At 39.9% G+C, this 261902-nt stretch overlaps 4 protein-coding genes and 1 long non-coding RNA gene across 9 annotated transcripts; 2 read left to right on the top strand and 3 right to left on the bottom strand.

Moving 5' to 3' along the window:
- Positions 1–61456: 61456 nt before the first annotated feature.
- Positions 61457–84560, bottom strand: SMARCA5 (SWI/SNF related, matrix associated, actin dependent regulator of chromatin, subfamily a, member 5). Of its 2 annotated transcripts, XM_053975648.1 has the most exons (24): positions 84308–84560; positions 81906–81980; positions 79504–79670; positions 78467–78567; positions 77720–77820; positions 75577–75756; positions 75064–75219; positions 74830–74961; positions 74490–74558; positions 74017–74126; positions 72953–73179; positions 71348–71469; positions 71107–71259; positions 69765–69901; positions 69180–69324; positions 68676–68795; positions 68335–68445; positions 67678–67791; positions 66978–67100; positions 65598–65730; positions 64522–64640; positions 63199–63411; positions 62659–62769; positions 61457–61751 (listed from the first exon to the last, which is right to left on the bottom strand). In XM_053975648.1, the coding sequence occupies exons 1-24, from the start codon at positions 84440–84442 to the stop codon at positions 61686–61688; spliced, it is 3120 nt and encodes a 1039-aa protein (XP_053831623.1). In that variant the 5' UTR covers positions 84443–84560; the 3' UTR covers positions 61457–61685. The 2 variants fall into 2 exon arrangements, with proteins under 2 accessions (XP_053831623.1, XP_053831622.1); XM_053975647.1 differs by lacking the exon at positions 63199–63411 and having other exon boundaries at positions 84308–84536.
- Positions 84561–94239: 9679 nt separating this feature from the next.
- Positions 94240–190918, bottom strand: GAB1 (GRB2 associated binding protein 1). 4 transcript variants are annotated; one of them, XM_053976316.1, is made up of 11 exons: positions 190592–190918; positions 134418–134712; positions 123742–123955; positions 116211–116812; positions 114267–114352; positions 113757–114060; positions 101761–101850; positions 99934–100027; positions 99472–99595; positions 96387–96509; positions 94240–96178 (listed from the first exon to the last, which is right to left on the bottom strand). In XM_053976316.1, exons 1-11 carry the CDS (start codon positions 190661–190663, stop codon positions 96020–96022), a joined length of 2163 nt encoding a protein of 720 aa, XP_053832291.1. In that variant the 5' UTR covers positions 190664–190918; the 3' UTR covers positions 94240–96019. The 4 variants fall into 4 exon arrangements, with proteins under 4 accessions (XP_053832291.1, XP_053832289.1, XP_053832290.1 ...); XM_053976314.1 differs by having other exon boundaries at positions 94240–96175; positions 190592–190762; XM_053976315.1 differs by having other exon boundaries at positions 113757–113967; positions 190592–190762.
- On the top strand, positions 190662–192095 carry LOC128806193 (basic proline-rich protein-like). The gene is made up of 3 exons (XM_053975580.1): positions 190662–190721; positions 190808–191572; positions 191989–192095. The coding sequence occupies exons 1-3, from the start codon at positions 190662–190664 to the stop codon at positions 192034–192036; spliced, it is 873 nt and encodes a 290-aa protein (XP_053831555.1). The 3' UTR covers positions 192037–192095.
- An 11100-nt stretch (positions 192096–203195) lies between these two features.
- LOC128806962 (uncharacterized) lies at positions 203196–206938 on the top strand. Its single transcript, XR_008436992.1, has 3 exons — positions 203196–203324; positions 205969–206024; positions 206745–206938. It is a non-coding gene; the product is annotated as an uncharacterized LOC128806962 (long non-coding RNA).
- Positions 206939–241877: 34939 nt separating this feature from the next.
- Positions 241878–260156, bottom strand: USP38 (ubiquitin specific peptidase 38). Its single transcript, XM_053976002.1, has 10 exons — positions 259429–260156; positions 257996–258131; positions 253577–253706; positions 253223–253324; positions 250276–250434; positions 249699–249892; positions 249063–249156; positions 248138–248244; positions 245710–247057; positions 241878–242222 (listed from the first exon to the last, which is right to left on the bottom strand). The coding sequence occupies exons 1-10, from the start codon at positions 260111–260113 to the stop codon at positions 242061–242063; spliced, it is 3117 nt and encodes a 1038-aa protein (XP_053831977.1). The 5' UTR covers positions 260114–260156; the 3' UTR covers positions 241878–242060.
- Between the last annotated feature and the right edge of the window lie 1746 nt (positions 260157–261902).

The following is a 261902-nucleotide window of genomic DNA, read 5'->3' as shown; positions in this document are numbered from 1 at the left end:
TAAACAAGGTCCAGATCTTGGACAAGCCTTGTTGTCCTCCACCACCGTTTTTGCAGTACCTCTAAACCTTCTGAGATGAGGGAAATGGAGCTGCCTATGCACAGTTCAAGGTGCAGTTGAACCTCAGATTTAGGGGAGCAATACTCTGATATTCCCTGCTCTCCACCCCCTAACATTTACTAATCTATGCTCAATTTCCTTTTTTTGACCCCTCAGAACATCCAGCCAAGGTCTTCCTATGGAGTGGCAGCAGCCAGATCAGAACCTGCACTTTACAGGTGAGGCTAACTACATGCATCAGGTCTTTCACTAACTGAAGAAAAATTGTCCCTGGTATTTAAAAGCTTGAGAGACAGGTGTCTCTAGCTACTATTTCTACATTCAAGAATAGAAGGAGCTTGAATAAACTTCACAGCCTGTGGCCAGGATGATTTTGGAGGCAATCACGCAATCCTGCCTACCTGCCTTCCTGTTTCTTTAAATAGAGGATATAGAAATACTTGTAAAAACTAGTTTAAAAGTAATTGTGCTGTCAATGCAACTAATAGTAAAAGGAACCCCAACAAAAAAGGCCTCTGTGCATGCAGCTTTCTCTCTCTGGAATTAGGACTTAAACACACACGTGGTTTCATTTTGGATTCTAGAAATTACTTGCAAGTCTTTATGTTATGGATTCACACAAAAGCCTGCTCTGTCCCTTAGGACAGTGTCACATATGATGTGAAATATAACAAAATGGCATTGCAATACTATTTCTGAAGGAAGATGACATGCTGCCAAGTCATGGGTCCCAGCACACATATCCTGGTACTTTTCCCATTTTGGCAAACACGTCAGAGGATGGTGCTATGTATTTTCTTTAGGCTCTGCTTTGTGGTGGTTCTACCTCCAGTTCCTCTCTGTGACAGGTTTCTCAATGCAGTAGACCACCTGGCTTTCCTGAGTCTTGTTTACCCCTACAATTACCTTCATCAGACAGCCCTTGTTACTATACATACAAGAAACCTTCTGGAAAAAAGGATTCAAGGGCAAACATTGCTTTTCCCTCCCCTTGTCTCCTGTGTTCTCAGACAACATCTTTGGTTAAAGTGGAAATATTTTACTGAAGTAATTGCAAGTACAGGCACGTTTATTCTGCTTTGTTTTGGTGCAGGCTGACAAGAGTGAAGGCAGCTCGTGGGCTCCCTGGCAGGGAGGAAAATCCCAGGGAAGTGACTCTGTGTGGTGCTGCTCAGGCCTCCTTTGCATAGCGCAGGTGGTTATGAATCACTTGGCAAGAGTTGAGAGGAGATCAAAACTTGGAAAGAGGGAAAGAACTACAGTTATGAGTCAACACCAGAAGCGCAGAACATGCCTGGTTTGTGCTGCTCAGATGTTTTGCTTGTTTATTCTTCCCATTTTGATACGGTGGTCCTCACAACAGCAATGCAGATTAAGGGAATTAAGCACAAATAAAGCCCCCAAAAGTGGCATGGGGAATGATTAAACCAATTAAACCAATTCTTGCCAAAAAAGTTCTCCTAAAATCCAGGCCTAGTCCTCATGGATCTGCCAGTATGAAACCCAGCATTTGGGCTGGGCTTTAACATGAGATCATTCACCGTGGCAGAAATACGGGCTGCAGGCTTGGACTGCAAACCAGGACTGCAAACCAAGCATCTGCTTTGTCTGTGTATTTGGGCTGTGGAAAATGTCATCCACAGCCCCACCTTATCTCTATTATTACTATAAAACATCAGCACGTGAGAACAGAATGTGTTACTTCAAAACAAAATGGGTTTTAGGAGAGAAGGGTACTTCTCTGTGTCATAGGCATAGAAAATCCCTGGGCAAACAAACTACAATTCTGGCTGATTGTAACCAGGCTCCTGGGTTTTTAGACCCATTCCAGAAAAGGTGAGTTTGACTGCAGTGCCAGTATCAACTGCTGAAGTAGTGAGAGCTTTACAATTTCAGTACTTTCATATAATAAAAATGCATTTTTTTCTAGATATTTCTGTTTACTTTTCTGGTGACTAATAAGTGAGTTAATATGCTTCAAATCAGCATATTTAGACTATTCAAGTTCTCTTTCAGACACAAGAGTTACAAGTTATAAAGAATGGAGAGTAGGGGGAAAGCAAATTTAATGGTATCAGACAACTTGAGGAAATGCTGCTTTAGAAAACCCACCAGGCCTGGACATAGTGAAAATAGAGTTGCTATCTCTATGCAACTTGTGTTGTGGCCTAACTTCTGTTACGTGGTTGAAAATGTGCCCCAGCCTAATACTGATCATTTCCAAGTGATAAATCAGAAGCCATTTCCCTCAGTTTGTCCAGCAATCATTTGCTGGCCAAGCAAGAATGGTAAAACAGTTAAATGATGGTGAATTTAAACATCAAGAGAGAATGGTCTCTCTTGTTTCAGCAAGTAACTGTCTGGACAGTTCTCCATAAAACAATTGGCCAAACTAGCTGCTGTCTGCCTCCTGTAACAAAAGGTCACCCAAGAGTAATAATTAAGATAAAACAGCCAGTACCCATATTTTTGTTTTTTTCATTTTAGGACTTGTTGCTGTGCAAATAAATCAGCCCTTACCCTGTGGTTTGTAGCAGTTCCCTGCATAAAGCAGAAAGACATCAGGTTTCATTTTAGCCCTATGTTTATTCAGCTTGAACTTGAACTAGGATCATATTAAAACCAGATTACAAACCATTTAAGAGCTCTTAATGCTTGCCAAAACTAGCCTGTGGTTTTAAATGAGATGCAAGGCAAAGTAAATGAAAAGTAGTATTGAAGTCACTGTGGAGAAGTCATGTTACCTAAAACATGCACAACTTATTTGGCATTTTAAAAATTACTCAGCAGAACTCCATACACAAAGAGTATTTTTGTGCAAATGGATGGAAGAGAAGGACTTAGAATGTCAAGTCAATTGTCTGAAATTCAAAAGTCTGCCAACACTACCACACAGTTTAAACCTGTGCACAGAACTCCTGCTGAAATCATTGGGACACCTGCAGAATTTCACACATCTGTTAAATTTCTTGCAGAACCAGATACCAAAGCTCTTTACCACTCTGAATTAAAAAAAAAAACACAAAAAACTACTGCAATTCACTCTAAACATACAGAGTAGATGAATCAGTCCAGCAGATCACTTAAACTTTGCCTTGACTTCAAGTTTGAAACGAAGTGCATACTTCAGTGATTTGACAGAGGAATTCAGGCAACATTCTTCAGTGTTCAGATGCAGTAGTGTGGCAGTGCAGGGGTTTTGTGTGGACATTAGAGATGTAAAAACACTCAGGGCACTTGAATGGTAGGCATATAGTAATTCCTGTAGCAGATCTGTTGTAATGACACTTTGATTTTAGCTATTTACAACTTTGTCAAAATTTAAGCAATTGGAGCTCAAAGTGTTGGTGGCAAGTTCCTGCTTCAGGCTAGGACAAAATTCAGAAAATATTATTTATGCTGTCCTGAAAAGGTGGTGGACAAAAATCTATTGTTATTGCTCATCTTACTGTATTGACTATAGCCTTCTTATCTCTTCCTGTTATCTACTGAAGGAAAACCTTCTGTGCAAAGCCTTGGACAGGGTCTTGAAAATTGAAAGAATATGCTCCCTCTAATTTTCCTTGAATGTTTTGCCTTTAATGCAAGAACTGCCCAAATTCAGACAAGCTCTGTGCCTGCCCTGTGAGCACATGTGAAAATTTGTCAGCACGATTCTCACAGCCCTTCTCATGATGGGCAAAATCAGTCACAGGTTTTAGGGACTGAGCTGGACTTGCACTACAGTGATCCCCTTCAGTGCAGTGGGCACCAGAGCTGAGGAGATGGAGACACTCTTTTATATTCTCTATTCATGTTAGCACCAAGACAGTGTGAAAAGGAGGGGAAAAGTTGATCCTGACTCGGTATTGGCTTAATCCCAGTTTTTATCGCTAAAAGATGCTGGTTTTTTTAATTGCAATCACTTGCATTATCAGTGACCTCTATTTAATTGTCCCAAAGGAATAAACTGGCCAGGATGAAATAATTAAGCCTCCCTTTTACTTCTATAAAGCTTCCCCAAAGTATCTTAATTAATGAGTCTTTGCAAATTTGAAAAATATTCCAGCTTGTCTTACAGACAAAGCAGTGGAGGCATTTTCAGAGGCAGATGAGGCAGCATGTGAACACCTAACACTGAGAACAGAATCCTGATCCCCAGGTCCTCTGTGGCTTGGGAGGTCAGAGCCTTATGGACTGGGAAGTGTGCCTAAAAAAAGATTATCTAGAAGAAATAACATATTTTGCACAATCACTGTCTTTAATTATGGATAAACCCACTCGTTTAGGACCTCACCTCTTTTTATGCACATGATGTACAAATATAGGAGAAATGGGAGTACCAGTAAATATAATCTAATCTTCTTTCCTGATGGACAAGTGGAAATGCTTCCAAACATGTCAATGCCATCCGATGCTTCAGAAGACCTAAACTGCTCCTTTAGTAGCCTTATCCCAAAGCTGGATGTTGGGATCTTTTTTGCTGTTTAAATGTTGATTTACCGTGGCTGTTGCTGGAGGCTTCTCCCTCAGTTCCTCAAGACAAGGAAACATTTACAGTTTCTCCTGCCTCCTCATCCTCTTCTCTTTCAGTCTGACATCCTGTCACATGCTGACAGCAATCTCAGTGTGAATGGCAAGTCATTTGCTTATTGACAGCCTCCCATTTACTGTGACACCTGCCAGCAGTCTCTGACCCCTGAATAAACATTAAGACATTAACGACCTGACACAGGTTCAAGGGTTTGAATAATAATGTCCTGCAGACTCACTACATTCACACAGGCCGGCAAAAAAACCAAAAAAAACCTAAAAAAACCCCCAAAAAACCAAAAAAAAACAAAACAAAAAAAAAAAAAACCAAAAAACCCCCAAAAAACCCAAAAAAACAAACAAAAAAAACCTCAAAAAAAACCAAACAAAAAAAAAAACCAAAAAAAAAAAAAAAAAAACAACAAAAAACAAAAAAAAAAAACCACAAAAACAAACAAAAAAAAACCAAAAAAAAAAAAACCCCTTTGCACTAAAGTTTGCCATCCTGGGGGCTGGGAAAGGCTTGCTGGAGGAGTGGCTGCAGCAGCAGAGGACCTGCATGGATGAGCAGCCACACTTTGCTATTCCAGGCAGTGAAGCCTCATCTCTGGCCAGTGAAGCTTTGAACATCTTTGCCTGTGCTGCAATATTGGTATCTGGGCTATAAGAAACAGGCTCAGTGGTTTAGGAAAACAACAGGAGAGAGTAAAGAGGAGAAAAGGACGTCTGCAGAAAAAAATCCCTCAAAACAAAACCAAACCAACACCACTATTCCCCATCCCTCAAAAACCAAACCTCACATTAAAACAAATAAACCACCTCCTCCCACAGCCAAAACCAATCCTTCCTCTGAATTTTGGAATGTTCATAAACCCTTGCTGAAACTGCTCTGGAGCTGAAGGGCTCTGAACTGCTTTTGGAGTGCAGAATCTTGTGCTGCAAGTGTCGCGAGGACAGAATAGTGTCCATTTCAATGGATTATCAAACAGAGAAAGTGATCCCACTATGTTTGTTTTAAGTTTTACTAGCGCTGGGTTTGTTTCTCTTGTGTGTCTGCCTGGCATGTAGCCAGTCTGGGACTCTGCATCTATTAGCTTGAAAGACATTCTCTTCTGTCACTTCCAGCCATCCCAACCATGTCACAGTAGGTCATGGAGGAAATGAATCCTTTCAAATTGTGACAGCCATGGCTCTTAGGAACTGTAATTGCAAACCTCAAAGCCCTGGTTAGCAGTAAGAAGCTTCTGTACCAAATGACTTGCAGGAAACCTGGTCTGCCACCCAGATGTTTAATAAACTTAGCAGTGCCCTCTCAAAATCTTTGGATAGAGTTCAATCATCTATACCCACAACCACTGCACAAAGGATTCAAAGATTTCATAAACCACAGCTTTTGTTTTGAAGTATGGATAAAGTATGCTCACACATTTCCCTGGGCATGCTGTTTGGTGAAGGGAGCTGGGATGTTTTCCACCCTTATGTGCGACATAATTGACTCTTACACTACAGCAAAAAAAGATGTTGAAGAATAACATAGAAAATTAAGACTTTATGACATGCAAGGTGTTAGTTCAGTTGTTGGTCAGTGCAGAAAAAGGAAAATTTATTCCTAATGAAAGCAATTTGACAGTATAAGTGAAAGGAATTTGGTGGGTAACCTCTGTCAAGTGCAGGGAATGGATTAATATTTTCCAAACTCTCACCACAGCATCTAGTAGCTGTGTGGGGAATGGCTTTTGTATTCCTTAAGTATTTGTAAGATGCTGAACATCCCTCCCAAATCACAACATAAGTTTGAAATCACCCCAAAAAACTCATGTTCACAAGCCAACAATCCTGGACATATTTCAGACTGCAATTTTTATTTATGTAGTTTTTAAATGCGTAAATTTAAAATTAGAGGCTCAGTATTATTTAAGATATGAAAAGAAAAAAAACATAAAGGTTGGCTTGGAAAAAGATCCCCACTTTTTAATATTCAGAAATGATGAAGTAGAAGAAAAGAAGCTCAAATCTTTTTCAATTCTCTCCATGAAAGAAGGTTATCAACTTGTGTTTGCAATAACGACTTTTTTTCTTTTTTTTTTTTTTTAAATAACAGTGTTCAGTTTTGCAAATTTGTCTGATCAAGAGGGGGAAAATCTGTCAGTGGAAAATTTCCTACTCTTTCCACTTAATTGAAAGGTTGCCTGCTGTGCCCCCAGCTGTCTGCTTCCAGCTTCCAGTGAAGAGGGGGATTACAAAGCTCTGAAGAATAAAACCTTCCTGGAGCCGCCCCCCCTGCCCCCAACAGAGCAGCTACTACTCCCAAAGCAAGAAAAATAGCTGGCACTGAGCCTTCCACCCCCTTTATTTAGCGTGGTGTGCATCTCCCAGAAAGCTGGGAACTGCTGTTCCTGAGCTCGCAGACTGCAAGGCAGGACATCAAGGCAGAAAACAAAGCTGAGCAAAACGGAGCCTTCTCCAGCTGCAGGCAGAAGCACTGGCTGTGCATCTGTCTGGGTAGGTGTCTCTTGCAGCACAAATCTGCTCAGATTTTCCTGTCCTAAAAAATAAACCCAACAGTGGTGGGGGAGAAGATAGAAACTGTTGTTATTGATGTTTTTTTTCTGCTGTTGCTCTCAGTAAATGCAAAGACTTGCATTGAGTCAATACTTTTGGTGGGCAGCAATGGTCTGGGAGGAAACACCAGAGGCTTAACAGCTTCACTGACATAATTTGACTCTTTAATTTTTTATTCTATTAAGCAAGCAACAGTAATTTGAAAACCGTCCACATGTTACTTCATGTAAGAGAAATGGCTTCAAAACAGACATTCTTGAAACAGAATGAATAGTGACTGCTTCAGTTCTTGTCTAAATATGGTTTAGGATGCTTTTACACCCATTATAGGCTGCAGCTCTCTGCTGTCAGTTCACTGCTTTTGCCTGGCAGTTTGCTTTTCCCCCCCTCTTCCAGTGTAATAGAAAGGAAAGGCACTCTGCCAGACACCAAGATTCAGATTCTGCAAACTGTTCTGCACACACTCAACATTAGTAAGAGCTGACCTGAGAGAGAGTCTCACTAAACATTTACCCAGTGCTGGAGGCCATCAATGCAGGTATGTAGGACACAGGCTGAAAAGAAGGATGTTTACACTTAAGACTGCCCTTTCTTCCTCAGATTTACAGTAGTGTTTAAATATTATTGCTTTGTTGTCATCTCTACTTAGCAGAGATGTGCTGCTTAATAAAAGCATAACCTCAGCCAAGTGAGATGTTTCTCATCATCTCTGACTTCATTGTTGGGATAAACATCACTGCACAACAGGCAAATTCATCAGAAGACTAATTTTAAAGCAAGAGAGGCTCTGAATCTAATTATTATTATTATTTTTAAATCAATTCCTACCTCTTTCTTGTACTTAAACAGTAATCCAACCATGGTGTCAGAATTCAGAAACACAACAGTAGTTAAATGCAGGAAGCATTCATGAAAGCATCTGAAAATAAGTCTCCAGAAATTAGAAGTGCCACATTTTCCAGTTTGCTGGAGTTCTGGGATAACTCTACTCACCTTTCATAATGCAACGAAAGCTAGAATTGTCCCTCCGCTTTTGAGCAATTCAGTGCAATTTTCCAGCCCCAAGGGTTTTAGCAGAAGATTTTTTGCTTCCTTGCATTGAAAAGAAATTTTATTAAGCAAAAAATCTAACATTTCCTTCATCTGGTTTTATCTAAGCTTCCTAGTTATAGGACGAAGCCAGTATATATGACCAAAAATATATTTAAAGCTCAAAAAGGCACATAAAAATAACCCTATTTTTACATCAAGGTGTTCCAGCTCGTTTGTCAATTTTTGGTGAGAATTTGGAGGCAGAGGTTCTAGGTGTTATCCACTTCACCCTCCTCACAACCTTTACAGTAGGTCTTGTTTTAGACATAGGAAAGTACAGCTGGCAAAACACATCTATCTGCTCTGGTTTTTTTTTGGATGGTGTAGGAATTTTTTTTTATTATTTTTCAAAGCAATTTCTATTTCATATTTTAAAGAAAATGAAATATTTTCACAAAACAGTTTCCATTTGATTCCAGCTAGAGAGGTTTAATACAACATTGATTTTTTTACCCATTAGTCAAATAACCAATTATATATCAGCATAGCTCTCTATTTATGAAGAATAAGCATTACTTATCACATTGATCTAGAGCCTGGTCTGTACCTTCACTTTTCCAGCATAGAGGAGAAATAAGAAGTTAAAAAAATGTACAGATTGCTGAGGACAATCTCTGTAAGAGAGTATTTCCTCCTTCAAAATTACTAACCACTCTTTGAGGATAGGATTAATTTAAGAGTAGGCTTAGATGCAATTCATAATGCTAAATGAGCAGGTGGCATTATAAATAGTCACGCAGAAGTTTCTCCCTCTTTTGGCAAGCACAAATGTTTGATGTGAACAAAGCCAAAAGGGTTTTACTATTTGCTGAACACTTGAGTCTGGCTCCTATTTCCAAGGTTTCCTTCCCTTGGGACATATGGGCCTTGAGTTACTCACTCACACAGATTAGAGGTTATCCTTAAAAGTGTTCTGACTAAGGCAGCACAAGGCTCTAAGGAGGTTTCCACTTAAGAAATGCCCTCAAATATTATGCTTCCAAAAAGGGAAGGAGGGAGGGCATTTGGATAAACAGGAGGGACTGGCTAAAAGAGAAGTCCAACCACAAAAGTAACAACCAAACTCCAGGATGCAGAAAATAATTAAGGAGGATTTTCATTGCCAAGAGGAAATCAGAGATCACTATGTACAACTTTCACTAAACCGTTTTATTGCAGTTTAAGCTCTGTGAAGCCGTGCTGTAATCAAGCAGGAGGAGCACCAGCAAGGAACAGTGTGAAATACACATGAAAATCTGCTAAAACTCTTTGGTTCACCCACATGGAAAAGGACCAAGCCCGTACGGAGCAGCTTCAGAAGCACAAGCAGGTAGATGGTAACATGCTGTTTTCCCAGGAGTATATTACAGATTGGTGGATTTCAGTTTTTTCCACAAGCTTTGTTCACTCTGCAGAAGATATCAAAACAGAACTGCAGAAAACCACAAGCACATGGTGTGTGTCTGTCAGGAAACATGGTCAAAGGAAGGGATGTTTCACCAAACCTTGGGGACGGTGTTGCCAACGTGTCTGATGAACCAGAGCAACGATGCTTTCTATGTTCATATTTCTAGTATGTTCATTGTTTCCCTTCTATGCCCATTTCCCTTTCAGTGAACCCAGAATTCCTATTTCAATGAACATTGTGGAGAAGAATTACTACCATAAAACAAACTTCCTGACTTGATTTCTCTGGCATTTCTTTTCGGAAGTGTTTACCAACAGGTCTCTCCTGCACTCCACAGGATAGATTCTGTTCTCTGCACATGTTACCTGCACATGTCCTCTGATGCAACACTGACAGTTTTTCCATCCTCAGTCTTGAAATTTTGCAGATGATGCATATAAAGGGAAACAGAGCTTGTTCTTCTAGTATTGCTGAATGACATAATATGGGCTAATTTGGACTGAGATATCAGTCATTGAAGGGTGAAATCTTGTCTTATGTTGAAGAAGCCACAGGTATGAAGAATTCCAATATCTTATAAGCTGGAACCAGTAGTAAGATGCAAAGAGGTTCAACTGGTGTTAAAACTGATAAAACAACTGGGTCTGGGGGTTGAAGGAATATTCTTTCCTCTTCTCCATTCCATAGTTCTAGTACTACCATTGCCCTGAGTGGAAGAGAAACTGCAAACTTGAAAACATCGTCAAGTAGAAGTCTTTTGTTGTAGGAGCTCATAACTGCAACAAAAGTGCAGTTATGAGTTAACTGTCTGCCAGTGCTGCAACAAATCACCCATCTGCAGTGCTGATGATATAAAAATTAGTTCAGAGAGCCAACATGTCGGCTGAAGGCATTATTTAATGTGGTTGCCAGAAATCCCTTCATAAAAATTCATTGCTCCAGCAGCTGGTCCTAGTTGCCATGAAACTTCTTGTGTGTTCTTCCTCGGAAGGCAGAGAAACCAAAACCGTTCTCCATGTCTCCACAAAGATCTGTGCCTGATTTTAACTAAACTGAACAAGGAAAGGCTCCCATCACCACCCATTACAGAGATGGCTTTTCCATCACCTTACAGCTCAGAGCATCTTTCCAGTCTGCCCTACTCTTCATTGGATCAGGCAGCAATGAGCTTTGAACGTAATGATCAGACCCAGCAGAAATAACCCAAAAAGGTTTAGAGGTTTTGCTGTATTCATCCAAAGGGGCACTGCTGTTCGTATTCATGTCTTAACAAAGCACAAATCTTTACCAGGAAATATAAAAATCATGTCCTGTAGTGGCATGCAAATAGTTCCCTTCTGGTCAAGGCCTTACAAACATTTATTTTTGTACCCCTCTGAAGCTGCCAAATTGATCTGTTTTAAAGAAGAGATATTGCAGCTGGTGTGAAGCAGAGGGACATAATTTCTCAAATTGTCCTACTCAAACAATGAGAAATAGGTGATAAAATGTATTTAGTCTAATACAGCACATTGATTAGACCTCATCTCCAAACACTCTTTAGAGATTACAGCTCACTGTTAACAGTCAGAAACTAATAATCTGTGGGGGAACGAAGCCTGTGGCTTCCACATCCTTCTGGCTTGTGTCCATACGAGAGTTCACCACACTGCCTGGGATAACAGGATTCTCTGCATACACTTCCCTGTCCCTCCTTCCTTCACCACTATGTGTTAGTACTGAAGAGTTCTGGAATTGCTCAGCTACTGTTTCAGAAACAGGAGAAATCTCATTATTCTGCAGAAAATGCACAGAACGATAATGTGGTGGAGTTCCTATGGAGTTATTAATTGAAACACAATAGCTCAGTCAAAATCAACTTTTTTAAAAATTGCTTTTAAAAAATTACCTGCTGGCTCAGATTTGTCAAAGGTTTCTTTAACTGTCTGTACCTATGAACACTTTCATTTGCAGTAGTTTTTCTTGTGAAAACGGTATTAAGGACAATGAAATTTCAAGTTACATAGATGTTTCTGAGTTCAAAATTGTGCAGCACTAAAAGGAATTATGCTCTTCTGATTGCTCAAGAATAACAGAAGCAACTTTAAAAACTGCAGTCTTTTCCTTTGTGGTACTTTTCCGTAGCTCTAAATGGAGCTAACTGGCTTCCTGTAGTATATGCAGTGAGGCAAAGAGATGTGCAGGGGCTTGTAAAACAAAGTATTCTTTGTGATGTATTTTTTTATTAATATAACCTAATATGGTGAAGTTTGGCCACTGATCCACCAAGTATCAACAAAGTGAGTTAGGCAACATTTTCTGAGAAAGCTCTGCAGGGAGAGCAAAGTGTCAGCCCTTTTCTGCCTCATGCCTTGCTAGGCTGTTACTGCTTTTGCAGAGCAGACAAACAAACCATCCCTTAAGCACCAAAAAACAGGGATGAATGTTCTGAAGCCTCCTCAAGAAGTTAGGTCATCTTATAAAACTATAAGGTAGTCTGCCACAGGACACTGAGTCCTTCACATAAAGCTGTACCCAGTGTGCAAGGAGGGAATTCTGGAATTTCTCCCTACAATTGAAGCACAGAACAGAAAAGGTGATTTCTCTGCTTCTAACAGGATCATGCCCTCCAGCCATTTCCTAAGACCACGTGTAGCCCTCTAAAAGTAACCAGAGGGGGAAAAAACAAGGAGAAACAACCATAGGAAGTAGCTGAATCCTGACTAGAAGTGAGGCCACATTCTGTTATCAATTATCTTTCCCCAGCTAAAGTGGCCTTTAGGCTACAGAACACACTGGGGGAGGCTTCTGGCTAAGGGGTTATATGAAGGCTTCAGAGCACTTAGAGTGAGCTCCTAGAGAGATGGAGCTGAATTCCTGCTTCGGGGGCTGAGGATCTGTGTGCTGGATCTCCCTAATGCTCTATCTGCCCACATTTAAGGAGATTTCTTTCTATTGCTCTTTGTTGTGACATGTGGATCCAATAAATGTCCTCTTCCCTTCTGGATATCACATACTTGCTTTGCTTGAATTTTACCACCCCACCCCAGACTTCCTTTGAAAGCCTGCCTCCCTCTCCATCGCTCACTTCCTTCAGTTTAACAGCTCCCAAACTTCATCTGTGTTCTGGGCACAAAGGTCACTCCTGCAATGCCACTCTGGACTGAACAGCGCTCTCTCTTTGCCACAGCAATGCTGCAGCTTCTGAGGATGTGAGACAGGGTGAGGCTTCATGGCTCTAAGTCAATTAACGCTTTCCAGACTTTACGCTCAACCTTAGCACTGTCGCTAAAGGCTGGTTTATTCTGTAGTGCCAAAGGGCTGGTCTGGACGAGCAGGAAGAGGAGCAACATCTGGGAGAAGAACCTGCTGTTGTAGTCATGGCCAGAGCCGTGAGCTCGGACAGGCTGTGTTCTGCTCAGTCCTTACACCTCCCAGCCCTGCCTGGGGCTGGCCATGGCAAGCTGCTTTCCTAGTGACAGTGCACATATGTCAGCAGCCAGACTTTCCCTGAAGGTACTGACTCAGTTTCTTTTCAGTCTTCCATCGGGGGCTGCCTCCCAATAACCCCTGTAAGTCCCATGCCAGCTGCCTTCAGCACAAGTGACTGCTGCTGCTGCTGCTGCTGTGCACAGCAGAAAGAGGAAGCTGTGAAATGGTACACTGATTACAAAATGCGTTTACTCCATAGAAAACAATGGGAAAATTTACTAGACAGAAAAAAGGCAACTTTCAACAATTTACTGAGCAAAGAGTCTCCCCAGTCCCAACAACCTCATTTCCCCCCGTGAACTCAAAGCTGCATCTGCCAACATATGGGCTGGGTACATATGTGTAGGCTTAAGGTGTTTTAGCAAGTTCTCCAGCAAGGAGCAGGTGCATCTTTCTAATGTCCTTTCAAGTAACATATGGACTTCAGAGAAAATCCAGCAGGGTTTTCAGATCTCACTCTCCTAGCTCTGTCTGGTCAGACTCTGTAGGGAAACCCATCTGTGCCAGCTCTCAAGTTCCCTCTGTTTTGTGCTGCCACTCCTGTTATGGCAATAACTACCACAGTGCAGATTAGAGCTCCTATTTTGATGTTTATGTAGGCTCATCTATGCCTGAGACTCTTATTACACAGAGAGTAAATTCAGGAGTTAACTGCTTTGCATACACCCAAAACTTTCCAGTCCTCTTAGGGATTGAAGTACAACAGCAAGTTACCACACCCTTTACTCCTCACCTGGTTTTTCAGAGTTCAGCTCTGACAGCTAATTGGATTTAGCATAAGCATCTAAATCTGGTGTGAGCTGATGTCACTTGGATTATGGATTCTCACCTTCTGAGGAAGAATTTCAAACTGGGAGAGAGAGCAACCTGATGAATGAAACTCAGGCCTGCAGACTATCTGGTGCTGGTAGATCCATCTAGCTTGCAGGCATGCAAATCCAGGGATAAAATTAAGAATACAGAGCCTAGAGAGATTTTACTTTGGTTCTCATTCCTACTATACACCTGCCTGTGGTTCCCAGACTCTCTTTCCTAGCACATCTGCTGGGAAGGTAGGCTGTTTCATCTGTATGTTATTCCAAAGGCAGGGACCACTTTTCCTGCCTTTGAAAGGAAAGATTATGTGAGGCTTGTTTTTCTTGCCTCCAAGGAGAGACCAGTAAATTGATTGCAAATAATGCAAAATTTATAAGAAAATTAAACGGAGAGGCTTAAATTCCCAAATAAACTGAGTTATATAACTTTAAAAAATTGCATCCTACACAGTTAGCCACAGGCATATTTTTGTCTTTTTCTTCTGCCTTACATGCTGACATTCTTTCCATTACCCCTCTCTGTGTATTCACTCCCTTGCTGTCCATATTTTCCTTCTTGAGTAGATCCAGGTCAGAACAGTGATCAGAAAGTTCGTCAGAGTGAGTTCACTCCAATAATTTCAGGGGTAAAAGTCCTGTCTGTCGTCTGCTGTACATTGAACAACCACATAAATGAGAGCACTGAAAGAACTTGAACTCTGTGGCTCATGTCACCACTTACAGCTTGCAATGAAAACATCTTACTCATAAGTGGAAAAGAGTCAAAGAAGACTCTCCCAAGAAGACAACTGCTGGCAAACAGAGTCACTGTAATCCTTGTGTTCACATGTCACAGGTGACAGGAGAAGCCCCTCCTTGCCTTCCCTCACCTTCCTCGATTCCTTTGTACAGCAGGAATGAGGCTTTGCACGTGGAAGGATGTGGAGGATGGTCCAGCTACACCAGAGGTGTTGTGAAGGCCAGAATGGCCTGCCCTCTCTATCAAGATCACCTCCACGAGGAAGGAAGGGTGGGTTATAGTTGTAGGTGACTCCCTTCTGAGTGGAACAGAGGGTCCTACATGCCAGACAGTGTTTATCTTCCATATGGGTGGTAATAAAGCTGTGAGGAGTAGTCCAAGGACAACTAAATAATACTTCATGGCCCTGAGATGGTTGGTAAGCAAATCTGGAGCAGAGGTAATTTTTTATTTTTCTTCTTTCTGGAGAAGCCCTGACACCTTTATGTCTTTCTTGTGTTGTGGTGCCCCGAACTGCACACAGTGCTTGAGGTGAGGCTGTACCAGTGCAAAGTAGAGCAGGACAGTCACCTCCTCCAGCCAGCTGGTGGTATGTTGTGCTTGATGCACCCCAAGACACAAGTTGGCACAAGCTCAGTCAGTGACATTGCTTTGGAAATGTCAGACTTGCAATGAATTTCACAGCCTAGTTCTTGCAATGTGTGCCCCACTTGTCTGCTGAACTGTGAGTCACAACTTGAACATGGGAAAGGAAAAAATGTTGCTCTTGCTTTTGCTGCAAGTAGGTGCAGAGACAGAATAATGAACTCCTATCACTCCAACTCTGCTTTCAGTTCTGTCACTGAAAATCAGGAGAGATAAAATTTAGAATGGTATTAATGGAAAGCCATTTTTTGCCATTTTGATTCTTTTGCGTAAACACGGAGTTGATCAATCAGTCAATCAGTCTGGGGGTAGATGAGACTCACAAATTCTGTTTCAAGGGTGTCCCTGAAAAAGACTGCCACATGGAAAAGGGTGATGTTCTCTGCTTCCAGTCAAGCCTGGTGTTCAGATTTTGCTAAGGTCTTGTAAGTCACCTCACTTCATAACCACTGGACCTGATGCTGATGGTGGGGAAACCTCAGAGCAGAACATTTGAGAATCAAGGCACTGGAAATCTTTTGTCAGTTATTCACATTTCTGATACATTTAAATGGAAAAAGAATTCACCCTCCTGGTTTAATAGTATAGCCTTTCTCTTTCAGTGCACCACCACAGGTACAACTCTTCACATGACTGTTGGAACATCTATTACTGAATTTCTTGATAAGATTTTATTAATTATACTCTCTGAGGATAGAATTTAGCAGGCCCTTTGCCATGGCTGAAATGAAGGAGACTATTCTAAAGGCATCAATGTTCCCACATGAATTTGCCCCCAGGCAGCTAAAACCACTGTTGCCAACTCTTAGGAACAGGGCCATGGTATGTTTTTTTGCTTCAAAGAGATGCTGAATGTTTACCAAAAGGTTCAAATGTGTTTTGAATGTGATAACATCTAGAACTGTAATGCAAGAGATAAAGAACCTCTATCAAGCAATCTTCAGATTGCTCAGAGCAACATCCTTGGAGTACACACACTCATGCATGCTTGAGGGGAATGGAGCACTGAGTTAAACAGCCTGAAGAGTTCTCCAGTTGCTCCACAATATTGCTTGTTGACAAAAAGTAAGCAGCTTTACAACAGACCACATGCTTGGGAGGTTTTGGAGACCAGAATTTCGGAATAGGAGTGCTTGCACAAAACCCCTCAGGTTTGGAAAAATCCTTGGAGGATCAAAAGCTAAAGTTAGCTCAATAATACTGATCATGAGTAGGTCCTGCTGCTCAAATCCTGAATCTGAGAGGCACTCATTTTTTTATTGCCACAACTGATATTGCTAATGCATTTTCCTCACTAAGCTTATGGAGGTTTTTCTGATGGCAGGATGACTGAAATATAAATATGGGAAGGCCTGGCAGATTGACTCTGTCACACTCCCACAAACTCCCAGGGTCTTTTTTCCCCTCAGGTAGGTAAGGCAGAGGAATTTCTGTATTATATAATGAAAATATAATTACTTCCAATATGAAAATCAATAATGATAAACCATTGTAATTATTTGCTCCTAAATAGGCAAAAAATAATTTTCATTGAAGAAAACTGACTTGGTACCATTCTGTTTCTCCAGGTCAGTGTCCAGCCCACCTCCATCTCTTTCCTTCTGCCTTTATTAACACAGAGACAGGTTCTTTCCTGAGCTTTAATTCAGGCATGGAAAAAACTCCTTTGGAACTAATATATTCCTCTTCTTTAAACACACCTCAAAACTCTTCTTTGTAGTGATGAGTAGCAGAAATTCCGAAGTGAACAGGCCACTGATGTGCCCTGGCATGCCCAGATTCTTGCAGCTGGCACTGACTGATATTGGTTGTTCCAAATCCTGATATTTCCTTTTCTGGGCATATCAGATTACCCTTCATCCATCCAGATAACAAGTTCCCTTATGATACAAGAATTTTGTTGTTGTCTTATGCTCATGTGGTGCTAAGTGCCATCATGACATCAACTATGATACGCAGAAATGTAAAAAATAAGGTTAATAACAATAGCAACAGCTTTACCTAAAGAAATCTGAAGCAATACAAGAAATTAGAAGAAATGAAGGCTTCTGTGTGGCTGGAAATGAAGACTTGCATGGGCTGCCCAGCAGCTAAAAATTTCTAAAACTGCATATCCCTCATGTCGTAGGCAATTCTGTCATGTAGCAAAGACAAATTTAAATGATTTCTGACATATTGCTCCAACCATCAAACTTCTATTAGCTGATTTGCTCTGTATTTTTACTACAACAACTTTCCAAACCCCCAAGCAGCACTAATTTTTCATTTTTATAGGACAATAAAGTTATGATTTTGCCCTATGTTAGGCAAAATATTAATAAAAGGTTCTTGAACTACTGCTGAAATAGTTGATTGGATCTTGAGTGCTGTGCTCGTTCCACTGAAGAGCTGCTGCCATGACATGGAGTACTTGTGTGTTTTCTAACGGGAAGAAAACCCTTCCTTGTCTTATTGATTCTGTCATCAAGTATTAAAAAAAAATCCCTCTGGTTAGGTCACACTGATGACAGCCTTTGCAACAGGTTGCTCATGATCTTTAATTTCTGCAGATGGCTCCCATGTTAGCAGCAGAACATTCTAGAGGACTTTTCCCTGCTGAGCAACCGCCCTGGATAAAGCCTGAGATATACTGAGCATATTGGGAATACTCACTACAGCAGAGTGACTGCCTTAAGTAGGAGCAATCTCCAGGTTGCTTTACCTTCTGCTCTAAATCCAAAGCTTGAGGATTGGAATGCATTATCCCTTTCCCCCTAATCCAGCAGGCTCCACTGGGGACAGCACACGCAAGCGTGCAAGTCCCAGGATGCTGAGGTCATCTGCTATCCTAAGAAAAGTGCAATTGCAAAATGTCATGGTAGCACTTGCACTTTCAGAACTTTTAACCAAATAAGATGCCATGAATTTCATACACAACTGGACCAGAAAGGTTTTCAGGAGCATGCTGTCTGTCCCAAAACATGTCTCCCTCAACTGTGGTAATCTGAGCACTGAACTTCGTGTCTGGTGTAACTTAAATGAAAGATTTTTGAGAACTCATAGTCAAAGCAAACAAACAAGCAAACTCTCCAAACAATAAACAATAACACAAACCCCTCTAACAGCTAATGCAAATAGCTCATGCAACAGGTGAATAAACAAGAGTTTATTTGCAGCAGCTAAATAAGCTCAATTTCACTTTCTAGTCATTGAACCATGTCTTCAGCAGGTTTAAATTCACAGAAATTTGTCAGAGTTCTAATTACTATCCCATGTATACGATTTACCAAAAATGCTGAGGATTTAGAAGATTATTCATAAATCAAAACATGACTGCCTACACCCCTGCCCTGCATCTCAGCTTCCCAGTCACCTTCTTCTGGCCACAAAAGCATGCCTGGACCTCAGCATGTCCTATCGAAGAACTCATAATCCTACATGCCTCAAAATATTTTTTGGGAGAGAAGTCTTTCAGCTGATTTCCTAACTATTTTGCAACAGCTAAGACTCTGTTCTGATGAATCCCCAGTGAGTTAAAACAAAACTGAAAAGAAAAACAGATTCTGGTAAGTGAAAAAGCATCATGAGTTGAAACCCATGATAAACTGTTTGTAAAACAGCAATGCCAACTGCTTTAGAGAAAGAGAGCTAAAAACAGACTAAATGATCCTCAATACAAGAAAGCTAGAACTAAAACAACATTTCTACCTTTAACAAATCAAAAATAATACTGAAGATTCCCAAGATGCAGAAGTTAGAACCTGACTGGAGGAAAAAAAGTCTTATTTCTTTTACTTATTAATCACTTTTTTAAAAATGTATCTAGTAATCTTTGTGGTTTTGAGGTTTTCTAGCTCATCGTTTGGAGACTTTGAAAGTCTTTCCTGCTTCAGAAAAACAAAAGCAACATGTAAAGTAAATTCAAATTGAAGTCAAGAGAACCTGCATTGCCTTAACATCAAGGCAAAGAACTGCAGCCAGGAGCTGTGCACTATGTAAGTGGAATCTCAGAGGATCAAAATCTGATTCTCTCCCTTATGTCCCCAGTTATTTGACAAAGAAGCTCTTGCCTTCAGCTGCCCTGGGTGAAAATACATTTTGCTTATCTTGCAAGCCCTACAGAGGAACCTTCTCCAGACACAGGGGCAGAGCTGAGCTCTGAGACCTGTGCTCTGTGTGTGAACAGTTCCGTCTGACACAGCCCCAGGTGACCCTGTCCCTTTAAACTCTGGGGCCTTAGTGTGAATCAGTTCAGACTCTATTAATCTGCCAATTTTCAGAAAGCATGTTGGGAAAACTATTGAAGTTTTTCTGCTTTTCCCAGAAAAAAATAACGTAAACACGTGTGCTTATTAATAGAGTGGGAAAAAAAATGCACATCTCTGCTATCATTGCTTGGTTATTTTCACCAATAAAATTTCTTTTTTCCTTTTTGGCAGACAAGCTATTTTTATGTTGGGAAGTTTATCTGTATTTCAAAGGGAAAGTATTTCTTTGACCACATAAAAGCGAAGCAAACAAACTGGCAGAGAAAACACGTGGGTCACCAGGACGAATGTTGACATAAGCCTTCAAATAAACTTTGTCCCAGGTTTGTTTTATTGTTTCTACAAGAAATTTAGTTCTATTTTTCAAAATGTGCCTTTGGGCAACTACACAAATCCTGTTCCATTAGTGTAATTGTACTAATTTTAATCACAAGCAGCTTGTAATCACTGAAATACCTTCTGACTAAAACTATTAAAGCATTTGACAGTGATGCTTGCAAAACAGCATCCTGTGATTAGGTTGTATCATTAGTGGGAGATGTTTCAGCTCATATGATTAAATCTTCTTGACATTTGGTATTACATTTGCAATGGCTGTTTGATCATGCACTCACACACATGACAACAAAGCTGTGCTCATTCAGACAAGGTCAGCACAGAAATGCTGTAAACAGTATAACAAGCAGCCTTGCATTTGCCCACATGGAACAGAAAGAAATAACCTGTCTTGAAATTCTTGAAATATCCCAACCCTGTGCTGCTGTGGTCAATTTTCTCAGTGCAAGGACCAGCTTAAAGAAATTTTTCCCCTAACAGCTCATTGCCAGCTCATCCTTGGCCTGCAGTTGTACCAGCACAGCTTGGACATGGAAAAGAACTGACAGGAAAACTTCTGTGTCAGTCTCCCAGTGCATTTCACACTTTTATCTCACTAACTACTGTCACAACTGAAGATGAAAATATAGCCTGATGTTAAAGAAAGTTTCCTGTCTGACCACTCTGGCAGTCACACTGCCACCACCCAGACACTCACTGTTGGGACTGAAGCCCCTTGGCAGTGGTGCAGGGGGTTTCCAGTGACCCAGTGGGTGCTCCACCTGACTCCCCACACACCCCACATTCTCACAGTCAGACAAGTTTCCCTCACTGGTTGGAGCCCAGATTTCCCATAGCAGAGTCCCAGATGTCAGCATCCTTCCCACTATTTACTTGTTCTGCAGTAACAGCCGAACAGAAACAGATCCCACTGGTACCTCTGAGGAGGGACACAGGAAAAAAGGAACCCCTGGGCTTTTGTCCCCTCACAGTCTAAGTGTGCCACAGTCTGGGGTCTTCCTGATGAGCCACTAGGTCCTGTTGTGCCTGAGTGCCTGGTCACCTGGCTGGAGCTGCAGGTCCCTGGTGCCACCTCATGGCCCCTCACCTGGGGCTCCAGCCTTTACCCTGTCCAGGATCAACCTGCAGCTCCCACTGCAGCTGCTCCCTGAGCCACTGGCACTGTGTGTGTTCCTCAAGCCTGAAGTCACTGCAGCTGGCAGAGCCCCTGGGAGCTCCAGATCTGCATTCCTTTTGGCAGCACTGTGTACAGCCACACTCATTTAAGGTAGCTGCCTAAGAGTGTGTTTAAAATTAAAGCATTGGGTTCTCCTTCAAATAATGCCATGGACGTGGGGACAAACTGTTCTGAGTGTGTTCTCTTTGATACCCCACGAGCTGCAAACTGCTGTTTCCATCTCCCTAATGTCTGGCCAGCATCCTGGGACAGATGGCTGTTGTACATGTCTCTGCCAGGACAGCCAAACTGCCGAGGCTCTGTGGTGCTGATCTCCTCATTTAGCCAGGGAGAAACCTTTATTTAGGCACACTTACACTGGCAGAAGATGAGTTTTGGCAGCACAGACTGCACTGGCACAGGATGAAGTGAAGAGAATTTGTTCAAAGCACAGATTTGCTCTCCGTGAACGCACCAGTCTTATCAAAGCAGTTTTGTTCAATTCCCACGGCATGCAGGACCAGGATTTTCCTCTCAAAACCATAAGCTGTGTCATGAAGAGCTGCTAAGTTCATTCCCACTGGGAGACAACTGTGATTTGAGAAACCTTTCAAATCATCAATTTATTTTGAGGACGTAATAGAGACAAAAAGTCTCTACAGGCAGCTCTGCTGCACATGTTGGCCCAAGATAGAAAAGCTGTAATTTTGGAGGATGCAAAGCTGTTATGAAGAGGTAGATCTGTTTATTTGCACCCAGAGGAAACTTTCACCAGTATGTAACATCCCAGAAACTTTCCCTTTTTCCTCGATTTTTTTTTTTTTTTTTTTTTCCAGAAGTAGTTCCTTACCAGAATCGTGCAACTGACAATGAACCAAAGGCACATTTTGGTCTTCGGGGTCTGATTAGAAGTGAAAAGTAACATGACCACTGCAAGCATTCCTGAATTAGAGGTAATCAAGATCCTGAGAAGATCACTAGAGTTTTCAGTCTTTTAAAACCCTTTGTCATCTTAAAGCAATCAGCTCCACTTTCATTTGCTTTCAGTCAAAAGACAGCCTTCAGCTAAAAGCATTTATTCAATGAAGATATTTACACTGAGTCTCTTAAAGTCCAGGCTGACAGTGTTTACTTACCCAGAAATTTCTACCTCGTTTTCACTCTCTGGCACTCCTCTGTCCATTTTTTTTTTTTTTTAAAAGGAAAGCAAAGAGCCCAAAGAGGGTGAATCAGCTCATTAAAGGATTGGATGAGCACCAGAGCCAAAGCCATGGAATCAGGCAGAGAAGTTGCCTGTTTAAACTGAGGTGGCCTTTGTCACCACTCAGAGAAGGAATACTTGTGGAACAAGATTTTGCTTTGCCCTTTCCTTCTTTTTATCAAAGGGGTGATAGAAGATGGTACCAGAATTGTATTTCATTATTATTTCCAAGCAGAAAATTCCAGTTAAATTGTCAAATTAAATGCCCAGGAAGGAGCCAGGGAACTTAACAAAAAAAACCAGGTGTTTTCTGCTACACACTGTAGTTCTGCTGTAACCTCAAAATTCAGTACAGATTCAATAAAATCACCTCAAAATCCAACCCCAGTTACAAGTGAACTTTTACAGAGTTTCAGATGAACCTTAGATCAATGTTTTTGGCCAGAAACCGTGGGAAATATGTTAACTTCATATGATCAAACCACAAAAAGGATGAAAATCAGCAATTTAAACTGAGCTTTGTTTTGAAAGGTTTTGCAAAATGAAGCCCAGTTACTGGGAATTCACATGATGCAAACTCAGAAATAAAAACCTCCACAAAGTCCCTGAGAAATGAAGCAGGAGTATTTTGGCACTGTGCTCCTACTTCCCTTTAAGTGTTTTAAGTGGCAATTCTTGCTACTCTGTTTTCTATGCTGCTTTTTCCAAGGTTGTCCATGAAAACTCAGGTCTACCTCAAACATCAACCCTTCCACTGAGGGATTATGTTGAAGGAACATAGCTTTGGGTTTGTATATTTTCGCTTATGTGTCTTGTTTGGGTATTTTAATGTGAAAAAGAAACCCTTACAGACGTCTGGTTTGCAATTGAGTTTGGTTTTTGGCAAATATCAATTTAAAATTGAAAATGGGGACTCAACAAACAATGTTATCACAGTCAATATTCCTGATCCTAAGTAAGGCAGAAAACACTTTTGAGTTTGATTTGTGTCAGTTTGAATTGAGATCATTGCAGGGTTACTGCTGACATCAAAGCAGCACTCGAGGGTAAGGCTCTGGATTCAATCTGTGTGTTAGGCTGCCTGAAAGCTCCCAAAATGCTGCATTTCAGAACAGTTAGGGAAGAGCTGGACATCGTGGCAACAGCACAGCCCTGCTGGGTAGCTAGTACTGCTGGAGACATGAAAAATGCTTCCACAGAGGCCAGGCAACCAGGTCTTCAGAGATGAGCTGAAATCCTGAGGCCCAAAGGAATTTTTGGCAATATACAATCTGCTGGATGCCATTTCCCTTAGGAGCTAAGCATCCCCTTGGCTGCTATTCCAGCACAAGCTGGGCTGCCCCTGCCTGTTTGCAGCATTTCACATATTTCCTCAGCATCATGTCCATAGCAGGGACCACTTTAAAATTTGGATGCCATGCACTCCTTGAGGCACTTAGAAGTTCTTACAGAGATCCAGGCTGAGACCCAGAGGTCCCCTGGGACCTGTTTCTGTGGCAGAACAAACTGGCAAATACTCAAATCCTCATCTTCTCCTCCTCCTCAAACACCACCACTGCCCTTTGTGCATCTTAATGTCATTTCAGTGAGCTGAGTGAAGGTGCTCTAAAATCCTGTTACAACAGGATTTGTTCAGTGAAAAAGCACATTGCAAGTGCACTTCCATTAGGAGTTCTGGGCAATGCCTCCTTTTGCAATGTATTTACATGGCTCTGTAAATATCCAGGGCAAAGAATAACCCTTGGCTAATAATACAACTCACTGATAGAGTCAGTACACTTAAGTTTACTGACAAGAGGCTGGAACAATCTGATGCTGTGGAAGAACAGAAACCAGGCACCAGCTATGCCAGTATTCAGAGCTGCTGGCTGTACACAGAATTTTTCACTTAGCAGGCACCAGGAACTGCTATAAAAAATATTTATCAGGAAGACCCCATGCTCCTTTAATCCCTAAAGGAATTATTTAGATACACATTAGGCTTCAGCTCTTCAAGTCAAAATTTGCAGACCTTTCAGAGAGAATGACATATGCTAGAAGTCAATTTAAATGGTATTACCAAGATTTGAGGAGTTAAAAGCACATCCTGACATTGAATAATTTTTTTAAGCACTCAGGAGACTTTGCAGCTTCTTCTACCTGTGTAAATACCATCATTTCTGGGCAAGCAAAGGATTCAGGAAACTCCTTCAGAGTCGTGGTCAATTTGGTGTTTATTTACTGCAAGGCAGCTCTTAGGAGGAGGTTCCATGCCAGGTTAATAAACCCACAGTAACAACTGCAAGGTTATAAAGGGCTAAACCATTCTCCTGGAGGATCTTGCTTCAAACATAAGCTGGGTTGCCCTCCAGGGCTGGGAGGACCCTGCCAGGCCATCCAGGCACATCCCAAGGGTGGCTCAGAAGGGGATATTTTCTCCAGTATTGAGCAGGCTGGAGCTTTGCTGGTCACTTCCATTAGCCAAACCAGGTTGTTTGGAAATTCCCTGAACAGCAGAGTAATAAGCTTTTAAAAATTATGGGAGGGGGATTTTCTCAGAAGAAATGAGAGTATTATCCTATCTGCAGAAAGACCTACAAACAGAGAAAAGGGGAAAAAAAAAAAGAAGAAGAAAATCCAGAAATTTCATTCTTCTCCAAGACATGCTGTAAATACACTGTACCCCACCAGCTCAATCAGCTGGGTAGCTGTGCCACCCTTAACTCAGAAAACAAATTCACCCAACCAAAATTAACCCTTCTGGGCTGGAGGGGATTCACATTTCTGGTGTCAGGGGAATTTTGATGTGGTCCTATCTTTATTTAAAGGCACACAGAGAGACACTAGGAACCTGTGTAATCAGTCTGAAAGCTTACCTAATCAGGTGAGAATTATTATTTTTTTTCTTATTTTATTCCTACACTGTGGCTGTGTTTTGATATCTGCCAGTGCTCAAAAGGACAAGGGTTGCCCATTAGCAAAAATCAGTAATGCAAAAGACATTTTCCCAGCAGCACCATCAGAGTGCAGGATTTGCCAGCTGTGCCATGTAAATGCCAAATCCATGCTTTGGACAATCCTGGGAGAAGAAAGAGCAGCCCTTTAGGCCAGTGGGGCTGATGTGGCTTTTTGCAGGTGGCTGCTCTGGAGCTCTTGAGTCTATTTCAGAAGCAGCTCCTGTTCATGTGATACCATCAAGGCATTGGGGAGATGCTTTGATTTCAGACTTTATGCCTAGCATAGAACAACAAGATGATAAAGAGGACAGAGGAGTTAATACTCAAGGACAGCACCACCAACAGATACTTTTGCTCTCAGAAAACATGAAGTTCTTCTACTGAGAATTTAGAAGAAGTTCATCTAAGTGGAGCCAAATGGATGCAGTAACTTCACTGAAGCTGCTTTTAGGGAGCAAATTCAAAATAAAGAAATTGGAGGTCAAAATGAAATTAGTGCTAAAAGTCCCATTTGGGCTGCATTTGGAGAGCTTTGCATGGTATTTTTTCACATTTTGTTTTTCAGGTTAATTTTTTTTTTTTTTTCTGAGGCAGCTAATCTTGTGATATTGTGTCATGCTAGTCACCCCTCCTAGTGAGTGACAGAGATTCCTGCCTGTGAGTTGGAATGAAGAGACTTCTTGAAAAGGTCTAATAATTTTGGGGGCTATTTTTTTTTCCCCTAAAGTGGATCTGAGGGGATGTTAGGAGGGATGGTCCTGCAGTCACTGACCTGCTTGTGAAATGAGAGAACATGCAGAGAATTCTCAGCAAATTTAACCCCACTGACATAACTCCTGACCAGCAAAACAGGAAGAATAATGCACAGATTTGTCATCCTTTGCCTCATATACCAAAAATACTTTTTTTGTTGAAGCACACCATCTTCTCAGTCTTTAAAGAGCATGGTGTGGGTGCCTGGTACCAGATGCTTCACAACAGAAATTCTGAACAATGCCACCTCCCCCACCAAGCCTGAAGGACACAAGCCTGAAGTGAAGAAAGAGAAAAAGCACCTCTAGAAAGGTCTAAGGCTGATGCTACTGGGGATAATGACACACAGGAGCCACACAAAACCGAGAAAAGGAAATGGGATCTCTGAAAATTACTAATAACTAATAACAGGTTCCTTTTGGGGCTGAGCCATGGGAAGCAATCATCTTACAGGACAATGGGGCTGGACAATCCCCTAGCAAGAAGAAAGCCACCCTGTTTTCGTAAATGGGCATTTTTCTATCTCAGTCCCTAGTATGACATAGTTTTCTCCACAATTTCCCCCCATTATTTCTTCATTTTCCAGTGGATGGAGACAAATTTAGTCTCATTCTTTCTAGCTGTGTGACTTTCTACTGCATGCAGATGCCCTTTCTATGGAAAAACAAAGAATAGATAGCTCTCCATGTGCCTTTTTGGTTTTTTTCCCCTGCTGAATGGCCTTTCTATTCACCAGTTCATCTCTGCAATCATATGAGGAACATGGGAGTTTTTCTGATAATTTACTTTTTTTTTTTTTATCCACAGTTGGGCAAGGCTTCAGTTCTGGCCTATGAAAACTTCCCATAATACTCTCTAAATTAGCAGTGCTTTCAGGTTGCAAGCTCTCAAGGGGACCACCACATTTGCATTGGTGACAGCCAACTACTGCTCCAGGGTCACTCCAGTCACATTTCTTTTGCATCAAGTTGACACTCAAGGTCAAGTGACATGTTGGCTTTGACACTGCAGTGGTATTTGACTTCATCAGCCTCTCAAGGTCAGGCTGTTCTTGGCTGAGCAGCACAGACAGAGGAGCCTGCTTGCCTCCCTCTGCTTGGGTTGTGAAATGATGGAGCAGTTACTTCTACAGGAGGATGAATGGTAGGCAGAAGAGAAATGCTGCCTAAGAGCCAAGTTCATTTTTTGCCCTGCTATTGCTGTAGCAGCATGACAAAATAATTCACACCTGCCTTGCTAAGGTAGGAAAACTGAATGCCCACCAGTCTGTCCAGTTTATCATTAGGCTATGCTAGTACCCTCCTGTATTGCAGATTATTACCTCCTTTTAGGATATATGCTATTAAATTCTCAGGACAGAGATAGAGTTCCCTCGTGCCCTTAGAATCAAAATCTGTGTTATTTCCTCCACTGGTCGCATGCAAACCAGCGAGTTACATTCACTTCATCTGTTCACCTGATCAATTTGTGTCCCACATCACTTCAGAGAAATCAAAAGCACTAACCCTCTAACATAAAAGCTGAGTTTTAATTGCTTGATAAGAAGAAACAAACTGCCTTTACAGCTCCTGACAATCAAGCAGATTCTTAAATGGGCAGTGTCAGCCAGGGGGGTCTGTGAGGCACCTGTGCACTTCGACAGCTCTACACACACATGATGGAGAACCTCTGTTTACTTCTGCAACATGGGGGATCTGGAAAGCATCCTGGAAACAGACATGTATTTTAAAATCCAGGACCAAAACAGGAAAGGAAGAATTTTCACCTTATTGAAGATGCTGTGATTTGAACAAGCGAGATCCTTCCCACCCTATAAAACTACTGCAAGGATCAACCAGCACTTGGATATTTATGTCTGACAACAGCCCTAAAAATGAGTTGCACTGCATGCAGACTGGAAAACAGATAAAGTGACACATTCAGCTTACATAACACCATAAAAAAAAAAAGAAAACTTGCTACAATTCAAAACTAAAAGAAAAAAATTGATCAGGACATAGATGTCTTCTGGCTACTATGCAAACCGCCACCTCAGCATCTTCTGCAGTTTTATTGCATTTTGGTTCAAAACCTTCAGTATAACTCAGTAAATATAAATAAATAATAGCAGATGAACACATCTATCCCTTTGTAAGCACAGGAGAAAATAATCTATACAACACTTCATCTATTACTTCAATAAAATCCTTTGAAACACAATATGTGAAGAAATGTTATATAAGAAACAAAGTCAAACCATGGTATTTGAAAACTGAACACATTTCTGTTTGGCCAAAGTAATTTCTCTTTTTACCATGTGTGAAAAATTTGTTCTGCAATTTGAAAACATATCCATTGAATTTTTTTTCAATACCTTTCTAGTTGCTTCTTCCTTATCATCTGGGCCTCCTTTTATTTGGTCCACCATACCAAAATAAATTTATGTAAGCCAGAATTCTCTGTTTTGATGCCACTAGTTTGTTCTTCTTTCCCTCACTAAAGAATCTCCAGATCCAGCTTACTTCTTTTCATTTTATATCTTGAAAGTCTTTTCTCTTTCAGTAGTCTAACCCAACATGCTGTTTTTAATGGGATTTGGCACTGAGTTCTCTTGCACTAAGATAACATAAACCTCTTTTCTTCCACTCCAAAGGATAGAACAGAAAAGTAGTAAGCGACAAAACTTGACGATTAAAACCACTTGAAAGTAGTACAAAATAGTTTCTCAAATTCTACTATCACATGCAATATTCCTCCTATCCTCTTTTCTACTCAGAATCTTCTGGCATAGCTGTTGATACCTGGGCAAGGAGAGTGTGAAGTGTATTTGGAAATACTTTGCACAGAGGAAATCCTCCTTCTTCCTTCTTGTGTGTTTGGCAGTTTCTCCTCAAATACTTGTGCCTTCCCCTGCCTGAGTTGCAGCAGTGGAATGGGTGTTTCCAAAAAAAAAAAAACTATTCCTAGTCTTTATCACATTCTTTTTCTCCATCTTCTACTTCAGAAAGTAGACCTGACTGTGAGGAAGAACTTTCCTGTGAGGGTGACTAAGTACTGGAACAGGCTGCCCACGGAGGTTGTGGAGTCTCCTTTCCTGAAAATATTCAAAACCTTTCTGGACACAATCCCAAGTCACATTCTCTAGGGGACCCTGCTGGAGCAGGGACATTGGACTCGATGTCTTCCAGTGTTCCTTTGCAATTTTACCCATCTGTGATTCTGTGACCTTCATCTCATCTTCTGTGGATTTCCTGCTGTTGGACATAACCTGCTAAGGAAATGCAGAATAAACATTTCAAATGCATTGAGCTGACACAGAACCCTCTGATCACTGCGTCCTACAAGAGATTTCAGTAAGCAACAGAGTAAGAGCTGCATATTTTATATGCTGAGAGAGATCCTGGCACTGGAGAAATATGGGGTTTGCTGACCTTTCCTCCAAACTTCCAGAAATCATCTTGAATGAAATCTAACAGAAAGACATGGAAAAAGATTAAATAATTTCTCTCAGGATGATGAGGCTGAACCAGTTGCAGAGTAAACACAGAGGTTTTGGGATGACTCTGATCCCTAGCAATTGTGTCTCCTGTTCCCTTGTGGCAGCCATGTTATATCCTACCACAGAAGGGGGCAACTTCATTTACAACAACTCCTCCTCTTAGGATTTCAGTGATGGCATCAGATCAGTATTCAATATAACCTAAGCCTGACAGTGACCCTGCTCCCTGTGTACTCTGTAAAAACAGACTTCTAACTCCATAATGCAGGAAAAGGCTCATTCCTAATCATCAGCAGGAGATGAGAGTCTGTTTAGAATCCTCTTGCAAACAAAAACCACAGATGGGGAGAATTATTTCCTTGCAGAAGAGGCTGCCCACACATTTTGTGCTCTCAGAATGGTTCCGTTTATATCAGCTCCAGATGATCTGCTTATCACCACCACTCTAGGCAAATACTGCAAAGTGCAGGCACTCACTACAGGGAGTGCAAAAAACAGTGCAAAGGCAACTTTGCCATTACACATTAAAAAATAGCTCTTTGAGCATTAATCATACAGGTCTGGAGGAAAACACAGGTATTGGCAAGGTTGCAGAAAAAAGTAGAAGCTGTTCTGGCTTTGAGCCTTTCCTGGGATTTCAGGATTCTCAGAATTAATATTTAAATTCTTGGTCAGATACTTGCTCAAAAAGAGCAATTATGGCAGTTCAAAATACACCAAATCAATTAATCAACAATTAATCAATTAATGTACTAATAGCACCAGCAAGGCATTCTTCTTTGGATCTAAATAGGTGATAAAAACCTAGTAAGACAGTTATCAGTGAGATTAAAATGGGGTTACAGCTTCAGACTCCCCAGGACCTTGGGACCCCACAGTATTGACCTAATAATGCTCAAAAGCTCCATCTTTCTCACAAAGTACCTAAGGCCATCCCTAAATGACAGTGACACCCTGACATATCACACTTTGGTTTGTGCTAGCTTATTTCTTTCTTATTTGTCTCTTCAAAGCAGCTAAACCTTCCTTGAAATGAGAGCCTAAAACAGACATGTGAAAGAAGTGTTTAATTCACCTTTGAAAGAGAAAAGGTCTCTCTTGCTGTGTCCATCCCATCAGAGAAGAAGAAGAAAGGCAGCTGTACTGGGTACTTTATTTCTTGTGTGTATTTTCCAGAGCCCTGTTTTTTGCAATCAGGGTGAATACTGGAAAAGCTGAACTTTAGGGATGGCTCTGGGAGGAGAAGAAGGATAAACAAACTCCTCCTGATGAAGAACATCTTTTTATAAGATGATGCATTGCAGCATATTTGTTTTAAACTAAATATACTTGAAGTTCTTGGGTGTATTAAAACTAACTAACTAAGGTACCCATTTAAGAATGTTTGTTTATTTGGTTCAAACTGTTTACATTCAGTAAAAAGAATTTCCTCTGTCTGTTGATTAAACAGATTCGGAGAGGGTGAAACTGGGCACACAAACAAATATTCAAAGCTACTCCTTAAAATAGGAAAGCCTCAGCTTTACCCAAGGCATTCTGGGCATTTTAGCAAGCAGCAACAAGAAATTACTATAACTAACAGTCATAAGCCTGCAAAAAGTCTTGAGAGACAAGAGACTAAAGGGATTCATGTGAGAAACCAACACAACAGGAGCAATCATACCATCTTATCAGAAATCTAAAGAAAATTCATGTCTCGAGCTGTTTCTGGAAAGATGCCACAAGGCCACTGTGGTCTGGATTAAAAATCATGAAGCGTTGTCATGAAACTAATTGTTTCTGATATGAATATGTTAAGCAAGAATGTAATTAAAAGTGTTCTGCTTTGTTTCCCCTCAATATGTTGAGCACAGCTAGCTCTCGGTAGACAGTCTGGAAAACCATAAAAGCTTAGGACCACTGTGAAGTCAGACTTTTTTTTTTTTTTTTTTTTTTTGGTGTCACTTGACTCCAGCTTTTATCATCCAATTATGTGTAATTATTGTAACCACATGTTTAGTTGGAATTCATACCTGCAGAAGATTGTAACATTTCCATTCTATAAGCATCTTGATGCTTGACACGTGCTCTGAAACACTCTCCATGAAGTGAAACATGAAGCAGATGACAAGAGGGTAACTTTGGACCCACATGACTTCTTGAGACCAGACTACATTTTCAACTGCATTTTGAGGGGGATATAATTTTTAAATCCATAGCAAGGCTCCCACTGAATGAAATAATTGTCCCTTCAAAGTGGAGGGTAGGAGACGACACCTAGAGAGAGCATTGCAGAAGCTAAAAGCACCCTGCTGAAGGTACAGGTAAAAATGGGGTGATTGTCTTGTAGAATGAATGTAGCACCTAAAACAAAGGTGGAACACCTGAAACAAAGGGCATCTGAAGGCAGCTGAATGTGCAGGAGCCTCAGACATCACACTCTGAAGGAATTCGAGACATTCTAAGTGAGGTGATTGCTCAGGCTGATTTCCCACATCCCAAGCCTCAGCCTGCTTATCTCACAGCAGACATTCCTTGGAAAAACACGAGTCCATCACTGCCTTCAACCCACAGACTGTTTCACGCAGCCTCAGAGTGCCAAGAGGCTGCTTTGGGCCAGATGCATCGCGGTGTCATTGCCCTGTTTCTTGCAGCCTCCTGTAAGCGTGGCCACAACCACTGCCAGAAAGCACAGAAGGGCCACTCTGCACTCACACTGCAGGGACAGCCACGTGCACTTGTTATTTTGGAATAATTCTGTTTATGAAGAAACAAAGTAAAGTCTACGGGCTATGGTGGCTGATGAAAAGCCATGTGTCGGACGTTTTAAGGAATATGGCAAGTTCTCCTAAGGGAAGAGACTTGCCACAAGTTGGTCACCAAGCACAATACACATTTTTATGGTTAAGATTTTAACTTGGCAATACTGAGTGGGAATTCGTGTTGGGCTTTCAAGTTGGTAGCAGGTAAAATATTCATGAGTCAAAAGGGTTCTTTACTTCAGAGCGAAGCTTTTTTGCTGACACCCAAGCTAAGCAAAGTAAGTACAACAAAAATCAATGACTAAACAAAACTCAGCTGAGTTTAAACTCCTAACCCTGAACCAAGGTGAAGACCTTAAGACTTCCTTAAACTTTCTACTTAGACACTGAAACAGTAAGGTCCAGTGGTCAGGGGTGTTACATTCCCTTAGAATGATTCTGCTGTCACATAAATAACAACTTGTACCAGAATCAAGCATAAAACAAGTCTCCAACCAAGCAGGGTCTCAAAGCTTTAACTGATTATTCTGCAGGTTTGGGTCTTCTCATTTCAAAAGCCTCTTGAGGGAACCCACATGTGACTTCCCTGCATTACTGTAATATTTGCAAAAACTGAGACACTCACTCAAATCTCAGGCTGTTTACATATTTTGAAAAGCAGAAGATCAAGTGCAAACTACCAACACTAGCTTGAGTCTGGGTCTAAACCTGTGACTTTAGTTGGATTTTTTAAAATAACCACGTGGCCTAAAACATTTGGTGAAAAACATTTTTGTGTGAATCTAACCCATCTAAAGCCGATAGCTTAGTTCTTTTCTTAGCACCATCTTCTGTTGTTTCACAGGGAGGAGCCATCTAAGATACACAAACAGACTTTTTTTTTCCTGTGTCAGAGAGTTGCTTAAAAAACACACCAAGTCAGTCTCAGAGGGTAGGGAATCCAGGCAGGTTCTCCTTGCTGCCACAAAGCAACCTTGCCACAGGGCTGGAACAGAACAGTGAGGTTGGCAATGTGACTAGCAAGCTGCTATAAAATCTTCTGGGAGGGAATTTACTCACAAAGAAATGGGCCCGGCATGCTGAGAGCTCCTTATGCCTATCAGGACAAGAAATGGTGAAAAGAAAAGCGAAGGAGGAAGACAATGATGACGTGCCAATGTTTAGGCTGAGAGGCCATGAAAAAACGTCCCCATCTTTCCCTCTGATAGAGCTAGCAAGTCTACAAGGGAGGCAGAGGGAAGAGAGAGGTAAAGAGGGAATCCACAGGCAAAGGAAGTCAGAGGGTAGCACAGCACTGACTCAGATGTCAGCAGAGGTGCTATTCTTTCCACTGTCACATGGAGCAATCAGGATTTTTGGACAGGGACATTTATATGGTTGCTTATATGACCTCTCCCACCTGTGCACACTCCAAGAACTTGTTCGTGTGATGATTCCAGTCTATTTCTCTGCAGGATGTGCTACCTCCTTGCTTAAAACTATCCTCTTTAGCAAAAGTCTCTTTTCATACCTTTAATCTAGTACGGTAGTCCTCTATAAATACACTGCTTAAGCTTCCTGTATAGGTTTTTCTGTTGTTTTATAGCTGCTTGAATGTCTCTTGTGCTGTATTTAGCAATTCCTCTGTTTTTTCATAGGCCTTGCAGAGAAAACGCCACTCTATTCCCTTACAACAGCAGAGTTCAAAAGAAATTAATAATATCCCTGTGATCACAGTAGTGTTTGGGACTGTTAGAAGTAAATTCCATTCATCCACCCCCACAATTTCTTCTGGAAACCTGCTGAGGTCCACAGCTGTTAAATACATGTTTAACACAAAAAAAACCCCCTTTGGTCTCTTCACTTCCTTCTCTTGCTGTCATTGCTTCAACTTCCTTTTTCCTTTTTTCCCCCGATCCCTTTAAACAAGACTGATCTTTTTAATCACTGTAAAGGACTGAATTTATTTTCAGATTATTTTGTGGTGCAGGTGTTATTCTGTTTGGGCAGGCAGTGAGCTGACATTTCATTGCAGCTGGGGCTCCTCTTTCCTGTTTCTGGGGCAGAACTCTCGCTTGACTTTGTTCTTGAGCCTGTCCTTCCAGATAATACATGGCATTCAAAAGAATGACCTAAATTTAGATAATTCTTCAAAATCACTGTGTCTCACTGTTTACTGAAGTCTGTGTCACACCACTGAACAAATCACGCCAACACACAAATGACAGCCCAGAGAAACTTGAAAGCCACCTTGAATGCCAGAACTGGCTAATAGCCTGCACGTGCTGAAAGACAAGCATTGCAATTAATCTGACACTTCTGTAGTTAGGATGTGCTAATTTTCAGACTGCTGCATTAAAGCACAGACACTTCACTGCCACGGGTGAAGCAAGGCCAGCTACAAAATTTAAGAGAAAACTAAGTTCTAAGGAAGGGATACAAGAGCACAGCTTTATCCCCAGCTTTGAGGAGCTAGTGTCTCAAGCCCCAGAGGCACTGGGACTGGCTCAAGGTCCAGAATGAGCTTGTGGCATAATCAGAAGCTAAACCCACATGCCTTACATGTCATTTCTACTGGTGCAGAAAACAAAACCAAAATAGGAACTCGGAACTGAATGAGTTTCTCAGCTATGGCTTTGCAGAAACAAACGGTCCCTTGAGAGAATTTGCCACATGTGTAAGAATGTTAAATAACTGCCTAATGTTAAATAACTCCCTAAGCAAAGAACAAGTAATCTTCTGTGAATTCATTCTGAAAGGCTGCGTTCCCATGGGGGAACTTTGACGTTTAATAAGAGGCGATCTCATACTACAGCCTCTCCTTGTGGACTGATTCTTGTCTCTTCATGCAGAAGCTGAATTTCCTCCAGCCTTCTGTTGTACAAATTTGTAAGTCAACAATAGGGTGGGGAGAAGAATCACAAGCATATAATAAACATTAAAAAAAAAAAAAAAGAAAGAGAAAGTCTAATTTCCCTAGAAAAACAGACTGAAAGGAAATCACCAATACTGCTGGCACATAATACATGTTCAAGTTTCCATGATAGCTCCAGCCCAAGCGCAGCAAGTTTTTGAAAACTTTTTCCTTATTATAAACACCAGCCTGAAATCCTGAAAGCAATCGACCTAAAAAATTGGACCACACAGAAAACATTAGGGAAACTTATTTAATTGAGTGATCAGGGCAAAAGTCTTTCAGAAATATTGAAGAAGAGGCAGAGGAAGTAATAATATTGCATATACATTTTATGTGTAGATATAAGAGCTAATACAAAAAGGTAACTTCATCTGCATTGAATCAATATTCTTTCCCCCAAAATGAACTACAACTAACAGTGCAGATGACTTGACACTAATTTTAACTAATATAGGAAATGCAACAAGAATTCTGAAAAGCAGATATGTGAGAAGAGAAAACCTATATCCTCTCAGTGTAGTTTTTCTGCTACAAAATCACGACTTCAGTCTTGTAACTAACATTCATGGTCTGTGGCTGTTGTCCCAGGAGCTGGGCTTAATGACAGAGCAGTGTATATGAAAAAGAACTTAACAAATAAAAGGAGAACTCCTGAGGCTGTTGGCCAGGTCAGCAAACTCTTAAAGGGTCTCAGTACAAGGAGGTGCTGGATTCCACTATAAATTCAGCTTCGTTATGCCAAATGCTCAGACAGGACAACACACAACTGCCACACTGACTTCAAAGGAAGCTGACAAGTTCTCATCATCTGTCATCATGTGTCTCGAGAGGCTGTGTTTTGCTGTTTTGGAGCAAGGGAGCATGCATGGATTCATGAACATACTGCTTTGTAGTCCCAGCATGGAATCAGAACTGACACGTAGATGAGGGCTGGGTAAAGGCAGTGACTGAATATGTATCACCCAAGGTAGCTCACTCTTTAATTATGAAGAAAGCATCAATCAATACTTTTCTGGGGCAGTGGCTGCAGAGAAGTTCCTTTTCTCTACTGCCAAATCATTGCCAAATCGTTGTCCTTCAACACCTACAGAGCTTCCCTATACTGTTTACAGGAGTGATCTCTGAGCTTTACACACCCATCAAGGGGAGAACAAAGCTCTTTAGAGCACACTAAGCCCACCTGCTGTTCAGTAAAGGCCAGATACTAAGACCTGCTGAGCACCTTCTGTTCAATTCAGCACAAGACTCAAATACTTGCCAGCTTTCAGGATTTAGCCCCGAGCTAAACTCTATTTTTGTACCCTCATTAGCACAGGAACTTTCTATCTTTCATGCCACCAATACTTTTCATAAGGATAAGCCTAGAGACACTAATGCTGTCTGATTTAGGAAGAAAGGCTTTTTTTTTTTTTTTTCTTTCTTTCTTGTAATTTCTATCAAAACATTCCTCCTTTTAGAAAATGGAATGATCTATTAAGTGGACTTCATCATCAGGAAAATCTACCAAGTGTTTCAGCTGGCAAAGATTGGCCTTGTTCTCTGCACCAGAGTCAGGCACTGCAGTTTTGCCCCTGCTAAGCTCATGTTCTCTCTTGCAGGGCCTGCTCCCTGTGTGTGTAACACCACAGTGTCCCTCAGCTGAACTGCTGTGGATAATCATTGCAAACTCTAGTAGGAAATCAAGTCAGTGACTTGATTTCAGGGTGAGATTCAGGACAGAATTAGTATGTAATATGCAGTAGCTGTTCTTAATAGTTTGAAAAGCTATATATATATATATATATAAAATAACACATTATGTCATAGTTCCATGCATTTTTGCCCCATGAGAGCAATTCCATAGAGCAAAGATAACACAAATAGCTCTGTGCAACAGCTTTCACCAATAGCCAGGCTCCTGTCCCTATCCTTTGGAACATTTGTGAATGCTGTAGCTCAATAACCATGTTAAAACTTCAAGCTTCATCTTCAACCTGGGTGAACAAGGTGAGAATTCACCTTCAGATTGCTGATCTCTATTCAACGGGTGCCTTTCCATTCTAAGCAATGTGATTTGAATGACCAGAGAAAGAGATCCCATGTGAATCTGGAAAATGGTGGAAACCAGCTAAAATCAAGTAATGCAGACTTTTTTCTCCTCTTACAAATTCTCTAATTTTTTCATTGTCTGGCTAAGATTCCGCCTGTTTCCACATTCCATAATTTGCCATACTGATGACAAATTATGTGTTTTGCCCTTTCAGCACTGAAAATGCAGGTGTCTTTCCATCCCATTCACAACCTCAGATGCAGCACTTGAGGCCATGGTTTAAAGGTGTACACAATGGTGGTAGGTTGATGTTGGACTCTGAGCTTAGAGATCTTTTCCAACCTTAACAACCCTGTTCTAGCACAAATCTCCTTCAGAGCCAAACCTCTTTTTTGACTGCAGGTGTACAAAGGAAATGATCTCTTTTGAGGGCTTTTCTGGAAAGGAAAACACGGCCAGGCAGCACCTTGAGAAAACAGACCAACTACACTTGCCTTTTATCTTATTACAAAGGCAGTTTTAACAAACCAACAGTGTTTAACAAACACTCACTGCTCAGCCTTGAATCTACAACTCACTGTGAGTTGTAGATTCATGTGTCTCAGAGCCCAGAAATCTGGGAACTATAATTTAAGAACCCCAGGGAAAAAGGAAAAAAGCTCCAGGAGCAGCAGCCAAGTGTGACAGAAGAAACCCTGGCTTTCTTCAGGATGAGCCAGTCCTCCCACTCAACTCTCATTTAAGCAGCAGCATATCAATTACAGCATAAATGAACTGCCCAGCTGGGTTGGGAGGTTATTAAGCACTGAGAAGCAGTCCAGCCTGCAAAGCTGAGACAGAAAAGACAGAGTTGCTCAGGGAATTTGGGCTGGGTTGGATCTTCAATCCTGCAAAAAATCCCCCCATGAAAAGATGTCTTTTCCAAGTCTTACATGCCAACTTTCAGCTTAAACTAGTATCACAAATCAGCATCAGGTTCCCACCTGCTAGAACTACTGCAGCCTTGCAAATAATGCTTGAGTTAGGCCTCAGAAACACATGCTTGACAGACAATGCTCTGTCAAAGGCTCTCTGACCTGGAAGATTTCAGATCTCACCTCAGTTTGAAGTAGTCAAAGTGCACAAATCTGTCTAAAGGCTCTGTTCAGATCAAACTGAACAAAATGGATGAATAGCCATTCAACATGCAAAACCAAAGAAAACCTTGGTTGCTGTTTGAAAGACAGAAGCCTAAAATTAGATGACAGACTTCTGTTAGTGAGTCCAGTTGCTGAAAGTCTGGGGAAGCACAGAATTTAAAGCCTAATGTGAAAAGGATTGATCATACAAAGAGTTCCAAAACCTTGGCAGAAAAGACAAGCACGTGCAGCTCCAGAGGAAGATGGAGCTAGAATTGGAAATGAAGGCAAGTGCTCAATGAAGAAAATGAAAAATTATCAGACCTTCCATCAGGCACACTTCCTTGCTTAATTCCTCTCAGTGGTCTGTTGGAAAACCAGAAAAGTCTCTAACTTTGTCTTTATTAATGCCTTATTTTAGAGATGTTCAAATTAAAGCCAGGGCAATATGCAGTTGGTAAAAATGTAGCACAAAATCATTGAACAGAAAATTATGAAATCAAGTGCAGCTTCCTGACAGCTGCAACTATCTCAGGGAGCTGAGAGATACCAGGCATTTGAAACAGCATTAAGAAATTACTCTCCTGTGGGGGGGTGATATTTACATAACCTATTAGAGAGATCAGAGCAGCAGGAAGCTTCCTTTGATCTCAGTGGCCGTTGTCAAATCACTGCACTTCTGAAAACAGCTCACTGTGATGCTTTGACCTCTGGTGATCTCCTCAAGTGGCCTGTTTGGTTAAAAGTTGTCAATTCCAAAAGGGAGGTCCACAGCTGAGTGGCTATTAGGATTTTTAGTCAAAAAAACCTCCCATTACAAGACCATTGGTCATGAAAGAAAAGCCCACCTTGATTTTTTTCAAGGTACTATTGAGTCTAAAATAAGAGATGCAATATTGCAATAGTACTGTAGCAGATGATTTGATATTTGAGAACAGAGGTACTTCTGCCTTCACCAAATGATCATGTATTTTATGATGTTGGCCATAATGAGAGGTTACAAGAGCTTTCAAGAGGTTGATTCTCCAAGTAGTTCAGACAAACTTTCAGCTGGCCCAGCTCTTTCCTTCCTTCTCTTTGGTAAGTGGGAAGTTTCTGTGAATAATGTCACTCTCTGATTCATGGGATTGGGAATTGTCTCTTGGTACAGAGGTTATGTGTGAAGTCAGGAACCGTGGATTGGATGGAAAGGAAGCACGTTCATTTCAGTGAGTTTAAATCAGGCTTTTTGTTATCAGCCAGCAGAAAGGCTGGGTCATGCTTTACAAGTTCTGTCAAGCCAACAAGAAACACTGCAGGTGAATTTACAGTGAAATTATCAGACTAAAAAGCTACAAATTTACAGAGATATTTTCATGAAAGTGTCACATTTACATTGAAAATGTACATCATTATCACACTCAAAGAGCAGGAAAGAGAGATGTGTTCAGATTCTTAGGAAAAAAAAACCCAGGCAAACAGAAATGCTGATTACAGAGTAAAACCACAAGTTTGAAACGAGTCCCAGAGCCAGAATTGTATTTAAAGGCTGGTCCTACAAATCCACCCAGCTGACTGGACCTTTCCAACACTGCATGTTCCCTCTTAGTCACTGTGTTCATCCTCAGCCTTAAGAGACTGCCCATACAGGTTTTCTATGCAGGAACCTGGGAAATTACTGCAATGTGGGACAGCAGATCTCCAAAATCACAGCTAGTTTGAGTGACAGCTCACAAACAGGAACTACTGAACTGTCACTCAAACTACCAAGAGCCAGGTCAAATATCAACAGGAGAACACGACACATGGAATTCACTGCAGAAGATGACAGATGGTACTAAAAGCTGACCTAAGTTCAAAAGGAAACCAGCCAACTTCATGAAAAAAAAAAAAAATCAAACCCATCTCTAGGTGAGAAAAAGCCACATACCAAAAACCAAAGGCCTGTAAAAAGTTGGGACAAGCCTCACCTAAGGATGCCCCATTTTACCACTCCCTATGGGTTTATATGTTGACCAATAAATTGGTTAATGGTGTTAAGGAAACTTTTCTGCCAAAGGGTTCCCTTTGCCCTTTGTTGTGCAAAGGGTCAGTGCAAGGACACAGCCCCTCACCTGGGCCTCCAGCTGTTCTGCCTACCCAGGAACAACCTGCAGTTGCTCACTGAGGCACCTGCATGAAATGTGTTCCTCAGCAGTGGTCAGATTGCAGACCCCAAGCCATCTGTGGCTGACCCTGGGTGGATTAAAGACCATCTTGATCAGCTGTGTTTTTGTACTGACCCATACTGCGTACCCATAAAATGTGGTCTGTTCACCACAGCTGCTCTTGTCTGCACATAAAATCCTTTCCTATGCTCCCTTAAAATGAGTAAAGATTCATGTAAAACAAGAGAGTGGCTTGGACATATGCAAACACCCCAAATTACTCACGGAAGACAAAGACTGTGGCAAAGCTTCCCACATCACCACACAAATGCAACTTGAAATAAGAGGAAAGCCACATTTCCATGTTGCCAAGTAATGGGTTATACAAACACAATAAAGTCAAAGTGCACATTTTCCTGGTGTTCCTGAGAACACAGAGAGCTGTGATCCTGAAAGGCCATTTTCACGGTTTGTGCATTCCCTGGTGGGCTGCAGCAGCCCCATGAGCAGGACAGCTGTGATTCTTCTCACATGGAAAGTGTGTAGGTGTGTAACAGCTTTCCTACCAAAAACCTTTTGGAAAGTTACTAGTGAAAGGAATGATTGCATTTCTTTTCACAGCCCACGCAGAGCGAGCAGGAGAAATCAGCAGATCTCATTGCCATAGAATCAGCATAAAAACAGTTTGGAAGTAGTTCTCCTGAACTTTAATAGCAGGTACATTTCATACAACATTTAGTATAATCACCCCAAACTCTGTCTATGTGCAATAATAGAGACTCAGAACATCTAGGGGGGAAAAAAGGGCTTGGGGTGCCAGACTAATTGGAGAAGGCAAATTCCAATTGTGAAAGGATTAAGGACATTGAAAATATTAGGGAAAACAACACTCAAACCTTCCCTTACAAACCAGCTGTGTTTAACATAGATATATAAAATCAATCAGGTGTTACAAATAAGAATTGTAGCTTAAGTACTGCCTCAAAAGTTTGTGAGCTGAGTGTTTAATCTTTATTCACTCCCTCTCCCCAGGCACCCAAACTACAAAGATAACATCTGAGGCAGCAATCAGACTGTAGCTACTGCAACTCCTGCACATGCAGCTAACATGCCAGGAGGGATGTCCTAATTTTATTCAGAATGTGAAGGGTGAAAGTAGAGCACTGTACTCTGCCAGTATAAATCTGAACATAAACCCACAATACTTTGCTTTCAGACTTAAGAGGTGAAAACTAATCCTGGCATTAATTGATGTATCAGCTGAAATGAATGTAGCAGAGAGAAATCTCGATTACAGAACAAGCTCTAGGCATAGAACTATGGTATCTGGTAAAGTCAAAGTAGACAGCACTTTGTGTTAAATAAGTGGAGCTGGTCCCTGGGCTGCTCCCCTAAATGTTATCCCAAGGGGAAGCATGGCAACCTTGCTTTGGGTTTTACCAGTCACCAGCTCCTGCAAGTCCTGGACACAGTCTGGTTTTTCATGAGGACTTTGATATGGACTATTAAGCATTCACATTTGTCTCTCCCCATGAAGAGGGACATAGCAATACTCTCTAGATAAGAACACAAACTTGTGTCAAGCTTTGTCACATTCCTAATTATTCTATATTCATGCTCCCATGTGTGGCTCCTGTACATTTCCCAGTCTGTTGTAATTCAGCTGACTCTCTTCCTTTCTCCCCTGCTCCAGTCTGATAAACTTTTAGCACAAACAACATCTCAGAACTCCATCAGTTCCCCCCCCCCTCCCCCTTATTAACATGCTGGATGGAAAATTGCAAAGTTTAGGATTTCTTCCTCTCTTCCCTTCACCTCAGCCAAGTCCAGAGCTCAGCTTGTTTGCATGTTGCTTCTCTAATCTTCAAGGAAGACTTTAACACTAAAATCTTTGCCCACTTGTTTCTTGCAACAATTCAGGATCCTGTCACAACCACTGAAGGTGGCACATCACGTTATTTCAGATGAAGAAACAGGGTTTGTCAGCCCTGTGTCAGATTGCTGATGCTCCCAGTCTGATGGCCCTGGACTCTAATCATGTGTGTCAGAGGAATAACCTGCCCAAGCTGAGAAAGAGCAACTGGATCCTTCTCAGGCTCAATCTCTCTGTCACCAGAAACCCAAGAGCAGAGCTCCTTTATATATTCCTATAGGATTTACTGCGTTATAACTAGGGATTTTCTCTTTAACTGGATAAATGTGCAATTTCCAAACTCCTGCTCTGCAATAAGCATCTGTTTTCTTGAATCATTAAGACTAAGACCTTGCTCTTCCTCCTGGCTGCTCACAATAAAGTCAACCTCATCTGGGAATTCTTCCTTCCAACATCTGCTATTTGGCACTGGCTTGAGTTATAATCTCATCTGCTATGACAATTCAGATCTTTGCAGCTCTGGGAGGTCCTGCCAATGCAAAGCAAACTTTTCTAGTTCTTGCTAACAAATACTTGTCTGCCTCTTGCAAATTCTGCCTCCTTGCTGTTGGCCTCTTCTCTTTATCATTGTACTGCTAGATAAAACACAGTTTATTGTTTTGATTTCTATTCCTAAATTTGATAACTCATACCAAAGGGAAAAAAATACTTAGCATTTGGATTTCCCTCTCACTGCAACAGCAGAACACAAACAGGAAAGCTGTGACATGTGGAAAGACAAACCAGACATGTAAAAGGTGCTGCTTATAGGCAGGGAACCAATAACTAACCAGAACTTCCTTCTCTGGTTCAATAAAAGAGGAGGCAACAAAAGAAAATATTTTACCCCAAAATATGGCAGATGAATCAAGGAAGAATAATTTTTTTAGTGTTTTGTTTTCAAATAGCTCTATTACTCTTGTAGCTTTTGTACTGTTCTTTGCTTATCTTACATGTAAAGAAAGCTCAAATCCTGCCTTTTGTCTGACACCGACCTGGTGAAACCTGAGCTGGGGAGCTCAGGTAATTCCTGTAACACTCATTGCTTCATGAATGTAAACTAGAAGAAAATTTAAATTGTTTTAGTAGCAGGACTCTCCCATTACTTTCTCAAGGTGAACAATCAGAATCATGAAGTCTCTTTTTTCCTTATCACTCACCCAATAACCATTTTCTAAAATACATCGCTTAAAAATGGCAGTATCCAGCATAAACCTGTTAAGAAAACAGGTCATTTGGGATCTTCAGTTTTGTAATATGCATGCAATATAAACAGACCACAAAATCCATGTGGAGAGTGGCATAACCTCTGCCTAGAATGTAGCAGCTTTTTGCATTTCTTGTTGGCTAGGAAGACAGGAATTTAGAGAGGAACGGGCTTTGGAGGATATCTTATTTGGTTAAAACTAGGGAAAAGTTGGGCCAAAGTAGGATCTTTATAAAAGCCTGCTGTGGTGGTATTTTCAGAAATAACATTCATAGGGAGGTACCTGCCTGAATACCATTCTAAAAAAGAAACAAACTTCCCCCCACTCCCCAGTGTGACAGCAGTATCTTAGTTTGACAGGACTACCCTCATTTCTCACGCACTATTTCTAAAGGATGAGCAGTGGTAATTGTTAAGGTCTGTTAAAGCCCAGGAAACAAAGAGTAAAGAAAAATTGCTTTAAAGCAGCAGAGACAGTAATCTTACAGGAGCCCTCAGAAATCTCAGTGGGTGCTCTGACAGCCATTTAAAGCAGGTGCTTTCAGCAGAGATGCTGTTATCTACCACTGAGCACGATATCAGATATTGTGTGCTCAAAGAAGAGTGTTGAGCTGCTGTGAAAAGCTAAGACATCCATTGCTCCTGAGGAGTGGAGAAAGCAAGCTACAATGGCTTTCAAAAAGAACTGGAAATCCTAGGGACAGCAAGCTAAATTCAGCAGTAGTAGATCCTCCTACCACAAGGAAAGCACTGACTGCCTAGTGTGACTCTGAGCACACTTGGCTCTCGAGCACAGCTGCAGAGAGGATGAACACTCAGCCCAAACTCACCCATGGAAGCTGTACAGAGGGGACATCTCCTTTTTAACCTGAGGATGATGGCAGCATGTACATGATGCAGTCCAGCTAGGGCACAGACCACGTGCAAGAAGATATCAAAGACATCAAAACTTTTTTCACCGTTGTATTATCTTGATTTGCACTTTCATGTTGCACACTCTCTCAAGTACTGGGCGAAAAAGCTTCAAAAGATGTGATGCTGTTTTATCCTGAGCTAAGACTCAGTTCTCTAGGAGTGCTGACTGTAGTTTAGCAACAGCTCTTCCTGAACAAATAGCATTTTCTATTTTCACACCTTCTTTTGGAGCTTCCAGTTCTGTGCAGTGCTAATATGGAAAGAGCAGTTCTGCTGCCTGGGGCTGTGGAATAGGTGGCTACACTTTCATTGCAGGATATCTGCTTCCCCAGAGTCCTTCAGTTTTGGGCTCCAATGGCTCTTCCTGTACCTGCTGATCACCACAATACAAAAACTCAGCTGAAATTTGCAGCCTTTCTTGTCAGCAATACACAAAGGCAATATCAAATGAAGTATCTTATCTAGGACTCCAAGCCTTGAGCCAAATGGGCTATTTACCAGAAAATGAACATTTTAAAGAGAGCAGTCTAGCAGTGATCACACCTAGGCACTTGCAGAATAAGTAGGGAAAATGTATCTGAAAAGCATCAGGTATCATTATGCCCCCTTTGTGAATTCCTAACTCAGGTGTGCATCCTGCTTATTAGCCATAAAGGCTGGAGTAACTAACTCAGGGGAAAAAAAGCCCTTCCTATTCCACACACACCATGGCATGCATGATCCTGTATGGCCCATGATTGCTGCTGTGACTGTTTTTTCATGCTACATTTTCATTTTCAATGCCTTTTCTTGCCTGTCTGCTGATGGAGACCTTACAAAGGACAATCTAACCTTTTGTTCTTCCTGTTGTAGAGACACACATCTACATTTTTTATTTGTGGTAATTTTGGTCATGTCTGATGAAAGTTCCCCAGAACTGAAAATATGTACTCTGCTGCATGGAGCTATATAGAATTCTTAGGCCAGCTGCCTTTGCTTCCTCTGAACAGGTTCCAAAGAGGACACATGCATAAACTGTAAGAATTCTGATGATGAATTTGTAATGTGCTGGAGGTGAATTCACAGTCCAGACCTGTCAAGGCATCTGTTCTTTTGCTTACACTGAGTGAGGGTATGTTGGAATCAACATAGAAGTAGTTCCCCAAATTTGAAAAACTAAATAAAACCCAATCTCAGCTTCTGACAGCAGTGTCTTACAGAACTTCAGCCAATTCAAAACCAAATAGCATTTCCGTATCTGTTGCAATGTGTAGCTCACAACATTAAGGCCTTCATTTTAAGGGTCTTTACTCTCAAAGGCTTAAAATCCTTCTGACCTGCAGATCTCTGTTATGCCATCTGTCCCTTCTGGTTTTCTTCAACAAATATGGAGTGACAAATCCTACAAGCAATAAGGCTTATAATATAAACTCAGGTAACAATAGTTTCAGTAGTACCTTCTCTTCCTTTTTTAAAACCAAGGACTAAGAACATCTGTTCTAAAATCTCTTCCTTATGAGAACAGATCCGCACATACACACTCAGACTTACAAAAGCTTTCAACAAATACTCAGTTAATACAAAAAAACCCCTTTTAATCAAGTGTTTTTAAATCATCTAAATGCTTGTCCTATGGATAGACTGCTTCAGAAGTCCATTTAATGTATCCATAATTAGCACACTGCAGACTGGTAAGAGGCTCTGGAAAGCAGATGTTTCTCTTATGATCTTTACAGATAAATCACAGCCAAGAGCTTTCCAAGTGACTCATATTTTCACAGATGTCATGTTCCTTGTGCTGTGCCTGGAAATGAAGGCAAAACACTGATGACCCCTGGCAGGCTTTGCTGTCCCACCCACACCCTTGGGTGAGTTCAGGGAGATGAAGATAATCCAGAAGCCATATGCAGAAGGGAAAAGTTCCTCCTCGGAGCCAAACTGCCATTGATTTGTGTGACACGGCCACATTTCAGGCCTTGACTTCTGCTTATGGCTTCTTCAAGAGATGGAGAGTCTCTTTTCTATCTCATCTTCCTGCCTGTGAAGTGTCAAAATCAGTCAGATTTGCAGCTTTCAAGGCAAAGGGATCCAGGATGCTCTTTGTATAGGCTGCTATGTAATTATTGGTACTATTTTGATTTGGTGATGCTTGTAAATGGACAGTCTTAATGTCTCTCTTCCAGTGCCATTACAAAGGAAACCCAGAGTAAAACATGACCAAGCACTGAAAGCAAGAAAATTTGTCCCCAGGGAAGCTATGAAGCCTTGGAAGTCACAGGAACCCCATCCTGCCTCGAGTGAGCTGCTTATGCCTGTAACACTCACTGCACTAATACCAGGAATCTGCCTCACCCATTACTGTCACTTCAGCTTGTGAATTCTGCAGGTGACAGATAACTTGGGTATTGTCTGGGAAACAAATCTTGAACATTTTTCTACTTAGCTTGAGGAGGCAATATTGAATTATCCTTGCCTGGACATTTAATTAAGAAATAGTGGAACAACAGGGTTAATTGAACCCTTTCATCAATTCAGCATGTTGTATAATACAATTGTAAAGCATAATTTAAGTGTTATTTAAATGAGATAGCTGTTATTTAACTGCATAAGATACACAACATTTTTTTTCTGAAACATTTTCCTGAAACATTTTCCAAAAAAAGTAAGGTTTGGAGACTTACTGTTATTTCACACTGGGTATCCACATTTACAGTGAAGGTTTAAGAAGATAATGAACAAAACATATGAAAAATAATTCAAAGATTTGCTTTCAAAGTGCAAGTGCTGGTCACTTACTTAGTTTTAACAGGCTGAAAAATAAGCCTCAGTTTCAAAGATAGTAGCAAGCATCAAGAAAGTGTGAAAAGAGTTTAATAGAAACCTCAAGATCTGATAATGTGATTCCTCCTGAACTGGGAAGAGAGGAGGAATTATTCCTGAATATTTTTTTTAATGTTGTCAATATATATTCTGTTGCTTTTATTATTAAATTGGAGATAAGCTTAACACAGCTGGTCCCCAGTTGCTAATACATGCTAAAAAAAAAAAATAAAATCAAAATCTCCCTGGCCAAGATTCAACTCAGTTTTAGAAAACTTAAGAGTTTGAGTGTCTGAGTAAAACTTCTGCCAGAAAAATGACCAAAACAAAATGTGGGAACATCCCCTACTCTGATGTAGGATTTGTATTTACAGTACATTTTGGAGATTTTTTCCACTGTGGACTTAAATTACTGAAAATATTTGAGAAATTTTATATTTCAGTCTTCACCATTATAGGTTTTTTTCCCCCAGCCATGTGAATACTTCCTTGGATTGCTCAATTTCGTCTTCATTTTAACTGTGCCAAATGGAGGAAACTGAGGCACAGGATTTTAAGTGGCAGGGCTGTGGCAGGCAGCATTTCTGTCCTGAGACACGTGTTGCTATTTGTGAGGACAAACACTGAGCATGGGGAACATCTGAGCATCCTTGTCAAAAGATGCTGTCCCAGAGCATCCCAGAAAGCGAGCTGGAAAGCAGCAGTAGTTGGAAATTTCCATGTGGCATGTTGGAAATCTCAGTCAAGATTTCTGTTGTCAAGCTTCAAGCTAATAATTAAATAACTCCTAGGGTGACACAGATCCTCTCTCCAGGCTTTCAGTGCTGCTGAACTCACTTTCTGCAGCACTATCACATCAGCAGCCTTTTTTTTTAGGATTGATCAATTAATCTTCTCACCTATAATGAAGCTTCTGGATCAGGAGGCTCAGTGAGCTCTGGTTTAGGATAATTCACAGGAATAGTTCTACCAAGATGAACAAGAAAAGGTAGTATATAGACTTAAGTGCTTTGCTGGACTGGGGCCAAAGCTTTCTAAAGTATTTTAACCTCAAGAGAGACAGAAGTCAGAGCTTTGAGCTTTTACTCTGGAGCATTATATTGTATTACAGAGTTCTGTTTCCAGATCCCTTCCTTCTGAATTGAAGCCAAAAAGCAAATACAGGCTTGCCCAGAAAATAGCAGTGTTTATTTCTTGTCCAAGGTTCTCCTCCATCTCGTGCCATTTCATATCTTCCCTTTAGTTTGTACGGCATTCTGACATCCGAAGACCAGTCCCATTTCCTTAATGGAAAAAAGCAGGAAACCAACACCCTAGTGCCAGTGCCCACATCAACAATTAGACATCAACCTCAAGCCAACTATAAATGTTTTCTAGTTTTTTTTTTTTTTTTTTTTTTTTTTTTTTTTTTTTTTAAGAGAAGCATTGGCTCACTGACTTTGGTAACAGTACTCTCCTCTGTCAGCCAATGTCATCAGCCCCTTACCATGTCCATTCACACCAGAGATACCTGTGTGGATCTGTAGAGCATTCTAAAAAAGATCTGACAACTAAATCAGTGTTTCCAAACCCGAGGTCACTCATCCTAACGAGCTACTTCCTCCACAAAATGCATATAGTAATCTCTAGACCTGCATGGATTTTGAATATGCTTGCAAGTGCAGGATTACTGTCCCGTTCTCTTTCACTTCTGAACCTGCAGCTTTTCCAAACAAGATTATTACTTCGGGATTATGCCAAGCAATAATCACATGAGAAGGTGGAGTTTTCAGAGCCATACCTGATAGCCAGATTTTACAAACACCATTCAGGAGGCTGCAATTGTGTGTAGGATCTCTGAGGTTTACGCTCTCTTTGAAAAGCTGCTCAGGTTCACCTCTTCAGGAAGAACTCCTGCTGCATTTTCAATGCCCTGATAAGCAAAGACAAAAGCAGGGCTTTACAAAACACTGGGGCAAAGGATACCTGACATAAATGGTCCTTCAAAAGAGTATCAAAGGAGTATCAAATGATAGCAAAAGTACTTTCACTATCAAAGAAGCCACTTAAAATACATGGATATTGCCTGAACCTGGGAAAAGATTCAGTGTTTACACTGAACTAAATATTCAGGTACATGAGTTCTGCTGCCTGCAAGGCTGCCTTGCTGACCCAGTCAGTGACATTGCTGTCTGCTATGAAGCAGGAATGGGATGTGTGTGTGAGAGAGGTACCACAGATATAAATTATAGGGGGGAAATAAATAAACAAACAAACACACAGGACAACCTGGGGCAGAGGACAAAATTTTGAGACAAAGGCTTGATAAGTTTTCTATAAAAACCTTCTGGATTTCAGGTAATAAGAGAGGTTTATATAATGGATGCTCTTATCCAGATAGGAAATGCCTCTCTAATGTGTTCATGGTGACACAATTTAATACTCTATTTAATACTCATATGCACATACTCTATAAAACATTTGTGTAAAGAGGAATGGATTTCAACCTCTTCAATAAGTTTGCCTTGAACAGCAGTTGCAAAATGGAAAGCTGAGTGACTGCAGAGGAAATGATCTCTGGGCTTCTAGAATGAATCTCTAGATTCTTAAACAACTAACATTTTGTTAATTAGTATACCAATTTCTAAACTGCTGCAAAAGTGTTTAATATTTGTAAGCTGTTCAGATCACACAACTCAGTGAACAATTTTATGTCCCTTGTTTTTATAAATCACTGTTTGTTTCACCACTACTTCTCAAGAGAAGCACCTGTAACCATTGAACTACAGCAGGTTTTCATTGAACTGGACAGAATATGACAGGAACTGACAGATGCCCTAAACTATCACTCCAGCACTTTACAGAAATGATACTTAAAAAGTGCAATCAGTAAGAACAAAGAAACAAAGTTAAACTCCCAGAGTTAGACAATATAAATATTAAGATAATCTGGACACTTAGGCAAGTTTCAGTCTTCAAATTTGCCAGGTTCAAAAGCAACTAAACTTAACCTCTGCTGAATGCTATCATCTTATCTAAACTGTGGATTAGTCCTCCATGGTATGTTTGGACAACATGTCTGATGTCAGCCAGGGTTAATATATGTCTGTTACAACATCAAATGAAAAAAAAAAATAATAAGAATCACAGAGCCAGTAATGGTGATGTTGCTTTAGTGGTTGCAGAGCCAACTGCTGCCTTGGTTCCCTGACCCATCCTCTATCACCATGGGCTAGGGGACAAGTCTAACATCAATACAACTCACTTTGGACACATGTGTTGTTGAAACAGCAGACAGAACAGAAAAGAATTTATGCAGAGGCTTTTTTTCCTTGCAGATTTCCTAACTGGTTCAATCAGGAAAATATTATATTAAAATTTCAGCCACCTAAGAGACAGCAAGTAAGGACCCTTGTTACTGCTAAATTCATGACTGGCCAAAATCAGCACCTGAGCTAATTTCTGCCTCTTATGGTCTCATACTTCACTTTCAGCATATGCTGTCCCTTAAATCTTTGGATAATCAAATAATGTCCATTAAAATAAATGGATGCCTGCAAGCATAGCTGTTTTTTTTTGTTTTTTTTTTTGCATAATAGTAGACTACTTACCTCATAAGCTTTGTATGAACTGACCATTTACTCCCTCTACTGTAAGAAAATGCCCCTCATCGGAGCTTCTTTGGCTCCCTTCAAAACTCAGAGAGCTGTCAGATAAAAAGGGCAGATATCTCATTTCTAAGCCCAAAAGTTTCCACACATTCTATGATTTTCTCCTCCTAAATAATTTGTTCCCAATTGGAGAACTGCATTAACTTCCCTGCAATCTCAGCTACAGACCACAGGAAGCTATTAGCAACCTCAGCAGGTGACAGAGCCCGAGGCACCCACAGACCCAAGATGGAAAAGATTGCTTTTTGAATGGATCCAGGGGTCAGCTGCTGCTGCTGGCTGAGAGCTGCTCAGCCTGGTGCCACAGAGCAAGATGCTGAGGCTGTGGGAAGTTAAAAAGAGTAATCAAAAGGCAGTGTCTTGCCAATGTACAGAACACTGACATAAAATTCTTTTATATCTAGTTTGCTCTCCCTCATCTCTTGGTTATTGTTGCAAGCAAGTAATCAAAACACTGAATCTTCCTGTCTTCATTTCAAAGTATTAAGCTTCTTAGAAGCAGCTATTCCATTTCTTTCCTAAAAAAATATTTCTGGGTTTAATTCTAGTTACTTTTCAGCCTGAGAATTTTTTTTTCAAGCTACAGCTGACTCACTACCTATAAAACTGCCACTGTACTGGCATAAGGCTGCAAATCCAGGGAGTACCTCTTGCTATCTACAGGAAAGCAAAATACAAAGGTAAAACCATCCTATTCTATCTCCCTATGAGAACGCACAGAAAAATATTACCTAAGCACTTCTTGAACCTGACATTCTCAGCTCAAGAGATGGGTGCTTGACATGACATTGCTACAGTGAGAATGTCTGCTCAACACCCTTTGCAAGCCAAGCAATTGCAAGAAGTAAAATTTAGAACAAAGTTATGAGGAAAATTCAAAGAACTGAAACTTGCATTGAGACCTGTTTGCTGTTATTGTCTGAAAATAATCCAGACAGGCCTCTGGTCTCAAGTGAGAAAAAACAATCTGTGACCAGGATTTCAGTGCTGCTTTCTGAGAGATTGGCAGAGGAGGAGAGAAAGCAACAGATGGAGCCAGTGACTTGGGGAGATTTAAGCCTCTTATTTGCAAGCAGGATTACAGATTGAGAGGGGCCACACTTCTCTCCTTCCCTCCTAGAGAGTCTAGCATACAAACAGTATTTCAAAGCATTAAAAGCCCTGTGGTTTTTCTGAAGGATACACATGCAGGGATTATTACAGGGAAATATTGCACAGCTGAAAAGTAGTTGCATTTTACACTTCACACTGAGAAACTATTAAACCTCTCCATCTGCAAACAATGCCCCAGAGGTAGCAATTCTCTATTGAATTCAGTGTTGTGAACAGGCTGACTGCTAATACTTTTTCACTGACCTGACATTTGGAATTTTAGGTACCCACCCAAATCAGGTTCATTTCTGGATAGCAGCTGCTTTATTTGCTTGGCACATAGGATTCCCTCATGGACACACTCTGGCCAAGATGGAGCCCTGTTCTTCTCCAAAGAGGGCAAACAATGAGAACTAAGACTAATAAATGTCCTGCTACTTGACTGCAACACTGAACCAAAACCTCCTCTCCTCTTTTGATGAAGTAATTTCCTTCTTAATGTCTTTAAAACTTCCATGCTCCCTTCAAAACTTGGAGAGTCAAGAAGCCTGTGAACAGTAAGTTTAAGGTGGGATGGGCACCATGTGCTTGCTTGTTTACACAGATCCCTGAAAAGCCAACAGACCACCAGGTGTTCATTAGTAGGAGACTAAAACCTGTTTTTCCAGAGCAGGATGGAACAGTGGTGCATCACAGTACAATGCTAATAACATGTTTAGGCTTTCACTTGGATCCTCAAACTCGCTGTGTAAGAAATAAGCAGTGCAAACCCTGCAGATTGTGAAGTAATGGATGGATACATTTTACAGCCATGAGGGTGGGAAGAGAAAAAGGCACTGTTCAATTAGACTGACCTAATTTCATTTCTGAAAGTGCCATCCTTTTCAGACTGTCTTCCTTCAGAGAATGATCCTGCATTGCCAAGGCCACGCTCTCTAGTTGAATCTCTCAATTGAATTAGCACTTTCAAAGCCAATTTCAGTACAGCCAGTGCCAGACCTGTGTGTGAAATTTTTCAAATTAATTTAAAACAGCCACCTCTCATCAGTCAAGAAACCAGTTAAACCAATGAGACTGTGAGGATCATCAAGACTAATTTAAGAAGTTAATTTTTGAGTTCTGAGCAACTTTCCATCTTCTCTGTTACTGTTTGAAAGTTACAGGTTGCAACTAGAAACTTGGCCTAAATCATCCTTGCAAAATAAACAAAGAATATCCCATCAGCTTTCTTTTATCCACAGGAGAGAGCAGCCACACAGTGCTGAGAGATTCACTGCATAAGTAAAAAGTGGTGATGGTAATTGAATCTTCCAACTCTCACTTCCACGTTGCCACCACAAAACCAACCTCAAACCACAGCGTGTGATGACAAATAACCTGCTGCAGTTCATTTCCCTGCTTCCAGAGCTTCCTCATTACTATTCCAAAAAGCTAAAATAGGGCTGGACCCATAATTAGCAGTTTCCTCTCTTCCCCTGCATATACACAAGATATAATTGATTACTTGCAAGCCATCAAGAGCTATTCCAGTGCCTACATGCCCACAACCCAAAAGTGTGGGCACCTTCATCTTCATCTCTTGTGGCTGTTGTGTTTCCTTTCTCGTGTGTGTATCGCTCGATTCCATTTTCCTAAGCCTGACTTTTCTTCTAGCCATCTCAGCACTTTCCCCTTAAGTTCAGACCTATGTAGAGGACTGTTCTGTTCTTTCTGCCTTCTGACAGGCCTTTTGTCCCCTTTTATAAAGTTACTGCTTCCCACATTTTTACTGTACCCTCCTTTCTTCAATAGCTCTTCCTACTCCAGGGAGGTGTGTGAGTTGGCATTACAAGGTGTTTGACCAACTTAGAACACAAAACACGTTCTGTGATGCTGTAAGACTGGGATTCAGGTTCCAGGCTACCTTGGCTCCATTCATATTCTTATGAATAAACTCAGTTTTCTTCTATAGATCTGCACTCCATGACTCATAAACAGAGCCATGATGCTTGGCTGTAGCTTACATGCCTGTACATGGACACCTAAGTTTACCTGCCTTAAAATACAACCTGAGTGTCTTAAGCAAACTCTAAGAGAGATTTCTCATGACACAAGTGGGAAATAATCCCTAAATGCATTTAATTCCATAGCAGGGGTTTCACAGAGATCAGCTCTTGGCCTACAGTTTTCAAACACCAAAAAATCCCTAGGAAGCACAGAACTAAATAGCTATAAACTTGAAAATAGGTTAAAAAAATGAACTCTCACCTCTGGCAAAAGATTGGGCAATTAGGTGGCTTTCTAAACTAAAAATGATACTGTAAAAACAAATTAATTTCCAGATATTCTATGGCCCATATACCACACAGACTAGATCGCCGTTTTTCCAATGCTACAGTGCATGAAGAACTCATTTCACCCCTGAAACACTTTTCCTTGTATTCCCCTCTTCAGAACCCTTCAGTGCAGCAACAATTGCCTTCACCTGCTTCTGTAATGCCCTTTTAAACAGAGTCTCTTTCTAGCCCTATTCCCTCCCTGCCTGCTCTGGGAAAAGCTTTGCTGAACCAAGCTTTCTCTTGGTTCTTGCTGCAGCACAACTGTCTGTGCAAACTTCTCTTCTTCCTATTCCCCATTAGGAAGCTTCATAAGTTCTCTCATCTGATCTTCATGGCCACACAGCAGGTTGAAGAGAAGAACACTTTGCATGCTGGCAAATTATCTATAAACACCCAGCTTTCTAGCATGCTTGCTTGCAGCATGACTCAAACCCCAGAACTCTTACACAGCAAGAAAACAGCCTTAAGAACAGGATTTATATCTGACAGACATTTTCTTAGGCTTTAATTTCTTCAGAACTTCTTTTTTTGAACGCAGCAAGTAAAATAAGCCTCAACATAGCAAGTAAAATAAGCCTCAACATCAAAAAGAGTTTAGCACACAGGACTAATTTGGTTTGTGTTCGCTGCAGCATTAGCAGCGATAATGACAGTTAACAGCCACACCGCTCTTCTAAGTCTCTTTGATAAACTAATCCTTTACCTCTTTACCTCCTTTATTTTCTTAATGCTTCTTCTGTTCTTAAAACTTCTTAGGAAAGGAGGATGCTTGAATCAGGAGATGCTAGAAGAGTGTTAAGTGTTTGATGATAGCAGGCAAACTAAAGAATGTTTCTACTTTTCCATGTCGGACAGGGTAACCAAATTGTTTTTTCACCATAAACATTGAGTATGGACCTTCAAGAAATACCTTCATTCTAGGGATACATTTGTGCTACTTATAGAAGTATTAAACTTAAGTATTAACATTTCTGCAAAGACAAACCAAAAAACCAAAACTGGACAAGACAAACTGGAAAGCCTTCTGAGTGTACCTTGTCACAGTCAGCCCAGAGGAACTTAGATATTAATTCAGTTACCTGCAACACCAAATGCACTGCAATTACCAAAAACTGACATTCACTATAGGGTCAACAAAAGCTAAAAAAATGAACTATTCTCACTATCATACTCTCCAAGGGGAGCCCAGTGACCAGGAGTGTTCCTCAGCAGTCAGGTGATGTTAAATACCTGGGACATGGACAGTGGGATTGAAGGCACCCTCAGCAAGTTTGCTGATGACACCAAGTGCAATGGGCCCTCTCAAGGGAAGGGATGCCATCCAGAGGAACCCTAACAGCCTTCAGAGGTGGGGCTGTACAAACATCATGAAGTTCAACAAGGCTGAGTGCAAGGTCCTGCATGTGTGTTAGGGCATTCCCTGTAATTTTGTGACCTTTCTGTTCATAGATCCAGTATGTTTTCCCATACAAAATATTCCTGCTTTCTCTGTTATCTCCCCATCTCCATTTTTGCACATGCAGGGCTATGCCATGCTACAAGCTCAGTTCTGTGAGTCTTCTCTTTTGCTCTAGGCTAAACACCCTGCTGAATGGACAAAGCTCATTTCATCCTTCCTCTACCTGAGCAATACAAAAGTTAATAGAGTAGCAAAAAAAAAAAAAAAAAAAAAAGACAAACCCCAAAAAACCAAAACCAGCTGGTGATTTCTAACACATGGATACCCATCAATTGCCTGTCTGATTTGATAAAACCTTTTCAGCAAATGCCATCACTGAATGCAACTCTAAATCATCAATGCTTACTGCAAAAAATTCTACACTATTCTCTCTCTTGACAGATATTATTATCCATCTGCCTTGGGGCTAAAATTTCCATCTAACAGTATCTATAGCCTGAAAGGATTATTTTTGGTCTCTGCCTTCCCCTTCACTTGCCTGAAGGGAAGAAGCTAAAGTCCTGTATGCACATAATTAGATGTATTTCTACTCTTTAAACATTGCAGGGGCACTTTCTGTCAGATTTTAATGAGATTTGTTCAAAGAAAGGCAGCAACATCAGAATTGTTTAGTCTGACATGCAAAGTATGGGTCCTAAGTACTGAGCTGGGTCATCATTTCTCTCAATTACGCTCTGGTAGTTTGCTTTAGATAGACCATTCACATTTATGTCACAGAAGCTCAGTTGGGTAGCCTTACTCCTCTACCCTTCCTAAAAATTACCCTGCAGTCTCAAGGTCGGATTACCCAGTTGTATTCTCATTCTATTGTAATCTCATGACTTCATGGCAGTTACAGCTGTGAACTTCTACATCCTGATTTACCATTTCAAAACTAAAAATACAAAAGTTACCTTCTGAGACAGAAGAAAACAAACTATGTCAAAGAGGGAACCATATAACCATTTGACATATAACTACTCCTCACTTTCAGCCGACATTTTTACAGAGGATCATGGTTTTCATTATCACTGTTTTGCCTCAAGAGAAATCTAGATGCTAAAAGAAATTATAGCCTTAACCAAAACCATCAGGCATCAACCACTTGTATCTCTGCTAAAATGCTTTTTTCTCTGAAGTGCATCCGGGAAGCTGCCTATAATTGGAAACATTAGAGGAACCACACAGAAGCAAATGCAGCTTGAGTGTCAGACAACCATTTTCATGCAAAATGTACTAAAAGCCTGCAGCTAAGAGCTGAATACTTAGAGGCTTAGCCATTTAGAAAAAAAAAAATGCAAGCATATCTGCACCTTTCATCCATCTCTTTACAATGCGGAAATGAATGCCTCTCATCAAGACATGTAAGACATCTTTCAGCAGACTAACTAACATTTTAATAAAATGACCTCTCCCCCTCAACAAAAATTCATGTTCCCCCCAAACATGATAGCAGACCATCACATAACCCAGAATATGTTGGGCTTGGTGTTAACTACTAAGTTCACCGGGAGAAGCAAGCAAAAGGAAGATTTTATCTAACAAGATATTCAGATGTTTTGAAATAAAACCATTTCTCTTCGGTGATCATAGGAAAGCTCACCTACATCCCATGACTGTTTCCAGAAGTTATGTTTCATCATAACTAAAGGCAGTTTACCCCCAGTCACCTTTCTACAGAGGTCTTCTTGCTTCAGCTACAGGAAGCATTGCAGGCTCTCATCCCCATGTGGGACCACCTGGATCTCTGCACAGCTGGCTGTAAGCAACCCAGGAGTGTATCAAGGACAAACCAACCAGAGGAGAAGCACGTGCCACAGTATTTTATCATCCCCAATATTCAAAGGGGACATTGTGAACAGACATTGACCACTTGTTCATGCAATTAAACTGATGCAAGCTATCCTCAGGCAATGCCTTCTTGATCTCCATGAGCTCATCCAGTGTGACACGAAACCATTGGAGCAGGTGTCCTCACTCTTGGTCACTATTTAATGTAACAAATGTACTGACATAATTTTCGGAGCTTGCTTCAGAAAATTGGATACCACCTCCAAATCTGAATATGTCTGGGGATTTCTCTCACAAAAAGAGTGCTGAGACAGACTTTTGCTGGCCTTGCTTTCCCCAGGCAGAACATCATCTGCACCACCAACAGTAGGGTTAGATGATTTTCTTCCCATGGAAAGGTACTCTCACCTACTTTCAGGAGCTCACATCCCAAATTTGGACACCATCTCCAGAATTGAATGCATTAGAGATTGCTCCTGTACTAAATGTGACAGGAAAGAAAGCTGGTGCTGGCTGTGTACCTCCCCTGGGCAGCACATATCTGCACCACCCACACTGGGCTAGGTTCTTTCCTTCTGTCCTGTCACCACTGCCAGGAGCCCTCCTCCAGAATTTGGACACCACCTCAAAAATGATCTCATGAAAGAGCATGACAGCTAATTTTTCTGAATTTTGGGAGTAGGATCCTGAAAATTATGGCAGTCCTTTTTTTTTGTCAAGGCAAACTCCTATCCCCAGTCTTGGTGGTCAAAATGAAAGAGTGCCCAGGGGAGGAAAAGGCCTGCAACAGCTTTCTATCCCAGCACATTTTGTGTGGAAACAATCATCCAACATATTCCGTTTTGAAGGTGATAGCCCAGTTTGGCTCAAGTGGAGCATTCTATGTTGGATCTTGGGCCTGCAAGAATCAAATAGGTTATGGTGCTTAAACATGAGCAGGAAAGTGCATAGCACCAGTTTTGGTGATGCAGTTTGAGCGGCGTGACTTAAATGGGGAGCCTTCAACAACTTTCTCACCAGGCACATGAGTGAGGTGCAAATTAAGGGCTGTAAATAGAAGGTCAAAGTCAGCAAAAGCCTTTTGTTTGTCAGTAATATCTAGACGTTTTCAACCTTGGATCTGCACTTAGTCTTGGTTAGAGAGAAAATGGTACATTTAATTCTTTTGCAAGTACACAGCGTCATCTGGTGGAGCTGAACGGGGACAGTGAGAAGGTTAAATACATCAGCTTTTTTTTTTTTTTTTTTTTTTTTTTTTTTTTTTTTTTTGTCCAAAACTCAGCTGTCCTGTCAAGAACTTTATTTTACTTGCTGTAATGTTATCAGGCTGGTAGTTGCTTATATGTGGTTATGGGGTGCCCTCTAGTGAAGAGAAGATAGAACTTGCTTGAAAAGAACTGCATTGTAAGAGCCATAATTGTAAGGATGAATTGTAACAGAATTGTAACAGAAAATAAGACTAAAACCCACGATAAACCAGTAGTGGTAGTCATGGAACACACTGTATTCACATATAAAATAAATACACTTAAAGTTAGGCAATTCCTCTCCTGAGAGTTTTTGATAACAGCTTGGTTACAACTTGATTTAATAATTTTAGATTGACTGGCATAATGTGAAAAGTGTTAATCTGCATTACCAGGATCTGAAGTCTATGGGTGGATCCAGTTCAGAATCTCTGTGACTCCTTCAGCTGCAACACTGAGGTGTTCCTCTGCCCTTGGCAGTGCCCAAGTACAGCCAGACCACCAGAAATAGGGATGGATGTCTGGTATGGGTGCCTGGCTGACTCACCTGGAGTCAAGATCCTGGTACACAAAGCACACATGGAATGGTAGCAGGCAATTTAGATCCTGAGGGCTTTTTTGCATAGGAAAAAAACTACGGAATTAGACTTGATTTTCTTGCAACTTAAAAAACAGTGATTGGTGTCTATATGAAACGAAAAGAACCATGCCTCCTGCTTTAAATCAGATTAATTCAATTTCCCCTAGTCTCTTTCGGGTCTCCTGGAGTGGAGTTTTTGCCTAAATTAGACGTGTGTTTTGTTAGATAAATGCAATACCCTCTCCGCATTCACACTAAGGAGAAATAAGCTGTCCTAGAACATATTTTATCTGTTCCACTTTAGCAGTCTGCCTTAAGGAAAGATTAATCCTTTCTCCAAGTGCCTCTTGGAGGCACTGTTGACTTAAGATGTATTTCACAGCAGACTTTGGACCTCTGTCCAGATGAATCTGATACTTGGTGTTCTTTAGTCTATAGTAACTGTGCATGAGAGGAGTTCTGGTTTGTTGGGGTTTTCTATGTGTTAGGGGCTATTTTTTAAGTTGGCAGACAGTGTTTTCTCAAATTTTAATGAGGACTCCAGCCATAGGGACAGGAGGCTCTCATAGGTAAGGCTGTAATTGCAGTTGGGTGCAAGGAGAGTATGGCATATGGTCCGTGTGAATTAAAACTGCATTGTAAAGACACACTGGAAAAAGAATATGGCAATGCTCCAAGTGCTTTCAAACATTCTTAAACAGATTCTAGCCCTTCAGAATAGTAATGATGACTGCTTTCCCATATTGTACAATAATAGCCTATTTGTTTGCTTGACAATAACATCAAAATACAGGCAAATACTTATGAAAAGGCAGCTTTTTTTTTTTCCAGATGACAATCAGAAAACACTTAAATAATCTACAAGCAAAATATTTTGCTTGTTTTACTTACATATTGAAAGCAAACTGATTTTCTCTAACTTGTAGGCCACCACTTGGGATAATAAGGTTTAGTTCCTTTCAGTTACTGCATGTGGACACTTGTCAATCATTACAAATGAAATGCTGCTTCATTTGTTTTATCCCATGTTTTTCCCACTATGTAATAAATCTTTCCCTTCTGTTTGCTCTTAAAGTTTTTATTTAGACTAATTTAAAACAAGTGCTCATGGTTTCTTTTGGGGTTTTTTGATAGTATTGGGTTTGGGGGGTTTGGTGAAAATGGATGCTTTTAAAGGAAAGCTTCAGCATTAAAGCATTTTTCTTTAGGGTATGCTATGTTTAAGCAGTTAAACTGATTTCTTCAAGGGCTGCCAGGACAATTCAACGTGTGACATGCTGTGGCCTGGCTGTTAACACTGCTACACATTATCATGTTGGACTTGTTCAAGAGCAAGTGTGGTTACTCACCCTGTTCTCAGCAGGTTTGCAAACCAGTCACAGACAAACAAGAAACTGTGCTGCATCTGGGACTCCTCAGCAAAACTGACTTTTCATAATTTCTGTTTACACAAAGCTGCTGCCTTTTAGATTTGTGCTCTTACCAGGCCAAAACTGAGCAGAGCTTATGAGCATTTGTCCGTTTTGGTTTGTTTGTTTTCTTCGTAGATTCCAAAATTATGCTACATTAGATGATGGCATCTCAGTCAGCAGATGCCAGATACAGCACCAGGAAGGGACAATGTAGGGATCCCTCATGCATGGCACTCTTTGACTGGCTCAGGGCAGAGTGAGAGTTGTGAACTACAGCTGTGCACAGCTGGAGTCAGGACCAGTTCCTTTCACTCCAGTCACAACCATCTCTGCATTTACCACACCTGAGTGTGTGAGAGAAGGGGTTGTTTCCCAAATTGTCACTTTTCCTTGTTCTGACTTCGTGGTTGTTTGCCAACAGACCCAGTTCTGCCATGCTTAGGTCATTCTAATGAAGTGCAGACTTCAGCATGACTCACCAAGCTTTCTCCTGGCACTGATTTTAAGCAAAAAGTGTTAACAGTTTTGTTCCAATCATTATTCTAAAAGTAAATAGCCTTTCCACAAATTTCAAGAAATTGAATATATTGGTACAGTAAGTTCAGTAAAGGTAAAGTCAGAGGCACAAAATTTCCAGAAATAGAGTTTGAGTGGTGGCTTGTCCCAAGAAAACACTACTAAACAGTTCTGTTTATCATAATATTCACAACAACCTAAGACGAAACAAACTGGGGGATGACTAAATAAATATGTATTGAAGTGGAAACATTAATGAAAAAGAGGTCACAAGAAGCCTTATTAATAAATGAAGACAATTTATTACTTCAAGTGTTAATGGTAAAAAAAATTCAGCACAGCTGTTGCATTTAAAAAAGTGAAACTACAATTAAGTACTATGTTCTAGTTCAATAAACAGATGAACCCAATGTTCTTTAAAACAGTTAAGCATTATACAGTACATCTTATGAAGACCCGTAAATTAAAGAACTACTTCTTAAATTTAGAGATTAAAAAAATTCTGCATTCACAGCTTTAGCTTCTTTTTTCTCCCACGCCCATCAGGAGTGCCATCCATTTTACGCTTCTGTGCCTGCAAGGTAAGATTTTATAGTAAGTTGTTGTCATACAGAAAGGTTGTAAGTAAGCAATGTGATTCAAAACAAAGCAGATGGAGAAGACTGACATCCTGGCAGCTTTAAAATGTGATAAATTGCAAATGTGGCATATTGTAAATATGCACATCTTTGCTGTTGTTTTCCATTCTCCAAATCTGGAAAAGCGCGATTTCACAGAGGTAAAAAGTGTATAAAAACAAGTAAGGATATTATAAAGCTTCCTATTATGAAAAGGTATTTCTAAATACCCATTTAAATATTCTGTGAACACGTCTAAGAAACTTAATAATCCATCACTTACTGATCACTTACATCACCTTATTGATTTCTGCACATCTGTCAAGTAAGTTGTGCTTCTAAGTCTTTGCTACAACAGCTCTAGGCAACAACCTGAACAACTGGAGTTAAGAAAATGCATAAAGGTGGTATTTTATTTACAAAATAGGCCTGCATATTAGCAATACTTTGAATTTAGTCAGCAAAGAGCGCTGTCAAGCATATGTGCTGTTTTCCCAAATCTAGCTCTAGAGGCCCATTTGTAAATAGATCCATGGATGATTTAGCAGATTATATAAATCAAAATGCCAAATACAACTCTGATGTACTTACCAGGGTAAATCTATACAGTGTACCAACCCAGTGATCCAAAACGTAACAAGATTATCTGCTCCAAAGCATGTGAACTACACTTAAGAACCTTTCTTCCTTTATTTGACATCCTTAACTGGACTAGCTGAACACTGACATGAACTTCAGGCAGCTTTTAACATTGCTCTCTAAGTTGTTGGTTTCAAATAACTTTAGATATCACTTGTCCTAGACACTTGGAAAAATGCTGTTTTCAAGTGAGGTTTTTCCACAGAAATGCCTTTTAAATCTTACCGAAGATGGTTTTGGTCCACGTTTCTTCTTTTCTGCCTTTTCCTTTTCTTCCAGTTCCATGTTTTCTCTTTCAATGAGAGTGATTAAAGTATTACACCTCCTTTGCAGCTCCTGCATTACACAACATTCAATCAGTACCTTACGCAGCCACTTAATGTAAAAATCCTCGTAGAATATTAAAAATGCCGGTGAATTGGTAAGTGTTTCACTGGATCTTTTCAGAGCAACAAAGAATTAAATGTTTCATGATACTTACTGGTTGGCTTCACAGGGATGGATTTGATTGCAGATGTTTGCTTTGTAAAACACATTTATATTTAACTCAAATTGGAAAAGGGTACCTTAGAATTTTGAACTACTCCTCCCATTTGCCATGGTTGCATTTGACACCCATACAGTTGTCAGAAAGTTATGAAGAGGTAAAGCCTTGTTCCCATGCACCTACCTCAGTATTTCAGCAGCAATTCAATTAATTTAATATTGTGACAGGTATTCATGAACAAAAAAGAGATACAGATATATATACATATATATGTATACCATTGCAGTTCTGGACTTGAGAAACCAGTCAAATCTGAATTGCGGCGAGTTTCGGATACATTGTCTTAATTCATCATAGACATTTTCTTTATCAAATCCTAGTTTGTGAAGCATACAGATTAGGAAGCGATCCTCCTCTTCAGTGTAATTCTTCCCTTTATTAGTACCATAGGATATTCTTAGTTGGTGGAAAGGGGCTTTATATCTCCCAATCTGAACAAAACAAATAAGACCACAAAAAGCTAAGAAATAGGTCAGAATTAGCATGGAAGTTTTTTGTATAAAAGCAATAAATCATATGAGGACAGAAACCTAGATCTTTAAGGATCTCCCATGCTAAGTCTTCACAAGAAAATGATTGTAGGTTCAGGACAGTGCATTTATTAAAGCTATCTAAACTGGCAAATTCTGGTTTAGACAATAGACAGCTTTGTAATCTTTTGACTAATGGCAGATTTTCACTATACTTAGAAACAGGCAAGACTGATCAGGATTCAAATGGCAATGATCCTTTTTAACACAAATCCTCAGGAACTGGTAAATACAGAGTAAGAGTAAAAAGGTACATGAGAGTTAGCACATGGTTTGGCTGCCTTCTGGTTTATTGAGTCTGACACTTCTTCCCTAGAAGACAACTAACTCAGCAAACCTGAACTGGGGAGAAAATTCTGATAAAGTGTCTTAATTAACTCTTCACTTCCAAATACTACTTGGTGAAACACAGACAAGAACAAAAGCCTCCTCTGTTGGATTAGTCTTTTTAAAGTGCTCTCTCATCTCATGTTTCTAGCTCCCTCTCTCTTCCACTATCTCTACCTATCTCCTGCTACATCTCTCCATTTCTCTCCACCTGTCTTCCTCTGTTTCTCTCTCCCCATCTCTCTCCCCACCTATCTCTCTCCCTCCACTTCTCTCTCTCTCCCCCCATTTCTCTCTCTGATTCCATCCCTCTCTCTCCATTTTTCTCTCTCACTGACTCCCTCCCTCTCTCTCCATTTCTCTCTCTATCCCTCTCTCTCCTTATTTCAGCTACATGTGTCCAAAAGGAACTGTGCTCCTCCCCAGAGCCTGTACTATGTGGAGTTTGTTACACAGCACTCTGAACTGCGTGCTGTAACACAGAAGGACTGTTACAAACACGAGGGTAGACCATAGCTAAGGCTGTCATCACAGCACTTCCATGGGATGGAAAAGCCATAGGAAGAAATTGCTGAATGTTATACAAAGATGTCATCATACATCAGCAGCACTGTCCAGACAGGAGTTCTGCATCTCCTCTCACTGGCACCAGGAAAAAAAAAGCAGGAAACTGAGCAAACTCACCTTTGTATCAAGAGCCTTTTTTATGCTGATTCGTCTCTGAATTCTGGCTTCTCCTCTTTCAATCTGAGCCATGATCTTCTCTATGTCTTGGAGTTCATTGCATCTTTCCCAGAACACAGCTAAGAAAAGAACAATTGGTTAGTTTCTTACCAGGCATGGTAAAAGTCAGAGATTTAACCTTAAAAAAGGATTTTAGCTGTTCCTTCCTTTTACCAGAGCTTACTGCTGTATAACAACAGACATGCCTTTAGCTGGTAAGAAACCTTTCCTTCTGGCTACCATGTGCTGCAGTATTACAAATGCTATTTTGAAGAGGGTAGATATAGGAATCTTCAGTTTAAGTGAGGTACTGTACAAGCCAGAAAGATTTTCTGTCAGTCTCCCCAAAGGAAAAAAAAGCTTCTTCAAATGGAAACAGATGTAACAGAATACAGTTTTATCAAGAGAAGCAAGAGGGCAACTGAGTGCCCGAAGACAAGCAAGTGCCTAAAAGACAATTAGGTGTTTAAATAAGGGTTTTTTAAGAAGAATTTTTCACATTTTCAACCTGCTCTATACCTTTAGAAATGTAGAGCCAGGACTTTGTAGCTACAGTGGAGAAAAGTTCTAAGACATGAGAGATAAGTAGCCAAATGGACTCAGGTTACAAAAACCAGCGGTCACTGATGTTCAGCCATGATGTATTTACTGTGTTCTGCTCTCAAGGAGGAAGTAAAGGTTAACTTCTTGTTAATGAATACAAGGAAAAGGGAAATCTCCCCAGCTAAGCAGTGTTTCTCAGCATTTCCTTTAGCAAAAATTAACAAGAACTGAAGACAGTGCTACCCAGTTAGGTTCAGGATATAGTGAAGTGGCTTAGCAGGAGTTTATGTGTGCCTTTTAGTACAGCCTTAGGCAGGCAGTAATGCTGGTAAAAGACAGATCAGCAGATCTAAAATCCATCAGTATAATTCTCCAAAAATCTTAAACAGCAGTGTAAAAAATTCTCAGCAGTAAGATGTTACCATGTTCTCAGGCAGCTCAAATGAGCCAAGCAGAGTTAGATACTCTCAGAGCTGAGTAAAGAATTAAGTTACCTGAATACTCAATGACTTCCTCTGGGGTTTTTCCTTCGACTTCTCGTGCTATATTTTCAATGTCATCACGGCCCCACTTCTCATTGGCTTTGATGAACTGGTTGAAATCTCTCTTATTCCAGTTAGTGAAGCCCTGTACAGCAATCAAGAGGAAACATTGCACAGAGGTACAGGATTTGTCCATCTCCAAATTTGATTAAACAGGTTTCTTGAAATTGCCTGTAACACTTCCATCATTCCACAGCGTTAAACCTTTTCTTTCTCTGCAGTTTAATTTGGTAAAACTGTTTTTATACTGCAGTCACTGTAGTCTCTCCAATTAAATACTGCAAAATGACTAGTACTAGTTCTTTAGTTACCTAGTAATTTCTGATAAGTTTTCAGCTGAAAAATAAATCCCTCCTCCTAATAGTCTCTCTGTGGGATTGCTTTCTAAGAAAAAAAAAATGCTTAAGTGAAGCAAGCAGTGCAATGGCTTTTGTTTTGTCAAAAAGGCCCCCCGGGTGCCTCACAGACACCCTCAGCCATTGCACCTGGTCACTAAAAAGGACTAAAGAAGGACTCAGAAGGACTAAAGCCATCTTGTGATGGTGATGCTCAGCAGGGACACAAGTACCACTGCTGAAGTCATGAGCCAAAAGAGGTTCATTTCATATTACCAGTGACTTTTACATGTAGTGGGAAGTAGCAAGTTCTGCCAGCCATGTTTGTGATTTAGCCACAGCTTACTGGACTGTACTGATTCCTGACCTCTGTGATTCTGGTGTCTCCACAGTGAGCTGTTCCAGCTCATTACTACGCAAGCAAGAAATCCTGTCCTGTAATTCCGATTCCCTGCCAAAATACAACGTGTAAATACAATATCCAAATAAGGCATATCAGGCATTCACCTGTTTGAAATTATTTAAATATACACGCTTCCTAATTATATACCTGTTCAGCTCACACCCTCTTTTAGTGAGGGGAACTAACTACCCATTACCAGATGTAGTTTAGGAAAACTGACCATTCAGACTCCAAGATTCACTTCCATATGGGTGTGAGGCAGAAGATGTGCATTAAATAATGTGGAATGCAGCACACCCAGCTCTGCAGCCATTCTGCAAGGTCCCATGGAAAAACATCACAGTCTATAGTCAATGCCAGACTAGGATTCAGGAGAATCCAAGTGCTCTAACTTGGTGCAAGTTCCTCAAAGATATCCTATGACATAGGCTTATGACAAACCTAATGCTAGAAACTCTTTTCAGTCAGAACCAAAATTTGGAGATGTGTTAACTACAGCACATGCCAACCAGTGACCAAGAAATGTTCCCGTAACGCTGTGAAACACAAAACAAGCTTTGGCTGATTTCAGTCTCACTGAAGACCCAACAATACCTGGGTTAGAAGTTTCTCTTTTTCTTCTAGTTCTTCATCATTGAGAGGTTCAGCCTCATCAATCTTAAGTTGCTCTTCCTTTTGTGCTTGGGCTGCATTTGGGAGATCAGGATTACGAGGTACCTGAAAGGTTTTGCACTTTGTAAAACTGAACTGATTTTTCACAGATAACCTTTCTGTTAATATAACCTAATAATTTCTACAGCTGAACATAATTTTATTCCATTTAAATTACTGTGAAAGGCTGGAAAAGTACATATTCTCCTACTGTTGCATTAAACTGTTCCATTGTGGGAATTTAGAGGCTCACACAGAAGGGACTGGGCCTTAAAGATCACCTCTTTTCCAACCCCCTGCCATGGGCAGAGACACCTACTTAGACAAGGCTGCTCAAAGCCTTGTCCAACCTGGCCTTGAACACTTCCAAGGATGGGTCCTCCACAGCTTCTCTGGGTAAATTGTGCCAGTGCCTCACCACACTCACAGTGAAGAATTCCTTTCCAATATCCAACCTTAACCTGCCCTCTGTCAGTTTAAAGCCATTCCCTTGTAAAAAGTTCCTTTTCAGCTTTCCTGTAAGCCCCCTTTAGGTACTGAAAGGCTGCAATCAGGTTGCTCCAGAGCCTTTTCTCCTCCAGACTGAACAACTCCAACTCTCAGAGATGCTCCATCCCTCTGGTCAAGGAAATTCTTCACTTACCTTGTAACCAATTGTTTTCCTATAGTAGAGAATCTCTTTTTCCAATAGTTCAAACAGGCGAGGAGGAAAGAACTGGAAGTCCTGTACATTTGGCTGTTTTGGAGGCCGTGGAGCCTGAAACACAAAGTTTGCATTTGCTCCCTTTCACATCCAGAAGCTGCTTTCTTGTAAGAAGTGATTTAAGTTTATCAGCAAACAAAAACGATTACTGTTACAAAAATGACTGTCTTAACTTGGGGAAAAAAGTCACACCATGCAAGACACACCAACCACCACAAAGAATTCTAAAAGTAAAAGAGCAGTGAGAGAAGGGGAAGAGAGGTCTTTTGGGAGGAGGAGGAGGTGCCTGGTGAAAAAGTCACATGTGTTTAAAGCATCAATCTTCCACAGGAAAATTTACAGCTGCTTAAATAAGAACCAGAAAAAACTTGATCTTACCCTCCCTAACATCTTACAAGTGTCATACTGTTCTTATTTTTTCCTCACAGAAGTTTGTCTCAAGTAGTTTGGAAATTTTTTTCTAAATTTAAATAATCTCTCCACTTTATAAAAGTGAACAGAGCCGTTTTTATGACTAAAGACCTACTTGTTGCTTACAGCTTTAGCCATTTACCATGCATATTTTAAAAAATTATTTCTTTTGATTAGTCAACTCACCTTGGGTGCTTTTGGTTCACTGACTCGAAGAGCCTCTCTGAAGTAAGCATCCACAGCATAATTGGCTTTTCTTTCTCTTTTAGGTGGTTCAATCCACTCTGTAAATGCCAACTATAAAAACAAAACCCACCACCCCCAAAAACAAAAATTAAGTCTTGCAAGATCATCAGACTAGCTACAAGTTTTAAATAAAATTAGATCTACTTCATTGTAAGTGTTATAAGTGTTTTTATTTAAACTATTTTCATAGATGACACTGTATTTTACCCAGTATCGCCTAAATAAGTATGATTAAAACATGCAATTCAGTGCATTCCTCCAAAAGAAACTTAAAACATTACCTTCTGTTTTTCTCTGTAGTCTTCCCCTTCAAAATTATACACGCTAGATTCAGTATCCATAGTAAAATTCCTAAGGGAGCTTTCACCCATCTTTGAAAGCTTTTCGTTCATTTCCGCAGTCTTGGACAGGGGATACAAAAAAGAACAGTAGCCATTTGGATGGTACTTCATTATTTAACATCTCATTCCCAGATAGAACGGGAGCCATTTTGGAAGACATGTCATTATTAAACATCTCATTCCAGAAAGGAGCCACTCTGAAAGGTACTTCATTTTAAAACATCCCGTTGCCAGAAAGAAGAGGAGCCATTCTAGAAGGTACTTGACTATAAAACATCTTATTGACAACATCAGAAAAAACAAACATGATTGAGTAACACAAAAACCCTCTACAGCAAAACCCCTTTTCTCTCCAGCTTGGAACCAAGTTACCATCCAGAGACTCAATCTCTTGCCATCACATTTAAATGTACAGGTGGGCTTCCCCTTTTCAAACCTTCTCACCTTCTTTGCCCCTCTTTCCAAAATGTGATCAATATCTTCATCTGTAATCTCACTATCCTTTGAGGCAAACACGTGTGTCGCTCCATGCCTGATCATTTGCAGCATTTCATCCTTTCCAAGTTTGTTCAGGTTTTGATCCACCAATCTTCCTAAAGATAAAAACGCTTGAGGATAGCAACTCACTAAAGAGTTTATGTTATGGAAGGAGCAATACAGGATTTTTCTCCCCCTTATATTTCCACATACAAGCTATATATTACTGATTCCAAGCAAGTCAACTAAGGTTACCTTACTTTTCTCCATCTATTAGAAAAAGGAAAGGCATTCATTTCCCCAGTTTAAATAAGAAACTGAATGCTTTAAAAAACCAAATCTGACTACAACCCACTAGGGAGGTAAGCAAAAAGCAAAAATGCCTACTCCTACAGTAAAACAACTTTTCAAGTGGATGAGGCCTTTGCACACTCTCTTCAGCATTCAGATGAGGCAAAAGCAACATTCCTACTGGCTCTTACTGGCTGATTCCACCATGGTTTACAATGGGAGAAGGGAATTTCATCCTAGATACGAAGTGCCTTCATATACTTGCCTTGCTGGATGACTATGGAATCCAGGCGGAGTTTCATTTCTGCACGCTCCACTATCCTTTCCTCCACGGTATTGTCTGTAATAAACCTGAACACACGGACAGTCTTGGTCTGGCCAATTCTGTGTGCTCGATCCTGCCCAAAACAGTAACAAAAAATTCAGCACTTGCCTTCCAGTATGACTATATACTTAAGATTTTCATTATTTCCAGCACATGAATTTACAAAACAGAACAGCACAGCTTACTTAAATGTTTAAGTAACTATCCATGGCTACCCAAGATATTACATTTTTATCTACATTGCAAGTTTGGGGTTTTTTTTTCAGTAACATTGACAGTGAGTCTGTCTCTATGTGTCATAGCTAAAAAATAGCAGGTTTTGGGGTTTTTCGTTAAATCACACAGGGGAGAAGACTTGGATGCTTCTGACCTTAAGCAACCTTCTGTAGAATCAAAGCATGAAGAAATCATCTCTGTGCTGGCCAAAAGCTGCCTTTCTCCAAACCCTTCAGTAGTGCCATGAATAGTTTAAGAAAAATACAATACCCTGCCCTCTCCTGACTAGTGAAACATGAACCATTGTGAAAATCAGTGTTCTCAACATACAACCTGTAGTGATAGCTGGTTCTGCCTCACTTGAGCTATTAGACACCAGTTCCATCATTCTTTTGAAATAATTTTTGCTACAGTACTTGAGACCCCACAGGTTAACTGAAATAATTAAAGACATTTCCTCTGAAAGGCCTCATTTGTCAAAAAAAAAAAAAAAAAAACAAACCACTGGCAGTTTTTAAGTAGCTTTGCTTTCTTAGGTAGTCACTAATGTCCTTGACATGTATCCAGGATGGAGATGCATCCAAATCTACTTAAAAAAAACCCCTAAAGACAGTTGCTAAAATGAGATCCTTCCATTACCATCACCACAAAAGCAGTTTTTGAAAAGTTTAAATCAACTTTATCATATTTTCAAGATCACAGGAAAAACAGTGCAAACACATTCACCTCCACTTCCCACAACAGTAAAGCTTTAAAGCTTTATAGTTTCGGGATTAACAACGTAGATTTAGTTCATTTTTACTTACTCAAGTAGGCTATTTGCATTAAGAGGTGTAGCATACACCCAGCATTTCCCACTGCATAAGACACTGTATAACCCAAATGTGACCAAGGACTAATGGCTCCACAAAGTGGAAGCTGCACTTGAACAGAAAATTGATCTTACAAATCCTACTCCTGTGCTAAAATGGGAAAATACCAATTTATTTTGGAAGTACACATTTCTAGCAAAGTTCAGTGAGAAAAAGAAAAGAAAAACAAAATTTCCATCTGGAATCTTACCATAGCCTGGAGGTCTACTTGTGGATTCCAGTCTGAATCATAGAGAATTACAACATCAGCAGTAGCCAGATTGATTCCAAGACCTCCTGCTCGTGTACTCAACATGAACACAAATTTTGAGCTGTCAGGATCGTTGAATGCATTAATGGAAGCCTAAATAAATGAAAAGAACGTTTCAGTTAAATAAAATGTTTTACAAGGAGTATTTTTACATAAATACAATCCTTAAAATTGTAAATACCTGCCGCTCATTGTGAGGAGTTTGTCCATCCAGTCTGCAATATTCATAATTCCTCCACATACAGTAATCTTCCAAGATATCTAGAACTCTTGTCATCTGACTGAAGATTAGAACCCTTGAGCCTGTTTGGGTAAAAAGATTTCTTATGCTTTCACAAAAATTTTAGATTAAACAAACTCTCCAGTCTGCACTACCAGAAAAGGAAGGAGGGCAATTCCACATACTAAGAAGAAAAGTAGTTCGGATTTCAGACCCCAGACTACAATGCAGGGCTGCAGCTGCTGCTGGCACAGCACATCCATGCCATGGGACACATTTGTCTTACTCTGATATGTCACTGTGTAATTAATGGCTGGCTTTTCCCTTTCATTTTGTGTTGTACTCCTTAAGAAAAAGTTCCCAGACACAGCAGACTAAGATGGTAACACAAATATAAAAACATCATCAAGTATAAAAATAAAATTTTGAAGTATTTGTTTGGTTTGGATTTGAGATCTCCAGAAATAAAGTGAATTCTTTTAAAGTACTTGTCAGTTTACTTACCTGCCAAGAACAACTTCGAAAAAAAAAAAGAAAGAGTAAATATTCAGTACTTTATGCATACACACTCAACCATTTCCAGCCTACTGGAGAAATTTAAGTAAAACACAGGATGTAACAAAGTTTCTACTTCCCTTTTGTCCTTTGGACTCAAGGGTTAATACTGAACTCTCTTGTTTAAGATGATAATTTGATTTGAGACCAGGCCAGTATTAATTACGACACCTCATAAATAAACCTCCTAACAGGAAGAAATCAAGATCAAAAAAGCACAGTAACCACTGAATTGTTTGGTTTTTAGTCTTCAGTTATACAGCCACAGCTGCTTGGATGCTACCTATATACGAAGTACAGATTATTTTTATACTACAGAAGGCTGAGGTTTGGACGTGGTTTTGTTTTTCTTCAAAGTGTCCCCACTCACAAACTTAAGTCCAACTTCTTTAGCAAAGTTACTGCTGTAAGCATACTCAAAAAAACAGTGAGTTAAAAATTTATTCCAGTGTCAAAAACTCTGTGGCAAGTGAGTTTTATGGTAATCCAATTCAAAGCTTTGCCCCTACTATCAAAGAACTTTAAAACAACTCAAGAGTTCCTCCATGTCTGAGTGTTTATATAATACACAAAAAATCCTCAGGTGCTGTTCAAAATCACATCTAGCAAGAAAGACCAAATTTCACACAGGATTTGACTTGAACTCTGTATGAGGACTCTGAATCTGAAATGGTCCTTCATGGCAAATCAAAGGTGTGGCTAAAATACTACATAATTTTATTTAAAATAGCTAATAAGACTAAGAAAGAAAACTTAAAGCCCCAGTCAAATGATGTTTTTATGGTCTCAACTCTCAACTTAGGATGAAAAAATTTTGGGATGAAAAAATGGGGGAAAAAAAAAAATCAAACCACTTCAGCACAAAAAGCCATAATGGGACTATTGATCCAAGCTGGTATTATACTAGAAACCAACAATAATCCTGGCTAAAGTCTGCTGGTTTTTGCTCAGAATACACAAAAACAACACTGAACCAAAAAACTCTCAAAACCCCAGAAAGGAGATGCATACCTTGCTCTTTCAACTTAGGTAGCAATTTGTCCAGAACTACCATTTTGCCACTGTTAGTGACCAAATGCATGTCTGTTGTGTAAGGTGGGCCAGGCTCTGCTCCATCAAAGAGGTATGGGTGATTGCAGCATTTTCGCAGCTGCATCAGGATGTTCAGCAGTCTCATCTTGTCCAGCTTCCCAGCTGAGTTCAGGATATCTATATCCTTCATCAGGATTCGGGTATACCTACAGCAAGGAAAGAAAAAAAAAACCCTTCTGTTCACTCTAAAATGAAGTCTAAAATGAAGCTGAGAGATGATTCACAAGCTGCATCTTTTGCTGGTGCAGAGAGAGGAGGAGGAAAGGTTTGAATGGGTGTAAGGCAGGAAAAGACTCTGGGAGACAGAACCTGCCCTCAGCACCATGGCAGCCATGGGACATGGTTTGGGTGTCATTCTTTTGCCTCTGGGCAAGTCAGAAATGTAGCACAGAGTCATGGAATCGACTGGGTTGGAAGAGAACTCTGAGATCATCCATCATTCCAACCTTAAGCTAAACACCACCAAGCACTGGGTGCCACGTCCAGCTTTTTCTTAAATAACTCCAGAGATGGTGAATCCACCACCTGTCTGAGCAGTCTATTCCAATGCTTGACAACCCTTTCCATTAAGAGATTCCTCCTGACGTCTGACCTGAACCTCTCCTGGTGTAGTTTGAGGCCATTTCCTCTTGTCCTGTTGCCTGGGAGAAGAGGCCAACCCCACTTGGCTGCACCCTCCCATCCAGGAATTGTGCAGAGCCAAAAGGTTCCTCCTGAGCCTCCTTTTCTTTAAGCAAGAAGTTAAGCAAGTCTTCTTAAGTCTTTAAGCAACAGTAATCGTCAAAAGCTCACCCTACCCTTCATTTAATCAGGTAAATCTCCCTGAAATGCATGGTTCTGTCATAGAGGTGTCACAAAGAAATAGGTATAAATTGTGAGTACACCACAGAGAATAAATCAAGTTCCACATAACCTTCAAGTCACAGACAGCACATTCCTTCTGAGCCTTAACCACAGCCCAGTTGAGCACATGCATTAATTACCATTCTCGCTGCATTTTGCTGAGGCCCACATAAATTTTAACTTCCTTCTTTGGAGGCAAGCTTTTCTCCACATCAGCCTTGATGCGACGGAGAAGGAACGGTCGTAGCACCTGAAAGAGGTTCATCATTAAATGCATTTTGGAAACTGAAACACTGATCAGGTCAATGGACAAGTCAAAGAGCAGATATTCTCTATAACAGATGCAAGACCTATTATTAGACAATCTGAAAAAAAAAAAGCAACCTATATGGAGAAATTATTTGCTATACATGTGCTTTATTTGAAAGACTCGAAGATTAGGTCAAAATCATCTTTCACATCATTCTGTGTCCTTTGACTTAATTTTGCTTGACTGAAAATTTGTGGAATAATCTCTCTCATCCGAATAGTCTATCATAAGAAGCATTAGAAGAACTGTTTGGGATTTAACTTAGGTAAACATAACACTTGTACAAAAGGCAAAAGGACTCACCATATGAAGGCGCTCCACCAGTTTTTGATCCCCTAGACAGTTGTTGGTATCAAACCACGAATCAAAATCCTGTATCAACAAAATCATCGGTTTATAAGAGGCTTCCTTTCAAGGTGCAATAGCATCACAATGGTGAACAAACAGAACTCTCATATAGCCAGGAAGTAAAAGAACAAATTACCCTATTTGGCCTATTTTACAAAAAGCGTTATAACACAAATATTTCTAACTCAATCTACCACTTATAAGTAACTGACACCACTAACTAAACATATCCAGGTCTATTTTCAAATCAGGAAAACCAGCAAAATGAATTTGATTAGCAGAAATGAATACTTACTTCAGCTGAGTTAAAGACATCTGGCAAAAGGAAGTTGAGAAGTGCCCAGAGTTCATGTAAATTGTTCTGAAGTGGAGTTCCAGTTAATAGCAGCCGGTTGGTAGTCTTGAATTCCCTCACAATTTCTGATAACTGAAGGACATTGAGACATGACCAAATAGAAAACATTACTAGTCCCCACACCACCACCTAAATAACCCACACAGATCTCTTTTTCAGTGTAAAATAAATTACCTTTGATTTTTCATTTTTAATCCTGTGGGCCTCATCTATAACAAGGTATCTCCAGTTGAACTTTTTGAAAACTGACTTCTCTTTGATAAGCATTTCATATGATGTTACACAGACATCCCATTCTCCAGGCAGCAACACATCTCTCACAAAGGCAGCCTAGATAACAAGGTGACAGCTGGTTACTGAAGCTTTGTCAAACTTAAAGCAAAAAGAACACAGCAGCACTGTTATAATTTTCCTATTTTAAGTCTCATGAAGGCCGTGTCCTGCCTTCATACAGGAGACTCTAAATCTTTGAAAAAGAAATTATGAACATAAAGTGATGAAGCACTATCTGGGCAACACACACATGAATTCTAAGCTGGTTATACTCCAAGTAGGCAGCATTGTAAGTCTTAAACCACTACAAATCCAAGTAACATCCCTCCCCAGGAAGGAAAGGGAAAGGACAGCAAGATCACATGCTGGATTTACACAGGAACACACAGGAAAAACTACCATAGCCCAACTTACTCGCTGGTCTTTGTCACCAATCAAACAAACTGCTCGAAGTGTTGGCACCCATCTCTTGAATTCATTCATCCAGTTCTGCAGAGTGGACTTAGGAACTAACACCATGTGAGGTCCAGGAATGTTTCTGTAGTGTTTCATATAGCCAAGAAGAGAAATTGTTTGCAGTGTCTTCCCAAGACCCTGTAAGACACAGTAATGCATTAGAAAAAAGAAAACCTCTCAGAAAACCTTTAAGAAAACCCAAGAGTGAGCTCTGAGCACAGCGTGGAAGGCACAGAAGCCCGAATGAATGAGGGAGATACAAAAAGGGCATCAAAGTTGTGGTTTAGAAAAGCTTGCAGGGCTTCCCACGTTTCATTATAACAAAGTAGCAAGAGTATAATTTTGGAACCTTGGATTATGAAGTGAGAATTTTGCCTTACTTTTCAAGTAAGACAAGTTGTTAAAAGTACAAGGAAACATTATTTCCTGAAACTTTATTTTGTAGACTATGGTGTACTCAGGTTATTTAGAGGTCAAACTTTAAAAACTGGACTTAGGTATTCTCTTAAACTTGACATAAAGTGAATAAATTAAGATCCCTTAGGAATTTTTAATTTATTAAATTACTTAGTATTAATATTAATAACACTGTCACCACAATATTATATATTGTCATATATGCTGTCATATTTTGTATATATTATGTTATGTTATTAATGCCTCATAATGTTCTAATTAATTTTTAAAAGGAGGCTTCCACAGGCCAGAAATGACATCAGTTCCTGTGAGGAAAGAACCAAACCAGTGTAAAAAACTGCATATCTCAAAGAAGAAAACAAATACTGAGAGTCTGGTATAACACAGTATCTTCAACATACAATTTTAACTAAAACAAAACTGAGGAAGAACTGAAAAACCAGATCATTCCTATACTTTAAGTAATTCAAAAATATGATTCAAATACACAGGAATTAAAAACCCCAGATGCCATCAGCACAAGTAATTTCTGTTTCTAAAGTTCGAGCCTTTGTCTTCAAAATAACCAAAATGCACCGGGTACAAGATGTGGAAAAGTGTTTATAGGTTGTGTGAAATGCATGAATAACTTCAAAACAATTAATACCCAAGAATAAACAAAAAATATTTAATAATATTTAGTCTCTTTAACACAAAATGGATATTGGAATACCACAAATCCAAGGGCTCATAAAGCCTCTGAGGTGTTCTTGTTAAAACAACCCTCTCCACTTAGCAAAAAAAAAAAAAATCCTCTATTCATAAGCATGTATGTTTAAAAAGACCTTGATGTATTTAAAAATGAAGCATGTTACTGAACAGTAATTTAAACTCTTTTGCCTCTAAGTTTTATTACACAGAAATTACAAGATAGGGAAATGCAATACACTGAAATTAATTAGATTTTAGTCTTTTGTATCTTCTTTTCTACTCCTTGTGAAAAAGAGATACAACTAAAATTATTAAGGGGACAAAACCACCTGCATTTGAAACGACAACAATTTCTTCTGCATTCATCTCTTATCTTTCAGGAAAAAGAATAGAAAACACAGGCAAAAACTACTATGGCCAGTGCCAACTGAAATGTCCATGGTCATGATGTATGAGAAATTTTAACACAGCTCTCTAGCTACGTCTATCTTTGCATCATTTTTTCAAGAGAATTCCCACTCCTGTAGCTGTTCTGTGGACATCAGTCCATAGAGGAGACTCATATTCTAGTATCTACACATGGCCCTAACAACAGGAAGTGTTTCCACATTTGATGCTCTTTTCATATGACACTCTCCTCACAAGGGCAGCTGAAGAATACCATAACAAAACACCTGCAATTTAGAGAGAATGAAAACAGAGGACATTCATTCTGTGGAACAACTCTCCTCCACCAACTTCATGTTCCTAAAGGCTGACAGATTCCCTTTCCATATGTCTATTTTCAAAACCTGGCTGCACTATTTATTTAAATTAAAATACCTTCGATACTTTTAAAATTAATGACTTTAAACACAGTAGGAAAATAAGACTGGCAAACTATATACTGCATTTTGTGTTATTAAAACTCCCATATATATACACACTGCTGGACTAAAATGGCATTGTATTGCATGTGTTCTTAAGTGATCCTGAACACAGGTTCTGTGCATACCATTTCATCTGCCAGGATGCCGTTGATGCCATTTTCATACAGAGAAATAAGCCAGTTCAGTCCTCGGATCTGGTAATCACGCAGCTTTCCCCATTTCACATCTAAAAGACATCAAAGAATAGACTAAAAGATACACAAAAACTTCAGAAAGAATTTCACCACCTGTTGACTGCTAACTGACAGTGATTACCAAAGCTACAGAACAAAATCAAGTAATAAATTCATGTAATAAATTCAAGGACAATGCAGAGTGGAGACAGCAACATATTAATTTTGTTTCTGCAAGTTGCTGCAACAGCTTTGTTTTCTGCAAGAACCCAAAGCATACAGAAATTCTAAATCCATCGTCACTGTCAAAATCAGAACACAGTCAAACATTAAAACAACAGAATACTGAATACCATTAAATGAATTGGAAGCTGTTAGGTGTTTTATATCAGAATATAGGTTACGTATGTAAAAATAATAAGATGACAGACTTAAAAACTCTATCCTATTAACTGAAACATAGCAACTGGATTTCTAAGGGACAAGACTCACTGGACCATCCTTCTAGCCAGAATGAAAATAAGCAGTTCCTCAATAATACATATTGTACCATTAGCTCAGTGTTGGATTTTTCCTCCTTCTCCTGTCCCACGACATTATTTCACTATCCTTAGGGAGTATGTAAATCAAGTTTATTTTAAACATTTTGAAGAAAAAGAACAGGGGTGAAAAAAAAGAAAAAAAAGGAAGGAAACATACATGATGGAGATTCTTCAAATCGAGTGCAGACATTTGTTGTCTTGGAGCTTTCTGTTAACAGCTCCTCATCCTCTTCCTGCTCTGTTCTACGGTGCCGATAGCTGGAAAAGTCCAAGAAAGTAGTAAGTTTGTGGACAAACTGAAAAGACATCAAGTTGCTGCAAAATTAAATTTATTGTATTGTTGCCCTGTTCTTTAAAAAGTTTTAAAGTTCTTTTAAAGGTTTTCTATGCCTTCTGATGTTTACACATTTCTACTGGAGTTTCTCATGCATTGTTCATGTAAATAATGATTGTTTTGCATTCTTCTTTGTAGGAGGAGAGAATTGATGAACTGTTGATTGGACCAGTGTGGTTGGAGAGGTGGCAATTTCATCCTCCAATCCACTGTCACTTTTAGAATTCTATATATTGCAAGGTCAGAAATAAAACTTCCTTTTTCTTCTTTTGGATCTTAAGAGTGAGTGCACGAGTTATTTCCGTGTCGTAGTGCAACAATATATTTTAATGTATATATTGCAATACAGAACGCTAACACAAAACGAAATTTCTAGCAACATTCTTCACTAGATTTCATGTTCAGCAGGCTCAAATATCAGCCCAAAGCGACTGGAAAGGGATTAATGTGTGCATCAGTACTGGCCTTTTAACTACAAGACAGGGAACAACACCACATTTAAGTTCTGCTGCACCTGCCAAACACTGCAGCCACATCAGCTGCAATGAAGGCAATCCAAATTTCTAGACTTACAATTTTCAAGCTGCCTGCAAGGTGTTGCATAGCGATGTTCTCCATTAGCTCTTACAATTTAGAGCCATGACTGCCTTACTTTTCTGCCCCTGCTTTTCTTCATGCTGGAAAGCATCAACACAAATCTCCTGTAACTCCTTGAATTCTTAAGCAATCCTCAACTTACAGGTGGGCAGTTGAAAAGAAAGGCGTACACACACAGACACAGGACAAAAGCGTAGCAAGTTCAACTTCCACTTTTAAAGTACAATAAAATCTTATTATTTATAGTTTGTCTCATCACTCACTCGCCAGCTGACAGTAAATTCTGTTTCTCATCCTTCTTTATTCGTGGACGTCCAGGTTTCATTTTTAAAGGTGAAGTTGGAGTTTTCTGAGCAGCCGGCTGAATGAAATGAGCAAAGAGCTCAGTCTGCTTCAATAGATACTCAAATCTGTTTGCTCTGTCTGTTTGCTGGTGACAAAGGAAAATTAAATGGAACAAGTGTGAGACATTTGAGTATGTATTAATTCAAAAGAAAAAGCAAACAAATATTTTTTCAATATAGATTCACATTACTTTATACACATCACTACAACACCAAAGAAGAGATGAGTAACATCAATATACCTGCTGCTGACAGATTCAACACTCTTTTGTGGGGCCAAGGCTCATCTTTGCTATGCAGCAAGATCAAAGCTGTGAGACAGACCTGTGGCCAAGACTAAAATCTGACTTTGGCACAAAGATTGCACAAGCCTCATTAGATGAGGCCAGACTCCCTTTAACAACTTTCTCCAATCAAAAGTGATAGTCCCACTCCTAGAAATTTTCCCCTATGCATCACACACAGGATTCTTCATTCTACTAATTCATTTTAACAAAACTGGCAACAATTGCTCCCTACTGCACTGGTGACCTGCCTACTTAGTGAGATACAGCACCTCCCTGTGCTGTCAGATAAGCAATAGTGTTGGCATCAAAGGGGGCAGTGAGGACAGAACAGCTCATAGCCACAAGCCAGAACATCTGTTTCAGCAGCAGAGACCTTAGATATGCTCAGCCTAACTCATCAGGCTGCCCCCTTTGATAGGAGTTGCTGGTTCTACTCTGCAAGAAAAATTACAGCAGACAATATTAGTATCTGAAAGGTTCAGCTCCGTTGAGACAGATTCCATTTGGAATCAACACACCCTGCCAAGGCCACACCAAAACTTTGAACAGACAAAACCAGCTTCAGTAACTACTAAGGCTAACAGTAACCACTCTGACATTCTGCCATCCGGTAGCATAACCTGGTATTTAGCAACTTGCAGCAAAGCTACAGGAACTCCATTTTCTCAGTAAAAAGGAACATATGTTCCAGGCTTCTGCAAGAGCAATGGCAGCTCTGTGTTTTCCTCCTTAGTGTGAGCAGATCCTGCACTATGGAAGAGACAGGAAGACAAAGTATTGGAGAATAAAGAGACCACAAAAGAGATCTCGATGTACCACAGAGGACTCAGACTCACTCTAAGGGTATTTTAAGCTTGAATGACACAGCTACAATCCACATCCACAAAGCTGAAGTTTTCATGTCTACTCTTCATAGGTTTTGTTTCTTTACTTTGTAGGAGTTTCTGAGGTTTAAACTAGGTAAGATCTCAGTACCATCCAAATTGCTGACCCTTATTTTTAAGGTTTTTTTTTTTACTGGCTGTGCAAAAGAGAAGTAAAGTGATGCAGACTACATTGTAGAAGGTTCCTCATTCTAAGATTTAAGTAAGGAATCTTCTGTAAGCTTTGTCCCTGCACACACATCCCCACACTTGCTTTCACTGCACTTGAAGATGTTCTTTTAAGGGACTAAAAAACATTATCTATGTCTTTTAGACAGCACACAGAAAAGAACAGGCTGTACTCTGCAACCCTGAGCTATCCTTATACCAACAGAGACGCTCTTCCCATTTTCTTTTTCAATGCATCTCTAAAACGCAATTGCCCTTGTTATTGTGTCTGTCTAGAGACTAAAGGAGACAATTCCAAGTTCACATCCTTCAGTATGCCACAAAGTAGCACAAAGAAATATGCAGAAGACGACAGGGTTATTTTCAGTGGAAAGACGAAATAACAGAGGAAGCAGCAAAATATAAAAATCAGTTTCACTTTCCTATGAAGAAATTTCACATGGAGTCACAGACACCGGAATTACAAACAGGAAGAAAGGCAAACAGGGAGCAACTGAGAAAGAAACTGCAATGAGATGGTGAGGAGTGGACAACTCCATCTCTTACATTTTATATATAAAAACTACGGGGGAAAAAAAAAACAACAAGGAAAATAACAAATTTTCTCCTTTCTACCCTGTGAAGCACAGAATCAGCATCCATCTTCAAAAACCTGAAGACTCTAATTAAAGCTTCATAAAGAGATTCCTAGAGAATCTTTCCAGTTCTGACTGAGAAGCTAAATGCTCAACTCTTTATAATTCCCCTTGCCTAGAGGATGGACTGCTCTACAGGTAACTTTAAAATGCTGGAAAGGAGAATGGCCCCACGAGTGTTCTTCTGAATGTTTTTTGTTTCACGTTACTTAAATATTTTTTAATACCTAGACAAATGGTTATAAATCCATTTAAGATATTTCAAACAAGCAAACAGAAAACTCAAATCTATTTTAAATAAGTGCATAAGTACTGAATAGCTGCACACAGTGCCAAATATTACATACCATTTTCTCTTCATATGTAGGATCTGTTTCCTGGATTTCTTTTTGCTTTGCCGGAGATGCATCATCAAAAGACTCCTGAGAATTAAGAAGAAATATTTCTGAGAAAGGGAAGATACCCATCTAAAGGAGAACAAGCTTGTTTCACATTGTATCAAAGCAGCAAAAGTTGGCTGTAGCACCTGATGTGGATAGACAGTAGTCAGCTCTGTATTATTTCCTATACAATTACCTGGAGATGAATCGAAGATCCCTGCCATGGAGTGAGGGACAGAGCTGGGTCTCTGTAATCTGATTTAGCTCCATCATTAAAGCATCACATCAGTGTGAATGAGGGAGACAGCTGTGGTCCAGGAGATCAGCATGCCACTTCTAGGGTGCTGAGCCAACCCCTCCTGAAGCTGGCTCTGATACGGACTGTGAAAGCACCAGCTCTGAAGTAATTTCAAGGTTTTTGCCAGATTACCCCAATCCCTCATCACTCTGTATTAAAAGAGCAAATCTAAACAAGAATCCACACTGCACTTTTGTCCTGAAAGCTGAGGAGGAGTTTAGGAAACTGTATTTTTCTCCTATGTAGTTTACTAAATTAAATAATGTTTATCACCCATGGTACTACTAACAACAGAAAAACCAGCTGGCTAGGAGAGGGCAGTCCTCCCTCATGCCCTTCCTGCCAAATCCTTAATATACTGCCTTCAATTACTCTTTTGGATCAGGGCTTTTTTATCCTTGTCTTTTCTGCCATTAGGTTAACTCTTTCCACATCATCTCCCCATATGCATTTTCATCTTCTGTTGTTAAAACTAAAAGCAGTGAGATGATCCTTCCCTGATAAACAACGCTAAGGTAACATATAACAAAATAACTCTCTTGAAAGGGTGAGAAAATGAAACAAATGCGATGCTTTCGAGTGTTTTTACCGTTTATTTAACTGAATTAAGTAAGTATGGGGCTAAATTCAATCTTTACTGGCCAATGCAGAACAAAGGAATAGGAAAAGTAAGAAACAAATGAAACAAAGACTGGCAAGAAACAGGATGTTCGTCAGTGGGTACTTCCTCACAAGCCTCTGGCAGGTGAGGCATATGGAAACAGAAAAATCCTAACACAAATCTTTAATTCACTAGTTGGAATATAAAGAATTGAGCATAAGAAGTTATGGCTAAAGCTCTCCTGAAGTCATAAGCAAATCCTCTTACTCATCCATCACTGGACTGAGCCAACACCCAGTAAGCACAAGCAGAAGACCACTGGAACTTCTGTTCGCAATTCCCCTTCCTCCCACAATGCCTAACCTGGAAAGCACAGCAGCAGAGCGGCACGGCCATCCGAGCTCATCATCTGCTGCACAGATGACAGAACCCTGCAATTTAGCTGGAGACCAGGGAAAACAGTCCTTCAGATGCTCACGGCTGCAAGGCATTCCAACTCAAACTTCACTGTACGCCAGGAAATCCCTTCCCAAGGTAAAAAAGGAACGGAATTGGCAGCACAGAGAGCCCTCGCACACGGGCGCCTCGAGAGCACACGCTTCTCAGCCTGCACACGCTAAACTCCAGCCTGGAATTGCCCTATTTCTGCAGGTTCGAGCAAGATTTATTTCCCACAGTGCTTTGGCTACTTGTTCCTCCGAAAAACACGGCATTTGCAAATTTATTTAGAACAAGTAGGTTGAACAGCCCAGCGTGACTCAGAGTACAAAATACCCAGCGCTGAAAGCAGGACCGACCAGTTTCCTGCTATCATTAAAGAAACAATGCTGCGATAGAATTAGCATCTCCAGGCAATCAGTTCCAACCCCTTGGAATTTCTGGGATATGGGCACCTGTTGCCAAAACAACCCCTCTCACAACCCTCACACCGTCTTCCTCCCCCTCAAAAGAAAAAAAAAAAAAAAAAAAAGAAAAAGAAAAAATAGAAAAAAGTTTTGAAGCACTTCAGCAGACAAACATCGCTCATGCGTTTTAGACGCCGGGCTGGCTCGCCGCTGGAGCAGGAAGCGCAGAGGCTGGGCAGGGTCTCGGGGAAGCAGGAGCAGACCGAAAGCCTGCGGGTGCGCGGAGGGCTCCCGCTGCCCCGCTCAGAAATCAAATGTAAGCGGCCGTGACGCGGCCGCGGCGCCTTCTTCCCCGTGTCCCGGCGGCAGGATGAGCGCGACCACCTGCGCGGCGAGGAGGGGGCGCGGCGGGATGGGACACCCCCCGACAGCCCCACCGCGCCGGGCCGCGCTCACGGCGGCAGGGAGCGTAGAAGGGAAGGCGGCGGGAGCGCAGCGCGGCCCGGCCTCGCCAGGTGCGGCCCTGCGGCCGCTCCTCCATTGTCTCCCGCGGCCCCACGCGGCCCGGGGTGTCCCACCTGCCGCCGGGGGAGCGGGGGGACCCCGCCGGGCCAAACCGACTCACCTCCATCTTCATGTCGCCCCCGGCCAGGCCGGCGGCGCAGGGCGGCCCCGTCCCCGCGGCCTCGCCGGCGTTGGCGCCCGGTGGCAGCGGCGGCGCGGGCGGCTCGTCCGGCTGCGGCGGCTGCCCGGCGGACATGATCCCCGCCGTGAGGAAGCGGCGCTCCGCCGAGGCTCGGGCTGGCGTCCGGCGGGCTGCGCTCTGCGGACACGCGAGGCCGGCAGCCGGGATCCCGGCGGAGGAGGAGGAGGAGGAGGAGGTAGAGCCGGCGGCCTGCGGTTCTCGGAGCGCGGCCGGCGGAGGGAGGGAGGGAGGGAGGGAGCGAGCGAGGCCCGGCCCGGCCCGTCCCGGCGGGAGCCGCCAAGCAGCGCGCGAGCCGCCCCGCGAGCCCGCGCTCGCGAGACTTCATCCTCCCCCCCCCCCCCCTCCCCGCGCGGCGGCGAAGCGGGCGCGGGGGCGAGCAGCGCGCGCCGCCGCCGGCGGGGGCGCTGCGGGGCCCGCCCGGGCCGCGCGCCGCCGGCGCCCGAGCGCTCTGTAACGGCGCGGTCCGCACCTCCCTGAGGTTTAGAGCCGTGCGGGCAACATAAGGTCAAATCTGGGCAGGCAACCGGGTTTCGTACCCTTGTGTAAGGTCACAGCATACCCCGAGAGTTGGAAGGGACCCACGAGGGTCGTCGAGTCCAGCTTCTGGCCCTGCACAGGGCGTGCCCAAGAGTCGTACCCTGTGCCTGTCGGCGTGGTCCAAATGCTTCTTGAGCTCGGTGAACACTTTCCTGGGGCGCCTGTTCCAGTGCAGGCTCAGCCTCCCTCTTTTTTTCCTGACATCCAACCTAAACTTCCCCAACACAAGTTCAGGCCGTTCCCTGGGGGTCCTGTCGCTGCCACCACAGAGAAGAGCTCAGTGCCTACCCCTCCTCTTCCCCTCAATCTGTAACTGCAATGGGTCTCCCCTTAGTCTCCTACAGGCTGAAAGTGATCTCAATTGCTCCTTACACGGCTTCCCCCTCAAGGCCCTTCAGCATCTTCACAGCCCTCCAGGAAAAGCTCAGGAATCACCTGAGGAGGTGAAGCCACGCTCTGGCCGGAGCCCAGCAGCAGCCGTCCCCTCCCCGTGAGGTGACAGCAGTGTGATACACAGTAAATTACTGAAGAGGCAGCTTCAGGTTGCTGCATGGGCTCCTCATCTCTCCACAAGCTCTGGGTAGAGGGACTAGAGCATTCACGGGAAGGGTGTCACACAGAGCCACCCTCTCAAGTCCCCCGCTCTCACTTGCTCAGGCTGATGGAACCAGACCAAGTTTGTCGGTATAGAAGTAGTTTTGTAACCACCTGAATACAACAACAACTGTCTGCTCCCAGCTTGAGGCATCGTGGGCTGCAGCACCCTGCTTTAGGATGTGATTGAGCAGATCTACACCTGCAATGCCTTTTGCTCATGGGAGGAGGGCACCTCCTCACTGATAACCTGTCAGGTGCCACCTACCAGAGCGTGCATCCCAGAACCCTGGAGTGCATGGAACAGGATGAAACTGAACAGGAAAATCTGCTTAAGAGCACTGCTATTGCACTCCAGGTGTTAACAGAGGCTGTCCAAAGGGGCAGACCTGAGCTAGTCAGAAGCAAAAGTCCCCTGACTGGTTCACAGCGTGGACAGTCATGTCCTCCACATCATCTGAATTGCTCTACACATCTTCTCCTGCAGATTTGTCACACCTGTAGGTATTCCAGCACTATTCACAAGTGTTGTCAGTGTAGATGCAGCCACTGAGTACACTCCATAGGTTTGTGAAGTTGCATCTTCCACATCCTGAGAAGCCATTGTAACCCGGAATGTAGCAGCAAAACAGACCATCTTCATGATGATTATTACAACCTTCATTCCATTGTCTTTTATTACAGACATCCTTTAATGTTTTTTAAGTTAAAAATATTAGCTTTGACATTTCCAAAAGATGGTGTCACTTTTTTTTTTCTGCCAGAACTACTCAGAAGAATAAATTCCCAGAAAATATCAATTTTCCTAGAATAGGATTTCTCAGCTAATCACAAATTTACTGACATATTTTTCCCACTCCACGTTGTCATCTCTTATCAGAGATGAAAACTCTGTTCCTGAGCTTTGCTAAATGCTTTTCTCTTCATTCAGGGACACAGCTTGAACTTTTAAAATACACGTGGCAGCAAATTACAAATGAAAATCACTGTGTTATTTTAGCCAGCTCTACTCTTCCAGCATAGTCTTGTGTCCACCTGCTGTGCCTCAGCTCCTGCCCCCTCTCCCAGAGCTGCTCCAGATAATGCAGTGCTCTCTGTGTGGTGAGGAGTGTAGGTCATGGTGGGAAGGGAGCTACACTCCCCCTTTCCCATTTTTCATCTTTTGCCTCCCTTGCAAAGCACACAAACAAAACCACATGTGGAGAATCACTGGTGAAGGAAAATGGGCCCTTTGGAGGAAGTCAGGTGTTTGGGAACAGTGGTGAGGATATTTCAGCACCTTTGACACCATCTCTTAGACTAAAACTGGCAGGTAGGATCTGGTGTGATGGGAAAGGGAGAAAAGCACAACCTCCACCCAAATCTCATTGATCCTTGGCCATCTAGCAAAATAAAACAGCACCATGCCAGGGTGTGGGGGTGTTGAGATATTTGTGTGCTTGGCATCAGAAAAGGTGAACGTTCACCTCTACTTCAACAGGCAAAATAATTGAAAAAAAAAAATCTTGCCAAAAGTTAAAAGACAAAAGGCTCTAAATTTCTTTTTGAATTTTGTGAAGTCCTGAAAGCAGAGCAGAAGAATATGCAAAAAAACCCCAGAAATCCAAAATTGAAACAAAACCCCACCCAACAACAACAACCAAACCAGCCCCCTCCAAAGAAACACCCCAACCAAAGCAGGAAAGAGGACTTTCCAAGTTAACATGAAAATGTTCATGAACACACAAAACCATAACAGTCCATACAGAGTCCAGATATGAAGACCTTAAATTGAAAGCAACCAATAAAGAATTCATAAAGAATTTCATAACAGAGGCATAAAGAATTTCATAACAGAGGTTACTGAACCTACTGAACCAGAGGGTGCTGAACACCTACATAATGGTCAAAAACACAATAAAGCAAGAAATCCCCTCTCAGCCAGTACCCAACAGTAGAGACAACTAATTATTAACATGCTTATGAAGTTAGTAAAGAACAGTTTAATTACAGATTTTTGTCAAATCTCTCGGGTGACACATCTTTCAATTTTGTTGCTTAGTTGTGCAATCATAACTTTAATTAATATTCTTTAGATTGCTCCTTGTTAAACAAAAAATTGAAACACCACAAGTAAAAGCAACTTTGATACTATTAGCTGTGCAGCAATTATGCTAATAGGCATTGCTGAACATGTATCAAAACTGTAAAACTTCCCAAAATTTGGGAAACAAAAGGAGTGAAATAGAGTTTGTTGTTGCCCCATGAGACATTCATTTGGTTTCAAGAAGGTAAGAGAGGGATGAGAACTTGGTTTGTGTTCAGATCTCAGGGGGGGGGATTGTAATTTTTTTAGTTTACAATGCCAAAGCAAGATACTACCCACGTGAGATGAGATACTGCCAGTTTTTCTACTTCCTCACAAGGCTGATGTTGAGCTGGACTATCCCATCAAGAGTAAATACAATTAGACTTATTTCAAAGCCATCACTTTTCTTCTAGCCTCAGATTAACAGTGCTGCAGGCAAGAGGTGGTGTACACACACACAGTCAAAGAAGCCATCAAAATCATGCTACATCTGTTTAAAAAAAAAAAAAAACAAACCCAAAACAAAACAAAAACCCCAAAACACTCTGCCCATCAGCAAAGGTTGCTGTCATCAGCTTCGTCATAACTGTCAACACATTGATTTCCAGTATTAAAAAAATCCATCCCCCACAAAAAAAACCCAACACATGCAAACAATACCATATATTAATTTCAGTAGATTCCTTAATGCAATGGAAACTTTTTAGAGTTTAACATATGTAGGTGTATAAATGTCATCCTTGTGCTCTTTACATTTTGAGTACCGTGAAAATGACATTGAGATTGTTCAAATTACAGTGTAGCCATCCTGGTAAAATTAATCTTTCACAGAAAATAAGCAGCCCAGACTTCATCTGCTGTGCTTAAACAAACTATAAGCCTGCTGTGTGTCTACCATCAAAAATAAACTACAAAAATAGTGACATGTGAAGACCAAAAGTTCTTCCAATTGTGCCCAACCACAAACCACTGAATATTTGGTAACAGCAACATGGCATGCAGATAGCATATCAGACTCTGCTTGTGTCCAGTTTAAAACAATCCCTTTGATCAATAAAATTTACCCATGCAAAAAAAGATGACCCCATATAGAGTCAAATGCTGATACTCATTACAGAAATCCTCGAAGAATGGAGATTTGGTAACAAGCAGCACTCTCACAGAAAAAAACCCCAGAATTAATAAAATGCTTTTAGATTTTATTTCTTTGCTGCTATGACTGAAAAGCTCAACCAAAAGGCACACATATATATTTTTTCAATATGTAAAATACATTTTTGCATAAAAAATAATGCATACACAGATCATTCCCTTTTCAAAACTCCAGTTTCTCCTGCCTCTCAGCAACCAGGTTCTGCCCTGGCCCTGTTTCCTTTCATGAAGTTGACTCCTCACCATACAGTACTGCAACCAGAGCAAGACAGGGCAAGAAAATACTTTTTTGGAAAACTTACCTCCACATACTGGCACAGCAGTTAAGCCACCTGACTTACAGAATCACAGAATTAACTAGGTTGGAAAAGACCTTTGAGAACATCGAGATTTCCTCCTGCTGCTGTTATCCTTAGAGCAAAAAGGGACTTTAAGAAGTTGGATATAGACCTTCAGTGAAAGATAGGGATAAATATGAAGAAGAGTTTTTTTAAGCAAGACACAATACTTTAATTTTTCTGTTTTAAAACTACATGGGCAGTTTTATCCCTTCAGTAACAGTTCTAGTTGGATTCTACATATACACAAGTATCTATCTGCCTCTACACCCAAATTTCATACATTGATGCCTCTGCCATGGCATCTTAATCTGATTTTCATGATTTTCTTGCCTTTCTCATGCTGCTATGTTTCTCCTCAGTTGTCATGTGGGCCAATTTCTCCCACAGTGTTTAGCTACTTAAATACTCATTAAAGAATTCGAAAAACACCTTGACACTTAACATTGATAAATATCTACTTACCTGTGACTATAGGTATCAGAATACATAGGACATACAGGGCCTTCCAACACAGATTTTATTGCAAAAATGGTGGACCCTCATGTGTGCTGTGCACTGTGGTTGTTTTCTGCCACGTATATTTCCTGAGCTTTTGGTTTTAGACATGAATATGCTTTTTGTTTTAGCCTATACTCACTGCTTTGCTATACATTGTCTGAATTCCTTTCTGCAGAAGTGATTATTCTGAATCACAACAGAGATTTGCTACATTTAAAAAAAACCCTTCCACTTGCTTACAAAAAACAGAGCAGCTTTTATAAAAGTAATTGGTTTTCAACCCTCCTTTAATTAAAGAGAATAGTTGGGGGAAAATTCATGTCAGAAAGACACAGGAAATCAAAGTAAGACTTCACCAAAGAACTAAGTGTCCTGGAGAAAATGTAACAGCATTTATTCAGATCATTATGCTGCTGGGAGATAAAAACTACTAAGAGAAAAGTCTGACATTGTGTGTGCAGAATGGATAATTTTAAATAATTTAATTTTTTTTAAAAAAAATTGTTTGGTTGGTTTTTTTTTTAAGCAGAATACCATTCCATTTACAGAACAATAACTGCTTGCTTAATTTCAAGTTTCCATCCTTATACACAATGCACCTACTAAAGGAAAAATCTCAAGATCTTAGAACTATCCATTGGAAATTTATCCTTGCACTTAAAATGTTGTTGGGAGCCAACGTTTTCTGATTCTTGATCCCACACTTTAAAGACAGCCCTTCTCCTGGTATACCAAATGCTGTACAAAAAATACAGACCACAGATACCAAAAAACTGGGGTGAACAATAGTATTCATAGTGAGATACAGCACAGCTCCCAAAGGGTGGTACTGAGAATACTTGCATCACAATCCTAAATATTATCCTATTCATTTTACACAGAGGAAACAAATCCACCAACCCTCTCGAAGACTAAATTTTTGCTTCAACTCTTGATATTGTTTTTAAGCAAACCACTTTTTCAGAGCTTGTTGGTACTTCCCTGGTACTGGCCACATGATCTGTGTCCCAGCTTCTAAACTGAGCACTGGAACTGGGGGCAGCTACACCACATGGTGTATGAGGAGATCAGAGGCTAAATCCTGGTCCTAAGTGGCTCCTTTACTTTTTTCCTTCTTTTTATAAAGTTCAAGGGCCAAGTTTATTTTGTGCTTCCTCATATTGGGCTGTCAGTGAGTAGAACTAAAGGCAAAAATGTCTTAAGAATCATCACTTCTTTCATTTATGGAGGAAAAAAATCACAGTTATAACACAAGGTGTGTTTTTCAAATTCAATTCCTAAACATATTTACGTAATTGAGTAGAAATTAGATTTTGAAAAAGTTCTTGGAACTTTCACTTACTTAAAGAGGACAGCAGTGCCTTGAATATTAAATTCTGCTCCTCAAAAGAACCTAAAAGGATTTCTGTACCTGGGGAATTTGAGTACTGTTACCTTTTTAAATGCTGCTCTATGCCTAACTGGAGATTAGGGACCTTAACTCTGAATGCTATTTGTTTCCAACATTTGGGTTTCAATTATGATTAATTAAAAAAAAATTAAAGATACACACCATGATTTATAGGTATTACTATGAAGATCACCTCAGCAGAGGATTGAATCACTGTTTTGATGCAATTAACTCCAGACTCTGAGGTACACCAGCAGGCCAGTCTGAGGCATCCCCAAACTCCCAGGCCTGCATCCTTCACCTCTTAACACAAAACAGAAAGAAAAAAACCTTAAACCTTCAGCTAGTCTGCATAGTTTATAATTGTGCAAAAAACAGCACGAGTGCACAGAAGCAAGTAGCGATTCTTTCCTCTAAAGTATATTCCCTAAAAAGCACATAAAAATATGAAAACTTACATATTTTAAAGTCTGGTAGGAATTCAGGGAAAATAAGGCATATTTATATTTTCCTCCTCTTCTGGCCTTCTGATTAAAACAATCAAGCTATCTGGGTACCTTGTGCAAGCCCCACACACACATTAAACCCAGGACCTCAAACAGCATTTATTAAAATCTTATTAGGATTGGCCTTTCTGAAAATGTGATACACATTTTATTTCACTGCAGATACAGCTTTCCAGGAAAAGGCTTGACAATGATGAGAGATCCTGAGAGAATTTTCAAAAGCAAATCATGATCATTACTACAAGTGCTGGCTTTATAATTGCAGGAAAACTTTGAGAGTCTCCATTTTGCCAACTTGGTGCTTTATGTTCTAAACTGTACAGGTTTTTATTCTATTCCATTTTAGCATATATTAAAGTTAAACATTTTGTGTGTGTGCACAGCAGATTATACAACTGTTCACTTCAGCTAACCTGCTTCTTATAAAAAAGCTGAAGAAAACATCCCTTTCAAATGAAACATGGAAATTTTCTAGACCATCTGGAAAGAAAATCACTGGCACCAGGAGAGTCTAGTTCTGTTTACTTAACAATGAGATGGCAAAAACCTTTCAACTGGTCATGCATCCAATACCTGTTCTCCTCCCACTTTTGCTACTGAAAATTAGTATCAGGGCTGTGGAACCATAACTGTATTCTGGAAAACCTAAAACATCAAAGATATTGTTCATAACCCTCTCAACACCTTTTGTTTGTATCCCACTCTGCACCTTGTCAGGCTGAGAGCTGAACTCAAAATGTTTGTTCACTTAGGGCAAAATCCAGAAACCTCATTGCTTGGGATTTGGTTTCATCTACACCCAATCAACACAATGTTGTTATGGGACACTTATTACACTAATTGCTAGACAAGCACCTTTTTTGTGGTCATGGCCATATTAGTATCCCCAAGAAATAAAACAAACAACAAGAAATTAACATTTAAGAAGCAGTTCGGTGCAATACACAGAAATCAAGAGCAGATCTAGGAAATATGGAGGATGATCTCAAAATTTAAGTTCACCTGTGGATAGTGCTGAGCTTCTTAAGAACTACAGGAATAAAATATTTCAACAGATGAAGTGGCACTACTGCTGTCCAAATTGCACACTGATATTGTGTGGTAGTATCTTCTCCTTGAGCAAATAAACATCCATTCACTTTTCATGGCACAAACCTCTACAGCTAAGGAGGGAATGGAACTTCTGTCCAGGGCTGCTAAGTTTCCAAAGTACTTTTGCAAGAGTACTACACATATATATATACATACACACACACACATAAAAACTTACTGCTGCAGTAATAGCTAAACTTAAATTTCATTGTGATAAAAATCTTGCTTGGCTTATAGTGCACTGTAAAAGCTACAGAGGTGCCCATCACTCCCTAATTAGCTACAAGAAGCAATAAATTCTAAATTACTTAATCAAAACAGCCATACTGTAATTTGTCTGTACTCCCTAGGTGTGGCACTATGTCACAACTATCACACACAAATGGGTTATTATTTTTTTAAATAAATACAAATATCAGTAAAGAAAAAAGACTAATGACCACATTTTCACCTTTTTCCATGCCACATGACAAAGTTCTAGTGGAACAGAGCAGCTGTGTTTGCACCTGTACTTCATGAGGTAATAGTGATTATATCACAGTGTGTAAAAGTGTGGCTATTGGTACTGAGCAGATAAAGAAATGTTCAGATCACACCATGGAATGATACCAAATCACCTCTCAAGTCAATCTTAGTGTACAAGGCACCAAGTTTTCTTTTGATTTTCAAGAGCAAGAGATGTTGTGTATTTGTAAAAGACATATTGCACATATATATTTGCAATTTATAATGACACATATAGCAATGAAAACTGTATCTGCACCTGGTAACATCGAGTTTGAGTGAAACAAGAGAAAACTTACCTATTTGAAAAAAGAACACTTGAGAAGCAACATTGACAAGCTACTTCTGCACCACTATCTACTTGAGTTTCCAAGAGCTTGCCTCCAACTAGAATGTCCTCAGTAACTGGAAGTGACACAGGGCTAATATCAGTTCCACTTGCTTTCTATCACCTACAACTTCAGGAGCCACGTTTTCAATTTTATATTCACATCCTTAGACCATCCAAGAGCTCAGAGAGATCTGCACCGTGAAGCCCCTGTAGCTTCACTGGTGAATATCAAAAGTTAATATCACACCTGAAGCATCAAATGTTAATATCACACCTCTGATTCTGAACATACCGTGGACAGCATGTAAGTATAGAAAATAAGTATGGTAAATGTAATACTGGAATATGGGGGAGAAAACTGCTTAGAAATCTAATTAAAGAGAAACTGTAGACTGCTACTTAGAAAATGTTACACTGTCTGTACAGTGTGGAAACTCCTGTTTTCCTTAACAAAAGAAAGGGGAAAAGCCCAGAAATTAAGAGTGGATTCTCAATCATAATAACAAATAATGTTGTGAATCCTGCCAAATTTTAAATGAAGAAAGAGTAAGTGCAATCTGTAAGTCAAGGACTGATATCAGCAAACTTAGAGCAAACTCATCTTCTATCACTAGCTCAGCAAGAGAGGACAGCTTAGGAAACTGATTTTTTCCTGGCTCCCAGAAGAGTGGGAATTCACATTATTTGGCTTCTTGTTGCAGGGCTTAAATCAGAGATCTAAATAAAAATTGTTCTAGCTGTACATCTACAATTCTGAAAAAATATGGTTGGTATCCAGGCATCTTCCCAGACACGCTGACATCCGTTTGCTGCTTTACAGGACAGAGTTTACACACCAAAACAGAACAACTTGATTTATTTAAAATTCACCTCAAAAATGCACTGTGTTTAGTTTCTTTTTTAAAATGAACATTCAAAGCATCAAAACATTACTTATTTAAAAAGAACCTTTGTTAAGAATAAGATAATTTACATACTGTAGATTGTGGCTGTGAGGGGAGAGAAACAACCTATGGTAGATTAGGCACAGTACGAAGGCCAACATGCCAGAAAACAATGCAGCTTTAAGCTCAACTTTTAAATGATCTGGACAAAAAAAAAACAAAACCAAAAAAAAACCAAAAAAAAAAAGAAAAACAAAAACAACCCAATTGGGCAAGAAAATGAAACCAACCACTTAATTGAGGACATTTGTATAAAACAAAAGTGTTAGTAAGTTTTCTATCTAGACCTAACTCATTCATGTATTTAAAGAATTCTATCTTCTTCCAAATAACAAAAAAATGTTTCTAAACCAAGGCAGATTATTATTTGGAACTGGCATAGTAAAATAAAGGATCACAGTATACAGAGTTTAAAATCCTGTACCAGGAAAGAGCAACAAGTGGTTTACAAGGGGATCATTTAGGTATATTATCTAATTTTTAAAAACAGAGATATAAAATATCAGTTGCATAGGGATTTAAATATAAGGCCAAGCAAGAGATTAAAGTAAAATAGAGCTCATAAGAAGGGCACTATGGTGTTAAAACATAGTATTTCCATTTGAATTAATTTCTAATTTAAAATCACAGTATTTTGCTAGCACTACAAAAAGTGAATGTCAAACTGTCCCATTAATCTTGTACTGAAAACTGACATTAGAACTTCTAAACAGTACAAAACTAAAGCTCATTGTCTAAACCTGATCAGTGTATTAGCACAACAGTGCTTGGTACGTACCTGATTTATATACTCTACCTTCTGTAAATAATATAAAGGTTATTTCTTGTTAATAAGTGTGAGATCACAATATTACTGCATGCTATCAGTGGTTTGCAGGCTTACTTGACATTTAATTATTCAGTCTTTGAAAGTGTAAGATCCCACCCTGCAGAATCTTCACCCATTGAACACAGAACACTGTCATTAATAAAATACAATAGAAGTTCCACCACTAACAACTAACATATAAACCAGGATTTTAGGTCTAAACCCAGTACAGTTCATTATTATTAACTCACAGCAATTTTTTGTTAGGAAGGTAACCTGTAGACTTCCAATTAATCTTGTATGTATTAAATATAAACAAGTGTGTAACTAATGGTTGTCTCTTGGCATTTCAAGTAGATTATTCAATTGTGAAAGTATTTCTGCAAAATCAATTTTGAGTTGTTAAAATGAAGTTCAAATATTAATTTCCATATCTACATGTAGCTTAATTAACCTAAAATTGTGAGGAATAGTAGTGTAAGGAAAAAAGAATTCTCCAGATGAATTAGACATTAAGGTACACTAACTGTGAATACCTGAACCAACATTGTAACTGAAAAAGTGCATAAACACTGTAATAACCACAAATGTGTTAACTACAGAACAAAAGATTTTCTGAAAGCTAAGTGATATTATTTTACAGGTTATTTACAGGCTGGGATTTTTCCAGACACCACAGAGCCAATTCATGATCTTAAAGTTCTTTTGATATACTCCAAGTGTCTTTTGGCTTCCAACCTATTTGGTGAGGAACTGATTCCCACCCCAGGGAATCAGGTACTGTACAGCTGAACAACACTGCCATTGTGGTTCTGTGATTCTTCAAAATTCACTTCTTTCCATTCTTCAGAGACAAAGCAGTGTTTTCACTTCACACTTTTCGTGGGCGTCTCGGACTCCGTAGACTGTCTGCCATCAGTCCATGCCTCCCGCGTGCTCTTCAGGGCCAGCGTTTTCTGCTGGTCCACCACAACGTAATCAACCCTCTCATCTGCCACGCTGCTGCCTGAGCCACTGTTCTTCTTCTGGGAACAGTAAGAAACGAGTTCAAGTAAATTAACAACAAAAAAGCAAGGAGGCGTCCCAAAGAGACACAGAACAAGCACTGGTTTCTCTGAAAGGTCCAACACTGTCTCTCCACTAATCATCTGAGAAATGACCATTAAGAGATCTTGCTGAAGGCAATTTTTGAACTCCTGATGGCAGAACAGCAAGAGCTGAACATCTGCTTACCTTACGAGGTGGCGTAGACTTTCCCGAATCTAGGTCCAGATCTAAATATTCCACTTGTTTATCTCCTTTAGGTTTTACCATAGGGCTGCTTCCTCCATCGAGGCTATTGCTTCCAAACAAATTCTGAAATCATAATATAAACAACTTCATATACAAATGTACAAACTAGTGGTCCACATTATCAAGTATGCATACTATGAACTGCCAAAATGTAAAAGGTTAAGGAAATTACTGAGACTCTTGCAATCACTTAAATCATGCAAATTTCATTGACCCTGTATGGCAAGGGAATACATTCTATGTCAAAAATGGGACAGAGTCAAAACCCAGTGGGAGGAAAAAACCCAAAAACCACCCTCCCAAATTTAAGGCTGCCACCAAACCCATCTGTGCTTTCCACTTAATGTCCCCTTCATATCATGAAATAAGAACAGATCATGTTTTGTTCTTTTTAAATGTAGTTATTATATCTCAAATTTAGCAGTACTTAAGCACAAACTTTTCTATTTCCCTCAATTGTTGTTAAATACCTGCAATAAGTTCCGCTTTACAGTAGTAGGAAAGCTAAAAATGAAACTTTTACATTTCATTCAAAAGTCATCATGATTAAGGTGAAAATCAAAGAGTAATGTTCAATTGACAAGATTAATATATTAATACTTTGGAAAATATGTGTAGGGCTGCCTGAAATGAAGTTGCATTGTATATACCTAAATTTCAATTAGCCCAGACTTTTACAACCTCACCTCCTCTGTCCTCTCCCAGCCTGATCCCTCCCTCTTAACAGGTGTTATAGGAACAGTACAATAGAAGGACTCTTCTCTAAAAGATAAAGAAAAAACAGGAAGACAGAGGGCAGCAGTCAGCAAAAAATGAAGAGGAAGGCAGAAGGAAAGACAGAAGGGTAAGGCTGAGAGCAACTTGAAAGAAAAAGCAGAATATTGCTGATTTTATTAAATAAAACATAAGTATGACACGTTCAAACAAGATACTTCAAAGCTGATGACAGAAAAAGATTAAGAAATATGGACTCCTTGCTAAGATAGAGTTGGAACAAGTAAAAATTTTCAAAAAGTCAAATTTGAAAATAAAGTCTGTGAGATATCTGGAAATGTTCTGGTTCTTTAGGAAATAAAATATTTTATGGGCTAAAGCCAAATGGGCTGGGCTTTTAAAATTGAAGTTATCCATTGTATCTCTACTGTCCAACTCACTTAACATTAAGTGGTAACAAGAACAAACACAAACAAATGATATGAAGTTCATTTTTGTTGCTCAAATTCCCAGAACAAATTTCTGTGTATTAAAGATACAAAAATCAGATTCTGTATCAATGTTTCCAGCATAAATTAAAAAAGCTGTTACTCATTAAACAAAAAAAATAATCTCTTATTTCAAACAAACTAGGCAGGCAGAACATATGCATTAGAAAACAGATACTTTAAATACACGCAAATGAAACAGAAAGGAAATTTGTAGAATAACCTCAAAATAGGACCGGTGCAAGCAAACAGAAGATATTAATGAGCTGGAGCATTAATTGTACCGTCTTGGTATGGAAGTTAAGCCCCTGGAACAGCCTTAAGAATCAACAGAAACACCTGGGTTGAGCTGTGATTCCATGCAGGGAGAACTTTGGGCACGGGTGGGGCTAATGTCTGGTGTAACATGGGATGCCTCTTGCACCTGTGAAATGGGACATCACCCACTACTTACCCTCACCTCCCTTGCAAGAGAGGAGCTAAGATTTAACATCAGCAGTTCCCCCGTGCTCGGTGCTTTTCCCCTGGGAAGCACAACAGGCACGGCACAAGGCACAGCTTGGGGCACGTGGCAGGCTCTGGAGCCTGCACCCCACCAGCTCCCACAGGGAATGGCACGAGGGGGACCTGGGATGTGGCATCCAGAGGCAGCAGTGGTGAGCTGCGGGGCAGGGACACTGGAGGAGACTGGGAGGGGATCCAGAGCAGCAGGGGACAGGAAAGTGAACAGCGTTGCGAGAGGAGAGTCCAAGGGCAGTGAGATGGGCCAGCACATGCCATATAAGAAGGCAGAGACAGAAACAGAACAAAAAAGGTGCTAGACAGACCCTCCCCAAAGAAGGTCGTACATAAATGATTTAAAGATGAAAAATACTGCTGTATTCCCTACTAAGAACCCAAACATATTGAGTGCACTGAACTGACTTGGACGGGGCTTTGAACAACCCAGTCTAGTAGACTGTCCCTGCCCATGGCACGGGAGGTTGGAACAAGATGATCTTTAAGATCCCTTTCAATCCAAACTGTTCCATGATTCTACACTAGATGAAAAGCTGAGCTCAAGATACAGGTTTCCTCCAGTGTTTTATGCATATTCTAAACCACATTTTAGTTTAGGCCTAGATCTACTGCTTTTGTCTTCCTTAAAACTACTGCTATTGGGTCTTTTTCTCTCTCTCCTTCCCCTCACCAAAGAAAAACCACAGTGTGTATCATTAACTTTTCCTAACTAGCTGCACTCCATGCTGAATATTTGAAGCTTTATTATCTGAGAAAATTCTCCCCCAAAAGGGGAAAAGATATAGACACTCAATACACAAAGACTCCTTCTATCTTCTTCTTTGAAAGATGCCTAATAAAATACACATGGTTCAGTTTTCATAGAATGTATACAACAAGTATCAATCATTTTTTTCCCCTGTTCCTTCTACGTTTCCGGGAAGATGTCCTTTTAATACAATTTAAGCATGTCTCAGAGGTCCTAGGACAGTTTACTTCCCTTCATGTCATAATACTGAACTGGTGCATAGCCCAAGGACAAGAAATTACAAAGAGGGGACAGATTCTAGGAAAGAGGTGGAAAAAAAGTCATGTTGCATACTGTTTTATATAATAGATATGTATATCAACCATTTTCTTTGTGCTCTTAAGTTCTTCAGTGAAATCCTACCAAAATTACAGCTTTGCTATGGAGATTTTTTAATGATTCTGTTGATTCGGTAGAAGTATAAAGGGAGTGATGCTGAGTGAAGGATGTGTGTTTGCATGATTTAAAAGTAAGGACTGCACAGGAAGAGAGTAGTTAAGACGTAGATTTTACATACTGGGTCTTCAGTGGACTGATTTGGGTTCATGGATACATAATTCTCTTCACTGTCGTGCGAGTCACTGCTGGAAGTTGTGCTATGAACTGAATCCGGTCTGGGTGACACGGGAAACCTGGAGGAGCTAATTACCAGGAATTATTTTACAAACAATACATCTGCAATATCTTAAACCTCCTGGTAAACAACAAAAAGAAGCATATTAGAGCTGAAATTTTCATTCAAGTTTACTAGTGTCACATTTTTTGGTTATACACAGTCCCTTTTATTTAATATCACGAAACAAAATTTCACACGGACACACTTTATTTCAATGCACAGATACACACACAGACTCACACTCTTCCAAGGGAAACTTCAAGCAACAAACAAGCTAAAAATAAGATACAGATGTACACACATTTATTAACACTCCAGTCACCAAACTGATTAATCTGAATGAGGAAAAGCCAAGAAACTTACTCTCGTGCAAAGCTTCTGGTGATAGGAGATCTAACTGGAGCTTGTAATTCTTCCCATTCAGGCAGAGGTTTTATTTCTAGTGGAGCTGGTTTTGCTATGTAAGAAACAGACAATTGTAAAGCACAGAACTTTCCTAAACAACTTAAATTTAACAGCTTTTCATAGCCTAAATACAGAAAAAACCTCTATCTTTCAAATAGTAAATACTAGTAAGGAAAGGAAGACACTTCAATTTTCAGAAAGACATGATATATTAACTTACGCTTTTAATCTTTTCAGGTAATGAGAGGAAATATCAATTAAAAAATTAAAATATAAAATTAAAAAACCCCACTGCAACTTCGGAATTTTGCAGCATATACTTGTAGGTAGCAATTCTGTTTTGAAAAGAGATTTTGAAAGTGGCAACATCACGTTCTGTCCTCATTCTGCCTTGATGACTTGTTGAGCTGGCAAGCCCAGGGAAGGGCTGATGGGCTGTTTCAGCAGAGCCAGCTCTGGGGACTTTTCTTGGCTCAGGGCCAGCTGTTAATATGCAAACTCTGCCCTCGTGGAATACGTGTGCCCTTACTGGTGAGGTTTCATAGCTCCACGAGTGGGCAGAACCTGCAGCTAAGACTAAGTCTGCAAAAGTGAGAAATGAGCCAACAGCAGGAGGAGCCTGGCTCGCTTCAGAGCTCATCCACAGTCGAGCAGAGCAATGTGCCACTCATGACAGATAACACTGTTCTCAAAAAAAGTGCCATCTTAAAATTCCATTTTCAGAACAGAACCATGAGTAGGCTATTAGCAAGAAACACTTTATTCCTCCCTCCAGCTTATATGTCTCACCTCTCCTAAACATTAGAAAAAAAACAAAGTATAAAAAGGCTTGTGGGGAAAAAAAAAATCACAGAGTCAAACTGCTGTCAACTTTATCCTCCCTAAAGCTGTTTTTAGAAAACAAAATGCGATATCATCATAAAAACAGCCTTTTCTCTCCTTGTGCCCACTGTCACCATGAGTTTTCTGCCTCTTGGCAGGTTCACTAAGATCAAGTGTCAGGCACGTAATGACAGAACTGAAAGTGACATAGGCAAGATGATACTAAAGCACGACTGACACAAAAATTGATCAGCTTGGCTCAGGTCCTCTGTAAAGGTCTGAGACTACCTGGCAGGAATAAACATTGGGTGAGGTACTGCTGCAGCAGACAGAGCCAGGACTTCGTCCAAACTCCACCAAGAACAGCAGAAGTACTTCATTCTGTTGCAATGGACTTCAAAACCCAAAGGTAATCGGTGCTATTTCTCTGAGATTTTTAATGTTCCTTATTTTCTCTACTTCTTGTGACTATGTAAGGCACCAACTCAGCATCTTCAGTAAAGCCCATCAAATTAATTGCAATCCTTTTTAAGGTGCATAAATAGATGACTGTACTAGTGTATGATCAGAAGATCAATATTTTGCTTCATTTCAAGAGACCTAAGTGAATTGGGATTTCAAGTTATTGCCTAACAAAAGTTTCAAGTAACTTACAAGTTATTATGTACAATTTACAAGTTATTATATACTTGCTAAATAAACAGACAAAATACAAACAGCTACAACTGAAGAGATCAGAACATTCACGTTAATATCAAAGAAAAGTTTCCATGCACTGTTCAAGCCAGAAAATCTTTAATTCCTTATACAGGAAACTAGTTGCTTGGCATGGAAAATGCATCCATGACCTTAGACTATAGCAGAAAAGAATATGCCAGAGTTATTCTAAAATTACAATTTTCTTAATTTTTGCTTCACTTATTTTTATAAAGCTCCATATACATACAGTGCTAAAGTACATACCCTTTCTTCTTGTAGTAAAGTCACCTATGGTTTGTGAATCAGTTCGCTCTAAACCATGTGGTTTAGGTCTTAAAATTTTAGGACTTTGACCTAATTGGCAAAAAGAAGACTCTCTTAATAATATTCTATTTGTAAGTGGAAAACTGGAATTTTATAAATAAACATCACAACCCCCTGCAGAAAGGTTAATGCCACAAGCATAAGCAAGTTGCTGAAGGAGATTTTACAGTCTAGCTGGGGCTCACGCTAAGGGGTTTAAGCACCAAACCAGAAACAAAGAAAACACTGCATGCAAGTAATAAATGTATTGGAGGCAAATGTAAAAGCTGTACAAAAAGGCTAAAAAGTGCATCAACAAATATTGTAACTGATCATTACTACTAATTGGGTTGATTAAAAAAAATAAAATACATATTTGAGGTATATTTAGTATGAAAGGAAAACAGTCATGTTTCAGATACAAGTTGAAGTACCCGGAGAGAAATTAAATCCTCCTTAGTCACAAAATTTCTTTGTAAATAATGACTCTTGGGAGTCTCCACTCCTATGGTGCTCTTGGGAGGTCTTCTACCCAATGTGTATCTCCCATTTGAGAAGCCCCAAGTATCTTTTTTAAGAGTGTATTTGATAAATGTGTTCCCCAGAGGTCTCCATCTGTGCGTACCAAACCCCACCACTCCGACCCTGCAGACACAGTAGGATTTTCTTCCCAAGTTTCCAGCCTTCATACTGCCCCCCCACCAAGGCACAATCCACAGAAATGACCCTAGAATGAAAATATCAATCATCTCCCTACAGCCAGTAACACACATCCCCTTCCAAAACAAGGATGTTCTTTAGCCAACTTGACCAAACTGTGCAAGTGTTCCAGGTCATGCTGTCTATTTTAAATAAACATGATCAATAATGTGTAATAGCCCTGAGCTTTCATTAAAAGCCTATCTGACAAAGTGTTAATATTAAAAAAGGCAATTCCCTTCAAGTGGTACACCAAGAAGCCATATGAATAAACCAAATGAAAAGTTTAAGTCTGGTTATGTTAGAAAGCTGCCTTACAGCACAAAATGGAAAAGGACTGGTACAGACTCAGGTGTGGTACTCCCAGCAATGGGGGAGAATGCTTTGTAAAGAATAAACTTGGCAACAAACACCAGAAGTTTGCAAATCTCTACCCCAAGGGTTTTGCATATGAAGTGCTCTATTACTGTTATCACTGAAGTATTGGGAATAATCAAGTAACAACAAGTAAGGTAAACACAGAGGTTTTGTACTGTATCTTAACTTCTACACAGTGCTTCTGAGAGACCATGCAGGTAAGCTGAAATTTATTTATTCATTAGTAGTGCTGCATAGCAACTTCCTTAAAAAGAAAAGGACATGAAATTATTTTTACACAGACAGTTCTTTCCCAATTTCAAAATCAGATGCTCCCTTAAATGGCTCAGTGTGCTGATGAAATGGGTGAACAGTTGAGCAATGCTGACCAAAGACACAGACTGTGAAGTAGAACATGAAGTATTTCTGACTAGAGCCAATTCAAAAGCACAAGCCAGCATGTTGGTGTACTCAATTCTGAGCTGATCCAATATTCTTAAGTCCTTGCCTATAACTCTCTGATAAAAGCCTGCCTATTTAAAAAGATCAGGATCTTCAAATTGATGGAACAAAAGGAGAAGTTCAAATCCAAACACTTTCTGTTAATGACAATTCGATGCTGAATACCATTACCTGATCATAATAGTTTTGTATTTCAGAGTTTTATAATCTGATTTAAAAGAAATCTGGCCCAATACAACTCAAGTTATTATGCACTGACATAGAAGAACAGATTGTAAGCACAGACAGAAAACTAGCAGAGGTAACAGAGTTAATTAAATTATTTAAGCAGCATGCACTTAATAACCTCTGCTCTTATAACCAAACAGATTGAAGTGCCTGAAACCCATAATACAGAGCTAAGCTCAAGGAACTCAAGGCTGTAATTCATTATTTCTCCTTCTGTTAATGATGCTACATGGTCTAGCACAACCAACTTTCTGAACTGGGATTAGCCCCATTTGTAAAACGTGGATATTATGTAACTGCCTGCTTCACACTTAATTTAGTACTTACCAACCGCTCAGATTTCCAGAAGAGTTATATAAATGAGTACAGATCCCTTTAATACTTCTACATGGGACAAGAACACACAAAACTCACTTGAGTTTTCACCTTTTGCTGCTGGAAGACTGTTCAATTGCAATAAATTTGGTGGCAAACCAGCTTGCTGCTACCAACCAGCCAGGATAATGCAATTCTTCACATTTAATGTGTCACAGAGAATTAAAATATTTGTGCAGAGTGTTTTCTTTTTCCTCCTTACAAAACAAAAAACCCAAAGGCCTAATCTCTGTTGAGCAGCTTATACTGTGCAACAGGAAAGACCTGACACCAGGCAAAGGAAAAGAGGAGGGCGGGATCAAAATCACAAATCTGAGGTTATCTATTTGTGTAATTGCAGAATTTTTCACCCCGTTTTTGCTCATTTAAAAAGATAAAGTGACATGAGCCAGGGCACTGAAAGCCCTTAACAATATCCCTTACTGCTTTCAAAAGACAATTTTCCCCAGGAGCACATCCCTGTATCTCTGAAAAGCAACAAACTGATTAAAATGTGGAGGGGAAAGTGTTTCCCACCTGTACAGCAGGCTGGGCTCCCACACCTATTCTATCCACAAAAAACTCACTGGAGTGTGACAGGGCTGTTCTTCAAATCAGTGTAGTGACAGTAGGGCTCTATGGAGAGCCTGGCTCCATACAGCATTCCAACACCAGCAATACTGAGGAACACATTTCCTGTGGTTCCCACAGCCCAGATTTACCTCATCTCAGGAAAAATAATACTTTTAAGTTACACACCTATTGTGGGAAAGATAAATCTGGTTAAAGGAAAAAAAAAAGTTTCATTTATGCAATTTCATTTTTTTTCTAACTGAAAAGGAAATAAATGTTGCAACACCACTGGATGCAAACCTACACAGGGAAAAACAAAAACCAAAACCAAATAAATTATGTCAAGTGAAACCAACCAAACAAGAAGTGAAAATTAGATGTTTTTACTGTTCTATCAAGTCACCACCTGTGAAATGCAAAATGCTACAGCCAGGAGACAGAAGCTCAGCTTCTGCAGGTTCTATCAGACTGTACAAGGGCACTCTGAGCTGAAAAATCACTAATGAAGTCTATTTTTCTAACAAATGGCTGCTTGTACAAACTGCCAGGCAGAGCAGGAGATTATGGCTGTGGCACTGGAGCGCACTCAGATGCACAAATTCTGCTCCTGACATTTGAGGCATGTCAATGCTGCCTTTGTCTACCAAGTCACCAGGAGAAGAGCCCGTTTGACACGTTTGAGTTTGTTTCAAACAATGGTTTAAACTGAAAAATCCTTCTTGGTTTTTGCATTGGCTCTTGTTGTTTTCCATAGAACACTTGGTATATAATATTGGGGGAGAGGAAGCTGTCCCACTGCAGTAAATTCCTGCATCAGTGTAGCTGGGTCCTAATATTTTTGGTTTTGAGGACATAATGCTGAAAAGATTTATTTGTTCTCAGACTATTGCCTTGAAACACCAGAACTAAACATGATTTCTATTAAGGACACTTCTTTCCTGACTGGATGCTTGCTTCATGGCTTGCTGGCAAGGGATTTCACATCAGGAAATTGCAAATATCCTCACAAAAGAGGCCAACTCTTCCATTTAAATACCAGCTATTTAGGGCTTAAAATTTTAAGGTAAATATACTAATGTACCATAAAATTTGAGAAATGCATTATTTATTTCCTGGCCAACAGGACTTATAATCCTTATGAGACAAGGAGATCATTTGTAGGAATGCTAGAGCTGTGCTGTGCTTGGGATAGGAGGGGGAGAGCAAAAAGAGAAACCAGCCACATAAGTGCTCTGCATCCACACAAAAGTACTTTCAGAGAGAAATAACTAACCACAGTTCCTTGTTTCTATCAACAAAATACATATTTTGTTTGTATTTTTGTAATTAGACGAAGCTGAAACTTGCAGAGGTCCAAGAATTCCCATACTCAGAATCACTGTAGATTTTTCCTCGAAAAACAAGGCTGAAATTCACTGTCTTGCTCCCAAAGAATTTATTATTTGGTTTTTAATTCTGCAGAGTAAATTCCTGCTTTTTTTCTCTTCCTCTTCCTCACCCAAGTGAACCCTGATTCCCAAGTACATGGTCATCAACATAGAGCTCTACAAATATCCTGAATTTGCTTTTTCATCTCTGTTTTTGTAAGACTGTTTCCTGCCAAGATACTTGTAATTAGAAACATGTATTTAGTTATACAACATTCAAATGGATTTCTGTACTAGTATCCACCAACAAATAGGAATATCAATAATTATCAATTTGTGCTGATTGGGGATAAGATATGGATGCTGATAACTATGGTCTCAAACAAATTGAAATCAACTTATTCTTCAATGTTATGAAATACAAAAAGCAGTCACATAAAGAGCTGCTCTCCAGTCTTCTCAGACATCTTTATCCCCTCAAAATAACTTTTTACAGCAAACTGGTACTTTGAATGCTACAGGAATGAAGAATGAATTGGAAAAAAATAAGTCCAACTGGATCTGACAGGTAACGTTCACTGGTATTTCTAAAATATTTGGCAAATGCTATAAAACTACTCAAGGAATGGCAAATGTCATAAAACTACTCAGTGAATACCAAATCATCAAAATACTATTTGACTACTCTAATTTGAGTAACTCTACATGTCTGTATTTTAAAACCCCCCAAAGCTTGACGAATTGCAAAAAATTCAATAACAAAGACTGTTTTAAAACCAAAATACAGTGTTCTGGAGTGTTTATGGACAAGAAGTTTAATGCTGCTCTAAGATTCACGAAGACCAAAAGACTTCAAAAACAAAACACAGAAAAAACCCCAAAATTTAAATTATTCACCGGAAAACTAAAGATTAACATTAAGCCTATAACAAAGTAATGGAATTGCATGACGATATGTGCATTAAAAACTATGTTTTTTTTGAAAAAAGTGATAAGGGCACAACAAAGAAGAGAAAAAAATTATGAAGAGAATTAAAAATAGGGCATTATTACCCACGTTCTCTTGTTCCTGCTCTACCTCATGTCTTTGGAGTTTAAAATTATCTAAAAAAAAATCCCTAAATTTAATCACCCCCAGCACCAGTATTTGAGTAAGTACTGCAGTTTGTCTTTAGAAAACTGGCATATTTAATTTATTTACAACCATTGTGTCCAGCAAAGCGCAGCTTCCTCTGCAGCTGTGATGCAGCCATCCAAATGAAATCTTTATTGAAATTATTTGTTGTTTCAAAGTTTTAGAAGACAAATCACAGCTGCAAGTTTAGGACTGGTACAACACAGCAAGGAGTTATTCAAATCCATTAAGTGAAAACTAGACTTGTACAAGTAATTTAGTACAGGCATGGAGGAAGTCTAATTTTCAGCTAAATGGGAGCTTGTGGAAGATCAAAGAAGAAAAAAAAATCAATAAATTTGTACTCAACTTGCTTTACAAACTCTGAGGAAGCACCAAAACATCCCCCAAAAGCCTAGTTTTTTAAAAATTCCTAAATGGAATGAACAAGGGGTGTATTCTCTCTCCAAGAGAGAATAGAAGATAAAATGCATGGATTTCTTAAAAGCACAGTGAACAATACTTCTGTTCAGAAAATTCATCACAAAAGTTACAGTTTCTTTTTCAACAGATTTTTAGTTCAGTTCTTGCTGCAGAGAGAAATCACTATTCTCATATTTTCAATGCCTACTTGTCCTAAAGCCTCAGAACATAACTGAACCTTCATTAAAGAACATGCAAGACAGTGATGATAGTGCAGAATAATTGATCAACAGTAGAATCAACACTGAAATGTTGCCAGTTCTTAATTATTATTATTTTTAAGGAATTGCCAGTTCCCATCATCACAAATGCTGTCAGTGTTTCTCTGAAGTTTTATTTAAGGATGGCGTGGTGCTCCTGCTGTATCAGGACATGTTCACAGTGTCCAACTTAAATATTTATATGTTTGAGTGCCTAACAAGGAAAACTGTTCATCAGGCTTTTTATAGCTACCTTCATGATTAATGAGGGTTCTTAATTTACTTAACAACTACCTACTTTGCCTGGGATTTGTAGAGCACCATGCTACACTGCAACAATGGAAGATTATTCCAGTCATCACAGTGGGTCCTATGGGAACCAGAATGTGGCAGGTGCTTCCTGCTACAGGAATGCTCTGTACCCAATTACCTTTTCCAAATGGGCCTGGGCTCTTTTATAAAGAAAACTGGAATTTTCTGTGAAGTTTATCCATTTGGGAGATGCTCATGAGGAGTGGTGGCAAAGATACAGCCACATGTTTAGGAACAATCCATGTATTTGTGGTTTAACCACACAGATTATGTCTTTTAACATCTTAAATGAGAAAAAAAAAACAACTATGACAAAAGCAACCAGATACATTTTTAAACATTTTAAAAAATTATTAAAGAATTAAACATTTTAAATCACAATTTCCACCTCCCTGAGAATTTTCTTGCTCTCTCTCGGTTTCTTTTGTTTGTTTTCTTGTTTTCAAGCTGCAACTGGGTATTTTCTTGGCATGAAAATAAATGTGTACATCACGCACTGTCTCTAAACCCAAGTTTACCACATGCTGGGCTGAAAATTACCAGGGCCAAGCAGCAGTCTCTTTTAAAGGCAATCATGTGGACTTAAGTTGTAGGAAGCCTCTCAGATTAAATGCTGATATATTTATGTTGAAATATAAGCCACCAAAACAAACAAACAAACAAACAAAACCCCACCAAGAAGCAAAAAAAAGAAAAAAAAAACCTCAAGCACCACACTAACTATTGGTTATTTTTGTTACCAGCAAAATAATCTGTACTTCCCAACCCAAAACTAGGACTTAAAATATTGTTCAAAATAATCTTGAATGCAAATATTAACAATATTTGGACAAATAGAGTTTCTATTCAAGACAAATGAAGCAAAGTCCAGTACCATGTTGTAAGCTGGGAATTCTGAATTCTGTATTGTCTCTATCAGCAATTTGCTGAGTGATCCTGAGGGCATTGTTCCATCTCAGCTCCCCATGACCTGGAACTAGGATCTGAGCTAAATGGAACTCTCTCAGAAAATGTTTTTAAGTATTATTGATCAAAAACTTTACAAAAATGACATTTGTATTCATTCATTCATATGCTATAGTCAAATGAATAAGATTTAACTTTTGACTTTCATTTTATCATGGCCATTGTTACTTCAGCCATATGCCTACTGTTCATATATTTCTTTTCAGAATCTCAAAAAGCCCACTTTGGTAGAAATGTGCTATAACACAGAAAAAAGAAGCTACCAATTAAATGTATGCTGGGCATCAAGCTGAGATTTTGAGGAAGTAAACTCCACCATCACCAACTCCATTGCTGACTTTACACTTTGATTCAGATATTGAAAACTGCATTTTATCAGTCAAGATGACAAGCACATCTTTCTTAAGAGATTTCAGCCTTACAGATGGGATGATGTTACACAGCTATAAGGACTTGTTCTGGACAGCTCCTAAACTGTTAATTAAGAAAAAAAAAAAGTCTGTTTCTGTAGTGGTTTGGTCTTAAAGTCTTGTTTTAAGATGAGATACCCTTCTGCCCTAGCCATGGAAACAAATCCCGGGTCAGGAGGGGGTCGCTGTCATGCCCAGAGGTTCACAGAGACCCCCATCTCTCAAATGCTGCACCACTGAAATGCTTCCTCCTGACCCATAAAAAACAATTCACATCTTTTTAATTTTAGTTTTGACCACAAACTTTTTCCTTGAAAAGAGAACCTGGTTGTTCTTTGCTGCCTAATCTGGCTAGGAGTCCTCCTTCACCTCACAGCATTTGGGCCTCTTTAATTCTACTGCTCCTTCTTGGACAAACAGTATTTTGAAGAAGGCATGTCACCATCGCAACAAATGTCACTTTTGCTCTGTGGCAGAACCAGTCACTGTCTTTCAATAATTCAGAGAGCAAGATCCATCTCCATGGGTGGATGCAATATTTTTTCTGCTATTTTTCCAGCAAACATACCTCCAGTTTAGCATCAGGACTACATGCAATTGTGGCAAGCTAAAGCAGCCAAAAAGCAGAAATACAAAAATCAATATAGCCAACGGTCCTACATAACTAAAGAAACAGCATTCTGAAAAAAAAAAACCAAATTAAAAAAGAGATTATGTTTGTCATTCAGTTACAGGTGAATGCAGAAAAGCACCTGCCAAACACTCTCCATTTTGTCCCAAGCAATACATCACTTACCTTTTGGTATTCTTCTCTAAAGAACAAGTAAAGTGTTTTGATTCAAGTTATTGGGGAAGAGAGCCAAGACCATGTTTTGAAATTCCTCTCAAGACTTCCAGAAAGTACTGGAAGCTCCCCGTATTTACAGAAGCAGCTGTGAGCTAGAGAAATGAAACTACACAAATCTGTACTGTAATCTCAAGGCTATAGATACTTTTATTCATTATTATTTTTTAACCCACTTTCTGAAGCAAAGGTCTAGTGGATAAAGAAACAGACTGGGGAGATCAAAGAGTCTAAGGGCACAAGCAGCAAGCCCTTAAAATAAAGGAAAAGAGATGCTAAACACAGATATTTAACAACAAAAACCAGTGTATCCTTCCTTTATGTGCTGGTTTCACTGCATTATCCCTTTGTCAAATGCATTTTTAGCACTGGCTATAACAAACCTCCCTGGCCCACAAAAATGTGACTGACCTAAAGCTCATGTGAAAGGTGTGGTGGTATTTCTAATAGCTTCCAAAAAGCTTGGAGGCAATGCAAACACTGTTTTTGCAGCAATCTGTAACCAATAAAAAAAAAAAAGACAAGAGCAGCTTGTTCTGACGGAACATTAAATGTGCCCTCATAACACCTTACCACCAACACACCTGATCTCTGCAGCATTTTAGAGACCATCTTTTGGAGAAGCACCAGTGGTCTTAAACAGAAGTTCTTGAACCAATGGCATATTAAATCCCCTCAACATTTATAGGAGCAATAGCCCAAAGGTAAGTATTTTATGTTCCATTTCCTCCCCTTCTGTGTCTGCCAAAGATTTATTGATCACACAGGCCTACTTGACACTTCCTATGCACTAATTTGCAGCAGAAGAGCATTGCAGTACATTTACATAAACAGAAACAACTTGATAATGGAAGCTGCTACAAGAACTTGAAAGCTGAAAAAGCAACACAGAAGAATATAAAGCACACCATTGTTTTAGTTAGGTAAATGTCCACTTAAACAAGGGCTTTACACAGTTTAATTCAAAGAAACCTGCAGTTTTATTTTCCCAAAAGTGTATCTTGAAGGAGTGTAGAGATCTCAGTTACTGAAATGGGAATATATCACCATTCCAATGTGCCATCAGGTCTGTTCTTCACAACAATGGAAAACTCGCAGTGGTGCATTTGATAAAATTAGAGTGAGGCAGGCTGTGTGTGTGTGCTACTAAGATAAAACCCTCAGTGGTAAATCAGAATCATTACCATGCTGAGCACCTCAAGATACGAATAAAACTTTTTCCAGCCCCTAATTACTATAACCATATTTACTTTTAAGGGTAGTTTTACTTCAAAATCACTTTAGTTTGTAAATTACATTAAAAAATCTGTCTTAGGTTGGAAATGGGGGGGTGTATTCTATTCTTATCTGATGGGGCAGTTATCTTCTGTTAATTGGGCAGTTTTCTGTATCTCTTCCACAACCCATCCTCCCTCCAGGGAGACATCTTCTGTTAATGGGCCAGTGAGTGTCACTGCATGGCTGATACAATTACATCATCCCATTGGGAGATGCTCTGCCCAGGGGGAGGAGCCAAGCATTCCTACCTGGATATCATCAGAGTTCTGGAAGACCACAGTCAGCCTGTTCTGCTGGAATCCCAGAGGAGCAGCTTTCTTTTCCACTGGATTCCCAGAGGAGCAGCTTTCTTTTCCACTGGATTCCCAGAGGAAGACCATGCCCATCTACACCACCGCTAGATCTTCAGAGTAAGGCTATGCCCTTCTACCGGATCCCTGCTCCAACAGAACCACATCTGTCACTGCAGGAGGGCTGCAGCCACCATTTCAATTGGACTGCCACTAACACCCTGACCCACAGGGTGTCAAGTCGTATTCTGACTCTGTCAGTGTCATTTTGCATTACTGCATTGTTTATTTTATTTTTATTTTCTTCCCTAATAAAGAACTGTTATTCCTATTCTCATATCTTTGCCTGAGAGCCCCTTAATTTCAAAATTATAACTATTTGGAGAGAGGGGGTTTACATTTTCCATTTCATGGGAGGCTCCTGCCTTCCTTAGCAGACACCTGTCTTTTCAAACCAAGACACAATCCTATTATTTTACAGTGACAATGTCTTCCAAAAGTCTACAGGCAAAAATTTCATCCAGTAACTCTACATTCATTAAAAGATATGTTAACACATCCTAAAGTCTTTCCCCTGGTCTGAGCTACATCTTTCTAGCTATAAGGCATTTGAGGATGGGAGCAAAGCAGGCTCTTGCCTGCCACTTACTAAATGTGAAACACTAATTCTGTTCCAAAAAGAGAGATCCAAGAGCAATGATGCTGCCCCAGCAAACATCTGTGTGGCAGTTTTGTGCTGCCAACTGCAAAAGTGAGATGCTTTTCAACACATGCATTTATTACTTTTGAAGGTCAAACATTTTATCTGTAAAATACACAAACTGGCCAGTCTGGGAAAATATTTTAAATTGCTTCAGTTCAGTTCAGTTTATTCTGAACTGGATTCAGAATGTTTTCCAGTATCAACTTTCCCCAATCTCTTCCTGTCCAGTATTTCTTAAGAACCAAACAAAACTGCTGTCTGATAACACAGAAACAATTAGACACGAGCAGAGGGCCAAAAGTCTTAAAAAAGGCAATGCCTCAATTTTTGCAGATGGGCAGGCGGAATGTGACATGGTGCTTTTCATTGCATCACAGCTCATCTATCACAGACGCTCTCTACTTCCCTTTTAATTACAGGCGGTTTTCACTCAGTGGTAAAAATACTCATTTAAAGGTTTAGTTAGTGAATATTTTGGATCATCTGAATATTAGCCATTACACTTTCCTACAATGAAGGCAGCCATTCTCAATGTAAATACTAATATTTTCAATTACATAAGATTTAAAATAGGACTTACTCAAATGCAAAATAGGGCAGACATTTGACCTGATGTTTAGTTCCGTCTTCTACAAGAAAGTTAGTTATCTTGTCTCAAAAACTTAGTAGGGCAACAAGTTCTTTAAGCATTTGCCTGTATTTCTAGTAAGATGGCTGATAAAACATTTTAGATAAACTGGAAAATCCAAACTATTTATTAGGGATTCTCTATACAAGTATCTCTTATAGACACATTGCAACCCAATCGTCTTGGTTCCTTAAGAACTCTGCTCACCCAAATAACCCTTATTTTAACGAAAAATAAACACATTATGTGCCAGATTTAAGAGATTAATTTTTTAGGATAGATTCAAAGGGGCCCCTCTAAAATGAGTTTGTGTGCTGATCATGTACCAAACATTGTTATGGCTTTAAATTTGTGTTCTACCCAATGCCTTGTGTTCTCTTCCTGCATCACAAGTGTCTTCAATATACAAGGACACACTTCTGAACCTTAGGAATTCAGTGTCATTTTTTCATTAGTAAGTACGGCAATAAAATCTAAACCTATGCTTTTATTTGGCATTGTTATTGTGATGTTTTAATAATGTTAAAAATAATCCTATGGCTCCTCTGTGATTTGGTTATCTCATAGGACAAGAATTATTTCTAAAATAATTTCTAAAAACGTGATAATTTTCCTCCAAGCAGAAGTTGAGAGAGCTATGTTATTTTCCTAGATGATAAAAATTAGGTTTTCTTGGAGGTTTTCCTCACCTTTTCTGTCTGGTTTGAGGTTCCGGTCCACTGGCGGTGGCTCACATTCTGCAGCAGGTACCGACCGTCTGGGAGGGGTCTTTGGGCTGGACCTGAAACCCATGTGAGCAGGAGGAGGGACTTGCTTTCCAAACAATGGAAAATCAAACGTGCCAGGTATCATTGGTACATAGTTTGTTTCCTGGATGGGTTCAGTGAAGCTGCTGGAATGCTGTCGTGGAGGAGAGTTGGGATTCATTGGGACATAATTTTCATCTAGTTCTTCACTTGAAACACTTCCCACTGTCAACATGCTTCTGTTTTTCTAGAATTAACATATATTTCCTTTAACAAAATAAGTTATGCAATCAGCTGTGAATCATATGAGCCTTTTAACCTAATCTACTCAGATTAATGTATTCTATTGAAAGTGAAAAATCACAAACACTGCACAGCTTGCTTTCTTACACAGGAACAAAGAGCACTCAAGCACTGTCACTGTCGCCTCTCATCAGATCAAGTTATACTTACAAAGTGGTTATGGAAGCCCTCCAATGAATTAGATCTGTCATTCGGAAACGTTCGTGGAATATCATAACAGTCTTGAGAACTAATTTCTAAAGAAACAAGAAGAGAAAGTGGCTATTTATCACCCTTGTTCCTGTCACTTGGCACAGGCATCCAGAGTCTATTGTTATTTACTGTCTGCTTCTGAGAGTACACAAACACACCTCTTGAAGCTGTGGCCCCTAGATTTATCCATCTTTGAAAGGACTGCATTCACAAACAACCTTAGCACTCATCACTTACAACTTGAAGCACTCACAGTGGCGTTTTTTCATGGCAAGAAAAGAGAAATCAATTTTTGCTTTTAAAGAAGCAGCAGAGTCTATCTTTCAATTGAGCATGTGTAAGAACTTAGTGCAATGAGTGAGAATCCGGGCTCTCATGAAAAACCTATTCTAAAACAAACAAACAACAGATGTAGCTTAACGTCTGACTGATGCCCTTTGCTTGGAAAGTGCTGATCCAACAGGATCCCATCTGTTGCAGGACCCCTTCTCTCGGCTTCCCAGTGTGGTCTCCAGGGGCTTTCCCTGCAAAACCAAAGGTCTCTCCCTTTTCAGAGTCCTGGCTCTTGGCAGTCCCCACTAAGCAGGTCCTCAGCTCTGTGGCTGGTTCTTTGCTGGACAGGGATCTTCTGTGAGACTCCTGGCTCCCAGGTGCTGCTCACCCATGCATGCAGCAGGTTGCCTTACCCTGTGGCAGGGATGCCCCTCCTCATGATGCCAGCACAGAAACTGGGCAAACTCTGGGGTTTATCCCCACCTTACCCTGAAAAAAACCTTTGAAGTTTTTTTAAGATTTTCACCACAGAGGAAAGATAAACAATTCTGCTCTTAAGTACCAAATTTAAACAATGTTTTCAGAAAGACTAATTTTCTTGAGGCAGACAATCTCAAATTCAGTATAGGAATAGTCACCTATAAACTTAGCAAAATGAGTGGTGGTTTTGCATGGGAGAAAATACTACAAATGTTCATTTGTAATTTTAAAACACTAACAACCACCAATATTTTATGCTCAGTCTACAAAATGACAACAGTATCTGAGCACCTGTATGATCCCATCCATTCTGTATACTGCCTCCTCTAAAAGCCTTGTATTCATCCCTCATCTCAAACAATTCTTCAAAATAATCTGTTAACATAAATATTGACTTAAACCAAATAAAAATTTCACTTTCAAAACAACACTGTAATACCCACCTGCTTCAGAAATCTGAAAGGAAGTGAAACCCTTAACCCAAGAGTGGTTAACAAGACAATACACATGACAGCACATCTGGAGTACCAACATGTAGGTGCCCACAAGTGTAGCAAGCACATTTCTCTCTCTCTCATGATTTTTTTATTGAGGTGCACAGAGAGAAATGTGCTTGCTACACACAAGGAACAACTTTAACTTTACTAAAAGACTGCAGTAAGCATATCTATCACATGGACAGAAAGAAAGGCTGGTGGCTATGATCATCAAATCAGGGTTGATCTCAAAGCTCTGGGTATACACCATATCCCACTTATCTTCATGAAACAACTTCAGCTTCTGTAGATTGTACTACACTTCACTAAGCTCACTTTGGTAATTCTGAAAGACTGATAATGGTAGCATTGCATTCAGTTATATGAGCTTATTACCAAATAAATATGTCTAGATCTTCAAATATTTTTAGCCAAGGCTGAATGCCACGCTGCAATATACATCCCTTATGGATGGTCTGTGCTTTGCTGTTTTGATGGTTTCCTTTAAAAATCTCTGTTGCTCTTTCTAATATATTTTAAACACTTTGTAAGGGGCTAAACACACTCGCTCCTACGGGCTAGAAATGCTCCTCACGTTATTCAGCCCATTCATATCATTCAGATCACGTAGCTCAAGACAAAAAACCCGCAGGACAACACACGGAATGCCGACCTTTGCGGAAGACGTTCAGATCTCCCGTTGAAATGGTGTTACTGCGCGAGGGCGGCGCTCCCGCAGTGGGAATACAGTAACTGCTGTCAGTGTCTGAAGCACTGCGACTGACGCTACAGGTTTCCACAGGAGATCGATCCGCTGCCTGGTGAGGTTTGGGCGGCCGAGGTGGAGGGATGTCTGGAATAGTCTCCAGTTTTGAAGTCTGAGGCAACGTTCCCTCTGGGAAAGTTCGTGGGATCTGATAAGTACCTCCAGGTGTGGGGGGAATGTCATAGCTAATGGAGATGTGCCTCATCTGTGCGTCTAATGACGTTGCTGACGGGGTATTGAAAACATGTTGCTCTCCTTCGGCATCGGTTCCAGATGGAGACGCTGCCTTGGGCAAAACATCCTGGGAGTAACTCCTAGGCAGGTTGTAGAGGCTGGAGTCTGCCAGTGTCAGCACGGAGCGGGAAGGTGGGGAATCGTAGACGCCCTGCTGCGGGAAGAAGCCGTTCACAGCGTGCTTGCTCCCTGATGCAGCAGGGGTTTTGTGGGAGGGCAGGTTATCGTTGCAGTCTGTTTCTGAAGAGCTGGATTTTGCAGAGTCAGCATGAGATCTACATGTGAGATTGTGAGATTAGAACGTTGATGAGCACACAGAGAAAAACAAACATTGCAAACCATAAACACAATGCTTATCACTTAACCAACTGAAAAGTCTACCAGTGTCTTCCAATTTTTTTTTTAATTTTCATTTTTTAAAGATGAGATGCAGGAACTCAATTATTAAACAAACAGGAGTACCTAGGCATCTTAAGTAACTACGTTCATACAAATTCATGCATGTGAAATATATAGCACAACTGTGGAGCTTTACCAATAGCTTCACAACAGGTTGATGTTTCATAGAGCAAGTGATTTTCAGGATGCCAGTTTGAAGCCAAGTTTGGGGGCTGGAGGTTTTTTAATCTTTTTTTTTTTAACCCATGCTGCAGACTAGCAACACTTTATTGGCACTGTTAAAGGTAAAAATAAGATGCTCAATTCTTGGACTTAAGAGGACTTGCTCATTCTAATCATTATGGAAAAAATGTTAAGAGAAAAAATGTGACTTCTTGTAACCTCCCTAATGCATGCCTGAAGTTATACTGATCATATAAAACCCATTTGAAATATGTAAGGAAAAGAGAAATAAGAGATATAATCATAAAGAGGAGGAAAATAGTATGTTTTTTGAGGGAAAAAAATCCATAGGTTACATGTGCAACAGAGAGCTCTTGTCTTGAATGCAAATGAAGGTGGTGCTGTTAGATAAAGCTGCGAAGCACTTTACTTTTGATTTCTTAAGAAATTCTTCTTTGAGAACAGTACTCATTAGTACTAGTACTAACCACTACCAGTAAACTTACGTGGAAAGTAACCACATTACAATAAATTGATTTCCTTTCTAAACCTCTCACAGGTTTACTGTGCTCCAGGCAGAGAAATGCTGTTATCAGTCTGGCTCCTTGCTTAAGTGAAAGTCAAAACAGTGGCAAAATATAACACTGGAGATGTTAGTGGTGTTGTTAAGGAAGTCCATACACTTTGTGATCAAACATACCATATTTCCTGTTTTCATTACCTCAATATCATACCATTGTGTTAATTTATACATGCACATATATAATATTTCAGCATGCATGTGTATCAATGAATACCTGAAATATAACTCTTAGTAAGCTCTATTAAGCAATTGGACCACACAGCTCCAAAAGTTTTGAGGAATAAAATACATAAAGTATACCCACTATCACAAGAAGCATTTTCCTCCTTATTTAACAGGCTCTGCACCTCAGAGTGATCACAACCAATATTTATTATTCACATTTCATTTGTCAATAAGTTTGTAAAAATTTTCTTAAGGGTCAGCTGGATTTACCTCCCAGGGTTCTGGCAACCTGAGGAAAAAGGAATCCAGTTAAGCTGTTAATTTAGGTTCCCTCTCCAGTCATCAGAGGAATGGAGACTGTGTGAAACACAATCTGTTCTTCTTAGATATCCATCTAAACCTGATGAATCATCCCCAAAGTGCCTCTCTGCCAGCTATCAGGGGAACCAACATGATCAGCTTGGAATGGATATCTGCACTCAAGAGAAATGTCATTCACCTCACCAACTGGTTTTTGTTCTGTTTAACAGCAAAGATACAATCTTCCATCAGGACATGAGGCTTATGACAGTTCTCATTTCAATTTCATCACCTTTTCCTATCAGCTTATTCTTATTGTTTTAGCATTTTTTCCATTAGAAAAAGTATAGTAATTTTGCTCTGGTTACTATCTTAAACATAGATTTCAGTTCTGTCACTGGTCAGAACTGGTTTCTAGGTAACTCTGAACTTTAATCTGCATTTGGTTTAAAGCCCCCACAAAAGAAGATAGTTTTCTCATTATTTGTTCTTCACATAACCAAGGACATAAAACTTCCTACATTCCTTATGATGCAGACCATGAATATATATTTCTCTTGTTTCTTAACAGTTGCCTCAGAACTTTAAAATTTCATGCATGAACCACTAGAACTTTAAAACATTTGCAAAATATAGAGCACATAGGACTGAAGGAAGCACGTAAGTTCACAGAGTACATAATAGATTGTGAACACTGAGCTCAGCCCCTGCTGCAACCCTTCCTCTTTATTCAAAGGATTTATTCAGGAGTTCCTCACTTTCTAGATGTACTCTCCTAGTTCTATGATATCCATTTAGATCAAAATCCCAGAAAAAGTCAAGCATTTTTCAAATATGGCAAGAATTGGAATCTCTAATTTTTATACTAGAAAAAATAAAGTGGGCAGTCTAAAGAAGTTGGACACTGGAAATCAATTACAGAACCAAAGTTATGAGTTCCAGTTCAATAGGATATACTTTAAAAGGGAAAAAAAATTCTAAAACTACAGGAATAAAATCTAAACACCACATTTATCTTACAAAAACACGCAGGAATATATAACCAAAGCTCAGAAAGAAACAACAGCATATTTACAATGCCAGAGCCTAAGGATTACCCATGAAATGCAAGAAACAAATGCTATCCTTTTTAAACACAGGAGTTTTTCTGGGTCTAAGTGAATGATGCTTCTTTCTTGACTACAAGCACTTGTGCAAACAGAAGGCTTTCAAAAACCATGATACATGAGGCAGCCAGGTCTGTCATTTGCTTAGCTGATGGCAACAGCTTACATTTCTTATTACAAGAGGGCATTTCTGATTTAATTCACAATTTTGAAAGTAATCTTTTGGAATCAACATCTTAGTCTACTGAAATAGTTTTCAAAATATGAATGGGTTGTAAGCAATCTGATTTTGCACAACTGAAAGTCTGAAGACATTCTGAAACAAAGAAAGCAGAGAAAACAAATGAAGCCAGAGAATTCAGCCTCAGAATTTTAACTATTTTTAAAAGTCAGCATTAACCACTGATCACAATAAGAACACCATATATAATTCTGAAAATGTACAGTGCATAGTTGACAGGATCAGACTCTACTCCTGGTTTGTGTTTTTTTTTTTTTTTTTTTTAATGATTTCTGTACTTCAGGAATTATATTTTCCCCTTTAGTACAGCTCAATAAAAAAAATGAATTGGCTTAAATATTCCATTAGCAAATGGTTATTACGATAATGGTTATTACCTCCATTTAAAATAATGGCAAAGCTGGATGTAACACAATGATAACTCCTCACTGTATTAGCAAAGGATGACTATGATATGAATTCAGTGTTATCACATGTGTGCATCACATATGTGCAAATTATGGTAAGTGGCCAACCTACCCCTTACTCAGTGCTAGGACTGGCCATTTCCTTCCACATATCAAGAAAAAAAAACTGTCCAGCCTGTTACTCTACAAGGACTGGGCATTAAGATGCACAGAGAGAGGTGGGGCAGTGAAGCAAGGGAAGCCCAGTAAAAAGCCAGCCTCCACATACTAAAAACCACTTGTTGACAGAGGCCCAGGAAAAAGGTTTATCAAGTGTTTTAGTCTGAGGGGTAATCACCTCATTTTTGCAAATAAAGTATTTGGGTTGGCTTGACCACTCATTTTTTTTCTTTTCCCATCTACAGGAATCAGTATGATTGATTAAACAGAATATTATAACCAAAATGGCAACAAAATTGGTCTTGTATGCCAGCAAGCTGGGACAGCAACAGCAAGCATAGAAAAAACAGGATAGACATAAAATTAAATAACATCCAGACCTCTTTTCAGAAAATGGAAGCAAAAGTTATATAGTTTTTCTGTTAAAACTCACAAAACACCATGCAAGATGAGTCTCAAACAAACAATATTTTCAGGCAAGTTAATGGCTCTGTGATTAATTTCTCACACATGTTCCAAGAATGGCTACTGTTCACTCACTGCAGTGGAATCTTTTTACTTTCAAAGTCTTCTAATAGCAGGTATTCCTGCCCTTCTTCTGAGAGAAAAGGTGATCCTTGGCTGGTTCATACACAATAGGAAAGATGAGGAAGACAGCATTTAGTATTTCGGTACACCTATCGAATGAGCCAAAACAATAAGGGATTTGGAAGCAATGTTTGGCTGCATTTTCTTATCTAGGATCCAAATACAACCTTAAAATCTCCCTAAATGCTGTAGTGAAACAATGCTCTTTCTTAAGTCAGCAGTGATCAGAGTATGAAACTATTTTAGAAAACATATTGCATGTGATAGTTACAGCTGCAATTGCTGCACACAAGACATTCTCACCAACAGCATGTGGTGCAGTCTATGACACTGTAATGGAACATTTAATAATTCTTTTCTAGGTCTGAAACACAGAATTCTCAAAAATCCCAAAGAGGTGACTCAGATACATCTATGTTTCACAGTGACCCATCTCATCCAGAGAAGAACCTCAAAGCCTTGAAATAAAATTTAATGGTTCCCAGATTACCTGTAAAGTAACATGCAGAATCAGAATAGAAAATGTGCCCTCTGCATATTGTTAATTTTTAAGTCTAAAGGGAAAACATTTAACTAACAGTACCTGCCTGTTTAATTACAGCTATTAAGCCTTGCACTTTACACTAAGTCTGTATGAAATACACAGATAAATTGTTCCAAGCCTGGAAAATAGGAAAATGATGCAGCCATTTAATTTTTTTTCTTTGCCTGTAAGGACACGGATTGGGGTAGAGTGCACTCTTACTAATCACAGCAATGTGCTACTGAGATACACAAAGCTCTCATTCTATAGGAAAATGTCGATATGCTCTATCGAGCATAATCTGTCTCTAATCCAGCAGTTTAACTACTTTACCAGACATAAAACACAGGCAGTCCTTTTAGGTGGAACTAAAAGTCCAGCACAACAGTTATTCTGAATTTTCATGATCACAGCCTTTTTAATGAAAGGACACAGCTCTTTAGTTACAGAAAATAAGCTAAGCCCATATAATATCCAAGTGATCACAATGTCGATGTCTTCAGATATTCCTACAAAGCCATTTAACAATCTCTGCACTCCCAAAGATTTTGTAGTTCACTAGGCATTTTATTGCCACTGGACCTTTTGCCTTCCCCAGTACCTTCTCCCCTGTGTCACCAGTGACATCCTTGAGAAACTTTGCAGGCTAATCTTGGACTCTCTACTTTGCCACATTTTGTGGCCCTTTCTATGGTCTCCTCAGCCTTTACTTAACCCACACATCATATAACTGTGGAAGTCAGGTCAGAAAGTCAATTACACATCCCAACCTTCATAATTCCTAAAAACACCTTCACGTTGTGGTGGTAAAACTCTGCTTTGAGCCTGTCCCTCGCAGAAGCAAATAGGCACTCAGACACATTTCTGATAGGCCAGGGTTGCTGAAATCCAAGTCAATTCCTCTGCCAAGCTGTTCTGGAAGTGATACCAAACTTAAAAGCTTTTGGCAGGAACACTGACATTCCCCTTCAGCACTATCAGCTTCTAAACATCACTAAACACTGAAACCTTCAACACTGGGTTTCCCCTTCCCCTGCAGGAGGTTCTGGGACATTCCATGCTGCCTGTAACCTGCACATTCCATGCTCTGGGGGAACTGTAGGCACATTCCCTTGTTTTGTAAGGAAGACTGTAAAGGGTGGATACTTTTCTACCACATAATCATCAGTCAGGCACAACAGAGCAAGATAAAAATGCCAAAGCAGCACAGAGCACATGGCACAGGTAAAACTGGCAGAGAATCAAGGTGTTGATGCAGAAGGCACTGCCACTAGAACCTATGGCCCTAAGGATGCATGTGAAATAGTCATGAAAACACTCTCAAAGGAAGCTTTCCTCAATCTTCCATGTACTTGTCTGTAATCACAAAAGTAATATGATGTTTTGTTAACTTTTCTGCAAATATCCCAGCAAATTTTATTTGAAATTACTGCAGAAAAGAAGCTTACCAGAGGGTAAGTAGGTTCTCCTACAGAATGTTCAAGGTCGGAAGGGACCTCTGGACATTATCTGCTCAGGTTTTCCAATACCTCTAAGCAAACCCTTGAAAATCAGGTGAGGCTCCTCAGGACCTTGTCCAGTCAAGTTCATTTTTGGTTCTCTTAAATAGTTCTTTTTTAAAGGGACAGAAACTCCAGTATGTCCCTGGGCAGCCTGCTCTAGGAAAGGCCACCATGATCCATTCCGGCAAAAAACAGTGATATTTCCCAGGTAGCTACTATGAATATAATATCCTCCTATACAGGAGGTGCTGTGGATTTATTTAAGTTAGAAGTAGCAGCTGAAGAAATAAATAGAGATTTAATTCTGTAGAAGTTCTAAAATTTTCCTTCAAATTTCCTATTGCACACTTCTCTAGAGAACTGAGTGTGTAGGCACTCTTCATTCAGTAAAAAATAAAGCTTATTTGAGTTTCCTTTTAAGTATCTGTTATTTGGGAAAAGCTGAAATTCAGGATATGGAAACTGAGTGGTTTCAGCCTCTGCATTCTTACTTATCATAAAATAATTGGGTTTTCTTCTTGTTTGAGAGTCTGAACCATGCTAGTAATAGTAAACAAACGCCACTTGAAGATCAGCGTACTCAGTGATGTGGTAACCTGGCAGGTCATCATAAAATCTGCATGTTTTCTGAACCCCTTCCATGAAAGCTTTAACTGGCAAAACTGGGGAACCAAATGCCAGGAGGGAGAGAGGCTAAATTCCTCCAGCTTTTTCTAGTACTAAACTGGACTAAGCACAGCAGACTGTGGCTAAAGAAAGGGTACTTTGTGCCATGCATCACTCCAAGCTCCAATGGAATGTTTGGATTGCTGCATCACTGTGATACTTCATGTTGGCAATTGCTGTCGACGCTTTTGAAGAATGCAATGTAACACTGATCAGATAACTTACTATTGCAGCAAAAGGTTTAATGCATGGAAAGAAAAGAAGGAAAAGTTACAGGCAGCTTTCCCGTGTAGATACGTGCATCCAAATACTCAGTGTCTCGGCAATAAAAAAATGCATTCAAGCACAAACATTCCTGGCCTGTAATACAAAGAAGTGTTATTAAGAAACAAAAGTCACTTACCTCATAGGTTCAGGTTTTTTACTTTGACAGTTTATTAGCAGTAAGTAGTCTTGAGGATCTTCTTGACCAGAGGAAGACTCCAGAGGGGGGACGTTAATAAGCCGATAAGGAGAAGGAAGGGAGGATTCTGCTTGCATGGAAGGCAGTGAAGTGTTGATGGGCAAGGGTAACTCAGCAGATGGTTGTAAAGAACTAACTGGTGGCTTCACAGCATCTGCAAACACAGAAGCAAAGATTTCTTTATACAGTGAAGAAATAGTTCTTCAACAATAAGAAAATTCTTAACAGAGGATGGAAAAAATCTCAGGTTTTAGTTCAAATTTGTGAAATTGGACGTAGGAACATCTGGATGTTAATGTTTGTTTCAGTGTATTTACATTTATGTATCAATCTTTATCTTTTCGAACTGCAATCAATTTCTTAAATAAGCCTTCGAAACAGAGGTTCTGCCTTATTTAAAGACTTATTTAACCTGCTTTCTGGCCACAGAAAGAACAAAGATGTTGACAGCTGTGGTAATACATCTAAAAACACAAATCTGTTGTTTTAATCAAGAGCAGGCAAAAGTCCATAAGTTATTACTTGAACATGGCAACCTGAGTCAGCACTTGCAAGTATGCATTCCTTTTTGACCAAGGTCACTTCAACGTTTGAGATTAGTCACCAGGCAAGGCCTGGCCACTCTCAATATCTGAACATCAACAAGAAAACTGCTGCTTTGGCAATGGAAGATTCTTTTCAACTACAAAAATAATGCAAAGGTACAACAAGTAACATTTTACATTAAGCCCCCTGATTACATACCCTAATTTTCTATTGTTGTGCAATAAATGAAGGAGTTGTGGTTCAATTTGGTTTTGGTTTCCTTTCCTTGTTTTGTTTTGGCTCAGTTTGGATTTCTTTTGGGGTGGGGGGAGAAGAGGTGTTGCAGTGTGGTTTTCTTTTTTTTTTAAATAACCTTATCTTTATAATACTTATCCACTTCCTATCCATGTATATTCTAAAGTAACTTCTTTTTTCCTTCCAAAATACAAATATCCAGACTATTCAATTATCTGGGAGACTAGAAAATATCAACATCACCAAACATTAAACAATCATTTGTCTTTTTCACTGTTTTAATGACACATTGACTAAGAACAGCATAATTAAGCAAACTATTTCCCAATTATCAAAGCTCACTTGCAACTCATTGTACATTCCAATTTGCACATGCCAAGAATAGATGCTGATTATTAGCACTGTTTAAATGAACATATTATTATCCAATGCTCCTGCTCCTGTCAGCCTTACAGGCCAGCTATGTACTACAAAGTAGCTTCATTCAGCTTCTGCTTCTCAGCACTATCCTAGGAAAAAACAGATGAGCAGCCCAGAACACAGCCCTCCTGCTTCCAGTTCTGTGTACACCAGGTTCAAGTGATTTAGACTTGGAAATAGAAATAGCAGCACTTGCTTTGAACTCCCATGGCACCTAAACAGGCTCAGAAATTAAATCCCACCACACCCATGTGGTTGAAAGAAGTCTAGGTGTATGAAAATTCCTCAGCTCAACCTACCTGAAAAGGCAGGATAGCCTAAAAAAAGTTATTATGAAGGGTTGTGGCTGACCTGTTCATCAAACTAGTTAGCAGAAGAAAGGAAAGAAACAGACTGTATTGAGGGATCACACACATAAAAATAAATTGATGCCGCCAGATCAGATAAATAATAGTATAGAGATGTTTATAATTCATAAAATCTTTATACATTACATTTCTTGAAACACATATTCCTAAACCACGTCATGTGGCTTAGAAAAATGGGGAAAAAAAGGTAAAATTCATTACATTAATTGTTACCTAAAAACTGTTATTTAAAATAACCAATGTTCACTTAAATACCCTTGTCTTTATAATTCCTATGCACTTCCTATTTATTTGTATTCTAGAGTAACTTCTTTTTTCCTTTCAAATACAACAGTACTTGAAGGCAAAAGCTACTAAAAAAGTAGTTTATTTTCTACATGCTTAAATATAAAACATGAACAATTTTCTATAATTTAGGAAATTCAAGAGCTTGAAGGAGCCTCTTTGAGGCACCTACTAATGTTTCTTGATTCCCCTAATGCAGGGGTTCAACAGCAAGAACAGAGAAGTGCCTGAATGGACCTACCAGGAATGTACTTTTTGTACTTTCTGGAAAAGTGGCAGTGGGAGAAAGGACAAGCAGCTCTCTGTCCTGTCCCCTGCAGAACTGAAGAATACAAGTAGATGTAAGCCCCAGTAAGAGTGGGGAAGAAAAGTTTCCTGCCAAATACATCATCTTTTGACCACACTTAGAGATGAGATCCTCAAGAGCTTCCCCGTGCCACAGTGCCCACCCCATTGCTGTGCCTGGAGATGCAAAACCTTCATGTCATTGGAACTACTCGGTGCCAAGTTCACAGGAGGGGATAAAAAAAGAAATCAAACAGGATATCCTTGGGGCTTCCAGGCAAGATGGGTGTGTCAGTCAGCCCTCATGCAGTCAGGAGAGCCCAACATGTACACAGCAAGATGTCTACGTGACTTGACGCAATTAAAGAGACCACGCGCTAGCGTTCCCAGGAAGAGTAGCAAAACCCAAGGGTAACTTTCCAGGGAAAAATAAAATCAAGAATTTTGAAAGAGGGCCAATGTATCCACAAAGTCTGATGTACTGCTCCAGCTTCTGGGGTATCCCAAGACAGAGGCTGCTTCCACAGCCTCTGCTGACCTACCCTCTGACACACTATTCTCTGAATTTCTCCTATTTTTTTGAGTGCCTTTATATTTTTGACCTTTACTACCATCCTGTGGCAGCGAGGTCCACACCTTATTACACATGAATTGAAAACCCACTTTTAAACCTGCTGCCTGATAGCTTCACTTGATATATTTCAGCTCCCATCTTCAAAGAAACTGTGAATAATTGCCTCCTGTTCACAATTCCCATTCCCAACTTTACACAACTTTTTACTGAGTTTGGTACTGCTTAGTTTTTCCTGGTGCAGAAGCCATTTCATTGCACATCTGATTTCCCTTTACCCTCACTTTTCCTAGCTCTGATACTTTTTCTTTCCTGAGAAGAGAAACTAACTATTGCACACAAAGCATCAAAAAAAAAAGTCTGGGACACACTGATTTACAAAGACATAACAGTGATTCATTCTGCTCCTTCCCTAACCTTTCCCCTTCAATTGTTACTGAATATTCAAGGTGATGCTGTCCAGCTGTCTGGAAGCTGTATGATCTGTTCTCTGACCAAGGATTTGGAGCCCATTAATGTTAATGGATTGTTAGGGACACTTTCCTTCTGATGAGTTGTCTCATTTATTTTGACACAGATAATACTTGATAAAATCCCTGATCCTCCCACAGATCTGTGTGGGGTTTGTTTAAGATTGGTGTTCGTGTGGTTTGGTTGAGGTTTGTTTGGTTTGGGTTTTTTCAGCATATAGAGCATTAACTATTAAAATGCCAACTTTCTGATCTGAAATCCATCCTCATACATGCATTTGGTATGTGTTAAATAATGTGGGCTAATGCCAGATTGAAAGATCTACTGAATTTGGTCTAAAGCACTTCAGATCTGCTTTATGCATTGATGCCATTTCAAATTTGACTACAGGGGAAGAAGTAATGTTAAAACTTTCATCACTGAGCAAATGAAGGCTCTTTGCCTATCTGTACCCTCTCAAATATTCTCTTCAGCCAAGTACTCCTGAATCTGATATGAAGGAAAGTTGCTCTCCCAGGAGCCATTTATGATTTCAAAGAGTACAATCATCAACTTGCTCCACTTTGGACTAGCAGATTTTTAGGGAAGGGGTCATCTGCACACCAAAGAGCATTGTAAGTAATTTGGTTTGTTCCCAGAGCTCAGACACTCAGACTGCTTTGAAATAACTGGGAGCTGGAAAAACAGCCAGAAAATTTAACATGCAAATGAATCTAACAAGAATCCTATTTTGTTTTAATAATTCCTGCATTCAGTACAGCTAGAACAATCAGCTTTCTCAAAACAGGGCAAGAGTTCTGTCTTTTCTCAGATGGCTTGTTATGAGTAGTTATAGGCTTCATTTTCACTAGAATTTATACTTTTTTCTTCATAACTATTTTAGTATCTTGTAAAATTTATGAGGTAAAAACAGCATTCTCTGAACAAGAATAACAAAAGGCTTCACTTTCTTCCTTCTTAAATATATAAAGCTACCTTATCTGTACTTTGTGTACAACCTAGGAAATCTGAGTGTGGGAGTTTCTATTTAGGACTGGGTTTATATTTTTGTGTTTGTTTGGTTTTTAATGAAAGCAAAAATTAGATTGTTTTCTACACTATGATGTACAGTCCCTTAATATTCTAATTATGCAAAAACTTGAAATGTTCTCATAGTGAACAAAACACAGAGGCCTCATTACAGCATGCATTTCTTTAAATGTCAAAATTGCAATCAAAGTAAGAAAATGCATTCTTTGCACATTGTAGGTAGAAATATGAAAACAGAAATGGGATTTTTCCATTGCAACAGTGAATCAGCAACAGATGTGCAATGGCACGAGTCTTCTATTCTTCTGAGATGTTTCATTCCATCCACTTACTACAATGCACGTGTTATTAAAATAACCAGTGGCCAACAGAGCAATAACCTTGCCCAAAAATTCAGACACAATAGTAAGAGCCACAATTAAAAAAAACCCTACCAAATAAACACTTCATAATTACACCTGAAGCCTTAAAAGAACTTTGTTTGAGAGATCCTGGAATCAAAGGGCCACATGTGCAAGCACAGAGCACAAGCACATGTATGCTGGTGGGCACTTGCACTGTTCACACATTAACTCAATAGATGAGAGCCAGATCCAGCCCAGAAGGGACACAGACACATGAGCATGGATTTGGGATTTGGCATTAAGTGATCAGCTTGGCATCAATATGAAATCTATGCAGTAAAGCTCCATACTGAACCTTTCTGCTACAGCGAGAGAAAGTCCTTTAAAATGCACTAATAAAAACTTCCTATGCATTTCATAGGTTTCTTTTCTTAGTTTAATATAATCTCACAGTATCTCTCTCCTCCTGAAGATAAACATGATACCCTATTTAAGGAATGAAGGATTCAGCTTCACACATTATGTCCAGGACAAGCCTGCCTCCTGCACCCAAACCAGAAACACAACCAACTGTTCCAGGTTCCATCACATGCTGAAGTTTTCAACTTTCAGAGCTAAGATCTAAAATTTAGTTCTTGCTGTCTGCAATTCATGTGTAATTTTAAGCTGCAGTTTTCATTACCCATTTAAAATTTAAAAATACCAAAAGCATTTGCACTTGGAATTGACACCCCCTCTCCAACTGCAATTTTGTTTTGAAGACTATTCATTTAAAAGGAGAAACAAGGAAACATCTGTAGCCTGTTCTCCCCATCTTCAGATGGCACACAGGCTGGGTGACACAGGAAAAATAATCAAGGAGTTGTGTTATAGACTAACTTCTGTAGGTGCTCATGAAGAAAAATAGTGCAGCCCACCACACTAAAAAGCTTGGGAATTTTTCTTCACCAAAAATGCCCAGAGCTTTCCTTGGCAGAGCATGCTGCTTTGAGCACAGGGGGCCTCCCCACTGCTGGGGCTCCAGCTCGGTGCCTGGACTGTAGGAATCTTTGTGTTCCAGAGAGGCTTCCATCATTCCACGTGCTGCCTCTCAGCACCTCGCGACTCACGGGATAGCAACCTGCAAAACACTTTTCCAACCCTTCTCCCAGCGACTCAACAGTAATGTTAACAGCACAAGAAGTGTCCAGCAGGAACAAGAGAAAATTAACTTAATTACCTAGGCATAATAGATTCTGTTTCTTTTTCCTCAAGGAAAAACAGAATCACCTTCCATGTGAACTTCTGTTACATGCAGCTGTCAGCTTAAGATAATGACCTCTGACACTCAAGATTAAGATTCTGATCATACCCTGATAGTAAATGATTTTTTAAATATATGTATTTTTGCCTCACATGTTGAAAGGGCAGACCTACTGCTGCAGATTTTGTGCTCTATTCTTTATCATCATCATCTCACTTAACAACCTGTTCTTTTACTACAGTAGAAGACATCTTAGTCCTGTCTGCTGTCTTCCCTTTTTCCTTTGGATAACAGGCAGTGATCATCTCAAATCAAGCCACCAGCCACCAGTTCTATCAAACCCTTGATTATTCCCATGCAATTTTGCTAGAAAGCTCTAACATCATTCTCCACAGTCTACCATCACCTTCCTCCCAGTAATTCCACCCTTAAAAAAAATCATATTTGTATGTCTCAGTGGCCATTATCCCCCCAACTTTACTTACTCAAAGTAAGCAACCAAAGAAATCTTCAAAAAACAGATGCCTTTGTGCCACTATTCCTTCTAAACCTACTGCCTCACTTCTGTGACAACAGACCCATGACCCTTCTCTGGAGGGTTTCTCTCCTAACGCTTAACTTGGCTCTTTTGTTATTTTTTACTGCACTCCAGGTCATCAGTCACTCATCCTTCTGGCACGTCACCTTTGAGCCAACAAATCTTTCTAGCTAATCATATCTGAGAGATACAAAAATGCCTCAACTCTTCATTAAGTACATCATCTCCATAGTGCAAATTTGTTGCAATTTTTTTTTTAAGCTTATTACTTTGTGCTTGCACTTCCCTTTAAGCTCTTTCAGAGCCTCCCTTCCTTCATCTAGAAGCTCAGCTATTTCTCCTCACTTTTGAGCCCTTTAATGACCAAGGTCTTGAATATTCAACATATGCTATTGGGATGGCAATTTTGCTTTGCCATGTGTGCTAGGCCCTGTCATGAACTTGTTAAAACTGTCAAAGAAGAGCACTTTTTATTTCTTACAGGCAGACCCTTCATGCAGGAAGGGCACCCTAAATACCTCCAATACCCACTATTTATTTATCAAAGACAAGGAGTCAGGATGGGAAGGTGAAGTTATGTTCATCCTGTAACTCTCTGATATTGCACCGAAGCCGCGATCAATCTGCAGTGCACGGATGATCAGAACATCATTTTAAAAAAGCAAATATAAAATTTTATTGTTCCAAAGGCAAAAAGGTATGAAGGCATACACCAGCTAGCAGCAGCCTGAAAAGAAACTTTGAAAGCATTATGTGTAAAGCAAGCTGCAGCTCCTTCAATGCATGGTCCTTTAGATGACAGAAACTTTTTTCACCACATTTTATTATTTATGTAAATGTAATTGTAGATTTCAATGTCTTGTTCTTCCCTTTTTACCTCTTCTTCTCTACCTTGTTATTTCTTCTGGTTTATTTTGCTACTGCTATCTTTATTCAAATGAATGCATGCAAGTGACATGTTTGCATTTAGTTAAGATCATTTCCTACTTTCCCTGCTCTGCCAAGAACACAGTTCACTAAATTACAGAAACATGGAGCTGGATGACATATAAAACATTCATCACAGATGCCTACTAAATTCTAGGGAAGGACTTTTGCAGCCTGTGCTTAGATATCCTTCAAAGGGTTTTCTTTATTGTTACATCACTCATTAGAGAAAAACAAGTTCTCTCTCCAGGTAACAACGGATCCATGTCCTGCTTATTTTTGAAAGTCAGTTCTTCCCTCAGTATTTTCTTCTCAGGGGAACAAAATCCTTCAACCTTTCTTCTTATCAATCACTTAAAAAAAACACATTTCCTCTATTTTTACCTCTCTTTAAACATTTATCCTCATCCTGCTGAAAATATTTCAGAGGACGTCTCTACAGCAGAAGGCACAAAATAGCCATTACCCATCAGGTCCATTCAGTTTCTCCATTCCAGACTGTATCTCAGTACAGTTCAAAGTGAAACACTAGTGACACATTTCTGCCTTACAGTTCCATTTTAATCTCTAGATGATCTATTATATCATGATCTTACAGAGAAAACATGAATGCTAAAAGCACAGTAGGAAACTCTGTGGCAAACCCAAACCCAATGCTCATGCATGGTGTCTCCCAACTTTGCACATGTGTTTTAAACAGAAAGAAATGTTTTATAGCTTCCATTTGAAAACAAGAAGCATTAGCTGAAGAAAACATAAAAACTACCCAGAATTTTATTTTGAAAAGCAAAAGAATTATTTACCTTATTTAAAATAAAAATTCCTTCCTGTTTCTGTCTTGTTTAACTTTAAAATACCTAAATCGCTGAGAAACCTTTTTTAAAAGAAAGTCCCTATAAAAAGCCAAATATTGCATATATTGTAATTGTCATGCAATCATTACAGATTACACTAGACTATGATGCAACCAGAAATGTGAACACTCAATGCTTGTAAATATGATTGAAGAACATAAATTATCTACTTTGTCCAAATACAAATGTAACACTGCAGATATCCACAATGTAGAGATTTCACATGCATAAATCAGTTTCTAGTTGGAAGGTCAAAACAAAGCATTAGGTAAAAATGAGTACTCAAAATAATTTCTAATGAAATAAAACAAAGACCAAAGTTTACATTACAGGAATCGCTGAGTCTTTGCTATGTGTGAAAGGAGCAGCTCAGAGTTACTCTGAGCATTATTTTTCTGGTCTCTCTACAGTTACAAGCAACTCTTTCTCCCTCATTCATCTCAACACCAAAACAACAACTCCCTAATTGTTTTCTAATAGCACTAGCCACTGCTGTCTTGCAAATTTTTTCTTTATAAATCCAAGGAGGCAATGTTCCTGGATTTCCAAATGAACCCCAGAAGGAGCAACAGGGCAGTGGTGTTCCTAGTTCTTGATTGAGCAATGGATGCCAAAGGGGACACTCGCAACACAGCCCTTAATTGGTCTGGCAAGAAACATTTTATCCAGCTTCAAAGAAAACTATCTTCTGCTTCAACAGCTAATAGAAAGATCGGTTATGCCACATACTCCTTTTGTTTAGCTCCAGATTAAAATAATAGTGTGTTTTTACTATCTGAATTTCACCTGTCCTTTAACTTCACAAAATAAGCTGCAGGTGAACACAGATTTTTTTTTTTTTTAAGTACATTTACGACCTGCTCTTCCATTGGCAGGAAGATTCATCTTGGAAAAAGAAGAAGTTGGCAATACACACTCAGCAACTGATTTTCCCATTTTCCTTTTTTCAATTCTTCCTCAATGCATTGCAAGGCATCACTAAACTGATAAAACAGACAGTACTGTCAACTCTCAGGCGTGTGAAGTAAAGGCGTTGGAATAATTCAGCCAAAGCTAAAATGCCAAAGATGAAACACGCAGTGAGAGTACAATGGGGAGAAATTATTGATCCAATTGTCTGAAGCAAAAACTCAGTTTGTGAGGGCATAGTTACATCCCTCCACATCCATAGCAGGTTTCATCTTCAGTTCAATGACAGAAAACTAAGGGCTAACAATACACCAGCTCTCAGAGGAAAGGTCTGATGGTTTTGAGGGGACCCCACCTCTCTGTTCCGTGCAATGGACACGTGCTCCTTTGTGCTCTGCCAAAGAGCTGCCAGGTGAACACATTTCCTCCTTAGATCCCAGATTTCTAGTTTATCCCCAGAACCAAGGACTTCTGCCTGCAGCTGCACTGGTGCATTGCCCCCTGCCCACACCTCTCTGGCATGCAGGGACGCCTGGCAGGCTGAGCACTGAATCCCATGGCAGCCGCTCTCTGAGACATGCTGCGGGTCCTGGGCGTGCTCAGGATGCCACAAAAACATGCTGGAACTGTCAAAAGAAGCAACCTTCCCTGAATTTGCTATTAGAGTGGCAATTCATAGATGAAGTTTTCATAACAAAGTTGTAGTTCAAAACTGCAATAAGGAGAAAGAAAAGGGCTCCTTCTTCATAACACAACAGTATTTTCCAGTCACTTTTAAAGATTTGGCTGGAGCAAAGTGATGCAAGCCCCTTTTTCTCCTTCACCTCCCTCAATCCACAATCCTACAAAAAGCAGGGATTTCATTCTAGCCCCTTCAGTCAGGCATGCCTTATGTACAACCTTCTTACCACTCCTATTTAATCTTTTCTTGGAACTGTGCACCCAGCTACAGCAAGTCATGTAACCCACTAATCTCCAAAAGGAATGCAGGAATATAAGTAAATAAAAAAGAATGGATTCAGGACAAGCAATGGCCACGAGGTATTTGCAAGGAATTAAACACACCATCATGTTCCCTACAAGCTGCCTTCATAGAGTATGTATTTTGGTACGATTTGAGTTGGATAGTGCAAAGCTACAGGTTATTTTTTGTTTGTTTTAGCTGATGGGGGTGGATTTCTTTTTCCCCGAGTCTCAAAGCAGAGGGAAAAATGGTAATATTAGAAACCTGACATTTTGCACTCATTCCTGCTTGTATAACCGTTTGTTTTTATACCAAATGGGACTCCTTTGATGATTATGAAGATCTACTGCTGCACATGATTGTACTTCCAAGGTTTTTCTTGCACTCCCAAGATCTAACATCACACAGAACAGAAGAGCGTCATCCAAGTTCTACGGCACACTTAATTTGTACCAAATTCTAAATATCTCCCTCTGTTCTGCTTACTTTTTTTGAGGATAACAAGGAAGTTTCAACGCCAAGACACAGAAGTTTTAAAACATATGGCAGCTAAAGATAGTCAACTGATCTTTGAAACGTTCTTCACACATAGGCACTGCACTTTCTCAGAAAAAGTAACAGAACTTACCCTCATCTGTAGGGTTGAACCCACAGATATCACAGATACATCGAACCCACTTATTCATCTCCTCCTCGCTGTCTGCTACCAAATAGAAAACTCGGTCTATAGTGTTGATATCAAAAATATAGCTGTTTTCAAACTCCTTTTTGTTGAACGTTAATCCAGCATCCACTTGTTGACACAAGTTTAAGTCAATAATACGGATAGGCTTCTTGGCATGGTCATTTTTGTAGTATTCCAATACATCTGGATCCCCCGTTAAGCGGCCGCTCCGAAGCACGAACCACCTTCTCTTCCATGCCTGGAAATTGGGGAGAGAGAAAAGGAAGAAAAATTAGAAGGAAGAAATCACACTTTAAGACCTTTTATGTGTGATTCCAGCCTGGGTTGAACCAAGTGCTAATAAGTAGTTCAATTATTATACTAAGAGATTACACACCAAATATCCACATTTAACACTATTTAGGTATTGTTACAGCAGTGGACTTGAGGATTAGTGAATTTGTATTTTAAATTTTATATCTTGGCTTTGTTTGTAACAAGTGGATATATAAATTAAATCACTGTTTACAAAACGAGAAAGCATGAATATGCTGAAGAAAAAAGTGGGGTGGGGATCAGGAAAGGGGCAAAAAAGCACACAGAAAGGGCTTCTGAAGGAAGCTGTCATAGGCACGAGAAAGACAAAATAAAATACATCTTTTAAGTGTTCCATGGTGTTTTGTTTCCAATATCTGTTGTTTCAGGCTGATGCATTTTAACTGAATTTTTCACTGATACTCAACAATAGTGACCTGCATTTAAGGAACAGACACTGTACATGCACCTTGATGCCAGGGGAACTCTGCACTCAGAACCTCATCATATTTCTACATTAGTACTTCCTACAGAAAAAGAGCAACATTATTATTTTTTGAAACTGTTAGAGAAATGACCAAATGTTGTAGTTTTACCACATAAGCCCAGTCTTTGGGGAAGATACAGAACAAATCAATATGATAGTCTGACACTGTGCCTATTATAACAGCCCTCCTGATGCTGCAGAAAGAAGCTGATCTAAGAGAAAATCAAATGCAAAATGTTGTATTCTCTAATGAATCCTTAGCTGCCTTTCATCCCATAGGTCTCCATCACCTGCCATAATTCTCATCAAAGACCTTAAATGAAACCACACAACCAAGCTCAGCATACAGCTGTCCTGCTGCTTCCAGCAGCATCTTTATTGCCCCACTTAGCTGCACTTTTGCTCCTCAGCTCTACCAGCAATACTATGCTAGCACCTTCTTTTTATACCCCAGTGCCAGGATAATGGGTACAGCAGAAGAAACCAGACACATTGCCATTGCTCACTAGGAGAGCTGCACAGCTTTCACACTGAGAAATCTGAAAGCAGAGCCCAGACACAGTGGGGAGCCACCCCTGTGTCATCCATTTGTTCTTATACTTTTCAGCAAAGTTGGAGAAGGTAAATCAGTGCAGTAGCCAAGACACTGTGCACTACACCACAGACTCACACCATTGCCCCAAGTCACCCCACTTTAAACTTCTTTAGGATATTCAAACAAGGTTGTCAGCAAGTCCTTTGAAAGATTAAAAAAAAAAAAAACCAACAAAAAAACCCAGCAGAAGAAATGCATAAATAAGACAGGTGAGGGCATTTTCCTTTCGGCCAGCCCTGGCTGTGTGCTAACCAAGGAAAGGAACGGAATCAGAAAGGATGGTCCCAGAAGGCATCAAGGTGTGTGATGGCCTTTAAACACTGGGACAGCAGCTCTGAAAACAAGAGTTTTTTACTGTGTATTAGGGAAAGATTCAGAGCCATTTTTGTGAGGCACAAGAGTGCATTAATTTCATTTTTTGTAGGTGCTACCTTCAAACAAACTAGTGGAAGGGGGACATAAGGGACAAGGACTGCACTGCCATCTCTCCACTCTGAACAAGTGCTGTGGGCTTTGCCCCAAAGACTCGTAAAACCCCCACTGTGCATGCCTGTTTGGGGTATCAAGCTTAGAAAGCGACTATGAAAAGATAATACAGAAAACAGGAGAAAAAGGACAGACAGCTTAATTAAGGCTTGTGATCCATTCTCCAACTAGCAAACCTCTAAAAGTTTTTTGATTTAAAGATAATGTCTATACTTTACGAAACAATTGTATTTATTGCAGTTTTGAATAACAGCATCTGTTTTTAAATGCTGAACTGTAAGCAAACTGTGAATCAAGTCAAAGTCTCAAGCAACTATTTCCATGGTAGCAGTAAAGTTAACTGGTGAACAGTTAAAATATAGAAGATGTAATAGATTAAACCCCTTCAATTTAGATTTCAAATGTGAGTATATCCTAGCAGCACAGCTGGATAAGCAGCATTTAACAGCAACCCAAAAACATTAGCAGAGTTTTTTTCCTGCTTCCAAATCAAGAGACAGCTTAGATGCTGGGATAACACGAAACTTCAGTAGATGAGCCTCTCTCCAGGCAAAGCTGAACACAGATAACTGCTACAAACTGCTTCAGAAACTGTTTTATCTTTAACCTCAGCCTTCAGTCACTCAGATGAAATTTTCAAGGCAGAAATCAGGAGGAAAGAGATTAGAGATAGGAGAGGAACAAGAGCAATTGAGAAGTACGATGCATTTTGTCTCACAGTTTGTGCAACAAAAAAACGCCATGCAAAAAAAAACTCCATCAACTCTGTATCAACCAGGCATGCCTCTAGTACAAAAATTATTTTTAGTACTGTGTTAGGGAATGAAAGGTTCTTAGCAATCCTGACAATTCCTATTGAGTATTAATGAGTAAATAGGACCCTAAAACTGAGAAAAAACATTAAGCTAAAAAGAATTTCCTTTCAGTCCTTCAGGCTACAAAACAGCACGTCTTAAATATTTAAAACATTGAATTTAGCCTGCTAACACCTGCTACTATTTTTGAAGAGTTTTCACATAGTGCATATGCGAACATTTATTTCAGTCCAATAGTGAGTCACACTCTGAAACTGGCACAGATTATATTCAAAAACAAAAGCAATTCCATAAACTACACACTAATAAGGCAGATACAAAGGTTCTCTGGACTCCAGTACAAAGCACAATTTAGCAGCAGAATAAAGCTTAAAGCTAGACAAGCAAACTGACATCAGCACCCTTGCTAATCATAGTACAAAAGCGCCTCTGTACTTCGTCAAAGTGCAAAATGAGCTCACATAAATCATCTTTTGTTATTTGAAAATATCTGGGATTCTTAAAGCTTGATCTATTTTTAACATTTCAGTATTTGTCACTGCAAAGAAAGCTGTGCACTGCCCCACTGAAGTACAGAATATTGTGCTATTTGTGTTATACGTAGAAGGAAGAGCTTTTTCAGCAACAGCTTTCCAAAGAGCAATCTCTAAAAGAGAAAGTGTACATGTGCAAATATGTACTTATGCAAGTTTTATCTTTTTTTTTTTTTTTTTTTTTAACCCATTTGGGTGTTTTTGTTTGAAAATTTTGTGTTTTCTTTTATGGAAAGTGCATGCTACAAACTATTTCTCAAAATCACTCAAACTATTTCTCATAATCACTCACAACCAATTTACGTCACAGGAAAATTAAAGGTACCAATTATTTATCTGTCACATAACTGATGTTATTATCAGCCATACATTATCAAACACTGGTTTTCTGTGCTAGAAGTCAACTGCTTTTAGTTTGAGAGGTCGAAAAAATAGCCAGAATACGATTTAAATATTTTGTAGTTATTTAAATCTGGGAAGAAATTTGAGCAAATATTTTTTTAAATGAAATTTCACTCAAATATATAAAATATGTTATCAATAGAAATATGATTTAATAATACATTTTATAAATATACTAGCACTTAGCACTGAACACTGCTTGCAGAGCAAATACCTAATTCAGAAGAAAAATGGCTCCTTTTATAAGTGTTGTAAGGCAAAAATCATGGTTCTCAAGTTCACCAAAAGCCTGTGTAAGCTTTTAAATTATTACAAAGCACAGTTTAACAAGGTTTGCTTCAATCTAAGAAAGGCCTTGTGTGCCTCTCAGCTTGTTTTCTCCTCTGGGCTGCACAGAACATCAGCTGGCCTAACACAGGACACCACCACACCTGCCAAACATTGTCCTGCTTCTGTCATGAGACCATCACTTCATGGGACCATCAGAACTATAGAAACGAGCTTGTGTACTTGCTTTTGAGAGAGGCTGAAATGTGACAAGCTGCTCACCCACAGAGCATCAAATGTTCAAAGGAATTCTGTATTTTTTACACAGCATTTTGTGTAGGTTACAAAGTAAAACCAAGACATTTCTATGATTAAGGTTGGTTTTTTTTTTTAATTAAAGTATATGCAAACTGCTGATTTCAATGTGAATGAAGGAACTAAGAAATTGACAGAAAGCATCATCCAGCAGTGTTAGGGTTTAGTCAGTTTTTGGCTTTTTTTTTTTTTAACTACTACATACTACTGTATGCAGTACACAGAATTTATAATATATTCTACTTACAAGAGGTGTACCGGTTGAAGAAGTTGTGGCTATCCCTTAATCTTTACATTTATGGATTATTTTCCCCTCCTCTCTCCTCATATACACTCGAGATGTACTTCATTTAGCTGCTGCCTGTTGTTCAAAGATGTAGGAAATATGGGTGCATATGTAAATGGAAAGGGAAAGGAAGGAAGAAGGGGCAGGAAAGAGCAGATAATTTATATTTTTCAAAGGATTTAACCTTCCATTTAGATGCCCTTAAGTGGTTTCTCAAGAGGCCAAAATGAATATATGACATGTTAAAATCAAAGCTTAGAGATGCTAAATGAAAGACAGCTTTTTGTGGTCCAGTTTTTACAGATTTAGCTCTCACATGGCCAAGTGACTGCTTACTGATAAACAGATCAATTATCCTTCTGTAGTTTCCTACTGTTATTACCCACCATTCTAAGGCTGCTTAAAGCTGATTTTCCTCTTCTAGCACATTTGCTGCCATTTTTCTTCTGGGTAGCATCCAGTCAAAAAAACCTTTCAAAACTCCTGAGAACTGGCTACGTCGAAGAGAGTTCCTTACACCCCACCCCAGTAACACTGCTAATAAATCTTTCTCCACATATGGTCAGTAAATCCAAGAATAAAATTACAAATCTTAGGCCTTCCTTCCCATCTCTCAAGTGTGTGGATGTTTGTGCTTAGGTTTTCATCTCTGTACTCACAAAGTACTTTAAAAGGGCACTATTTGGCATCCTTCTTCCTCAGAGCCATCAACAACGACCTGGTAGAATGAAATTACTTGCCCAGGGGCTCAAAGACTGTTCCAAAAAAAAAATACCTGGTGCTTCATAAATGCACAACAAGACATTTCCTTACTCCAAAAGAACTTATGAAGTAAACAGAAGACAGAACATGAACCAGAGAGAAGGAACAGCAAAAGACACAGCCTGAGGTGACTTTGTAAGGCTTTTGTGGACATTTAATTCCTGTAGCTACTCTTGAGCATTTTTCAGTTGTCTGCTGGGATCAAGATTTAATTTTCTTTATGCTTTTTTGCTCCCACCTATTTAATCTATTCCTCTCTTTCTACTTACTTCTCAGTGCAAAGGTTAAATAACAGTGAAATTGGTACATGTCTCTTTGACAAACAACCAGAAAAAGGATCCCAAACAGCAGCTGAGTATTTCTGCTCCTTTTTGCCTCTACATTTCCAGTGTCCAGGTATTCCAGCCATCGCAGAAGACAAACACATCTCTGGCACAGCTTCACTGACTTGTGCATTAGACCTGTGCTCTGCATCCCAGTAGAAGCTCAAATGAAGCAAAAATAAAAGTGCTCCTTCACACTGTGCTTCTTTTTAAATCCTGTTTGTGGTCAGCCTAGACCAGTGACAACTATAACCCATGAGCTGCATCCCACAAGGCACATACTTGGAAGGACTGCTGGGAAGTAGCAGAAAGAGGTCACGTTAGGTAACAATACTTCAAGTACAGGACTTTACTTTTTCCACTTGCTGCTCTTCCAACTTGCAGGAGTAACTCCAGCATGGTGAAATTACAAAATTTCAAATGTTTTCCCTAAGAAATTAACACTTGCAGATTTCCATATGGATTTCTATATAGATTTCTTATTTTGGGGTGTTTGAAGGAAAGCATTTTCTGTAAATCTTTTAAAACCTTTTAGGTTGGTCGGTTTTGTGGGTTTTTTTAATCTGGTTTCTTTTTTAAAGGCCATATCATGAGCACCAGGAACTGAAGAATATGTAATTACTAGTTATTTCTGAAACCCTTGTCATAACACCAACTGGCAACAGACATCCTCTTATCCTCTTCCCTAAAAATGATGCCCTTTATTTTTTGAAACCTAAGACAGAACAATTAAACCAAGAACAGAAAAAAACAAAAAAAAAAACCAAAAAACCAAGCATATTTAGTGTCTTAATTCTATACAGCAGAATCTACAATTCCATGATTTGACAATAGTCCAAATATTCTACTCTTAGTAGTACTAGATACTAAGAAGTGTAAACAGATTGCTGGGAAACAAACAAATGTGGTATGAGGAAAATACTGAATATGTTATGACTTTCTTTAAATACTTAAGACTTGTTTTCCAGGAAGCACCATCTTTTCTCACTGAGCAAAATAAGGAAAAAACAGTCTCAGTGGAAGTTTCCACTCTCCTGGCCATCATCCTGATCATCTGTTCCGAATACACACAAGGCCAAAATTTCCTGTTTTCAAACTATTGTCACTATTTTCTAGTCTTGTGCTGTTGATTCTAACTTTAGCTTGTTAAATAAACAAAACACTGAAAATACAGCAGAACAATACCTCCACACACATATACTGTGAGCTCTGTACCATAACTGATGTTTCAGCACGTGAATTAGTCTCCCAGCATTAATTAAAGCGCCAAAAAGGGTACAAAATAAAATGCAGACAGTGTAGCACAAACTGCTGCTTTATTTTGTGAATCTGAAACTAACTGAATATCTTCATTTTTCTCTCAATTTTGCATGGGAATTCTTAATATTTTCTTGCCTTTTACATATTTTTTTCCTACATCCTTATCCCTATTCCAAATGTGCAATAGTGCAGCCAGGTCTGTATCATCTAATTCCCATTAAACTGATCTTCATTACAACTGGTTTCAGTACATACTTTTCTGCAACATGCCAGAAATTTCCTAATGGCAAGCACAAACTTACTCCTGCACACCTGGGAATTATTACCAAAGGAGATTATCATCTCTCCACCAAAGGAGAACTTATTCATAGCTATACAGAGCTATAAAGCAGGAGCCCTGCAGCAGCACCAGAACCTGAGCCCCCATTTCACTGTCTCCAAGCCAGGACCAGTGACCAGATGGTCTCTCTCTACGTAGGAATTCTATAGAATTCCTACAATCTCTAATCCAATTGAAATGCCTATAAAAGTTCCAGTGGTTCTGATTACTTGCAAACTGCAGGTCCCTTACTCACACACCTACATGGTCTTTGGTTTGCTGCCCTGTTTCCCAGAATATTTCTAAAATTTGGTTATTTCCTCTGTGATCATGAGCATGGTCTGATCATCCCCCTCTCTAGTCTTTCCCATATCCATCCTATTTGAAATAATGCTGCCAGGAGAATCTCCCTTCTTTCATTCTGATTACATCATCTTCTATTTTAAAGTTCTCCGTTTATTGACTTGCTTTATTGTACGTTGGGGCCTCTTTTCCCATTTTGAGGCTTTTTCTATTTGGAGAGATTTGTGTTCTTACTTGACTCTCTCCCTCTTGCAAGTCTCCCCCTATTGCTTTTTGCTTTGCCACTGATACCAGATTTGGATAATTTTTCCTTCTCTCCAGCATCACTCATCTTTCTTTTGAAGGCTTCCTGAACAAATAAGCAAGGGCAAGACATCTCCTTCCTCCTGATTCCTCCTAAAGATCAACATCTTTGACAGTGCTTGTGATCACCCAACCAAATTACAATCTGGTTTTGCATCACATGGATTTATTTAAGAAATGATGTTTTTGTGTATTCATCAGACAAAGGCTTGTTTGTCAAGGTTTTTATTTTTTTAAAGTTGCTTCGGTCTTTTCATCAGCTTTTAATTAGAATTCACTTCTCCCCACAACTCTTAATTTAAGAAAGGAAATAATTCGGGGTACGCTCTGCCCTGTTTTTAGAAGTCTCTGTACATTGCTTATCACAAGGATTATCACCATGCTCACAGGACCCCCTAAACAAGACAAGGCAGAGAAGACAGCAGCCATGCTGTTTGACTTGGATTCCAACTGAGCTCATGGGTGTAGGTTGCATGAAAGAACACCCAAAACCAAATAGTATTTATAAAGATGAGAAAAAGTCTAAGCTGAAAAGTCAAGCCTACACTCTACTGATATCAACAGCTGCTTGCCTTTTAACAGCTGGGGATTAACTATTTCACCATATGTTTTTATCCATTCATTCCTCATTTCCTAGGAGGACAGGAGTTTTGAAGCAGTGTTTGTAACATGTTGGGGAAAAATTCCCATTTCTCCAGCTCACAAACCCAATGCTTCCTGTAATATTTTGTACAAACTGAGTTTTATCTTTTTTCCTTCTTGCTCTCCCGTGTAGATATCTATCTTCATCATCTGTGAAAGACATACACAAGGAAAAGAAAGACTAGACACTAGAATTTTGTAAAAACATGCCATTCCTAACTGCAGATCCTGGGACACTGCAGTTGCAATGACCATACAATACATGCTTGCATCACTGCTTCATGTTTGGATCACTCAAGCATGCTCGTTTGCAAATAACACAAGAGTTTTCTACAGATGACAGGAGGCCAAGCATTCTGTACATCATTTCTTTAACAAAATATTTATAGGCTTAAATCCTATGCTTTGTACACCCTACAAAATAAAGGGGATTTGAACTACAGAAGCATCAGTTTCTCAAGCTTCAATAGGGAATGGTGAATTAAGAGGGATTTAGCAATGGATTAAGGATGATGGTACAAAGACATCCCATAATTTCTACAATTTGTCTCCCAAGTAACTAACCTGGTTTAACCTACCAATTGTATTAAAGAAGCTCCTAACCATCCATTAACACACAGTCTCCAATGGAAATTCAGTCTCCAATGGAAATTCAGACTATGTTTTAAATAGTCCCTACAAATTAAACTTAGGACATGCTGACACTCCATCCTTATCCATTCCTCATAAGAGCAAGGATGTACAGCCACTGACATCTTTGCAAATCAAGTATATGCAGGCCAAAGCACCTCTTGCAAATGAGTCAGCCACTGCTCCAGCAATGAAAGGACTGACACTTACTCAAGCCCTTTTCCTCAGGCACAGTGAAGGGAAAGCTAAAGGAAACCTATTGTTCTGCCAAAGCTTTGGCACAGTAGTTTTTATATACTGTGAGGCATTGCAAGGAATTCCCTGTCTGTATAAAAGGAACATGTAATTTTCCCCCTGTATATAAGAAAGGGGAAGAATTAGGAATGGCGATTTACATTTTAACAGTAAAACTATAAACTTTCCCATTACAAATCACCAGATCTGAAATGTGCATATGCAGAGATGGCAGAGAGAGTTGCTAAGAAAAGTAAAAGCTAAGATAAAAATAAGAATCAGTATTCTGTCTGATAAATACATTCTCACTTTACACAGCTGAAACTATTTACCACTTAGGCTCTGGCAGTTTTTTTTCTGAGCAGAACTGAAGAACTCCAGAGAAAAATTAATTTCAAAATAAACAAGCATAAAGTCCAAATTCTTTCCAAGACATTATGATATATAGAATCCTTTCACTATGCTCCTTAACCCTGAGTTCCTATTGTAGCAAAAATACTGTTTTTCCAACAATGCAAACAATACATTTAGATTCAAATAACTCACTGGCAGTAGCAAAATGGTTAAGAAATTCAGGAACCAGCAACCTCACAAAGCAATAGCAAATTCAACTACATACCAGGATACTTGAATATTAAGATGCTTCAATATAATTACTTGGATTAGCTTATAAAACACTCCTCTAGCTCTCATCAGCTCACATAAAATGTTTTCTGCTCCTTCCTGGACTGTAACAGTACCCTCACGCCACACATTATTAGGATGAACAACTTTGTAGAACGTAACCACCACAACCAATTCACAGATGTGTGACCAGACAAGGAATCACAGACAGCTCTTCAGTAACAGCACAAATATTAAGATAAACTGTATTTTTAGAGGGCTGTATTAACACACCTAACACACACTCACAATGTACTACAGCAATACATCAGAGCTTCTGTTTGTGCTCCATGGCACAAAACCTCTCTCTTGTTTTTCTTTTTTAGAGCTAGTAGATATGAGTAAACAAATAGGTGGAGAGGTTTAGGCTCTTGCTTCGGCAACAGCATTCACTGAGTTAACTTGTAAATCAAAACAAAAGTTCTTTTTGAACAAAAAAAAAATTTCAAGCACACAAAGATAACATTCTTTAAGGAAGCCCCTGTTTACTCACCCCAATTCATTCTCCCCATACCTAAGTTACAAAGCAAAAAAGTAAACAACATCAAGAACACAGTTTTTGACTAGTTTACCTCTTCAAGTCTTCAGAAAATTTAAGCAATGTAGTGGCCATTTCTGTAGTTTTGTCTACCCCAAAATAAGCTTTCTTTTTCCTGCCGGCTTCCCACCTCACTCTACACCACCCTATCCTCATAACCTTTGACCAACAGGAAGCAGACACAATGGACTGAAAATAACAGCAATTGTAAGATTTCAAATGATTTAATACATGAGGGGTGGGCTTAAGATTTGAAAAACTTCCCTTACTTTGGTTTTTCAACAGCTATTTAAAACATGTTATCTACATAGACTTAAAACATTAGCTCAAAATCCTAGGTTGAATGAGGCTAAAAACTGTGAAACTTTTACCTAGGCACTAACTATTAAGAGCACAGAGGTACAAATGCTTGCATATGTTGAGATTTTGTGTTGATGTCATAGTCATTAGACTGTTATATACAATGAAATTAGTTTACCAGAAGGGTAAGCAAGAGCAGTAGAAGTTTCTTAGAACATTTTGTCTTTCTTTAAAAAAACTTTCATTTATCTGAGCTTTTAGATAAGAAATAGGTATATGTCCCATAAAATTAGAAGACATTCTTGTAAGAAATGCTAGCGTCCACTTAAACACTGCAGTTAATCCACTGTGATGGAAAGTCACAGATCAGTTTGCAAACAGACTTTTGCTAACTCTAAGTAGCTGAGATGCACTTTGCAGTGTAGAAGGAAAGATCTTTACTCCTCACATAAAAGCCCAAGCAATGATCCCATATATATCTTCATTAACAGTAAAAGATTCGTGTACTTTTAATTGTACCAATAGCTTGGCACAAACACTGGACAGATACGGATTCCAAAGTCCAAACAGGCAATTACAGCATTTCTTTTTATTAGTTTTAATGTTTTTTGCTTTGCACCCCAAGTACCTGCTGATTATTATTTTGCAAAGCCACAATCACGTCCCAGGTTCCTTCTCTGCTATTACACCACAAGACACAGAGGTCACAGTCAGAAGAACAGAAGCACCAACGAAGAGAGGGACTCACCTCTTGTACCAGAGCTACGCTGTGTTTTCTGTACAAAGGAAGGGGCAGGGGTGGGATAAAGAGTCAGTGTCATTTTTACACAGACTCCTGGTCCTGAGCACAGGACAACCAAACCCAAGGTTCTCCCACAATCAGAGAGGTTGGTAACGTCCTCTGCCTTGCAAACACCAAGGAAAATCTCAAGCTATGAGTATTACATGGAATAGCTACAAGCATGCTGAAATGCAAGGTCATAATAATTCTCCAACATTATTAATGTCCCAACATAGTTCTGAGTATGTTTGCTACCCCATGCACACACTTCATCAAGCATTCACTGCACCTCTATTGCACATTAGACACCGCTCCATTTCAGAGGCATTTTAATAATGGAATTACAACAGAAACATTCTTTTCTTGGCAGGGTAAGCTCAGGCACTGCATGTCTGCAGGATAAGACTGGATGTACCTTGTCAATGCAGCATTTCATTAAGGTCTGCTAGAGCTCAAAATAACTACAGAGAAGCCCCTCACAGACCTCGGTATCCAACAACAACTTCCAAACACAAAACATTCAAATAGCACACAAGCAAGCTTCTGGGCACAGCAGCACAAGCCACCACTGGCATGCTAGACGAGTAGCTTGAAGCACAAATAGTCCAACAAGGAAAATAAATACGAGGTCCTCAGCCAGCCTGCAGTTTACGAGTCCCTTGATACCACTCTGCTAATAGGATCCTCCTCTTCCCTTCCCCCATTTTAAGACACAACCTGATGCCATCACACCAAGGAATAACAGAGAAAGGATATCCTGCCTAGATTTTCCATTATATAGATCAAATCGTCAATCCAGAGAAGTCTTTGCTTACACATGGGATAAAAAGAAGATGCTTCCAACTGATTAACCCTGAGAGGAAGCAAGGTTGACTCCATGACTATTTTTAAGTAGTTAGCATTCACACAATGGCCTAAAATTAATGGGCAACCCCCAGGGTTCATGAAACCTTCATTAAAAATAAAATGAAAATTAAAAAATAGGGAGTTAGCATGTTTGAGAGAGGAAAAGCAAAAACAAAAGAACTGGAAGGTGACAGATATAATTATGCTTCTTCCCAGACTCACCTTGAATTCAGTTTGGATGCTAAGTTTAAGTAAGTGAAAAGATAGGAAGCTTTATGTCATTTTCTCTAAAAACGAAGCATTTCCTTCAACAATTGCTGGGAAAAATCTTTCTTCAACAGCTCTTGTCATTTTGATTAATACTCTTTTGCTGCAAATATCATATGACAAAAAGGAAGTAAAGAGAGAAAAATAAAAATATCTCTATGTAGCTGTGTTATGAAAGGAGGGACTTGTTTCATAGCCCTCATTTTCAAAGCCAGATACCACAGCTGTGCTGCAGCTCCAGCTGAACAGCTCCCTGCATCTCACCACCTACCAGACAAAGGGCATTTAGTTTACCAAGTGTCCAGTGTTTCACTTTTAGACCAGTTAAAAGCATCCCACATCTAAGGCTTCATCTAAGCATAAGAGAAGTCATGTTTTGTGCATCTGGACAGATGATGAATACAAACATATTCGGTATAATCTAAGGATAAATAATTTAAGTGGCATCATTTCAACATTAAATTCACTAAAAATGCATTCTTCTGCTAGGCATTTCCCCGGATAAAGAACAAGATGAGGCAAAAGGCCCTGTAAGATCATTCTTGTAATCTAGGAAACGCCCACAAACTCAAGACATTTTAAATATCACCATTCATCTCCACCTTTCAAGCATTTATCTTCTTTTAAGCATTTAGCCTTGTGGAGGTTGTTCTTGTTCTTTTTAATAATAGCATCCTTCTGATGAGTAACTAAGAGATTCATGGAAAACAAAAATTTCTGATCTCACCACAAACTACTCCCCTCCTCCTCTGTGCACTCAATAAAAAGTGAACAATTAGCCTGCTGTTTGCTCAGTACAGTGAGATTGTTCATTTCTTCATTTGTATCACATCACGGAATAGAGAAAAGCATTAAAAATACTTTAAAGAAAAAAAACCTACCATTAAATTACCAACGCTGCTCTGAGAATTTAAACCCCATGAGATTATTATTATTTCTTTTCTGGTTTTGAGCAGATTCAAGCGTTACCCTTTACCTTATCTGGTCTGCAAAGTACTTCACATTTTTACATTTTGCTCTTTGACATGAAAAGCAAGCTCTGCATTATCCAACTGTTTTCTCATACTTTTTTTTTTTGTTGTTGTTGTTGTTATTTCATAACTGGTTTCATTTGCTATAAAAATGTTTAACTTTTAACTTTCAGGCAGGAAAGAAACTCTAAAACTGGACTCCTTGTTACTTTATTTGTTGTCTTTCTTATACACGTAAACAGCATCTACTTTGTTTACTGACTGGAAACTCTTACCACTGCCAGCAATTCAGGAACAATGTGACTGTGGAAAGGGAAAAACATGTTTTTTTACATTTTGCTTGTCATCCAACAGAATTATAAGCTACACAAGTAGAAGTTTCAAAATATTTTTAATGGTGGATAACCTCAAATGGACAAAACAACTTAATTCAGCAGGTACTTTATTTCAACTCTTAACTTAACCCTTTTCATTCTGTAGCCACTTATGAGTAATAACTCATAGTAATGTAATAAGTAATAATGATTTGCTATAGCACTGGTCGTTTTTCATCATCTGTATCATGACATTGAAAAAGTGTAGTCTATTTCTAACAACAACCATTTTTAACTCTTAAAATGGAAAGAGCTTTGAGACAAGAGCAAGAGGCATAAAATCAAGATTTAATTTTGTACAGTATCTTGTACAAAATTTTCCACCTCTTAAACCTATCTATAACATTATTATTATAAATCCAGTTAGACACACAACTGATTTGATGATTGAAATTTGAGTAAGTTGTTTTGCCTCTGATGGAAGCCTCTTCCTCCCAGAAAGCCGCAGAGCTGAAGCAGCTTATTCACAACTTGAATCATGAGAGATGAACTAAGACCAATAATAACAATGTCAACCCAGAATTTTGGAAATCACTGATGCACTGTGCCTTCACTGTCACTGACTGTGCAGGCAAGACACTACTAATGTCACTTTATTTTGTACTGCTGCTGTCAGCTCCAGCCAGGCAGGTCCCACTTCACTGGAGCCACTACATGATTTGAGAGCACTTGTTTTGCTCGACAGGCAGAGAGGCCAAAGGCTGAGTGACATGGAAACAAAGGAATTCTCACTTTTGGTAACAAGCTGATGTGTCAGAGTGGCCAGAACATCCATTCTTACACTCCCATTTAAAATTTTTTCACAGAAAATAGGACACATTCCAGCAGATTGGGCAAGTCAACTCAGATTTTACTAAAGCAAAATTACACCACCACTCAGTAAAGACCAGAAGATTTTGAGGATGGGACAATGGGATGATATAGCCAGCGAGTTTAGGTTCAAAAACATAAACTTTAAAACATGAGGCCCCATGGCATGTGAATAGTATAAATACTGCTAGAACTGCTCACATCAGCTATTGATGGACACAGTCCAAATTGTTTCAATCCAGAGGAAAATTATTTTGGTGATGAAAGTCGTTGAATCAAAGTAACAATAAAAAAGCACTTATTTTAATATCTTGGCCCCTTAACCAAAATATGCTGATCAATTTTGCTAGATACTTCATGACTAATAAATAAGCATAACCAGCATTTATTGTACGCTTTCTACCTCTTACAACTCTGCTTAAACACTATAATAAAAGCACAGTTTAATGCTTCACAGTTTAATGGTTTGCTATACTATGAATTCCTCCCCATGGTGGTAGGCAAAGATGATTTTCTACAATAGCATCTGCCTGAACTAGACATACAAGTTAATCACCTTCTGCCTGGCAGCATCAGATGCAGCTTGGGGGAGAAGCTACAGCTGAACTTCTCTTAGCATTTAAAAGAGGTATCACATCATACTGACAGAACTGACAAAATTCCCACAGAACATAAGAAAAGTTTCAGTGACTTTATCACGCTCAAGAGAAATGAGCTGACAGGTAGAGAGGCATATACAAATGACTGCTTTCTCTTTGATTCACAATATTTAGATTGTTATTTCCAGCCCAGGTAAAACAAATTGGTGTTATGATACTATTGTTAGGCTGCATGTATAAACACACTTATGCACTTTTGGAGGCAGGCCAGCTAGCTCAGCAAACACATTACAAAAAAAACAGCAAAGAGGAAGAGCATGAGGTGCTGCTCAGGTTCACCCACCAGGCTGTTATGGGAGGTGGGAAGGAAGAAAACAGCACAAAACAGTGGAGCAAATATGTTGTGAACACACTATTTTAAGAAATGTCAAAAGTTTCTTGGAAAAAAAAAAAAATAAGAGATGGCTCAAGAGCTGGTTCATGCTTAGCAAAATAACATTTCATACAGACAGACAATCAAGTAGTTTAAATCATCTGGCTTAACCCAAGGCAAAAGAAGCAAAGAAACAGTAGATATAGATTTCTTATGGTGAAAGGAAATTGGTGGGCAAAGCACAAATTACCATCATCAAAATTTTAGCCAGTGGAAAAAACCTATTTGTTTTCTTTAAGAACAAAGAATAAGGAGAAAACACACATTCTGGATAACCTAGATCTTCCACTGCATTTTCTAAGGAGAAGGGCTCAGTCTTACCCCCTCTCTTCAGCAACTGCTCAGACACTTGACTCCAGGTCTCCACTCTACCCAACATTTATCTAAGAAATTACATTAAAAGTATTTTTTTCCCTTCACTTCAGTCAATAGAGGTGTTTGGAGACAGGTCACTTACAGTTGTTTTCCAGGGGACTCAGTTTACAGATACAGAGTTGAAACAAGTATATTTGACCCAAGAGAGATTATGGATTTTTCAGCCCTTTTACAAGCCTATATAAGCAGAAAAAGAGTTACAAGTTTTAAATAAGAAAGACAGAGTAACAAATACAATCACGGTTTAATCCCCTTAGTTTACATTCTGTCTTGGTGATCTCGAAGTCACTTATCTGTTCCAAAATCCAACAGGGCTGAGATATCACCCCTGGAGTTCACTTTCTAAGCACATCCAGCATGCAGAAAGAAGAAAGCTGCATGAAGAAGTAAAGCCAGTAACTCATTCCCTTTGGAAAGGGTCTTGTGAGGTCCCTCATTTGTGATTTTCTCTCCTTCGTTCACAGGAGAAGCTCTGGGAAGTGTAAGTTGGGTGCACTCATACCAACAAAGGAGTTTTTCTATTCTCATAATCAAAACACTTGCCTTGTTTCATGGAAACACTTCATAATTTTATATTCTGTTCAGAGGAACAGGTCCTCCACTGGCAGAATACCGCTGCATAACATTTGCTCTTACAGTAAAAAGTACCTGCAAAGTAGTGCCATTAACAGAGTAGCCCCAATCATTCCAGGAAGCATCAGGACTTGACCAAGGTCTCCAAAAAGGAGATTTTGAGGTAATTCATACTTGAGAGCAAGCTAAAGTTGAAATGGAAAATATTTGCCTAAATATACATACCAGATATTGTAAGAGTCAAGTCACTTCAGTCTACAACACAGAAAGATAACTACAGTAAAATAACACTTTGCAAACGGTTCAAAAGTTTTTTTCAAAATGCAAAATATTAGAACACTTTTCAATTAATTTTGTTTTCTTAAGTATTTGGTATTTGAGGAAACTTTATTTGATTTTGCATATAAATTGTTGGCCTGTCTCTAATTTGCCTATCACTGATAGCCAGTATAATGCTGGATTTTAAAATCAATCACAAGATGATGTCTCCTATCATCAAACTATGCCATTTTTAGTAAGCTGGTAAAATTAAACCTAAAAACTTGATGTGCATTTGTTCTGCAGATCACAATCCACACAATACTGGTGTCTGTAACCTGTTACTAACTTGTACACGTTTGTGATTTTATTTTTTGTCAAATACACATGAAAGAATATTTTCTTCACAGTGTGTATATTGCCCCACTTCTTCACATACTGGAATAGTCTGTTGTGGTAGACTTTTTTTTTTTTTTTTTTTTCTTTTTTTTTTTTTTCCTTGACACCAGATCCAAAATAGCTCCTAGACAAAGGTCACTTCCTTGCAGAATTGCTAAATAAATAAACCACATTTGACAACAGAATTCAGAAGATAACACATTGCTGCAGTTCCCTTGCCAAAAAACAGAATACGTGTGCTTTTGTCTCACTGGATGTGCTTATAAGTGTCATATGGTACTTTCTGTAAGCAAAAGAAATGGACAAACTGCTCAGGACACAAAATGGAAGCTACAAATCTTTCTTCTGTTTGTACCCAAGCTCCCAACAAATTAACTAGGCTATTTTTTAAATACAGAAAAATCTGTTTATACAGCAGCAGTGGTCACTACTAGTCTCACAATAGCAGTCACAACTTTCCAAAATTCTGTTCTAGTAACCCTTGCAATACAAATATCGTAACACTGGAGATCCAGAATTAGAAATTTTGTAGCTTGCTAGCAAAAGCAAAGCCCAAGTATAGGACTAATCAAGCATACTACTTTTACTCTGAAATTCAGTGTTTTTAATGGGCTCCTTAAAACAAGTATCATGTGAAGAAGTTAGGTAGGGTTTCTGCACACCATCAGATCTGGTATGAACATGAAGTGCCTGCCACACTGCTTGTAAACAGGACAGGCAAGAGGATAAGGAGTGACACACTAAACTTCATCATAAGGGCAAAGCCAACCTGCAGGAAAAACACAGACACTACAAAAACAGAACAGTGATACATACACTGCATTATTCCATAGGAAGTTACACAAAGCATATCCTCCCAACATTAATAGTACAGAATTTCACAACAGCAAAGCATGATAAGGCTGACAATGATTTTAAGAGAAAACTATATCATCATGCAGAATCTTACTTTTAAACACAGGAAGACAGAAAACTCTTCACCAGTCTCCAGCTGCTGCAACTATTATCCTGGAGAAAAACCCATCAAGATCTCCATTTCAGCATCACTCCAAGGAGAGCACTTCACTTATTTAGCATCAGTTCCCAACAGCAATACAACTGAAAGCTCTGCAATCTGGTAGACTCAATGAAGGTTTTAATCATCTAATGAGATTACCTCATCCATGTGTGGTTTCACTATGCAGTCTCAATGGTAGCCCATTATGCCAGACCCCTGACACACAGTATCAATCATGCTAATCGGCTTACTCTGCTACCGCTCCTACAGAGACACACTGCCATGCAAAGAAACAAAAACCGGGCACAGCTTCTACCCCACAGGTTAAAAGGAATTGTGGAGAGAAAACACTGCTAGGTCCAAGCCTAAAATTAACATCACTTCTACCCAGCAGTTTATGAGCCACGTTCCCTTGTTAAATTTTGGATATATATGCTATGCATCCTATACGACAGCTCTCATGGAGAACATGAAGTTTACATATAACAATTTACATGTTTACAGTTAATAAATATCACATTGGAAAAATCTTCTACCTTCACATAACATCAGTAACTGCCTTTTCTGAAGCACAATCCTCTTCCCCAGGTACCATCAAGTGGAGCTCACAAAGCACAGCTCCCTGCCTGTTTTACTGTTACCAACATAAAAATGCTACAGTAATTAATGCCCTTCATTGACCAAAGCCAGGAGCATCCAACCTCGAAGAAACATAAGGCATGTACAAATAAATTGTTCTATTTGACAGATGAGGGTAATGAGAAAATCTAAATATTAAACTATAATATATAAATAAATATTATTAAAATCTAAATAAACACACACACAACTAACATGAAGCAGCTTTACACATTTACAGCCCTGATTATCAGTCCATTTTGCTGGGCTAAGCATCCAAAACTCCTCCGAATGCATCTCACTCCACTGCCGAAATACTCACTTAAAATGGAAATGCAAAATGGGAAAACCAGCATGGCAGTGTCAGGGCAATAAGGCTTTGGACCTTGTTATCCCAAAGTAGTAAGCTACTGATTCAGCTGGCCCAACAGAAGCCAGGATCTGACTTGGGACTCTTGCTTTGCTGAGCAATATTTTTTTTTTTAGACATTAAGATACCAAAAAGTGACTTTGTGGAATTTGACATTCAAGACAAGGCACATATCTTTAAAAATATCTAGTTTTACTGCCCTACTTTTCCACAAGCATACTCAATTCAAGCAGTTGTATTTTTAGGATATCATCTTTGCACATCCCAAAGTGAAGGCAGACAGCTCTATTTCAAATAATTAAAGACTTACAAATAATTAACCCTTGCTACCCAAATACATACTAGCCCTTCAGAATAGAATATAAATTGTAACATAATTTTAAAAATGCACAAAATCAAAACTCTAGATACAAATCAACACTGCTTCTTCCACTATTTCAACAAAATAACTGAGCTGATAAAAAGGAGACAAGACAGAGGAGAGGAGGGAAAATGCATGTGACTTGGCTACAAAAAGAAGGAAAAAATATAACTCTCTAATAATGTTTTATTTCATCTAAAGTATCAAATATGGATATTAAAAGTGCATTATTATTCTGCCACTAGCATAACACTGAAATCTACCAAGAACGGGCAACTGCTAGCTGGTCTCTGTAAGCATGGAACACTGACAGTGCAAAAGTGTCTGTCTTCACACTGCTGAGCTGTTAATAGACTTAAATATTTAATTCTGTCCCATCCAGGAACTTTCTATTGTTTTTGACTTTGAACAATATTCCAAAAGTCTCTTCCTTCTGAGACCAAGATTTTCCTTCCCATCCCCCCCCACCCAAAAGCTCTTGTTGAAAAACACTGAAATGTTTTATTTATGTTCCAAGGTCTCTCAGCCTTGCTACTGAAACAAGTTAAGAGGGGTAGAGGACAAAGAAGGACATCTTGCTTAAACAAACCAGTAATTATCTCACTTTTACTCCTTTTTCTCACATAGAGCTTACAACAGATATCCAGGACCAAAAGTCATTAGCATAACCAGTTAAAACATGAGTTACCTAAGACAATACTATAATGGGAGATGTTAGGCAACCTAAAACTTTGAAATTCATTCGATGATCTACCTGTAATAAGATTCCTGATGCTATTGAGTTAGTTTTCATAGGGATTCAAAATGTTAATTAAATGAAAAGTCAAAAAATGTGCATGTTGCACTTTCAAAAAAAAAAAAACCCAAACAAAACCACAAGAGATTATATGAAGTTTGTTTTACCATGCATCCCAAGTTTGCTTAATGCCTCTGTGTGATGCTCTATAAAAATGTCATTTAGATTAAAGTAACTCTAAACTCAGGTAGGAGAGTCACATAAAACCATGGGGAGCTGCATTAGGATGAGAGAACTCATTTCTAATCTAATTTTTCTAATACCATTTCTAATAGCAGACCACAGAATTTATTGGCTTTCTGTCACTCATTTATCAGAGGGACCATTTTTCTCCCACAATCATTTTTATTATTCACAACAGAAAGGCACAACATGGCCAGAAATAAGCACACTGTGCTGCTGACTAGACCCAGTCTGCATATCACAGAGATACCCAGGTACTAGCTCATTATGGTGAAAGACCAGTGAATCACCAAGAGTACTCAGAGGAATAAAAAGGAGGAAAAGAAGTTGCCCTGAAAAAAAAAAAAAAATCAAACATATCAGATCACTTTCTGTTAATTTTTCTGGAGGATCTGGAATGGGGAGGAGGGATAGGAGAGAGCAGAAGGTATGAACTGAAGGTATGCATACAGGTGACCTATCATTCAGAATAGACTAAGACTAAATGAAGAAATTGCCTTATTTTTGATAGAAACCAAGCGAAAGATTCATGCAATTCCTGCATTTGCTTATTCTTGTTCATCTCCAAGATCTAAAATACTTCTCCTAGTGCAAGATAAGCGTCTTAAAATTGCACCAACATGCAAGCAAACAGTGAATAGAAAAGAATGAAAGACAGGAAGAAATGGATTTTCAGTGCAGGACAAGTAGAAAACAGGGATTTGTTTTGGAATAGGAACAGCAATGATAAAAATAATTTTAAAAAAATTCCAATTATTATCACATATCAGGAAATTATTATCTCAAGCTTGGTATGCAAGACCACAATAATGCTTGATGCCAGACAAGTCATTTTGGTTTATAAAAACATGCTATTTCTGGCACATTTCTCATTGGTCAGAACATACAGATTGCTCCACACTTCTAAGCAGGGCATTGCAATAGGTGGAAATGTTGAAAGAAATATCTTCCAAGCTGACAGTAATTTCTGTCTGACTTCATTATGATGAAGCAGAGTGTGAAGCTGCACTGGAACTTACACCCACAGAAAACTTTAAAGATGAGAAAATGCTTCTGGAGGTGGACATTTGACCACATTACGTATAGGATTGGGGTTGTTTGGGCGTTTTTGTAATTTTAAATATTTAAAAGAGTCTGTCCTGGGAAAGTGCAGGTGCTCCTCAGGCCAGCATGCTTTCAAACTTTGCCTACGGGATTTGCAATGGATGCAGTTCAGAACCACAAACCTCAACATACTTGCTGCATGGCACCGCCAAGACCACGTCTGTAGCGAGGCGTATCTCAGCCTGCCCAGAACACCCTCCCTGAACAGCACCAGGCGAGGGACACACACACATTTATACACAGGCTGACAAAATCAATGCATCCCAACTGCTCACAGCAGGGAACCCTGACCACTTCTACTGATCTTATCCCCTGGCCAGCTCTCTCACACAGGGAACAACCATTACCAAAGGACAGATCAGTGAAGAGTAAGAAGCTCCAGGGCGTTGTCTTACTAATAGGCAAAATAAAAGGCTGGCCTAGACAAGTCTTCAGAGGCAGCAGAGATCTAGCAGAGTGAGCTCTAGATCCCAGATTTTGCTAATGACCAACCTGTGATATCTTTTAATCTCTGTAGTGCAGATTCAGAGCTGAAAATAAAGGATAACATCTTTTTTTTGGAATCTGCCTCCTGCCCCTAATTTCCGTTGTACATTATTACACGCAGAGATATGGTATGCATACACCAGAAACAACATGTTTTTACAATTATAAATTACTAACATGTGGTAAGAGTGTGATTTCAGCCATTGTTCCAAGAGTACCAAGTAGTCATTCACTAACATATGAATTGAAACTACATGAGATTTTACGGTATAAATTTATAAGCAAAAAGAAAAACAGAACAGTCTCATTAATTTTACTCACTAAAAGCACGCTTGTAATGTTTCACAAAGCACAGTGAGTTTTATGGAAGAGGGGGGAGCACTGAAGTACACACATGAAATCAGAGACAAGACATATGTATAGGTAAGCTGTTCCAGGTGCAAAATATCATGGAAGAAACACACCTGCAAGAAGAGAAAAAACTGATTAATGAGCCCCAAGACCTGACGAGTTAAAGTAGCATTAGCTAGCAGTAATACACTGTGTGTTTTTCAGCAAAGCCCTGCCCACACAGGGCCAGCTCCGTGCCCTGTCCTGCTCTGGAGGGATGTGTGGGGTGGCACACAGCTCACCACCCACTGAACCTCCTCCTAGGGCCACAGTTATCCAAGGCCATCTGCAGGAAGGATGTCTGTACAGACTGCATGTGGCTGCATCTCTGATGCTTTGGCTTCAAGATTCCAACTTAAAAGGGAAAGCTGGTTGTATTTATTTATACTTGATCAGAGGTGCCTCTTAAGATCATAAAGAAAACAACCCTTGCTCATCCTCCAAGAACCTCCCTGCAGCTGTGCATCGGTGCACACACACTTTTCCACCTGTATCTTGGGAGGACAGGGAGAAGAACAATTGATTTCCTGCAAATGTAACATCCTGTTGTATTTCCACGGTAATCTAGAAAATTATCACAATCCCAGATGTTTACAGAGGGAAAGAGAAACTGCAGTAACTCTGCACAGGATGAGACAGGCTAGACACATCATTCTAAATGCAAATTCAGAGTTTCACTGCTTTTTCTATAGAGGCTCTCTGTTCCAAACCCTGGAACTACAAGTTGTGGGATATTAACAAGCATGCATTAGAGTTTCAAGTCACTTCAAGTGTGTCTGAGGCAATGAACTTATACAAAGTATTTTTAGACTTCCTGCAATCAACTGTCCTCCCGGCATTGCTCAATATGACACACAGTTGTCTGAGGGATGCAGTTGTGCTATACACAGTTTAATTTTAAAGTTTCATTTCTGTGTTTTCCATAAAATAAGTACTGGCAAATTTGCTCATCCAACAAGTTGAATCACAAGTGATTAAGGGTCATCCAAGCCATGCCATATTGTGTAAATGCTTGTTAAATTATACTTATAAAAAGTAACTCATTTTTTCTACATAAGTTAATTGTGTAAACTAAACAAAACACTAGTAATGACTGGGCATGTGTAGCAAAAAGAGATGGCTAAATTCCACACAGTAGAGTTTTGCCACTACAGCATCTCAAAAGCCTAAGGTTAGTCTTGCTTGGAGATAACCTACATCATCTGTGAAGGAAAACTAAGAAGAAAATGTTGTCTCTACTTTATGCATCCTGCCAGATAGAACAATTGATCTCTAAGAGCTGTCTTATTTCCTGGTGAGGGGCAGAAAATAATAAACAGTTGAATCATGCTGAGGAGGAGTTAGGAAAGAGGGTGACAGCTTGTATCATCTGGGAATCTTACGTGTTCAAGAAAGGATCAAGATATATCAGTGCAACCATGGCAAGCCAGTCCGAATATTCCAATACAAGATGTTCTTGCAAGAAAATAACCATGGACAGGGTAATTACTGGAACAACCTAATTATTCAGCAGCATTGAGTAACAAATCACTATTTGATGCAGCTCCAGACTATCCACTATTATAATAAATACTGTCATTAACCATGATTAAGCATTATCTTTAATGAAGATGCTTCAAATGAAGGAGCTTGCTAATTAGCTGTGTCCTACATCTCAGAGCCAACAAAGGAATCTTAGAAGTCTTCTGCTACCAATTTGTAAAAATTGGTGACTAGAACTGGCCTAATAACACGCTGATGACACTTCTTCCATTAAGAAAACAAAAGATGCCATCAAGACGTGATGCTATGATTTTAAACTGCTACTGATGTGCTTCTTTTGGACTGTGACTGCTCTTGCTGTACTTTAGCACTGTGACTGTCATTTAGAGAAGAAACTGACTGCTACTTTTGGCAACTGCCTCAATTCATCATCTCCTCACTGCTGCCATTACTATTTGAATACTAAGTCACAGAAATATTGATCACACTGCCAGCTATTCAGAAAAAAATTATAATAAGTTTCACAGACTAAAGCTGATGTAGAGACTTAACTGAATTGCCTTTGATTAAAGGCACAGCTGAAATGACAGTGCAAATAAAGAAGTTCATTTTAAAGAGTCAGTTTTCACAGCAGCGTCCTGTTACGAAGAAATTTAAATTCTTTCTGAAGAATGACATCAAAATGACCTCAGTTTCATGTTAATAAGAATGACTGTTTTCCTCAGACTAAATGATAACAGACAAAGAATTTAAATGAAGGAAATAGTCTTGAGGCAGGGGGAATCCTCTAAAAATGGTGAAGAACTGAACGAAACAATCAGAATTATACTGGATGATTCAATGCTGCTGAGAGTTACTACAGCATGTACAAGTGACAGTAGAGCATTGTATTCCTTTTTTCCAGTTCTCATCTTGGTCTTGATAAAACCAAGAATAGTTCAAGGAGTCAAAAATTAAGCCACATACTAAGCAAGGATCCTTTTTAGTAAACATAGAAAACATTTCTTATTATGAAAAAAATGGGTTGGATTAACTGTGTTAGCAAAAAGAAAAAAAACAGCTCTTTTGCCATTTGAGTTTCCTCTCCCCTTCTGTGCAGCACAACCAGCAGCTCTACAAAGGGATTATCAAAAAATAAGGTTTATTAATTTGAACAAATCTCATACATTTGGTAAACTGTAGAGGGTCTTTCACTGGCCAACACATATGCAAAAGCATTCAAGCATCTGTTTTACACAACTGTTAGTTCTCTTTCGCGTCACATGCAAGAATTTTTCTGAAACACCATCTGAATGCAAGACTATTTTTGCTATCACCTGCAGGCTCAAAAGTAGCACAGCAATCTCAAAGAGGCCTTGCCCACACCTGCAAATTACAAAAATTTTGGTTATAGGCTACTGTTTTCGCCACACCTTCAGTCCATGTTTAGACATTTAGCAGCCCAGCACAAACAGCAGTAGCTCCAAAGGCAAACCAAGTCTCAGCTTTTCAGAAGTTGAAAAGAAGAAAAAATTAAAAAAAATACCAGGTGAAACTCCAGTTACCACACTGACTTCGGGTTTACATGCGCAAAATATCAAGTGACAACAAAAGGCAATGCATGGAGTCCAAACTAACAACTCTTGTATTTGACATCTCTTGGCTATCATGGACTCACATCAATCACTAGGAAATACAAATCTATCTTATTTACTAGGGATATATTAGGAAAGACATAACCCATGTTGTCACTGTAATCCTGTTCATGTGGAATAAAACCAAATTTGTAGAGTAAACAACTGAAAGGAAAGAGAAAGCACCAACTCCCGTCAGTCAACATATTTCTTTTGTCTTATATTATGAAAGGCTAATAAATACTTCAACAGGAATTATGTAAATGTTTTAACCGTAAATTTTAATCTGAGAGCTACAAATAATTACTTCAATAGCTATGGATTAGAGCAGAGTCTTTGTTCATACTGAGGTCAAGCAAAGAGGTTGGTATTTGTGCCATGAGTACACAATTTGTAATAAAGCACAAGTGATATTGTTGATACTCCTAAGAAGTATTAAAAAAAAAATACATACAGCAGGAGAAGCGTGCACACAGAAAAAAAATTAAAACCACAAGAGAGCTCAAACTCAGTTTTATGCCTACGTCAGCTAGTTTGACATACTGGAAAGGTGGAAAACCTTGCCATCTCCCTAGTCCTCTCTGGGACATTTAATATTCTGTTTTTTTTTTTTTTTTTTTTTTTTTTTTTTTTTTTTTTTTTTTTTTTTTAATTAAGCATACAGAAAGTCATACTGAAATAAGTGACTGGAAACTATTTCACTTCACTCTGCAGATATTCTCATTTTGTATTACTATCAGATCCTGACACCTAAGGAAGAAATCCTGGATGTATTTTATATGAGCTGTTACAGAGATTTGCCATTCAGAACATACTTTGCCAATTATTCTCCAATGCTTTTAACTGGATAGTTAAATGCAGGCTGAGGAAAGTGCTTGAAAAAGCCTTATAAAACAAAAGGCAGTTACAGCTAAAACTGTATGTATAAGACACAAGAATTTACAAAAATCAAGACAAATCTCAGATCCCAGTCTTATAAGCACCTATCCCAAAATCTACAGTGTGAAAAAAAAAAAAAACCCAAAAAAACCCAAAAAACCCCAAACAAAACAATAAAAAAAACTACCCAGAAAACCAAAACAAAAACACAGAATAAAGACCTGCACATGAGGTTTACTACTGTTGGGTGAACTTGAAAGCATAGTCAGAGGTCCTCCCTTAAAATGAAATCAGTACAAAAATTCCAAAAAGCAGAAATAGTGCAAGAGTTAAGTTTCTTTTCAGTATGAGAACATCAGTATCCGGAATATGACAGCAGCCAAGGTTAGTTTTACATTTTCTGACTTGAGGTGTCCAGTTATCTCTGGACAATACATTATCTCATGGAAGTTTCTTTAACATAGGTGATGCATGAGGGGGGAAAAATCTGTTCTTCACATGGAGAGAGACAAAGTGTGCATGGCATCTCCAAAACACAATTTCTCTTTACCTTTCACAGTTTTTCTTAAAAGCATGAGGCACTTGCCAGATCTACTGCACTAAGAAGAAACAAAATGTTTTGCAACAGCCTTGGTAAACTAGAAGTCACAGTTTTAAACATAAACAGCAATCATTTCAGTCACACAGAAGTTTGAAAAAGCTACTTTGCAATAGCAAAGACTGAATTTCAATAGTTTATTAGGTTTTTTCAGGCAGTTATGAGAATCTAGATAGTTAGCAAAGTCCCACCAGGATTTCTTTTTCTCCTTCAAGCTATATGTTCTAAGGAAGCAAAATTCATTTGAGCTTTTTTGCTAGCTTTCTGTGGTATGTTTTCAAACATCCTCTCTTTTATTTATTATTGCAGTTTTTGAGGAGAACTCATAAAAAAATTATGAGGAACTGCTTTCTCTAAAGTTGATGAACATTGTTTCAAGAAAAAGCATATTACCTACTGTAGTAAATCCTGTTATTGTTTCACCACATAGTCCCTTTACATCCAAGTAAAAAGGCACTGATATTACAAGCAAAGAGAAATACCAGTCCTGTGCCTGTGAAATTAGTTTATCAGTTTAGGACATGAAATCCCTGTCAAGATGACTTCAGATTTCATGTATTTTTTTTAACCCAAATTTAGTAACCTCTACATTATTTTAGGCAAAATACTTGACTTTTTCCAAAAAAGAAACAGCTAATACAGAAACTTTCAAGACAATAATGATGATGATAATCTGAGTTGCTCTTTCTATTTATTGTACCAATAGTTATCATGTGCAAAGAACCCCTGCTATGATTCTTAAAAGCTTGGCTTGTATGACATACTTACAGGTGCATACCTGCCCTTTTGTTACACAGAGATCTACTGACCTTAAAAGCCAAGCCCGTTGAACACAACTTTCACCAATGAAGTGTGCTTGCTAAATGACTTAATGGAGGCAGACCATTAGCTTAAAAACAGCATCGCTCCACCTACCCAGAGAGAAAATAGAATTACCCCAGTGGGACAGAGAGTCTAGTAAGGAGAGCCCAGGAAATGACAAGGGCAGGATTTGGATATACTGAAGATGGCAGGGCAGAAAGACCAGACACACCTGTGCCCTCCGTGCTGCCCCTCTCCATGGCTAACATCCCTGCCTGTGTGTTTGAGTGGTCTTTACATCCAGCTGCACATCCAGCACAGCCAGCTGAGAGACTTCAACTGCTCCATGTTAATATGGTGACAGAAGCAGCAGGCAGGGGACAGCCAGAGCAAATGGAGGGGGTTGCACCCTCTGCTGAGCAATCCCCCTTTGGCAGCAGGCAGGCAGAGCCAGGCAAGGGAGCTGCTTGTTCACACGGGACCAGCTCTGGAGTGCTATCCATGCTGGCATCTGCTGTGCCAACTAACACAGGACACAGTTTGGCTCAAGACAAAAAAAAGACAGACAGACCTCCCCCTCCCTGCTGGGTAGCTGTTTCACTGTTCACACACCAAGGCACTTACAAGGCAACCATCTCCTCAGCCTCACCATCAAGCACCTCATGCAGACACTTGACAAGTAGAATCTCCTCATGGTAAAGGGTAGGATTAGAGAGATGGAATTTTAAAAGGCCTTGGAAGTTTCAAAGAGTGATAAAGTGCACCAAATTCCTGCAATAAATTATCTTGCACATTCTAAGCTATTTCCTGATACATGAGCTGTTCAGTCAAAAACTTAAAGGTCAAATTTGCATCAATAGCCTCACCAAAAAGTTTTCTACAGAGAAAAGAAAGGAGGAGGAAAGGCTAAAGAAGCAGACATGAAAATAAGAAACCAGTATCTGTATTTTATGCAAGATAAAGTTACTCACAGTGCAGAATCAGCCTGAAGGGGTGAGTTATTAGTCTTGTTTTAACCAATATGCTCTTATCTCTAAGTCTTTCTAATTAGCGATATTATTCTCTCCAATGTTCCTTAGAAATCCTTCTTTCTTTAAAAAGAGGCGAGAGGGATTAACGACTGTCTCAGTTTTAATCCTTCCTCACACTCCCACACAGAGGCCTTTTTCTTTCTTAAGGACACTTCACAAGTACTTCATTATGTTCAATTTTTTTTGTGCCCAGTATATATAAAACAGCTACTTGCCATTTTTAACTCATTCAAGCTGCAGCCAAGCATCTTGCCACAGAAAATTAGGCACATTGCTGTTAAAAGAAAGGTCTCTGAATACTTAGAGCTATAATGGTATGCTTAAGCAAGTAAACACATGAAAATGCCAAATGTAATTTTCTACCTATGCCACTTGCAGATTTCTTATGAGTCCACATGGGTTTGATTTGTTTGGGGTTTTGTCATACTTCCTTTAAATGGAGGAGAAATAAAAGCACCCGTATTTTCTACAACTAGCACACCCCAATAAGAAAACTGAGAATCTTAATTACTCAAACCTGTCTAGTTCACAATTAATCAAGAATGCATAACATGAAGAGGTTCCACATTCAACCAGCTGGTATTTTAGTGAGATCGCATTCATATTAAACGTGATATGCTACAACACTCAGACGGGGAAGAAAAAAAAAAAAGCACAGCCACATGTATGCCTTATTTTCACACCTCATAGTGTCAATAAAGCCTTTCAAAAGCAGAACACTTAAAAAGAAAAACCCTGTCTCTTAATGGAACCTGGCTCTGTGACTTGCCAAGTAAACAGAACACATTTAAAGCTGTTACAATTCAGTAATAGTTTTGCAGTGCTCAAATCATAATAAGCCATGCACAACTAATATCCAAGGAGGAAGACTTCTAAGTAGCACAGTTTCCAGGCTGCTGTTGCTGCAGGCTCCTGGCCCGGTAATAATTAGCATTGACTCCATGATTGCAGAATGCTGATCAATTGCTTTATTATATCATCTTATACTATATTATCCTATACTTATTAAGAAACTCAGTAACCCTTACAGCCAGTCTGATACAGCTTTGACCTAATTGGTCAATCCATCCAAACACCATCCAGTGTCCAATTAAGAAATCACCCTTTGGTAAACAGATCTCCATGACACATTCCACATGTGCACAACAGCAGGTGCAACAAGTGAAGGTAAGAATTGTTTCTCATTCTTTTCTCTGATCTTCTCACAGCCTTCCCCAGGAAAATGCCTGGGACAGTCTGTGCCTGCTCTCTGTGGCCAGAGAGCTGCTGCCACAGGCTGCCACTTCATTCTCCTCAGCTTCTCCTCCAGAGAAAACCTGCAAGGCATGTACCCAGCATCACTTATGCCTGTCACACACCAGTGCATTTGTGCCACCTGGTACTTGTGCAGAAAGGCTGAACTCTGTTCAGCCCTTCCCTCCCCACTGTAATACCAAGAGCAGAGGAATACCAAGAACCCAGCACATTTTTCACACCTTGCTTCAGCTCTCCCCTCTAAAGTCATCCTGGGGACACAGATTTGCACCTAAGGAAAAAAACCCTGTTACCACCAGGTGCTGTGATCCACCAGAAAGTAATACTGAAATTCCCCAAGGGAACAATTTCAGCCCAGCTGACAGCAACTGTAGGACTGAATGACATATTAAAAAGCAATCAAGCTGATTACATTATGCGTCAAAACATGGTTAAGTGGTACAGTTTTGCTGCAATGTTAAAAGAACATCTGATCTTCCTCTGAAGAAATACAGTTTCACTGTCAAGATACTGGCAGGGAAAAAAAGATGAAAAAACTGCAGTGGAAGAAACGGGGTTTTGTCAACAGTTTCTGGATTATAAGTCTATGGCTTCCCACACCCAGTGAAAGCTTTATGGAAGCAAAGGGTGAATTTAATGACCTTGTTTTAATAAGATGGAAGAGGCTGTAACATTACAAAGTTCTATTCCTTTTGGCTTTTCTTGTTTGTATTCTTAGATGCAATTGTCTTGGGTTATTCCCACCACTTCTTTCTCAGCAGGCGTAGGCTCACTTCTAATGCTCCCAGTAAACCACCTCTCCTCGGAAGCACAGCCTGGCTGCTGCAGACCAGCTACTCTCCAGTTTTCTATACTCAGAGTTCAAGATAAGAACAAAAGTTTCTGTAGGAAGCAGAAGCATTCATCACATCAAGAGAGGAGGAATCCAGTAGAGATAAGCAACAGCAGAGAAAGGAGTCCACCTGCATATCTTCTTCTACACCCTTTTTCCTGAAAGTGCCAATGTGCTGCTTTTGGCTGGGCTAGAGTTCATTTTTTTCATAGCAGCTGGTATGGGGTAACTTGGATTTGTGCTGGAAGCAGAGATGATAATGGGGATGGTTTTTGTTACTGCTGAGCAGGGCTTACACAGAGCCAAGGCCTTTTCTGCCTCTCACCCCAGACCACCAGTGAGTGGGCTGGGGATGTACAAGCTGGGAGGGGACACAGCTGGGACAGCTGACCCCGACTGACCAAAGGGATGGATGTTCCAGGCCATTATAACACCATGCTCAGCATATAAAGGGGAGGGAAAAAGAAGGAAGGAGCAATGTTTGCTCATCCCATGTAACTGTTACACAGTTGCCAGCTGGGGTTAAACTAGGACAGTCACTCAAGGAGACTGCAGAGCTCCACTGTGGATGTGCTACGTTTCTGCTGCAGACAGAAATAATAATAATAAACACACACATTCCCCCCCAGCAACTACAAACTGTAGTGCTGCCCCACATGTAGAAGGACCACTTTGACCCAGAAGAGAGGGAAGTAGCTTAGGAGGAAAGGACACTGTCAGAACTTTCCAAATGCAAAGGCTGCCCTTCACCCCAAGAACAAATTTTTGATCCCTAGTAAGTTCACCCTAATAGGGAAGCATCTGCTGGACACACAAACCAGACACCAAAAAGATACCCCAGGTTCCTCAGCTAACACTATCACAAGATGCTGTGGATGACCCCAGATAGCTCTTGGTTATCCAAATTGACAATACAGAGTCATGATTTTAAATGGGAGATCTCCTTCTATTTTTAATTGAAAACTTTCCACTTCAAGTTTCCTCCAAATTTTGGAAGCTTGACTAAGAGAGACAGTTCAAGTCAAAACAGCTGCAGAGAGAGATACAAGTTTGTACACACCTCTGCATACCTTTGCATTAGTACTTTTAACATGGTATGGCTTTTTCTTTGAAGGCCTAGAGAAACTTAAAAAGTAATATTGTGAATATTAAACTTATGCTTGGATTCAATGCAGGGTAAAGATTAATTAGCAGTATAAAGGTATGCTTTGTTGGACCACCACCAAGTCTATCTGTGAACCTCACAAAGCTTCAGAACCGTACTTCTGAGGCTCTGCTGTTGTAGCCCAGGGGGCACATGAATTTATTTGCCCTCAGGTGGTTTGCATCCACAGGTTAAAAAATACATCTGTCACTCACACAGCATTTGGACCAGTGAGAACTCGCCACCCCCCACAGCCTGTTTTTAGAACTTTTTTTCCTTTTTTCTTTCCTGTTTTTAACCCAAAAGGGTTTTGCTGATTCCTCCTGTGAAGAACAATGCCACAAAATAGCTCCCAAGTCTACGGCACTCCCTCATTGCAATTCCAAAATGCAGACTTTTGTGGGCAGCCGAGAAGATACAACAAGAATGTAACTATTAAGGCAAGACTTTTCTCCCAACATACTGTTACCAGCCTGTGAGTCCTGTACACAGTCTTGCATCACATCTGTGGAATAAAATGCAAAAAAGTAATTTTACAGGGAAAATAACAAAGATTATGTCCCACAAAGCTCTCTGCAGGCAGCAAGGAAATGGATGTCTTCTTTTCCTACATAGTGAGTAAGAGACTACCAAAAGAGTATTTAAGTCAGCCAACATTTAAAACTTCCCTTTTCAGCACTGAAAAAAGAAAAAAAAAAAAAAGAACCCACCAAAAAACCCAACCCAAACCCCTAAGAAAAATCCCAGCAAAAACAAACACACACCACAAACCCAGGAAATTCTGCTTCCATGCATCAGGCCTGAGCAGGAATATTCACTAGTGATGGCTTCTGACACCAGTAATAACTTCAACAGAAAAGTTGTTCCAAGTTATTTTTTGAGCTATTCCGTCAAGTCTTTGCATTTTATACCACGATCCAACAAATGAATTTCCTTCCAAAACCCCACCCTTCTCTCCATGCCAAAAGTTCAAAAATCTGAAATTCTAACCCCATCCTGGATTAACAATTCATTGCTCTGTCTCCAAGACATATTTCACAATGTGCCTTCAGTGTATTTGTGGCATGAAAGCAGAGACAAGGAAAGGGCATCTCTGCCAGGAGTCCAGGTATTTTTCTGCTCTGGCCACTGAGTTCTCTATCAATTCAAATTGAAAGATTCCCAACATGTCAGTAAATTTGAAATGGAATTAATAAAGCTATTTGTCTCATTTCATTCTTGCCTCGTGAATGAAGGAAAAAGAACAACTACTGATCAGAGATCAGTCCACCAGGTGCTGCAGATTGTGTAAATTTTGGTGTATAAACTGATAAGAATACATGAGGAAATCCTCCAGAGCACAGCAGTCATTGCTATAAAAAATACACAGTTTCTCTACTCTACAAACATGCTGGTGTCTGTATGTTCTTAAATACTTCAAATTTTATTCCTATAGATTGTTCTTTCTGAGAAGGTTTGTCAATAGAAACACTGATTTCTGAATATACAGAGTGAAAGCTGTAGACAATCTAAAAATTGAAGACTGAAAAAGAGCATTTGATTTTGGGTTTCCTAATTATTTTTTACACGATAGCAGGAAATTGAAAGATGGAAGATTTTCAATAGCAAAGCTATCTGGAAGTGAAGCTTTTAAGGAACAACCTAACAAAGGAAGTGTATTTATAGGTTTGAAAATGGGGGAGGGGGGAAACACTGAAACAGCTGCACGGTTTTTGCACAGTGGACAAGAAAAAACAATTAAAAAGGAAGAAAAGGCAGACAGAGAAGAAAGTAAAGCAGTTAAAACCAAAGCTGCAGTACTTAACTTATTCCTGTCTCCGGTATCATGAAAGTGTTGCTGCTTTTTGTTTTTACTTTAAAACTATTGCTTGTTTTTCCCCCCTACCTGATGCAGTTTTCGTAAGTGCCTTTCCCAGTTTTCATAATTAAACCCATTAAATAAATAATTATTCAGCTATGACGCGTGTTGCTATAGCAAGGACTGCGATAGCAAAGATTCAAGCTTTTATGACTTCACGACAAGGTCACCGAGAAGCCTGCAAGCAAGAAAAATGTGTGGCGAAAAAGGCCATTTCCATTAACGTCAACCGAGACGAAAGACACCGAGACGAAGCGCGTGGCTGCACCCTGAAGATTGGTCTAAGGGCAGCTATTTCATCTTTCACTCCAGCCTCTGCACCAAGTCACAGGAGGAAGAGAAATGTGACTGCCGACTGCCTCATCCTTCTGGTTTTGTCTGAAGGCTTCGTTAGCGCCGCGCTCCAGCAGCGCGTGAGGCCCCAGGGCCGCAGCCATTCATCTGCCCGCTAGCCCAGCCGAGCGCTCTTTTGCCTTTCAAAGTCCTCATAAAAATACTGCAAGACTGTGATCTTTAAAGAGTGTGCACTCCTTGCCAGGTAACTTTAAAGCGGTGCTCAAGGAAGATAAACACAACAGCCTGACTTCCCATAGGAACACCGCCATCTCCGTTCCCACCAGTGCCCAGCCCAGGTGAGAGAAACCCCACAAGGTGCACAAGCAAAGCAGCAGTGCCAGCCTAAGGCAGAGGGGCAGGAACTTCTGAGGGTTCCCTGGGGACAGTCAGACACACTTGGTGGTCTCCTTGGAAAGCTGTGCATGGAGTGAGACAGAGCCCCACAGCAGTGGGGAGAGGTGCAGGGAGCAGCCTCCAGCCCTACATCAGTAAAGGCTGAGGGGGGAGAAGAAAAGCTGCCCTCACATTTCTGACCAAACTTTCTGACCCCAAACAGTTAGAAACCACTTTTGCTGAAGGCTGTGACTTAGAAGAAGTGGCCACTCGCAGCATGGTGCCCTCCAGGTGACAAAGGCTACTGCACAGACAAGCACAAACATCAGTCTCTAACAAGAAGCATAACCAAGCTAAAGCAAGGTGCCTCTAACTTGTTGCTATTTTTATCAGTAAATCTTGTCCTAAAAATATTTGTGTGGGGGAGGAGGGAAGAAAAAAAAAAAAAAGGAGGATTTAGTGGGGTGTCAACTAAAAACTTCTCATCAAATGCATGCATGTATTTGAAAGCAAATAAACTGCTTTGATGCTGCTCCGCGGTGGTGTCTACAACTCAGCAGAGAGGACAGGTAGGCAGACACTCACATTAACAGAAGAGGTGGGAGATTCAAAACTAGAGATGAAGAAAGCACACACTTGTACTGAACTTTCAAAACAAGTTATTCCAGTTTAACATTTTCTTCCTGAACTGACATAGCATAAACAAGAACCAATGAACTAATGAAATGCAAAGCTAATCCCAGTGCATGAAAGTATTATAATTGTGCTGCACTTTGCTAATTTTAGAAGATGAAGAAGAATGACTATACTATAATAAGTCAAATGTAAATATACAAGGCCGTCCAATCACCCACAGTGCATGCAGCCCACATTACTCAATTCTTCTCTGCGTGCTCTCAGTTTAAGGTGATAAGAGCAATAAGAGCAGCAAGGAATTCTTCTATCTCCAGTTTGCTAAATAAACCTATTCTACTCCAGAGTAAGTTTAAAATTGACCAGTCACAATTTACTTTACTTCAAGGCTGAGTGTCTGCCTGTAGGTTTCTCAAGACACAGGAGTGTCAGACAGTGTGATACAGAATTGTGAAGTCTAACACCTTCACAGTGCTCCTTGCCCCTTGCTGGCTCCACCAGCACCACCAGGGAAAGCCAGATTTTCATCTCTATGGTGTGGCAGCAGCTCTCTGGCCACAGAGAGCAACACACAACTTTCCCAAGCATTGTCCTGGGGAAGGCTGTGAGAAGATCAGAGAAAAGAATGATAAACAATTCTTATCTTCACTTGCTGCACCTGTTGTTGTGAACATGTGGAATGTGTTATGGAGATTTGTTTACCAAAGGGTAGTTTCTTAATTAGCCAATGGTGATGGTGTTTGGATTGGAGAACCAATTGAGTCCACCTGAATCGTGGCTGTCAGTAAGGGCGATGGGTTTTCTTAATAAGTGTAGTATAATAAAGTGATTGATCAGCCTTCTGAGAATCATAGAGTCAATGCTAATTATTACCTGGCTGGGGGCCTGTAGCGACACACTCGGGGCTAACATCACTATAGTCTGAAAACAGCAGTTTCTTACATGGCACACAAAATAATTGGAATTAAAATTCAAATAATGAAAATAAAAAAACCCAACAAAACCACCAAAAAACCAAACTACTGAGAAGTTTCAAATGAGGGAACATCTTCCTTTCTAGCTACTATTTCCAGATAAAAATCACTATTGGTCATGGCCTCTCCAGTTGTAAAACCAGCATTTTGCACAAACCTTCTTCCTGTAACACAGATTATGGAGGTCAGATAACTTGAGATGCAACACACATGGTAATCTATACATAAATATAGGCTCACTATCTCCACTTTAAGTTACCCTAAGAAACTCAGAACTATCCATTCCAAGTAAACTATGATAAGCACGTTAGGAAGGCTCTCAAAACAGGAAAAGTCAGGAAAATCAAAGATTATGAAGCGACATATCCTTCCAACCTTTTGGGAGAGTGGGATGAGCAGAAGAAAAAAAATCTGGAAACATATATTGCTTCAGTGGAGCTGTATTTTTAGTTTTCTGATTAAATTTTATTATTGCTTTTGTGTAAAACTAAAATATTTTATTTTTTACTGTAACAGAAATAATAATTAAATATTTCTATTTTATCAAAACATTTTTCTTCAAAGGTCATTAAATCAATGGATTGTAATTAGATACTTCAATTAATCTAGATAACTATTCTAAATAACTCTCTTGAAGGAAACATCAACTCTTTTGAGAAACTTCAAATTCTTGGAGACAAATGAGCATTGCATACTAATGTTCAAAAGGGATTCAAAAAGTAATTCGAGGCATCAAAGCCCCAAATTTTTACAACAGACCTGATTCTATAGCTGAAGCAGTTCTCATGAACAAAACTGGTAAAACATGTATTAACTGCAGAACTTCGTTCACAACCAGACTAATTTCATGTTTTTCTGTTCAGCACAATAGTGATCAACTTACAGTAGCTCTGATTAACTGGCTCACTTGAAAAATTCTTTCCTATATTCTGCTTTGTATTAACTCACGAAGCTTAGTCCAAGAGGAAAAGAAAAATTTCCTTAGCATTAGAAGTGTTATGGACAATGACTGCTACATTCTTACTACCCTAGATTTTCTCAGTGAAAGAAGCTGTTCATAGTAGCTATATTATATGAAATACCAAAAATATTCTTGTGATGAACTCCAAAAGGTCACCAGAAGACCAATAAGGCAGTGAGCTTGGGAAAGGGGTTTAAAAAAAAGAAAAATAAGTCCCCTCACTTGATACAAACTGTCCATCAACACATGTTCACTATATTTCAGAACAATCCAGAAGACCATCAATAAGAAAAACTGCAACTCCCATTTTCCTCTGTCAGGAACTCATGTCCCTTGATTTATGTTTTTAATTCAAAAGGCTGGTATTATGGTATTTTTTGAGTGTGCCTGATTTCCCACAATCTGCAAAAAATTGGTACTATCGTTCTGAGATGTTTCTGAAAAGCACAGAGATTTCATGTGCCATTAGTGTGTCACAGCACAGGGGCGTATTTTGTTAATGCTATGTAAGATATTACAGCACATTCACATAACTCTGCAGACTTTACCACACTCACCCAACAAGATAGGCTAGTTTGGCTTATACAATACGTAAACAAGCCTTAGAGCAAACATGCAGTAGAACAAGTTGAAACATTGGTTACATTAGTTAAACCTCATTACACCTGAGTAGCCTCCTCATTTCCAGTTATTCCCATTAAGAACACTGCTGGTTAGTAAGATCAGAAAATAACAAGCCATCACCTTCTCCATCCCCCTCCTGGACTCCCCTTTCAGGAATACTTTGCACAGATTGATGCAGCACAACAATTGGAGAGTGCACAAACAGGTCTGGACCAGTTCCAGTTTGCCTTTCCATCGAAATGCAAACAGCTCTATCTTTTTTCCCCCCAGTCAGGGTCATTGCAAAACTCAAAACATGCAGCCTGGTCAGTTTTAGCTCAACCAGCAGCAGCCCTCGGTGCCTTGATCTGTGCCACTACGTGCAGGATCTGTGCAGGATCCTGGTGAGGGGGGCTCACTCAACTATTTCCTCTTGGACAGCAACAGGCTTGGATTACATCATCAAATCACAGAATATTCTGAGTTGGAAAGGGTGGCACATAGGATATGGGGCTTATCTCCTGTGCATAGTAATTAATTCTGCTTTGTCACACATCATTCTTAGAGAATTTCTCAAGACTTGTGAAAATAGAAAGCAGTAGTCCCCGTGGCCATGTCACCACTTCCAGCCCCAAATCACTTCAGACTTCCCTGACACAGTTTGGGAGAAATGTACCAATTGAGGCACAGTCCACGGAAGACATGTGCTGTCAAAGCACCTGAAGACTCCAAAACTTTCTACCTCATTCAGATGACAGAATGAATGCATGTTGTGAATTCCATTGCCTTCAGGTTTTGTTACACTAAAAATAAAATTTAAAAAAAACCTAATTATTTTATTATTAAAGTAGTGAGATCATTAAATGAAAGAAAATTTGGCTTTATAGTTAAAATTGCATTCCTTTAGGGGTCAGCTTTCATATTTGTGTTTGCTTTTATATCGCAGTGGAATTTGAACCATGCACTCTATTTGGGGCTTTACCAAAGGATGACCACAAAGAAACTTTACAGCTGATACAGAGGACAGCAGCTTATCTTGGCAGCACTCCCAAAAGAGGAGAGATAATTCCTGTGCTCACCAGTCTCTATTCTGTCAATTCTGTCTACACACAAATTCAATCCATTTTGGCCTTCATGGACTTCCATATGGGCAAAGTCCAAGCTACAAAGGAATCTCTAAATCTGCCCAGATTAGACTAAAAAAAGAGCAATTGCATGTAAAGCCTGCTACATTCTTTCAAAGCAGAGAAAGAGATGTTTTCCAGCATGAAGTCTTCTGAAAAATTTGTATGTAGCTCCTTCCCTCAGTATAGACATAAGAGCATTTCACAAAAATACACAAGTGAATAGAATAACCTCACAGATCCCTGGTACATATAATAGGAGAAATCCATCCTGATTGAGAATGGAATGCAAAAAAAACCCCTCTAGTTCTAATAGTTCAGAAAATAGTTTTATCACTTAATCCCAAACTCAGTGCAGAGTTTAAAACCAGAGATAAATCTCGAGCACTCAGGAAAAACAATAATATATAAATCTCTATAGAGATGTAGAGCAGTTATGAATGCCTTTAAATACAATTGTCAAAAAGACTGCATTCTATGAATCTATGAAGAAAAAACAGTTTGTGGCATTTAGAGATATATAGGCCAGTCCTGAGTAATATCTTTATCAATGATCTGGATGAGGGTTCAAGTGTACCCTCGGTAAGTTCACAGATTACACCAAACTAGCTGGGAATGTTGATCTGCAGGAGGGCAGGAAGGCTCTGCAGAGGGATCTGGACAGGCTGGATCAGTGGGACGAGGCCAATGGTGTGAGGTTCAACAAGGCCAAGTGCCGGGTCCTGCTCTTGGGCTGCAACAACCCCAGGCAGCAACACAGGGTGGGGCAGAGTGGCTGGAAAACTGCCCAGCAGAAAAGGACCTGGCAGTGCTGGCCAACAGCAGCTGAGCACGAGCCAGCCGTGCCCAGGTGGCCAAGAAGGCCAGTGGCATCGTGGCCTGGATCAGCAGTAGTGTGGCCAGCAGGACCAGGGCAGGGATTGTCCCCCTGTACTCAGCACTGGTGAGGCCACACCTCAAATCCTGTGGTTTGGGTCCTTCCATAAAAAAAAGACATTGAGATTCTGGAGCATGTCCAGAGAAGGACAATGGAGCTGGGGTAGGGTCTGGAGCACAAGTGCTGTGAGGAGCAGCTGAAAGAGCTGGAGCTCTGTAGCCTGGAAAAAAGGAGGCTCAGGGAGGACTGACATAAAAAAAAAAAAAAAAAAAAACCAAAAAAAAAAACAACCAAAAAAACCCCAAAAAACCCAAAAAACACCCCAAAACCAAAAACAAACAAAAAACCAAACAAAAACCAAAACGAAACCCACCAAAACAAAACCAAAAAAACCAAACCATAACAAAACAAAAACAGCTACAGTGAGCTCTGTCTGGTAAATGCCTACATGCCCAGCCAATGATGAATGTGGGCAAGGCCATCTACAAGTTCCTGGAATGGGCAATTCTAGTGGCAAAGAGACTTAAATGTCAGGAAGATGTTGGGTGTATGTTAAAGGAACAGAGATGTCAGCTTCAAAGACAACTTCCAAGAAAACAGAAAATACACTAAATTTGGTAGCAAAACATTAGTGGTAGGATACAGAAAACAAGTCTGAGAAAAGGCAGCATTTAGGAGCAGAGAGACTGAGTGTGTGCCATTGATGCAAAGTTTACATACAATGAGCATGAGGAGCCATCCACAGACAGATCAATGGCAAGGCAGAGCAAAGATGAACAGATACAAGCTGCCACAGAAGCCGCAGATCTTCAAGGGAAAGTGAGACCAAAAGGAAAAGGAAAAAAGGAAAATAAAAGACTACTACCTTTTAGGGAAGATATTAATTAAGTTACAAGAGTAACTGGGTATTATGTCACAAGGCTAAGTGCAAGAGCTCAAGCAAGGAGTTTTTGATTGCTTCTAAAGTGAATAAAGGTGAAAAAGGAAAAAAATAAATAGAATGAATGGGTATCAGCTTGGAAAAGGTCACCTGTTGGCCTCTGCAGGCATCTGCAAAAGTCTTGAGGAAAGACTGAGCCAGGCTAAAGCCAAGGCTTCACCTTCTAGGAAGGCTCTTGGCTCTAAATTTTGCTCCAGCTGACCCCTCACACATCACCTTCTGGGCACTGCAAGACTTATTTATTTACCTGTGTTTTTACCTAAAACCACTGGAATGGAGGTTTTGTGAAGATTCTCTGATTCTCCTATTTCTTACTAGGAAGGCACAGAGATATATTTTGTTGGCACATCACTAAATCTGAAGCTGTTTCAACTGCTTTAATTCTGCTTTAATTACTATATATATATATATATAAAGAGGTTCTGGCAATCACTCAAAAACATGAACTGTGCTTTTGATTACATTTAGAATATATCCTTATTTGGACATTGAGGTAAGTTTTACCACACTCAATTGAATTTCAACTTGCTCTTTCAAATAATTTCATTAAAAATACTTAATTTTTAACCAAGACCCATAACAAGCTTGGGAGGACTCTCCCTTTTTTTTTTTTTTAAGTTACAATATCACATGACTAACAGAGTTACAGTTCAAGCAATATGTCCTTGTTATCACATACAATAATTATCCCAAACAAACCTTCTGAATTATGCCATTGAAATCTTAAAGATTTGCTGGGTTCTAATCTTCACAATACACCCTTGGGTAATTTCACCCTTGTGAAATTGTTCTCATAAATCAAAAGCTCAGTCCTGCAATCCCATCTGCATCTTGGGACCTTTTTCTACAGGTGAATAAGAATGTTTAAATGCTACCAGAGGAAAACTGCAGTTCAGAAAAGTTACGTTTAATAGCCTCAATGAGCTCCCTTCCAATCAGTCTCTTCTTAACTGTGTAGCCTGCAGTTTAGGGATCTGTTATAAAAAAAGTAGTTAATCAGTGTTGGATGCTGCATTTCTTCATGAAAAGCCAAGATTAACACATTGAGTCAACAAGTTCTATTTTGAAATAGTTTAATTCACTAAGGAGATTACTGCTTTCCCCAGTTGATGCAGACTTGTCTGCTGTTGTCTCAGCCAGTTCAGAGGCTTGTTATTCACTACTTGGTTGATTTCAAAATCAGACTACCCCTTCAGAAAGTTGCAAAGACTATGACATCACATTTATGATAATGTCTTGCACAATTACAGTGGCTAGATCCCTGGATTTTATTTTCATGGGAAAGCATGTTTCTACTATAGCCACAACCATTTTCTTGGCTTACACCTATCCACAGTCACAAGTTTTGGAATAAAGCTTAGCAGGATTTTTTTCATAATACTATATAGGTGTTTAATAGCAACTTAAGGCTGCATAGTTCAATTGCTTAGAGAAATATTTGCACTTTACAATGAGACTTACTGAAATTTCACAAGCAACTCAGAAGCACTGCTTAACAAGTTACTAAAAATCATACAAAACTCCATCACATTTCACTTTAATACCACTTATGTCTTCTTAAAGAAATAAAAAGCCCAACATCCTTTGAGTAGTCAAGATTGTCATAGCCTCAGATGAATGACAAGAATGCAATCACTGAAATTCAATACAAGAGTATAATTTAATGACCTCAAATTCTAATGGAAAGATCTGGACACCACTGTGATGTTTATTGACAAGAACTGATAAAATAGTACCATGGAACACTACAAGACAAAAGTAACGCAAATTTGGTTTCATTGTACTTTGCAAAATTTGGTTTCATTGTACTTTGTTATCTTCATTTTAACCAAAACACTTTATATTATGAGCTTGAAAGACAATAGGAGACAGGCTATATAATACTATAATTACAGGACCCAGCCCTTACATTTTTGTTCCTGATTCAGCAAAACTTTCACCACATGGCATAGAAAGGACACGTAAGTATTTTCTACGTTATTTAACATGGCATTTATTTGAATATGTACTGTTAAGTTTCAAGATTTCCAAAATGCATGTAGCAAACAGATAAAAATATTTTCATGTAGTTGTTTCCATATGGTACAATATTATTATGAAAGAGGTTGCCATGATTTTAGACTAGAATATACTATTAAGAGGCTGCTGTCTTCTATCACAATGCTTTCTTTCCAATTCCCTAGTATGTACAATGGTACATTACCCAAATTGCAACCCCAAGAAAATTACTTTCATACTCCACATACAGAAAAGTCATTTCAACCCCAACCATAGGAAAAAGTAACTCCTCCCACTATTGCAAAATAAAATGTAAATTCTTTCATTACACATAGGCAAAAACTGCAAGTAGGCAATGATGGCAAAAAGGGTATCCAACCCAACCACAACTAAAACAAGCTCTCAGGTTCAAAGTCTCTCAAACTTATCTTTCTGAGGAACTTCATTAATGCATTTACTGACTGGATGAGAAAAAATGGCACAAGGGAAAGCCTCACGTCCCTGTGCATATGCAGCCTCAGCCAGAACAAACTGGAACATGAGGCATTCCTATGGCATGTAATAGCAGGGCTTTTTTGCTTCAATTGTCTTTTCTTAAACTGGTACTAAACTAGGCTAGAGTAACATTCTGTTGCTTTGTCTTATTGGCACAACCTGCAAAATGGTTTTGGCAGGTTTTTTAGATCATCTGTATAGAGAATATGCTTCCTGTGCTATAAACAACACTGTCAGAAAAGTCAGGGTAAGTTGTAACTTAAGAAAAAGGCAATCTCTTTATCTTTTACAAGAAAGCACAATTAAGTCAACCTAATATTCAGAGTGTTCTTTCCTCATCTAATCTATCCTAAACATATTTAACTTATTCTCACCTTCTTGCCTCTTAGTAGTAAGAACCAGAGATCGAAGCGAGGAGGCACAGATGAGCAGGAAGGTACAAGTGCAAAGCTGCCAAACAAAGGACTGTATCTTTCCCCTGATGTCTCCATTTACCAAATGAAGTCTATTTAATAGTTCTACATGCAGTGCAGGAGCTGTAGTGTTCAAAACATTGTGAGACTGGTCTAGGATGACCCAAGATGAATTTTCTTCAGAAAGGACAGTAACCAGTAAAAAGAGTGCAAATGCAACAGGAGAGGTGGGAAGCTGCCATGGGTGTTAGCTGTGTCTTCTCTGTATCATTCTGGAGTCACAGTCAATTCAAAAATAAAATAAAATAAAATATTTTCAAAGCTAAGAAAGACGAGAAATAACATGAAAAATGAGGATGACACACTTCTATCTTGCAGCTTTTACAAATGTGGTCTAAGATATATAGCAGGCTGATGGAGGCTGACACATGCTCCAAAATATCCTGTGTTATCTTCTTGCCTTGCAGTGAAAGAATCCAAAAAATGAGCAAAGCCTGAGTGTTAGACCAAGCAGTGTTTCTCCCAAGTGACTAGTTAGATGACCCACACCACTGTACCTATATGCAAGGTGTGAGAGAGCCAAGGGGCACCACCAACAGCAGCAAGACTTGAGGCAATCTACTTGCTACTGTCATTAACTGCAGAAGCTCATAGCCCACTGTTTATGCTCTGCTTTTGTCATCTGTTACCATTCACCTGCTTGGCCCTGATAAGCCCAGCAGCTCCATCAGTTTGGAAGATTGGAAAGACAAGGAAATCAGCTGGGCACAGAAGCATGCAGTAAGCAGCTTACCCAACCTGTACACAACTGAATTAGCTTCCCAAGCACACTGCCAGAGGGACCCCCTCCACCTTCATAAACATAATCTCAATGTTTGGAAAGGTGCCATGAGTAAAATGTTTGTTTACTGCAGGCAGGAAGAACTATCTATGATTCAGACATTAGGAAGTGACAGGAAGGACTAAATTATGCAATTTAAAAGTAGAAAAATAAACATAAAGTAGTTGCAATGAGAGGAAGGAGGAGGAGGAAAAGGATGAAGAGACACGAGTTTTGTATCTTTGATCCCACTTGCGCAGGGCTGAATCCATCATTGCAGCAGGAGTCCCCCATATGATTCCTTCACCTTTTAACCCTCCTTCTAGAGTCCCTAGCCAGGGACTTTCCTCCTCAGTACTGAGTAAGAAACATCTGTCTAGCTCAGTCTCCCAGTTGAAAAGGACAGATCACAGTCTTCCTTATTCCTTATTTCATTTAAGCAGACTGAGATTTCAGGGAGCATTTCATTTGCCCTCCCTTCAAACAAAAACTACCTGAAGCAAAGGATCAAAGAGCTCATTCTCCAGCCAGCTAAGGCAGTTAGGAACACTCTCCAGCTGTCTGATGCTGGTTGCAGAGTCTGACAGGAAAACCTCTTCCCGTAAGCAGAAGGCAGGAGATGCACCCCAATGGGAATAGCATTGCATTCCCAGCAGTTGTTGGAAGCAATCTCAGCAGTGCTGCTTACGACTTTGCACCTCTCATCCACAATTTGTTAGATCCCAGCAGAAGTTTAAAGTTTCTTAAACTGCGGTAATAATCTGCATTATTAACATGCCAGTTTCAAGGCTAAAGCAGCAAACAAGCAGATTTGTATCACAGTGAGTTATGGCTGTACTGTAAGAAAACTCCACCAAAGAATACCCTCAAATTTATGTAATGATAGAGGTGCCTCCATTATATTATCAGTAAAGATCTTCCTGTCATTCTCTTTATAAATCAGACAATAAATTCCTGCTCTTTTTTTTTTTTTCCCTGGAGCTGCAGAGATTCACAGACCAACAGAGCCATCAGATCAAGGAAAAATTCAAAGGACTGTGAATTAACTTAGCACTGAAGTCCACACCATAGCAGAAAACTCTGTAGTTACTTGTCCTTGGACAAAATTACCCTGGGATGAAACCAGGGTTAAGTTTCCCAATTTACACTAATGAGTCACTTGTATGCTACTCTTCAGTTTAGATCTTCTCCCTTCCCCACACCAAAACTCCAGAAAAGTAAAAAGCAGGTTTTATTTTAGTAATGACTGACTCCTAAATGAATACAAGTGTGTCCTCTCTGCTGACAAACCTTTGGTAGTGAAGAGTCATTTTAGTTATTTTTCACAGTGCTGAGAAGCTTATGCAATTTTCCTTCATTTGTGCACACTGACAACTGCATTAGATACGTCATAACTAAGAGTGTGACATGACCTCAGCTTTGAGGGCATTATTTCACACTGAGTAACAAGCCATTAGACTGCAAAACTTGCTCACACAGCATGATGCCAATAATTTCAGCAATAATTGCATACAAGCAGGGAATGGAAATGCACCAGTACATGCAAGATTCAGGAAGATACACTTATTGACATCCCTACTCTTGCACTTATTAACATTATCTCCCTTAGCAACTGGGAAGGATTTTGTAAACAACAATTTTGTCTAATGCCACCATGAGAACATCACCCAGTGGAACATGTAATTGAAAGAAAACATTTCTTCAATGAAGAGCACCAAAAGAAATCACAGAATTATGTAAGAAGTAATAGATTCAAAAAGAATAAGTTTTTGTCAGTTTGTAGTTTAAATCTCAAATGAAGTTCATATAGATCACTACTTTCTAGGAAAGCAGAACTGCCAGATGGCATCACAGTCACAGCCTACCTCTGACTCTTCCTGCCCATCAGCAGAACTAGGAAACGACTGGATCACACAAGTGAACCAAGGGAACCAGTTACAACGTGACATTTTAGAAGTCTCCTCTTATCATAGCCTAGACCTACAAGTGTTGATGTTTACAGATGGGAGATTCTCTCCAAGCCTCCCCAGAATCTCCTGCATTCCCAGTGTGGATACCACATGGCAGAGCATTCCACCGCCTCATTTGCCCTGGAAAACACCAGCCTCTTCTGTTTCAAACTACACTCCAGTCTCTTTCTCCCTGCCCCCTCTTATTTTTAAATTAAACAATGCAAGGACAAATTGTCAATTCACATCAAGTTCATACATTACTCTGACATCCTCTTTCTTGGTTGTTTATTGATGAAACAAACACATACCAATCCTTATAACAATCATTAGAAGCACTAAATAAATTATGCCCACCATCTCTTTCCTAATAAATTCCTTACTTTTCAGTGTTTGCTGCAAAGGGGCACACTTGCTGTCAGTATTTTACTCCATTTTTAAGGATCAAAGATATGTATATGCATTTTAAAAAATCATAAATGTTTGTTAAATTCTGTATATGGACTTACGACTGGTTTCAAAAAGCTTTCCTTATAAAGCAGCAATTCTCCCTGCACCATCCCAAACCCAGGTGCAGCTTCTCCACTACATCTGATCCTGTTTAAGACTTAATCTACATGGAAACACAAGCATCAGAAAACTGTAACAGAAACATGCATTAAGTGTGAATGGGAACATTTGTCTAACACATTATGTGACTCAGTGCAGTTATTCTTCATACAAAGGCAAAATGACAAACTGACACACAATATTCAGAACAGATTTTTTTTTTTTTTTTAGAAAAGGGTAGCATTCCATTTTGAAACTCAAAATTCACTTTTCATCTCCTATCATTTGTGTATTAACCCTTTTAATACCCCTCCCAAAAGCACTGTAATTCTTCTGTGTTGACTGCATCAAAGGCCTATTTGAACTGTGTTTGAAAAGCTTCCTGTATTCTTATTCCATACCCCAAATCTAATCCAGTGAACTCCTACTGTCAGAAATAAACACCTCTACAGAGGGTTTATTTTGCTTATAAATCCCAAACCCCAGACAACATAGAAAAATAAACCGAAGTCTAATTTTGTGTTGCTTTTCTTTTTCCCCCCTTTTCCTTTGAGGCAGAAATACTGAAGAGCCTGGTGGTGACTGTAGCCCCAAAGAGAGGAGCCTGCTGGACTGCTCCACTGAAACCCATTGCATTCTTCCTCCCGGGGTGGAGACAGCTTACCCAGGAGGAAGGAGGGAGCACATCTGCCATCACCCTGCCCCAAGGCTGGCTGTGCTGGGAAGTGGGTGGGGAAGCAGATTTACTTTGCGACAGCCACTATCTCCACTGCTATGAAGGGTTTATCTGGCATTGTTTTCACTTACAAAGCAGCAGAACAACCCACATGTCACCAGTGAGCTGGCTGGAAAACTCGTGTGGGGAACAGGCAAAGGGACAAGGTTGCTTTTCTCCTGCTAGGCAAGGTTATCCCAATGCCTGGCTACCATCCTCAGCCACCAGGTACCCCCAAGGCACCTGCCACCAGGCAGCCCCACCAAGGTTTCTCATCCGAGCCAGCCAGCCTGTGGCAGAAGGCAAAAATTACCTCCTTTTAAAAAACACAGAGAGGGAAAAGCTTTTTTCTGGCTTCCTAGAAATTCTCAGACAAAAGAACAAGCACAGGTCCTGAAGAAGCGTAATTCTTCTTAAATCAGTCTGCCAAGAAATTGCTGTACAAAATAAAAAGGAGCAAAAGCTTTTCATTTAATTCACTTCTTGATGTGGGGCCTAAACTTGGCTGTCTGAAGGGAGAGGCTGGATCTTGGCACAGCTTCCTAGCTGAAGTATCACCTCTTTCTCCAGGTATGTTTTTAAACAGAATTATTTGCATTATGCAGAGATATTATATTTAATAATACACAAGCCTTATAAAGCTATGGACATAGCTGCCTGACCTTTTTAATTACATGCTGCTGTGCCACCAGTTCCAAGAGAGACAGCTCCAAATACCCCATTTGCCATTTACCCCAAATAACTGCCATTTACCAAGAAAAAAAAAAAAAAAAAAAGGAAGAAAAATGTGTCACCATAACCTCAGGGAGTTTAATCATAGAGTTGTAATTTTGGGCATAAAAAGCAATTAGATATATTCCTTCTCAGCTGAAAAACAAAAACATACCAAGAAAAAGATGGTTAGAGAGTTCAACAGCTAATTCTGTCTCTTTCATCCCATAGAAAGTTACCTTGTAAACATTTCCTCGCTGGATACTACTAAGGAGACAATCAGATACTACGTAACATAAAAGTACTTTTTACACCTAATAGCACTGTGGCAAGTTTGAAAGAGCTTCAAAAGTTCATCATGAGAAACAAAACCTTTGTCAACAGCCAGGGGTGCTCTTCTTTAAAAAAAAAAACGTTCACAAATACAACTAGCATGTTGCATTGAACAATATTTACAAAGCTAACGTTATTTGTGCAATGATGAACACTATTCCTAAAGCAAACAAGCAAGAGAATTCATAAAAGAACCAATGTAAAAGCCTAATCAAGAACTGATAAAGAGGGAATTGAAAATAAACAGTATATTATTGCAGCTGGGAGATGGCAGAATCCTCCCTCCAGCCTTCCAAAAAACCAAAATATAAAGGAAAAAAAGAAAGAAATACATAGTACTCCTTTGGAGCTAGTTGTTTGTACATATAAGGAGCTGAATTCACATTAGAGTCCCTAAAATAGCAGCAAATTACACTGTAGTACAATATTCACCTGTACACAACACTCACCTGCCTTGACAAGATTACCCCTTTCTGTGTGATCTTTCTGCCTGCCTTGCTCAAGTAATTTGCAAGACATAAGGTCTGTCCCTCCTAATGAAATACTGCAATGAAATTGCAACAGTTGAACTTGCTTCTATTGGCAATAAAATGATTACTCACTGAAGCACAGAAAACATTAAGGTAATTTTGAAAAGGTCACTGCAACACTGCAAAAGTGAGAATAAAAAAATAAGGAGGTGAATCTTAGCTCTATGTCAAAACAAAACTTACACCTCATCAGTTGTACCCCCCTTCTTGATTTAGGAAAATATTTCACCCAATATAGTTCAGTGGCATCTACTTTTAGACAAGGAAAAGATGAAAGAAGGACTAAAAAAGTATCATACCCAAGCCAGAGTCACCTACAACCCACAGGTTTATCCTCTTCCTTAAATTTACTACGTTTTGAATAACTGATGTTCCTTTCACTGTTTTGCCAACAGTTCTATCAAAGTCACCAGTAAAATTTAATGGGGAGTAAATGTTTTCTAAATGTCTGTAGAAGAGTGCATTTGATTCTAATAATGTGATCCAAAAGTTATGTCAAAAAAGACAAAAATAAAACATGCTTCAGAAGTGACCGTTATTCCAACATTCTTAAAACTTAAAGAGGGAGAGAAAAGGACACTAGAAACAGTTCTGTGTGTCACTTTCTTCTCCCTCTAAATAAGGGACTGTTGAATACCAAGAATTACCTCTCAGCTGAAAGAGTTACCTGCTCTACCAAAGGTTTCCAGAATTGATGCCCATTTTGACAGTCAAAGTCTATACTTTTTTTAAGCTAAACTGTCCAATAAAACATTCTTTTCTCAATTTATCCAGTTGACATTTCACACAGCTGCTCTGGGCTGATGATTGACTAAAAGGCATGCAAATCAAGCTCATCTGTGTATAATTGGAAATTAAAATCATGTTATTTCATTATTTCCTCTGCTTAGTACATATGTAACTTATACTTAATTTCAATGCTGCAAGACTCTGTGCACACATGGAGGAGCAGCCACTATGCAGCATCAAGAAAGTAGCAGACACTGATTTATTTTACCACTTCCTCTCCCTGCTCCTTGTTAGTTTCTCATTGAACTGTAATCCCCTGTGATTAGCTGCACCAAATCTCATTAACAGACTTATCAAAACACAGAAGCAATATGGAAAAGGCATCCATAAGTTGCTATACATCCAATTGAGAACCACCTTCAATATCATGAAAAGTCAGAATTTGATTGTTCCTTCATTTCTCTGCTACTGTGTTCTCAAATGAGGAGTAACTATTTCACAGATGGTAGGAAAAATTTTTCACATCATTTATCATATTTAGAATATCTGGCTTATTTCATGTATCCAGCAGTTCACCTGAACTTCAAGAGGAACAGGACAATTTCTGTTAATTAGGTCTCCAATATTCCTATCTACACCGAGGAAAAAAAAACATTCAAGTGGTTCAAGCACCATCTGACCCCCCAAGCTCAGAAATGCTTAAATTAATAGTATGGTAAACTACATAAAAATTAAAATAACTAGCAGAAGATAATCTTACTATGCACACATTAGACTTCTTAATCTGTTTTATATGCTGGTGCCTGCTCTTACTCTCTGCAACCATCCTCTGGGAGTTAATTCAGAGCATGCACCTACAGGTCAGTCACTAAGAGTGCTGCAGCTCTGGCAGTAAAGCTGCTGATGTGCTATCAAAGATGACAAATACTTGTATGATGAGTTCCATGCTCCTCAAGTGAGCCTTACACCCCAATAGCTCGCTCAGGATGTAGCTACAGCCCTAAAGTCATACTCAAGATCCTATCAGCATCTTCAGTTGGCACACAAAACAATGCAACTTCCTCCTATAATCCACAAAAACACTGTGTTTAGTCATGCCTGAACTTCATCGTTTTGGGGTTACTAACCCGTGTTTGAAAGGATCAAAAGTGAAACTCCTGACCAGTGCACAGCAGATGGGGAGGGTCAGACTTCCTTCCAGAAGGAAGGTTTCCTGCCTGAACACCAATCTCTGTGAGTTCTTCGGCAACTTCTTGAGTAGCACAAGCACAGTCAAGTTCAGAATACAAAAGATGTCACCTAATGTTTCTTGATAATACTCATCTGTCTTGAGTTAACTTAACTTGACCCTGTTCCATGGGGACAGCACTGAATGATGTCAGACAAGCTCATCTTAGTTTGGCTTGGTTTTACCCTGTAAAACAACCAGCTTCTTAAATTTGCTCACTGTGCTGATGAAAGATCACACAAAAAAAAAAAAAGCTTAACACAAACAGGTGTCTTCCAGAAGAAAGGGCTTTGGCCAGGTACTGCAGCTTTTACCAAATTGCAACTAATCTGATGAATATAACATTTCTTAAAATCCTTACATATCCTAGCACGTTTAAGTATTACCAAAAACAGAAGATGCACCTATGTGACTAGTGCCAAAAAGTAACTACCAAACCAAAAAAAAAAACAGCAAAATATTCCACTTCTGTACCTATGCTGTCTGAGCCTTTAGTTTAAACATCAATAACAATTAAGCAGCTTAATAATCTGGCACCTCTTTAGTCACTGTCTACAACTGAAAAGATTAGAAAGCAAGAGGATGCTATCTGTAGCTTTGTCTGAATCATATCAGTGCCCTTTACATCCTAGGGAGATCAAGCCCATTTCTCATTTTTAAACTCATTTCTTTAAAATAACTAAATTAACTGTCAATAGGAATGGTCAAATAACCACAGGATTTTTAGCCATACTTACATCAAAATTAAGGTTTCTTAATTTACTTTCAAAAATCATCTTCTGAACTGTAAGAAGAATGGGGAAGTCTATTAGATACAGAAAAATCTGAACCAATTTATCCCAAAGTGCTTAGTCTACACAGTACGTTTGATGGAGTTTTACCTTTTATCCAATAAAACCTATTTCTAAGTAGGACATATTAGAATGACAGAACAGTTAGGATTGGGAGGGACCTGTGGAAATCATCCATTCCAAACCCATGCCTAGGCAGTGTCACCTGCAGCAGGTGACACAGGAACACGTCCAGGTGGCTCTGGAATGTCTCCAGAGAGGGAGAGTCCACAACTTCCATGGGCAGCCTGTTCCAGTGCTCTGCCACCCTCAATGCAAAGAAGTTCTTCCTCCTGTTAAGGTGAAACTTCTTGTGTTTTTAGTTTATGGCCGTTGCTCCTCATCCTGTCACTGAGCAGCACTGAAAAGAGTCTGGCATCACCCTCTTGGCACCAGACTTTGAGATATTTATATGCACTGGTGAGATTCCCTCAGAATACTGGGAATTATTATACTACATCAATAGACTTTCAACCATCAATGCTAAGATTCTAATTTAAAGCACATCCAGGTGTCCTACTGAGTACTAGCCTACCCCAGACAAAAGCATAGTCATTCTAGGAGAGAATTTAAGACTTATTCCTATTTCTTCAAGTTTTTCTTTCTTGCTTTACCAAGGACAGCTGTGTTTAAATATCTGGTGGTTTCCTAGCATAATGGCAGTAAAAAACCTCTGTGCTGCCACCACAAAGCATCAGCTATTTTAACTGGCACATACACAGCAGAACTGCAATGCAGCAGAAAACCACGAAGCTAAGGTTTACTATCATGTTTTAAAGGACAGATGGGGAGAAAGGGGCTTTCCAACAACATTTTTTAAAAATAAGAGAACAGAAAAATCACAGCAAGTTAAAATGAGCACATAAACATTTGCAAATTTTAAGGCAATGGAACAAGGGAAGAAAAAAAAACATACAAGAAAATAGCAGAAGCTGTGAAATTTAGCAGTACTCCATGTCTCTGCACAAACAAGTTCTTTCATGTACTTGTGCAACCAGAGCACAGGCTGTGGAGAGCTGTGCAGGATTTAGCCCCAACTCCCTTTTCCTTCTCCTCTGCTAAATCCACATCTTGACCTCCCAACAGCACCAAAAGTTACTTGTACTTTCCTCAGAGACGTGCTGCTGGAAACAACCAGTCTATTACCTCAAACTGTTCTGAACAGCAGCTCCAGGGAGCCAACAGCAGGTGCCAATGGCTGTCAGAACATTAATTCCGTACCAAAACCACATGAACAAGGCATGAGAACTCCTAAGAGGGGAAACATACATTCATGGCATTAAGGCATACACTCAAGGAAATCTGATTATTCCACCTGCAGAACAGAGTTGGTTGGAGGGTTTTTACTTTTTTTAGCCTCAAAATGAGTATAAGTTAGCTTTAATACCTCATCCAACAGTTTCAAACTAAAAACTGAAGTCCCTGTGAAACCAATGACTGTGCACTAGCTTCAAAGTGCTCCTTTTCACACTTTCTAGGAACTAAACCATATTTGACAGCAATATCAGACTTTTTATCTCCATTCCCAGATGGTAACCTGGGTTTGCCCCAACATTTGCATGCAAAACTTAATAGAGCGCGAAGTTACAATTTTCCATATATACCTGTGAAAAGTATGCGTTGCAGAAAAGCAGCTTCCTATTGAAATCACTTTCCCATCTTTTCATCTGGTGCAGCCCCTTGAAATATTACAACCATAAAACATGGCTTTGGAAAAGGCAGCTCTGTGCCTGTGCCTTCGCTTAAGCATAGGATTACAGGGAGCACAAGCCAACTCTCCAGCCAGTGAACTCAGCTAGAGTTCATTGTCTTAAGTACATCAACTTTTTGTTTGCTCCAAGACGGCTACCATAATGCCAAGGTCACTTTTAGGTCTTTGAAGGGAGTGTCAGCCTTCAGCCTGCAACAGATCAGGCACCACAGACAAACAGGAGGAATTTTACTTTAAGCCCTTCTTTAAGTGGTGTCTTTCTTCTACACAAGCAGAAAAGAGTCAAAAATAACGTGTAGGATTTAAACTCATGACCTTACAGCCTACAGTGCATGGTGATGTTAAACCAAATCACACTAATGTAAGCTTGCCATATTATCATCCTGATACTCTGCCTACTCAAAAAGCAGATTCCCCCTTTCAAATGAAAATTAAGGCATTACCTCTTTAGGACAGGGAACCACTTGACCAGTGCTCTAGTCAGGGGTTCTTGTGTAATTCCAGTATAGAAATGGAGCTACACTAATGGGGCAGCTACATGGAAAAAAGTTGGCATATTTAGAGACTGATTAATGAGATTGATTTAGGAGGGCAAACTCTGTCCATTTACACGCAGCACCCTTCGCAGGATATAGCGTTCAAGTGGAAAATTTATTAAAAGTCTTTAAAAACATGAATACTGCTCTTAATTCACCCACACTGGTAAAGAGGTATCCTGTTACACACACAGACGTGGAGAATTGGCCAAAAAACCAGTCCATGTCCCATTCAGCAGGGAAGCAGACCCCTGCCACGACCCATCAGGATGTTCTCTTTCCTTTGCACAAAGAGGATTTTTGACATTGGGAACCAGAGAACGGGCTACCCCAAATATTGTTTTTTAATTTAAATAGAGACTCATTTCACAAATCTCCTGGCATTTAAAAAAACCCACCCAAAACAGTTCTTCAAGAAGAGACTGCTAATCGCTAACAGACAAAAATAACATGGTCACGTTAAGATCTGTATTCACAGATTCTCAAATAAATCTGAAGCTTTAGCTGCTTAAAAAAAGGAAAACACTGGGGGGAAAAAATGAAGGAGAAGAAAGAAAAGAGAGGGAAAAAAAAAAAAGGCCCAACATTTTGTCCCAATTACACAGATGCCGCGAAACAAGCCGGGTGCCAATGGGAAAGGGCTCAGCCAGCAGCGATGACTCCTGGCATCACCCATCCTTCCTACGTGACCTGACAGCCTCCCCGGCGGCCCCGCAGCTCCGCTGTGCCCTGTCATGGAATCTGCCCGCTCAGCAAACGCGCTCCATTTTCTTGCCAGCAGCGCGGTGTCCGCTCCGCCGGAGCGCCTGCGAGCGCAGCCACTACCGAGCAACAGCGGGAACAACTTCGGGAAAGACACAGGCGCTTCTCTCACAACTCCCTCCTCCTTTTTTTTTTTTTTTTTTTTTTCCCCGGTGCTGAGAGCAAGAGCAGAGCAGAGCTCCCCCCGCCCCAGCGAGAGCGCTCCCGAGGCATCCCCGGCTCCTGCCGTCTCCGGGCTATCAGCCCTGGGTGCAATCCCGCCGGGAGCGGCGCGGAACCGGGGCAGCCCCCGCCCTCCCTGGGATCGGCCACCAGCCCCGGGACGGCAAGTGTTTACGTTTAAAAATACATATATACCGTGGCCGGACCCAGAGGGAAGAGGGGAAAACTCCGCCCTCTCCCTCTCCCGACTCTCTCGGAAAGGCGATAAAAGCTGGGCTGAAACATCTGAGCGCTCAGCTCCCCTTTTTTAAGGGAAAAAAAAGAAAAGAAAAGAAAAGAAAAGAAAAGAAAAGAAAAGAAAAGAAAAGAAAAGAAAAGAAAAGAAAAGAAAAGCTGAGGAAGCGGCAGGGACGTGGCGTGCAGAAGTCCCGGCTGGAACGGGGAGGCGGAGGGGAGGGCGGCTCGCCCGGGCCCGGCCGGGAGGGACCGCGCGGGGAGGCCGGGCCGGGCCGGGCCGGCGGGAGCGGGAGGCGAGCGCGGAGCTCCGGCGGGGGAGAAGCGGGGCAGGGAGGAAGGGAGGGAGTAAGGGGGAGCGCGGGCCGCGAATGGGAGAGAGGGCACTCACGTAGCGTTTCAACTTCTTCTCCGGCGGGGACTTTCGGAGCCAGCCCGAGCAGACCACCTCCCCGCCGCTCATGGCTGCGCCGCTGCCCGCCGGGGCGCTCCCTCCGCCTCCTGCTCCTTCTCTTCCTCGGGCAGCGGACACAGGGAGCCCCGATCGGCGGCGGCAGCACCGCGCCCGGCCCGGCCTCCCGGGGCTCCGGGGCGGGACGGGGCGCAGGGTCTGTGTGTCTGTCTGTCTCGCACAACAGCCCGCCGGAGGGGAGCGGGGCGGCGAGCGGGGCTGAGGCGGGAGGGTCCCCCCTGCCTTCTCCTCCTCGCCGCCGCCGAGTTACACGGACATCGAGAGAGACGACAAGGGGCGGCCGCCGCCCCGCCGCAACTTCGGCGTCCCGGGGCAGGATCCAGGCTCCAGCCACCGCCCCGCGCCGGTGGCGCCTCCCCCGCGCCGCCGGGACCCTCCCGCTGGGCAGGGCCGCGGGGGGCTTCGCTCCCTCCCGCCCGCCCGCCCGCCCCTCCGAGCTCAGCGCCGGCCGCCGCGGCTCCGCGGTCGCTCCTTCTCCTTCTTCCTCCTCCCCCTGCGCCGGGAGGAGGGGATCGGCAGCACGCCTGCCTTCCCTTCCTCGCCTTCCCTTCCGCGGGGAGTGGCGGGGCGGGGGTCTGGCCCCGAGGCCGGGGCCGTGGCCCGGGGCTGCGTCCGTTTCCCTGCCGGCCAGTGAGGGAAGGCTTTGCCCTGGAATTCACGGCGCCGCGTCCCCCCCTCCGCCTCCCCGAGCCCCCTTTCCCCCCGGCGCCGAGCGGCGGTGCCGCCCCAGCCGGCCCCGCCTGCCCCCGCCCGGCGCCGCCCCGAGGGCCGCGGCTCCCCCCGAAACTCCGCCGGAGCCTTTTCAAACAACAAGGGCTTGGAAGCAGGGCGGCGGGGAGGCAGGCAGGGACGGCCGGCCGGCGCTTCCAGAGGGATCCTGGGAGCTGTAGGCGGCGGCCGGCGAGAAGTGCGGCGGCGCGGCCGGGAGCGGAGGGGACGGGGGCGAGGGACGAGCTGGGTCCCTGCGGGGAAAGCAAATAAACAAAAACCCCAAGCAAGCAAACAAACAAAACCCAACCTAAAGATCCCTATTAAAGCTGCATTAAAAATAGCGCGGCCTAAGTAAATTCCTCTTAGCAAGTCTGAAACTGCCGTAGCAAAAAAAGGAAAAAAAAATGTAATTGTCCAGGTCGTTCACCACCTCTGCTGTGGGTGCTCTCTGTCTTTTCCACTCCGTCAGAAAAGGGTTAAATAAGTCATAACAAATAAATTAATAAATGGAATCAATAAATAATATATTATTAAATAAAGAAAAATAATAGTACACTTTTAACAAAAGTAATTATAATTTTTAAGCGATTTTTTTTTTTTTTCAGATTACTAAATGGCAGGTTCTGGAATGGGATCGCTGCTGTGTTGTCTAGCCCCAGTGATCTTCCACTGCAGAGAAATAGTCCCCCTAGTGTGCCTTGGCTGAAGGGAGCCCGATGATGCTACAATTCATCTAGGTATAAGTGTATTAAAAAGTTACAAAGCAGTGGTTGTAGCATATAGGAGCATTCAAAGAAATAACAGGAAAAAATAAAGGAGAAAGGCTGAGGTGTTAAAATCTGTGCATCAATTTCAACATAAATCTTTTCACGATAATTATGACATTATGAAGCATTTTTAACACTACAAGAAAGATCATCAAAGAAGATATTTTGCCAAAAGCATTTGAAATAAGAAAAGAGGTGAATGTCAGCCTTTAGCAATTTTCAAAGCACACCAATCGGAGCATTCAAACCATCCTTGTATGAATTTCTGCACACCCTCATTTCAGCTTCTTCAGCGGGGCTGGTGGAAACAATAAAAAAGTGATTTGGTTGGTAAACACGGACTCAAATTGTACTCTTAGGTTTAGATTTCACGCTGGATTTCAGTGCAACTCTTTTGTTTAAACCACTAATGCCATTGTTTAATAATTTCAACATTTGACATTATCCAAGTGCCACAAAATTTTCCAGTGTCCTTTAGAGCACTGGAGACGATTTAGTATTTAGAACATGTGGAGTCAGTGTGAACTAACTAAAAATGCCATTGGCACTGGGGCATTGTGACGTGATCCAATGGTTCGTTTGAATCCCATTAATTAACCCATGCCTTGAGGGCCAATCAATGAAAGCTTGTTTTGGCTTAAGCAGTCTCCATGGAGGCACCAACCAAACAAGTTATCTGGTCCGGGGACACAAGATTGTCCCTGAGGTCAAATTTCAAAACATTACATTTGTGTTCTAAAACACGCTGAAACCAGTGTCAGCCTGGACTCCAGCTTAAGTTTTCATGTATTTGTTTATCAGTTTTGTGAGGGGGCTTAATCCCTGTCATGTAACGATAAAACATACACTAGGGGAAAAGAGTTAATGTCATAGTGATGAATAGTAAACAATAAAGCTTGCCTTTTAGACTGTACTTAGTTGCTGAGCCTAGTCACAAGCCCCATGACCGGACATAAAATGTTTTTATTGCATTGTGGAGTTGAAGAAAACATAATACAGCAAAGCACAATTTCCGAATGTTAAGATGTTGTCTCATGGACTGCTCCTTTCCTAGTCATGGCAGTGGATTTCCTTTTCTGCTCTCAGCCATTTGAGCTACCCATCCACAGTCCCACCGATGCCTTCACTTGCCATCTCAGGAGAGGGCTGCACAGAGCTGTACCTCTCTTTCCAACTTAGTGCACAGCTAGAAAATCCAAGAATATTAATTTTGTGGATTTCTGTGCATATCCAGCAGTGTTCCGCAGTTCATAATTTAGATACCCTGTATTAACAATTAAGGCTAATGAAATGCATAAAGAGCACAATATTTATGTCTGGCTCTTAACACCTGCATATTTATAACTGTAAAACTGTCTATGAAGAGAGTGGTGAAATAATTACACTAGTCAGTTCCTCCATGTACAAAAATTTTTACACTCAGCCAGCTGAGTTCCTGAACTTAAGGATAAAAGTCACAAAGACTTCTGTCGAGATCAACTGTTTGAGCTATACTTCTGTCCTGAAAGTTTAAAAAATATTAAGCATGCCCCATTTTGAAATTCTTCTGCATTACAGCTTGTACTTGGAAGAACCAAACTCCCTTCAGGGCTTGAAGGACTGTAACCCCACGTCAGCACATGACCACCCTCTCCCCTCACTTTGTTCCCTCTGGTTATTTCTGTGCTGTTCCTTGGGAAGCCTGGAAGATAAAGATGTTTCAAGCTCAATTACTTGCATTACAGAGATCTTTGGTATCTGAGTACAGGGCCTTTGAGGAAGAAGAGAGAAGGAAAGAGGATTTTTTTTCTTGGAGAAAAGGTTATTTTGCCTGTTTTTAACAAGGATGTTGCAATGACAGCAGTTGGTTTTGAAGAAGAGGATGCGGCCAGCAGAGCAGCTCGAGAAGGGAGCTCTGAAGGTATCCATCCTCTCTGCCTACAGTGCCAAATCCTGCTGCAGGGTTGGGAATGTTGGGAATGTTGCCATTCCTGGATCCCACATAGCCATTGCCATCTGAAACAGTCCCTGTGCTGTGACTGGACATTGTGACCAACCTGCAGCACACACAGCGCTCAGTAAAGTGCACTTTAACCAGCGAGGTGATGCCACGGTCACATGGGATGTGACAACTACACACACGTGGTTACGGTGCTGGTGCTGCCTCCCAGCTCAGGAAGCATGTGCAAGATGCCTTGATTCCTCCACTGACCTTGTGTTCTTCCACAAGTGCATTCCAAAGTGTTTAAATGGGTTCTCCAAAATTCTGGAGTAGACTATTTATATATCTTGCCAGATAAAGTAGGTCATGTGGAAATCCATTTGTCTCTGGTTTGCTTGCCAAGTTGCCTTGACGAAGGAAGCAGGAGCTGATAGAAGAGGAGATTAAATACATATGGGCTTGCTTTCAAAAATATAAATTATGTTAATTTCTCATGCAAATAGCTTAAGAATTCTGGACCAGCATAATAAGATGGTGCTCACTACAGCACCATCTTTGTGTTATACTTCTAGTATGAAAACCTATACTTCTAGTAGGAAAACCTATGCATTCCTCTGTGGTTTCACCTTGCAGTCACAAACAGCTGTGGCTCCTGATAGTGATCCCTAAACTCCTCTGTGCCCCTTGCTTACATTTGAACACAAAATTTGTACTTTGACAAAAAAAAGAACCAAAGGTCTAATTAAAAAATATTAATTAGTTTAACAAAAAAAATTTTGATGTCAGTCTATATTCCAAAACATCTTTGGGTGTTTATGTAAAAATGAATCAGTGAAAAAAAAGAAAGATTCTTTTGAGTTTGCAAAAATCTGCATTTATATATTTCTTTTCATCTCAAATACTTCCATTTTGAGTTCAAAATTATTCCTAGGTAAATTTAATCTTTGTAGTTATTTTGGTCAGTTTGTGGATGACATTATTTACTGTTTCTTTCAGACTGTAGTTATTTAGATTATTTGGCAAACAGATTGAGGAAAGTAATAAAAACAGACATAATTAAAAGAGATGACTGTATGTCCACACACTTCAGAGTTGTTTACTGGTTATTAAGCTACCTCATCTCTTTTCTGTGATTACTTTTAATATTGATGTAGGCACATAAAGGCAAGAGTATACTGCAGAACTCATACAAAAAAAGGAGCAGTTTTCAGTTCTGCATAGGTGTAATACATTGAGATTTCCTTTGTGTTTTCTGTGAAAAATGCTCATTCCTGATTCTGGAGTGGAAATTCACTGGTAAATGTTTGTCCTCTGTTTTTTTTTTGCCAGAGGATCAGTTGACTGCCTTACTTCATGCAAGGGAATTTCCCTTTTTTTCCTAGGCTAGTCAAGGAAGAAGGAGCAGGCTGGCTGGTTGGCCAGCCATGCAGAAACTTCCTCAGGTCTATGCTGTTAAAAAATTAATCGGAAGCTTTTCCCTCCACAAGGATAATACCTTTGCACCTATGTACTGAAAATGTCTGGACTTTTTCTATCATAGGAAGCATTTTACAAGTTCAGCACAATGGAAACTTCACCTTAGGCCACCTTAGGCTTGGTCTTGTAACAGAAATAAGAATTATTCTAGACATGATCGTGTTTCCAGGAAAGAAAGTAATGTATGGTCACATGAGAGACCAGTACTCCAAAGCTGTACATAGTCAAAGGAGGCATCAGCCAGGCTCTTTGGTTGAGCATGGTTTGTCCTCAAAAAGCACAAGGTGGAATTTGTACCGAACACCTCCCAAAAGAAAAATGTATTGCAATGCAGAATCCTGGGGAACAAGTTAAGTCTAAGAGTCAGCAAATATGGTAACGCTGCAGGCTGGTGGTTTCTGTTACTGCTTTAAAAATAGTAGGCTCCTATCAGAGAATATTTTGGTTAGAGAGCTGTTTAATACAATGCAACAATTTAATAATTCTCCTAACAATGCAAGTGTAATAGTAAGTTATGTCAACTATTTCTTATTTTCCTTTGTCTGAATCTCCAGGCTTAAACAGTTCATTACAACTGGCATTTTGAAAGTAAAGTAGGGAAACCCAAAGATTACCTAGAATTATCTGAAGGGAGAAGGAAAATTGTCTGAATGCCAGACAGGGTTAAGGGGTGTTTAGCCAGAGCTCCTCTATTCCCCTAAGAGATGAATCCAAGAACAATGTGCAGTGCTCCCAGATTTAAATTATTAACATAATTTAAACCAAATTTGAGTCGGATGTCTTGGAATACTTTGATACCCAGCGGGAACATATATTCAGAACCAAGGGAATTAGGCAGTAAAAAAAAAAAAAAAAAGATTTCGCTGGAGGCCCACCTAACGAAAAGAAATGGCTCTGAACACTGCAAAGAAAGGACCTACCATCACAAGATGGGGACAATGGCAAGGAGGTGCCTTTCTGACATGTTTTCAGGCTACACAGGGACACATTAGGGCCAAAACTCACACTTTGGTATCTGGTACTTCACAGAGAAATTAGCACCACTACAAATTACCTTCTCTGCAGACTTGAGGATCAAAAATGCTTCACCCTCATTCTGTGCTGCTACTTTTCAGACAGACACATTTCCTTATCTTATATCTTATTGAAAGGATAAGAAATGCAAGGTAGGAAAACTTCCTGCTGGAGGGAGGGCAGTTTTAGGGATAGTGCTGACACTTGCCTGCAGCCTCAGACACAGGGATTCTTATCACAGCATTCCAGCCAGCAGTGCCAGTCAGCTAGGCTGGGATTCCTCCACCTGCATCACCTACAGCGTGGGGGTTTGCATGTGTACCACTCACCTACACCTCCTTTACAGTCGGTGAGAGGTACAGGGAACTGGCAGCTGGGACACATCTCTTCCAAAGGCAGATGGCTAAACTGAATTATGTTCTTGAAGTTTTTGTTTATCTCCATTGTCTATAAAACTGTCTAGACACCTTGCTCAGAGGAAAGCAGCTATGCTTGTGACATGTAAAGTTAGGGAAGATGAAAATCATAGCGTGTAAGTGAGAAAAGCAACCATATTTTCAGTCCTGAATGTGGATCTATCTATCTATCTATCTATCTATCTATCTATCTATCTATCTATCTATCTATTATCTATCTATCTATCTATCTATCTATCTATCTATCTATCTATCTCAGCTCAGTGTCTTTGAGAATTTTCATCAATAGCAGCAATGGGAGGTGTAATAAATTTACAGATGGGATGAAAAGATCTGAGAGACAGAGCCAAACACTTTGCCTGAAGACAGGACAGATCACAGAGGTGAGATGTAGTTCTTCTGTAGGTATTTATAAAATCTTTAGTGCTTTGGCTTGAGATTTCCAGAGCCTGAAGCTAAAGAGATTTAAATGTGTTTCCACCATTATTATTTCATCAATCTCTGATACCCAAGATCACTATAGCATTTTAAATCCCCAGTGTATAAAACAGGAGGGTGTACTTCTTTTCTGCCTTTCTAAATAGGGAGAAATAACTTTTTTTTTTTCCTTTGCAAAATTTTGATTATTTTGTTTCGCTTCAGGAGGTCTCACACTGGACTCTGGTCCCATCAGAAAAATCCTTTCTGTAGACCTGAATTCTTTCAGGCTAAATCTGAGCTTTCCTGGCAGGAATTGTTGTCTCATCAGGAATGCTCCATAGCGGAGCAAAGCAGACTGTCTCAGCTAAGTGAGTGGAACATCCTATATTGCCTGAGTTCCAATTACATCCTCCAAACATTTATGTACTCTTCACAACCCAAAGGAAAAATCAGACTGGATCTTTGTGCTGCCACTCTCAGGGAAGAAGGAACTCCTGGCCTCAGGGTCACACAGTGTCTGGACAACACAAACACAAGGGAAATGGGATGGCAGGAGGACAGTGGAGTCACAGCTTTTTCCTCAGGATGTCTCAGGCCAAGCCCAGAAAAAAGGGGAGGAAGGGATAATCACAAGTAACTTGGCAAGTGACATCATTGGTCAGGTTCAAAATTTAGGGGTGGGGTTCATTTTCTCTTGCATTATTTCCAGTAATTCTGGATGACATTCAGAGTTGTCAGTAATACAGGATGAGAGGAATCTGAGGAATAGTGGGAAGAAAAATTTAAGGCAGGTATGAACTCATTCTTTCCAACATTGCAAAATTCAGATGAACCCTGAGGAGTTTATTAAAAGTCACAATGATAATAACTCTTTTTTCTTCTTGCCACAAAATGGTGCCTCTTTGACACTTCTGAGTGAAGCTGAAGTGTTATGAGGCTTTGTCCCTTCTGCAGCACCTCAGTAATGAAACAGAAATGCCACACACTTTGCTTCTTTCCAGGCACAAACAAATATTTTAACATAAAGGATGAGGGGGAATGCTTATAAATTACAGGTGAATAAGTAGAATGTTCTACTTGTATTTAAAAGCAAAAACTTAAATTTCTTTAAAATTATCTCCCATTTCTATCCCTCCATCCACCAGTGTTTCCTGAAGACTAACAATATCCCAGTTCACTGATCAGGCCATCACCTTGTCCACAAGGTCATCCAAGGTGAGAAGAAATAAAAATATTGCTTACTTGATCGGCCACACAATTCCAATATTGACAGGTGAATAGCCAACATGAACAATTCATAGCAAAACTGCCTCAATTAGCAAAAAAATAAACTAAACTGTTCACAGGAATCATCTGATTTAGTGTAAGAGCTACATTTGACCCCCAGATAAATGCTTTCTACTTATTGATTCATCTACCTCTACTGAAGGCTATTACATTATATTTTAAAGGATTTACCGTCAACATTTTTTTTAGAATAGAAATCTTGTACTTATCTGTAAGCTGTCCATGTTTGCTGCAGACTTTCACAGACAGTTCTTTGTGGATTTTGAGATGTAAGACTTTAGCAAAGGATTATGCAATATTTTTTCCTTATGGACTTTTAAAGCATAGCTGTAGCTTGAATCAGTTGCTTCACTTGCTGTGAGCAGGAACCAGTTCCAGAACAGTAGTTCTTGCAGGCAGACAGGCACAGGCATTCCTGCCACCCAGTAGCTATTACACAGGTGCTATAGGAAAAAGGCACTCAGTTCTGAGTTTCATCACATTCACTGAATATTTCACAAAATATTCCTCTAGTGTTTTTTGGGGTTTTTTTTGGTTGTTTTTTTTTTTTGTTTGTTTGTTTGTTTGTTTTTGTTTTGGGTTTTTTTTTTTTGGTTGGTTTTTTGGTTTGGGTTTTTTTGTTTTTTTTTCCCTGAGGGAAAAAAAAAAAACACATTTAGAATTAGCATGTGAAAAAAGCAATTCAAATAATAGTTTTGCTAAGTAGCAGTAAACAGTGTTTTTTACGGGTAGCACCTACTAGAATTCTCTATAAATGTTATTGTAAATTTTTTTAATGCTCCTTCTTCCTGGTCTTTTTAGATTGCTTAAATTTTCCTCTGGGTATTCCTGTTCCTCTAGAAGCTGGATGTGTTGCCAGTGCCTTTATAAATTCAGTGGTGCAAACAAAATCCTCACGCAAAACAGAGAGAAAGGTGCAAACAGAAGGTGAGTTGTGGTTAATTCACCTCCCCAGAAAATGGGAAAACTCATTTATACTTTATTGCTTCTTAATATTTCTAATTCGTTAATTTCCTGATTTCTTCCTTAATATTTCTAATGTGTGAATTTTCTACAGAGAGGCAGCAGAAGGCTTTTCAGTGATGTAGACTAACTCACAGACTACATTCTGTGTATGTGAATAAGTATTATTCCTGACTAGTAATGCCAAAGTTCTTCCAATTGCTTATCTTCATTAGTTGCAACATCCTGTAATCTTAATAAGAACACAGTGCCTTAAATATCTAATAAAAACAGAGCATGAAAATATGAAAGAAAATTGTTTAAGAGTCTGCTGATAGTAATGGTTGGCAGTGATTTTGTTTTAACTTTATTCTGTAACGGCCTAGATGCAGCATTCCCAAAACCACATTGCATGCAAGCCTTCCCACATATAAAGACAAGAATGAAAACTTAGACAGTTTTCATCCTCAGGACCAGCATCCTCCAGTTCAGCAGGAGAAGTAGACTGTGTGCCGAGAATGAGGAACACTCAAGTGGAAATTTCAGGCATCAGGGAAACAGCTTGGGGAGAGAGAAAGGACAGGACCCTGGGCCAGAAACAGTCTTCAAGAGACTAAACCTTCTCCTTTTTTTTCCTTTCCTTCATTTTTGGCAATGAGTGCACAACTTTTATTCCACCAAGACTTGTCTAGGAAAGGAGCAGCTTTGGTGTGCCTTTCCCAGCTTCTGTAGCATCCCTGGCCCAGCTCTTGGTGCATTTACAGCAGTAAAAAAGGAGGTGCTTAATCCCATTTGAGAAGTGCCCAACATACCTGAGCAAAGGCAGATAGAGTAATGGTGATAATAAGCTAAAGTCTGATTTGTTACACTCGTGCAGCCTTGATAAAGACCGATTTACAACGTAAGCAAAGGTTAAAAGTGACTTGAAATCACTTAATGTGATAAGGTGAAAATTATTATAACCTCTGCATCTTATGACCTTGATTACTTTTATGTCTACCCATGATTATACATCTCCATCTCCATGGAGGAATCAGGCTCTTTACTGCAAAACACTGAAATTTGCACCACCACGTTTTGTTCAACGATGGTTTTGTTTGCAAGGAGATGTTCTGTTCTGCATAAACAACTAAACTCTTCCATACTCTGGTCCAATATAGCACATGCTTCCCTTTGAAAATGATCCAGCTTCTATGCTAAAATCTTCTGGCTGAAAATTGTAGTTCATACAAGCTGTGTACAGTTTATATTTTCTTATAAATGCATAATTAGAGGTTCCCATAAAACAGGTTTATGAAATGTGAACTGTTCCTGACTAGTAATGCCAAAGTTGTTCCAATGGCTTATCTTCATTAGTTGCAACATCTTGTAATCTTAATAAGAACACAGCGCCTTAAATATCTAATAAAAACAGAGCATGAAAACATGAAAGAAAATTATTTAAGAGTCTGCTGATATTAATGGTTGTCAGTGATTTTGTTTTAACTTTATTCTGTAACGGCCTAGATGCAGCATTCCCAAAGCCACATTGCATGCAAGTAAGGAACGTGTATGGGTTTTTTTAGGGCAGGTGGGTGCTGTTATTAGTCAAGCAAAGAGAAAGACAATACAAAAATCAGAAGTAAGGATGGGAGAAAGTAAATAGAGCTGTAAGCTGAAGAGGAGAGCAGTACTTGTATTGTGCATGGGATTTTTTGTCTGAGGTGAGGAATGTCTTTCTGCCCTGCATTTGCATAAGCAACCAGAAGAAAAATGCACATATTTATTCTACTTAACACATTGTGAAAAGCCCAAATGCAAGGGGACTGTAAACTTAAACCATTAAAAAGTTCATGCACAACTATGAATCTGCTCTTACATGACCATTTGTCTGTACTGCTGTTTCCACACAGCCCTGGCCAGAATAGCAGCATATAAGAAGAATTGCCCTGCAAGTTATTGAAGCTAATGGGAGCTGAAGTTATTTTGCACTATACTAAACCTAGGGGGAAAAGCACGTGACATGTTTCTCAAAACTGCAGTTTGGTCTTTTGGTCCAAATAAGCTGTAACTCAGCTTCTAACAATTGCAATTTCCTAAGCTTCTCTGAGGGAAAACAGCAAAATGAGAAAGAAAGATGCTGTGTTTGCTGTTTCCTGGTCGAAGTGCCTAGACAGCACCAGAGAAGGGGAAGTGAAATTGCTTGGGATAGATGGATCACACATTAAAAATATTTCAGAATGTGGTTGAAATGCCTTGGATCACAGTCTTCCATTTAGCTGCCGTTTTGTGTACCTGAGTCTATTTGCAGACACAAACACAGGCTTGCACCGTGTCGTGATCAAGCTTTTTTGGAATTTGTGACCTTCAGCTCCAGAAACGTGGGCTTGGTAAGGTAAGCAGAGCAGCTCCCCCAGCTTGCCTGTAGAGAGGGAACCAATAAACACCAGGTAGTTTGGGATGCCTTCCTGCGGAGTGCAGGGCTCTGCATACATATGATGTAATCCCAGCCCAAGGCACGCCTCCCACATCAGGAAGGCCCATTTGTTATGGGAATCAGCAACACAGCTTTGGCAAAACAACACGGCGTAGACCTAGAGCGAGTATCACTTTGATTTATAAATCATTGCAATTGCATGCAACACCACTAAGGTGCATGTGTGAGTATACCTATAACTATATTCCTGTAACCTTCTGGAGCATTACAGAAGGAACTTTACCCTGTATAATCTCCTGGGCCTGAATGCCTTTTCAGTATCTGCAGGTATAATGAACTTAGAAGACTGAAATAGTCAATATTATTTATTTATAGTGTTTTCCTACACTAAAACAATTAATGAAGGTTTACAAAACCTTTGTGGTTGTATTGTTATGGACATGGAGACCTGCTAGTGCTGATGCAGCAGTGCAGCTTGTGGGAGGGCAGGTATGTATCCATGTAATGATACATAATCCACATTTCCTCGGTGGTAGGGAATCTCCCGTGGGATAATCAAAATTGTAATTGTTCATGATGCCAAATGACACCTAAACAATTATGTGCTGTTGCAGCACATCAGTACTAACAGTGGCAGATTTATGTGATATTGTACATTGCTTTTTACCATCTAGAGGTCTTTCCAGACAAAGTAAGGCAGTGGTAACTACATAGCCTTTGTCCTCATACAGGGCGAAGAAAGGTTGTGGTGCCTTTGCGTCCAGATTTTCAGGACTCTGCCTTTGGTCCACTGAATTCCCTGTACCCCAAGGTCTGCTGTGCCATATAGGGCCTAGGAGGCAAATTGATGTAAGAAGACATAGAGGTGACTTCTGAAGAGGCTGTGCAAAGCTGGAGGAGCTCCAGGGCAGCTTTGTGCCACAGCTTTTGCTAGAAGGGGAAATGTTGGTCCCAGGAGGGATTGACCAAACCCAAAGAGAACAGGAAGCAAAGGCAGACAATCCCTCATAGACAATCCCTCACAGGACCTCTGAATCTCAGTGAGGCCACGTCACAGTGGTACCATGGGCCTTAGCAATGCCATCATAGCTTTTGATTTAGTATCAGCTCTGACACTGGCACAGGTTGCCCAGGGAAGTTGTGGGTGCCCCACCTCTGGAACTATTCATGGCCTGGTTGAATGGGGCACTAAGCAGCCTGACATTTCTCTGCTAGGAACCCCCTCCTCTCACTTTAAAAATTGCGCTTCATGAATTGCACAGGATTTATATGAGCTTTTCAGGTAAATTCTTTGAATGTAAATTCACTGAAACACAATGAATCATGCTCCCTTTTTACCTTTCCACTGGTCAAGTGGAAGGTGTGGTGGGGGGATTAGAACAAGATGACCTTTAAAGTCCCTTCCCATTCAAATCATTCTATGATTTTACAATTCTCTCCATACAAGAATTACCACTCTATCAGAGACCGTTTCACCCACAGAAGGCTTAAAAATTAATACCCTAATTACCACCAGGTGTAGTGGTGTGCTTTGGAGTGCACACTGGCAGTGCATTCACACACTGCAAACACCTGGTGGTGGAGGGTTTTACAAGTGAAGGCTCAAATCTGGGGAAAATTCCAGAGGAGGAATATTTTTTTGAAGAAGGAGACAGCTCCAGGAAGCAGCAAATCTCTCCTCTGAGGCTTTGAAGTGGGTAAAACATGCCAGAAACATGTGCATATCCAGGGGCCAAGATTGCACCTGACTTGAGCAGGGATAAAGCACTAAGTGCTGTACCCACAAAATGGATGCATTGCTCCCTGCTAAGATGGATTTGCTCTTTCTTTTCTCATTCAAGTAATCTGTTCTTTTAGGTGAAAAAGTCAGCACTGGGCTTTTTGGAATTGACTCGTAATAGCAAAAATCTGACATAATACGGATTTTCCAATGATAATCACATCAATAATGAATAAGCACTTCTATACAATTTTTGGAGAACTGCCATCATTAGGAAGTCTGTTTCCTTCAGATGAAAGTCTATTCACTGGGAAAGGAAATATCAAAGGCAATTATTTTGCCTAAATGATCGTGACTGTTTCTTTTGACAAGCACTATAGCAATTTCTGGCATGAACAGAGTGAAAACTGAACTGGAATGTCACTGAATGTTTGGAGTATAATTTTCTATCCTAAATTTTTATTTTAGACCACTATTGGAATTGAAAAAATAATGCCGTCTTGTTTCCTCCTGAAATGTACTAGCCAGGATCTCAGGGCTTCCCAGTGCCTTTCTTCTCCTATTAACCCCTGGAGAAAACTTTGGAGGAGTTTATTTACTGTGAGGGGGAGACTAATTTTCAGGCCCCTTTAACATGGAAATTTCTGCTTAGTACAACCATGCAAAGTAATTAGCAAATATTCCTGATGGAAGATAATTTGAGACTATCTCACATCACTAGAGACCTCATTAGCAGCAACACATTTAGGAATCTCATTAATGATGTGTATTTAAAACACACAACTGAAGAAGCAGCGATATCTTTTAAAGCCCTACCTGACATTTCTCTGCTAGGAACCCCCTCCCCTCACTTTAAAAATTGTGCTTCATAAATTGCACAAGATTTGTATGAGCTTTTTAGATAAATTCTTTTAATGTAAATTCACTGAAACACAAATGAATCATGTTCTCTTTTTACCTGGGGAAGAGGAGCAGATCAATCTATCACCTACATCCAAGTGAACTTGAAGCCTGGCTGCATTTATGTCGAGCAGCCTTGGGTCTGCCTGGGCATCCTTGCGCCTCTGAATGTCCCCAGGAAGAAAAAAGGGCATAGGAGAGCGCAGAGAAATGGGCCCTTGAGTCTTCTGTGCACAAGAGCCAAGTGATGGCAGTGACAAGCAATGAAGCAATGTTGTTGCAAAGAAAATCTCAGCAGAAAATGCTGTAATAATAAAAATAATAATAGGTTTCTACAGTCAAACAACCTGAGATTCTGCAGTGACCACAAAACTGTGTCTGCTGCAGTTTTCTTCTCTCAAAGTTTTTTCTGTTTCTCCCATCAGCGGTTTATAGATGAATACTTTGCTACAAGAAGCCAAGGGAGGAAGGTAACCTTCAGTGACTTGTACGTTAGATGAAACCCAGAGCAGTCATGTGCAACAGTGCATCTCAGCAGACATCTTTTTGAGGGCATGATAAACTTTTTGAATCCTGTTTCTTGACTAGAAGTGGGAAGAGGCAGGACAGATTCTGCTGTAGGAAGAGTTGCAAAGCAACCAACTACTTTGTCATTTGCTTCCCACCCTCTTACTTCTGCTCAGCATCCCCAGTCCCTGTGAAAGTGTACCTAACCACAATAGTAATGACAAAACCAACAATAAATAGAAACTCCTTCACACACAACCCTGTGAAATTATATAAAGCAGGCCAAAGCTTTAGAGGACAAAAGAACAAGGCCAGAATAAAAAGCAGATGGGAATGCAGTTAATGGATTCATATGTTTCTGATATGGAAAGGCAGCCTTGCTAAATTTTTGATCAAACATATCTGCACTTTCAATAGAAGCCAGATTTAGGCTGTGAACCGTGAGACAATGTGTCATAAAAAACCATATTTTGCTTAGGCAGTTCCCAAAGGTTATTTACCTTGAATGATCAGTGCTGATCGCTGATCATTCTTGCAGTTGCTTCTGTACCTCTAACATTATTGCCTGAAAGGAGTATTTGTAACAACATACCTGAGTTTTAATTTCCATTAAGGAAACAATAAATCACGTCATGGGTTTCTGAATTCATATGCATAGGAAAGGAATGACTTTTCTGGGACAGGATTATTTTCTATTTCTTTCCCTACACATGTAAGTCTATCCAGTTCCAGTAATAAGTGTGGAGCTGAAAAACAGTGCTTGTTGCCTAATCTTATACTTACTTCTGTGTTCTTCCAGAGGCATGTCAGCAGGAGGACATTTGATTGCCCCAACTTCCACTCTTCTCCAAAAAGGTCTGATATTCCTTGGTTGTGGACAAAAGTTTAGAAAGATGACTCCTTCCTAAGCTCCATATGGATGTATAATTTGTCATTCAATCAGCCTTTCAAAATACTTAAAGTTTGCAAAGTTATTTTCCTACATATTTCTATGCCTCCTCTTTCATAATTAGGGTGGGAAGGAGGAAAGGGAGAAAGGCACAGAGTGATATTTCATTTCACTTCTGTGTGAGCCATGCAAATGGAAAGGCTGGTAATGGAGACTCCTTCTTCCTCATTGCCTTCACACATATAAGGGCGAGGTTTGGCACCTAAAGCAGAATCAATCATGGTAACAATTTTCCAAAAACCATGATGAAATGAGATCCTTAAATCTGACAGGCCCCGATGCCTGAAATTAATTAAAATATATTTTAGTTTGTGCAATAGCTCGCACTACATTTCTCTGCCTCTTAAAAGTAAAAAAAAAAAAAAAGAAAAAAAGGCAGCTCCCCATCACCCAGAGCAAAAGATGCTTTATGTCTTTGGACCTCGGTTCCAGGCACCAGCACACTCCAAATTCTACTGGCTTTTTGGCCCACGGTATATGGACCGTGTATATTGTTTTATTGAGTTAATCTACGGGCTGTTTTTAAACCTTGTTATTAAATCTGGGAGCAAAATGGACAAAGAGAAATCCAAGAAGAAATTGAGCAAAACATGACATGGAGGTGAAATCTTGTTTTCCATATATAGGGCCAAATGTGAAGTCAGTGGAGAAGCTTTGAACATACAGCGGTGGAGCTGAAGGCAGGATTTGGCCCCTGAAGCTGTGGATTACTAGGTTTGGAAGAGAATTCTGGTCACTCCATTGCAGCTTGGCTCTGACAAGATATGATTTCTGGACCTCGTCCCAACAAGACGGGAATTATTTCAAACAATAATTTTGTTTGCATAGCTTAGGATTTCACTCGGTTATAAATACATCTTTTAAATTAAATTTCCCTTGGAAAACAATGATTAAAGGAATGAGTTATTTGCTAAACGAATTCTTTGTTAAACGGGTATTCTTGGTGAAATCTAGAACTTAGGGTGGGGTCTAATGAGCCCAAACCACTGCTCAGCTTTTGCCATGACCGCAACAATAGGATGTTCAATCTCAAGCAGAGAATAAGTTGGCCTCATGGTTTCCTTTGCCTTTCCTGTAACAAGGCAAAAAATTCACAGGCAGCAACGGCACAAAGTTGTTTTTCCTCTCTCTCCCTGTTCAGTGAGGACAGACAAACCATAGCTCTCAAAACACTTCAACAGTGGACCACACACAGCCTGAGGTTAACGCTATTATTGTTGCTTTGTCAGGCCTTTCTAGTCTGCTCTGCCAAATGAATTGCTTGTTCCTTTGTTAAATAGGATTCTTTTCCAGTAGCTATCTCCCTTAACCTCAAAATTATCTCCTTCCCTAGTGAAGGAAGATTAGCTGTGTACTCTTGTCCCTTAGTGAAATGGCAGAGACAACATTTCACCAACAGATATTATAGAATGTTCCCTGAACCTCTTACAGAAAAGGCAAACAACAAAAAAAGGCAAAACCCCATATTTTTCCTCCCTTTGGGGCCAGAGAGTAAGTGTATGGTACTCAGGCCAGAGGAAGATTTTTAATGATTCTGAGTAACACTCAGCATTTCAAACATATATGATTCAAAGGTTACAATATTCCAGATAAGGACTGTGTTTAAATAGCAAACCTCAGCACAATGCACATGCAAAAAAAAAAAGCTGTTAAAAACTGACATCTGTGTTTTGCATGGGTATGTGGCTACACACTATTTTAAAGTCAGTTTTCCAGAGAAAAAATGAACAGGGAAATGTGGGTTTGTGCTGTTTAAGTTTCCCAAGTGGTCAAGTCAACTGGCTGTCATGCTGAGGGGATGACACTTCCTCAAGCAGCATCCAGCAGAAGAGTACCTAAAGGACTTGTCCCTTCTCTCTCACGTGGGAGTGTGCACTGCTGAAGCAAAGGGGTCTTAACACAGTGAGATCTATAAAGTCCATTTTTTTCCCCACTGGGACAAAACCAACCAAAGCAGACTCCTAAGAACAAAATAATCTACGCGTGTCACTGGGTGATGAGACTTTCCCCCTGCAAGATAAATGCATGACAAATTGTACTGGGGAAGGCACACAGCCAGGCTGCAGGCTGTGCTAGGACAGTGCTGAACCAAACACATGGGGAAGGAAATTTTGGGGACATCTGCACCAAAATATGGGCTCTTCTGAACTTATGCAAGCAAGTAATTAATGTCATAGTATCCCATATGAAGTTTCTATGTGTGGGAAGCTTATATTTATGGATGTTCTATGTATAGATGTACAGATGTAGAACAGAAGACTTGTATGGAATAGTGGTATTTTCTTCTTCTCAATTAGTTGATATGCAGAGGACCACTACAAGAACAACAGAGCAGAGAAGAGAGCTTGTTTTTGTCACACCCAACTGGAGAGCACAGTATATTTCTGCTAAGAACCCAGTTAAGTGTTAAAATCCTATTGGAGAGTTGGAGATGCTGCAGAGATGTCACTTTGATGGCCTCAGCAGAAATATTCATGATACAGGAAGTCAGAAGAAAAAATTTGGATCTGGAGGGCAGACACCTGTTCCTTGAAGGAGGAAGGAAGTCGTGAGGGCTCTGAGCTGCTGTTTCCTGATGGAAACTGCACACTGGATCACAGGGACAGCTTGTGGTTGCTCAGTCCCCAACAGGAGCACCTCTGGAGCCAGCCTCAAGAGCATCCAAACAGGATCCTCTCCTCTGAGAAGCGAGCCTGGAAAAGCACCAGGCTGAGAGAACATGCCAAAAAGTTTGCTGTGAACAGTAAACAAAAAATTGATGTCTCCTGGACCTGTGCAGCTGTGTAGGTGTCTGGGGACTGGCGAACCTGCTGGATGAGAGGAGATGCTCTCCCTGAGGAGACATGAGCAAAGGAGTTGTAACAACTGCATGAATTCTTTGATACTGCATGCGAATTTCTGTTCAGCGGAGTGACCCGTACCCAGGATGAGGTGAAGTGAAGTGAAGTGAAGTGAAGTGAAGTGAAGTGAAGTGAAGTGAAGTGAAGAACAGAACCCAAACTACCATTCCTAAGTATGAGCAAATGGCTGCTTTAGAACAACAAATGTATCACCAAAAGGGACAGGGAGCACTACTGAGGGGTCTAAAGCAAGGGATGTTCAGCACTGTCCTCAGAAAACACAATCCCCAGGTGTCTCCCTGAGCTCATCCCTTCTCCATTATCAGGTGTATCCCTTCTCCATTATCCCTTCTCCATTATCAGGGGACAAATTATGACACTAAAATGTCATGCTCTTTTTTTTTTTTTTTTCTTTCACTGGAAAACACGACAAATACTTGAGTCAATAAAATCAGATAGCGAGGAGGCATCTCTGAACCCAGTAAAACCAAAATCCAAATGAGTTATTCTAAATAAAAGTAGAAGGCAAGCAAAAAGTCACTGTCAATAGCAGATTCAGCTGGTTTGGAATCATATATGGCCAGCCAAGGATGATGTTCCAAAGAAACTGTGGAAAAACAATGTGTTTGGCTAGTTCCCCTTACAAAAATTAGAATTAAAATAGAAACATGACATCTCAAAATCCCTGACAAAAGGTTTGCTTTTTCCACAGAGCCTGATGAATGTGAATTACAAGAAGGTAATGCTGTTGAAAGGAAGAAAATTGGATAACCTAAAATGTGGTGCAGGCAAATATCCTTGTATGCCTTCTGGTTAGTAAAATAAAGAACACTAATGTTAGCAACAGTGCTAGAAAAAAGCAGAGCATTTCCAAACCTGAGCAGCCACAGACGTATACTTTGGTTGTTTTAGATATGGCAATAACTATATGAAACAACTATAAAAAATTCATCATAGCAACGTGGGAGGGGGCAACTGGAGGAGAAGTGAAAGCAGTTTGTTTGATAATGCTTATGACCAGAAATCTTTGTGCAGCTGACATAGCAGAGTACTACAGAAGGGCATAAGGGAAGTCTGAGGGATATGAAAGGAAAAACAAACAATTATGGAAAATATATTTGAATGTGAACGTAGAGAATACAAACTACCAGTAATTAGAAAGGAAGGTACTATGTTATTGATGCCTTAAGTTTTAGCTTTCATATTTTCCAGATTTTGTACTGCATTAGTATAAAACTCTGAACTTCACATAAAGGGTTAGCAAGTTCTCTTCACAGTTAAGTTAGGCAAAACCATCCTTTTCCAGCCTGAGAACCAAGGGCCCAAAAAACAGTATAAACAACAGCAAATTGAGGAGAGCAATCTGGGAGGATGGGACTTCATAACATGAAGCTGTAATTGGACAATTAACCCCAATATGGAAATGGACCAAAACTTATAAAAGTGTGAAAACCTGTGGCACATCGTCCATCTTGGGTGTAGCCTTGGCCAGGCTCTTGTACTGCCCAAGGTGTATCCTTTGAAGGCCTTTTAATAAATACCTACTTTTTTCCTTTAACACTGTCTAGCATCTGTTCTAAGTAGCCTCTCAAGGCATCATTTTCACAATATTTTATCTCCAGACTCATCTGAGGTTGACATCTAAGCAAGGGTCACACCATAAAGAGAAAAAGGGAGCATATGTTGTCAAATTTACATCCAGCAGCCTAAATTAATTTTTATTACTTTAGAAATGTTTTGATTTCCTATTTAATCTAATAGCCATTTAATCTAATAAAGCTTGCCTGATAATATGTTATCTTCCATTTACATGCATGGTCTTGCAGGAGAGTCATTCTGTAGTCAGGTAACTGTGGGGAATCTCAAAATGTACAGATCTGTGTAAGCAAACTGAGCCTATGTAAGTGTCTATATTCTTAGTGGATAAAAGCTCTTGGCAACCATTAAGCAAAGGGAAGTGTTCTGGCTGTAAACATTGATGAGGCCAGCATTTTTTTAATTTCTCACTTCTTAAGAGATCTTTTCCAAAGGACTAAATATATCTCTTGCAAGCAGTGGAATGCAGCTTAAAATGCAGTGTTGCGATGAGCATCTATCTAGTCTGGGAAAATAGGTTATGTTTTTAGAGTTATTAGCAAAAACTGTATTAACCCATTTTTAAATACTTTTTAGCCTCCTGCATGAATAATGACAGGAACAAATTCAAAATATTAGTCTTATGAATGGCTAACATATGCTCTAAGTGCTTGACTGTAAGGGGATCTGAATTTTCCTTTAACACTGATTATAAAAAAAAAAAAAAAAAGGAGTTTTTAATCTGAAAGACAAAACAGATACAGGATACAATGAAGGAATACTTTGGAAAATTCCAGGTTTGTGTTTCTCCCTCCTCCCTTCCTTTGGCTGATGGTGGTCTGCAATCCTCTGAGCCCGTATCTCCTGCTGATGCAAATGCAGCAGGGACTGACTCCTCCCATCCTGTCAGGGAATCAGCCTCAAAGGGCTTCTTCCACTTTGCACCTCGTAGTGGCTTTGTCACTGTGGAAAGATGAGTTTACTGGAAGGCAAAATCCCAAATTAAATAAAAACTAATGCTTGTGATTAAGAAACCTTGGCATAGCATTTGCAGTGCAGAAGTATAATCAGTACATCAAACACATCTGGAAGGTGCCTCTGTTTTTCCAGGAGGAGACACTGAAATGTGAATGTGGACTAGGCTGGGCCATTATAAACTTGAAGAATGTAGGTCAGGTGCATTGCAAATCTGTTATGACATCTTTTTTTCCAGAAACAAGATGAGAACATTTGAAAAATAAAAGTCAAACCAAACAAATCCTTTCGACGAATGATCGAGGTTACACTGTGGCTGAATTTTGACTCCAAGGCCATCTTTACAATAAATGATCTTTTATTTGTGTAGTAAGGTGTTGATTAGCATTTCACATCTGATGTCTTTATCAGCACTTTCTCATTTTCCTTAATTCTCTCTCTTCTGCACTGCACCTGAAGAAACTACTTCCTAAAAAAATCTGCTGTTTTCTCTGTGACACATAGGTTGAAAGTAGAGACATGGCAGATGATCCTGGTCGCTGATGCTGTGACAGTGTCTAGGAATGGAGGCTCTTAGGTAGAAACTTGTAATGGTATTTCCATGGATCACTGCTGTTTTTCATGAGTTTGTAGTTCCTTGAGCAGGACCCTTCTTGCTGTCTGAAGCCAGGCCCACTCCCAACAGATTACAGTTCTTTGTTTCCCAGAGCACAGATGGTAATTTTCTTCCTAGCCCTCATCTCTGAAGATGTTAGGCAGATGGGAATGGACTTTTTAGGTATCTTTTGATAATTATATTACAGTTGTATCATTCTAGCTTGCTCCTTCCTCTCCAGTGGGTATGCCAAGGAGTGGGGAATTTAGACAGGCTACAGACTTGTGAGACAGAGAGAAATTTCACTGATCTTCCCATTCATGGCACTGCTCCTCAGGTCTCTCATGCCAACCTTGGATATTCCCTTCAGCATTACCTCTCTCAGAGCAGAAGCCCTAAGAATGACAAGGCTGGTTCTTGATCAGCATCTAAGAGAGGTGTGAGTGACAACAGCCCCTGAGAGGTGTCAGTTCTTCAGAACAGATTTTTGAGGCCTAAATCACCAAAAGTCAAGATGTTTTTGCAGATTGAAGGAACCAGTTTCTTCTCAAACACCAACCAGTAACACCCAAGTGTCCTGAGCCAAGAGGTTATGTACCCCCAAATTTCTGCAGGCTCCAGAACAGCAGGAATTAAAGGTGTGCAAACCTAATTCCTCATGTTCCCTATTAAAAGCTTGACTTTCATGTTGTGCAGAAATGTATAATGAATTTAGTGAAAATTCTGTGTGTGATGATAGCTTTAATCCTGTATTTTTCTTTTCCCCCCCCCCCCAATGGTAAACATTGTAGTAATAATTACAGGAGCAGAGCGGATATTAGTCTTGTCTGCAAAAGCTTAAAATACTGAAAAATATACCTGAGATGTTAGGAAGTAAAAGAGGGTGTAGTCTATTTTAAAAGGCAGTTATCCAGTTCCAGGTGGTTGGAGGGCAAGATCAGAGCATTCATTCATGATGTGGGTGGTCTGGACTGAGAGCTGAACTCTTTGCAAGGGAGTGGACTGCACAGTGGGAGAAAGAGAGAAAGAAAGCTCGAATTTATTGTTTTTTTTACTTTATTACTTTAAGTAGAAGTTATTAAGGGAATATGTGCAAAGGGAAAGTTGCTGGTAGAGCTGGCAATGCATAGTTTAAAATTACTAAAGATATTTAAGACAACATTGTGAGAAAAAAACACATAGGAGAATAATTTCCAAATTAGAAGTAGCTGTGGGGTAAGCACTCAGCTCTGAAACAATTCCGAATTGTAGAAAATCTGGATCCAAATCTATTGAGCCATGGCAAGCCATATTTCTTGCTTAAAATCTTTGTTTTATATCCCCAGGGGCCTTCCTGAGCTTGTTTCATTTATAGAGCTCTAGGGATTATTTAGGAGGGGCGGGGTAGGCATCTTCCTCTGGTGATGGCGTAACAGGAGCCCCACCATAAAAGGGGTGTTGGGAGTGCTGCAGTGGTGTAATTTAGCAAAATCAACTTTATGGCTAATAAGTATGTGTTCCAATCCACTGCTCATAGGCAAAATAACCCATTACCATATTACTGGTTTTACAAGTTTTTCAACCACGTTTTAATCTGGAAGGCACTTTTCTGTCAAAGAGAGGAAATGCTTTTTTTGCTTTAATTTAAAAAAGTAATAATAGCTGTATTTTTGCTCTCCATGGAACATTTATACCTGAGTTTGTGATGCACCAGAGATGGGAGCAGGTGTGTGACTTCTGCAGCACTGCTGGGAAACTGGACCAAAGCCCCTGTGAAGATCAGTGAAAAAATACTTATTTTTAGTGGCATCAATCATGCATGACAGAATAGAGTTTGGGCCATTATACTTTCAAGGTCACTAAAGACAGCAAATAGAGAAAATGAAGAAAAAATATTCTAGAACAGCTTGATTAGAGCAAGTGAATAAGAAAACAACATTTTACATGTAATGTATGCTTTCAAAGTCAGCTATAATTAGTCTTAAAAGTTTAATCTACTGAAAGCAAGTTTAAGGTTGGAATTTTGTTTAGAAAAATAGAAAGCAATGTTACCTAAATTTCTGGGTGGAAAAGTATGTTCAAGTATGTTATATCTAGTATTCTCAATTTTTTAATTAACTATTTCCAAGCAAAATTATAGATGGACCAGGGAGCATGTGGAGTCTTCATCCTTGAAGATACCAGCTCCACTTAGCCCCTTGCTCACCTCTCCCTGGGTGGGACAGGGTGGAATGGGAAGGGCAAAAGTGGGAAAACCTGTGTTTTGTGATAAAGACAAATTAACAGTTAAAACAAAAGCTGTGTGTGTTAAATAAAGCGAAAATATGGAATTCATTTACCACTTCCTGTGGACAAGCAGGTGCGCAGCCACCACTGGGAAAGCAGGGCTCCATCACAGGTCATTGTTACTTGAGAAGCCAAACACCTTATCCCCAAAGTTCTCCCTTGCTCCTCCTTTCTCCTAGGTGTTACTGTTGGGCGCATCATGTGTACCAGGTGTGTCCCCTCCCAGCTCCCAGTGCCCCGCAGCCACTGGTGGGGCAGCAGGAGAAACAGAAACCCTCAACGCTGTGCAAGCTCTGCTCAGTGATAGCTAAAACCTGGGGGTATTATCAACACTCTTTAGGTCACAAATCCAAAAGAGAGCACTATGCAAGCTACCACAAAGAAGATTAACTCCATCCCAACCAAGTCAGTATATTGGTTCTTTTTACAACCGTAGTGCTTATCTTCCTCAAATATCTCCTAATGTCATTTTACATTCAGTCAGCAAAATCAGTATTTAATAGTTATTCTAGCATTTTTATTTTGCTTAAACAGCAATTCCAATGAGCTAGTTGTGTGATTTTTTTTTTTTTAGTGATTTCTTTCAGCGAATTGGATATATCCAGCAACTCTGCAGTTGTAAAATAATCTGCCAAAAGAAATCCTGTAGCTGACTGGCATCACACGTCACAGCTCCAGCAAGAGGAGCTCTCAGCTACTGGCTTATTTCCATTCTCCATTGCATCCCTGTAAATCAGGAGTCAGTTATCTCAGATTCAAAAGGTGTAAGTGGGAACTGAAACTGGGTTTAGGGTGGTTCCTTCCAATCTGACCCATCCTGTGAGTCTGTTACTTGTTATGCTAACTAGAAGTAGTATTGCTTTAAAAAAAGAAAAAAAAAGAAAAAAGGAAAGAAAATGAGAAGGCACTTCAGTGAAAACAGAGAAAAGGTAAAACACGAGAGAATATTCAGCTGTGGTTTGTAGTAGTGGAAGGCTGTTGGGTGGCTGAAGGCAACCGGAACACCTCAAAGAAAAAAACCCTAGTGATTGCAGCTTCCTCCTGTGGTTTATTGCCTGATATATAATGCCCTGAATACATTAGATATTACAGGCTCATTCATCACAAATATGCTTTAATGGAGCCAAGGGTCAAGGGCAAAATGAATGCTGAAGAGAAGGGATGGCCTAAGAGTGGAAGAGGGGGAGGTGGTTGTTTCAATTTCAGCTTAGGTTAAAAGGTTAAAAGGTTGCTATGTGTCTGTGTATGCACAGCTTTGCACAGTACGGGATTTCTGTATTTCTGTATTTGCACAGTACAGGATTTCTGGGTTTATGAACATAGGGTTATTATAAAGCTTCATGAAAAAATTCTAGATATGCTAGGTAAACACTAAAAGATGGTTTTAAACTAACAAAACAAAACAAAAGGAAAAAAGATGCTAAAAGGCGCAATTCATCCCTCTTGAGAGAATGTTGTAATACTTAGCCACAGAAAGAGGAAACTTAAGCATACAATAGGAGCTTTATCCCAAGCTATTTCATTTTACGTTGTCAATTTAATTCAGATTTTTAATGTACCTTTCTGACAATCTTGAGAAGATTGTATGTGGAATTGTTCGCAAGAGAATTTTTGCAATTGGGACTTTATGAACTGTCAGAAAAATAAATGTGACGAAGACATCAGAGATCACTGGGGTCTCCAGCTGAGTCACTGAAAGAACTGTGAGTAAATACTATGGGAACCACTAAGTCCCCTTAGAGGCTTGTGTGCACATTTCTAACTTGCTCTGCATGCAAAAGGAGCTCAAAGAAAAAAATTCCATATTTATGAAATCTGAATTCACTTCAGAATATTTTAATAACAATAATAGCTTGATTAAGATCTAAGTGAAAATATGAAGCTCTAAAATGAGCTATTTTAATAGTACATAATTTTTGCTTTTGAAGCTGTGCGTAGAAAGGAGTTAATCCTCATGGACTAAAGAACACAACATGCATAGGAAAGGCCTTTTGAATGGTTAATCATTTCTGCAATGTTAATGACACACAAGCAATTGTGCAGGGCCCACCCACAGAATGAAGACAGCAAATATCAAACTCTCTCAAACCCTGGTATTGGCAAAACTTAGATTGCCTATACAACTGCTGTTCAGCCCTCTTCCATGCAGGCTTTGGGGAAAATTCATTCGTTTTAAGGATATAAATTATTCTTTTACAGCTGAGTCTGCCACTTAGTCCAGAATTGCCTGTTCAGGGAGCTCAATACCTGTAAGATATTTAGTCTTCCCAATTTTGCCAGTGACCCACCTGAAGCCTACACAGAACCTTTGATCCCTTCACGTGAAGGGAAGCTGCAGGTAGGATAATGAGCATGCCCCTGAAGAAGGTACCGTAATGCGCACAACACAAGAGGACTAAATTAGGGATGCTCACAACAACCTCAAGAGTTTTTGAGCATTTCAGTACTTCCTAAATGTGTTTCATCTAATGATATAGTTTTTTGATGTTCTTTTCTGAGGTTTTTTTGGTCTGAAGACTCAGTCACAAGTCAGCCTAAAGAACAGGGCTGAATTCTGATATGCACTGCTCACATAGAATTGAACTAGTGTATTAATAACAGGAGAAGATTTACAATGGGGGTTTATCCTTTCCACATACATCCCATGTCAAAGTGATGAAGTAGAAGAAATTGCCAAGCATCATCAGCCCCAGTTCCCTTGAGAAGATGTGTGTTCACATATGTCTGAGCTGACTAAATGCTGTTCTTTAGTTCTGATCAGGAATCACAGCTTCCCAAAAGACCTAAGCTGAACCAAAATTTCACAGCCACTGAAAAAGAGAATTTGCTCTCTCCTCCATCCCCACCCCTTCTCCTCCATCTTCTTGCTTGCACAATGCAATTTGTATTTCCATACATCTTTGGACCTCAGGCAATTACTTGCGCAGGACATATTAGCTCATCACTGGTGTCACAAAATCTCGTACTTACAGGGATTTATTCCTTGGCCACCTCAGCAGGAAATGATCTAATTACAGACTAATATAGTAGGATCATTATTAGGTTAGCAGCCCAAGCCTTCTCGTTATAAACCCCATTTTTGTATTGGCTGTAATTTGGCGGTTTTAATTCTGTGGCCAGGTTTCTTTCATCCCATGAGGCTTCTTCAGTTGTTTTTTTTCCTTAAATAACATTTTCTGCCAAAACCCATGCTAATTTCCAAGAATACAGCTGAAAAGAGAGATGCTGTTTTCCTGACACTAAATCTTCCATAGGAAAACGCTGGCCCACACATAGCTCTGAGTAGGTAGTAGCAATTTGGGGTGCATGGGGAATTAAGGGATTGCTGTTTGAAAATCAAAAGCAAAAAAGTGATGCAAAAAAGTCTGGAAAAACAGTAGTTTGCACACGTTCAGCAGAGACTGTCCAGAACTTTGTAACGTATCTCTTCAGAGATGCTGCCTGCACTGAGCGCTCTTGACTTCACAAGGTTTTCTGTGGCAGGAAGGTTTCTAACCCAAAACCATGAATAATTGTTCCTCCAGATTGGGTTGTATTTGTATGCAGCACATTTAAAGTCTCGAGCCTGCTGATAAATCCTGTTGTTGTCGGTACAATTACACAGTTGAATTTTACTTGTGTGCACTTTTCACAAGCTTAAGAAATTTGGCACAAAAACTCTCCTTTGAAAAAACCTCAACATTATAAAACCTATGCAAAGTGAGTATTATTATCCCATTATACAGATTTGCATCTGAGATATGTGGAGTTTAAAGCCAAATGTATCCGCTGATTTTTGGGCATCCAGCCAAGAAGTAAAATTTGATTTTTCACTTTGTTTTTTAATTTTTCTGAGCACATGGCTTGACACAGCTGTAGCTGTGTGTTCTCTGACTCCTGCAAACCTGTTTCAGGTCTCAGAGTCAGGCATTCAAAGAATAGGGAATGTACAAGGTAAAGACTGCCTGTGAAAACCGTGGTGAAAAGAAGTGATCACCCACAGCCCCTATCTGACCTTGCATTACATGGAGGACTGAAACTAGGATGGGAAAGGGACTTCTTGACCAAGGACTGCCAGTAATATGGTTTTAGCACAGTATTTCTATAAAGCTACCCAACGAAATTAAATAAGGCAAATAGGCATACTCATTTCCCAAAAAGTCTTTGTCAGACCTATTTCAATACCACCTTGGTCTTTCTCAGATTTTCTTTTGTTTGTTTGTATGAAAAAAATACTACAAAATTATTAGTATGTCTTATCTTGAAAAAGTATAACCACTGCACAGTATATAGGGCAGATATTTGTATAGCAAAGATGTTATATAGATACAACAACAATAATGATTTCGTTAGATCAAACCTTTCATTGGCATGTATTATGGAACAATTAATACCTTTTATTTTGGAAGTCTAGCTACAGAGATCACTATTACACTGGGAACTTGGATACTGAAAAAAGTTGATGACAACTACATGTAATATTAATCAAACAGTATTAAAAAACAAGCAGAGGAAATAAAACAATATTTTCTTTAAAACAGTTGAGACGTTATGATGAACACACAGAACCACTTGTAATTAAGATAAACACAATATCCTCTGAGTGCTGTTGTGCTTAGAGCTCTTGCAAATAACACATATGACTTGTACTTCTATCAAGTGTGCTTAGACCTTTTTCTCCTAATGAGGGATTCTCTGTGTAGCAGTTGGGACAAAACAAGACTAAGTTAAATACACTCTGACTGTCTTAACTCAGAATTTCCTTGTATTTACGGATTTATATTAAATCTCTACGGTTATTTAAAATTTTTTTCAGTGTTATTTTATCATTAATCTTATTATAATCCAAAAAACTGTCTGCAAATGATTGCTTTGACGATTGGCAAACACATTTGTACAGCTTGAAACAATTTATTGAAAATATGTTGCTTACTTAAGAGAACACGCTGTCTTCAAATGCTGTTGGTAAGAAATGTTCATTGCTTGGATTTCCATTCTATTTATGGACTCTGAAGACTGGAGAAATACATTTTAAAGTGCATTTAAAGGTTGCATATGCTTTTAGGATCATCTTATTTTAACCTCAAGGGATCTCCCTTGTCCATAAGGCTCCATAGTGCACAGCACACAAGCCAAGGTAACACGCCTTTGCAAAATATTTGATGTCTTCTCCAAAGGAGAAACATGTAACCAATCCTGTTGTAAACTGGTGAGCTATGGTTTAATAATGAGAAGATTCTAGTTTCAGATCAACGGAACAATCAATTTTAGCCAAATATATTTCTGTGAACATAGTACATACAAGAAACATTGATTTATGGTAATGCATTTCCTTATTTTTCACCCTGATATCTCTGAATCCCTATAACACTTCAGTCATTTGTACATTTACATAACTCCCTAAGATGGAGTGTCTTGCAACATGAAATATCTTTGCTATTTTATAGCTGGTGAAAAGGAGGTACAGCCTGAGTTACACAGAGCATACCAAGTAGAACAGAACTATGAACCCCCACAAATGGTGAGTCCCAGCGAAATTACCTCTTTGCTGTGTGTGATGGAAGCTCCAGGGGCCGGATCTACTCGCTGGCCACTGCAAGCATGAGAGCTCTATGCTCTCCCACAGCATGCTGGATACTCTCCTCCCCTCTCCAGACTCATGGTGTGTGTCTTGCCAGCAGGACCTGGGGGGACAGTCTAAGACTCTCCTCTGATTACCAGCTAAGGTAGCAAAACAAAACACTCTGTCCATTCCAGATTTTTTGAAAAATAAATCTTCACCTTCCAGAAAACAGTTTATTTCGATGTTATTTTTAATTGAGGTCTAATCCTCACTAATTTATATTGTCTTATATGAAGGTTTTGAGATGGTTCTGTGATTTTCTTCTGCAGCTGTAAATCCTAATACTTCTGCCATCTATGCAAGCAGCAAACACAGAGGCTTTTCATCTCTTCCTACTTATTGGCCTTCCACTGAGCAAGTACCTCATCACCTGCATTTCCCTAGAACACAGAAGCCCAGAGTTATTCACTATGAATGGTTTCTTATCCTTTCCTTAACTTGGGAAGGGGAAGAAAGGTAGGATAGAAAATTCTGTAGTTTTCAGTGTATGCAAAATTGCAAGCTTTTAACAGAAGTTCAGCCCCCAGAGCATCTTCTAGAAGGATGGAAGAAATTTACTGAGTTGCATTGGGAAATTTTTTCTACAGCACTTTCAAGTCAAATTAAAAAAAAAGAAATCAAATTCCTTATATTCATCTACCTGGCTAGATGCGAAGTTCTGCCTGTATATCTGTCTGCCCTCAAATTTCATAAAAGAATAAATACAAATCCTTTCTCTAGACTGAAGAGAAAAGGGAGCTGGCTCACTCAGAAACTCAGCTAGAATCCCACATTTCTTGCTTGCTTTCCCACTTGGTCCCTTGTTTTAAATTAACAAAGGCAGGATCCAAAAGCACAGCAGTCCAAGTTGACTCTCCTATATTAATATAATTTTTTAATATCCAGTTTTAAATGAGGAGAGTGACATATGTACTTAGGCATTTAGAACATCTTCCTTTTAAAATTAAATATAGCTGTCTTGTAAAAAAATTGAACTTTTGGAAACACAATAGATAGAAAGATTCCCCCAACCACAAGTATGCATAACTTACAATCACAGCCAGACTTCAAAGCTCCTGCTTTTATACCCACACCAGGGTCTTTTTTGCAATTCTTTTCCAAATAATTAATTTCCTGCTAAGTGGTAAATAAGCAATTTGCACTTTCCCCTTTATCCTTCGTGGGGCAGCTGACATAATGTTGAGAGCACACCTACCAGCTTAAGCAACAGCAACAGAGTTTTGGCCAGGTCCCTCCATCCCAGCTTCCAGGGATAAGAGTAAGGACTTCTTTCCTGTTTCATTGTAACATTTGCCATGTTCTACTTAAGATCTGATTCAGAATCTCCGGCCAAGAAACGATTTCTTGCTTAGATTGATCACAGAGAGTTTAGCCATGTTTTTGTCAGTGCTGTGCCTCCAGAAAGCTGGAATTTTGTACAGAAACTGCACAAACACTGGCAAAAACTCTGCAGCACGACCTGCTTTTCTGGGTCCCAAGCAGGACCCAAGTGCCTGGATGTTTGCCTGAGTGCTTGAAAATGAAAATCAGCATTTTGGAGTTTTATTTGTACTCTGCTGGAGTCTCCTTTCCTCCGTCCTGAGCAGCATGTCTCTTTCCAGAGCTCCTGCCAAGGGAGGGGGCCATGCTGTCCCCGGCTGTCACCAAGAGCTGAAGCCATGCCAAGTTAAACACTGTGAGTGCCACAGATCAGCCTGCAGATCGATCCAGGCAGATAAGAGATTCCTCAAAGACAACACCAGCTTTGTATTTCTGGCACTTTTCCCTCCACCTAGATTCTTGTCACTTGACAAAGATCCAAAACACTGTTATGGAAACCTAAGAAAACCTTCATCCATTTGTTATTTACTCACTGTCTTGATTTACAAGACAGGTGTCTGCTAGGGAAGGCAGAAAAGCCTCCCTTGGAATGGAGAATGTAAACCCCCTCCCTCTGAATTATTAGAACTTTGAAATTAAGGGGCTCTCAGGCAAAGATATGGGACTAGGAATAGCAGTTCTTTACTAGTGTGCATAACAAGGTAAACCAAAACAACAGCAACCTCAGCACTGGTAACAAACAGAACCAGAACCCAGTCCCAGCCTTTCGGCCGCGGCGCTTTCCCCTGCGGTGCAGCTCCGGGCGCGGCCGCCAGGGGCGCTGCTGGCTCCCGGCCAGGCAGGGCAGGTGCGGTGATTCCCCCGCGGCTGCAGGGGGCGCTGTGGCACGGCTTGGGGAGCACGCGGCCACGGCGGCTCGGCCAAGCCGGGAAGGGATGGAAGAGAGGCTTTGTTCCACAAATCCCTGGGGCAGCTGGTGCCGGCGCCCCCAGCGGGACTCTCGGAAGCAGCAGGCTGGAGAGGCAGGGACGAGCTGTCCATCATCTGTGGAATAAGCCTGGGGAATTATGACCTCTTTTGTCAGTAATCCAAATTAGGCAATCACATTCCTAGTTTCTGCTTTATGGTTACTGTAATTTAAAACTCCTTTACAAAGCCTACTTGTCCGTACGAATACTCAAAATAAAGAGAAATTGAGTCAATTACATCCTGTTGACTAAAGGTTGTTTTAGTCTGCATTAAGCGCTCCCCCAAGTTATTTTATGAAGTGTTTTAGATAAACATATTTTGTAGGTTTTATAAATTTACCTTATGTTCTTAAGACATTATGGTTTTCTTGGTTTTCTTTTAATTCTTCCTGAGTTTTCTGTGCATCAATTATCATGGGCAACTTTCCCAAAGTGTTACGCAAGATGATTTGGGATTCTGTTCCAGGAGCTTCGTCTACGTATCTAACTGTTTTCCTTCTCAACAGTTAATTCCTCCCTTCCTACCTCTGATCTGAAATACAAGACCTCTTTCTCCTTTCCCTGGAAGTCCATGTTAACTTGATCTGCCCTCCAAGTTTGCAAGTCTCCACTGCTGTCAGGTTTACTCCTTTCACAGGTACAGTTCTCTTTCTATGTACTATTCACTATGTACTTCGTATGCAGTATATGTATATCAATTTTATGCATTATACTGAATGTTTATTCTCACCTTTTCTCACAAAAATCCAAAAAAAAAAGGAAATTACAATGTCAGAAAGATACCATGCTCCACAATTTCTAAAAATGCTGACTGGAGCTTGGGTGGGAGATGAGGGTACACATGCAGAATAAAAGCCTGCTGTGCTGAAGGGCACACCAGTACTCCCAGTAGATCCTAGCGAGTGACTGAGCTCCAAAACAAAATGGTTAGGCTTTCCTGGGCAGAATGCAGTAAAGCATATCAGTCCAACCATGAGCAAGCAATCTGAGCATTTCCACTACCTAGGTTGTGGTGAGGCAGGCAGAATGAAGTGTTCAAGGAAAGGAAACACCTTAAATAGATTGAAATGCCCCAGTATTTTTGCTGAATGGTGCCTGGAGGACACCATTCTTACCAGCATTGGCATTCTTTTTTTTTTTTTTTTTTTTTAATTAATTTTTAATTAATTACTAGCATTCTTACTGGCTTGGCTTTGGTTACCATATAAAGAATCTCCCAGAGCTCAGTACGGTTTCAGGAACTCACATGCTATACAAACGTGCACTCTTCTTCCCTGAAGCCACATCACCAGGCACTAAAGATGAGCAGCCCAAAAATAATATTTTGGAAAGAGCACTGCCAATCCACGCTTCATGTGAACAGCTTTCTCACTGGCTTGCCTTGAGGTATTAAAAGTTATGATACGAAAGCCCTCCAGGCAATCTTTCCCTCCTAGTATTGTTAGCTTGTACTTTTACTAATTCTGGTCTCTGTGAGGGCCTCCATCACTTCCCAGACAGAGTTCTGGTTTCAATTAGTGCATTTAGACATCATATGCCTGGGCTACAGCTTTTTCTAAATCTGCAGTTTTCTTCTTACACCCATTCAGAACTGGCTATTCTATTTCTTCTACTCACTTTTCTCCCCCAAAAATGTAACTGCTTGGCAAAAAGTATTTCCCTTCCCTGTGTCGATAATTTCTAACTGAGTGCTTCCTCTTCTGTTTGTTGTTTCCACGAGGCACAGACCAGCAAAGAAATTACATTTCCTGTTCACAAAAAAAAACCCAAAAAAACAACAAAATCACTGTTTGTCCTCCTCTCCTCAGGGCCTGCAGGTCACCAAACCATGAGGCCCTTTTCCATCCCGCTGTGTGTAAGAATGAATGTGCCTGCTTGGGCTCCTACTCCAGAGGCAAATCCTGCACTAGGTGTGCAGACATGCCTGTAGTAGCTACTGCACATTCATGTGGAAAAGCTGATGCTGAGAGCACAAGTGAGGCCAAGTGGTACTTTTTGAAAAGGAGGAGGAAAAAGCATAGACCTGACGATGGGTTAGCAAAGAAGCCCTGAGAAACACATTCAACATCAGACCTGGCTGGGTAGGTGAAAATACAGATCAAAAATGAAGGCTGCAGCTTCAGGCAGGTGTCCTGGAACAGGTATGTGGAAGAAGTGTGGTAGTAGCTGAACTAATATAACCCCCAGCTCCAGTGGGGCTGAGTGGGAAGAGGACTGTGCAGCTCACCTGGGAAAAAGGTAACTGCTGGGACACCAAATGCAAAGCAAGGTAACAGACTCACATTAGATTGTGGGAGGATGGATTGTGAGAGAATAGAGATAGTGCTGAAGGCAATCTCACCCCTGGGCAGTTGCAGCTGTACTAATTACCAAAGAATAGGATCAGGCCTGCCCTTAATAGGTCACAGCTGTGTCCAATAAGGATGGGTGTTATAAAAGAGTGGGTTAGCTGGTCAAGAGGAGAGTTGGAGTCAGTTGGCTGTGCTGCTGTGAGGAGCAAGGGGCAGGCATTTGTGCTTAGGGACAGTAAGGGTTAGTGTGTGGTACTAGGGACAGAAAGGGTTAGGTGGTCTTTATAGGGACAGGAAGAAGTCAGCCAGGCTTGTGGAAGAAAGAGGAAAGGAGTCAGTGTTGCGAGGAGCTGAACATGAGACCTCACAGAGAGAAGGTATGGAAGTTTTGCAGTAAGATAACAAACTGGTGATGACAGTCAGTTCCCACCCACCACTGAAATACTTACCCCTACAGCCCCCTGGAGTTACAAGGCTAGCCCAGATCTGAGAGAGCTTTGGGGGAAATATTTCAGGGTTAAGGCAAAAGATTCCAAAAGAGGCTCTATCCCCCGATGTGGTCCAAGATGTTTATTCCTGGAGGTTTCTAGGGGAGAAGGAGGTAAAGAGAGTGAACAAGGAATGAACAGGGCATTATCTAGACTCCTGTTCAGGAAGAGATAATTGGCTCCCAGCCAATTGGGTCCATAAAGGAAGGAAGGGTTAGACTAACATGGTTACAGCTACAGGGGTCTCGGGGTGGGGGGCAGAAACCATTTCCCAGAGCGATGCAACACCTCCCCCTTTTTTGTTTAACAAGGTTACAAGAAAAACATCAGGTTCATTTTGACACCAAGTGTGGGTTTTCCCACCACCTACAATTGGTGGGGAAATCAGATTGCTTTAGGTTTGCCAACTCGATGTGGTTGAACTTCTGAGGTAGAAGGAATGAGACCTTTGATAGCTTTGAAAATCAAACTATGTAGGATCCTGAATGCTATAGTTACAAGGAAAAGAATAACAAGAAATGACAAAATTCTTTTAACTACAGAAGTCTACCACCCTATGAATCCCTTGAACAAAGCCCTTGAACAGTTCTTTGACCCAATCCTCAGATTCTTGCTTCACTTTTCCAGTCAGGTTGTTCATGCTTCGAAGGGCAGCATGGATGTTTGGAGCTTTTGCAGTCAGGTTCATGCAACAGAATCCTTCGAATTCCTGGCATTCATGTCCATGCAGTAACAAAAGGAAATCTATAGCAGCACAGTTGTGAAGCGTGGCCTGTCTGGTAATTTCCTCGTCCTCTAGGAAAGAGCTGATGGTGGTGGACATCAGGTTTGCCTGTTTGACCACCCAGCACTCTAGATGGCCCAATTCACCTAGAGCTTTGGCTGCTGTGACCCACAGAAGGAACAGGGACACAGCAACTCTTTTTGTCTTAGCCCAATGAAAAATTTCTGAATTACAATTTGGGTCCAAATTGTCCGCACTCCTCTTTTTAATTTTGTCTGCCGATTCGTTTTTGTGAGCCCATTCACCAATTAAAGTTTGGTTGGGTGTCAATACGGACAACCGCCCTATGGTACATGGCCCTCCTAAAAGCCAAGACGGAATTCCTGCCTGTGCCCAATCCCCACAAATCAAGAACAATCCCTTAGGGAGGCTTTTGGGGCTTGAGTGAGATGGATTGTCTCCTACAATATGGCTTATATTATGACACCACCTCTTTGCAGTAAACTCCCCACGATATTGTCTTGTGATACTTGTTAATGCTAGAAGGTTTTGGGAGAATGGAAAAATGTATGCAGTAAGATGCAGGGGAAGAACCCAATAACTCTAACTCTTGGGGTTCCTGAGTTATCTTGGGCAAACTCTGCAACCACTCCTCTAAGGGGTTCATGATCACCACAGCTTGCTTCTGATGATCTTTGTGTGGTTGGGGGGTGTATGACTCCGGAATTTTGTTGGACTATAAGTACTATAAGAGGGAGATGGAGAAAGAGCATTATTACATGTGAATGCAGATCAAAACAATTTTCTATGCTTAGAGGTGTTTGAGAAAAAAATACAACAAAACATAACTTTCAGTGAGGTGTCGTTAATGAACAATTTATGGGCTATTTACAGAGAAGTACTAAGCACTAAGTCTCATTTTGATAAATCGGCTCAAATTCCACTAGTGCTATTAATAAATCAAGAGCAAGTGAGCTCCATTCTTAATGTTATTATTATGCCTTCTGTCTGCTAATGCAAGTTTTGACATCTTCTTCACACCTTAGTATGAGACAAAGATACATGTATCTCCTCAGTGAATTAATTAGCAGGATTTTGCATGGCACCACTCCCTTCCTTGCACTCCTTCAGCTTGCTGAAGACATCTATAACATACAAAGGATGAGGATATAGCACTATGGTAAACCTGAGTCAAATGAACAAACAGCTCTTCTAGAAATGGAAGACTTCCTTCTCCTCTTCTGCAATATCCTCTTCTCAACCTTTTCCTTTGCTCCCCAGCTCTGCAGGTCACCCAGGGTGCTGACACCAGCACTTGTCCAAGTGGAAAGTAAGTTGATGCAATTTACTATCCCAGGAGAACTCAAGAAACCCCAACAAAAAATAACAACGGAAAAACCCAACACCCCGCACCACACTGTTTTGAAAACAAGCCAGAATATTTGTGGGAACATTCACCAAAACAGAAAGAAATTTAAGCACTTTAAATTGATTTAAATGCAGTTGCAAATGCCAAAGCCAGCTCAAGGTGAGAGGAGGGGAGAGGATAATATCTCTTCCTTCTGGTAGCTGCCATTTGCTAATTTGACTCATCCACCTATGAATGAGCCAAATTAGACTTTAGACTCTAGGACACATTAGTGAGCTTAAGAATCATTAAAACTACCAGTTAGTCTGATTTTTAACTTGAGCTGGTGTGGGAATTGGCCTGGCTGTGACTTGGAGTCAGACAGATTTTATGCTGAAAGACCCAGGCATCAGTTTCAAGCCCTGTGAATCATTTGTTTAACTCAGGGTGAGCCTGAGAGTTCCCTCATAAGCCTTTAGTGTTATTATGTTAAATTGTCCAAGTTCTGCTTGGACATATAGTTTCCCCATATAATTGCCTTTTTTGCCACCGTATTTTTAAGATATGGGCCCAAGTCCCATAACTGATTTGGGGCATTCTGGTGGCTGTTCCCCCAAAGGTGGAGAGAGAGAAAAATGGATGGTCAGATGTCCAAAGTAGAAAGAAGCGTATATGGATGCTTAATCAACTTAAGCTTTAAGTTGATTCTCACTGATCATGACAAAAATTTTCTAAGAACAAATTCAAATCAATTGTGAGGTGGATCATTAAAAATTTTCTGGACGCCTCTGCTGATGAAATCCATACCATCAAATTTTGGGACTCGGCGGGAGTTAAGTTGTACAACCTTTCAATTAAAAGGAACCCCATTGTGCCCTGCATGCTCACCATCTTCCGCACCATCCTTGAGACCCTTCACCAGCAAGCAGCGCGTCAAAAACTTGATCCACACGGGACCTCCCGTGAAACTTGCCCTTCTTGGACCTTCCACAGTGGTCCAAGATGGTGCTGGCCACGCTGTCTTGGAGCATCATGCCCCAGAGACCCAAGATCGAAGGAGCCCCAGTGCAGCTCGGGAGCCTGACCATCCTCCTGCCATCTTGGCTACTCCACTTCCTGCCACCACAACTTTCTCTTCTGCCCCGAACCAACCTCCAAACTCCACCCCCTTGACTGTGGGTCATGCCCCCACTGTCAGTCATTCCACCTCCCCCCCGGACCAGGTCTCCGGGACTCCACCATCGTAAATGAAGGTCCTTCCTCTCCAACACCTGACAAAATGGCTGCACCCTCTGCCTCACCCTCTGGGAACAATATTACCCCCATGGTCAAAGATACTAACCCAGAGCCACCTCACCCCTGGAAGATCGCTGGGATAGAATCTGGAAGGACACAGTTAAGGAACGAGACTGGCAAACAGTCTTTAAACTTAGGATTGATTGACTTAGGCAGCTCGTTGTTGCCCCAGTACGTTATGAAAGAAGGGGGGGCAAATCACAGGTATGAACCACTGGTTTACGGGGAAATCAAGGAGCTGCGTAGAGCGGTAAAAGCCCATGGGAGGGACTCACCCTAATTTAACGGCCTAGTGAGGGCCATGTTTACTGCACACTTCCTAACCCCAAATATTAAACAGACACAGGAGTAAGATGATGTGGTACAAAGCCTTATTCCCACATGTTTAATCTTCCCTGAAAAGTCACAAATGGTTGAGGCATGACCAAGATTTGCAGGTGTTTAAAGGCTTTGGTTCTCACTTGGCAGCCCCTGCCGTGACCTCAGAGCACCTTGCAAGAACTAAAACCATCCCATCAATCACCCCTCCCTCCCTTGCTCCCTCCCTCCCTCCCTCCCAGGAGGTAGGCAGACATAAATTACCTGACTTGGATGACTGAGCTGAAGGGGAGTGAAACAGAAGCACAGCCACCAAGGAAAGCTCCCTGGAGGAGCTGGATACTTCATGATGAACATTTTGTGGTCATCTTTCTGACACACAGTTCCAAAGCCAAGGCCCAGCTCACACATCAACTCTAGCTCCTGTCTGCAAATCTCCCACATTTGCTGCACGGGTATACGGCCAGAGTGTAACACACACCTTCTGCACACAGCCACACATGTGACAGGACAACCATCCCAGGCTAATCCCAGAGCGGGCTTGGAACAGCAACACAGCCAAGAGATGGGAAGAGGACCCTGTGAGCACACAGGACACCAGTGTGATGATCTCAGAGTGACCTGCACTGCCCAGCAGGCAATCTGCAGCAGGTTTGGACCAGATGGGGCTTTTCAGGGTGTGATCTTGGTTCTCACTAATGGAAGTAATCATTCTTGGCTGTCTCGAGTGCATGGGTCATGTGGAGAATAGGATAAGACTCAAACTCCTAACCAGAAGCAGATGAAAACATTTATTATTGTGGTTCTTCTGAGTGGAGGGGGTCTGAAGGCTGGAGGCTGACAGCATCCCTCTGTGGTGGGGGAATGTTACAGAGCAGGCAAGTTATCTAAAGCACACTCCTCTTATCCAGCAAGAAACTGAGCTCAGCTTTTGTCCTTTGTTACTATATCAGGAGTTCCCAGTTAAACAGCAATAATAGTTAACCAGTTTTTGTCTTTGTTGGGAAGACATGAGGAGAGAAGAGTATTATCTTATTTTGAGTGATTTATTTCCTTACTATTACTGCTCATAAAAATGATTTGTGACACAAAACACTGTGCAGCTTTGTCTTGTGACAGCATATATATATATATATATATATATATATATATATCTCTGAGAGTTGGGCATGTTAGTAATTATCTCTGGCAGCCTTCCTCCCTCATTTACTGCTCCTCCCCAAAACAGATTCTTAACAGGAAAGATCTTATTTTATATCTGAACATGGGATAAAATGCTCATCAACTGCTTTAAGTAAAGAAAAAAGATCAAATCCTTAGATTATCATATAGGCTACACATTCTTCAATGGCTGTAGAAATCCATTTAATACTTCTTGACTCAATTATAAAGAGCGATAATCTCTCACTCTTGCAAAGATTCCTGTTATTATGGAATGGAAGCTATCAGTAAAAACAATGGGAAAATACCAGGCTCAGTAGGAGTTGGCAAGCACCAGACATAACTGTGGGAGTGACTCCCACAGTGGGCTCTGGCTGAGATATGCCAGCTATGCATTCTTATTTTATCTTCATTGTAAACTGGGGTTCTGACAAACACCTTTCCACCATTACTGGAATAATGAAACACAGTGTTATTTTGCAGCTGCAAACCAAAATTATTGGCAAGGGAGGTTTTTCTTACTGTTAATCAAAGCTAATTAGTAATTGTTAATTTTATTTTGTACATTTAGACCAATATTTCTCCCGGAAAATGAGAACTCAAATGCTTTAGATGTATAAAAAGGTACTGTCCCTCATCCCAGATACTTAGGTGGTGGCTCCGTGCCTGGGAGAGATGATGATCTGGAGAAGGAAGACATCCCATCAGCAGCTGACAGGGAAGCTCAGCAAGCACCCCAGGTGAACAGAATCAGACCTGCAACCCAGCTGGCCTCACTTTTTCACTTGCTATAGGAGAGATGGATTGAAATGAACAAGTTTAGCTCCCTAACATCTGCTCAGCAAATGCTCACATAAATCAAGATGCAGAATATAGAGTATTTGCCACACCCTGAATAGCAATAGTCATGCAAGATGAAGAGTGGAGTGAAATCCTGGACTTGCTGAAGTCCATGGCAAGACTCCCATTTCGTTTCAGGCAGGCCAGGGTTTTAATGCAGATTGTTACCATATGGTAGATTTTAAGACCAACTGACAAATGCAAATAAAAGCAGAAAAGAATTTACTGCTATAATAGCTAGATGAATTAACTGCATTCATGTTACCAAAACCCAATACACAAAATATATGTATCTCCCAGCAACACCTATGACTACCCTCTTAAAAGTATCGATTTCATTTAGAAGAACTGAAATTCCTCTAATCCAGAAACACTCTCCCCCAAGCAAGAAGATTTTCTATATCACTTGACTTTTAAGCACAGAAAGATGCTATTTTTAATGCTAGCATAGTTTGTTTAAATGTACTATCTTCCTCATGGCTTAGACCTTTTCCCCTTTTTTTTTCCCCTATTAAATCTAATAGAAAATATTCTGTTCAAATAGCAAGGATAAAAACTGGGAGTTGTTCTTGAGGTAATACAGTGGTCTCCTAAATTCAAACCAAACATCAGCTAATGCAAAAGGCTTAGAGGTAATACTACAAGTTCATGCTCAGCATCATAGTGTGGCTGTTGGATTTTTTTTTTCCTTAACTCCTTACAGATAATTTAATAAAGGCATTGCCTCCAGATAGTTATTCTTAAATTCACCTAAAACTGACATGAATTACTATAACTCAAGCTTCTCTCAGTATGATTGTTTCAGATTGCCTGTGTATTTAGGAAGATTAATATACACTAGACACATCATTAAAATTATTTTGTTATCCTAAGGGAGAATTGAAACACCTTTTTCTCCTATAGGCAGCATCTTCATGCTGCAGATATAAGGCTAACAGTTCAGTGAGCTACTAAGAATGAACTGAGTTGGGCAAAATGTTTTTCACCATGCTGCCCAGCAGTCCAGGACACAAATTTGAGATACGCTTGTTTATTTTGAAACCTATTAGTGGGTCTGTTTCTATTTTCTTCTTGGCTCCATCTAATTTTCTCACAAAGTGTGTAGAGAGACTTTCAAGCTACTGGTCACAAACTCCATTTGACATCTCAAAGACAAGTGTTCCTTTCTAATGCAGGACAGTCACCCATGGTCACTCTAGAATTCCAGCTTCAGTGAACTATCTCACGTCCAGTTTGGCTCTGAAGCAAAGGCAGACACTAAAAGATGATTAATAAGAATGCTTTTTTTGCCACTGCTGATAAGATTCTGGCTACATAAAAAGAGGCAGGAATCACCTTGATGAACCATACCACAGAGATGTTTAAGATACTTGTAGCATCAGCACTCAGCGATTCGTCCTGACAGTCCTGGCACCAGCTGCTCCAGGAGGGATGTTGATCAACTTCCACATTAAAGGCCTTCTCTTAACTCTCTAGTGCAAAGGAGACACTACAGTACTGCTGTGCCTCCAAACTGTGGGTTAATGTTAGTTCAGCATTTCCTGCAGGCTCCTGCTTTGCATTCTTTTCCCCCAAAACTATTTATAGCAGAGCTTCAGCCACACAGTGACTTAGGAAAAAACTCTACATTCCTAAGCCCAGCCCAGTTCTCCATAGCACAAAACTTCAAGACAGCCCCTAATAATTTTATGGAACTGTCAACTAATGCATAGCATCATCATTAGTGCTCTCTACTGAATAAACACATAATTGCTCCAAAATTAATATAGCACATCAGGAACCCCAGTAACTAAGTGAAGCAAAACTACTTGCATTTAAATGATAATGCTTGGAATATATTTATAAAATCTTATGCTTACAAAGGAAGTTAAAACCTTACATAGGACAATACAACAAAGGATGTCCTTGAAAACAAAACACAGCTGAAGTTGCAACTCTGATCTCTGAAGTAGGACAATTAGAAAAAAAAAAAAACCAGGCAAGACTGTACAAGAATACTTGAGTCGGGGCAGTTTTAATCAGAAATATTCCTTACTGTTCTTCATGTACTATATCCATATGCACAGATTAATTTACAGCTAACAACTGTGCAATTCAATTTCAGAAATTCCTCTGTCCTCAAAAGCAGTAACGTATTTGGAAGTCACAAAACAATTTGCTTCATTACTGTTCATACCCTGCTAACAGAGGGCAAGATTCTACTTGGCAATCAGACTAAATGGTTCACTGACTCCCACATGAACAAAACCAAGTCAAGGTTTCTGTTACCCCTCACCATCACCACCAGTGTCCATGGCTCCATCTGAATGAAGACTGCTGTAATTTACCATTCCCTCCAGCCAACACAGAACCACCAAGCCCTGCCACCAGCAGAATGGTTGTGCTGCCCTGGACTTCAACATTATTCAGAGCCAAACATAAAATACCTAAATTGGCACTGATTTGTTAATGGCTTGAGCACCTGCAACCACAAACCATTGCATAAATATGTGAGAACATCTTAATATTGCAATTCTCTACAAATACCTGAAGCAAACCTACCCCTACACTACCCCCTTCTGCCAGTGGCCATACAGATTTCTTAGCAGGAGTTCCTGCAAGTGTGGAAGACACAGAAAACATTTTACTGTGACTGCTACTTGCCTGAATTTTTAAATGCAGAATTGAGACTGTACAGAAAGTCACTTCTTTCAAGTTTTCTAATTGCATTTTTGTTACCGTATGTTTGATGCATTTGGGGATTATGTTTATCGCAGTAGCATTTAGAAGCTAACCAGGAAAGAAATGGTGTTAGGTGCAGCCCTGAATGCACTGTAGAAGATACATCTGTGTCCTGAAGAGGTCATCAGCCAGCAAGGGACCTGAATGAGGAGCGGGAGAGTGGATGAAGCCATAGTAGGAAATATATTGTAAGCACCAAATTTGTTTAGGGGAGAGTAAGATAAAAGGAAGTTCCCAAGTGGATGGGGCAAAATAGGTTAAAACTACTACTAAACACAGAACTGCTGAGAAAACTCACCAAATTACAATTTTCTCTTATTTGTGATACCACAGTTTCTTTTAGCCAGGCATACTCTTGGCTGCATCCCTTCAATTTTTCATGAGGCACATAAAGTAGGAGAGGGTTAAAGAGAATAGTCTTGCTGGGACCTAGTGATCGAAGAATAATATGCATCCTAAAAAAAATCTGGGGGGAAGGAGGTTTCAGGGACAAGGCTATCTACAACCTAAAATAATACACTTATCATACCAAATTAGTTTAATTTTCATTACACACACCCACACCTCTTTATGTAAGAAATTGTGCATGATCCTTTAAAAAACTGGCGAGAATATGTAAAGCAGAAAATAGTTCAGAAAAATTAAGCAGCTATTGCCAAAGGAGATTAAGTTAAAAAGACAAATCCCAAAATATTTAGTTTTGTGTAAGAAATTTGCTTAAATAAAATGTAGAGAGATAGGCTGGGCATTATTATAGTTTAAATAATAAAAACACAAATAGGTCAGACTTACCTTGACCAAGTGATTGCTATGCTTTTTCCCACGTCTTTTTCTTATGTGTATGTGACATGTGAAGATGGTGTGGTTTTGCTTAAATAAAGCAAACTCTTTTTGGTCCCAAAAGAGTAGGAAATCCACAGCTTTGCATACCCACACACTCTGAAGCTCTTGCTTACATTTCTTTCCAGCTTCTCCTTCTCCTTTTTAAAAATGCTCTGCTTGTTTTCCTTTCACCAAATCCTCTCCAAAGCTGAGCATTCATGCCTATTCCCAGAACACGAGCTGGGGAATGTGAGATGCTACTCTATAGTTCATCCTGGTTTTTCCCACTCAGCAAATCCTTAGCACCAAAGGGGACCAAATAAGCTAGAGATGAGCTGACTTGAGCTCAAAAGCAGCCTTGTCAAATAAGCAGTTAAAACCTTGTGCTTGAAGTGCCTCCTGACTTGTGGCTCATTCTGTGCAGTCACAACTGCAGAAATATGGACAGCAATGCACGAACTCTACACTGGAATTGCTCCCAAGAAAAGGAGATGTTGCAGAAATATTCTGCTTCTTGATAGCCCCAATGAAAGGAAATGGTCTTCACCTATGACTACACTTAAGCCTGTCATCTGTGAACAGAGGGTGTGCTTCAGGTCTAGTGGACTAATTGCATTATTGTCTTTCCATCCGTCCATTGTAACACACCGTGGAGGCTGCTATGCAAGATCACATTGACACTGCCTAGGATCCTACTCCAGGAACTGATCCTTCTCCTGCAGAAACATTTGTAACTGCTTTAAACAAAAACAGTCCTTACACGCTTCTTTCACATCAAATCCCCAAATGCACAACACAGCAGACCAATTCAAATGATGAGATCAGCCACCTAGTTGCTTGTTTATACTGCAGCAAATTTCCTTCCCCAAGGAACTCTGCATAGCTGCTGTTGTCATGGTCTCAGCAGTAGGAAACACCTCTTGTAGACCTGGGATGTTGAAAGCACAGTACACAAACAGCAGCTTCTACTGGAACCAAAGCACTTATTAAAAAAAAAAAAATTAAAAATATTATGCTAAAGCTTGATCTTTCTATTCCCTTGGCAGTCAGCAGATTCAGGTTACTTAATCAAAGCAAAATTGAAACAGCTTAGGTGAAGAATAATTCTTCAATTAGCCTGAATAGGACTTGGATGAAGGGGAGGTTCCCATGATTTTCTCCTCACAGGCAGTACCAAACTTAATCTGGAGACCACATAAAGGCAGCTGTTTCTAATGCCAGAGGGAGCTGTGGGCAGCCAACTCGAGGAGACTCAACTTCAAACTACATATTCTAAGAGCAACCCAAAACTTTCCCTTCCCTTTCACGCAGTTCACCACCCAGTAGTACTTCACAGATTATTAACTGGCCTGTGAATTGTCCGAGTTTCTTAGGTATTCCTGTAGTTAAGAAAAACGACCAAACCCAGAAGTCTTCTTTCAACTTTTAGTCTGGGGAAACTGGAGGAAAAATATAGAAGAGTTGAAAACAGCTTTTGAGAACCATGTCTTTATTTACAAGAGGCCTGAATGTTTCTGTGCCGTAACTTCCATGTTCATTGAGAAAGGCTGCATTTTAACCAACTATGATGGCCTTTATTATTTCAACAAGCTGAAGTCATTTCATCTTCTTTGAAGATTGAAGCATCACCAATTGAGAAGACAACTCAAATGAAGCGCTGTCATATCACTGCATTGTAAATACACAGGAACTTCAGCTACTTTGTTCTCCAGATACAGTTGGACCATCGAGAGTTCTCACATGACTTATTTTCCATGTTTCTGTGTGAGATCCTTCAAGCTGAGATTTACAGGCAAAACAGACAATTAAAAAAAATCCAAATCACCATTGTTATATTTTACTAGAACATCTATCTTGCCTCTCCAGTCAAACACGTGAAAACTTACATACTTTGAGACACCTTTTGAGGCATTTAAAAGATGTATATTTTAACTTCTTTATGCAGCCCAAAACATGTACAGTCATTTTGACCCATCAATTTTTAAAAACTGATATGAAATACTATTAAAAATTTATGCCAGTTTACAAGATTTAAGCACAGGCATACTGCAAATATGGTTTCAACTGTAGTTCAGTAAAATAAACACCAGGAAAGATACAGGAAGAAAATTAATTACTTTCTTCTGAGCACTAAATATTGCAATTCTTTATTGAACATTTGAGAACGGGCAAGTCAGTTGAAAAATGGTACTAACCTTTAAAGCCAAGTACTAACACATCCCTGTGTTTGACAGGGGATATGCCCTCCCCTCCAAACTGGACTGGCTTTGCATTTCTGCAAGCCACTTAAAGCTGACACCTCCTGTTTTGTCATTTAATGTACACTGTAGGAAAACAAAACAGCAAAACAGTTCACAGCCCTTGGACCAAATTTGTAAGAACCCTGAATAAACAGAGATCCAAAACAAGAGTCAGGCAGCACAATGTTAAGGACAACAGTCTATATTCACAGAGTAAAAGAAACTGTCAATATAAACTGGTCAGTTTTGATAGCTGTTCCCATCAAGTTAAAACTCTTTCCAAGACTATACCCTAAAGAAGTGGTCTCCAAAGTGAGGTTCATGCACCCCAAGACAATCCATTTGGGTGCAAGAAGAAAGTATACTTTTCAAAATTAAAAAATGAAATTTTGAATAATTTAAAAATAGTCTTTATTTCACTTTTCTCTCATACTTTTTCAATTTCTACTCCTGTGTATGTACATAATAAATTAGTATAGTAGTACATATATTATTTATAAATTAATAAATATACATAGTGGGTACACACATAAGAGTTTTTAGTGATATGAGTGTGCAATCAGAAAGTTTGGAGACCACTGGCCTCAAGGATGCTGTATGATACTATAGCTGTTTGCACAATCATCTATCCTGTTGCTGAATTCATTTTTTTAATGTCAACCTGAAATACAGTCCTCAGCAGCATATTTCATTTCATATTTCATATTTTCAATATGCCTACTGAGAGATTTCTCCTTCAAAATATAAATGGATATAATGATACAGTGGAAACTTCTGAAGGATCAGGCTCAGATAACACAAGGCATTGTTGACAAAGTATCCTTTGGTGGAATAAAGTTACAACAGTGAAATTAAAACACGTGCAACTTTTAAATCAGAATAGAGCCATGCTGTCCTCTTTGCATTTGTCCCATTTCAGTTCAGTACCAGCTCTTCTCCTTCACCACCTGCTGTCCCTCTTTCCCACAGCAACTTCATGAGGAACCACCCAGTGTTGTCTCTTTTGATGTGTCTATTAAAGCACTTTGACACCCGATTCCTAAAAATATTATCTGCACTGGAAAAAAAAAGTAACAAGAAATATGTATCTTGAATCCACATTCCTATCTAGAATCCTGCAGATTAAGAAGATATTCCATTTTAAACAAGGAGAGCACATATTGTATTAAAAAACATTCATCCATGCTTCACTCTGGGTTTTTGTTGTGCCTTGATTTGGATGCTTTAATTCAAGCAAAAGTAGATTCCCAGTGAACTGGGGGATGTGTGTGTGCATTGTAGCACAAAAACTTGTGTGATGAGGCAGTGCCACACTACACTCCACAGGCAGAGTTGTGTCAGACACAACCCAGCCAGCACCACACAGTTCTCGGTTCTCTGTCACATTGGACCCCACACCTCTGTGATTTAACAACCTATTACTCATAGCTCTGAAGCCAGATTTAGGTAGACCTATGATGACTGGCTGCAGGGAACATGAAAGCCTTCAAGATTGTCTATTCCAATCTCATTTAAATCATAGATCATTTGCTCACCCTTTGAAAATGTCCAGTAATTTCCATTTGCTTATGGCCTACTGAGTGCTACAACTCATTGCATCTCATTGTAGGTTGTTACCCAGGGAAATCACCCTTGTGTTAGAAACTGAGCACATTTCTTTAGATCACAACTCCTCCAACATGCCACTTGCCATGATTTGGTAATTTTTATGCTTCATTCTCCTATATCAGAGACCAACACCACCCAAAATTGAGCAGTTAACTTTTGTTGTTATGTCACAGTTCAATATTCTCACTATTTACCCTCAAATCTTTGAGCCTTAAAAACAAAACTGGCAATGAGGCAAGGCAGGAAACCCAACAAAAGAGCAAAACTCTAGGAAGGGACTGGAAGGGACCTCTGGTTTATCAGGTCTAGTTGCCTACTATTCAGACACCATTTTGCATTTAGTTTCTTTCATAGATATAGTTCACTCTTCCTTCAAAGCAAGGCTCTGCCCAGAAGGCTGTTCAAGAATTAGGAACTTTGTTTCTAATCTAAATTTTATTTACAGAAAGTTTATACCCACTTGATTTTGTTTCAACACTCTCAGCTCCCAGAGCTTTTGCCCTTTGCCTGTCACTTGTAAGAAAAGTATTCTGACTCAATGAACAAACTTATTGCTACAGATTAAAAGAAAAAAAAATTAAGGCTTACCCATGAAATTAAACTTCCAGAGCACAGAGAAGATAAAATATTTAACCTTCCAGAGAAGGGAACACCGGGGAAAAAAAAAAATAGAAAAAAAAGCTAGCCAGAAAGTGTGATTTATTCAGTTATTCAAAGAAGCCTCTTCTCTCCTCATCCTGCTTAAATGGGCTCATAGACATTGTAATCACTTAGTACAGGGGAGACTGTTCACAGTAATCCACTGTGAAACTCCACATGAAAAAAATGTACAAAATTATCAGCACAAAAGAAAGTTAATACAACTTGAGTGACCATTAAAACAAAGACCAAATCACAGTCTGTCTTGGTAGAAGCAAATACAATTTGAAGACATACCACCCTTGAGTGGTACAACTGTGTCTCTTTCAGGAAAGTAAACTACAAAAACCCCAAAGCTTCTGAAACAGTCTTATGCATTTTGTATCTTTTCTATGGATTCAACTTAATAAACTTATTAAGACTGGAGCCAAAAAGGTAAATAAATAAACCATCCAGCATTCATTCACAAGCAACAGAAATCCAAGTACCATATGTACATTTTTCTCTCATGTCCAGAAGATAGTAGCATGCAACACTATTACTGTAAGCAATAAAAAAAGTGCACATTTCAAAGCGTGACATAATTCTTCACTTCCACTAGGTTTCCTGAAACCTTCCAAGTTGGTTATCTATGACTCACCAGCCTAGGACAGCTGTCAAGTCAGCAAGCAGACTTACGAAAAGGTATCCTGAATTTTAAAATCTACTTGTAAAACCCCAAGCAAATGCATTGACAGAAGTCAACAAGGTGAAAGAAAGAAGTTATTTTCAGTTTCAGACATCCATCATTTTGCACCTAAGCAGATGCAACCTGATTTGCATTACTCTCATGTAAATTTTCCATATTTAACACCTAATTTAGAATAGGCAAAAAGGGTGTAGAAAGCTTTCTAAGAGCTCATGAAATATAGTTCAACAGGTATACAAAAGACATACTGCTTATTATTTTTAGGTAGGCTGCATAATTTGTATTTTTACTGTGAGAACATAAAACCAGAACTGACCTTCACAAAATTATGATTTCACATAGAGTAAAACCACTTGCCTCTGCTTCTACTTACTAGTAGTTTAAAAGGAACAGTAAATTGATACAGAGAGACAAAATATTCCCAAGGTAATGCAAGGAGTAGACAGCTTTTTAGTGTGTCTTCGATCTGGGAGAGAAAAGCCAAATTAACCTGTCTTATAAAACATTTTCAAACCAAAACAAACTGGCAGAGAAGCCTAAAAGGAAATAAAAAACCCTCTTAGACTGAAAGTTACAGAATTTCAAAGCAAAGTGAACTTTCAAAAAAAACTTCATCCAAGTTCAATGAAATGAGAATGTTCCTCATGCTGGTCTCAAAACATTCCATGTTTCTGTGGCTGAACATGGATTCAGAGATCTGCCACTGAGATAGTAATGAAAAGAGTAGGCCAAAGCCAAGGTATCACAAACTATCACAAGAAAGCCTAGAAAGTAGTAAAAAAAGAAAAAAAAAAGAAGGAAAAAAAAATCAAAGTGAGCTGCTCTAGCTTTCTTGAGTATAACATCTGAACCTAAAGTAAATCACATAGTTTTAGTGACAATATAAAAATAGCTTGCAAGATAAATTACCTTTCAGACTAAACTCCATATATTTAGAATCATATGAACAATACTTAATTCTCTCAACATATCTTATGCTTTTTTTGAAGCATTTTCTAAGAAATTTGCTTATCTTTATACAGTTATGCTAAAGCCTGCCAGGTCCGCATGCTTTTTAAGGACACACCTTGTCACCCAATAGAATATAAAAACACAGCAAAACCACTGCAGAATTTTGTAAAGATACTTTAAATAAATTTACACTTCCCTCTAAGATTACTCAAGAATTAATCACTGGGTTCAACAGGCTAAGTCCTTTACTTCTGTTATCCTCATAGCAACTTTGATTTTGATGTGCAATTTCTGCCAAGACTCAAAGGTGTGTATCCTCAACCTCTGCTGGCCTAATGAGCAATCAAACACCGCTCCTTAGGCAGAATAATTTTGGGCTTCTGCAGACCAAAAAACCAAAACCAAACAAAAAACCCAAACAAACAAACAAAAAACCCAAACAAAAACCAAAAAAAAAAAAAAAAAAAACCCACAAAAAAACCCCCAAAAAAACCAGAAAAAAACCCCCCCAAAAAAACCCCCCAAAAAAATCCTGAACTCACCAGAAAGTTCTCACTACCAGCAAAACTCGAAGGCAAAACTTCAAAAGACTCTCATAAGCAAAGATCCTCAGCAAAGACCAATAGAGGAAGATTTTCTGTGACTTCACAGAAGTTTAGCCCCGTTTTTATGAGGAGGTCAGTTTTTTCCCAGCAGTACAGGCCATGAAAGTTATAGATCGCTAGGTATGTATGTGTATTTTTTAATCAAAAAATGAAGGGCAACACTTACTGCATTTCAAACTAACAGATTTTAACTTCTGGAAACCTAAAAGCTTTCTATAAATGTCATGATTTCTAATGCTGACAAAAAAATAATTGACTACTAAGACATTTTTCTCATCTTCTGCAACCTCAGAGAGTTTAAGTTACAGTACTGCAAGGCACATACAGAATCACTTCCTTTCCAATACTCAGCAGATATATTCCCTGAAAAAATTTTAAAATCCTCAAAACAATTAGAAATGCTACTGAGTTAACAATTTCTATTTAAAAACATTGCTCCTACACAACATGCACTTTTTTGGATAACAAGTCAGCAAATATTTATAATTTTTTTCTTTTCAGTTACACTGGAAATGGACTGAATAATTTTTAACCTGGAAAGTACTGTATCATAATACTATTTAAGTTATTGCCTTTATTACAACTGGCATCATCTCTGAAAATCCACACAGGTATTGTATTGAAAATAAGCAGTAGGTGAGAAACTACAGATGCAGTTTAGCCCATCTGAAAACGGCTTTCCACATGAAGCAACACCATCAGAATAAAAAATGAACTTTCTTCATTCAGTGGATGAGGACAAGAGAAACTGATGTAAGTGCATTTTGTTCAGTTTAATGCAACGTCATTAGCATTTACTTTAAAAAATCTTATCTTAATTTTCTCGTTTTTGGGCAAGCATATCTTACTATGAAAGCAACTGAACTTTTAAGAGGTAGGTTTTTTTTCCATTATGCGCTTATTTATTTCCAATAAAACATAACCAAAAAACCACTAATATTTGCTTTTGGACAAGGATCCAGTCTCAAAGCCTGGTACAACTCCGACAGAGTTCAGTATTTTATTTGTCCTCAGCAGTACTAGGCTGCTTTGGAACCAGTGTATTCCAGGTTGTCTTCACAGTCAAAAGACCAATCTACCGACGGTACTGAACCCACCCCCTCCTCCTCCGCCTGTCGGCCCACAACTTCCCGGGGGATCATTGTCATCAAATCCATTGGGTCGGAAAGAGCAAGAGGCTGAGGCAGCTTGAAGTGCTTGTGTTCGAGCACTAAGCTCTTGCTCCTGAAATGAAAGAATAAAGACAATTAAAAAAAAAAAAAAACCCAACCCACAATCTCATGCCCTTGATGCCCTTTTTTTTTAAAGCAGCATCACTAATTTCTAGTGAACAGCTTTGCTGAACTTTCAAGTTGAACATCCGCAGCCAACCTAAGATGTACAATTTCGCTGACTGTCAGTAAGTGTAAGTGAAACAAAAGTAAATCATTCTGAGTTCATGCTAAAATTGTATTTTATAGCAACATGGGATGCCACTAAAAAATGAGACTGCTGATGAGAAGTTAACAAAACATGTTTTGATATATGTTTCATATAAATTTTCATCCTAGCAATTTTCATATGCTCTTGTTCTTGGTTGCAAAGTCAAAAGGTAAAACCTTTATATCAATGTTCGTTACTTTAAAGACATTTTTTCATTCCACTCCATCAACTGCATAGAGTAACAATATACTCAAATAAAAGGCCAAAAGATGGACAAGCTATCTAGTTTCTATTCACTGCAGCTTATCAGCTTTCAATTATTATTGCTATGCTAACTGTTATAACGTAGCAAGTCTCTGCAACTCTCAAGCACTTCATAAAAATGAGAGTCCACCGCTGGAAAACGCACCTGCACAAGGGGAAGGAGCATGAAATCTCTGCCTCATGCCAGCAGCTTTTTCAGCTGAATGCTCCTGAGGCTTCTTAAGACATCTAAGAAAGGGACTGAGCACACACTTTTCCCTCATTAGACGTACCATGCTCTATTTTGTCTCTGGCCAACTAGTTCAATAAACCCTGCAGCAATTTTCTATCTTTAGTATACCTTTCTCAAACTGGCCAAGAGCTTCAAAAATTGAGGGGGAGAAGGCAGATGTTGGCTCTGGAGGGCTAACAGGAAAAGACAGTGGACCTGGCAACAAACTGAAAGTGTTCCAGTGCTAATGCTCATACCTATAGCTGCCTTCACATGACACTTCATCACCACACACCTCCTTAAAGGCAATGGGAGCAAACTTTAGAACAGCGTTTTATTAACTACAGGGGTCACCCTCAATTTCTCCCTGACTGTATTATACTACCATGAAACCATTAAACTCAACTCTTGTCCAACTACTTTCACAGTTGCTAAAAGTAGATCTTGTGAGTTTAAATTATTTTGCCCTTTTCAAAAACACAGCCTAAGTCTGTAACTATTGTATGCTACTAAGGACTGACGTGCATACTCATTTTCAAAATTAAGATATTTGGAGGACACTGTCTACACAGATGTGTTGGTCATATTCCTCAAGGCAGTATTATGCTATCTCCAGCAATATGTGGAGTTGTAAGTATCTGGCTAACTTTATAACACACTAAAAACTATGGATGTTTACTAGTAATAACAAGGAAATATTAAAAACTTGTAGTAGCAGAAATCAACCACAGATTTTGATTAAAACAGCAGACCTTGCATAAATAGCCTGGTTAGTTCAAAAAGTACATTACCAAACTGTTTACCTTATAGCACTGGTGTTTTTACAAGCAATAGCCTTATTTCTAAAAACATTTAATGTTTTCAAGTTGTTATATTTATCTCCACAAGTACTACATTAGGTAAGTAAAACTTGATAGTCAGTACAGTTCTCTGGACTCAGAATAATGAAGGGCATTCTCCCTTGCTTTCCGTTTGTTTGCAGTAAGGGTTTTAAAATTTGTTTTAAATAGAGTGGGAGGTACCCATATTACAGGTTTAGTTATTTATACTGAAAACATCTTCATTTACCATGTGGTAAACAGATATGCAATAGCAAAACAAAAGCAGTAAGATACAGAATTATTTTGAACATATCTTTTGAAAATTAAAGGCCTTCTCAGGACAGAAAAATATATTCTTAACTTAGCTGGAAAACATTAATTTAGAACTCTGAACCAACAGTGAAATATGGCATCTTAAAATGAGAATAATCTAATTCAGTGAATCACAGTATTAGCATTAATTTCAGAAAAACAGTAACCAAGCACTTGTAATGAGTCTCAATTAAAATAAGAAAAGGTCAGGAGCTCAGAAACTCTGAGATTAATAAAACACTACAAAAAAAAAAAAAAAGCCAATACTGAAGAATTCAAAAGTGAAAGGTAGGTAAAGATCTAAAAACAAAAAAGAAAACCCTAGAAAGCAAACAAAAATAATATGTTTTGAAAATATTTTTAATTTTGAGACAATTATAATTACAAAAGGAAATAACTCACCAAATAACAAATAGGGCAAGGATTTTAAACTAAGCAAGGGTAGAGTTAGACTAGACAAAAGGAATGAGTTTTGGGGTTTACCCAGAGGTGGTAAATGCCCCATCCCTGGAAATATTCAGGGCCAGGCAGGATGGGACTTTGAGTAACCTGGTCTAGCTGAAGATGTCCCTGCTCATGGCAGGGGTTGGACTAGATGGCTTTTAAAAGCCCCTTCCAACCCAAGCTATTCTTTGATTCTGTGATCAGAGATTGCCACTACAGAAGCCAAGAGAAAGTCAAGATGAGACGTGGCACATAAGCAGAGACAGACAGGATATAAATGCTTTAACCAAGCAGCTTGAAAGTAACAAGAGAGTTGCAATTTAAGCTCTCAGTTTTCCTGTTCATGTTTGTAAAATACCTGCAGCAGATTTTCCACAGTGAGATTCAGCTCATTTTTTCTAAGTTAAATTTACCCAGTTCTTCTAATTTGAGTTGGCCTATAGCCCTTATAGGAACAGCTTAACCCATTAAAGAGCCCACAGTAAAACATACTTTTACTCCTAGAACATCAAAAAAAAAAAAAAAAGCAGCAATGCTCTAAGAAAAACATATTGAAGTGTGGAGAACACTGGGGTTTTTTCAACAGCAAACAAAAGACTGCCACAGCTAGGTGAAGTTCTCAGACCACAGGGAGTGTGCTGCTGGAAGTGCTGGTCCCAGAGGATATGGCATAGGCAGCAAAGGGAAAATGGAATCCAGTCACCCACATTTGGTCATCCTTTCAGTTGTTCCAGCATTTGGGTAAGAACAGTTTTGTAAGTCAAACTTCACTACAAATGAAAATGCACTAGTAAGAACACCACTTAGAAGTTTTTAAGTAAACTTAAGCCACTCTTGTAATTCAGTAAAGGCAATGAAAGTTTGAACTGTTTCAAGTCTCTCACATATGGAATGACAAGTTGTTAAACGAACTATACAAGCATATCCACTCAAAGTTTAAACTGAAATGAGTTTATGCCATTTTCCTTGATATTTCCCATCTAACAGTGACAACCTTACAACAAAACCTGTCCAGCAACACCAAGATGAAGCCAGACTGATGATTTATAAGGTTAATATAGCAGAATACTTAAAAGCTACCTTGTTCTTTCCTTTAGACTCCCTTTTGTGAGGAGACACCCTTCACACAAAGGAGAAACAAAGACAATCTTCTCTCATCTAGACTTTGCTTAGTTTCCTTGTCTTAGCTGTTTTAGCTAGAGGAGGAGACACCCTTTACACAAAATTTCCATCTTACCTGCAAGTATAGTTTGTTATCTTTTGTAATTGCATCCATGAGGTCTTTTTGTAGAGGAGGGTCTCCATTTACCCAGAGGCCATTTGCTGGATTGGTGTTGAAGCCACAGGTGCTGTTCTGCTTTTTGTAAAACAGAACATAAGCAGTGTCCTTTGGAAATCTACTGGTGATTTTCTGGACTGACTGAAATGAGGTAAATGTCACTCTGCTGTCATTGAACAGAAACCATTCTCTTGGCATCTCAGTGTCCAGCTCATTTTCTACAACAGTGCAAGGACTCTCCTCTGTAAACAACTTATCCTGAGGAGAAACTAAAGAAAGGGCTGTAGACTGGTGGCAGAGCCCTGAAGGCCCTGACCCAGTAACATTTCTAGCGTATGAATAATAATGTCCACTTTCAGAGGATACACCAGAATGCACCACCACAGAGCTCAACACATAGGGCACCAGTTGTGGGCAGGCCACTTCATCAGCACCAGAAGGCTTCAGTTTTTTAGCAAGGTTTTCTCCAGTATCAGAAATCTCCACACCAACAGACCAGCCTCCTGAAACAACAGCTAAAGGGGATGTTGCTCTTTTCACTGGCAGTTCCAATACAAGTGGTAGAGAAACATTGTCCAAGATTTTGCGCCTTATGTGACACTTTGGATCATATGAAAATCTCAAAAGAGTGAGGATGAGGTATTCAGGTTCCTCAATGATCTGCATAGTTTTTTCAGCATTCTGTAGAGAGGCACACTTTTCACAATAATATTTGTTGTCTCCACTAAGGATCTCAGGTGCCAGAAAATAATTGAGTAAGTCTGTAACTGACAGGGTATTTTTACCTACTAGACTCTGAGACATATCCCCATTATTTTCAACTTTGAGTTCAGAAATTGTGGTGTTCTCAGGGCTTGGCTCACTGGTAAAATCTTCTACGGTTCCTTCATTCATTATTGTGTCACATCCGTGATTTACTTCCAAATTACTGAGAGGTGTTTCTGCAGCAGGACTGGTTGCTGCAGTATTACTTTGCATCATGTAGTCATCTTTCACTTCAGAGTGCTCTATGCATTTTGGGTCAACATTCTCTAAGGAAGTTGGGGGACAGAAAGCCAAAGAGAGATCTGTGAAAGCTTCTTCCTTTTGAGACATACTTTTGCAGTTCAAACAGCATATGCTAGTCTTCAATTTTCCTCCAAACATCTTCTCTATCAGAGTTCTTTCTTCACTTCCCATACAAGGTGCTTCAGTAAATACTTGTGTTTTATGGGCAGTTTCTTGTGCCTGGGACTTGTCAGTCGTAAGACTTTCAGAACTCTTGGCTGAAGACAATGCTTTCAAAGTTCTCTCTTCTTCATGCAACCTGAAGACAAATAAAGAAAAATAAATCCAAGTAACTGTGCTATTTTCCAATATTGCCACAGTACTTCAGATCTTTTTCCAGCTAAAAAATATAGATGGTTAAGTTGCTAAAGTGTCTTACACTAAAAAATCTGTTTATTATTTTTTTGTATAAGGAAGCTGAAGTATAGAGTTCCAAAACAGAGTACAAGTGTCACAAATGCATTTTTTGTGGGTCTCATTATATACAACAGAACACAAGGGATATATTGAAAGAACTGGCAAATATCAAAGAAACCTAACAATGTTTTCATTATTTACCATTACACTGTGTTAATGAATCAGCTCTCGAGTTGACTGGGCCTGTATGTCAGACTTTGTAAGAGAAAAAGTAACTATTTGTCTACTGCCAGACTATTTCCAAAGAAAATGTCAGAATTCTGCACCCAGGAAAGTTCTGCAGCAAGAAAATCCAAACCAAAAGAGGAACCCAAAACACGGGGAAAAAAAATGAGAGAACACTATTTCACTATTGAGATAAATTTCTCCAGAAGCGGAATGTGTCTTAAAGTAATATTGCTTAAGCCCCATTTAACAAGCCAAAAATAAAGAGGGTTATTAATAAATTTAGGTATTACTGATTTATCTCTGCCACAGTTAATTTGCTTGCTTAATTAACTGGTTATAAAGACACGTACGTCTCTTTGTGATGTACTGGCCTTGTAAGAAACACAGCTGTCTCCACCAACACGAAATTCCAGAAGCACAACTAAACTGCTTTCACCAACTACATTAATTTAACAACAGGACCACAGCTTGAACATAATACCCATGTTTAGATTTATAAAAGTGGCACATTGTTACCACCATAACCTGTTCTCAATTATGTGGCTTCAAGATGGCATCCAGACTTCACTACAGACTAAATCCATGAAGAAAAGTAGTTTGTAGACTATACAGAAAACCAGAGAAAGACAGGAACGAGGCTGAAAATTCCTGATCCCCACTCATGCAGTGGAACTGTTACACAACTGCTCCTAAGAGTTCAACATTATGTGGTAAAGCTGTAGATTCATTCCCATTAATGGCATCATAACCATACCTGTCTAGCAGGAATCTGAGATATTCTGAACAATCCTGCTGGGATCGAGGGGTGAACCATGGTGGTCTGGAAGCTTCAAAGAAAATTCTAGGAGCATATGCCTCCCTCTGTTCAAGTGAGACAACAGGCAAGGTTACATAGGAACAACTTAAAAAGTTGGTTATATTATTTTAATAGAAACAGCTGAACTATGGACTACATTATCCCAGAGTAGCTGAATCAAACACAAGGTACACAAACATTTAAACAACTTAAGGGAGAGCCATTTATTTTGTGGCAATCACCTCTGGTACAAAGATAAAAATAGTTTATCCTGCTGGCAAATATTAATGTTTAGTGAGTACAAGCCAGGTATTTTAGCAGCTACCATTCTTGCTGGTGAGTTAAAAAACCTGTTTGCTTTCTTCAGAACACCAGTACTTTGTAAGTACCCATTTATTTTGAAGCTGATCCAGTCTCATCCTCTTCACAAGTTTATTGCTATTATTCAAAGAGAACAGAAGTGTCCTGTGCCCTTCCAGCATTAGCAAAATGTTTTGAACAGCTAATAATGTTCACATCAGAATTTGAACAACAATAAAATTTAGTGTAAGAATCAATGAAGAAGGCCACAGTTTACCCTAGAAAGATACATAAAATCAGCTTGTATATCAACTCAGGCCTTATTTGGAGTTTTTTCTTTCTTGCTTCTCAAAGAAAACCTATCAATAAAAACAACAAAATGCCAACATCTTCCACCTAGAGAAATGTGTATTTCCTAAGTCCATCCACACCATCTGAGCATTCGAAGGCAGACTGATTCCCATACAAAACTATAATATTTATACTTGAAATGCTCCAGAGGACTCCAATGGCATCAAGTTTGTTTCTCAATTTTGGTATATAGATCGAAGCTTAAAGAAAAGCAGATGAAAAACTGACATACCTGGGTATGGGCCAAAAATGCAAAAAGATGCTGTAATTTTCTCATTAGGGAATTACAGCCATTTAGATTCAGAGATAAAACATGTCTTCTGAAACTGAAATGAAAGAGACATCAGTTTCCTTGCTAACATTCTAACAATGCAGTTATCATTCCAGCTCAGATAAGTACTTCAAATTGAAAGAAAGCAAAACACATAACACTTCCCTTTAATACTGGAACTCAGCTCTAGTGCAGATATAAAATTACTGTATGGTAAGAATTAACACTGCAAAATACCTATGTCTTTAAACATTTAAATGGGTAGGAATGGGATACAGACAGACTTTTTAAATTACCCTTCCAGATTATAACAAAAGCATCACCAAAAGCGTTTACAATACAGCAGTGAGCAAGGACAGTGAGGAAAAAAGGACTCGTCTTTTGACACTGGGCAGAAGGATCAGGATTTTTAGTGGCTAAAATTGCAGTTTCCAGAGCTAAACTTGAAAAAAAAGCAATCAGCAACTGAGTGCAAAACAAGCCACTCTGCTCTAGCAAGGTGAGAGACCCCAGCACATGTTACTAATCTGTGAAAATCAAGAATGCACTAACTGCAAGAATTATTTGCAATGAAAAGAGCTGTTAAGAAGCACTTACTCTGTAGCCATAAAAAGTGCCTGAATAACACTGTTCATGTAGCAAGTATTTCCTAGATTTATTAGGCCTGTCTTCCCAGTTTCAGATTTTCCAGAAAGTCTAGATAAACAAGATGGCAAAGAACTGGATTGAGAAGTCCAGGCACTCTGACTGAGGATCAACTTAATCTTCTCTTCAGTGGGCTTGGGCATATCCTACAAGAGAAACATTTAACATGCTTAATAGGTTTCTTTATTTGCTTCTACCACAGGTCTTGCCATTCAGCAGTATTGTATCTTCCCCTGCTCCCCAGTTCTCATTCAAGGTCTTCCTGCTGTCCCTGATAGCCTAGGAGATACAACAGCCCCCCTGCCCTTGCTCCCTTCCCTCCCCCCAACCTTCTCCTTCAAAGCTTTACACTTATTTTATGTTTCAAACATAGGTCTGATATGAGATTATGTAGTTAGCTCTTTTCTCCATGTGGAAGCTCTAATTCTAATTCCATTTCCAAATTCTAAAGAATTTGGATCTGTGGAACTACAGATTCACATCTGGGAAAAGGAAAAAACATTCCACACTCTTAACATTCCTAATGTACCTTAATAGCTTCCAGAATGGGTTCATAGAGCTCTGGAAAACCTGAATAATGATACATCATACAGTGTATCAACTCAGTCAACTGCATCAAAAAGGCTGTACTGGAAGGCAAGCCATCTCTTTTGAAGGAGTGAACCAAACTGACCACGTGTGGGACAATCTGAATGGGAAAACAAAGAAACAAACAAAAAGGCGTTAACTGCATTTTCTCATTGTTTTTTTTCCTTCTACAAAATACTTCATTGAACTTCATTAGTTTATACATGCCAAATGACAGGGGATCTTTTGTTATTAAATAAGAAGTGGTTGAGAAACAATAATGTACATTAATCTTTACACATGACAATTTTCAAGCAGCACAATTAACTATTCAATGCTCTCTTTAGCTCACATAGAAAGTGTTAAAAGGAACTTTATGAACTTAAAAGGTGCATGCTAAGGTTTTTAAACAGTCAAGTGTCCAAAAGTACTCATCTTATTAAGGATATTAACTGCAGTTTGCTTTTGTGCCACCACTAACAGTTTAGCATCTTGTTCTTATTTCACAGATACGGTTTTTAAAACAAACCTCTAAATTTTCCTTTAACAGAATCTAATGCTTGGACTCAGGAGCCAATGAATACATTCTTGCTATTCCTACAAGAAGGAAACTGGCCCATAGCTCCACCTAGTGAGGCAGCTCAGCTCCGTAAACCACGACCATGTCATTTACTACAAGCTGAAAGTTTACCACAGCTATAGTAATCTCTTTGAGACTTAGTTCAGATTCAGGACTACTTTAAATTGGGTCAGACTAGAATCAGAAATGTTTACTTCATGTCCTTTTTCTTCTTCAGCACAGCTCTCTACTTTTAAAAGCATGAGACATTAGCCTTAAGACATCAAGTGGAAATTTACTTCAAAGCAATTTACAAAGAGGGGGACTTCTCACTGTGAACCAAAGTATTTCAGACACCTTTGCCAGTTGCCCAGCGATTAAGATTGATTAACTGTGAAAGAAGTTGATAGAATAATTTCTCATCATGAATTACTACCAAACAATTTGTAAGCTAAAGGCATAAAATACAGAACAGGAATCATAAGAATATAGGAATCTGAGGAAGGTATACCAATTGTATAACTGTATACCAAGAACTGATACAGTTCAAAACACCAAAGTAAAAAGGGCTAAGTGCAAAATACAGATTTGTCACTTTTCCAAATATTGGTTATTCTCCGGGTATAAAAAATATTTTTACATCTCTGATAAATAAACCTTGCTCTTTAGGTAAGCAAGATATCCACTGTTTAAAAATAAAAACACAAAGATGAAGTGTTCACTGTACCACAAGTCAATACTGAAAGCTATTGCAATGAAAAAAAATCCCATCTTCCACTTTATAAATGTTGGTACACAGCAATGAGAAAGCAACTACTGAGGTCCAAGAAGGAGCTTTGTATCAAGTAGATCTGAGATATGATAATTCTGCATAGACAGGCACATGGGAAGAAAAAGTATAGGTCTCAGTTCTGTCAAAGAGAGTCAAATTCTGCAGGCTGGATAATACTGGAAGTTACACTTCGAATACACACAGAATTCTCTCTTCTGGCTTGAGGTTGCATTAAACTTTTATATACCAGCAGATTTTTGATGATCATAAGTTCTACATCATAAGTACAAGACTGCTTCTGCTACAAAAATATCTAATTTATGCTAATGATGCTCAAGTGTAAGGAGGGGGAACGTAATTTCAGATGCATTACCAAGTAAATTCATTTCTATTTATCAAATGTGCATTTGACACGTTCATAATCAGACCATTTGTTATTAAAAAAGTAAACAAGCACTTAAAGTGGAGGAAGATAGTACAGAATATTAAATGGTAGTAGTACAAAAAATGATAGTGAAAGAAGAAAATTGTTTAAAATGGAGCAAAAAATGGTCATGAAATCTTGCAGGGAGGTGTTTATGCAGTACAGCATGCAGCCTCCAATAGAAATATTCTCTGGTAAATCAAATTCCTCTCTCTACAATAGGCTATCTCATATTTTACATTTTTTCTCATGTTTTGTCTCAGGAAAAAAGAAGAAAAGCAAGACAGAAAAATAGATGAAATATTTATGTTTGGGGATATTCAAAGCTTTTAATTGTAACTCAAATTTCTATCCTAAGACAAGATCAGGGCAGTGGAGAAACTTCAGAGATCTCTCGTTAAAAACCAACGTAACGGGCAAAAGCCAATTACTCTGACATTAAACAAAGGGCTTGATATCCTTTCAGAGCCTTGGCAACAGCTTAGAAACAATGTGCCAGGCTGTTACTATTGAATCTCAGACACTTCTCCTAAAATTTAAGCTGAACACCAAGCGTGGGAACACCTTGCTGTATCAATACAAACAGTCACTGTCACACCCTCCTATCTATGCCCTTAACTAATGGAATGCATTTTGAAAAGGGGTCATTAAGTATGGTGACCTTTAATTTGCCATGAACACTGACACAGACAAGCACAGCTTTCTGGAAGTTAAGTACTTCTTGGTCTTGAGCCTATTCAGGGTGACCAGGTTACATAAAGCAGATTATCACTGCTTTATGTATCACTGCTTTATCACTGTTACCTGTTTTCCCCAAACAGCTGTCCTCAAAAACCTACTTGCTATCCAACTTTATCAGCCAATTTCACACACATAAAATGGATTTCCAGAAGCATGCAGTCAAAATGTGGTGCCCAGATACTCCTGCCAGAAACAGATACATACAAGGAAGGACAATGCTTGCTTGCAGTTATATATGAAGTGGTTGAATCTGGAAGCTAAAAAGCCTTCCTGTAACCACAGGAACCTGATTCTAGGACCTTCCAACACACAAAAACCAAGCACATCAATTCTGTTGCTCTATACACCCATTTCAGAAATGACACAGAGAGTGACAATTCAAAGCACTGAAAAACGGTTATTTAGTAACTCACCAAATGAAAAGCTTCTGGAGAATGCTGGAAACTAAGTAACATGTGGGAAAGGACAGCAAGGGCACCAGGCCTCACTAGAGGAAACCAAAGTCGATTAAAGACCTAAAAAAACCCATATTTATTTCAGTGAATCTGCAAAGTAAAATATCAGTAAACACAAAAACAAATCTTCCAACACACAGCCATTTGAAACAGACAAAATCATTAGATGCAAGTGACAGCTATAGATGCATTTACATATTTGCAGAGTAAGAAGACACTGTATGTTACAATAAAAAGGATGGTACACAATTGCATAGCTGGTAGCAATTCCTTTCCCTCTCCCTCAGTTTTGAATGCTTTTGCCCAACATACCAATTCAATTTTAAGCAGAGTGACATCAATGAGGATGGTAAATTTCTGGACTGCAGCCAATCCTTTCAGCAGTGCAATCACCCATGTTTCCACATGCTGAGCCAGAGGCCAGGACAGCCAGTCAATCATTCTGCAAGGCAAGAGGAGAACAAAAAATATAAAAAAAATCAATATGCCACTAACTTTAATCTCAACAAAAAAGATACTCTATATTAGCTTGCAACGTGCTTATGCAATAAGACTCACAATAAGTAATGAAGGAATGTTGGGCAAGTGGTAAATTAATTTTGATTATATCTCAAGTCATTTAACTCTGAAATTAATAATGATTTATTATTTAATACATTTGAAGTAAATATGCATCCCCAGAAATATGTTATCATAAAAAAGTCAATATTTTTTTGTATTGTTTCTTGTTGGTCTAGAAAATGCACCCTGACTTTATAGACATTGAGGTAACATATGGCAAAAACTTACTGCTGAAAAAGTGCCTGTACCTGGTAACCTCCCCTCTAACACCTTTTACTCCAATGCAGACCAAAACTGACTACTAAGGAAGCCTCTTCAACTTACAGCTACACTGCTGGAAGCCAACTCAAACACTCTAAATGAAGGGTAAAATCTAGTAATTTTAAATACATTGAGCAGTCTTGGGTCTGCATACATCTCAAAAGGGAGCATTTCGCTTGAGCTAAGAAAAAAGTGAAGGGGCCTCCCGTGCCTAGAAAATACAGTGAAATATCAGGAACAGAAAACAGAGGTATTTTCAATTAATAGTCAATTTATACTGATCCTTAAGGCAGACAAGCAGATGAGTTGAAACAATTCTAAGACACAGACAATACTGTAAGGGAGTGCCAGCTAAAACATGAAATCTAGGCTTTGTTCTTCTGAGATTTTACTTGGCAATATTTTGACTTTTTTTTAATTGTCCACAAGATTCCTTTCTTCAAACAAGATGAAGCAGGACTAATTAGGTGGAAATAAAAACTGTCTACCACAAGAGTGGACAGATATTGAGACAAGTTATAATGTCTATATCTTAGAATCTGCACCTATAAAATTCATAGGTTTCTCTAAAACAAGAGATCTTTAGAACTGCCTTTTTAACAAATCTCACCAAGTTTCTTCTGTATTACTACAAAAAAAAAAAAAAGAATTTGGGGAAAAAAGCATGACAACATCATAATCAGTGCTCTGAATTTACACAAAGCTCTCCTTTCCTCAAGATGTTAAATTCAAACATATTTATCCTGAGCAACCTTTCCATATATCCTCTAAAACAGAGACTCAAAAACACAGGCCCAAGCTGTTTTTGTCTGTGAAGAAATAACCTTAACCTAAAAAACAGACCCCACAACTCATAAACCAATCATCTTCAAATCTTCCCCTCCTTGATTTGTAGGCTTGATATTTTTCAGCAGTCAGAAACATCTTCACAGCTAATTTAAACCTAACGACAATATATTGTTTTCTTAACTGTTTAGACAAGTATTTTGTAGAACCCTACATCAGAACTACTATTCTAAAACATCTGACTGTTAATCTGAGACTTAGTGATTTTGAGAGTAGAAACAAAAGCCAGAAAAAGAGACAGAAGTGAACTTGCAGACCTGCTTGAGACTGTCCCAAAAAGCATCAAATCTTAGATGTGGTAGGTGAAGATCAGGTATTTTGGTTGCATTTACTTGGCTTCTACCCTGTTGCAATCAATGACTGCATTTTTAGGCAGATATTAGTATGGGCCATAATGATCATGAATATAAACAGAGGATGCTTTTTTGGGGTTGACTAGATTAAGAGAACCTTAAAAGCTTCAAGAGGACCTTCTCCCTCATACCACCCTAAAATCAGCAGGTCTTTATACCCATGTGTGTTCCTAGTAAGGACAGTATTTTTGATATCTTTGAATAGAAAAAAAAAAATTATTTGTGCAACCTCGAACAGTGACTTCTTTCACAAAATATCTTCTTCACCACATCAAAGAATCTGGCAGCTCAGGCATGAGTCCCTCAGATTAGAAAAAAAACCCCAAAATAGCAACAGAAGATCCTCAGACTTCCTGGCACCCCAAATAAATTATAAGTCTTTTACAGAATTTCACATTTTTTCCACTAGGACAGAGCACCTGGTTATATCTGGAGTTTTTCCTAGCAAAATTTTCAGTTTCTCTTAACAAAGATACTTGGGTTGAAATGCAAAGAAGCATTATATTTGTCAGGATCCTCAGTACAGCCAGTTCATTTCCTCCCAGAGTTCTGAAGTAGACTCTTAAAGTAGCCATATATATCCTCAGAAAGATTCAACAATTTTCTGCTTTTCCTCACTGATACTTCAGGTAAGGTTTCATGAGACAGCTGAGTCAATCACAAACAGCTCAAGCCAAATTCTAACACGATCTTGTGTCTAATGTACCACCCACTCTGAACAAACTCAATTTAGGAGTCTGTTAAATATAAGTTATTTACTATTCTGTGCTCAACTTTAGAAAGTGCCACAGATGTTATTAGGAAGTGAGCAATAAGGTCTCTAATTTACAGTCACCAAAGCTCTGCTAACTCTCATCAGACCTTGTTGTGCCTGGAGTTCTGCATCTCCTGGGAATGCTGCAAGCCTGATGACAGCATAGTCATTTGGTGCTCCAGACATTCCAGCTGCATTAACCTCCTAATAATTGCTTCACTAAGCCAGAAGAGAGTAATAACTGCAAAGGGTTGCCAGAGGTAGAAAATTAAACTGGATGCAGTGTTGACATGAGGTTCCATTGAATCAACATTATTCCATGGAACAAAACTAGAGGCTCTTAAGAGAGAGCATTACCTCAAAGAATAAGGTAAAAACAAGAGAAAAACTCACCCATTACATGGCTGGTACCAAAAAAAAAGAGTATTTATTTGATAATAACAGCTCCTACTGTAACCAAAGCTCAGTATTGCATTACTTCCCTAAGCAGAGGCACACAGCAAAGCTGTTCTCAAGCTACAGTTATATGACCATGCTGTCTTGGTGCAGCAATGCCACATAAATGTTAAAACTATGCTAACTTGAAAATTAATCACCAGCACATTACTGGCAAATTATAAGCATGACCAAATCCTGAATTTCCCAGCTCCAACCTTTAGACTGGGAACACAGCTTTGCTGAAATTTCTTCAGTCAAGGAGATTCTCTTAAAGACCCTAAACAATATGTCTTACCCCAAATTGTATTACTAATGCTGCTTCTTTTCATTATGTTTGCAACTCAAATACAGCTTCTCAACTTACTGTAAAAACACAAGGGATGTTTTCAGTGTGAGAAAACCCACCAAGATATTCAAGCACTACACTATATGAATGCTTAAGTATTACAGTATGCTCAAATGGATGTACTTAAAATTAACAATATTGCAGACACTGAACTCTTAGTTTAAGGCTTCTTAAAAGTTATTGTTTAAACAATAGAAATTTCTAATAGTCCCCTGTTTAACTGCATTACCCATTTTCCTACCCTTTAGTGGTCAATAACAGCTTCTTCAATGGGGTTAAAAAAAAAAAAGGACTTGAAGGTTTTCATCCTTCTATCGCTGTCATCTTTCTGCATCATTATTATTCACATACCTGAAGATACTAACCACGATTGCAATCTGAATCCTAGTCTGTTTACACTGCTACCCATCGCCACCACATTTACTCAAGGTTAGATTAATGACAAACATAATATGCAATTGCTTTTACATAATTTCTATTTCTCTATCATTCAAAGAACATCCAAAAAAACCTATGAGGGTTTGAGTGAAAAGGGTAATAGAGGTTGTTCTCTGTGAATCCTTCTAAAAAATCATTAAGATATCTAAGCAGGAAAAAAGCCCTCAAAACTGAGCAGTGAAACTCATTTTGAACTGGCTCCTCTCTTCAGAGCAGGAGATGATGGTTAATACCATCACATAAGAATGCTACCCTGCCTCTTGGAAAAGCAGTAAGGTTCATCTTCTGAAAACAAGGCCTTGTTTCTCAGCTTGACTTTAAACCCCATGAAATTTCCTACTTACGCCATCTTCCATAAGGCAGGAGACCTCACTTAAGATGTCATCTAAGAGGAACACAGGTTTCCTCTCAGTTTCTATTTAACCCTCTTCATCCACCCCAGCAGGGCTGGAGAAGGAAGCCACAACAGCAATGAATGCAGCAACCTTAAACTGAAACCATGGCAGTAATATCCACAGCATCATATATATATATATATATATATATATATATATATATATATATCCTTAAACCCTTAACATGCCAAAAAGCATGACTTGGAAGACCATCTTAAAAGTTTCTCTTCCTCACATTTTTGTTTGGTTGATTTTTTTTAATGGAACTTTAGTAACAACTTCAAGAAAGGCAAGATTAAGAAAGAGACTCTTCTCTCCCTTCATAATTAAATACATTACCTGCACAGAGCTTGAGTCATACTTGCATCTTTCACATTAGGATCTGTAGTAAGGCTCCTGATGAGGACTGTAATCATCTGCAATGGTATGTGCTGCACAAGACTTGCCAGTGCAACAGAAGGCTCGAATGAAGCATCTGTAACAATTGAGTATGGCATAACGTAAGGGACTAAAAACAAAATCCCACAGAAAAAAAAGTAAGCTTTATGTTCTACCCTACAATCTTACCATAGTTTAAAAGTGACAATAAATCTATCCTGCATCTTGCATTCTATTATGACAAACCAAAGCAAAATTAGAACGTATCAATGAATTAAGGACAACGAACAGCAGTGAATTCTTTAGTTCATTTCATAACCACGCAAGAAAGTGACAATCTGCCAACTACTTCCTCCGTCACCCTAAGTGGAATTGAGAAGGAGGTTTTGTATTTTTCTAAAAAGCAGTACCATAAGTTGTTTATTATGCTTCCTATCAAGCCTAGGAATTTAGTGCAGCTGGTAATTCCCCACGTCCTATCTCAACAACTCTCTGCTAACCATACCACTTATGGCAAAATGCAATGTTGAGTTCCCAAGTGCCTCAACAGCAAAGGCACTTTGCAATGGGAACTATTATAGTACTTCACAGATTTCAGGAGTCAGAAAAGACCTATTTACAATCACATTTCCATTACTCAGGCACTGGATGCTTCCTAAAATTTTATATATTGCTTTTACATATATTACTTATATATATTTATAAATCCCAATTTGTTGAACAGTTCCAAGGAGCAAGAAGAAAGAGCAGCTTTTCATCGAATAGCAGAACTGGAAGGGTTGGAGTAACAGTGTTGGAAGGGACCTCTGGAAACCACGTAGCCTGACCCCTCTGCCAAGGGGCAGGAGCAGGTAACACAGGAACACACCCAAGTGGGGTCTTCCTCCCTCCAGAGAGGGAGATTCCATGACCTTCATGGGCAGCCTGTTCCAGTGCTCTGCCACGCTCAATCTAAACAAGCTCTTCCTCGTGTTAAGGTGAAACTTGTGTTTTAGTTTATGGCCTTTGCTCCTTGTCATGTTGCTGGGCACCACCAAAGTCTGACACCAGCTTCTTGGCAACAGCCTTTCAGATATTTATATGCATTTTACTATTGATAGTTTTAAATCTTTCTTAATAGGGCACCCAAAACCTCATTTCGGTATGTGATTTAAAGCACTGTATCAGCAGCTTTTCCAAACACCATCCTACTCTGCAGCAACATAAATCACTATTCCCCCTCTAGCTTTTTTGGGGAGGACAGGAAATAAAAAAGGCTTTGCTTTCTCGACAGTCAAGAAGTTGCATTTTAGTATCCGGGTGAGAAAGCAGTGGTTACCAGGTGACGCCTGCAGAGAGCCTTAAGCTAAGGCTTCTCCTCTTCTCTGAATAACCTACGCGCCGCTCCCGCTCACCCGTGGCGGAGATCACAGCGAAGAGCTCCTGCAGGGAGGGCAGCAGCGTGTCGGGCTCGGCCTTCCAGACGCTCCTGAGCAGCGCGCTGACCTGGGTCACCTGCGAGACGTAGAGGCGCAGCTCGGCCTCCCGGGTGCCCTGGCTCTGGAAGTGGGCGATGCTGCGCACCAGCTGCTGGCAGAAGGCGAGCGAGAGCTTCCTGCCGCGGGGCAGGCACTGCGGGAAGTCGCCCAGCAGCTGGCAGAGGCGGGCGCAGAGCGGCGGCGCCGGCCGCTCGCACACCAGCCGCAGCGCCTCCACCTGCAGCAGCTCGAAGAGCTCCAGCACCGAGGGGCAGCTCATGATGAGGCGCAGGCCCGCCTGGATGTAGTCGAGGATGGCGGGGTCGCGGTTGCTCAGCTCGCCGTAGCCGCGCTGCAGGAGGCCGAGAACGAGCCCGCGGTTAAAGAACGCCTCGAACTCGGCGCGGTGGAAGCGGCCGTAGGCGTCCAGCACCTGCCGCCCCACCTGCCGCTGGAAGGGGTCGGGACCCTGCAGCACCAGCCGGGTGCCGAGCGCGAACATGGCGCGGCACTGCGCCTGGCTCAGCGGCGTCTCCGCCGACTCCACCACGCGCCGCACGATCACCCGCTTCAGCGGCAGCGGGTGCGAAGAGCTCACCAGCCCCTCCAGGATCTTGTCCATGGCTCCGAGCGCATCGGCCGAGCGGCGGCGGCGGCGGGCCAGACCAGGCCTCGGCGGGGGCCGCCGCCGCCGCCGCCGCCTCCCCGCGGCCCTCTCGCCGCCCTGCCGCGCAATGCCGCCGCTCCCCCCGCGGCCCCCGCAGCTCCGGCCCGGCCCTCGCCCGGGCGGCGGCGGCGGTCCCGCTCCCCGGCCCGGCTGAGGCGACCCCGACGGAGGCGACCGAACTCCGGACCCGACCCGGAAGCGGAGCCCCGCGAGCGGGAAGCCAGTCCGCAGGGGGCGGGGGCGGCATCGCGCAGGCGCCGGCTCAGCCACGCCCCGCCCCGCCCCCCGCGCTGGTGACGGCCAATGGCGAGCGAGGGCGGGGCGGGGGCGGGGTCCGGCCGTGAGGGGGCGGGAGGAGCGGCGCGGCGGGAAAGGCTCGGCGGGGCCGCAGGGGACGGGCTCGGGTGCCCGGAGAGGCTCCGAGGAGCCGGAGAATTCAGAGTCGGCGCGGGTTGCCAGCCTGTCACCTGCCCCCCGGCGTTCACGAGGTCCCGCCGGCTTGCTCCGTCCTCTCTCACGGAGACACTCTGGCGCATGAGGCGATGGCCGGCCGCCCTCGGCCTGCGTGTACCGGCCGTAAGCTCCTCCTGGGATGTATATTTATTGCTTCATTACCCGTCGGATGAGCGGCAGTTGTTGCTTTAGTTATTGCTCATTTTTGGATGCTAGTTACGGGTGTGCTTGTGACCAGCAGCGCTTCCTCAGAGAAGCCTTTGCTCTTTAGTAGCGCTCTAACAGAGCAGCAGTTAATGCTGGCACACACGTGCTTGTTGGGAGGGTGTTCCCATCCTTATTTAAGCCTGGTAGTCCTTCATTTCTGACCCCGTTTAGCTCCAGTTTCCAACAATCAAATCTTCTTAATGTACTTTGCATTTTCATACCACAATACGTTTTGAGAATAAGTGAAAAAGAGTTCTGCAAATTACTAAGACTGAATATAATCATACAGTCACGGAATCAGGGAATGGTTTGGCTTGAAAGGGATCTTAAAAGGTCATCTAGTTACAGTCCCTCCTACCATGGGCAGGGATGCCACTCAGTACATCACCTTTCTCAGAGCTCTCAATACATCACCTTGTCCCATGTTAGCTCTTTGACAACTAGGTAACGAGAAAGGTCACAAATTGAATTAAAACCATCATTGCCAGTAAACAAACTGGACACCAAACTCCACTCACTCAAAACAAGTCCTTTAGGCCAGCTCACTGCTGACGTAGGTGACAGTCACTGGTGACAGGCCAGCTCACTGGACGTGCTGGCAAAGCCTTCTTGGTTTGCTGTTGCTCAAAGCATCTTCATGCTATGTGGTTGAGCAATACCTGTAATTCAGCATCAGGAGAGTATGGGAAATGAGCCTAATTAATCCCTGCTAGTCTCTGAAGTGGAACAGGTGCAGAATCTGAGCTGGAGCTTAGGCTGACAACAGACACCGTTGATTTAAGAGTAAGAAAAAAGATCCACAAACCCTCCAGGGAGAGCTATGAGATACTACAGCTGTCAAACAACAAAACACGACCAAGAAGTTCAGAGATGGCCTGAAAATTGAGCCCCCTATTGATAAATTATTTCAATTGCTCAGTTAAACAGCTTAGATGACTTGAACTTTGCTCCTCTGTCCTTCAGCTTTCTGTTTGCTCCTCACAGAAGTCTGGTTCTAGAAATCACTGTGCAATTAACTGAGTTATTACAGTCCAGTATAAAGTGTGTTGATCAAGGGCTTTTTTACAAGAACTTTTCAAAGGTC

The sequence above is a fragment of the Vidua macroura genome, chromosome 4 (genome assembly GCF_024509145.1).
Source record: "Vidua macroura isolate BioBank_ID:100142 chromosome 4, ASM2450914v1, whole genome shotgun sequence".
Lineage (NCBI taxonomy): Eukaryota > Metazoa > Chordata > Aves > Passeriformes > Viduidae > Vidua > Vidua macroura.
The sequence above is the reverse complement of the archived record's forward strand: the minus strand, read 5'-3'. Positions and strand labels throughout refer to the sequence as shown.

What these genes read in the sequence shown, in the direction of transcription:
- SMARCA5 (XM_053975648.1), bottom strand. Translation starts at nt 84,442, where the DNA reads ATGTCCGCCGGGCAGCCGCCGCAGCCGGACGAGCCGCCCGCGCCGCCG. An exon ending in ACCTAAGTTGAAAGAGCAAG is followed by an intron (nt 71,470 to 72,952) that starts GTATGCATCTCC and finishes TTACCCAAACAG; the next exon opens with GCTCAAGGGTTCTAATCTTC. An exon ending in AAGTAGACCTCCAGGCTATG is followed by an intron (nt 69,902 to 71,106) that starts GTAAGATTCCAG and finishes TGTTTTGGGCAG; the next exon opens with GATCGAGCACACAGAATTGG.
- LOC128806193 (XM_053975580.1), top strand. Translation starts at nt 190,662, where the DNA reads ATGGCTGCGCCGCTGCCCGCCGGGGCGCTCCCTCCGCCTCCTGCTCCT. An exon ending in CTGCTCCTTCTCTTCCTCGG is followed by an intron (nt 190,722 to 190,807) that starts GCAGCGGACACA and finishes GACGGGGCGCAG; the next exon opens with GGTCTGTGTGTCTGTCTGTC. An exon ending in GGAGCTGTAGGCGGCGGCCG is followed by an intron (nt 191,573 to 191,988) that starts GCGAGAAGTGCG and finishes TTTTTTTTTCAG; the next exon opens with ATTACTAAATGGCAGGTTCT.
- GAB1 (XM_053976316.1), bottom strand. Translation starts at nt 190,663, where the DNA reads ATGAGCGGCGGGGAGGTGGTCTGCTCGGGCTGGCTCCGAAAGTCCCCG. An exon ending in CTTTACTACAAGAAGAAAGG is followed by an intron (nt 100,028 to 101,760) that starts GTATGTACTTTA and finishes TTTCTTACATAG; the next exon opens with CAAAACCAGCTCCACTAGAA. An exon ending in AGTCTACGCCACCTCGTAAG is followed by an intron (nt 96,179 to 96,386) that starts GTAAGCAGATGT and finishes TACTGTTCCCAG; the next exon opens with AAGAAGAACAGTGGCTCAGG.
- USP38 (XM_053976002.1), bottom strand. Translation starts at nt 260,113, where the DNA reads ATGGACAAGATCCTGGAGGGGCTGGTGAGCTCTTCGCACCCGCTGCCG. An exon ending in CGCTGTGATCTCCGCCACGG is followed by an intron (nt 258,132 to 259,428) that starts GTGAGCGGGAGC and finishes CAATTGTTACAG; the next exon opens with ATGCTTCATTCGAGCCTTCT. An exon ending in ATGACTCAAGCTCTGTGCAG is followed by an intron (nt 253,707 to 257,995) that starts GTAATGTATTTA and finishes CTTGCCTTGCAG; the next exon opens with AATGATTGACTGGCTGTCCT.